The sequence below is a fragment of the Stenella coeruleoalba genome, assembly GCF_951394435.1.
Source record: "Stenella coeruleoalba genome assembly, chromosome: 1".
NCBI classification, from domain to species: domain Eukaryota; kingdom Metazoa; phylum Chordata; class Mammalia; order Artiodactyla; family Delphinidae; genus Stenella; species Stenella coeruleoalba.
In genome coordinates this window covers 140,662,836-140,951,193 of record NC_137169.1, presented here as the reverse complement: position 1 = coordinate 140,951,193, position 288,358 = coordinate 140,662,836, and the positions used below count along the sequence as shown (strand labels likewise).

The 288,358-nt window shown below is 37.1% G+C and overlaps 2 long non-coding RNA genes across 3 annotated transcripts; both read left to right on the top strand.

Moving 5' to 3' along the window:
• Positions 1–66,931: 66,931 nt before the first annotated feature.
• On the top strand, positions 66,932–236,636 carry LOC307183099. Of its 2 annotated transcripts, XR_013827359.1 has the most exons (5): positions 111,464–111,504; positions 117,637–117,660; positions 134,087–134,167; positions 232,030–232,209; positions 236,357–236,636. It is a non-coding gene; the product is annotated as an uncharacterized lncRNA (long non-coding RNA). The 2 variants fall into 2 exon arrangements; XR_013827358.1 differs by lacking the exons at positions 111,464–111,504; positions 117,637–117,660 and adding an exon at positions 66,932–67,113.
• An 825-nt stretch (positions 236,637–237,461) lies between these two features.
• Positions 237,462–269,168, top strand: LOC307183103. Its single transcript, XR_013827361.1, has 4 exons — positions 237,462–237,511; positions 245,363–245,433; positions 265,876–265,916; positions 269,147–269,168. It is a non-coding gene; the product is annotated as an uncharacterized lncRNA (long non-coding RNA).
• Positions 269,169–288,358: the final 19,190 nt, after the last annotated feature.

Sequence of the window (288,358 nt, the reverse complement as noted above, 5' to 3'; positions counted from 1 at the left end):
AGAGTGGTGCAAGACTATATACTTGGGTGGAGGTCAAAGGAAAGGCAAGGGATTCAGTGGCCAAAAAGCAAGCGAAAGGGGTTGATGGGCCATGCTACCATGACTCCGCAGTAACAGTGAGCACTTGGGAAAATCAGCAGGTCACGTTGAAAACAACACATTCTGAGAAATGATGACAGATCCATTTATTTGCAACTTGGATTTAACTCATAAAAATGAACAGTGGAGGCTGCTGAAAGAAATCGTTCTACAGGAAGAGGCCTCCAAAAATGCAAACTCTGACTTGACTTATCAAAGAGCATGCTCTTAGTTTAAAGGTAAATTAAAAAATCTAGAATCCAGCTGTCAGTGCATACACTTTGCATAAGTCATTTAACCTTACTGTTCATGGCTAAGAGGTATATAGTTTCATCAACAGAGTATGGGTTAGCTTTGTTTAGTATAGCTTGGTTGTGTCATAAAATAATCAGGCTCCTTTAAAAAATTAGGGTGCAGAGTCATGCTAAGTCATTCACCCAGGGAGAGCTGGAATTACCTAATTAGAAACAGATGGTGCAAGGGTGGTGTCATTACTGCACATTTAGCTGCACGCCCTTCCGAATTCACATGGAGATGAATGGAATATAAAAATTGGGACAAACCTATATGTCAGGAAAACAAAATAATTTGGGGTAGAAAATAATTGTTTTTTGTTTTTATAATTCTCCCTGTAGCCAATATGGAGAGAGGAAAATGGAAGCCACAATCCCTTTCCTTCTTTATCGCGATAACTTGTTTAAGATGGATCACTTCTTTGAAATTTCTTCCCTGACTTTCACCTGCCCTCCTGCCAATCACCAAATCTCCCCAGTCTTACAAAGGTTGGGTTTGGTGAATCTTTTCTGTGCTCCCTCAATCCCCTATGTTTAATACACTTAGTGTTTAACTCTTTAAATTGTGATCGTGTTTGTGTCTCCTCAGCAATTGAACTTATATGACAATTTATAAGAAATGTAATTTAGTAATTATTAAATTAATAGATTAGAGTTTGCTTCTCCTAGTAGAAAGTTGTGGAATGTAACCCTCAGGAAGGCAGAGACTGTTTGCCTAGTTTACCACATAGCCCTGTGCCTGTTCTGATCCTTCACATAATAGACACTTGAAACAAATTTGATGGATAGAAGAATGAATGAATGAATGAATGAATGAACCTAGAGGAGCTTTTTGGGGACAGGGACTGGATATTGTTTCATTCTATTCCCAGCAGTTAATGGTCTTCCTCGGCAGGTACTGAGAAGATAATGCCTTCAATGGCCAGGCAGGTAACATAAACGTGAGAAGCTGCCCCTGTCTGCATGCCAGATTTGCCTCTGGCACATGGGTTTTATCTAAACCCTTTTACTAAATATTGTTTGAAAAATCATATGTTTTTGGCAATTCCTATTTGTGTTCTTTGCTCAAACTGTTCTTTTTCTGTGCAACAGCCTTTCTTCTTAACCTTCATTATTCCTCTTTATCACTTTTCCTGGAATATGCCTATTTCTACACATCACAGCTGAAATCTATCGAAAATGTGGTCATCCCTATCAAAACTTTCTTGTTTCAAGGAAGGTACCACAAAATAATGGTTTAGAGCATGGGCTCTGTAGGCAGCTGTCTACCTCCAGCATTTACTAGGTATGGGGGATTTGGACAAGTTACTCTATCTTTCTGCACGTCAACTTAACCCATTTCAAAATGAGGATAATGGTAGTATCTATATCATAAGGCCATTATGAGAATTAGATGAGAACATTTTTATAAAGCATATAGAACAGTGTCTGGCACATATGAAGTACCATATAAGTATTTGGTAAATAAATTTTTTATACTGTAAAAATCAATTAGAAGTGAACTTATGTCCTGTTTTTCTTCTATATATGACTTCTGTGAAATTGTTTCTTATGGATCCTTTAGTATGTGTTCATCACATCATTCCAAAAGTGCATTGAAAAAGCAATTCAACTAAGGGTAAAAAGAATGCAAATAAATGAATTCAGAGGAAATTTGATGGTATCAGGAATAATGATTCTACTTTATTTTTCTTTTTAGCATTTGTCACCATGACATAGCACACATTTATTCATTTGCTGTCAAACTCACTACACGAAAACGTAAACTCCATGAAGGCAAGCAAACTGTTATATCCCCAGTTCTATGTTGGATCTTTGATAAATATTTCTTGATTGAATGAATGGAAAATGAAAAAGGCAGCCATCATATCTTTAGCTGAGTTTTAATGGATATTGGGTAACTTAGAGTTTGAGGTTATCTTTACCAATATCTAAAATGGAACTACTTGTCATTTTCTTATATAATTACTTTTTTTTTTTTTTTTTTTTTTTTTTTGCGGTACACGGGCCTCTCACCGTTGCGGCTTCTCCCGCCGCGGAGCACAGGCTCTGGACGCGCAGGCCCAGCGGCCATGGCTTACGGTCCCAGCCGCTCTGCGGCATGCGGGATCCTCCCGGACTGGGGCACGAACCCGCGTCCCCTGCATCGGCAGGTGGACTCTCAACCACTGCGCCACCAGGGAAGCCCTATAATTACTATTTTTAATAGCATCATTGAAGTGTAACAAAAATACAATAAACTGAAGAAGTTGAAAGGGTATAATTTTATAAGGTTTGACATATGTGTACACTTATGAAACCATCACCACAAACATGGTATGAATACAGCATATGCGTTATCCCCAAATGTCGCTTTATGACCCTTTGTAATCTCTGTCCCACGCTCCCCAGGCAACCAGCTCTATGTTGTCTGTCACTATAGAGTCATTTGGATTATACACACACACACACACACACATACACACACACACACACACAAATATATTTAGTATCTATTCTTTTTTCTTTCTGGTTTCTTTCACTCAGCATAGTTATTTAGAGATTCAACCATGTTGTTTCATGTATGGTTAGCCATTCTTTTTATTGCTGAATAATAATTATTGATATTTGTATGGATATTCTGTAATTTATTTATTCACCTGTTAATGAACATATAGTTATTTCTAGTTTGGATTTATTATGAATAAAGCTGCTACAAACATTGTTGTACCAGTGTTTGCATGGAGATATGCCTTCTTTTCTCTTGGGAAAATATGTAGGAGTGAAATGTCTAGGTCACATGTAACTGTATACTTGTTTTAATTTTTTAAGAAACTGCCAATCTGTTTTCCAAAGTGATTTTCCAGTTTTTGTTCCCACAAATCTCTTCACATCTTCACTAAAAATTTGTGGTATGGTCTGTCTTTTTAATTCCAGCCATTTTTATAGGTGTGTAGTGGTATCTTGTGGAGGTTTTGATTTGCATTTTCCTAATGACTAATGATTTTGCGTATATTTCTGTTTTCATTTAATATCTCTTCTTTGGTAAAATATTCGTTAAAATCCTCTGCCCATTTAAAAAATTGGGTCATTTTATTGTTTATTATAGTGTTGAGTCATATATTTGATGTTGAGTTTATATATTCTGGATATAAATTCTTTATCAGATATTTCATTTTCAAATACCTTCTCATACTCTGTGGCTTGTCTTTTTATGTACTTAATAGTGTCTTTTGAAGAGTGGAAATTTTAGATTTTGATGAAGTCCAAATTACCATTTTTCTTTTGTAAATCATGCTTTTGATGTCATGTCTTAAGAAATCTATGGATTGAGCCTTATTGGGGGCAGGGATGTTTAGGATCAGTAGTGGTTTCAAAGAGGCAATGAAAAGCAGGGAGGTCAAGAATACAACCTTGAGGTATGAAGACGTGAAAGGATCGATAGTCATCTAAAAGTTTGCAAGAGAGATCCATCCAGGTTTCAATTAAGACAATAGTTCTCACCTATGGTTGCCCATTAGAAATTCAGAAGATGCTTAATGAAATTCCAATAACTGTACAGTCTAGAGTTAGGACTCAGACAATAGTATATTAAACTTTCCTGAATAGTTCACATATGTAACCAGGATTGGGAATCATTCCATTAAGGTAAAGAGTTAAAGAGCATATTCTGAACAAAGGTAGAGGATTAAGAGAGTTGGTTGACCACAAAGCAGCAGTTCTGAGGTTTCAGAGCTGAGTAGGGACATTGAGGACAGGGTCAGGGTCAGGAAAGTCAGTTAAATATGGAGGAGCATGGTGAGAGGGGGGCAACTGAAGAAAAAAAGGTATAAGGAACTTTGAGGTCACAGCAGCTTTGTGGAGATTGAGTACAGGATCCAAAGACCAAATGACTTAAGCATCCTGTTGCCGGGGTGATGTAAACTGCTGTTCACCTGATCTAGGCTCTATCAGTACCTGGGGACTGTCCATTGAATTAGATGATTACTATGATGAGAATACTTCTACTTTTATTACCGTTACCACTGTGATAATGATGACAAAGATGATGACAACTACAAAACACCTCTTGAACCTGATCATTTTTCTCCATGTCCACCCTTCTATACTCTTCCAGGCTACCGTCATTTCTTGCCTGGAACATTGCAGTAGCTCCCTGACTGATAACTCTACTTCTTCTCTTACATGGTTCCAGGACAATTCGCCCAAAGTCAGCCACATGACTTTGGGCGAATGGTTTATTTGCCAACTATATTCCTTTTAACTCTTTGTTTCTTGCTTACTGTTTTCCAGCATTTAAAGTTATATTCACCTTTGTCTCAGCCTCAGCTCCCTGGTGCAACAATAGCCTGAAAAGGAGAGAGAGGACACTGGGGTGCATGGGAAGAATGTGTTATAGGAATATTGCTTGATTATGAAACATTTTTACTGGATAATGCCACTTAATTTAGAGAAATCATAATGGAGCTTTAAAATCATATCTTGAATATATCTGAGTCTCTTTCATAGCTTCTGTGCTTTCCCAGTGTTCCCTGTGAATTTTATGTTTATTCTTCCATTTTAAAAATACTTTTATCGCATTAATATGTATGCCTAAACTATCTTTTTTTTTTTTTACTTTAGCCTTACAGTTTTACAAGCAAGGTATCATATTGTATGTGGTCTTCTGGGCCTTGCTTTTGTGTCCAACATTATGCTTCTATGATTCATCTATGTTATTGCATGCAGTTACATTTCTTTCATTTTCATTGTAAATATGATATTCAAATATGTGACTCTACCACAATTTTATATCTATTTTTCTTTTGGACACTGGGTGACCTTCAGTTTTCTGATACTATAAAGAGTGCTTCTATAAACATTGTTGCACAGTCACCTGGTATTCATGGGCAGGAGATGCTCTAGGATATAAGCCAAAGAGTGGAATCCTTGGGTAGTGGAGTGTGCAGTGCTCAACTTTGGAAGATAATGCTAAACAAGTTACCAATTTACACTCCCCAGAGCGATTTATATGAATACTCTCCAACACCTGGTATGGTCACACTTCCTAATTTTTGCCCATCTGTTGAACGTAAGATTTCTCATTCCAGTGTGAATATTTATTTCCCTGCTCCCTAATGAGGTTAAGCATCTTTTCATATATTTAGCCATTTCTTATCTGTGAAATGTATGTTCATATCAGTTTTTCTTTTGACTTTCTAGTTGTTTATTTTTATTATTAATTTGTAGGGGTTCTTTATGGATTTTGGACTCTAATTGTTTGTCAAGAAAAGAGTATGTGTTACAAATATTTTCTCTCAGTTTGTGGCTAGTTTTTTTTTTTCTATTCTATATCTTTTGATGAACATGTATTCATTATTTTAACATAGTTAATTTTTATCATATTTTTTATTTTAAGATTAGTGAATTTGTATTGTATGTAAAAAGCCTTTCTTAACTAAGTCATAAAAATATTATCCTATATTTTCAATGAAATGCTTTGCTTTTTACATTGAATTTTTGGCCTACCTAGAATGTTTTCTATTTTTTTTCCTTTATGGGTAATGATTTGTCATAGTACCCCATACTGAAAAGTCTCACCTTTCTCTGCTGATCTGCAATATATATATCTCATATATCAGTGTTTCATAAATATTGAGGTCCCATCTTCCTTTTCTTTACTGGTAAATTTATCTCTCTCTGCCCCAGTGTCCTACTTCATAGTTTTATAGAAATATTTCTAAATATCTAATGCAGAAATTTTCTTATCTTCTTTTGTTTCAGAATGTCTTGGCTATTTTCAATCTTTTATTCTTCCACATCACGTTTAGAATTAGCTTGTCAAATTCCACTTGACTTGACTCTATATTTGGCAAGAATTAATGTTTTTACAGTTTTAAGTCTTCTTATCCCAAAACTGGTGTCTCTCCAATGTTTTCTAAAATATATTTTTAATAGATTTCTATCATTTTCTGCATACAGGTCTCACATATCTTTTATTAGGTTATTCTCAGGTGTCATACGGTTTTCATTGCTGTTGTGAAAGCTGTCACCTTTTCAAATTACACTTCCTAACTCTTGAGGGATATGTACAAATAAAATTGACTTTTTGCTTATTGATCTCATAGTTAGCTCTCTTCCTAAGTTCTCATGATTTCTAATAATTTGTGGATTTTTTGAGATTTTGAGAGCACATAATTATATCATTTAAAAATCATGATAAATTTGTATTGTTTTCCTTTCTAATCTGTATGCATTTCTTTGAAATTTCTTGTATTATGTGCTGGCTAGTACCTCCAGGAAAGTGTTGAACGAAAGTTGTGATATAGGATATACTTATCTTGATTCTAAATGGAATTTTTCCAATGCTTTCCCACACTGAATGATGTCTTATTTTTGGTAGACACATTTTCTAAGACGAAGGAGTCCTTTTCCATTCTTGTTTGGTAGAAGGCATTATCATGAATATGAGTTAAATTTTGTAAGTTGTTTTCTTCATAGAAGATATACTTCAACTTTTTCTGTTTATTTGGTGAACTCAACTTGGTTATGGGTGATTGTCTTTTTGTATTTTGCTGCATTCAGTTTGGTAGTTTTTTTTAACAGAAGTTTAAATCTCATTGTGAGTGAGAAAATCTCGTAATTGGCTTTCCTATTGTGTTTGTTATGCTTTGAGTACTAACGAGATACTGGACTCATAGAATGAGTTGGGGAATAGGCCCTCTTTTCCTGTATTCTAGAGGAGTTGCAACACAGTAGAGTGGCCTGCTCCTTGAAAATCAGTTATATCCTCTGAGTATTGTATTTTCTTTGTAGGAGGAGTTTCAACCCCTGATTCAATTTCTTTAATATGAATAGGACTTTATTGGCTCTCAATTCCTTTCTTGAGTCCATTTGGGAAGGTATTAATATTTAGGAATTGATTTCTTTTATCTAAATTATTAAATTTATTAGCTTTACATTATTGATTTTGTTTTCTTATTTTTTTAAATCCCTATTATTTTGTGACATATCTACATTTTCACTCCTAAAAATTGTTTAAGAGTTTTCTTTCCCTTGTTGATAAATATTATCAGAAGTCTATTTTATTAATTATTTCAAGTAGCCAATTTTTAGTTTATTCTTATTCCCTGTTATATCGTTTCTAGTCATTGACTGCCATTAGTGTGTTTATTCTACCAATTTTTTCTTAACTTCTTAACGGGACAGTTAGATCACTAATGTTCAGACTTTATTTCTAAAATAAGCATTTTAAGGCTATAAATTTCCCTCAAAATACTAGTTTTGTTGCATCTCCTGTTTTGATATTTTCATTCTCATTCATTTCTAAGAATTTGATAATTTCCATCATGATTTCTTTTTTGGCTGAATTATTTTTACCTGCACATTTAAAAAAATTACAGATACATGAAGTTATTTAAAAATTATTTTTTATTTACTGAGTTCTAATTTAATGGAATTGGAATTGTGGTCAGAGAATGCATTCTGCTTGATATTGATTCTTCGAAATTTTTTGAGTCTTGCTTTACTGTCCAGTGGTGTGCCCCATATCCCATTCTGTTCCTCTTTGGAGGAGTTATAAGATGGGGAGACAGGCCCATCTCCCACTATAGAAACACAAGGGGTCTCTATTTACTTTCTAGTCTGTAGATGTGTGTACAAGTCTTAAGTTTACCTAGTAAGATTCTCTTGCCCGTGGCTTTGAATAATGCAGGAGTGGGGTCAGTTAGAGATTTTTCTCAGCCAATATGGAGTTGTTGAGAGGCCAGTCGTGTGGCATCAAGAATCCAATAGCAGCAGACTCAGTTCCTGTGTCCTAAGCAGACTATGTGTGTATAACCAGCTTCCCTTGATTTTCTGCCAGAGCCTTGCTCTCTACTGTTTCAGTTGATTTTCTAAGTTATTGGTATCTTGCTAAATCAGTTCTTTTCTATTTAATTTAACCAAAGTCAGTTTCTATTTTCTTAAAACTGAAAACCCTGACAAGTGTAAAAAGGTAATACTTCTGAGGGAGTTACAGTATATTAATGTCTATTTTATTTCACTTAACTTTACAAGTCTTTCCTCAGTAGGCATTATTTATTTTTATTTAACAGATAAAGAAACTGGGGCTTCAAGGGTTTAAATAGCTTGCCCAAAGCTACAGAGCTTGTTAATGGTGGAGCCAGGATGCAAGCCAGCTTCGCCTGATTCTTGAACTGCTACCTCTTAACCATTCCATATAGCCAACAGATAATTTTTAACCTTTTTTCCCCCTGACTCTAATAGTCTATAAACTGAAAGAATTAATACTGATTGCCAAAGAATAAGTCAGGTTCTGAGAGGTCAAAGACTAGATGCTGCATATATGAATACATTCTTAAATTTTAATTGGGAGAAAGTACTTCTCCCAGCCTTTTTAAAAAATACATGCTGTGAGATGACTTTTTAAAAACTGATTTTTTTCCTAGCCACCTTCACTACCCCCACTCCAACTCTGCAAATTTGCCACACGTGCCTTGGCAGCCTAAACAAGCATCACACACAGGGACCAGTGACTTAACATCCTTCATCATCTCCCTGCCTAACAGAGGGGTCCTTTTAGGTCATGGGCCACTTTTCCTTCTGTAGGTTTACTGAGAGTTTGTGTGTTCATGCTCATTAAGTAACTGCTAGCAACCTTGGCTAAATAAATTGGTAAAAGGCTAAACTCATAGTCAGTATTGCTTCATAACACATACATGCAGACCTCATAATATATGTGACAGTTGCCTCATTTAAATCACCCAATTAATTTTTTGTAGCCTTGTATAAATATAATAAAGTAGCTATAGAAATGAAAGATGTTTTCAAGTTGAATTTGACTCCACGGAACTCATGGACTCAGAGTTAACTTATATTTCATTTTAGGTGATTTTACAGAAAGTTGTTTTAAAGACAAAGTATTCTTAAAATATTGAAGTTGTTTCTGTCCCCATTTCTCTTAATTGCTTTCATGAAAAGCCTACTGATTTTATAATCTATTAATTTGCAATGGAAAAACTGTACTCTTGTTGATGTAGCAAGTTTACTCTACCAATAATGCATATCTATATCTATATATTAATCTAATTTTTAATATGTTTGGTGTCAAATCAAACATTACTGGCATTTTTATTTATTTCTTGGCTTTTCCCACAGCAGAATACTTCAGTGCCTTAAGTGGTCCATTCAAATTTAAGTGAAATAGAGCTGTGAGGACATTCTGACAAGAACATTTTGACAAGAAGCAATTTAGATAAGTATTAATTATTCGTATTCATCTCTCTTGTAGTCGATGGAGACATTTACCAAGCCACAGCAATTCAAACTCTGTCAGAAGAGAGGAATAACAAGGGTTCTATAAATGGTAGCCAGGTGCCCAAATCAAATTAAACTTCTCTGTCAACAGGGATTTGTTTTTTGAGAGTACAATGATAAAAGAGAGTTAACGGAGAATTGTTCATTGCAGCTGCCATGTACCAGTTGAATTATTCTTGTTGAAAATACTAGTGTTTTCCACGTGACCTAAAGAGCCATGAAAATTAGGCACACAAAGTATAAATCTATAGAAACAAGAGCCATGAAAATTAGGCACACAAAGTATAAATCTGTAGAAACAGAGGGAGAAGTGTCACAGGAGTGACCTAGGGAAATTCATTTTGAGATGAAACCAAGAATTTTTCATTCTGACTGTTATTCCCTTGGAGATAAAAGAGACAGTTTGTTGAACTTGTCTGTAGTATAGCTTATCTATCCTAAATGTGTAGGAAGTGAAGTAGATAAGGGTAGGGAGTGGATATGCAAAAGAGGGAGCAGCAAGAATCTTTATTATTTTTTTTTAAATGGCCTCTGAAGGCAACCTGATTGCTTATTCATTGTTTCACTCTGGCTTAGACTCTGTTTTTCTTGAAGACAAACTAAGTAATAGATTAGCTGTTCTCTGGCTTGTGTCAACAACCAGATTAATCAAGTGAGGGAGGAGTACAAAGATTGCTGATACATTTATATGAAAATAACTGAAGAAAAGAGGAAAGGTGCAGTTATCCACTGATTTTTCTTATAGTTCAAGCTTAATATACTGATCTGATATACTGTGTGATATATTCATAACTAAAGTCCCTGCACTAGAAAGTGGTGAACCTACCTCTCCAAGTTCCATGTTTTTCCATCATATGCCATTGATAATCCACCTAGGTTGGGGGAGCTGGTTATCAAAATGCACCTCTTCTTTCAGTTTTAAAAAAATTTTTTCTCACTCAAAAACCTACCATTTATATCACCTCACACTGGTCAGAATAACCATCATCAAAAAAATCTACAAACAGTAAATGCTGGAGAGGATGTGGAGAAAAGGGAACCCTCTTGCACTGTTGGTGGGAATGTAAATTGATACAGCCACTATGGAGAACAGTATGGAGGTTCCTTAAAAAACTAAAAAAATAACTACCATATGACCAGCAATCCCACTACTGGGCATATACCCTGAAAAAACTATAATTCAAAAAGAGACATGTACCACAATGTTTATTGCAGCACTATTTACAATAGCCAGGACATGGAAGCAACCTAAGTGTCCATCAACAGATGAATGGATAAAGAAGATGTGGCATATATATACAATGGAATATTACTCAACCATAAAAAGAAATGAAATAGAGTTATTTGTAGTGAGGTGGATGAACCTAGAGTCTGTCATACAGAGTGAAGTAAGTCAGAAAGAAAAAAACAAATACAGTATGCTAACGCATATATATGGAATCAAAAAAAAAAAGCAGTGGTTCTGATGAACCTATGGGAAGGACAGGAATAAAGACTCAGATGTAGAGAATGGACTTGAGGACACGGGGAGGGGGAAGGGTAAGATGGGACAAAGTAAGAGAGTTGCATTGACATATATACACTACCAAATGTAAAATAGAGAGCTAGTGGGAAGCAGCCACATAGCACAGGGAGATCAGCTTGGTGCTTTGTGACCACCTAGAGGGGTGGGATAGGGAGGGTGGGAGGGAGACACAAGAGGGATGGAATATGGGGATATATGTATACGTATAGCTGATTCACTTTGTTATACAGCAGAAAGTAACACAACATTGTAAAGCAATTTTACTCCAATAAAGATGTAAAAGAACAAAACAAAACAAACAAACAAAAAACCCTACCATTTATTTAAAAGTACTACTTTCTAATTAATGCTAAATAAAGGTTATAAGCTCTTAGCTAATCAGGGGTTTAAAAATCACTTTATTTCTACATTTTTCTCCTTGCATCTGCTGCTGTTTATTGTTATTTAAGTTTTAATGCTTTGGCAGTACAGCTGGTATTTCAACAGCATTTTCCCCTAACACTTAATAATAACTCATAGCTGAGAGATGTATTAAGGCATGAGAATGTCTATTTTCCTCAACCGTCATCACTTAAAACCTTCAGAATATTTAACATCTGATCTTCATTTTAATTCTTATTCTGACTCACAGGCAGCAGGGACTAGTTTATTGGAGTATTCAATGCAGTAATACTCCCTTCCTATAGATTCTCCTTCCTGGGATTACACTGAGATCATTGCCCTGGACCATTATCTTCCATATTGTGAGAGGGTATTAGCATGGCTCAGATAATGAGACTTTATTGTGGCTATTTGTGTTTCCTCCGTGTATTAGATGAAGATGGAATGTTCTTTGGAGAAATTATTGCAAAGAAAGAGCTCTTTTTCTCCATTATTATTTAACTTAGGAATTTTTAATCAGTTGAATTCATAAGCCCATACTTCTGGATCACATAATGAGCATATATATGTGTGTGTATGTATATATAATATGTATACATATATATGTATATATGCATATATAAAATTTTAATATATTAAATATATATTTATGTATTTAAATGAAATAAATATATTTAAATGTACATATAAATTCTAATATATATGTATGTATATCCTGTAAATAGTCTCAATAAAGAAATTTTGTTTACATGCATTTTTTTGTTTTTCAAAAGTGTATGTTATAGTATTCCTTTATTAACTCTCAGATTAAACCTTTTTATATGTTAGGCGATTTTCTGGGCACTGAAGATTACAGTAGCAGAAAAAAAAGTACTCGAAAAACCAAATCTGTCCCCCTGGATTGTGTATTCTATGGGAAGAGGGCAGACAATAAACAAATAACCAAGTATATAGATCCAGTGTCAGATGCTAACAAGGGTTGTGAAAGGGAAAAAATAAATAAACAGGGTCAGGGGAATGGGGACTGTGTGTTGATTTCTATTTTATGTTGGGTTGCCATGGAAGGGAACTTCTGATCAGAGTACTGAGGAAAGTTAGGGAGTGAATGGCTCATTCAGTAAATTCAAAGTGGCTGTAGTGACATGAGCTAGGATGGTAATAAGAGATGAGAAGAAAGAAGTATTAAGGGACTAGATCTGCAGGCCATTTCAGGCTCATAGGAAGGACTAGGTTTTATGTTTGCTGAGATGGGAAACCATTGACGGAGATATGATCTGATATAAATTTTTTTTTCTTTTGCATTACGTGGGCCTCTCGCTGTTGTGGCCTCTCCCGCTGCGAAGCACAGACTCCAGACACGCAGGCCCAGCGGCCATGGCTCACGGGCCTAGCCACTCCGTGGCACGTGGGATCTTCCCGGACCGGGGCATGAACCCATGTCCCCTGCATCAGCAGGTGGATTCTCAACCACTGCACCACCAGGGAAGCCCCTGATTTAAATTTTAAGACAGGCATGCTGGCTGGTTGTAGTAGGAAGGAAAGTAGTGAAATTGTTCACTCAGTTTGAGAGACTATGGTCCATAAAAATACTCTTTGTGGTCTACATCTCTTGTGCATACAAGAAAGCAAAAGCAAAAGTTTGGGGCATAATACTGAAGTGAAGTTTTTTTTCTTTAGACACCTCTTGCTGATTTTTCACATACATAGTGAAAATAACAGGCTTTTGGTTCAAAAACAAGGCAGGAGAATGAATTTAATCAAGATTGAATAAATTGTACATATCTTCAATCAAGGTGATACACCATATTAACAAATTGAAGGAGTAAAACCATCTCAATAGATGCAGAGAAAGCTTTCGACAAAATTCAACACCCATTTATGATAAAAACCCTCCAGAAAGTAGGCACAGAGGGAACTTTCCTCAACATAATAAAGGCCATATATGACAAACCCACAGCCATCATCGTCCTGAATGGTGAAAAACTGAAACTATTTCCACTAAGATCAGGAACAAGACAAGGTTGCCAACTCTCACTGCTATTATTCAACATAGTTTTGGAAGTTTTAGCCACAACAATCAGAGAAGAAAAAGAAATAAAAGGAATCCAAATTGGAAAAGAAGAAGTAAAGCTGTCACTGTTTGCAGATGGCGTGATACTATACATAGAGAATCTGAAAGATGCTACCAGAAAACTACTAGAGCTAATCAATGAATTTGGTAAAGTAGCAGGATAAAAAATTAATGCACAGAAATCTCTTGCATTCCTATACACTAATGATGAAAAGTCTGAAAGTGAAATTAAGAAAACACTTCCATTTACCATTGCAATGAAAAGAATAAAATATCAAGGAATAAACTTACCTAAGGAGACAAAAGACATGTGTGCAGAAAATTATGACTCTAATGAAAGAAATTAAAGATGATACAAATAGATGGAGAGATATACCATGTTCTTGGATTGGAAGAATCAATATTGTGAAAATGACTCTACTATCCAAGCAATCTACAGATTCAATGCAATCCCTATCAAACTACCACTGGCATTTTCCACAGAACTAGAACAAAAAATTTCACAATTTGTATGGAAACACAAAAGACACTGAATAGCCAAAGCAATCTTGAAAACGAAAAATGGAGCTGGAGGAAATCAGGCTCCCTGGCTTCAGGCTATACTACAAAGCTACAGTAATCAAGACAGTATGATACTGGCACAAAAACAGAAATATAGATCAATGCAACAGGATAGAAAGCCCAGAGATAAACCCACGCACATATGGTCACCTTATCTTTGATAAAGGAGGCAGGAATATACAGTGGAGAAAAGACAGCCTCTTCAATAAGTGGTGCTGGAAAAACTGGACAGCTACATGTAAAAGAATGAAATTAGAAGACTCCCTAACACCATACACAAAAATAAACTCAAAATGGATTAAAGACCTAAATGTAAGGCCAGACACCATCAAACTCTTAGAGGAAAACATAGAACACTCTGTGACGTAAATCACAGCAAGATCCTTTTAGACCCACCTCCTAGAGATATGGAAATCAAAAATAAACAAATGGGACCTAATGAAACTTCAAAGCTTTTGCACAGCAAAGGAAACCATAAACAAGACCAAAAGGCAATGCTCAGAATGGGAGAAAATATTTGCAAATGAAGCAACTGACAATGGATTAATCTCCAAAACATACAAGCAGCTCATGCAGCTCAATATCAAAAAAACAAACAACCCAATCCAAAAATGGGCAGAAGACCTAAATAGACATTTCTCCAAAGAAGATATACCGATTGCCAACAAACACATGAAAGAATGCTCAACATCATTAATCATTAGAGAAATGCAAATCAAAACTACAATGAGGTATCATCTCACACCAGTCAGAATGGCCATCATCAAAAAGTCTACAAGCAATAAATGCTGGAGAGGGTGTGGAGAAAACGGAACCCTCTTGCACTGTTGGTGGGAATGTAAATTGATACAGCCACTATGGAGAACAGTATGGGTGTTCCTTGAAAAACTAAAAATAGCACTGCCATACGACCCAGTAATCCCACTACTGGGCATATACCCTGAGAAAACCATAATTCAAAAAGAGTCATGTACCAAAATGTTCATTGCAGCTCTATTTACAATAGCTGGGACATGGAAGCAACCTGAGTGTCCATCCACAGATGAATGGATAAAGAAGATGTGGCACCTATATACAATGGAATATTACTCAGCCATAAAAAGAAACGAAATTGAGATATTTGTAGTGAGGTGGATGAACCTAGAGTCTTTCATACAGAGTGAAGTAAGTCAGAAAGAGAAAAACAAATACCGTATGCTAACACATATATATGGAATCTAAGAAAAAAAAACAAAAGAAAAATGCAGACCTACTAGAGAATGGACTTAAGTATATGGGGAGGGGGAAAGGTAAGCTGGGACAAAGTGAGAGAGTCACCTGGACATATATACACTACCAAATGTAAAATAGATAGCTAGTGGAAAGCAGCCGCGTAGCACAGGGAGATCAGCTTGGTGCTTTGTGACCACCTAGTGTGGTGAGGTAGGGAGGGTGGGAGGGAAGGAGATGCAAGAGGGAAGAGATATGGGGACATATGTATATGTATAACTGATCCACTTGTTATAAAGCAGTAACTAACACACCATTGTAAAGCTATTATAGTCCAATAAAGGTGTTAAAAAATATATAGTGACAGAAAAAAAAAACAAAAACAAAACTAGTGTAGCATGCTATGTTAGAAAGCAAATTGACTTGTCTCCTATTCCTTTGCTCCTCAGAGACTTTACGAAAGTGATGTGGAACCATATCCTCTTCTCCAGGAACAGTGGAGGCTCTAGATTTCTGTACCAAAGGGATTAGGGGCACAAGCTGGTTGGAATTATTGGAAGTAGGAGGCTAGAGGGCTTTCCTTGAAGTCATACTTGCTCACTGTGATTTACTTATATTTTATGTTACAGACAAATGTAGCAAAAATTCTTAGAGGCTTTTATGTTTAAGATTAAGAAAATGTCAACTGTTTATATCAAATAATATTATTAATATAAAAATTATAATCATTAAAAAAAAAGAAAATTCTTAGAAAAGTATTCACATATAAATGCAACAAAATCTGAAAGAGGATTTTTACTGAAGTAAAGAAAAAAACAAAAAAATTAAGGTAATTTCTAAACTGACATACTCATATGTTAGAATACTGTGTAGTATTTTATAAGGTTGAAACAAACAGAAATCTATTGTTGAATAAAAGAAGCATGTGAAAAATGATTTATACTGGATAATAGATTTTATATAATTAAATATGTATTTTTAAAATATTGTGCATATCTGTGCATATTTTGCCACCGTAGGGAGTTAGGCACTGTAGAAAATGTACTTGAAACTATAAAATCAGAGAGTGAAATAGTTGTTGAAGCCATTACTCCTATTTAATGCTCAAATTTAAATCACTGCAGAACAAACAGAATTTATTTTTGCATGAATCCTCTTTTGTGATCACTCCATCTGTAAATATGGAGCAATACTAGATATAGTACCATATAAATAATTAAGAAAACACATAGCCAAACACATAGAAAAGGAAATCTCTAAGTCTAAATGCCAGAAATTAATAGATGACTCAAATCCAAACGGAACCTTGAAGGGATGCCCAAAGGACTATCAAATACAGCCTTGAGTGTCTTCAGGATAAGGCATTAGAAGAGAAATCCCTGTAGATAGATCCAGGCAAGTGCAAAGAAATGTTGCTGACTTGCCAAGCCCTAGACAGAATTAAGTAATTGTATGAGAGAAAAATCAAGAACCCAAGTCTCCATCAAAAACAAGTGTGTGGTCAAAACTTATAGTAACTACATGAAGCAGAAATAACAAGCTTTGAAATTAGTAAAAAACTTGTCAGAGACCAAAAGAATCCTGTGGGACTGATGCTTAAGGAAACAAACAAACAAAAACCTCAGTTACTCCATGAGGACAATTCGGTACCCCTGGATGCATGGGACACAAAAAGGAAAAAGTAAGTTACCCACTGAAGTTAATCTCTTTCTGTGTGTGTGTTGTGTTTGTATATATTTTATATATATATACACACACACATATATATATATATGTATTTATATTACACATATATCTGTATTTATATTATATATATAATTTTTCGTTTACAAACACAATCTTTGCAGTGAGTTAACAGAGGCAAGCAAGCAATCTCCCACTGAAGATGATACCTAAAATACATATATATACTTTTTTATTATACAAAGAAATAATTTCAAGGGAGAGTTAGCAGAGGCAAGCATGACTATAAGATACTAAGAAATAGTAATAATAGAATAATTTGAAAAAGATATTAATAAGTATTTTTATAGTTCTTTAAATATAAAATTATTAAAATAGTTGAGGAAGAAATAGTAACCTAATGTAATGACAGGTTTTAATACTAAGAAAGTTTTTTGAAAAAGAACAAAACTATTAGAAATAAAAATATGATCATTGCAAAAACAAAATTTTTCCATGGATGTGTAAAATTGAATATAAATGAAGAAAGAATTAGTAGAATTGATGAGGCACAATATTCAAGAAGTACAGAGAGATATAGTTATTTAGAATTGAAGAAAGACTTGACTTCTCAGATTGTGGAAGCAAATTAGCTACCAAGTAGGACAAACAAAACAAATCCACATAAAGACACACAACAGTTGAATTTGGTGCAGTATATCAACTTCAAAGAGAAAATCTTAAAAATAATAAAAAGAAAAATAAAGTTACCAGTAAAGAATGATGACAACTTATCTCATAAGCAGTAAGAGGAACAAGAAGACAGTGGAATGATATCTTTAAAATTCTGAGGAAAATGAGATGTTAACCTAGAGCTCTATATCCAATTAAACAATTATTTAAGAGTGATAGGGAAAAAAAAGACTTTAAAAATTCTCAAAGAATGAGAAAGCTTGCAACTCATAAAATGTTGTTGAAAGATCTTCTCTATTAGGAACATCAGCAAGATTAAGCCCAAAGAGAAAGAATGCCAAAGCAAGAAGCAGTAGTAAGTTTGAAAATTTGTAAACAAGTCAGTGAATATAAATATGCTTGACTGTAAAACACTTAAAATTATAGTGATTATTTTGAGATGGTTTTAAAAACAAATTAGAAAGGCAGTTGACAATATTCCATACCCTTTCATGATTAAAACAGACTCAAAAAACAAGGACCAGAAAAGAACTTCCTCAACCTAATAAAGGCTATCAACAAAAAAACTCCACAACTAACATTATGCGTAGTGGTGAAACTCTGAGAGCTTTCTCCAGAGATCACAAATAAGATGAGGATGTCCACTCTCACCACTTATATTCTGCATTGTATTGGAGGTTCTATCCATGGAAATTAGGGGGGGAAAAAAAGACATATGAGGCATCCAGATGGGAAAAGAAGTAAAATTGTCTCCATTTGCACATGACATTTTCTTATATATGAAAAATACTGTCAAATCCAGAAAATACTTTTAGCAGTAATAAGCAAGTTCAGCAAGGCATCCAGATACAAGATCAGAATGCAAAAATCAATTGTATTCCTATACAGTAGCAATAAACAAAGTAAAAATGAAATTAAGAAAAACGTCCCATTTGCAATAGAATCAAAAAGCATGAAATAGGAATGAAATGAACAAAAGAACTGTAAAACACATTTGGAAAACTATGAAACATTGCTAAATTAAGGAACCTGTAAATAAATGGTAAGATATCCCATGTTCATGGATTGGAGGACAATATTGTTAGGACGACAATACTATCAGAGTGAGTACATCTAGACTTGATGCAGTTCCTGTTAAACTCCCATCTGGATTCTTTGCAAAAATTAACAGATTGGTCCTAAAATTCACATGGAAATTCAGGGAACCAAAAATAGGGAAAATAATCTTGAAAGAGAAGAACATGGTAGGAGGATTCACACTTCCCAATTTCAAAACATACAATAAAGCAGTGTTAATCAAGAGAGTATAGTACTTACATAAGGATAGACTATAGATCAATGGGATAGAATGAAAAATAAAATAAAACCATGTGTTTATAGTCAACTGATTTTCAGCTAGTGGGCCAAGACCATTCAATTAAGAAGGCATAGTCTTTCAGTAAATGGTAATGGCTTAACTGGATGGCCACATGCAAAAAAATACATTTGGATTCTTCATACCATATATAAAAATTAATTCAAAATGAATCAAAGATCTAAATATAGAATCTAAAACTGTAAAACTCACAGAAGAAAATATAGGAGTAAATCTCATATTTAATAATAGAATATTAGATATGACACAAAAGCACAAACAAAAAAATTAAAATTAGATTAATTTAAATTAGTCTCACCAAAATTAAAACTTTTGTGTTTCAAGGACACTACCAAAAAGTGAAACAAACAAACAAAAACAGCCCACAGAATGGGAGAAAATATTTGCAAATCATATATCTTTTTTTTTTCTGGTTTCTTTTTTTTAAATTAATTTTTATTGGAGTATAGTTGCTTTACAATGTTGTGTTAGCTTCTACTGCACAGCAAAATGAATCAGCTATACATATAAATATATCCCCTCCATTTAGGACACTACAGTGCACTAAGTAGAGTTCCCTGGACTATACAGTATGTTCCCATCAGTTGTCTATTTTATACACAAATCATATATCTAATTAAATACATGTATCTAGAATTTACAAAGAGTTCTTACAACTCAATTATAGAAAGAAAAATTACACAATTAAAAATGGGCAGAGGATCTGAATAGAGATTTCTCCAGATAACGTATACAAATGACTAAGTACGTGAAAAGATGCTTCAAGTCATTAGTTATCTGGGAAATGCAAATCAAAATCAGAATGAAATGCTACTTCACACCTACTAGGAAGGCTGTAATCAAAAAGACAATTAGTTTCAAGTGTTAGAGCGGATGTGGTAAGAGTGTAAACTGCTGGCAGGAATGTAAAATGGCTTTTCTGCTTTTGGAAATAGTCTCAGTTCCTTAAAAGGCTAAACATACAGTTATATGTGTGACCCAGCAATTCTACTCCTACCTGGATATACACCTAAGAGAAATGAAAGCCTATGTCTACACAAAAACTTGTACACAAATCTTCGTAGCAGCATTTTTCATAATAGCCAAAAAGGAGAAATGACCTAAGTGTCCATCAACTGAAGAATGATAAATAAAATAGGGTATAGCCATATAATGGAATATTATTCAGCAAACTAAGAGAAATGAAGTTCTAATACATGCTACAACCTGCATAAATCTGAAATACATCATGTTAAGTGAGAGACACAAAGGACCACGTGTTGTAGAATTTCATTTATATGAAGTGTGCAGAGTGGGCAAATCTATAGAAACAGAAATTAGGTTAGTGGTTTCCTAGGGCTAAGGGTTGGGGGATGTGGATTTATGTCTAAGGAATGTGGGAAGTCTTTTGGGGGGTGATAAAAGTGTTCTAAAATGTATTGTAGTAATGGTTGCAGAGCTCTAAGTATATAAATATATTACAAGCACTTTGAATTGTATACTTTACATGGGCAATTGTATGATATGTGAATTATATCTCAATAAATCTGTGAAAAATGTTAGTAATTAAATTATAGACATGAACATGGAATATTTAGGGGAAAGATTTTATAAAAATAATTTTGTTCCCTATAGGAACACAAGAATTAATACTGATTAATTTTAGACTGTTAAGCATGCATGCTAAATTTTTGAGAGCAACAATTAAGAATAGAAACAGAAATATTTAACATAAACCAGTAGCTGGAAGGAGAAGAAACGACTAGAACTGAATTAATAGAAGGTAGAAAAGGAAAAAATAAAAAAGCAAAGAAAAATGTCATAAATCCAAATATATAAGTAATTCACAAAAATATGTAAATCATCTAAACTTGTCTTTTAAAAAATAGAAATTCTGATATTGAATAAATAAAAAATATTTCTAGAGAACTTTTTAAAGCATAATGGCACAGAAAAGCTGAAGGTGAAAGGGTGGAAAAACATCTTTCAGGCAAATGCTAACTAAAAGAAAGCTGGTATAGCAATACTAATATCAAAAAAGATTGATAGACTTCAAGGCTTAAACCATTCTCATAAATAAAGACTTTCATACATGATAAAAGCAATGTTTCTCTAGGAAAATAGAATAATCTTAAATGTCCACATGCCTGGAAAATAGTCTCAAAATAGAAACAAATAATAGTGTAAAGGCCATTAAAAGGAATGATACTAGAAGATTTTAAATAACTCTCCCAGAAACTGATAGATCAGGCAAATAAAAATTAGTGAAGTTAGAAGAGATTTGAACAATATAGTTAACAAGTCCAATCTAATGAACATGTATAGTACCATGTATAATTTGGCAATACACAGCTCTTAAAAGCACACCTGTGCTTCTATTTTTTTTAAATTTTATTGGATTATAGTTGATTTACAATGTTGTGTTAGTTTCAGGTGTACAGCAAAGTGGTTCAGCTATACATATACATATATTCATTCTTTTTCAGATTCTTTTCTCATATAGGTTATCACAGAATATTGACTAGAGTTTCCTGTGCTGTACAGTAGGTCCTGTTGGTTATCTATCTTAAATATATAGTAGTGTGTGTATGTAAATCCCAAGCTCCTGACTTGTTTTTAAAATATGAAGAACCTAAACCTTTATTGGAACACAAGTCTCCACAAATACCAGACAGTATCTAGGTAGATGATACTCGTTGATCACACTGAAATAAAAATAGAAATCAATAAAAATATATAGCTTTACTCCCTTCCCGTATGTTTAAACATCAGAAGACACATGTCTAAATAATTTATGAGTGAAATAAGTCATAATGGCAATCATTCAGTATTTAATACTGAATGTCAATGAAAATACTACATACCAAAACTTGTGAAATACTGCTAAAGCAATGTATTGATTTATATCCTTAGGTATTTATGTTAGAAAGGAAAATATACGGAAAAGAAGCTAAGATTGATTTCAAGTATAAACCACAAAAATTTAAACAGTAAATTATTATAAAGTAGAGGGAAGGTGAAATAACTTCATTTGATTAACAGACATCAATAGACCCTCAGTTAATTAGGAAACGATCATAACACAGGAAATGTAAACAGACTGTGGGTATTCTCCACTTCTACGTTTTCTTTATCACCCACAGGGAAAAATGAAATCATACTTTATTGCTGATACTCACGTGGAAAAAACAATAGAGGCACAAAAAGACCCCAGATTATTACCCAAAGTCAAGAAGGTAATACCAGAAATTGATATTACTGCTATCATTACCATTGAAATTACCTCAGTCTCTAAAAATTGGGCTTAGTATTGATAAATTGATATTTAAAGGTCAGATTCTTTAATGCATCATAGTGAACAATATTTGAAATACTGTAAATAATAACTGCACTGAGAAAAACCAAATATCATATTATGGGAGGCTGAACAAAACACAGCCTGTAATGAGCTTTCTTTAGCACTATAAAATCTATGACAGTTTTTCCATAGAATATGTAAAATAGTTTGAATAATTATAATGTTTGACTTTGGTAATTGTAAGGCAATAATAATGGCCTGGTGAAAAGTATCGTTTGTCTTTTACTTATCATATTTTACTTACTATTCATCTACTTTTTAGTTTATCATACAAACCATGCTGATCAGTCATAAAACTGCCTTAATACAGTGCAATTTAGACTTTTTTCCCTCACTGAACTGTGCTTCTTCCCAAGCACACTTGGTGACATATGAATGAGCATTTACTATGCTATAAATAACTTAGTTCTGCAAATAAATAAAGCATTACATTGTTTATCTGGAAGATAGCTGGTATATTTTTTAATTATTTGGCTATTTCCTGTATGTCGTACTGTGCTAAACTTCATGGGATTTGGGTTCAGAAGACTTTTATCCTAGCTCAACCACTTTCTAGCTCTGTGATCCCAAGAAAGGAAAAAAAAAAATTCTGTGAACCATTGTTTCCAATCTGTGAAACAGGGCACATACCTCACAGTACTGTAATAAGAATTAAATTAGATAATGTACATGAAAGTCAGTTTGGAACTGTCAAGTGGTTTGTAATACTGTCACTAATATCTAGATACTTGATAGACTCAATTGGTTTTCATTTGCATATTGATTGACTGAGTAAAATCACAGCATTTTATTGTCCCTAGTTCTACAAACCAGAAGGATATAGAAATCCCAAGACAGAAAATTAAACACCCTGACTTGAATTTTTGCCCGTCTAACTGCATTCTGTGATTCCCAAGATGATTTGAGGGAAAATGGCAGAAACAGATCCATAAACTGCCCAGGAGACACGCTATAAACACAAAACACAACGAGGCTTATGTCAGAGCGGGTGATTGAAAAATTAGAGAAGTTTAGGATGGAAAACTCTGCAATCCCAGACGGCCTCCATCCAGCGAGCATTGTGCACAGTCGTACGGGACTTGGGAGAACCTGTGGCCGACATGTGCGAGTCATGTCTGGAAACCCAGGGCACACTGGTGGATGGCGCTGGGCTGAGCACCACACCTGTCTTTGTAGTAATGCTTGCAGCTCCGCGTTGCTTTTCATCAGGGCTCCCTGGCAAGCTTCGCAGACACACCAGCTTTTAGAGGAGATGTTAAAGCCATTCTGGAGAGAGAAGTCTTAGGATCTTGTGACAAAGTCAATGTTTGAGGGTCGCACAGTAAATTGGAATAAAACAGAGGCCTCCTGATAGTCCTCTTTCCTTGAATCTGGTGTGTGGTTTGCTCCGTATTTTTATCAAAACCAATCTCTGTTTAAATTTGGCTTAGGAATTAAACAAACATTTACAAAGCACTTACTATGTGGGGGACAATATGCAAGGCCTGAGGAATATACAGAAGTGAGTACCGACTAGTACCTGCATAAAAGGAATTTGTATTTAAGGGATAGAAAAGTGTCCATTTATAACTTGCAAAAAATATAAGCATTGTACTAGTGGTATAAATAAATGTTAAGTGAGCCAAAAGACAGTAATTTTGGTGGAGTCATTGTGGAAGCCTTCATAGAGTGAATGGCAATGGGATAGTTAATTGGATGTTCAGGAGGAAGGAAGGAGGAAGGAAGCAGTGAAGACAGAAGGAGTAGCTTAAGTAAATGTACATGTATGTGAAAGTTTATGACAGATTTATAAATTAGCAAATCATCTGGGATTAGTAGTCTGATTGACTAGATTATAAAGCATATGTGTATGGCTGTATGGATGAATGTGAAAGTTAAGAGACAGGAGTGATTGTGGGAATTAAGTAAGGTTGGAAGGGTAGGCAGGGGTCAGATGGTGAAGACCCTGAAACTGAAAAAGAATTTGTTTTCCATTTTGTAGAAAATGGGACAGGGATGGAGGACAGGTGTTGAAGTGAACCTGATGATTCTGGTAGAAATGTGGTTACTGGATTAAGGAGAGAAGGATAGAAATAGAGCAATTGAATGGCTAGTATAATGAATCAACTCATTTTACTTATCATATTTGGAAAAAGATGAAGTCAGATATTTCAGACATGGGATATATCATATCTCTGATTAAATCATGAGGGTTAGGGAAGGAAAAAGTTGAAGATGACTCTAAGACCTTTAGCTGGTAACTGAGTGGATGATGATGCTATTAACTAAGAAAAGACACAAACATGGACTGGCAGGTATAGGATGAGAAGGAAGATATTGACTTAGCTTTGGATATTTCAGCTTGCCTGTGCACCTTTAAAAAGAAGACCAGTGTGAAGTCAGAAATTAATGATGACTTCGATAGAAAAGACTCGTGTCTTTCCCTAACATTTGTGGGTCCTCATGTAAGAGTAAAAATGGAGGACCACATACAGTACCATGTTAAATACTTAAAAGTTATAAATCAATCCACAGATTGCTAAATAAAATATAGTCTAGCCTCCTTTCATCACAAAATTGCCTCATATCAACTTGAAGGCCAGGTTTAAATTAGAATTTTGTGCGAAAATGTGGAGACAGTACCTTAGGAAGAGCTTTCCCCATCCCTGTTTCTTCCCACCCTGGCACAGGCCTCAGGTGCACTTATGGGAAGCCCCAACCTGCAGGCTCAAGCCCTGTCCACAACCCCACTGCCTGCAATCCCCCATTCTCACAAACAGCCACTCCTTGGCCGCCTCTCGGACCTCGGGATACATTTTACACATCAGAAGTGTAACCCAAATTCAAGAAGAAGACAGGCAGGCTCTGGAAGCAGACTCAGTGAGACTCAGGTAAGGAACTCTGAGGTCCTGGATACCAGAGTGTGGTTTGGATGGGAGGGTGTAGGCTCCAGGTGAGCGCATCCTGTTGAGCCTGCAGACTGCTTAGCTTGTGGAGGGCAGAGCAGGTGTCTGCAGCCTGAATTGCAGGAGAGGGCTCCTCTTGCTCTAATCTAAAGGCAGAAATGAGAAGACACTCCTAGTAGATTTCCTAGTCCAGCACATTCAAGGAGGGAAATAGAGTGTGTAGAAAACAGAGATGGAGCAACAGAACCTACATTTAAGAGGTAAATAGTATAGGACCCGAAGCTGAAGCTGAGAGGAGAGGAAACAAAGATAGCACAGGCAGAGCATCCTTTCAAGAGATTTATCAGAAGAAAGGACAAGCTGGAGGAAGAGCTTACAAAGGGTGAAGAATCAAGGATATTTTAAAATTGTTTAAACATTTAAAAAACTTTTTTGTAAGAGTAGAGGTCAGTTTTAAATTGTCTTGTTGCAATTGTAAAAGATCACCAAAATGAGATTCAAGCATTAAAAACAAGAGTGCATTTATAACAAGGAGTTTAGCTGATTAAGTTTAGATTTCTAAACACAAGAGGGTAAAAATATAAATGAGGCCAGGGATATCCATTATTTTTTATGGAAAAAAGCTCTAGTGAATACCATTTATGCCACCTTTAATGAATGAAGTTTGGAAATAGAAGAGAGGTTTCTGTGAAGGATGGAGCTAATGGCATTTCAGTCAATAGTCTAACGTTGAGTCTTAATGCTGTTTTGCCTAAGTTTATATGTGAATCAAGAATGTATGCTGGGAAGGCAAGACAGACAGTGTACTCTCTGAACCTAGAGATCTTCTAAAAGAAGAATAGAAGAATAAAAATTATACCTTGACATGGGACAGCTACAGCCTCACTCAGTGTTATTGGACAGACAAAACACAAATGTGTAAATAACAGAAGACACCATAGAATTCTTAATAGGAAATTCTCAGTATTTTAGTGATAAAATAGATCAGTGAAGCTGGGCTGGGAGTTTGAAGATCCTAGGATTTTAGCCTCATTTTGTTCCTAGACTGATTGTAAACCAGGATAAGATATTTAATTAACAGGCTTGGTTTCTTTATCATGTTAGACCGTGGGGTTTCCCTCCCCAAAGCTGTGGAATCTATTGCTCATACAATTCCTTTCTTGGAAAGGTAAAATAATTAAAGTGATGAAAGCAATGTTGGATTAAAAAGGGTGAGGGCCCTAAGAGTCTGCTGCCCACTTATACTCCTCTTTCCATTTTTGACTCTCTTTTGAAATGTTCCTAAGTGTCTCTCTGTTGCACAGTTGGAAAATATTTGAACTAGATAATCTCTAAGATCCATTCCAACTATAAGATCCTATGACTCTCCTAAGTCAGGTACAACTTTGCAGATGAGGTGGAGCTTGCGTGGGCCTTTGAAGCTGGGCCATATATTTGGATTAGTGGGTAGGAAGAGTGAAGATATTTAAAACAGGAAGAGGAACATAATAAAAATAATAAAAGAAATAGTGAAAGGAATAATACTGGTTTCCTTGGCAGAGGATGTGTGGAATAATAAGGAGACTTTTCTAACTAAACTGTAGGAATTGTAAGGTAGAGCAGTGGGAAATAAAATTTAAGTACAGGGCGCTTGCTTTTCATATAAGAGAAATGTTATTACTGGAGACTTTGTATAACTTAAAACTCAAGTAATTCAAAACAAATTTTCCCAAAGGGAAAATGCATTTTGGAACTTATAAAAATTCATAATTATTTTAGTGTGTATTTGCTTTGAAGTTACTTTTTACATTTTCTTTATTATTTTGCTGGGGGCTCTTTTCTAAATTATTGTTGGTGATTGCTTGCTCTCCTTCTTCTAGTGGTTTATCCCATCTTACTTCTATTCCAGAGTTATTGATTTTTGGTTTGTTTTCAGCACTAGCTTTGGCAGCACCATTGAATGAAGTTGGATAACATTGTGAAAGGCTATAAAAAATGAGATTTGAAATGATAATAACAGTGTTTGCTTAGGCTATAAAACCAAAAGTCACTTTCAGAAATTCAAAGGCAAGTAATCAAGAGTGGGTCTCATGATACTGACAAAGGAGGGCTTGTGTTTCCTTTCACTAGTGCTGTTGGTGATGGCAATCACATAAACACAGTTTGCAATTAACTCAGTTTTCAAATTAGGCAATTTTTCAAGAAATAAGTAAATTGAATTTCTCATCAGTTCAAAGTAGGCACAGCCATTTCTTTAATCCCATAGTTTCAAGTTTTTCATAATTTAGAATCCCATTTATATGTATTGTGAAACTGGCCTGAGGTCAGGGGATATATGCAGTTTATCTTTGTAACCCCTGAGGCAACTTTGCAGTATGCCTTTCAAGAAATAGACATTGAAGTCAGCTTTGTCTAAATGAAATTGAATTGTTCCATGCAGCTCACACTGGGAAGAGGTAGGATTAGAGAGTGGAAATTCATAATTTAGGCCCTCAGACTTCAGGACCCAGCTACATGCTAAACATAAAGGAAGAGTTCAAGAAATGCTTTTGATTGCTGGATGAGGGGGGTGGGCATTTGTAATCACACCTTACCCACTGCGAGCTCCTGTAAAGCTATAAAAGAATACTTAGACACCCAGTGACTTATGACTCAGCAGGATTCAAGAAAGAAGTGTGTCTTGGACAGGAAGCAGAGGAGGCTTGGTGCTCCTTTAGACTGGGATGACATATGGGGGGAAAAAAAACAAAAAAACAAAAAACATACGGAGGCCCGGGATGAGTGTAGCCAAGAAGAAAGGTGAAGCAGAGTGTAGTGCAAGGCATGCAGCTGCAAGCAAGTTGCGGACTAAAGCCCAAAGTGATACAGCTCTGTCTATGCAGTGCCAAAAGTCTAGGTGAAGAGTGGAAAAATCGAATCAATCACTGGGATGATTCAGAACATCCAGATGTGCGTTGTCATCAGGGCCATCACTAAGGGGTATGTGGGGTTAGGCAAATATCAGTCTTCCCACACTCCCCCAGATATTTTTATTCAGTTGAAATCATACTGAAATAGAGGTTTAAGTAGAAATAAGTCATAAAATTGCCCTGCACATACAGCCTGTGAGGAGCTTGTGTAAAGGTGGGGAGTAGTTATTGCTCTTTGCCTTAGTAGCTTCAAGTTGTTTGATGCTAGTGATAAAATTGTAAGTTAGAAATAATTGAATAATTAATTTTTAAAGGTAAATAATTTTGAAAGGTAAATTTTATCTAGTTCTTTAAATCCTACTTTCTGAAAGAAAATTTAAATAAGTTTAAATACATAATGGCAGGAGAAATATAGGAATAATTCAACACAGACCTATACAATGTGATATTTAAAAATGAATTTTAAGATCAAACTTAGGACAAAACAAGCATATCTCCAGAAATGAGGCCGCAGTGTCTTTCTGAGAGGATCTCTGTGACCAGTTTAACTTGTTCCTAAGGCCAAAGGCTATGACTTACGTGCCCCTTATAGTGCATAATAGAATGTTTTGTTTGGCCAAAATATGATTTTGAATTCACAGTAGTAGAAAGGGAAAAGACCTTTGGCCTTCTGGTTTGGCCACAAAATCACGAGTAATCAGCATTTATTTCCAGGTCAGACCTTAGATTCTCAAGCCAAACTATCAAGCAAATAGTTCAGTTGGGAATAAGGGCTAGGATTTTAGACTGGGTTCAGAAACACTTGAAGGGATCCTTGAGTAAAACAGAAACTCTGACATTTGGAGCATTTAGGGCCAGGGGATGCCTAAGAGCTCAGTTTCGAAGTTCACAGGGTTACGGGCAAGTCACCATCAAAAAGGGAGGGCTTAGGGGAGGACTTGACATTCTTGACTTTAAGTATTGCATAACTCTACTGTTATTTTTCTTCCCTATCGTCTAATGGGGAAAAAAAATTTTTTACTCCAATTTTTTTCTCTCTCATCTAACATTTCTTCAGTGCCTACCTTGCTCTGTGCCAGGCACTCTACTGTTCCAGGTTGTCGGGATACAGCAGTGAACCAAAGCCATTTCTTGGGACTTAAATTCTAGAGAGGAAGATAGCAATAAACAAAAAATGAATAAATACATGATTTGTCTCATCTTTATTAATTCTCAGAAGAAAAATCAAGCAAAGTAAGTGAAGGGAGGAATGATGGGATGGGTTTCCAGAAAAGTGACCACTGAATTAGGAAAAAAAGGAGGATTGAGTACATTGGTATGTACCATCCAGATTGTTTTCTAGAAACACTTTCTAGTCAATTTGACTTCTCAGGTATATGAGGCATTTATAGACAAGGCAGGAGAGAAAGATACAGCTTAATTAAAACCCTATTTTGCATTGAAATCAGAGCTGGAAAAAAGAGGAATTGCTAGCTTTAGTCCAGGGGGGCTGAAACATAGGAATGTCAACTAGTACTTTTTCTTTAATACTTAAAAAAATTGAGATACAATTCACATACCATAAAATTCTTCCTTTAAAAGTGTACATTTCAGTGGTTTTTGGCATATTCACAAAATTGTACAAACATCACCACTAATGCCAGAACATTTTCATTACCCTCAAAAGAAACTGTGTACCTATTAGCAGTCAGACCTCATTATCTCCTCCACGAAGTCCCTGAAAACTACTAATCTATTTTCTGTCTCTGTGGATTTATCTGTTCTGGACATTTCATATAAATGGAGCATACATTATGTGGCCTACTATGAATGATTTCTTTTCCTTAGTATACTTTAAAGCTCATCCATGTTGTAGCATGTATCAATGCTTCATTTCTTTTTATCGCTTTTATTCCATTGTATGGATATACTGTATTTGGTATATCCATTCATCAGTTGACAGATATTTGGGTCATTTCCATTTTTTTGGCTATTATGAATAATGCTACTATTAAGAATTGTGTACGAGTTCTTGTCGGACATATGTTTTTAGTTCTCTTGGGCATATGCCTAGGAGTGGAATTGCTCAGACATATGGTAACTCTATGTTTAGCTTTTTGAGGAACTGGCAAATGGTTTTCCAAAGCAGTTGCAACATTTGCATTCCCACCATCAAGATACAAAAGTTTAAATTTCTCTGCATCCTCCTCAATGCTTGCTATTGTATGTCTTTTGATTATAGCCTTTCTAGTAGGTGTGAAGTGGCATCTCATTGTTTTTGATTTGCATTTTCTTTCTGAATGCTGAATGATGTTGAGCATCTTTTCAAGTACTTATGTCATTTGTGTATCTTCTTTGGAGAAATGTCTGTTCAAATCATTCACCCATCTTTTAATTAGATTGTCTTTTTATTGTTGAGTTGTAAGGTTTCTTTATATATTTGGATACTAGACTCTTATCAGGTGTATGATTTGAAATATGTTCTCTCATTCTGTTGGTGCAGCAAGTCAATTTTGATGGGTATACAGGTTGGGAGATCTTTGTGGCCTGTTAGAGTAGAGGATAAGTAGTGCATTCTAACTAATTGCCTTTGGATAGGTTCATTCTTAGCCTGTTCTTTCACTTTGTATCAGATGGGTATCTCTTCTATGTGTTTTGTACCTCTGGCCACCGGAGTTAAGATTTGTGAAATCCTAATTATGTATATCCTATTATTGCCCTTGTCCTGGTCTTAAGTATGAGAAACCTTTGGGAGCCACCAAATTTAAATAAGAATGGTGACATTAATCAATAGAGTCCTTGAAGACATAAGGTAGAACATGGAGGAGCTAAGGAGAGCGGAAGGGCCTGGAGAAGGGAGAAAGGAGCAGAAAGAAGGACAAACACACTTCCCTCACAATTTTACTGAGGATCCAGCTTTAACCTTCCTTTGAGCATAAATGAGATGTACTGTTCACCACTTTGTATGCAAGATTATTTCCATGACACACTTACAGTACGTAGTATAATATAGTGATTATGCTAGATTTGTCTCTTACTTATTTAGAGAGATCTAAAAGATGCAGTAATTTATTTCGCTTGTGGAGAAAAGCTTTTTCCTATAGGTGTAGAGAGAGCCATCTGTCCATCTAATTTTCTCATTTCAGATTAATAAAGGAGAATGTGTATATCCAAAGTAAAGAAAGCTATTATATCTATAATTAAACCTACTAAGGATAGTCATTGGGTTCTTTATGACAACTTCATCTACAGTGTCACAGTTGACAATCTGTATCCCTATGTTATAAAAAAAAAAGTCACCACTTTAATCCACTGAATAAGGTCGTCAAGCTAGATAATAATACAGCTTTTGTATTATTTGTGCAAATAATAATACAGCTTTTGTATTATTTGTGCAAATAATACAGCTTCTGCTTGATTGAATCATACACCTTTCAAACCAAATACATTCTTAAAAGATTTTTGTCCATAATCAGTATTCTGAAAGCATAGGGAATGTTGTTAGTAGGCAAAGGGCTACATTAAAGAAATGGTATTATTGAGGGGGAAAAAAAATCTGTCTCCAATCAGAACTTTCTTTTGTAAGGATAATGACAAGACTATACTGATTTCATAAAAAAGATGAAGAAATCAGGGTGAAAAAATGAAGGTTCTGTAGTATTGACTCAACACAGCAGAGGGATCAAGAAGGTCTCCCTGAACTCCTTTTGTTTGATGATGTCTCATTGTCAAGTATACTTATCCAAAACGAACAAATTATTAGCCAGTTTTTTTTTTTTAATGAATTTGGGTACTTCGTGAAATTCATGGGAAAGACATGTCAGATTTACTCTTGTGGCTGATTCCAGTGGCCCAGCTCAAAACTGCAAAGTGTTTTCTATCAGATTGTTGGCCATCTAGCTTGAGAGCCCCTGGGAGGGGAGCTTTGCCATCTGTCTGTCCTATCCTGGGCCTTGCATTCTTTTGGCTGTCTTGAAATCTGTGAATAATGTCTGCCTATGCAGCTGAGAGAAATTTGTCATCTTCTCAATTGTAATATGTCATTGCATTCATTCCCTACCTCCAGCACATGCTAGCCATGGGGGGCTTGACCAAAAGTACACTTGTGCCTGTCAAAATGTCTACAAGAATAGACTTGGGGTTTGGAGGCAACCCCCTTCCCACCTCTCAAAAGAGCAGCACAGCAACAAGAGTTCTACAGTTATTTGTTGAACTTGGATTTTCAGTCATTTCCAAGGCACAATCATGCCTTCTCTGAGTTGTTTTTCTCTTTTCACATTACAGTACTTCATTATTGCCACAGGGGGAACTGTTGGCTTAATTTTGCTTTGGAGACACTGCTGCTGAAATTATTAAACTAATGATTTATGCCCCCTGTGATACAGCAATCTCTTGTGCTTAAAAATGGTTACTATGTTTTGTTTACTGTTTATAACTACCAGTGGTTATGCCACGGAAAACCCCTGCCAGCTTGTAGGGTTTATTTATCCCTGTGGATCTTTAGAAACCACTGATTAATATAGAAAAAATTTGAATGGTTTATATTAAAAAAAAATCCCATAAGCTATGAATTAAACCACTGTGCTGTGATATATAGGAGGAAAAGTTCAGTGAGAATAAACAATGGATGTCAAAACCTACTGACTCTCGTATTTGCTTCTGGTTTTATCAAAGTGGAAAGTATGAGTGCTTTTCAGGAATACAGTGCTGTGACTCCATCAGTTTTGGGCTATGAGATCACCAGCATTTCCCCTTGGGTGCCGCACATTTTACCATATTAAGGAACCAATTTGCTTAGAGAAATGTTGCACATGTTTAAAGGCTGTTAAGTTTGATGGCTGGCAGAACTCTCCCATTTAGCCCTGAGGCCGGGCCTTGGTGAAAGAAGGCTTTACAACCAGCCTGCATTTTTTGTTCTGAGGTGCTTTTTGTAGCCAAAGGATTACACAAGGCAGATGAACCACGGGGCACGGAGGGATCCGATTTGTGAGTGATTTGTTTAAAATGGCAAAATGGTTCTTATACAATGTGTAAGTCTTGACCACGTTACCTCTCCAAGAGAAATAAAGAAACCACCGCTGTTGCTTTGGACAGCTTCAGCCCAATTCCACACTTTCAATCTTAGGCATCACCTGCTGGCACTTCAGTTACACCTTCCTGCAGGCTCCTGAGTGAACTCCGTCAGTCCATTTGGCTTTGTTTCCACTGCAAAATAGTCCCCCCACCCCAACCCTCTCTTGGACGGTGCCACATCTCCACTCCTCCTGTGATGGGCCAGTTCTGCTTGTTTACTGAACTCCTTTCCTCTGTGGTCTGATGCGGTCCATTCCAACAATGAGTGCTCTTCCCTGAGTGGACCTCAGGCCTCCCCCACACCAAGCCAGGCCAAGGTACAAGAAAGGTGTGGCATTTGTGCCGCAGGGCTGGGTACAATGACAAAACATTTATCAGTCGGGGGTCTGTAAATGTGATGAACGTGGATTATCCTGCCCAAAAGGCAGGACTTGAGCAAATTAGTTTGCAAATAGGAAAGAGGATGGACGAGGCCCTGAGTATGGGAATAAAACTACAGTTATAATGTGAACATCTGTGTACAGCTTGAGCCTCAGATATTCCCTTGATACAAAACTTTCCATACCAAAATGCAGTCAGACATTCAAGAGAAAGAGATAAGCTGGTCGTTGAGACACTGGGGACTAGTAAGATCTGTTTTATTCCTCCTCATAACTCATTATTTTTCTTCATGAAGATGCAAATTTTAGGCATAAAAATATTTAGTGTTATAGCACATGTGAATATGGAAAACATATTATCCAAGTAGCAATTTTAATTGGAAATACTTAACCTAATTTCATAGGTGTCTTCATTCAGTATGCATTTTCAGTTACTCTTAGAATTACTCTCCTTCTTGTATTAGAAGAGTAAAATGAAAGAAATAGAAATTCTGATGTAGTATATTCTAAAGATTTTTTAATGAATTCCATGTTTCATTTTTATTTTAACACAATGTTTAAGAAACTAAATCATACAGCTCATCTTAAATGTCTTGATGATCATTTTTTTAACTCAAAATATGATTTAATTACAAATTATTTTTAAATCACAGAAAATCTAAACACCAGTATGGTATGTGATTTGAAATTTTATACAACCACAAAACAGATTAAATATAAAGCTTAATAAGCATGACAGGCAAAAATATCTGTAATGTGTAGGATTTTCTAGCATGAAAGATTCCAGGCTTTGGTAGATAGATGTGGGGATTAGATTTCTCAGAGTTAATCAACAGAGTAAGTTTTCAAGGATCCCTAGTGAAAAAGAGTGAAAATAACTTGAAAATCAAATGCTTTTGCAGGGAAACCAGTGACCAACAATTAAGTATGTCAACAAAAAAAATATTGATATTATTTTTAAACATTATTCATGATAATACATTTTCAGTCTACAGAATTGTAACACTTTCTAGGAACATTCATTTGTAACATTACTCTAGACATAATGACCATATTATCTATTGAATTTCTTTGTATCCTCACAGCTCCTTTTGTTTCTCTAAGGCCACTGGAGTTTGAAGGTAGAATGTGCATTCTGAAGGTGTCAGGAACACTTTAAGATTTAACCTCAACTCCAGAGCACCTCAAACTTCATTACTCAAGGAGAGGAGAATCTAGAAGCTGCCTCTCACTTGGGGGTTTAAAAATAAATAGGAGATGGTGAGGCTATGGGCTTACTCTGATTTTTTTCATTTCATTAGCTTTTATTGAAATATAATATACATACAAAAAATGTACCAACTTGAATAATAGATTTTGAAGAGTTTTGACAAATTCAGTTATGTAACCACCACCACCATCAGGGTATAAAACATTTCCATCATCCCCCAATTTTCCTTCATGTCCTTCCAAACCCTCAGCCCTCAGTAGATACTCATTTCCTTTTGTTACTCTAATTGTGTCATTTCTTAAATTTCATATAAATGGACTCATACAGATCAGGGGGTATATCACTATGAAGTTGTTAGTGTTGGGTTTCTTTCACTTAGCATAATGCTTTTGAAATTCATTTATCAGTAGTTCAACCATTTTTAGTATTGAACAATAATCTCCTCCTATATGGGTATAACAAAATGTGTGACCTTATTCACATTTTCTTGTTCTCACTTTGGTTTAATTTGCCCTTTTTTAAGGTGGAATATTATATCACTGATTTGAGACCTTGTTCTCTTTTATAATACATACTTTTGTTTTGTTTTTGCTATAAATCTCTTTAAACCCTGCTTTTCTGTAGTCCACAAATTTGGTACGTTATCATGCTGATTACTAATTTGTTGTTTCTCATCTTATATTTACCCTTCTTTGTTCTACTTTGAGAAACTGAAGATGGGTCCTGTAAAAATTTCCTGTTGGCCAGTTACTGTAGTAATGTTAGCATGAGTCAATAGTGGGTTCTAGAAGAACACTAAATGACAGCAACAAAAGAGCCATCTTTCTGATGTGATGTTTAGTTTTCTCCCATTGCAACCAGTGCTGTGAAGGAGGCCTTGAAATGCTCAATCACTAGTGAATTTCTTCAGCACTCTAGTGGATTGTTTCTGGTGGAACAGCTCCAGACTGCCAGCACCCAATGGAGCCCACTTTCTACAGAGAAGCTGAGATACTCCATCACCCCAGAGAGCTAGTCTTGGTCTGCTGGCAGTGGATCAACTCTGGCCCATTGGCACTCTACAATAAAGTTCTTGGCCAGCATAAGGACTGTTTATTTGGATCAACCCTGGCTAGCCAGCACAATTCAGCTTGCTTTATGGTCACCCTGCATGTAATTTCTGTAGAATAGCTCCATCCTGCCTGTACCCTCTATTGAGTTTTTCAGACACTCAGTGGGGTCCTCTTACTGGCTTCAACCTCTGGCAAATTTGTTTGTCACAGGCAGGTTGAAGTTTCCCGTAGAAGTCATATTCTCTCCAATGAGATCTTAAAATTACACTAGTTGCGTGAGGGGGATTTCTTCCCCATTCTAAGCTCCTTCCTTGTGTGTTCTTCTTTAGCTGTAGAAATAGTAGATGGTTTCTAGTATTTGCTATTCCTATAGTTAATTACCTTTTACTAGTTAATAATTCTTAACCTTTACTTTTGTCTGTTGCTGCAATTTCTAGCTACTGATTAGAACCTGACCTGATACACTTGTGTTGTTATCTTCTTTCAGTTCACACTATTTTCTAATTTCCCTTGTAATGTCTTCTTTGACCTATAAGGTTAAAAGAACATTGTTTTATTTTCATGGATTTGGGGGATAACTTAATGTTATTGAATGCTAGTTTAATTTTGTTGTGGTCACAGATCATACTTTATATGATTTCCATCTTTTCTAAGGTGGTAAAAACATATAACATAAAATCTACCTTATTAACAAAAGTTTACGTGTATAGTACTGTATTAGTAACTATATACACATTTCTGTATAGCAGATCTCTTAGAACTTTTTCGTCTTGCCTGACTGAAACAAAACAAACCCATTGTACAGGAATTCCTCCTCCCACCCAGGCCCTGGCAGCCACTATTCCACTTTCTGCTCCATGAATTTGACTACTTTAAATATCTTATATAAATAATAATGGTGCAGTATTTGCCTTCCTGTAACTGGCTTATTTCACTTAGCATAAGGTCCTTCAGGTTCATCTGTGTCATCACAAATAGCAAGATTTCCTTTTTTTTTTCCTTGATGGTTAAATAACATTCCATTGTACATATATATAGCCCATGCTACCACATTATCTTTATCCATTCATCTGCTGACAAATGCTTAGGTTGTGTCCATATCTTGATGATTATGAATAATCCAGCAAGGAACAAGGGAGCAGAAATATCTCTTCAAGATCCTGTTTTCAATTCTTTTGGATAAAAACCCAGAAGTGGGATTGCTGGATCATATCACAGTTCTACTTTATACTTTTTTGAAGAAACTCCATTTTGCTTTACATAGCAGCGACATCATTTTACAGTCCCACCAATAGTGTACAAAGGTTCCAGTTTCTTCACATCCTTACTAACACTTGTTATTTTCTTTCCTTTTTTTAATCATCATCCTGATATGTGAAAGGTGATATCTCATTATAGTTTTGATTTGCATTTCCAAATAGTGATGTTGAACATCTTTTCATATACCTATTGGCCATTTGTGTGTCTTCTTTGAAGAAATGTCTATTCAGGTTCTTTGCCCATTTTTTAATTGGGCTATTTATATATATTTTTTGTTATTGACTTGTAAGTGTTCCATATACATTTGGGTATTAAATGCTTACCAGATATGTGACTTGCACATATTTTTTACCTTTCTGTACGTTGCCTTTTTACTCTTGATTATTTCCTTTGCTGCACAGAAACTTTTTAATTTGATGTAGTCCCACTTGTCTATTGCTTTTGTTGCCTATGCTTTTGGTGTCATATCCAGGAAATTATTGCTAAGACCAATGTTATGAAGATTTCCCCCTATATTTACTTCTAGGGGGTTAATAGTTTTAGATATTCTATTTAAGTTTTGAATCCATTTTGAGTTTGTTATTGTATATGGTATAGGATACAGATCCAAGTTTGTTTTTTTTTTTGCATGTAGATGTATAGTTTTTCCAAGGCAATTTGATGAAGGGACTATCCTTCCCCATTGTATAATCTTGGCATCTTTATTGAAGATCACTTGACCATATATGCACGAATTTATTTCTGGCCTCTCCATTCTGTTCCATTGATCTGTATGTTTGTCTTTATGCCTGTACTATAAAGTTCTGGTTACTGCAGCTTTGTAATGTTTTTACCAGTCAGCAAGTGTGAAGCCTCCAGCTTTTTTCTTCTTTCCCAAGATTTTTTTTGACTCATTGTGGTGTTTTGTGTTTCCATGTGAACTTCTGGATTATTTTTTATTTCTGCAAAAAAAAAAAGGTCATTGGGAATTTGATAGAGATTCTATTAAATGTATAGATTACTTTGAGTAGTATGAACATTTTAAAAGTATTGTCTTCTAATCCATGAACATAGGATGTCTTTTCATTTATTTGTGTCTTTAATTTCTTTCAGCAATGGTTTGTAGTTTTCATTGTACAAGTCCTTCACCTCTTTGGTTAAGTTTATTCACAAGTATTTTATTCTTTTTTGCTGTTGTAAATGAGGCTGTTTTCTTAATTTCCTTGTTAGATTGCTCATTGCTAGTATATAGAAATGCAACTGATTTCTGAGTGTTGATTTTGTTGAAACTTTACTGTTTGATTATTAGTTCTAACAGTTTTTTTGTGAGTATCATCTTTAGGTATTATTATGTATAAGATTATGTCATTTATGAGTACAGATAATTTTACTTCTTCCTTTCCAATTTGGATGTCTTTTATTTATTTTTCTTGTTTAATTGCTCTAAGGCTTCCAGTACTATGTTGAGTAGTTGAGGTGAGAGAGGGCACCCTTGTCTTGTTCCTGATCTTAGAGGGAAAGCTTCCACATTTTCACCATTGTATGTGATGTTAGCTGTGACTTTTTTGTGTTTTTTTTTTGTGGTATGTGGGCCTCTCACTGTTGTGGACTCTCCCGTTGCGGAGCACGGGCTCCAGACGCACAGGCTCAGCGGCCATGGCTCACGGGCCCAGCTGCTCCGCAGCATGTAGGATCTTCCCGGACCGGGGCACGAACCCGTGTCCCCTGCATCGACAGGCGGACTCTCAACCATTGCACCACCAGGGAAGCCCTAGCTGTGGCTTTTTATATGTGGCCTTTATTTTGATGAGGCAATTTTCTTCTGTTCCTAGTTTATTGAGTGTTTTTATCATGAAAGGATGTTGAGTGCTTTCTCTGAATCTATTGAGATGATTTTGTGATTTTTATCCTTTGTTCTCTAATACAGTATATCATACTGATTGATTTTCATAAGTTGAACTATCCTCGCATACCAAGGATAAATCCCACTTAGTCGTGGTGTATGAGCCTTTTAATGTGCTATTGATTTCAGTTTGGTAATATTTAATTAAGAATTCTTACATCTGTGTTCATCGGGGATATTGGTTTGTAGTTTTCTTGTAGTGTATTTGTCTAGCTTTGGTAACAGAGTAATGTGGCCTTAAAAAATGAGTTTGGAAGCATTCCCTTCCCTTCTATTTTTTGGAAGAGTTTGAGAAGGATTGGTGTTAATTCTTCTGTAAATGTCACAGATTTCTCCAGTGGAGTCATCTGGTCCTGGGCTTTTCTTTGTTGGGAGGATTTTTGTTAATGATTTAATCTCCTTATTAATTATAAATCTGTTCAGATTTTCTGTTTCTTCATGATTCAGTCTTAGTAGGTTGTACATTTCTAGGGATTTATTTATTTATTCTGGGTTTGTTGGCATTTGATTGTTCATAGTAGTTGCTTATAATCCTTTTTTTTTTATTTCTTTGGCATCAGTTTTAATGTCTCCTCTTTCATTTCTGATTTTGTTTATTTGAATCTTCTCTCTCTTTGCTAATCCTAGCTAAGGGCTTGCCAATTTTGTTTATCTTTTCAAAAACTGACTTTTAAGTTTCTTTGATTATTTTTTATCATTTTTCTATTCTCTATTCCATTTATTTATACACTCATGTTTATTATTTTCTTCATATTCTTCCTGATAATTTTGGGCTTAATTTGTTCTTCTTTTTCTTGTTCCTTGAGGTATAAAGTTAGGTTGTTTATTTGAGATCTTTATTCATTTTTGAATGTAGGCATTTACCACTATACACTTCCCTGTTAGTACTGCTTCTGCTGCATCCCATTTTTTTGGCATGTTGTGTTTTTGTTTTTGTTTGTCTGAAGATAATTTTTGATTTCCCTTTTGATTTTTTTCTTTGACTCATTGGTTGTTCAGGATTACATTGTTTAATTTCCACATATTTGTGAATTTTGCAGTTTTCCTTCTGCTTTCGTTTCTAGTTTCCTCCCATTGTGGTCAGAAAACATACTTGGTATAATTTCAATGTTTTAAAATTTGTTAAGACTTGTTTTGTGACCTATCATGTAATATATCCTTGAGAATGTTCCTTATGCACTTGAGAAGACTGTGTATTCTATTGCTGTTGGGTGGCATGTTCTGTTAGGTCCGTTTGTTCTATAGTGTTGTTCAAATAGTCTGTTTCCTTATTTATCTTCTGCCTAGTTATTCTATCTATTATTGAAATGAAATTGAGATATTCTACTATTACTGTGATGCTGTGTATTTCTACCTTCAATTTTTTTCTTTCAATTTTTGCTTCATATATTTTGATTCTCTATTGTTGGGTGCATATATGTTTACAGTTGTTATATCTTCATAGTACATTAGTTCTTTTATTACTTTGTAATGTCATATATTATATAATACCCTTCTTTGTCTCTTGTTAGTTTTTGACTTAAAGGCTATTTTGTCTAATGTAAGTTTTTGCCAGAGAGCATATTCTTAGTTGTAGGTTTTTTCCTCCCATCACTTTAAACATATTGTGCTACTCATTTCTGACCTGCAGAGTTTCTGCTGAAAAGTCAGCTGACAACTTTATGGGAAGTCTCTTATACATAACTTGTTGCTTTTCCCTTACTGCTTTTAATAGTCTCCCCTTAGCTTTAATTTTTCCCATTTTAATTACAGTATGTGAACAACTCTCCTGTCAGTTCAGTGACTTCATGTTGATAAGCTGTAGTTGTCCATGGTGACTTTTACTTACCTTTCTTTATTTTCTGAAAGTTGGTTGTTAAACATGTGTAAGCACATTGGTTTCAACTAATAAAGAAGCATTGGTAATTATAGGTATTTGCTAGTAACAGTAACTTTTCCATGAAGTAACAATACTTCATTAAAATGCAGTTAAATACTTAGGCTATGAAGTAACAGTACTGCATGAAAAAGAAGCCCATAAGTAGGCAGTCTAGGGTTGATACGGTAACTTTAAGATTTCACTTATTTTCCAAGTCTCCTGCTGTCTTTCTGCTCCAATACCCCTATTCTCATCCCTCTTCATTATCACCTCATTTTATAAGATGGTTGCTGGAGCTTCAGCCATCAACACCACATTCCAGGTAGGAAGAGGAAGAAGGGGTCAAGGGTAAAAGGGTACACCACCTCATAGATAAAGTAGTTCCTTTAAAGAACTTTCCTAAGAATCCTACTCAGTGACTTTTGCTTATGTCTCATTAACCATTCCTGAGTGCAAAGAAGGTTACAAAGTGAAGGCTCAGCTGTGGAGTTTATCTGTCCCAGAAAAAATCTTGAATTCTCTTAATAAGGAAGAAAGGGAGAATGGACATTGGGCAACTGGCCTTTTCTGTCATAAGTACTTTAGAATTACTTTGTAATTAGAGCTATGTACCATTCCTTTTGTAAATATAACATATCTACTAAAGTTTTCATAGTATGGTTTCAAATCAATGGATGATTTCATTTACTTGTCTTTATAGTGCCCTAAATAAGAATCACTTCATGATTCATTATGGAGTGGTACATGCAGTAGTCAATCCAGTGGCCATCTGCAGTCCCAGAAAGCATCTCCCTTTCAGAATGCAGGGCCTATTCTAGTTTAAGTATCTCACTTCTTACACATAGTCAAAACAAACAAACAAAAATCTAGATTAGCTCTTCATAGTAATAAATCCAGGTATTGCCAACCAGGTATCTTCATTTGCCTGTAAGCAGTTAAGATAATTAGGGTAACTGTTCATTTTTTCTACAAAGAAGTTTTACTAAAATTTAGTTTTGTATTACTAGATTTTTTTTGTGCCATTTTAAAAATGTTATGCAAAATTTAATGATTAGGAATATATAAATAATACAAAGTACAAAACTCTTGTAATGTTGCCCTTTGGAAATATCCCTGTTAATGTTTGGTATATATTCTTCTGGCTTTTTTTCTTTACATCTATGAATATTTTTGTATTCTGAACTTATTATTTAAAAATTGGATTACTATTTCCATAATATTCCATTACTTGCTTTGAAAGAAAAATTAACAGTGTATCTTGAATACTGTTCCATGTTCTATTATATCATATAAGCCTACTTCGTTCTTTTTAAAGACTGCGTAGTAGTCCATTATAGAGATGTACTATAATTTTATCCACATATTAATGAATATTTAAGTTATTTCCAACTTCTCACTATTGGGAACATTTTGATGAGCATTGTTACATATATATCTTTGTGCACATGTGCACCTTTATTCTGTAGGATAAATTCCTTAGAAGTAAAACTACTAGACCAAAATACATGCAGGCATAAGATGTTAATAGCTGCTGCCTGATTACCCTCCTAAAAGGTTGTAAAAAATTACATTTATATCAATAGTGGGTATAATTCATTAAAATTGCTAATGGTAAAAAAATCTACTGTTTTAATATGTGCTTCTTTAATAACTAGTGAGTTAAAACATATTTTTCATATGCTTGTGAATGTCCTTCGATCATTTTTTAACTAGATTGTCTTCCCGATATGATTTGTAAATAGTTCTTTATATTTTAGGAGCATTAATCCTTTGTCTTATTTACTGTAGTTTTTTTCTAGTTTATTATTCATCTTTGACTTGGTTTTTGGTGGTTTGCTTTTTGCCGTCTTTGGTCTTATTTTGTCAGTTTTGGTAATTTGTATTCTAGGAAACTTTGTATTTTATTAGAATATTAGTATAGCCTTATGCACCAATAATTTTTAAAGCACTAACATTTAGATTTATCTTTACTGTTTATAGTTAAAAAAATAATTTACATTTTTGTCTTTATGAAGTTCCTTATATTGTTCCCTTATGCCCATATTGTCATTTTTCTAACTTCTCATTTAAATTATTAATTTATTTGTTTTTCCTTGCTGGGAAATAAACATGTTTATGTCTATAAACAAGGCTTAAACAAGGCAATCAGTTTTCATTTTAGTAAAACATTGGTTTATTTAACAGCCTTTGGTTTTTCATTGTTGTGATTTTCTAAATATTTCCAGTTGTGTTTTGGTTTTCTTCTTGATGTAAGAGTTCTTTAGGAGAAAACTTTAAATTTAAAAGCAATTCGAATTTCATTATTGCCCCATCTTTGTTATTTAGATATCTTCATGTAAAGTTAAATCTTAGCACTCACAAATAAAATCAGAATTTAATTGCTATAGGTACATGCGGACGCACACACACACACCCCAAAAATCAAAAAAACAGTTGTTCACGTGAGCCTTTCATACAGAACTTGGGATGCCAATCCCTGTGCCTTTTGGCCTATTGGGTAGAATAGCTAAGTATGTGCTGGGTGTGTTTAAGGAGAACAAGAAAGTCTAAATATTCTCCCGTAATCATTTTTCTCTACCCTGTTTTGTTCATTCTCTGTCTCCCTTTTCTCTGTCTCCGTTTTCCTTCCTCTAAACTTATCATTCTTTTCCAATCTTTTCTTTGGCTTAAGTTACTGTTCCTTCAAAAACAAACATTTAGATGGGAAAAATACTTTTAAAACACATATTTCATTCTTATGTATGAGAGTCTGAGTAAAGTATGTGCTTTTAAACATTGAGTGCTAGTTGTGACTGGAGAACTTGCGGGTAGCAAATGAAGAGAAAAACTACACCTCCGTTTGCCTAGCATCAGGCATTTCAATCCAAGCTCAAAACTGATATACTTTAGCAAATAACATAGCACTTGACACACAGTCTGTGTTTAATAAATGTCTGTTGAATGAAAAAAATACATCTCAACTCTAAGATTTTTCTTCCATTTCTAGCATATTCAGTCACTGCATTCATTCTGTCTAATTTCCTAAAGATTTGTATTTGTTTGAATCTCACCTTTGAAATATCCCCTTGGTTGACATTATGAAGCTTTTCAAGAGAAGAGGCGCCTGTCATGGTTCCATGATCCTCTAAGTATTTTTACATTGTTCGTTCAAACAATACTACAGAGCCTCACCTTCTAACTTCATCTCCTCCACCTTTTATAAATTAAAGAAATGCATGGAAGGAAAAGTGTGTACTGTGAAGATGAACATTTAGTTAGTTGATTTGTTTTGTGCTCTCGACTTTGTGTCCTCAGGAGCATTTATTAAGAATCAACTCTCCTAGCCATAAAAAAGAATGAAATAATGCCATTTATAGCAACATGGATGGACCTAGAGATTATCATACTAAGTGAAGTAAGGCAGACAGAAAGGAAATATCATATGATATCACTTACATGTGGAATCCTAAAAAAATGATGCAAATGAACTTATTTACAAAACAGAATCAGACTCACAGACATAGAAAACAAGCATATGGTTACTAAAGGGGGAGGGGGAGTGTAAATTAGGAGTTTGGGATTATCAGATACAAACTACTCCATAGAAAACAGATAAACAACAAGGTCCTACTGTATAGCAAAGGGACATATATTCAACATCTTATAATAAACTATAATGAAAAAGAATCTGTAAAAGAATATATATATATATGAGAATAAAATATATATACACGTACACACACACACATACGTAGCAGAATCACTTTTCTGTACACCAGAAACTGACACAACATTGTAAATCAACTATACTTCAGTTAAAAAAAAGAATCAAGTCTCATATGATTATGGATGGGGCTCACTTCCAAGAGAGCTGAATAGAATTAGATTGATCTTCTAGAAGTTTATACTCTGATGGTTTATACTCTGATGGTTTATCAGATATGTAGAACAGAAACTTCTTTTCTTATTGTTTTTCTAGGTAGTTGAGATTGAAGCAAAACAAGGAAGTGTTCCCCATGGTTAGAGAAGAGAATAATCTAAGGCACCTGGTAAAAAAAGGACATGAAATTTAAAAAAAATTGTACATGGTTTTGATTATCTGGTGTTTCTTATAAAAATATAGTAATGCCATGGGGAAGCTGCTGGCCATGATTTGAACTGATCTGAATTGTCCTGTTAACATATTCCCCTCAAGAGATAGTTGAGGATAACCTTTATGTACTTCTGTACTTAGTGCTGTATTAGTTGGGTTTTCCCAGAGAAACATAACCAATAGGATACACATATCTATATCTTTGTCTATCTATATATAGCTTAATAGAGATATAAAAATAAAAATTAAATATAAAATTTAATATAATTTTATAAAAAATTGGAGGCTGTCAAATTCTCAAATTCAAAATCTGCAGGATTGGTGGAAGGCTGGACACCCAGGAGAACTGATGCTGCAGTTCCAATTGGAGGGCAGTATGCTGTAGAATCTTGCTTGCTCAGGGAAGAGCAGCGTTTTTGTTCTATTCAAGTCTTCAACTGATTGGATGAGGTCCACCTACGTTAGGGAGGGCAATCTGCTTTAAGCAAAGTCCACCAATTTAAGTGTTAATCTTATCAAAAAACACCCTCACAGAAGTATTCAGAATAATGTTTGACCAAATATTGGGCACCCCATGGCCCAGACAATTTGACACATAAAATTAACCATCACAGTACCCAAGCAAGCCTCAGGATAATTTTGTTTCCCAGATTCACATATAGAAGACAAAACAAATGTGAAATGAATGACTGATTTTGCAAAGAATGTCCTAGTATAGACTAGTGTTCAGGAGGATTACCAAGAATAAGAAATAACTAAGCAAAGAGAACATGAGTAAAGTATATACTTCATGAGAAAGTCACAGTGTTTAGAATATCCCCAAAGAGCTATAATTTCCTGTAACTTGTATCCTCTGAGGTAAAATGAAAAAAAACTATGTCAGCAGGAAAACTAGATAATTTATATCAGCAATAAAAATTCCTTTATCCTTTGTTTTGTGGTAGCTTACCACACAAGATACCTCTTGTCTAGGTAACAGCTGAACTTAGATCTACAATTCATTTTTTGAAGGTGTTTTAAAAATATTTTAGACTAAATCACTTTGATATTTTAGATGAAAACAGTTATAAAAACAAAATTATCTGCACAACCACTCAATTGCTCCACTTCATTTTGCTAATATATTTCTCATTGACATGTCATCAAAGCATATTTAACCTAAAAACAGACAAACAAATAAGCAAGCAATTATTTTTACATATTTTAAGAAGATTATTGTTATTCAGGTAGAAAAGGACTGTGAAACTTTTCTGGTGACACATTTTCCTATGTTTATTAAGTAGTATGAATGCTTAAGAGAACAGCATAGAACAGTTTTTTTATCATTCAAAATGTATTACTTCAAAAATATTTTGTCCTTTTTATTTCTGTTTATAAAATCCACAATTTAATATGAATAAATGATGACTGTACCTTGGGCTTTTCACTAAAATATCAGAAGCCAGAGTTCTTAGCTGCCTGGGTTCTATTAGAACTTTGCAAATATGTCTCTTAAAACTTTTAATTGAATAAAGTTATAAAAATAGACCTGGCAACAGAAACTCATTTTCAAAAATTTAGTCTTGAATACTCAAAACACCTTATCCAATGAGACTTTCAGGCTAATTTCTTTTATGTATTTTCTTTCCCTAAACGAGTTCCTGTACTTTAGATTATAGGACCGTTATGGTCCCTAAGGCAGATCTCTGATTTATCAATGTCTGCCCTTAAAAACCTCAGGACATACAAATCAAACTTCATGTCATCATTATAGCTTTAGTCCTTGACTTCTCATTTTCCAGTCCACTGTTTTGTTTTGTTTTTGTTTTTAAGTATGTGCTAAGCCTTTTGGGTGGGCAAGGGAGATCTTTGGTCTTTCTGAGAGATTTTGTATTTGTATTTGATCACTTTTTAGAACTCTGAAGAGCAAGACATCCTTAAAGAATTTTTCAAATGAAGTTAACAATTGAGCTTTATCACAGCACATCCATCTTTTCACTAAACATAAATCCACTAGTGACTCAAATAAACATATGAAATAATAGGGTAATATCTTGCCTAGTGATTATAAAAGGAAGAAATACTGAGATAAATGTAAACCAGTGAGACAACACTAAGGGGGAAGAGAGAGTCCCTGAAGGATGCAAGTGCCACACTCTTGCATCACCATTTCTATGTGAACTATTGCTAATATCTCGAATGGTTGCTATGTGTTCTGTACCCTACAGTGAGAGGAATCAGCAGAAATACACTAATTTTATTTATATTTAAATTTTTAGCTTCAAAAACACAGTCTAGAGAGTTGAGGCCATAGTAAATATGCACCTCAGATTTGAAAGAACACTAAGTTGGATATAAACTAAAAGTACTATGTATCAGATTGGCTACTGTGCCAGTGGGAAATTAAGAAGAGAAAAAGGTACTGAATTTTCTTTAATTGAGAAAGCAGATTTCACCGGTCATTATTAAGGGATTGGAATAACAACGTTTTGTTTTTGTAATTCCTTTACTAAGGAGCTGTGCATGATTTTGATCTCTGTGGTAGTGAGTATTATGCTAGGCAATGTTATGGTAACAAACAAACAATAATCTCAGTGTCCACGACAGTTTATTTCTCATTTATGAAAATTCTGATGTATGTTGGGATTCCGTCCTTCATCTGGCAACTTCACCATGCAGAGCTCATGGTCTTGAGCTGTGGCTGAGGAAGAGAGCTGGATAGGCCTGGAAGAGGTATCTACCACTTTCTCTCATGCATTGGCCAGATGATAGCTATATGGTTTTAATTAACAGCAAGGGTGACTGGCAAATAAATGTAGGGACTACATCTGGTCTGTTGTATGGACTATTTGGTAAGGACTAAATGTCTCTGCCACAATCTCAGACTGGAATTAGAGAGTAGGATAGTGTGCTTTGTTCATATGGGTACAGGGGAAGCAGATTCAATCGAGGTTTATTTATTAATATTTGTTCCCCAACCAGTTACATGGCATAAGGTAATCATAATAATAGCTCTGACTTACTAAATTCCAGAAACCATTCTAAGCACTATATCTGTGTTATCTTATGCAATCCTTATCTATGCCCTTATGTTAGGCATTATTAGTATTACCTCTATTGTACAGGTGAGGAGACTGTGGCAAGAGATGGTCAATGACTGGCCTAAGGTCATGTGGTAAATAAGTGGTAGAGCCAATTTTGAATCCAGGAAGTCAGGCTCCAGACCTAGGAGCTTTGCTTTTGTGTTTTAAGGTGAAGATCAATATAAAGCCACTAAAAACAAAACAAAACAAAACAAATCAGCCCAGGTCTGTGGCTTTATTCTCACTAAAGGATTGTGTTTCTGCAGTTAACAGTATCTCATAGAAACAGCAACAGATCAGTGGACAGGTTTGTGTGGGTGGTGGCCAGATAGGGAATGAAGAATACTAAAGGCGTTTCTACCATTAGCACCCATCTCTGCAACTAAGAGTATGGATTCAACAAGGATCTCAAAACCAATTTTTTTTTTTTATTAGAACGACCCATTTCCTTAGATATTTTACATCTGTGCTTTGCACCTTAAATTACTACTAATGTCACCAGAGAATAGAAAATTCATTGGAAATTGCCTCTTGATACTCTCAAAGTTATTCTTGAATAGAATAAACTGAAAAATAATATTAAAAATCTCTCCCCTTTGTCTTCTGCATTTCTCTCCTTATTAATTTATCTTTTTCATTCTTTTTGTTTTGAACTCTTCATTGCTGCAGACATCCTCTGTTTCCTATCTGCTTGCCAAATTTTAATCTATTTTAATAGTCCAGACTTGGTTACACATAGTTTCTAACTTTTCAAATCACACACTGAATGCTTTTCGTTAACCAGTAAATTTTGCATAGTGAATTTCTATAATTATGCTTCTTTCTTCAAAGGGAATAAAAAGTATGATTAACGGTACTGTTATCTATTAAGAATTAAAACTTTCTTTTAAAAGCAGTGGAGCTCCATCATCATATTACTTTGACTTTAAACACTTTCTAAGACAATGTTTTTTTCTCTCAACACAGCATCATAAAGTCTATTAAGTAGGATAATAGTAAATACAGCTTTTCTATGAAAATGAAAATTCCTGCTTTTCATCTGGACCAATTAAGTCTATGCTGTGATTTGAGGCACGCATCACATGCATTGCTTTGTCCAATCTGTGATGTTTACATTTATCCCTTAGTATTTCACTATATCATGTTTAAATGTAAACAATTGAGTTTTGTTTTCCTGCGTCGGAATTCCTAAATAACAGTTCTGCCTATTACAGCTTTAAAGATGTGTCATGGCAGCTGCAAATAACTTCTAAAAAGAAACTTTGTGCAGGAAACTATCATATTTCATCTACACTCTGGCAAATGGTGCTTGCTTTTTGGCCCCAATTCAGCCTTCTTTTGCAAACCAACTTCCTGCAGCATGAGGATATACATTTTCCTGGGCCAAATATTCCAAAGTGTACACCAATTTGGGACTCCTAGCGTTTTCCAGCTCTCCAGCTTTTGGACATATGAGCACTGAAAATGCTAGGTTTCTACTATTGATGCCAAACGTTTAGGCTTTGAAGGCTGAAAAGTCAAGTCTTAATTTTAGTATTTAATGCCAGAAGCAAGCTGTCCTTTTGAAACAATTACTCGCTGGCAGTGGGTCAGCACACAACACCTCCTTTACAGGCGGTTTCTGTGTCATCTGCTCAGCACTCCCAGAGTGGTCAGTTACTTCTAGCTCTGGAGTGGAAATTGGATAATGTGAGTGGGGTGGGCAGGTTAGTGGACATGGACAGCGTGGTTATTTGATAAAAGGAAAGCTAACTAAATTTTACTTTTTCATTTTTGTTCTTTTTTTTTCTTTCCCAGCTAATGTGTAATTTTCTTTTTTTACTTCTCCATCTTTGGAAAATAGGGAAGTAGTTGCTTTTCCATTCTTCCATCCTCCTCATTCTAAGTGCTTTAAAAGTTTAATAGCATAATGGAATAAAGAGTAACTTAGGTTTGCGGAGGACAGTTGCAGACAGGGTGATCAGAGAGAGTCTCTTTTAGGGGATGACATTTGAAGTAAGACCTGGATGACCAGAAGGAGGAAGTCATGAAAAGTTATGTGGGAAAAGCATTCCTAGCAGTGGGGATAGCTCATGGAAAGGCCCTAAAGGAGGAATTACCTTGGTGTATTTATGGAATAGAAAGGCCAGTGTGGCAAATAATATTATTTGGCTCATTCAGTAGACAATTCCTTTCTCACCTGCCTCTTGCCAATATGGTGTTTGAAAGTTAGTAGCTTTCCCAACACCTCTTATTGCCAAGATTGATCATTAACCTACTTTGAAACAATGATATTTACAGAGAAGTCTGTTTGTGGTTAATGAGACATAGGGAAAATTCTGATAAAGCTTTTACCTTCCAAGTAAAAAGATAGCTACAACTTCTCTCCCTTCCCTCTTCTTCCTGCCTAGAATGCAGATGTGAAGAATGGCATGATAGCAGCCACACTGTAAACATGAGGCAATAAGCCTAGGGACTACAATCCAACATGCTAAGGATGGTAAAATAGAAACTGAAAATTAGCCTGGGTCCTTGATCACATTGACTTTTGGACCAATTCTGAGTTTACCTATTTCTGGGATTTTGGGTAATAAATTATAAATGTCCTTATGGTTTAAGCCATTGTTTATCAGATATTCTATTGCTTGCAGCTAAAAGCATTCCTACCCATTTGTAACAGTAGAGGTAGTAGAATAGTGTAGAATAGTGAGTGAACACAAGGGCTGAGAAATAGGAAGGGGCCAAATCATGTAGGCCTTTGTAGATAATGATAAGGGAGTTAGATTTTATCCTAAGGGCTTAAGCAGAAAATCCCTGTTATCAGAATTATGGTTTTTTTAAATGAAAAGGTTACTCTGATATAACTAGGATATAGGTAGACTACAGGGAGACAGAAGAAGCAAAGAGGCAAGTTAGGAAGCTGTTGTAATAGTCAAGGGAAAGGATGAAGGTGGATGTGACTATGATGGTGGCAATGGAGAAGGAGATGAATTCAGTGAGTTTTCTCTGGCTCTGCACATGGAAGTGAGGGAAGGAGAGTGATCAAGGATTACTCCTAGATTGTTTGCCTGAGAAGTTTGGTACTCAGTGGTGCCATTCACTGAGATGGAGGAAACAGGGAAAGGAACAGATTGCTGGGAGGGGTAGCGGCAAAGGAAACCAGGAATTATATTTGATACACTAACTTTGAGATATTTAGTACACAGCAGAGTAGAGATGGAGTTTAGGGGAGAGGGTATGCGTAGACATATAAATTTTGGAATTTGTAATTCTTTTAGCTTCAATAGAAAATTAGAAAAAAAGTTTCTAAATATTTTTTATGACTACCATGAATCTTCCATAAATTCCTTAATAATTCTCGAAAGAGAAATGGGGTTTAAAATTTCCCAGGGTTTTCCTAACCTTTCAGTGATTCTCTTTCTTCTTAGGAACTTTTTGGTAATTGGATTGTGATACTGGCGTAGAGGGTACTTTCTAAAAGAAATGGCTGCTGTCCATTTATCTATCTATCACTCTGGTCTTTAAGTTTTCAAGTGGAATCACCTTATGTGATTTCTTAGTTTACGTAAGTATTTAATCAGTTGCTCTACTCCTCTGAGTATTGTAATTATTTCCAATGATAGGCAGATGTCTGTGTGGTCATCATTGTTGGAGTTACCTGTCCAGCTCCTCTGATATGTAGTAAGCATGATAAGAAGTTGTCAATACTTAAATAATAATGTGGAACACTTCCTGAGCGTTTACTATGTGACACACTCCTCTGTCTTGTTAGCAGCATCCATTGTTTTTTTGCTGATTTCTCCCCCCCAAAAAATTGCATTTTATTTCAAAGTTAAAATGGAATTGTTTCCTAGATGTCACAATACAAGATTTTCCTTTCTTCATTGTCCTTGATTGTTTATAATTTTCATATTTAAAGGATAACTTTGAAAGCAAAGACCCTAGGAAGGAAAATGTGAGCACTTTGAGACAGGACACCAGTTGGGAGACTGTTACTGTAACCTGATGACACACTTAGGCTGTAGCTGTGGAGAGGTAGACAAATATAAAGGAAAAAAAAGAAAAAAACATTTAGTAGGTATTTTGCACACTGATTAACCTTTTCCACCACAGCATATAGCACAGAGACAGTTTCTTAATAAATAGTGTTAAATGGAAAAGCAAGTTTGATGTGGAAAGTAGGGGAAAAGGAGAAACTTAAAAGGATTCCTAGGTTTCTGACTTTGATCATTATGTGGATATTTTTGTGATAATAGAAGAAATCAGAGGGAAGAAACATGTTAAGTTTGGGGATATATTGAATTTGTAATGCTCATAACACATTCAGGTGTCTGGCAGGAAGTTAGAGTATGGCACTCAGAATAGAGATACAGATTTTGGAGTGATGACCATTTTGTTGATAACTTAGTCCATGGAAATAGACAATGTATAGCGTGAGAAGAAAAGGAAGACAGTAGGCAGACCAAACATATGCTAGTCTCCAAGCTTTTTCAGATGCTGTTCCCTTTGCCTGGAGTGACCTTCGTCCAGATAGCCCATGACCTCTCCTCCTTCAGGTCTTGTTGTTCAAGTGGCATCTTCTCAGTGAGATGTACCATAACAACCCCATTTCTACTCTACCCCTTCTTGGGACTTCCCCTATTTCCCTTCTTTATTTCCCCCCATAGTACTTAAAAGTATCTAGTACATTAAATATTTTATTTCTTTTTGTTTGTTTTGCCTATCAGTTTACCCCCACTAAAAGTTGCATTCCATGAGAGCAAGATTTTGTTTTTTCCTGCTTTGTTTATTGCTATAAACCTGGTACCTACAACAGTGTTAGGCATATAGAAAGTGCTCAATGTTTACTTATTGTATGAATTAAGAGCATGGGAAATCCGAGACAATGAAGGGGTATTTAGATTAAGCAAATGTCAAAGCAAAAACTGAGGGGAGACCAGAAAGATAGATGGAGCATCAAGAGAAACTAATGTCATGGAGGATTAAGGAGGAAGAGTTTCAAGCTGAAAATAGTGGTCAAAGCTATCAGAACATCATGGAGATAATAAGAAGGAAAAGACCTGAAATTTCACTTGGATAAAAGCCATAACAGATTTTAACTTAAATGGGAGAAAAAGTCCCCAACAAGCATCATGCATTCAAACTTCTTATGCATGTAAGAATTTCTTTGGAAACCTGGTTCTCACAATGAAGCAGGAAGTAAGGGAAAGTTGCAAGAGCATCTGTTCTCATGAGATTTTCAGACTTGAATCACAAACTAAAGGAAGTTTGGATAGTTCGGATAAAGTTCAGATACTTATCTGAACTTTGGGGGTGGTTATTTAAACCAAACTGAATACAATATGCAGCAGTTCATCTCCTAAAGACTAAAAATTCATTTGAGAACACTAACCGTAATGGTATTCTTACCACATGTTTAGTTACTAACCTTTCATATTTGCTCTTTATAATAAAGTCGAAATGGAGAAAATACATAGATTTTGTGCTATCATTATATTTGTTAGAGGTGAAATTAAATAATCATGTTAATCTGTGTTTGCCCAGTGTTTAATGAACTAACATGTTTATGTACATCTTAGTTTTAAAATAATATTCTCATGAAATTTGAAAGTAATATCAGAGGTATTAAGACAACATTGAGAATAACTTTAAATCTCTCCCAGGTGCAGATCAATGAGAATTTTGATTATAGTACAAAATAATGGCTCACAATTTATCTTTATATACCTAAAAGATACTTTTTAACCATTTTTAATTTGAAATATAGTTAATATACAGTGTTGTGTTATTTTTAGGTGTACAGCAAAGTGATTCAGACATATATATTTATACACATATATATATTCTTTTTCAGATTCTTTTGCATTTTAGGTTATTACAAGACATTAAATATTGTTCCCTGTGCTACACAGTAGGTCCTTGTTGTTTATTTTATATATAGTAGTATCTGTTAATACCAAACTCCTAATTTATCTCCCCCCTCCCGTCCCCTTTGGTAACCATAAGTTTGTTTTCTTAAAAGACATTTCTTTTTGACCTACACTAAAAAACAAGGCCAATAATATGGAGTATAAATCATATGTTGGATTGCATTTCAGTCTGCTGCAGGAAAACAGAATAATTCCCTTCTGTTTATATAATGTTTTGCTGAACTTCGTTTATATTTAAAGCAGTTGACAGATAGTGCGCACTCCGGGAAGCAGCGCAATGGGAAATGGGCTTAAATACACAGTATAAATCAGAATTGGGTGAATTTAACTGCATTTTTGGTTTGGCTAACACCTTAAACCAGTTTTCAAATATCTAGGTGAGGCAAAATTTGAAATATAAATTGTACAGCACAATTATCTCCCCTTTTTTAACGGATGGACATTTAACCGGAAATAGAATCTGTAAATCCTTCTGCTTTTATAGCTAATTCATCATCATACCTCATAAAGTCTATGCACTGTCCAGAAAGTCAACAGGTCCAGTTTTCTTAAGAAGCCACTTTCATAAGGAACACCCACAACTGAAACCTTAAGTTCTAAATTTATGAAATATTCAAACCTAAATTGATTACCAAGGCATTAGGTTCTAAAAACACTCTTCTATCTTTAATTAGATTATATTACAAAAGCAAGGGGAGACCTCTGGCAGAAACCCAAACCTAGAAGAGATGTCCCCTAAAACAGGATTACTCTACTTTCTACACTCTCTAGGAAGCTTTTTATTTCAGTTCTTCAGAGGCTAACATCCCAGAAAATCTTGTTATAGACAATCTAAGCAATTAGGATTACAGGCAAGGGCATTATTCGGTCTAATGGAAGAGAAGAGCCTTCAGTGAAGGGTAGTTTGTCCCCAAGAGGTCAGGGAAGGGCTAAGGCTCCACTTCCTCTCTCTGCTCTAGTGAAAGTTCCGTTTCAAAGGATCTTAGGGGAGAAAGGGCGTCATAGGGAAGGTTAAGGAAAGGCCTGGAAAAGAAGAGGATTGCAGAGAGGAGGTTGCGTAAATCAGCTAAGAAAAGAAAACAAGGCTGAGGATTCTTCTAATTAATGATGTGTTTCTAAGATTTTTTTTAAGTGCTTGTTAGGAAGTGAGAGCTAAAAAAATGTGGGAGCTTTAGAGATGCAATAAAGGGATTTAGGACATTACAAATAATTAATTTGTAACCTTTTGTGTTAAGGTTTTAAACTATTTTTGAGCGATGACAAGAAGATTGCTGTTAAACCTGTGCTTTGGGTAGTTACACAGCTGTATTTAATCAAGACATGGTTCTGTGAGTTTACTGAACATACATGTCTGAGGATTAAGGATTAGAGAATGTCACTAATGTAAATGGAGAAAAGAACTTTAGGGTTAGCTGAAGGCCTGAACTTCATATTTCTCCTGAAGTATTCAAAATACCCTGATAGCTCTGCTTCATAGCTAGATAGTGCAGTGATAATCAATAGCCAAAGTTGGTTATTATTGATGATATTTATAAGAAATATTTAAATATATCTATCACATGCTCCCAAATCTACCTTTCAATAACTCTAATTTATTCAGTGTTCTTTCTGTGATATGGTCTGTCGCATACAACAGTGAAAAGTCCTCCAGAAAACTACAAAGGACCAAGGAAACTAAATAGGAAAAATGAAGAGATCGAAGTAACATAATGGAGAAGAGTTTGATTCAAGATTTTGAGAAGCTAAAAGATGCTAAGAAAATACGAGATGATAGAAAATTAAGTGGTTTACAAAATTTAAGGAGACCAATAGGGGTCACTTGAAGGAGGCATAATCATTTAGAAAACTGTTGAAACAGCTCAAAAAACAAAAACTACCTCGTTGATATTTGGACTTTCAATGCGAGGACTCAAGTCATTTTTCAATTCAATTCTGAAAAATTCTCAGGTGATACCTTGTTTTATCTTTTACTCGTGGTAATTATTTCTATTATGTGTGTATAACTTACTGTTTGATTTGTGTTAAAAAACAAAACTGAGTAAATTTGAAGGTCTAATTGGCATTATTCAATGATTCGTGAACCGGGCGGCATCCAATCTATCAGATAGAAAGGCGCTCCAAGGAGCTGTACCAAATGGAAAGCTTTTGTAGGTAGAGGAAGGAGGGAAGGAGTTAAAAGATAGATAATCAAGGGCTATCCTGTTATCAGGAACAACTTTGTCCAGAGAGTATAAGGATTTTTGTTGGGCAGCTCTTGCTTTAGCAGCAGATTCAGCAATATCTTCAGGAGTTAAGGAGATTTCCATCTCTCTAGGAGGTGGCTTTGTGACCACCTAGAGGAGTGGGATAAGGAGGGTGGGAGGGAGATGCAAGAGGGAGGAGATATGGGGATATATGTATATGTATGGCTGATTCACTTTGTTATAAAGCAGAAACTAACACACCATTGTAAAGCAATGATACTCCAATAAAGATGTTAAAAAATAATAAAGAAAGAAAGAATTAAAAGCAAGTTTTAAAAAAAAGAGTTAAGGAGAGGTTCCCATCATAGCTTCATTTGTACTTTCTCCTAGTCAGGGGATCAGTGATCTTACAAAGGAAGCAAATTTTGAATCATGATTACCTCTTGGTAATTCCCATTTGAGTCTGTGGCTCAGGGCTGAAAGGTGACAGCCAAGGAGGCCAGTAAAATTTAAGGGTCAGAGACCACACAGGTAGTTTTATTTTGGCTACTCTTGCTTTGTGTCCCTTTCTGGTATAGAATCTGGATGCAAGGTTCCCTAGGTTTGGGACTGCTAACCAGAAACAGGAAAACAGACCCCCAGGGTTAGAGAGTCTAACACAATAGAAAGGGGACCGAGTTTATTCCAGAGAAACTGAGGCATTGGAAATAAGGGCGAAAGTTATGATGGGAAGAACTACAGTATTATGGTAACATTGAGAATAGAAGGGAAATTGGTCACAGGGAGGACCAGGGCATCTCTAGCATTATGGACAGATCAGAGTTTCTGACAAATCCAGCAGTCTGAAAGATTACCCCCCCTTAGGAGTGGCCGGAGATATATGGATGATGCCATTATCTTTCCAGGCCAATGCCAGAGTAAAGGGAAGAAAGAAAAGAAAAGGTTTTCTGTTTAGTTAAAGTGGGAAGTCTTGACCCAGTGTCATGAGTGGAAGCAATCTACATCAGCATCAGCTACTTCTCTTCCTCGTCAATTTGATTCAAAGGTCTCCAGTATCTGCACAGGACCAGATGTCAAGCAGACCCTTCCTTAACTGCGAGATGTGTACACGAGGTTCAAGTCCCTGAAGTTTAGCTTCCATCTGGTTAGTGAGGAGATTCTCTTGCAAGGAGATTCAAGGGAAGTCGTTCTTAGTGATTACAAATCCAAAGAACGGGAGGAAATTGGAAGCATTCGTTTGGAGAGCTGTAGACAGACATCTGAGGAATCTAGAAGAATTCAGGACCCAATCCAGCCATAGGTATATAACAAAACCTCAAAGGCAAACAACGTGGCCAGAATTCCACATAGACAAAAGTGCAAACACAATTTTTCTCTCTACCATTACCTCCAATTTTTTTTTTTAACAAAAGATAATCACAGTGAAACTAATCTGTTTGCATTAAACTTGGCCTGATTATCACAAATGCAGCAAGAACAATGATCAACCATTTAAGACCCTTTCAAGACTGCTTTTCTGGGACCTGAAACAAGCGGCTTCACTGGCTCCATAAAGTCAGCCTTACTTTCTTAAAACTGTCTGGTCGTATCTGAGTCTATGCACATCTGTCTCAAATGTGACACTGCAGTCAAAGCTTTGATAATATAGCCAATGTTTCCAATTGTGTCCTATTACACAAAGAATAGATTCTAATTGAACTTATGCAAATAACTAAGTTGCTATGAAAAGAATACTCAAGAATTTCTGAATTCTGGAGGAATCAAGTAAATGTTTCTTTTCCAGAGAAAAAGTAAATGTTCCATCTTTGTTTACAAAGGTGTACTTCAGAAACCTGTACTTGTCACAGTTCTTCCTATGAATCTCCATGAAGAGGATGCACTATTGAAAGAACACTTTTGCAAAAACAGTAACTGTCTGAAAAATGACAAAAGATGTTAAAAATGTTCATTGTTACAGATCTAATGAGAGTTTACTTGAAAAGGAAATGTAGTTATATCTTTGATATATAACATTTTAAGATAATAATTAGAATTACAAATGATACCGTTATACCAGGACATATGAGATTTCCAGGAATTTTACACAATTTCTGGAATACTTATAACATATGGAAATACAACATAGAGACTTAATATTATTTCTTATTTGACAATGCTTCCCATATAATTTAACATATCAAATAAGCCTAATTTGTTTAGCATCTCTTTTTTATTGGGTTGGCCAAAAAGTTTGTTCCAGTTTTTCCATAACCCGAATGAAATATTTGGCCAACCCAATATAAGGGGTGAGAACAAATCTTCTGAGATGTTCCAGAGGCTTTCTGGAAATCCCAAAGTATTTCCAGGTCAAAAAAGTCTTCGTTTATATTTTCATTTGGGAGAGTTTGTCTTTAACAGAAAAACTCCAATCTAGTTTTGTACCAGGTTATTTTTGATATTAAAGTTTATTTACCTTAATTAAATGTAATCTCAGCCAGTTTGACCACATGTTAAAATATCTTTTGAAAAGATTTCTTTTCTACACCCTTTCTGCAATTTTTTTTTTTTTTTTTTTTTTACATTCAGATTTTCTGTTTTTTTCTCTTTCACCTTCTGAAACAAACAGCCTCATTTTAGGGCAAAACTGCTTCCTTTTCCCTCAACAATGACAACAAAATGCATCTCCATTCTTCATCCCTTCTTTTACTGAAAAACATGCATCCTGTTTTCCTTGTATAAGGAGATGTTCCCTTATTATTTCTAGTAGCTTTAATTACATATGTCAGAATTCTTAACCCTTAAAAACCTTAATTTCTAATGAAAATTTAGTAAGCAACTATGAATCATCTTTTATGTTAGCATTCTTTAACTTGGCACATTTATAAGTCCTTATAATTTCAAGAAACGTATGCTTTCTCATACTAAACTGTTTAGTGTGGCACAAAACATATTTACTAATAGACATCAATATAATTAGTTTCTCTGAAAAAGGAAGCCAAAAGTGGATAAACCCGTGTGTAGTAATTAATGATTTAGTATTTTATCTTATTTAGAAATGATCTAGATATTAAGTGACTTTTTATCATTTGACTTAACTCAGCAGAACCCTAAGTTTTCAAGTTACCAAAATATTTTAGAAACTTCTTTTAAGTAAACGTTTTCTAAAGCCTCATTATCGTTGAAAAGTTGATTTCTATAGTTTTGTACCACTTGCATCTATGTAATTCACTGCTCCTAATAATTATATATAGACTACCAATAAAAACTTCATGAGATACTAGACAAAATCAGCTATCATCCCAAGCTATTTTTCTTGCTGACAAATGTCGTAAGAGATAATATGAACTCATTTGACCTTTCCTAAACCAAGGTAGAATAAAATATTGTATTTAATGCTGAAAACTCTAATGACATGCCTGTTTTAATTAAACCCCCCAAACTAGCTTTAATACCAAATAAATTCCCAGATCACATAGATTTGAAAGGCTTTTGGATTAGTTACTTTTATATTTCTGAGAGTTTTAAGAATTCTTAATTCATGTAAGCCCTTAATCTTTAAGCCAATAAAATAGAGCTCTTTTACAAATTAATTTTAGTAATACCATTCATAGGTAGAAAATATCACATATCTACCTCACATATACATAGACACACATAAACGTACAGACACAGAAACCTTAAGGCTTTCATTTTAAAATTGTAGTCATCAATCAGGTGCAATAATACAAAACTCACTAGTTATAAGAGAACTTGAATCCAAGTTACGTTTCTTACAGGTGGAGTAACTTAAGGTTACCTGCTCAGATGGCTAAAGTTTTTTATTAATATTTGTAGAGAAGACACTTAAGATTTTTCATTTGTCTAAGTTTTAAAATAACCTTTTCCTCCTTTTGTTTTTCTTCTGATAAGAATTACCTCCCTTAAGTTTGCTTTTTTTTTTTTTCTTTTTTTGCGGTATGCAGGCCTCTCACTGTTGTGGCCTCTCCCTTTGCGGAGCACAGGCTCCTGACGCGCAGGCTCAGCAGCCATGGCTCACGGGCCCAGCCGCTCCACAGCATGTGGGATCATCCCGGACTGGGACACGAACCAGTGTCCCCTGCATCAGCAGGGGGACTCTCAACCTCTGCGCCACCAGGGAAGCCCTAGAAGTTTGTATTTTAAAGAGATGAACTAGATAAGAGTTCTTGGAGGGATCAAGAAGAACATTTACATCTCAAAGGCACAGGGAAAGAATGCAAATTCCTCTAAGAAGGACTCTTGTTTCCTAAGGCCAGAATTTTTACAGTACCTATAAGCCTTTTGAGATGAATGGGTGAGGGTAATTGTTTAAAAGGATAGCTGACTCTGAATTGTTTCTAGAGCTACATTTCTGGCTTTGCAAAGATTTGTATGATAAAGACAGTTGCTTTTAATTCCTCAAATAATTGGGTTGCAGCTTATATGACATCACATGTTGTTCCACCCATTCAGCCACATTGTCTTTAATTTGCTTTTTATATCAGGGAGAAGATTTCCAACTAAGATAGAAATCAAAAGATTTTTATGTTCTGGGTTTAGAGCTGTTTGTCTTTGGAATGTTTTAGTAAATCCTTCCACAAAGGCTTTAGAACGCTTTTCTTTCCCTCTGGGTACATAGTTTTATTTTAGCTTCAGGGAGAAAGCCTAAAAAAATTTCTGTTAGGCTCTGAAACAGAATATCAGCCTTTAATTCGACCAACTACTTAAAAAAAATACTTTTAAATATCTTGTCAGTTTTCAGCAGGGACAAACAGTAAACGTTTCTGACAGTATTGTTAGGGGAATCACTGACCGAAACCACCGCCCTGGCCAGGCAAGATAGTAGCCACTTACATGAGTTCTCTTACAACAGGAGGTCCCGGTCAGGAATGCGGAACTAACAGGCTACCACCAAGGGGAAGAATTCGGGAAAGGTCAAAAGGAGAGAGGAGATGCGAGTCCACATGTCCCACCAACCTCCCAGAATCCTTGCTGGAATCCATCTTGGCTGAGTGATGCTCTTGGCACCAGGAAGGGCCCTGAGTCAGAATGATTGGCCAGAGACAACCCGGAAACGAACCCCATTACCATAAAATCTGAGACTGAGCCCCATGGCAAAGCAGTTCTCCTGGGCTCCCTTACCCTGCTGCTCTCCTCCAGGGCACCCCTTCCCAATCAAGTCTCTGGCTTTGTCAGCATGTGTGTCTCCTCGGACAGTTCATTTTCGAGTGTTAGGTAAGAGCGCACACTCTGGCCCTGGAAGAGTCCCCTTTCCTGCAACAGTATTGCGTTATCCCTTAGACTCAAGAAGTGTGCCCAAAGATTTTCCTCTTTCTACAGACACAGATCCAGGAGAGTTGACTATGGTGAGAATTCTCACCCCTAGCCAGCTTCTGCCAGTTAAAAGTAGAGTGTTGCTCTGGTATCTACCAGAATCTGGAAAGATTTTCATTAATTTTAATCTTAGTTAAAATTAATTTAATTAAAATTCCCTTGGCTGTTTAAGGGAATAATGTAGCAGTTTACCAGAAAAACCCTCAGAATTCCTTCAGCTCTGGGAGATGCCTAAATGGTGGCCCACCTTTGAGGGTGATATGGACATTCCTATAAGGCCACTAACTCAGTGGACTTTTGCTTACAGTCTTGCAGTCTCTTTAGAGTGGAAAGAAAATTCAGACAGGGGATTACTAGAAAGAGAACTCATATAAAGGGGGGTAGGGAGGAACAGTACAAGACAGTCTTGTAGATCCCACTTTTGTCTTTAATTTTTCATTAGCCTTTCACAACAAATCTTCCAATGAAACCATTTTGGAATTTTTGAAACCTTTTGGAGGCTTCTGCATGCCATTTCAAATAGGTATCCCATTCCGTTTGTTTGATTTGGGAACCCTTGCTTTAAAGTGTGCTTCTTAAATAAATGATCTTGTCTAATTGGAACATTCCTCACAATGGCCATTGTAATTCCAGGTTGTTTTTTAGTAAGAATTTGTCATTTTCTAAGATATTTATAATTTCTGGAACCATAGTTCTTAGACATAAAATAGGCAGGTGTGCTGGAGGTGTCATGCTTTGACTCTTTAGAGCTTAAAGGTCACATTTCTTATTATCTATTAATTTTTTTTAGCTAAGTCTTTGGGTCTCTTGGAGGCAAACTAATACCTAAAAGGTTGTGTCACTGGGTTGGGAAATGTGTGACATTTTATGGTATATCTCATTGTATGGATATTTTCTTGAGATTGGTGGTGACTAACTTACCCTGACATGGGAGTCTTTGGCTTAGGTGGAAAGTACCTTAATAGCTTTTAAGTGCTCAATCAGTGCCCACTAATTTTTGTAGCATTTTGGCTTCTGAGATTCCCATTAGCAACAGCTTTTATCTACACAAAACAAGACAAATAAACAGGTGCACCTTAACGTACCAGCAGTATCCAGAGATGTTACTTTGTCCTGGCCAAGTAACACACACACTTCCAATCTCCCCAGCCTCCCATTTATTATTCTAGTTAGATCATAATTTTGGTGAGGTAAATATTGTTAACATTTTTATGACTATTGTTGGAGGACAGAGGGAACGAAGAGTGCCCACTGAACTGAGAAGACATCTTGAGACTAAAAAACATGAGGCTGACAGCTCCATACAATCAATGGATCAGTTTATGATAGGGTAACTTACAGGGTGGGATCTGGATTGGGTAGACAATGATCCGGAAACATTGACAACTGCACTCACACTGCTGAGGGGCCATTAGGACAATTTTTTAGTTAACATAGGGTATGGGGTAAGGTATAGGTGCTTGGAAACAGGATGTGCATTCCTAACTTAAGATTTATGAATGGGTACTAGTCTCATGGGTGCCAGGAATACATCAGGGAAGGTTTTCCTCAGAAGGTTTTCCTAAGGACTAACAGAGCATAGAGGCTACCAGGTCCTAATGATTATTAAACAATGTCTATTAACTACAAAGCACTTGATAACAGAGAAGTGATTTGCTGAGTACAGTCCTGGGTAGAGTCAGTGAAAGGAGAAGTTGTAAGGCCCCAATATGGTGTCAGTTATGCTAACAGCCATACAGCTATGTATATATGTTTCATGGCTACATCATTTAGCATTCTTTGAGTACTCTCTTTTCTATACAGCTTGTTTTTCCTGTAATTAATAACTAACATTTTTATTTGCTTATTTTTCTATGTATTTTTAAATTACAAAATCATCCTAATACGAATAGTGTACATCTTTTTGCAGTGCATTCAGAATAGACAGTTGTTCTACCAATGTAATCTTGAAGAAACCTTTATTGGCGGTTTCTCATCTGCTCCAATATGAACTAATTTCCTTCTGTCTAACCTGGTATGAAGCTGTCACTTGTGATCTTCTTCAGTGCTCTCCTGAGATTCCTTTTCACTCTTTCTCCTATATTGGATCTCCCATTTCTTTATCCATGTTTTCCTTCTTGGTTTACTTTCTCATTTTAGTAGATAACATTCTCTAGTAAATTCCTGAGAAAAGTTGCAATAGAAATATACTTTTTGAGGAATGTCAAAAAGTTTTTTCCCTGTTTAAAAATGTCGTTATTTTACCATCACACTTAAGTTTTAGCTGAGCTAGCTCTAGAATTCTAGGTTAGAAAATATTTTCCTTCAGAGTTTGAACACCTTACTCAGTCATCTCTAGTTTTTAGTAATTTTGGTCAAAATTAAAAAAAAAAAAAATTCAGATTCCTAGTATTGTGAGAACTACTATATCATCCATCTCCAACATAGAATTTCATAGGTTCTACTCTTTGCTCCCAATATTAGTGGGAATTATGATTTTAAACCCCTGTCCCTCAGTTTGAAATTGTTTGGAATCATTTCATTGACAATGAGGTTACTAAGCCATTTTCTCATGTGTGCTCTCTGGATGATGTCCTCTGGTCTTGTCTTTTCATTTTCTTTTTATTTATATCTTTTCATTTTCCCTTTTATTTTCCATCTCTGTATTACTGCTCTACTTTGTGTGAATATTTTTACCTGTATCTTCCATGTTTTTTATTGAGTTTTTCCCTAATTTGCTGTGAAATTTTACTTTCTAAAAGGTTTTTAAATTTTTTTACCAGTTGTTTTTATAGTAATTTAAAATATTTCTATGGATGCAATATATTTCTCTTTATCTCCCTGAGGGTAGTGATGATATTTAGGTTTTGGAGTCTTTATTTTTTGAATTGAAATATGATTCACATACCACAAAATCACCATTCGAAAGTAGAAAATTCAACATTTGTTTGTCTATTCACAATGTTGTGCAAACACCACTAATTCCAGAAGATTTTCATAATCCCCCAAAGATACCCATGCCTGTTAGCTGTCACTTTCTATCTCCCCTTTCTGCAGCTGCTGGCAACTGACCTCCTTTTTGTCCTTTTGGATTTACCTATTCTAGACATTTCATATCAGTGGAATCATACAATATTTGCCTTTTGTATTTGGCCGTTTTCACTTAGCATAATATTTTCAAGGTTAATACAAAACTTGTAGCGTGTATCTTTACTACATTCCTTATATGGCTGAATAATATTCCATCGTGCAGCTATATCACTTTTGTTCATTCAGTTGATTGACAATTGGATTGTTTCTACATTTGGGCTATTAAAAAATAATGCTGCTATGAACATTTGTGTATTTTTATATTAACATGTGTTTTCAGTTATCTTGGGTATATACCTAGGAGTAGAATTACTAGATTATGTGGTAACACTTCATTTAAATTTTTGAGGAATTGCCAAACTGTTCTCCAAAGAGGCTACACCATTTTACATTGCTAGTGTTAATATGTGAGGGGTCCAATTTCTTTACTTTTTTACCAATATTTATTATTTTTCTTTAAAAAAATATGGCCATCTTAGTTTGTGTGAAGTAGGATCTCACAATGGTTTTGATTTGAATTTTTTTAATGAATAATGATTTAGATCATCTTTTCATGTGCATATTTTCCATTTGTATATCTTATTTTAGAGAAACATTTATTCAGGTCCTTTGAGTATTTTCTAGGCTAGAGGCTCATCAATTTTATTGATCTTTTCAAAGAATCAGCCTTTGATTTTGTTGATTTTTTTATTTCTTCTTTTCAAATGTATTGATTTCTACTCTAATGGTTCTTATTTCTTTCATTCTGCTTACTTTAGATTTAATTTGCTCTCCTTTTTCCAGTTTCTGAAGGTAGAAGCTTAGATTTTTGATCATCAGTCTTCCTTCTTTTCCAATTTAAGCACTTATTGCTGTAAATTTCTCTCTAAACACTGCTTTCACTGTATGCATCAAATGTTGATAAATTATATTTTTATTTAGTTCATTTAGTTCAAAAAAATTAAATTTCTCTTGTGATTTCTTCTACGACTCATGTTATTTAGAAGTATGCTTTTAAATCTCCAAGTAATTTGTGATTTTCCTTTCTGTTATTTATTTCTAATTTAATTCCATTGTGGTCTAAGAGCAGACTTTATGGGATTTTTTTTTTTTAATTAGTTAAGGTGTTTTTATGTCCCAGAACTGGTCTATCTTGGTAAATAATCCATGTGAACTTGAAAAAAATGTTGATTTTGCTGTTGTTGGATAAATTAGTCTATAGATATCCATTATATCGAGTTGATTGTCCCTTTTTTAAATTTATGCAATGCTCTTCTTTTTCTCTGTTAATTTTTCTTATTCTTAAGGCTGCTCTGTCTGAAATTAAAGTAAAGCTACTGAAGTAAAGCTACTGAAGTAAAGCCTTACTGAAGTAAGGCTGCTCTGTCTGAAATTAAAGTAAAGCTACTAAAGTAAAGCTACTGAAGTAAAGCTACTGAAGTAAAGCTACTGAAGTAAAGCTACTGCTCTGTCTGAAATTAAAGTAAAGCTACTGAAATTAAAGTAAAGCTACTGAAGTAAAGGCTGCTCTGTCTGAAATTAAAGTAAAGCTACTGAAGCTACTGAAAGTAAAGTAAAGCTACTGTCTGAAATTAAAGTAAAGCTACTAAAGTAAAGCTACTTCACATTTCTTTCCTTTTCTTTTTTTCCCCAAATTTCTTTGGATTAGTGTTAGTATGGTTTATGTTTCACCATTTCTTTAGTATAGATTTGTATGTGTCTTTATATTTAAAATGGGTTTCTTGTAGACAGTGTATAAGTTGGCCTTAATTTTTGATCCATTCTGACACTATCTGCCTTCTAATTGGCGTATTTAGCCCGTGACATTAAAGTGATTATTGATATATTTGGATGAAAATCTACCAAAGTTGTCACAATTTTCTATTCACTGACATTGTTCTTACTTCCTGTTTCATCACATGCTCTTTGTATGCCTTTTGTGGTTTTAATTGAGCTTTTTATACAATTCTATTTTCTCTCTTTTCTAGCATATCAGTAATATTTCTTTTTTTTTGCTCTTTTTAGTGATTACTCTAGATTTTGCAATATATATTTACAACTAATCCCAGTCCACATTCAAATAACAGTATATATATATATCACTTCACCAGTAGTACAAACACTTTATATCAACAAACTATTCCTAAGTCTTCCCATCTGTTTCTTATATTATTGATTTCATTCATTTCACTTATACATGAGATATAATCATGCATATAGTACAAAAGCATAATCAAGCATATAATACAGAAGCATACGTAATTGAATACATTTTTGCTATTATTTGAACCCATTGTTATCTTTTAGATGAATTAAGACTATGAAACTGTTATGTGTTAGATTAAAGAACTTAAAAAATGAAGTTTTTATTTTTAAGTAAAGTGTTTTTTGTTTTTTTTTTTTTTGCAGTACGCGGGCCTCTCACTGTTGTGGCCTCTCCCGTTGCGGAGCACAGTCTCTGGACGCGCAGGCTCAGCGGTCATGGCTCACGGGCCCAGCTGCTCCGCGGCATGTGGGATTTTCCCGGACTGGGGCACAAACCTGTGTCCCCTGCATCGGCAGGCGGACTCTCAACCACTGTGCCACCAGGGAAGCCCCTAGGTAAAGTGTTTTTTTCCTCCAGCATCCTCTAAGATTTTTTTCTCAGTTTTGATTTTCTCCATTTTGAATATGATGTTTCTAGTTTTAGGGCTTTTTTGGGCATTTATCATGTTTGGGCTTCTTTGAGTTTCCCATATATGTAGTTTGCTATCAGACATTAATTTGGGGGAAATTCTCAGTCATTATTGCTTCAGATATTTATTTTGTTCCTTTATCTCTTTATTCTCTTACTGGTTTTCTCATCACACATATGATACACCTTTTTAGTTGTCCAACAGCTCTGATATTTTATCATTTTTTTCAATCATCTTCTCTTTGCTTTTCAGTTTTGCAATTTCCTATTGACATATCCTCACATATTCTTCCATATCCATGTCCTCTCTAGTAACTGAGTCTATCAAAGGCATTTTTCATTTCTGTTACGTGTTTTTGTCTCTAGTATTTCTCTTTGATTCTTTCTTAGAATTTCCATCTTTCTGCTTATATTACCTATTTGTTCTTGTATCTTGTTTACTTTTCCCATTAGTAGACAATGTGCAAATATGCTAAGAACTCTTAGCATATGAATCATACTTATTTTAAATTTCTGATCTGATAATTCCAACATCCCTGCCATATTTGAGTCTGTTTCTGATGTATGAACTATCTGTTCCAACTGTGTCTTTTTACTGTTCGGTGTGCCTTGTAATTTTTAGTTATAGCTGGATATGATGTATTGGGTAGAAAGCACGACAGTAAATAGGCCTTTAGTAATGTGATGATAGATTGTGGAGGAATGAGAAGTGTTCTGTAGTCCTGTGATTAAGTTTCAGTTTTGGTGATCCTGTGCCTCTGGACTGTGAACTTTACCTATGCTTCTAGTACCCCCACCCTTTGGTGGGACAGGATGGCTACAGTGGGTAGGTTGGAATCAGGTGTTTCTCTTCCCTCATGGAAAACTAGGCAGAGCTGAAGTTGAGTATTTCTCTTGAAAGGATAGAGCAGGCTGGAGTTGGATATTTTCCTTCACCCAGGTTGTTTAGACTCTGGTAAAGGGATTTCACTTGAGCACACACCTTGTTTGAAGAACAGATACTCTGGTATATTTCAAAATTGTTACTTTTCCCCTTCTCCTACCTATAATCTAAGGGGATTCGCTTCCAATATTCATTGTGATAGCCTGATTGAGCTCCTAGAGGTAAAGCTCAGAGGAGTGTGGAGGCCCTCTTACAGCTGGTTCCCTCTGGAGTTTTTAACTCTCAGTCTTGTACACCCTGAGCTTTCCGATATTCATCAATTATAATTCAGATTTTCCTACCTCAGTACTGGTTCCCATAGTTTTCTGCTTGTGAGTTTCTGCTCAGGTAAGTTGTGATTCTGTGTATTTGCCTGTCCATCTCTCCACCTTGGCGGGTAATGGTTTCCCCTGTGACCTTACTTCTCTGAGGGATCTAAGATGAGTAGTTGATTTTTCAATTCATTTAACTTTTTATTTATTATTAGAACAGAGTGGCTGTTACTGAGTCCAAGCTTGTACTGCTTGCTGCATGACAGGCCAATTAAATAAATAAGAGATGAGCTGTTGGGGCAAGGAATGGTGACTTTATTTGGAAAACCAGTAGACTGAGAATATGGTGGACTGTTGTCCCAGTCCTTGCCTGGGTTTGGATGCTAGTTGCTTATAGAACAAAGTGGGGGAGGTGAGGAGGTAAAGTAAAAAAGGTGCTAAGTTGCTGCAAGTATTTCCTGGTTCCAGCCAGATTCCAGAGAGGATGTGTTTATTTCTTCCTTCCTGCAACCATTCACAGGTGGGCCTGGTCAGGGTGTTTCCTGTGAGCTAAACAAAGGTATTTTAGCTTAACACTTAGTCATGGGAGGCAGAGTTCCTGAAGGGGGACCATTATGTGTACTTTAAGTTATAGACAACATCCCTTTAGTGATTGGCTTGTAGCAAAAGCAGTAGAATACAAAATTTTAAGTGAAAGGAACAGATCCAATGTGGAGTCAGATTTGTTCTTCCCAATTACATGGTAACGCCGAAGATTCTTATATGCTAGTCCCAAACCAGAAGTTTTTCTTTTTAATTTTAATAATAACTCACATTTTCAATATTTCATGTGGGTCCAGGTTCATAGATAGAAGACTCAACATCCTGAAGGTGTGGGTTCTTCTCAACTCGATTTCTATATTCAGTGCAATCCCTCTCAAAATTCCAGCAAGCTATTTTGTTTTTATCAACAAACTGATTCTTAAATTTATATGGAGAGGCAAAAGAACAGCCAGAATAGCCTACACAGTATTGAAAGAATAATTGGAAGGCTGACAAGACTTACTGTAAAACAACAGCAATCAAGACAGTATGGTTTGGTGAGAGAATAGACAAATAGGACTGAAATATACCCACATAGATACAGTCAACTAACATTTGACAAAGGAACAAAGGCAATACAATAGAGAATAGGCAGTCTTCTCATCAAATAGTACTGGGACAACTGGACATACACACAAACAAAACAAAAGTATTACTCTATACACAGACCTTACACCCTTCACAAAAATTAAGTCAAAATGGATCATAGACTTAAATGTAAAACTCAAAAGTATAAAACTCTTAGGTGATAATATAGGATAAAATCTAGATGGCCTAGAGTATGGTGATGACATTTTAGATACAACACCAGAGGTATGATCCTTGAAAAAAATAATTGAATAGCTCTGCTTCATTAAAATATAAAAATTATGCCCTGCAAATAGACTGTCAAAAGAGGGAGAAGACAAGCCATAAACTGGGCGAATATGTTTGTAAAAGCTCTATCTGATAAAGGACTGTTATTCAAATTATTCACAGAACTCTTAAAAGTCAATAATAAGAAAATGAAAAACCTGATTAACAAATGCACTAAAGGGCTTCCCTGGTGGCGCAGTGGTTGAGAGTCCGCCTGCCGATGCAGGGGACGTGGGTTCGTGACCCGGTCCGGGAAGATCCCACATGCCACGGAGCGGCTGGGCCCGTGAGCCATGGCCGCTGAGCCTGCGTGTCCGGAGCCTGTGCTCCGCAACGGGAGAGGCCACAACAGTGAGAGGCCTGCGTATCGGAAAAAAAAAAAAAAAAAAAATGCACTAAAGACCTAAACAGACCTTATCATAAATGATACCCAGATAGGCAAAAAAACATATGAAAAAGTACTCCATATCATTAGTCATTAGGGAAATGCAAGTTAAAACAGCAATGAGATATGACTACATACCTATGAGAATGGGTAAAATCCAGAACACTGCCAACACTAAATGTTGGTGAGGACAGGAGCTCTCATTTATTACTGGTGGCAATGCAAAATGACACAGCAATTTGGAGGACAGTTTGGCACTTTCTTTTAAAAACTAAACATACTCTTACCATACTATCCAGCAATCATGCCCCATGGTATTTACCCAAAGAGTTGAAAATTATGTCCACACAAAAATCTGCATATGGATGTTGATAGCAGTTTCATTCATAATTGCCAAAACTTGGAAGCAACCAAAATGTCTTTCAGTAGATGAATGGATAAACAGCTGTGGTACATATAGACAATGGAATATTATTCAGTGTTAAAAAGAAATGAACTATCAACCCATAAAAACAATTGAAGGAACCTTAAATGCATATTTACTAAATGCATGAAGCCAATCTGAAAAGACTACCTACTGTATGATTTCAAATATATGGTATTCTGAAAAAGGCAAAACTATGGATATAATTTAAAAAATGTGGTTGCCAAGTGTTGGGAGAGGAGAAGGAATGAATAGGTAGAACACAGATTTTTAGCACAGTGAAACTACTCTCTATGATATTATAATTGTGGATACATACCATTGTAAATTTGTCAAATTCATAGAATGTACAACTCCAGGAGTGAACCCTTATGTAAACTGTGGTCTTTGGATGATAGTGATGTGTCAATTTAGGTCATCAGTTTTAACAAATATCTCTCATGGGAGATGTTGTTAATGGGAAAGGCTATGCATGTGTAGGGGCGTGGAGTATATGGGAAATCTCTGTACCTCTGTTCAATTTTACTGAACCTAAACTGCTCTAAAAAATAATGTTTAAAAAATCTCATACTGATTTTTTTTCTAGTTTTTTAAAAATTAATTAATTAATTTTTCGCCGTGTTGGGTCTTCTTTGCTGTGCGTGGGCTTTCTCTAGTTGCGGCAAGCGGGGGCTACTTTTCGTTGCGGTGCACGGACTTCTCATTGCAGTGGCTTCTCTTGTTGCAGAACACGGGCTCTAGGAGTGCAGGCTTTAGTAGTTGTAGCTCGTGGGCTCAGCAGTTGTGGCTCGCGGACTCTAGAGCACAGGCTCAGTAGTTGTGGCACATGGGCCTAGTTGCTCCATGGCATGTGGGATCTTCCCGGACCAGGGCTTGAACCCGTGTCCCCTGCATTGGCAGGTGGTCTCTTAACCACTGTGCCACCAGGGAAGTCCCAATTTTTTCTAGTTTTTGCTTCTGTTCTACTTTTGCTTCATATTAAATGTTTGTTCCTTTTGTATAGAAATTATGCTTTCATTCATGTCTTTGAACACATTAATCAATTTATTTCTAATTATTTATTAGACTTCTACAAATCAGCTTCATCTGAGGTAAAATATTGTTTAATTTTTGATTTTGGGTGTCCATTTCACTTTAATTTTTTTTCATTTCTTCGAGTGTTTTGGATTTTTAGTTTGCGTATTTATTTCCTATGTGAGATGTCTTATATTCTCTTTCTCTGAGTATTCTGTCTAGCAACTTTGTAACTACCTTCTCTCAGCTCCCTGTGCTCCAAGTTCAAACTCGGTAATATAAAGGCAGCTCACAACTCCTCCCTGGTGATATTGAATATGTTAAAAATTCAGTTTCCAAGACAATAGGGCACTGTTCAGTTCCTCGGTGGGATGCTTTGTATGTTCTCTGCAGTCTTAGATATGCAACTTATTAAAAGCTGTAACCTGATGCAATGGTCAACACCTTTTGTTCTGGTCCTCTTTTTATGATATGGGGAACATAACAGTTTCTTGATACAAACTGTGACCCTTATTTTGGGATCCTGACTTGCACATAGACTTTTGAGTGAGTTTCCTTTACCTGACATGGCCAAATTCTCAGTTGTCGCCTCCAATTCCAGACCCGAAGACCATCATTTATGGTCTTATGAGGTGGCCTTCCAACCTCACCAACATTTCTAGTTTTATGAAGATGTTTATGTTCCCTTTGAACTGCCCTATGTGCTTCTTTTTCTCCTGTTTTTTTCTATTTCATTAACTAATTGTATTTGTGGTGAAGGAAGTGAGTCAAAACATGAATTCAATATATCATCTGTACAAGACATTCTTTGACTAGCTATTAACACTTATTTTAACACTTAACCCCTAGCTCATTCTGTTCCTCTACATGTTTGTAATGTTTCTTGAGTCCTTGAAAATGCCAAGCTCTTACCCACCTCAAATGAAGAAACAGTTTCCTCCACCTAAAACACTTCCATCTAAGTTCTTCACACGGCTGACATTTCATCTTCCCAGGTCATAGCTTAAGTCACCTCACCAGAGAGGCAGTCCCTGATCACACAATATAAGTGGACCTTCCTCCTGTTTCTTCTTCTTCTTTTTATTATTATTTTACCTCAGAATCTTGTTAGGTTTCCTCAGAGCATTCTTTAAGATGTATTACTTATTTATTTATTGGTTTATTGGCTGGTTGTATGACCACCATACCCTCCATCAGAAGGTAAGTTCTATATAGAGCATTTCTATGAAAGTTGTGTGGTTCAGCCACTGCCTGGCATTTGTTGAGTGAATGTATAAAATGAATCTTTTTGTGAATGAAGTATACCAGTGCTTAAACAGAATCCACTTTACACACACAAAATGTATGAGTCTAGATTGTTAAAACATTCTCTTTTTTCCTCTCATGAAAGTAAGGGGTGAACTAAATTCTAAATCAGTAAAGCCTACAGATAATGTGTGGTTATCTACATTTATAGGTTACAAATCAAGCATGATTATTGAAAATTTATTTAGAATTATCATAAGAAATGATTCCTTGCAACCAAGGGTAATCCTTGGACTTATTTATGTTGCAGTTCTCAGTGTTTGCTTTAGGTCTTTAGAAACACCTTAATTTTCTCACTGCAAAGACTATAAAATTTGAAAGCTGTTGATGGAAAATTATTGTAGGATTTACTTTGAGCTCAGAAGCAAAATTTTAGATACTTATTCAAGACTTATCTTATTCACTGAAGCGCAGCACCTTGATATGATTAAAAGCCTCCAGTGACTAATTCCCACATGAATTTTCTAAGTTATTCTTTTACTTCAGAAATATTTTGGAACCTCTTAAAGGTTTAGACTGAGACGAAAAAAAAGAATAATTACTTAGAACTTCAGTTTCTAAGAGCTTGAGTAGGAATGAGTTAGATTTTCAAATTCAGGTAAGTTAATACTTAATTCAATAGCTGTTGACAAACATAATTGATGGAAAATGTGTTTGTAGATCATGTGTTCTATTTTCTTACCAAAATATGTGAATTATAACTGGAATTCTATGGTTTGGAACAAACATGAACTTGAATTAGGAAATTTAATTAAATGTGGAACAATGGGGAAATTGTGAATAGGGAGGTAAAGAGAACCAAAACTCTTACACCATTCTATTATTTACCAAAACCTGCCAAATTTTGAATCCCTGTATACCATGTGATAAAGCACAATATGAAAATTAAGCTTCTGTCTTAGTCATCTGTTCATTATACACTATATTAGCTTGGGACGTTAAAGAAATATTTTAGTAACACTGCAAGAATTGCAGCCAGCAATCTTTTCCGGGTTATGTGCAAAGTAAACAGTGACTAGGAAGAAAACTTACTCAGTGAGAGAACTTTTTAATTTTATAACTATAACGTCTGGTGTAGGGGGAGGAAATGAAATTAAATTGCAAGGCTATTAATGAATTCTGATTTTGTTTAGGTATAGTATCTTTTCACCAAGAGGATATGCTGTATATCTTTTTAGCATGATAAGATCATAGAAAAAAATAGTAAGTGTTATTCTAATTTAGGCACAAACACTAGAAGAATTACTCGTGGCTTGGAAATGAAATAGTTTTAAACCAAGAGAGGGATTTTTTTGAGTACATGGAGGTTTCAGTTCCTTTCTACTCTGACGAGGAGCAAATGGACAGATTTTGCACCAAGAGGTGTTGCAATAGAAGAACTGGGCTTTTTAATGTTCAATATCATTTTGTTTATATTTTCCCAAGATAATTGCATGTCTTCACACCCTCTCATAGTTTATCTGTGTTATTTCTGATTCAGGCAGAGAATCAAAGCTTCATTCAATTCTTTTTGTAAAGCATCTAGTGTTGTTTTCAAATAAATGATGAATGAATATTTTTTAAAATATTCAACAATGTAAGAGGATCATTAGTTTCTTTATATGTTCATATTATGTTCATGAACTTTTCAAAATGTTGCTTATATTTCCTCCTCCAATTGCCATAGATCAGTCTTGCAGAAAATGTTCATTTGTCTCACTTTCATTGCACCCTCATCTGGCAAGCTTTCAGGTTCTATTAGAGCCACGGTAGTCATTTCCCTGGTGGTTTTGATACAATACAAAGAAACCAGATCAGAAGACCTGTTTATTTTATTTCTTCAGCTTTTCCCCTCAGTACTTAATATTTTATTTTCCTTTTCATTGAGATAGGTATCATTGCAATAATTTTACAGATCCAGGAAAAGTTAGATTCCTAATAGCCTCATTGCTGATACATGATTTTTGTCCCTGTACAGGTCTTTGATGTTCTGAACTCTGGGGTTGTGAGTTTGTTACATCATTACCCCATTGCTTTTGCCTTCATACTCACTCCTGTCTAGAGATCCTTATTTCCAATGAGAAGGGCTGGGAGGGAGTTAAGAAAATACTTACCACATAACCAGGAAGGAAACTGGCTCACACCCTGAAACATTTGAGCTCAGAAAAAGAGGCAAGCATACCATTAGGCTCATTTCATTAAAAAAAAAAAAAATCATCAGTAGTCATTCAACCTTGTTCACCCAAACTGGAGGTAGCACAGCAATGTGGTTGATAGCCCAACTCTGAACTATTAATATTTTGACAACCGAGATTTTTAAAAATTTATTTTTATTGAAGTATAGTTGATTTATAATGTGGTATTGGTTTCTGGTGTACAGCAGAGTGATTCCATTATACATATATATATGTTGTTTTTCATATTATTTTCCATATGGTTTATCACAGGATATTGAATATAGTTCCCTGTGCTATACAGTAGGACCTTGTTGTTTATCCATTCTATATATAATAGTTTGCATCTGCTGATCCCAAACTCCCAATCCATCCCTCCCCACCTCCCCTCCCTCTTGGCAACCACGAGTCTGTTCTCTATGTCTGTGAATCTGTTTCTGTTTCACAGATAAGTTCATTTGTGTCATATTTTAGATTACACATATAAGTGGTATCATATGGTATTTGTCTTTCTCTTTCTGACTTCACTTAGTATGGTAATCTCTAGGCCCATCAGTGTTGCTGCCCATCTTCTTTATCCATTTATCTGTTGATGGACAGTTAGAACAACCGAGACTTTAACAAGACATTAAACCTGTCCCCACCACTTCCTACCTAGGTAACATTAGACTTATTCTTTACTTATAAAAATATGAGGTCTATGGTCAATGGTCCTCCTTACAAAAAGTGTGTGCATATCATGTCGCTATTAATAATCCCCCTCTCTGTACATCCCTATAAACTGAGGCTTCATAAACATGCACTTTCACTGCACCCCTCTTTTTCTTTTCCCTACTAAAAGGAAACACACATACACATCCAAATAGGAACAAAATAAGAGCAATAAAAACAAAATTAAAAACTTAAATGTAGATTATAAAAATAGGGAAAACCAGTAAAGACCTAAGTATAGTATACCACATGAAAAATTTTAAAGTCTTACTTTAAAAATGAAACCAAGAAAATGGAAAGATTGAAGAATCCCATTCAAGAGAAAACTATGGGTTGCAGTCTATATGTCAGGACTGAATTCTAAAGGAGAAAATCAGGAAAAAATAAAAAGAAAGATGGGGAATATAGTTATATGGTTGAATGTTGAACTTGTCATAAGTTTAGATATGATGATTGCAGACGGATAAGGGACTGATTTATACTGGAAAACTGAGTTGCATTTTGTCAGTAAAGTATTATATTACCTCAACAAGATCTCATCTTATAGCCTTACATTTTAAATTAGAAATAATTGCTATCTCCTTGCCTGAAGGTTTAGCTTGATTATTAAATAAATAATGAGAAAATAAGTGATCATGGAAATAAAATAAATGCTTGAAACTGAGGTTTCCATTTTGATGATAGCTAATACTCCTGATAACTAAGTCTGTTTTCTGAAAAGGTCAGAAAAAAATTAATAAAGGAATGGTTTTTGAGAATGTGTGTGAGTTATTACTACTTAATTTCTCTGAGAGCAACGACAATAGTTGAATTTACTCATCCTTTAAAAATGCTTGTTTGGAGTCAAAGCATGGACATAATTATAACAAATTCAAAATAGCCAGTTTTACCCAGTTTAACCAAATAAGTTGTGAAATGAAGATGTGAGAATAATAAACTTCATTTAGAGGCTTCAGATATCATTTTTACTGTATTGACAGCTGTTCTCCGTCAAAGGCAGTTATAGAAGAGATGGGTTTTCAAGCTGTCTGCTTTGGTCTGATAGTCCTTGTGCTGCACTTCTTTTATCACAATGTGTCCTGTAATAATCAAATTCACAAAGCAAAGCAAGCCATATCCTAGAAATGATCACCTATTAAGCAATGGGAAAATGTAGTCAATACTAGAGAAAAATGTTTTGTTTTTTATTTCCTTTTGGTTTAATTTTTTCTCATTGATGAGAGTACACAGTTGATTCAGCATGTATTTTTTTTTCATTCAGTAATCAGAATTTTAATATTAGAGTTACTTAGATTTAGAGAAGAAAAATGTTTCCTGTTTACTTCTGATGTTTGATTGTTTACCAGATTGCATAACCTGGAACTTTGAATTCATAGGCTGAGCATCTTCCTATGATTGACTGTAACATCATATTCTAAGTTCCAGAGAAAGATACTTTGTGTTTCACTTTTTTCCCCCAAATTATTAGTATCTCAGTTTGTGTTCACAACACCCTTGACACTAGGTATGGCAAGGCTTGTACTATTATAATTTCATAGATACAATATCTAAGACCCAATATAGTTGGCCTAAAGTTCCTCCCCCTCAGAGTTTTTCCCACTAACCTAAAGAGAAGAATGCATCTTAATTCTTAATATGTTTAATAAATAAACAAATAACTGAATCGTTCTTATTTATCCAAGTTGATAGTCTACAGAGTCTGGGCCCCAGTCTGGTCTCAGTTGACAATAATGGTGTTAGGGAGGAAGCGAGAGACCAAATACCACTGACCCTGAAACTTCTGGACTCTTATCCATGTTCTGCACTGGACGAAAACATTTGCTTTTGCCTGAAGATACTGTTCAGAACTAAAAGAGAAATTTTATGGTTACAGTCAACTGGCTAGCAGTCCCTAACTCAGCCTCCCCCAAATTCCCATTAAAATATTTATGCAGACTGTGAAAAATAATGAAAATTCCTCAACATCAAACACTTGGACTGAGCATCAATTTACTTCTAGGATCTGAGAGAAATGTCTGCTTGGCAGAAGACTCCTTTCATGCTCTTTTGCTAAGAACAGTTTTAGTTGCCAGGCATTAAAGGGGACAATTTTCCCTCTCCAAAAATCTTCCTGCTGGCATCTTATTTTCTTCTGATGGAATTTCTTCTCCTCTTTCAAGGTATTGTTTCTTCTTGAATCCCATTGATAATGGTAAACATTAAAAAAAAAAACTTTCTTCTTTTTTCTAATAAATAATTTTCATGTATATTCTTGTGAGGCTCTGGGATGATATTCTATTTTTTTTTTTCATTTTGCATAATTTTTCCACAGAGGCCCTAAGGTCTACACTTAAACAGAAAACTGGGCAGCAGTTTCTTTTTCGAGGAACCAGCTTTTCAGCTAACCCGAGTACCTTCTCTCTACTTCTTCTCTCTTAGGACTCACCTGTCATAGAACACTTGTGAAGACACTAATTTGAGCATATCACATCCTGAGGGGTAAGGTGAGGACAGGGCTAAAATTCCCTAAATAAAATAATTTGGAAGAGAGCAGAAGTTCAGGTAGCAATAAATGTTAGCATTACATTTTTTATGACAACTAGACAGTGAGTGCAGAAAGAGGCTTAATTTAGAAAATATGCACAAAATATGCATAAAATATCAATGCTGGGATTATATGAAGGATTCCTACTACTGGTTTCCAGTCTGACATGTAGGGAGCTTGGAAGTCACTACTCCATCCTAACAAGAAGTAAAAAAAACTGAACAAATGTAAAAATCATCAGTTTTTCTTAGATCACTTAGAGAAGTGAGATCACAGGGCAAGCTGCTGCCCCAGAACTTGGAGAGACACATAGGAGAACACAGAGAACCACAACTTAACTGGAGCAGACACTCATGAGCAGGAATCGCCCGATGAAGCAATGCTGGGTTAGGAGAATCTAAACTGTAATCAATTGCTGTAGGCTCAGTGTAGACAGATTAGATAATTTAAAACCCCAGGGGGTCCCAGTCATAGGGGAATCCCCACACTTTTGTGGGTTTTACCACCAGTTCAACTAGGATCTCACAATGAATATTAGAGGAAAAAAATTCCCTTGTACAACAGCAGGGGGAGGGAAAAGTAGCCATTTTGAAATATTCCAGAGCATTTTTTTCTTCTTAAGAAGGCCTGGGCTCAAGAGAAACTATTTTATCAGAGTCTAATATACTGGATTTTTTTTTTTTTCCAGAGCCTAATCAACCTTGGGGAAGGAAAATACACAAATACAGCCCAGTCTTGCCTTCTATATATGGGAAGGGAAATATCCCACTCCAGTTCCCTCTAGCCTTCCACATGTGGAGAAGAGCAATACCAAGTTCCATCCTGTTCTAGCCATTCTGTCCTACCTAAGGGAGGGAAACTGAGAAGCACTGGTGAAGTTCTCAATTCAAGGGTGCAGAATTATGAAAAAAACTGAGACCTAATTATAGAACTACAGAATACTTTCCATCCCCCATAACTTACTGACACATTACTAAAGGCCTATTTACTGCAGTTCCTTTTACCCAGGACATGTTACCCAGTTTTTACCAAAAAATTACAAGGCATACGAAAAGAATAAAATACAGCCTAAAGAGATGGAGCAAACATTAGAAACAGACTCATATATGGCAGGGATGTTGGAATTACCAGACCAGGAATTTAAAGTAACTATGATTAACATGCTAAGGACTCTAATGGAAAAAGTAGAAAACGTGCAAGAATAGATAGGTAATGTAAGATGGAAATTTTAAGAAAGAATAAAAAAGAAATGCCAGAGATCAAAATATCAGACAGAGTAAAGAATGCCTTCAACGATCCCCTTAATAGACAAGGCACAAGTATGGCATCTCTGAGGATATGTCAATAGAAACTTACAAAACTGAAAAGCAATGAGAAAAAAAGAGTGAAAAAAATGGGATAGAGTATCCAAGAACTGAGGGACAACTATAAAGAGTGTATCATACACATAGTGGAGCTATCAGTAGGAAAATAGAGAAATAGGTGTGAGGTGATATCTCATTGTAGTTTTGATTTACATTTCTCTAATAAATTAGCAACGTTGAGCATCTTTTCATGTGCCTTTTGACCATCTGTATGTACTAATTGGAGAAATGTCTATTTAGATCTTCTGCCCATTTTTTTATTGGTTTGTTTTTTTGATATTGAGCTGTATGAGCTGTTTGTATGTTTTAGAGATTAAATGCAGTCTCTTCAATAAGTGGTGCCAGGAAAACTGATAGGTACATGTAAAAGAATGAAATTAGGACATTCTCTAACACCACACACAAAATAAACTCAAACTTAAATAAAGACCTAAAAGTAAAACTGGATACTATAAAATTCCTAGAGGAAAACATAGGCAGAACACTCTGACATAAATTGCAGCAATATCTTTTTGGATCCATCTCCTGGAGTAATGGAAATAAAAACAAAACAAAACAAAATCCAAACGGAACCTAATTAAACGTAAAAGCTTTTGCACAGCAAAAGAAACTATAAACGAAATGAAAAGACAAACTACAGAATGGGAGAAAATATTTGCAAATGATGCAACTGACAAGGGATTAATCTCTGTCATTTTTTGAAGGACAGTTTTGTCAAAATCTTGGTTGGAAGTTTTTTTTTTTTTCCTTTCAGCACTTTAAATATGATATCCTCCTGTCTTTTCACCACTGTGGTTCCTGATGAGAAATTGGCTGTTAATTTTATTGAGGATCCCTCATAAATGATGACTCACTTCTTTCTTGCTACCTTCAAGATTCTCTATCTTTGGCTTTTAAAAGTTTGATTATAATGTGGCTCAGTGAGGTATCTTTGTTTTTATACAACTTGGAGTTCACTTCATTTCTTATATTTGTAGAATCATGTCTTTTATCAAATTTGGGAAATTTTTAGCAATTATATCTTGAAACATTCTTTCTACAATTTTCTCTTTCTTCTCCTTCTGGACTCATAAGGTGTGTGATGGTCTGCTTGATGGTATCCTGCAAATATCTTAGGCTATGTTCACTTCTACTCATTTTTTTTCTGTTATGCATGCTCGATGATTTCAATCACCCTGACTTCAAGTTTGCTGATTCTTTTTTCTGCCTGTTCAAATCTTCTATTAAATTCCTCTGTTGAATTTGTTTTTTATTTCAAGTATTATATATCTTAGCTCCAGAATTTATGTCTGGTTCCTTTCTACACTTTCTTTTTTTTTATTCACACTTTTCTCAAACATCGTTTTCCTGATTTCCTTTAGTTCTTTCCTTATGACTTCCATTAGCCCTTTGAACATGTTTATAACAGTTTAAATCCTTGTCTAGTTGCTTTGATAACTCTGGGCTTCCTCAGGGATGGTTTCTGTACACTTATTTTGTTCCTTTGAATGGAGTATACTTTCTGTTTATTTGTATGCTTTGTAACTTTTTGGTTGTTGTTGAAAACTGGACATCTAAATATTATGTGATAACTCTGTGATCAGATTCTCCCCCTTCCCTAGGTTTTGTTTTATTTGATTGTTGAAGACTGTGGTCCATTAGTTCAGATACTCTTCTAAACTATTTTTACAAGATCTATATTCGTTGTCCTGTGGTCACTGAAGTCTGTTTTCCTTTCTCAGGTTCAACAAATGTGTTGACAGATATGTCCTTGGATGAAAGGAGCCAAAAAGAAAAACAGAATGAAAAGACCCCCCCCCCAAATGAGAAAAAATAGAACTCTAATGAGTAATCAAAATAGAAGAATTGCAGCTATACACAACAACAAGGATTTATTTGCATTTTGAGCAGCCTTCCAGTTTTTATTTCATATTTATTTTAGTATCACCAACTTGTCAGTTGTAACTTTTTCTTTTTTTTTCCATTCAGACATCAGAAATATCCATTCCATTCTCTTTTATACAAATCTAAGATTGCAGGTCAACTATATATATTAGAAAGCTTTTAGTGTCCCAAAGAGATTCTACAATACTTTCTTTACCAGTTGTTTTTAGGCACTCAATTTTCTATCTTCCTAGTGACTTTCTCTCTTCCTCTTAACAAGCAAAAAGAAGAAACTTTCAAACAGGAAAAGACAAACAGCAATTTTTCTTTTTTTTTTTTTTTTTGCGGTACACGGGTCTCTCACTTTTGTGGCCTCTCCCATTGCAGAGCACAGGCTCCGGATAAGCAGGCTCAGCAACCATGGCTCACGGGCCCAGCTGCTCTGCAGCATGTGGGATCTTCCCGGACCAGGGCACGAACCCGTGTCACCTGCATCGGCAGGTGGACTCTCAACCACTGCACCACCAGGGAAGCCCAGTGATTTTTCTTATGTTGACTAAATTGTCACTAAATGACTGAACAGAAGTAGAAAGACAATATACATCACAACAACTGACATCCAATAGATATTCTTTGTAGCTTCAAAGAATATAGTAGATAATTCTTTGTAGTGTCAGGAAAAGAACTAATTTTCCATTCTAAATAAATAAGAAGCATTCCCTCTTCTGACAATTATTTATAGATTGTAACTCTTCTACTAAGAGTTAATTGAAACATAAATTAAATGGCACATCATTTAGAAGTTGAGGTTGCTCCTGGCATCCTGTAATTTTACAAATTGATGAAATCCTTTTTGAAAGAAATTATATCTTTCACCACAGACCATTACATTTTGAGAAACATTTTAAAACAAAAACTGTAGCAGAGTTTATATAAATGGGTTCATCACTTTCTCTCCCCAAGTTCTCAATACAGCATGGTTCCATGAGTGTTTGCATATGCTCAAAAATGGTCAAAGCCAAAAATAGCTGTCAAATGTATATAGTAATTTGTAAATTATACTAACATTTATTTTGTTCATTTAATATAACTTTTGTAGTAAGTCAGTATAATCCTCAAGAGTTAAATACATTATGTTTCAAATAAAACATAGTAAGCATTTAATCTGTTTACCATTATTAACAACACTCCATGGCTGAAATCTGTCATACTAACTACATAAAAGAAGCAATAGTAAGTCCTGGATTAAACATATGAGTAATTCAAGTTTCATTTACTCTGGAAAAGCAAAGGTTGATATGTTTTATATGGGTCACAATTAAAATCATCAGAAAAATTTAATGTTGTTTTTGAGTGTGGCTGTATACTTTTCAATTTGTTCAAAAGGCTAAAAGTCACACTGGAATTTAAACATAGTAGAACATTAACCTTTCTTTTAGGTGACATGAATTTCAGCCAAGAATTACTTTTAAATGCACATGAATATATTCTATATGATTATTATAGTCTTAATGAAGCAAGCTGACTTTTGTCACTTACATCAAGTTGTGGATTAATCGTAAACACTACACTTTCAAATCCAAATTAATTCCACTTGAAATTGTCATACTCTTCAAATGTATATTAAAGTATGTAGCTATTTTGATTTTCAAAGAAAAATAATAAATCATGTATTGTATCTCTAAACCAAAAGCAAATGCAACCAAAAAAATTTAGTTGGTGCCATCCTTATTTACCTGGGAGGGTAATATCTATGACCAAGGGAAGATGACTCATTCTCTATTTTAACACAAAATATGAATTTCTCACTTCAACAGAAAAACAAATGCCTAAAAATAGAAAGCTTGTATCATAGTCCATGTAGGTATCCCTCTGAACATTTGTATGTATTCCTCTCTTCATTTATTTATTCATTTATTAACCTCTTATATGTACCAAGCATCATGGTAGGCACTATAAAAATCAAGATCAAAAGAGGATCCCCAGCTTCTAGTAATGATACAGGAGCTTATATAAAACTAATCTTGATGACAAAATTATAGAGTCTGGACAAAACAAAATGCAGTAAAATGAAAATAACTCTTTAAGGGCATGGGAGAATGACTAAAGAAAGCAGAAGCTTGAAGGAAGAAAGTCATGCTGGATGAGATCCACATTTGACCAGTTTCTGAATGAGGACACTCCCAGTGTGTGCTGTATATGAGGAATAGAGGTCAACAAGAAAGTGTCATTCTTACTGGCCGAATAGTCAGAAATTGGAATTAGAGGCTGCCAGAATATCTGGGAACTGACATAAAGGTGAGAGACCCAAAGATCTACAAGTGAATTCCCTCAAAGTTTTGCCTTGACCACTGAACAGTGAGTGCATGGTACAATACTCCAAGCACCTGAGAGCACAAACAACAGCTGAAATATTGAAAGGGGTAAGCAGAGATGGCAGTGGTTTGGATACAACAGTGAAATGGTTTTGGGTTCAAGTCTTACCAAGTTAGACTTGGAAAGCACCTCACACTTTTACAGTTATTCTTTAGGGGTGAGAATAATGTTCACTCTTAGGCTTTTGTGCTAAGAGTAAGGGAAATATTGATAGATACTCCCTATCAGAAAGGAAAATAAGCTTCTCTTCAGAATTAAGATGACATACCAATAATTTAAGCAGGAAAATAAAACATAATGCTTTTCATAGAATGATTAAAGCATTCTTGGTCTCTAAAAAGTGAGGTACGCCAAGTATAACATTAAAAAATTAATAGACATGTGAAGAAGCAGAAAATGTAATCTATAATCAAGAGTAAAAATAATCAATAGATGTTGAAATTAGATGACAAGGAATTTAAAGTAACTATGTTAACTGTGCTAGAGAATCTAAAGGGAAACATGAATACAATCAGTGAAGAGATGGGTAATTTCAGTAGCGATACAGAAACTCAAAAAGAGTGAAATGGAAATCATAGAACTAAAATACGTATCTGAACTTGTAGAAGAAAGAGTCACCGAACTTAAAGACAGTTAAATAGAAGCTGTCCAAACTGAAGCATAAAGAAACAATGTTTGCAAGTGAACAGCACTTCATGATCCATGCAACAGTATCATGTGCTCTAGAAAGCACATGATTAGAGTCATAGAAGTAGAGGAGGTAGAAAATAGGGCAGAAAGAACGTTAGGAGAAATAATAGAAAAATTTCCAGATTTCACTAATATCAGTAACCCAGAAATCCAGGAAACAAAGCAATCACCAAGCAGGATAAAAAAATCCCACCTAGTCAAATCATAGGCAAACTGCTAAAAACCACACATAAAAAAAAAGATTTTTAAAAAATTGTTAAAAGAAGTTGTTAAAAGTAGACAGAGACATTGATAGTTATCTGTTACAGGGGACTACACGTAAGAGACTGCATATGGGGGAACAAGGATGCAAAGGACAGTTGATCTCTTATGAGAAATAACACAAGTCAGAAGGAAATGTAACTATTTTTGATCTATGAAGAGAAAACCCCTTATCAACCTGGAATTCTGTATCTAGCCATTTACCTTTCTAAACTGAAGGTAAATTAAAGCCATCTTTGAAATTGAAAAGAAAACAAAAAACAATAGCAAGGTTGGAGAATTGTTGCAGATCTGTACTAAAAGGAAATTTTAGGCTTAAGGGAAATTATAGCAGATGAATTTACAGTTTACCCTTGAAGAACTCAGAGTTAGGGATGCTTACCCTCCATGCAGTCAAAAATGTGTGTACTGCTATCTCTGCCTCCAAAAAAACAAAAAACAAAAAAAGGAATTAGTAAAGGACTCACCCAAGGGCAGGAAGCCCTGATAGAATCAGGGCTCATATCGTGATCTCTAATTGAACACAAAGTTTTTCCCACACTTAGTTACTTTAAAAATGTTTAAAATAAAAATACAGGTAACTGTATTTATTGGAAAAAACTCTAACTGTAAGTGGACCTACATAATTCAAACATGTGTTGTTCAAGAGTCAACTGTAAAGGAAAAAATGAATACTGGTAAAGGAAAACATGAGTAATTACTTTTAAAAAACTTTTTTGTTAAACTTCTTAAAAGTCAATTGGATGTTTAATGCAGAAATAATAACAATGTATTGTTAATACATATATAAACAGATAGATATGTTTATATGTATGCACATGTATTTATACATCTCTATCAATATGTAGAGTAGCAAAATATATAACAACAATAAAAAGGACAAAAGGGGTTGTAAATGGAGTTTTATTGTTTTGATGTTTTTTAAGTTTTTGTAAAATAGTGTAATATTAATACTAGGCAGGCTGTGATAACTTTTGTCTGCCTATTTCTATCCCTAGGAAACAAATGAAAATATAATGCACAGAGATATATTTAAAAAGTCAACAGAGAAAAAATAGGATTCTAAAAGATGTTTGATTAACCTGAAAAGAGAAAATTAAAAAAGGAATAAAGACGAGAGAAATGGAAAACCAATAGCAATGTGTAAATTTAACCACAATCATATCAATAAATACATTAAACATAATTGAATAAGTACTACAATTAAAAAGCAGAGGTTGCCAGACTGAATATAAAAGCAACATCCAACTATATGCTGTCTATAAGAGATACAAAGGCATATACAGGTTGAAGTAAAAAGGTAGTTAAAGAATAACCATAAAAAACCCAAAAACAAAGGTTTTAAGACAAAAGTATTATCAGAGATAAAGAGGATTATTTCATAATGTTGAAAGGTCAATTCATCCAAAATTTATTGCAATCTTATGAACATTAAAAAATCAAAACTGAAAAATATGTGAAGCAAAAATTGACAGATCTAAAAGGACAATTTGACAAATCAACCATATCAATAAAAGGTTTTGGCATCTCTCTCTCTAACAGAAAAGGAAGGGGAGAAAAAACGGTAAAGATATAGAAGATTTGAGCAACATTATCAACCAATTGACAGTTCCAGAACACTACTGCAGTCTCCATGTGCATATGCAATGTTCACCAAGAGAGACCACGTGTAGCTGTAAAATGTCTCAGGTACATTCAAAGGATTTAAATCATAGAGTGAGTTCTCTGATCACTATAGAATTGAACTAGAAATTAATAGGAAGAAGAGTATAGAAAACTTCAAATCTTTGCAAATTTAGCAACAGATTTCTAAACAACCTACAGTTCAAAGAAGAATCAGTTAAGGAAGTTAAAAGAATGTTTTGAACTGGATGATAAAATTTTGCCTACATTTGCAAAATATCACAAAATTATTAATGAGAAGGAAATTTATAGGTGTATAAGTTTGAAAAGAAAAAAGGTTTAAAATCAATGACATAAGCTTCCAACTTACACTAGAAAAAGAGGAACAAATTAAACTCAAAGTAGAAAGAAGGAAACGAAAAAATAAGGGAAGGTATCAATAAAATAGAAGACAAATGATAGAGAAAGAAAATAAAGTCAAAAGATGTGTTCTTTGCAAAAATTAATAAATTTGGTAAACCTTTAGTAACTCTGATCAAGAAAACAAAAATAGACAACACAAGTTACTAATATTAATAATGAAGGATGACACATTACAGAGCCTACAGATATTAAGAGAATAATAAGGGAATATTATGAATAATTTTAGGCCAATAAATTCAGCAACTTAGAAAAATTGACAAAGTACCAAAGCTCACTGGTTAATTAATAGAAGAATATCTGTATATCTATTTTAAAATTAAAATTTGTAGTTTAGAACTTTCCTACAGAGAAAAGTTCAGGCCCAGATTACTTTACCAGTGAATTATTTTACATAATTATGGAAGAAATTGTATCAATTTAAATAAAACCTGCATTAGTTTCCTAGTGCTGCTGGGAACAAATATTACCACAAACAGAGTGGTTATAAACGACAGAAATTTAATCTCCCACGGTTCTGGAGGCTGGAAGTCTGAAATTAAGGTATCACCCGAGCCATGTTCTTCCTGCAGGCTCTAGGGGAAAATCGGTTTTGTGCCTTTCTCTTAGCCTCTGGTGTTGCCAGCAACACTTGGTGTTCCTTGGCCAGTAGAAGCATCACTCCAATCTCCACCTTGTTGTCACGTGGCACTCTCTCTCTGTGTCTCTCCCTGTGTCTCTTCTCTCTTCTTAAAAAATACAGCAGTCATACTGAATTCAGGCCCATCCTAATGTCCACATTAGATGTAACTTGATTACATCTGCAAATCATGCCTGATTTCCAAATAAGGTCACAATCACAGGTACGAGGGGTTAGGACTTCAACATATCGTTTGGGGGGACACAATTCAATCCATAACAAACTCTTTCTGAAAATAGAGGCCAACTCATGAGGCCAGCATAACCCTGATACCAAAATAAAAGAGAGATATTGCAAGAAAAGAAATTTACAGTGCATAGCCCTCATGAACATAGATGAAGAAAATCCTTGGCAAAAAAAAAATTAATCAAATTCCTCAATATATAAAAGGATAGTTCATCATGACTATTGATTGAGGTTTATCATAGGGAACAAGGTTGGTTTCCTATTGTAAAACCCAATATGTATTTCACCACATTAATGAAATAAATGAGAAACTATATCCTTTCAATAAATGGAGCAAAAACATTTGTTTCTTATTAAACATTGTCATGATAAAAACTCTCTCATCAAACTAAGGATAGAAAGGAGCTTCCTCAATCTGATAAAGTACATCTATGAAAAAAGGGCCTCTATACCATGAACCTGCCTAATGTTAAGAAATTGAGGAAAATGCAGCTTTCTTTTTAGGGAATTCTGTTCATCGTGTATTGGAGATCTTAGTGCACTAAGCCAAGAAAAATACTTTCAAAAGCATAAAAAATTGGACGTAAAGAATTCAAACTGTTTTTATTTCTAGACAATATGCTTGTGTATATAGACAATCCTAAGTAATTTACTTAGGATTTTAATTAAGAATGACAAGAATGAATAAATGCATTTAGCAAGGTTACAGGCCACTGAGGCAAAATACAAAAAAAATTTAAAAAGCCAACCAGATCCCTGCCTTCCAATAACTCACAATCTGCAGAAAAGAAATCTATATACAAATACAATTGTAGAGTGATCTCAGTAAAATGGCAGAGTAAATGGCTCCATGTTCTCATTCCCCCACAGATCAAAAAACAAGCAGAAACTGTCAAGGCAACTTTGCAGAACTCTGGAAAACAGTCAGAGGTTTAGAGCCAACAAGTGAATGCTGAATAAAGGCAGAGGGAACTTGAAAATGGTAGGAAAGCTTTGTGGCATTTTTACTGGCTCTCGCTGCATCCCTCTCCTGCAGCCGGTGTTCACAGTGTGGGACCCTGGTCCCTGGTTCTGGAGGGAGCAGAGCTGATCTTATTTGCAAATTATTGTGTTATGCCCATTCTCACTGGTCTAGGGGATCTCTAAAGAACCGACACAAGGTAGTTTTGCCTAACTCAAATCTCAGGCCAGAAAAGCACCGTGCATTGCTGGAAAAAAAGAGCAAGGCAGAGTAACCAGCCCTAGGTTTTTGTGGCAAAAGATTACAGGTACAGATTTACCATAAACTTCCTGAGGCCTGAGAGGAAAGCTGGGGGTGGGGGATTCTTTGGGAAATTAGGACATTCAAAAGCACGCTTGTATAAAGCGGAATTTAGAAAGCCATGCTCATGATCAGTTCAAGGCACGTGCTTGGAATAGAGACTTGCAAAGCCCTTGAGTTTTCACCTTGGCCTGACCACTAGGCTCAGTGTAAACCTGGTTAAGTGGGAAGGAGTGACTATTTCACTATTTAATGATACTTCGATTTTTTTTTCTTAGTTAGTTTCATAATTATATAAAATATTTACCTGAATCCAAAATTAAATCTACAAAATAAATTATGTATATTAAAAGAAATCAAGCTTCTATCCCTATACTCTCCACCACATTTCCTCCCTCTTTTAACCATTATCTTACCATATAAATTTGTTTTCAATTTCTCCATTTCTAACATAGAGGACACAATACATACTTTTTTCCATCATTCTATTTGCATTCTACAACACGTCTTTGAAATGATTCCATAGTAATACATAGAGACATCATATCCATATTTATTACTGTATAGTACTCCACTGTGTACTATAGTTTATTCTAATCAGCCCCATATAGAAGAATATTTGAATTTTTTTTTTTTACATCTTTATTGGAGTACAACTGCTCCACAATGGTGGGTTAGTTTCTGCTCCCTAACAAAGTGAATCAGTTATACATATGTTCCCATATCTCTTCCCTCCGGCATCTCCCTCCCTCCCATCCTCCCTATCCCACCCCTCTAGGTGGTCACAAAGCAGCGAGCTGATCTCCCTGTGCTATGTGGCTGCCCCCCACTAGCTATCTATTTTACATTTGGTAGTGTATATATGTCCATGCCACTCTCTCACTTTGTCACAGCTTACCATTCCCCCTCCCCATGTCCTCAAGTCCATTCTCTAGTAGGTCTGTGTCTTTATTCCTGTCTTACCCCTAGGTTCTTCATAACTTTTTTTTCCCTTAAATTCCATATATATGTGTTAGCATATAGTACTTGTCTTTCGCTTTCTGACTTACTTCACTCTGTATGACAGACTCTAGGTCCATCCACCTCATTACAAATAGCTCAATTTCATTTCTTTTTAAGGCTGAGTAATATTCCATTGTGTATATGTGCCACATCTTCTTTATCCATTCATCCGATGATGGGCACTTACATTGTTTCCATTTCCGGGCTATTGTAAATAGAGCTGCAATGAACATTTTAGTACATGACTCTTTTTGAATTATGGTTTTCTCAGGATATATGCCCAGTAGTGGGATTGCTGAGTCATATGGTAGTTCTATTTGTAGTTTTTTAAGGAAGCTCCATACTGTTCTCCATAGTGGATGTACCAATTCACGTTCCCACCAGCAGTGCAAGAGTGTTCCCTTTTCTCCACACCCTCTCCAGCATTTATTGCTTGTAGATTTTTTGATGATGGCCATTCTGACTGGTGTGAGGTGATATCTCATTGTAGTTTTGATTTGCATTTCTCTAATGATTAATGATGTTGAACATTCTTTCATGTGTTTGTTGGCAGATTGTATATCTTCTTTGGAGAAATGTCTATTTAGGTCTTCTGCCCATTTTGGGATTGGGTTGTTTATTTTTTTGTTATTGAGCTGCATGAGCTGCTTGTAAATTTTGGAGATTAATCCTTTGTCAGTTGCTTCATTTGCAAATATTTTCTCCCATTCTGAGGGTTGTCTTTTGGTCTTGTTTATGGTTTCCTTTGCAGTGCAAAAGCTTTGAAGTTTCATTAGGTCCCATTTGTTTATTTTTGTTTTTATTTCCACTTCTTTAGGAGGTGGGTCAAAAAGGATCTTGCTGTGATTTATGTCATAGAGTGTTCTGCCTGTGTTTTCCTCTAAGAGTTTGATAGTTTCTGGCTTTACATTTAGGTCTTCAATCCATTTTGAGCTTTTTTTGTGTGTTTGGTGTTAGGGAGTGATCTAATGTCATACTTCTACATATACCTGTCCAGTTTTCCCAGCACCACTTACTGAAGAGGCTGTCCTTTCTCCACTGTACATTCCTGCCTCCTTTATCAAAGATAAGGTGACCATATGTGCATGGGTTTATCTCTGGGCTTTCTATCCTGTTCCATTGAGCTATCTTTCTGTTTTTGTGTCAGTACCATACTGTCTTGATGACTGTAGCTTTGTAGTATAGACTGAAGTCAGGGAGCCTGATTCCTCCAGCTCCATTTTTCGTTCTCAAGATTGCTTTGGCTATTTGGGGTCTTTTGTGTTTCCATACAAATTGTGAAATTTTTGGTTATAGTTCTGTGAAAAATACCAGTGGTAGTTTGATGGGGATTGCATTGAATCTTTAGATTGCTTTGGGTAGTAGCATCATTTTCACAATGCTGATTCTTCCAATCCAAGAACATGGTATATCTCTCCATCTATTTATATCATCTTTAATTTCTTTCATCAGTGTCTTATAATTTTCTGCATACAGGTCTTTTGTCTCCTTAGGTAGGTTTATTCCTACATATTTTATTCTTTTTGTTGCAATGGTAAACGGGAGTGTTTTCTTGATTTCACTTTCACATATTTCCTCATTAGTGTATAGGAATGCAAGAGATTTCTGTGCATTAATTTTGTATCCTGCTACTTTACCAAATTCATTGATTAGCTCTAGTAGTTTTCTGGTAGCATCTTTAGGATTCTTTATGTATAGGATCATGTCATCTGCAAACAGTGACAGCTTTACTTCTTCTTTTCCGATTTGGATTCCTTTTATTTCCTTTTCTTCTCTGATTGCTGTGGCTAAAACTTGCAAAACTATTTTGAATAAAAGTGGTGGGGGCAACCTTGTCTTGTTTCTGATCTTTGTGGAAATGCTTTCAGTTTTTCACCATTGAGGATGATGTTGGCTGTGGGTTTGTCATATATGTCCTTTATTATGTAGAGGAAAGTTCCCTCTATGCCTACTTTCTGCAGGGTTTTTATCATAAATGGGTGTTGAATTTTGTCGAAAGCTTTCTCTGAATCTATTGAGATGATCATATGGTTTTTCTCCTTCAATTTGTTAATATGGTGTATCACGTTGATTGATTTGCATATATTGAAGAATCCTAGCATTCCTGGAATAAACCCCACTTGATCATGGTGTATGATCCTTTTCATGTGCTGTTGGATTCTGTTTGCTAGTATTTTGTTGAGGATTTTTGCATCTATGTTCATCAGTGATATTGACCTGTAGCTTTCTTTCTTTGTGACACCCTTGTCTGGTTTTGGTATCAAGGTGATGGTGGCCTCGTAGAATGAGTTTGGGAGTGTTCCTCCCTCTGCTATATTTTGGAAGAGTTTGAGAAGGATAGGTGTTAGCTCTTCTCTAAATGATTGATAGAATTCGCCTGTGAAGCCATCTGGTCCTGGGCTTTTGCTTGTTGGAAGATTTTTAATCACAGTTTCAATTTCAGTGCTTGTGATTGGTCTGTTCATATTTTCTATTTCTTCCTGATTCAGTCTTGGCAGGTTGTGCATTTCTAAGAATTTGTCCATTTCTTCCAGGTTGTCCATTTTATTGGCATAGAGTTGCTTGTAGTAATCTCTCATGATTTTTTGTATTTCTGCAGTTTCAGTTGTTACTTCTCCTTTTTCATTTCTAAGTCTATTGATTTGAGTCTTCTCCCTTTTCTTCTTGATGAGTCTGGCTAATGGTTTATCAATTTTGTTTATCTTTTCAAAGAACCAGCTTTTAGTTTTATTGATCTTTGCTATCATTTCCTTCATTTCTTTTTCATTTATTTCTGATCTGATCTTCATGATTTCTTTCCTTCTGCTAAATTTTGGGTTTTTGTTCTTCTTTCTCTAATTGCTTTAGGTGCAACATTAGGTTTTTTATATAAGATGTTTCTTGTTTCTTAAGGTAGGATTGTATTGCTGTAAACTTCCCTCTTAAAACTGCTTTTGCTGCATCCCATATGTTTTGGGTCGTCGTGTCTCCACTGTCATTTGTTTCTAGGTATTTTTTAATTTCCTCTTTGATTTCTTCAGTGATCACTTCGTTATTAAGTAGTGTATTGTTTAGCCTCCATGTGTTTGTATTTTTTACAGATCTTTTCCTGTAATTGATATCTAGTCTCATAGCGTTGTGGTCAGAAAAGATACTTGAAACAATTTCAATTTTCTTAAATTTACCAAGGCTTGACATGTGACCCAAGATATGATCTATCCTGGAGAATGTTCCATGAGCACTTGAGAAAAATGTGTATTCTGTTGTTTTTGAATCGAATGTCCTATAAATATCAATTAAGTCCATCTTGTTTAATGTGTCATTTAAAGCTTGTGTTTCCTTATTTATTTTCATTTTGGATGATCTGTCCATTGGTGAAATTACTGTCGATTTCCCCTTTTATGGCTGTTAGTATTTGCCTTATGTATTGAGGTGCTCCTATGTTGGGTGCATAAATATTTACAATTGTTATATCTTCTTCTTGGATCGATCCCTTGATCATTATGTATTGTCCTTCTTTGTCTCATGTAATATTCTTTATTTTAAAATCTATTTTGTCTGATATGAGAATTGCTACTCCAGCTTTCTTTTGGTTTCTATTTGCATGGAATATCTTTTTCCATCCCCTTACTTTCAGTCTGTATGTGTCTTTTTTGTTATTTGTTGTTTTTCCCCTGCTGCTTTTAATATGTTTTCTTTGTATTTAATTTTTGACAGTTTGATTAATATGTGTCTTGGCGTATTTCTCCTTGGATTTATCCTGTATGGGACTCTCTATGCTTCCTGGACTTGATTAACTATTTCCTTTCCTATATTAGGGAAGTTTTCAACTATAATCTCTTCAAATATTTTCTCAGTCCCTTTCTTTTTCTCTTCTTCTTCTGGAACCCCTATAATTAGAATGTTGGTGCATTTAATGTTGTCCCAGAGGTCTCTTAGACTGTCCTCAATTCTTTTCATTCTTTTTTCTTTATTCTGCTCTGCAGTAGTTATTTCCACTATTTTATCTTCCAGGTCACTTATCCGTTCTTCTGCCTCAATTATTCTGCTATTGATCCCATCTCGAGTATTTTTAATTTCATTTATTGTGTTGTTCATTGTTTCATCTTTAGTTCTTCTGGGTCCTTGTTAAATGTTTCTTGCATTTTGTCTATTCTATTTCCAAGATTTTGGATCATCTTTACTATCATTATTCTGAATTCTTTTTCAGGTAGACTGCCTATTTCCTCTTCATTTGTTAGGTTTGGTGGGTTTTTATCCTGCTCCTTCATCTGCTGTGTGTTTTTCTGTCTTCTCATTTTGCTTCTCTTACTGTGCTTGGGGTCTCCTCTTCGCAGGCTGCAGGTTCGTAGTTCCCATTGTTTTTGGTGTCTGTCCCCAGTGGCTAAATTTGGTTCAGTGGGTTGTGTAGGCTTCCTGGTAGAGGGGACTAGTGTCTGTGTTCTGGTGGATGAGGCTGGATCTTTTCTTTCTGGTGGGCAGGTCCACGTCTGGTGGTGTGTTTTGGGGTGTCTGTGGACTTATGATTTTAGGTAGCCTCTCTGTTAATGGGTGGGGTTGTGTTCCTGTCTTGCTAGTATTTTGGCATAGGGTGTCCAGCACTGTAGCTTGCTGGTCGTTGAGTGAAGCTGGGTACTGGTGTTGAGATGGAAATCTCTGGGAGATTTTTGCCGTTTGATATTATGTGGAGCTGGGAGGTCTCTTGTGGACCAGTGTCCTGAAGTTGGCTCTCCCACCTCACAGGCACAGCACTGACTCCTGGCTGGAGCACCAAGAGCCTTTCATCCACACGGCTCAGAATAAAAGGGAGAAATATAAGTAAGTAAGAAAGAAAGATAGAAAGAAAGAAGATAAAATAAAATAAAGTAAGATAAAATAAAGTTATTAAAATAAAAAATAATTATTAAGAAAAAAAAAGAACAAAACGGATGGATAGAACCCTAGGACAAATGGTGGAAGCAAAGCTATACAGACAAAATCTCACATAGAAGCATACACATACACACTCACAAAAAGAGGAAAAGAGGAAAAAATCATAAATCTTGCTCTCAAAGACCACCTCCTTAATTTGGGATGATTTGTTGTCTATTCATGTATACCACAGATGCAGGGTACATCACATTGATTGTGGAGCTTTAATCCGCTGCTTTTGAGACTGCTGGGAGGGATTTCCCTTCTCTTCTTTGTTCTCACAGCTCCTGGGGCTCAGCTTTCAATTTGGCCCCGCCTCTGCGTGTAGGTTGCCCGAGGTCATCTGTTCTTCGCTCAGACAGGACGGGATTAAAGGAGCCTCTGATTCGGGGGCTCTGGCTCACTCAGGCTGGGGGGAGGGAGGGGCACGGAGCGCGGGGCGGGCCTGCGGCGGCAGAGGCCAGCGTGACGTTGCACCAGCCTGAGGCGTGCTGTGTGTTCTCCCGGGGAAGTTGTCCCTGGATCCCGGGACCCTGGCAGTGGCGGGCTGCACAGGCTCCCCAGAAGGGGGGTGTGGATAGTGACCTGTGCTCGCACAAAGGCTTCTTGGTGGCGGCAGCAGCAGCCTTAGCGTCTCATGCCCGTCTCTGGGGTCCGTGCTTTTAGCCGCGGCTAGTGCCCGTCTCTGGAGCTCCTTTAAGCAGTGCTCTTAATCTCCTTTCCTCGCACACCAGGAAAGAAAGAGGGAAGAAAAAGTCTCTTGCCTCTTCGACAGCTCCAGACTTTTGCCCGGACTCCTTCCTGGCTAGCCATGTTGCACTAACGCCCTGCAGGCTGTGTTCATGCAGCCAACCCCAGTCCTCTCCCTGTGCTCCGACTGAAGCCCGAGCCTCAGCTCCCTGACCCGCCTGCCCCAGCAGGTGAGCAGACAAGCCTCTTAGGCTGGTGAGTGTCGGTCTGCACCAATCCTCTGTGCGGGACTCTGTCCACTTTGCCCTCCGCACCCGTGTTGCTGTGCTCTCCTCCGCGTCTCCGAAGCTTCCCCCTCCACCACTCACAGTCTCCGCCCGCGAAGGGGCTTCCTAGTGTGTAGAAACCTTTCCTCCTTCACAGCTCCCTCCCACTGGTGCAGGTCCCGTCCCTATCCTTTTGTCTCAGTTTATTCTTTTTTCTTTTGCCCTACCCAGATACCTGGGGAGTTTCTTGCCTTTTGGTAGGTCTGAGGTCTTCTGCCAGTGATCAGTAGGTGTTCTGTAGGAGTTGTTCCCCGTGTAGATGTATTTCTGGTGTATCTGTGTGGAGGAACGTGATCTCCGCGTCTTACTCTTCTGCCATCTTCCCTTCGTCCTCTTGAATTGTTTTCAGTCTGTTTTTTTTATAAAACATCTTGCAATGAATATCTTTGTTCATATATATTTTTATGGTTTTGCTACTGTATATGAGGAAGATTACAGAACATGATTTCTGGATTAATAGATATACATATATTTATTTACTTACTTACTTATAATTTTGCTAGATATGCCATATTGCCTTCCACAGGGAATGTATCTTTTAACATTTATCCCAGCAATATATGAAAGTTCCTGTTTCCCCACAGCCTCACAGAGTATGTTGTCATACTTTTATATTTTGTTACCAATCATCTGGTGAGAAATGGTAGCACAGGGTAGTTTTAATATGCATTCTTCTTATTATTAATGAAATTAGTCATCTTTTCCTATTATTAAGAACCATTTGTACATCTTTTTTTCTTCTCTGAACTGTTTGCTAGCTAATTTGTTCCATAGGGGAGTGAGATTTTGTTTCTTTTCTATTTTCAAAAATTCTTTATATATTAGGAACATAAACTCTCTAACTTTGATATAATTTTAAATATTTTGCTCATTTTCTCATTTTGTGAAGGACCATTCTGTATACAAAAAATTGTAATTAAATGTATATACTTTATTCTTATTGCTTCTAGATTTTGACTCATCATTAGGACTGTTTATTACTACTCCAAAGTTATAAAGGAGTTCACCTATCATTATTTTTTAAATCTTGGTTTTATTTTTACACATAAATCTCTGTTTCATTTTGAATTTATTCTTTTGTATGGTATAAAAAATGAATCTGACTTCTGGTTTTTAGCTCTGATATATAAAGAGATCAGAAGTCATCACTCTCGTTCTTACTACAAGAAAATCTGCACAAACTGAAGATCAGTGAAATTTTTTAGACCCATGAGAGAACTGAGGTTGCTGGGCAAATAACCACCCTGAAATATGTAGAGACAGGAGAATCTAAAAAGTCACAGCTAAGTTCTGCTTGTTTGGAAGCCACTGGAGCCATAAACTTGTAGGAACTCTTAACTAGTAATTTTGGTGAATTGTCAAATTCCTCACTGCTGTGGGCTATACCTCCAGGAACCCATACCAGGTTCTGATGTTAAGGTTCTGAGAAAGATCCTCTTATAGCTCTTACAGAACAATGGGAAGAATAACCATTATAAAATATTCCCAGAGAGTTCTTTATAAGAAAGGGTTACTCTTCAGAGGACAAGATTTTTCTAGAATGTTACCTAGTTGAAAGGCATTCTTCCTATTCAAACTGTTTCTAGGCTTCTTGTCTCTCACCTAGAAAGAGAAGGACAAATCTGTACCATTGGAGAAATATTTGTGAAGACTGATGTCTCTGTCTGCAGATGCAGGTCCACTTAAAAATTAAGACAGTCATAAGACTATAAAATGCTTTCCCGTTCACATATCTTACCACCCTCCACCAACAAAGCTGCAGTAAACTCCAGTGGATTACAGCTGAAACAGCTGCATCATGCAGATTCTCTTTGATGAGCACTTTTTAGGGAAACCCAAAGTCATCAGAGAAAACTCTAAGAACACCAGAGTAATTTGAAGCCTTGGGATGCTCCAGTAAAAATTAAATATAGCACAACTCCTAAGCAGATTAACATACATCCTCACACTAAAGGCCTGTTAACATCAGTCCCTATTCTTGGTATAATGTATCCAGTTTTCAAAAAAATAATAATAATCATGCCCAAAGATAAGGAAAAAAGTCTGAAGAGAAAACATACATCAGAACCATACTTAGGAATGGATTAAAATAACTGTGATTAATATGTTAAAAGGTCTAACAGAAAAAGTACACATCATTCAAGAACAGATGAGCAATGTAAGCAGAAAGGTGGAAACTCAAAGAATTAAAAGGAAATGCAAGACGTCAGAAACATTTTAACAGAAAGAATGCCTTTATGGGCTTATATATGAACTACACATAATCAAAGAAGAATCAGTGACCTTAAAGACAGGTCAATAGAGACTTTTTCAATCTGAAAAACAAAGAAAAAAAAAAACAAAGTAAAACAGAAGGCACATCACCTCTGTGGTTTCCCCCCCTCCAGACCACATAACCTCAGTCTTAACATTAGTAAAACATCAGATAAATCCCAACTGAGGGATAATCTCCAAATATTTGATCAGTACTTCTCAAAACTGTCAAGGTCATCAAAAATAAGGGAAGTCTCAGAAACTCTAGAAGCCTAAGGATATGTCAACTAAATGTAATGTAGCATCCTGGCTGGGATCCTGAAACTGGGGGGAAAAAAAGGACATTAAGAAAAAAACAAAGGAAAGCTGAATAAATTATGTACTTTAGTTAATGTATTAAAATAGGTTCATTGTAACAAGTATACAATATAAGACATTAATAATAAGGGGAACAGGGCGTGAGGTACATGGGAATCCTCTGTACTATCTTTGCAATTCTTCTGTAAATTGAAATCTATTATAAAATTTTAAAAGTCCATTTAAAAATAAGAACAAAAATTATAAGGGGATCTTAGTATTTTAAGTAAATTGAGCTTTTAAAAATAAAATGTAGGGAGATCGGTTCAAGATGGCAGAGTAGAAGGACGTGCACTCACTCCCTCTTGTGAGAGCACTAGAATCACAACTCACTGCTGAACAGTCATCAAAAGGAAGACACTAGAATTCACCAAAAAAGATACCCTGTATACAAAGACAAAGGAGAAACCTATATCAGATGGTAAGAGGGGTGCAATCACAATAAAAACAAATCCCATAACTGCTGAGTGGGTGACTCACAAACTGGAGAACACTTATACCACAGAAGTCCACCCACTGGAGTGAAGGTTCTGAGCCCTACATCAGGCTTCCCAACCTGGGAGTCCAGCAACGGGAGGAGGATTTCCTAGAGAATCAGACTTTGAAAGCTAGTGGGATTTGATTGCAGGACTTCGGCAGGACTGGAGGAAACAGAGACTCCACTCTTGGAAAGCACACACAAAGTAGTGTGTGCATTGGAACACAGGAGAAGGAGGAGTGACCCCAAAGGAGACTGAACCAAACCTACCTGCTAGTGTTGGAGGGTCCCCTGCAGAGGTGGAGGGGTGGCTTTGGCTCAATGTGAGGACAAGGACACTGGCAGCAGAAGTTCTGGGAAGTACTCCTTGGCGTGAACCCTCCCAGAGTCCGCCATTAGCCCCACCAAAGAGCCAGGTAGGCTCCAGTGTTGGGTTGCCACAGGCCAAACAACCAACAGGGAGGGAACCCAGTCCCACCCATCAGCAGACAAGGGGATTAAAGTTTTACTGACCTCTGCCCACCAGAGAAACACCCAGCTCTACCCACCACCAGTCCCTCCCATCAGGAAGCTTGCAGAAGCCTCTTAGATAGCCTCATCCACCAGAGGGCAGACAGCAGAAGCAAGAAGAACTACAGTCCTGCACCCTGTGGAACAAAAACCACATTCACAGAAAGATAGACAAGATGAAAAGTCAGAGGGCTACGTACCAGATGAAGGAAAAGATAAAACCCCAGAAAAACAACTAAACAAAGTGGAGATAGGAAACCTTCCAGAAAAAGAATTCAGAATAATGACAGTGAAGATGATCCAGGACCTCGGAAAAAGAATGGAGGCAAAGATCAAGGAGATGCAAGAAATGGTTAACAAAGACCTAGAAGAATTAAAGAACAGACAAACAGAGATGAACAACAAAATAACTGAAATGAAAAATACACTAGAAGGAATCAGCAGAATAACTGAGGCAGAAGAACGGATAAGTGACCTGGAAGACAGAATGGTGGAATTCACTGCCACAGAACAGAATAAAGAAAAAAGAATAAGAAATGAAGACAGCCTAACAGACCTCTGGGACAACATTAAATGCACCAACATTTGCATTATAGGGGTCCCAGAAGGAGAAGAGAGAGAGAAATGACCCAAGAAAATATTTGAAGTGATTATAGTTGAAAACTTCCCTAACATAGGAAAGGAAATAGCCACCCAAGTCCAGGAAGCTCAGAGAGTCCCAGGCAGGATAAACCCAAGAAGAAACACGCTGAGACACACAGTAATCAAACTGACAAAAATTAAAGAAAAATTATTGAAAGCAACAAGCGAATAATGAAAAGTAACATACAAGGGAACTCCCAAGAGATTAACAGCTGATTTCTCAGCAGAAACTCTACAAGCCAGAAGAGACTGGCATGATATATTTAAAGTAATGAAAGGGAAGAAACTACAACCAAGATCACTCTACTTGGAAAGATCTCATTCAGATTCGACAGAGAAATCAAAAACTTTACAGACAAGCAAAAGCTAAGAGAATTCAGCACCACCAAACCAGCTCTACAACAAGCTAAAGGAACTTCTCTAAGTGGGAAATACAAGAGAAGAAAAGGACCTACAGAAACAAACCCATAACAATTAAGAAAATGGTCATAGGGGACTTCCCTGGTGGCGCAGTGGTTGAGAGTCGGCCTGCTGATGCAGGGGATGTGGGTTCGTGCCCCGGTCTGGGAGGATCCCGCATGCCGCGGAGCGGATGGGCCCGTGAGCCATGGCCACTGAGCCTGCACGTCCGGAGCCTGTGCTCCGCGGCGGGAGAGGCCACAGCAGTGAGAGGACCGCGTACCGCAAAAAAAAAAAAAAAAAAGAAAATGGTCATAGGATCATACATATCAATAATTACCTTAAATGTGAATGTATTAAATGCTCCAACCAAAAGACACAGGCTCACTGAATGGATACAAAAACAAGACCCATCTATATGCTGTCTACATGAGACTCACTTCAGACCTAGGGACACATACAGACTGAAAGTGAGGGGATGGAAAAAGATATTCCATGCAAATGGAAATCAAAAGAAAGCTGGAGTAGCAATTCTCATATCAGACAAAATAGACTTTAAAATAAAGAATGTTACAAGAGACAAGGAAGGACACTACATAATGATCAAGGGACCAATCCAAGAAGAAGATGTAACAATTATAAATATATATGCAACCAGCATAGGAGCACCTCAATACACAAGGCAACTGCTAACAGCTATAAAAGAGGAAATCAACAGTAACACAATAATAGTGGGGGACTTTAACACCTCACTTACAACCATGGACAGATCATCCAGACAGAAAATTAATAAGGAAGCACAAGGTTTAAGTGACACAATAGACCACATAGATTTAATTGATATTTACAGGACATTCCATCCCAAAACAGCAGGTTACACTTTGTTCTCCAGTGCACATGGAACATTCTCCAGGATAGATCACATCTTGGGTCACAAATCAAGCTTCAGTAAATTTAAGAAGATTGAAATCATATCAAGCATCTTTCCTGACCACGATGCTATGAGATTAGAAATCAATTACAGGGGAAAAAACATAAATAACATAAACACATGGAGGCTAAACAATGTGTTACTAAATAATCAAGAGATCACTGAAGAAATCAAAGAGGAAATCAAAAAATACCTAGAGACAAATTACAATGAAAACATGATGATCCAAAACCTATGAGCTGTAGCAAAAGTATTTCTAAGAGGGAAGTTTATAGCAATACATGCCTACCTCACGAAACAAGAAAAATCTCAAATAATCAATCTAACCTTACACCTAAAGGAACTAGAGAAAGAAGCACAAACAAAGCCCAAAGTTAGCAGGAGGAAAGAAATCATAAAGATCAGAGCAGAAATAAATGAAATAGAAACAAAGAAAAGAATAGCAAAGATAAATAAAACTGAAAGCTTGTTCTTTGAGAAGATAAACAATATTGATAAACCATTAGCCAGACTCATCAAGAAAAACAGGGAGAGGACTCAAATCAATAAAATTAGAAATGAAAAAGAAGAAGTTAGAACAGACACTGGAGAAATACAAAGCATCCTAAGAGACTACTACAAGCAACGCTATGCCAATAAAATGGACAAGTGGGAAGAAATGGACAAATTCTTAGAAAGGTATATCCTTCCTAGACTGAACCAGGAAGAAATAGAAAATATGAAGAGACTAATCACAAGCACTGAAATTGAAACTGTGATTAAAAATCTTCCAGTGAACAAAAGTCCAGGACCAGATGGCTTCACAGGTGAATTCTATCAAACATTTAGAGAAAAGCTAACACCTATCCTTCTCAAACTCTTCCAAAATATAGCAGAGGGAGGAACACTCCCAAACTCATTCTATGAGGCCACCATCACCCTGATTCCAAAACCAGACAAAGATACTACAAAAACAGAAAATTACAGACCAATATCACTCTTGAATATAGATGCAAAAATCCTCAACAAAATACTAGCCAACAGAATCCAACAACACATTAAAAGGATACTACAACATGATTAAGTGGGATTTATCCCAGGGATGCAAGGATTCTTCAATATACGTAAATCAATCAATGTGATACACCATATTAACAAATTGAAGAATAAAAACCATATGATCATCTCAATAGATGCAGAAAAAGCTTTTGACAAAATTCAACACCCATTGAGAAAAACACTCCAGAAAGTGGGCATAGAGGGAACTAACTCAACATACTAAAGGCCATATATGACAAACCCACAGCAAACCTCATTCTCGGTGGTGAAGAACTGAAAGTGTTTCGTCTAAGATCAGGAACAAGACAAGGATGACCACTCTTGCCACTATTATTCAACATAGTTTTGGAAGTCCTAGCCATGGCAATCAGAGAAGAAAAAGAAATAAAAGGAATACAAATTGGGAAGGAAGAAGTAAAGCTCTCACTGTTTGCAGATGACATGATACTATACGTAGAGAATCCTAAAGATGCCACCAGAAAACTTCGAGAGCTAATCAATGAATTTGGTAAAGTTGCAGGATACAAAATTAATGCACAGAAATCTCTTGCATTCCTATATGCTAATGATGAAAAATCTGAAGGAGAAATTATGGAACCACTCCCATTTACTCTTGCAACAAAAAGACTAAAATACCTAGGAATAAACCTACCTACAGAAAAAAAAGACCTGTATGCAGAAAAGTATAAGACACTGATGAAAGAAATTAAAGTTGATACCAGCAGATTAAGAGATATACCATGTTCTTGGATTGGAAGAATCAGCATTGTGAAAGTGACTATCCAAAGCAATCTACAGATACAATGCAGTCCCTATCAAATTATCAGTGGCATTTTTTACAGAACTAGAACAAAAAATCTTAAAATTTGTATGGAGACACAAGAGACCCCGAATAGCCAAAACAGTCTTGAGGGATAAAAATGGAGCTGGAGGAATCAGACTCCCTGACTTCAGGCTATACTACAAAGCTACAGTAATCAAGACAATATGGTATTGGCACAAAAACAAATATATAGATCAATGGAACAGGATAGAAAACCCAGAGATAAACCCACACACCTATGGTCAACTAATCTGTGACAAAAGAGGCAAGGATATACAATGGAGAAAAGACAGTTTCTTCAATAAGTGGTGCTGGGAAAACTGGACAGCTACATGTAAAAGAATGAAATTAGAACACTCCCTAACACCATACACAAGAATAAGCTCAAAATGGATTAGAGACCTAAGTGTAAGACTGGACACTATGAAACTCTTAGAGGAAAACATAGGAAGAACACTCTTTGACATTAATCACAGCAAGATCCTTTTTGATCCACCTCCTAGAGTAATGGAAGTAAAAACAAAAATAAACAAATGGGACCTAATGCAACTTAAAAGCTTTTGCACAGCAAAGGAAACCATAAACAAGATGAAAAGACAGCCCTCAGAATGGGAGAAAATATTTGCAAATGAATCAATGGAGAAAGGATTAATCTCCAAAATATATAAACAGCTCATGCACCTCAATATTAAAAAAACAAGCAACCCAATCAAAACATGGGCAGAAGACCTAAGTAGACATTTCTGGAAAGAAGACATACAGGTGGCCAAGAAATGCATGAAAACCTGCTCAACATCACTAATTATTAGAGAAATGCAAACCAAAACTACAATGAGGTATCACCTCACACCAGTCAGAATGGCCATCATCAAAAAATCTATAAGCCTTAAATGCTGGGAAGGGTGTGGAGAAAAGGGAACCTTCTTTCACTGGTGGTGGGAATGTAATTTGATACAGCCACTATGGAGAACAGTATGGAGGTTCCTTAAAAAACTAAAAATAGAATTACCATATGACCCAGCAATCCCATTACTGGGCATATACCCAGAGAAAAACCATAATTCAAAAAGACAGATTCACCCCAATGTTCATTGCAGAACTATTTACAATAGCCAAGTCATGGAAGCAACCTAAATGCCCATCGACAGACGAATGGTTAAAGATGTGGTACATGTATACAATGGAATATTAGCCATAAAAAGGAATGAAATTGGGTCATTTGTAGAGATGTGGATGGATCTAGAGACTGTCATACAGAGTGAAGTAAGTCAGAAAGAGAAAAACAAATATCGTATATTAACGCATATATGTGGAACCTAGAAAATGGTGTAGATGAACCGGTTTGCAGGGCAGAAATTGAGACACAGATGTAGAGAACAAACGTATGGACACCGAGGGGGGAAAGTGGCGGGGGGTTGATGGTGGTGGTGGGATGAATCTGGAGATTAGGATTGACATATATACACTAATATGTATAAAGTGGATAACTAATAAGAACCTGTTGTATAAAAAAATAAATAAAATTTAAAAATTCAAAAGAATAAAAATAAAATGTAAATACATTTATATTATACTAATCCATTAGGAGTTATATACGCAGGTCATTTTGGTGTTCTCAGTGGATCTAGATTACAATAACATAACCATTTTTATAATATATTTGGACCTTTTTTACATGAATGAATGTTTATGTTAAACTCACTATATATTTTGCATTGATATATATAGGAATATTTGAATGTTTTTTAACATAAGTGAGTATGGAATTTTGTCAATGCCTTTTCTCCATATAAGGATATGATCTTTATATCTATTAATATAACAGATTACCTTAATAGATTTCCTTATTTCAAATCATCCCTGCTTTCTTGAAGTGAATACTTCTTGAATATAATATGTTATTTTTGATGTACTACTTGTTACTCTTTGCTAATATTTTATTTAAGATTTTTGCATTGATATTCACACGTGAGATTGGTTTGTAGTTTTCTTTTTCAGTGCAGTCTTTGACATGTTTTTGGAATCAATGTTCTATTTATTTTATAAAATAAATTTAGAAGTATTTTTTCCTTTTTCTCTATCCTCTGGAATAGTTTTAAGTAGAATTGAAATTTTCTGTTCTTTAAAGCTTAGATGAAATTTCCCTGTGTAACCTTCTAGGGCTTGTGCTTCTTTACTCCTTCTCGTTCATCTCTCATAATTGTATGAGATTATTTAAAGTTTCTGCCTCAACTGAGGACTATTTTGGCAAGTTGTAATTTTCAGAACAAAAAATTCATTTCATCTAGCAGTGAATTTCTGTCCTCACCTAAGCTGGAAGCTCTTGGGGGTGTATTCCAACAGCAGTTTTATGACATCAATTTGGTGTCCAGTGAGTCAGTTCAATACTAGCAATAATAGTATATTATGTATAACTACCTAGAATTAAACCCCACAGGTTAAGGAGCTCAGTCTCATAATACTGTCCCCATTTGAGATTCCAGGAGCAAGTCCCAGGTCCTCAGTCTACTTATAATTCTGACCAACTGTCTTTACTACAAGTTCAGGGGATCTCATGACCCCTCTCAAGGTTTGGTATTTTTCTAGAACCACTCACAGAATTCACTGAAAGCATTATACTTACAGTTATAGTTTTATTATAAAGAATGCAGCCAAATGGAAGCTGGAGCTGGGTGCAGAGCTTCTCTGCCCTCTCCAGGCATGCCACCCTCCCAGCACCCTGATGTGCCCACACCCCAGAAGCTCTGAGAGCCTCTTTGTTTTCAGAGTGTTTATCTGGACATTCCTTACTAAAGCTTGCTTGATTAAATCACTGGCCACATGATTAAGCACAATCTCTAGCCCCTTTCCTTTCCCCAGAAGTCAGGGAGGGAGGTTGAAAGGTCTGGACTTCTAATCAGGTGCTTGGGTATCATTTCTAGACAGCCAGCCTCTCCCTAGAAACTAAGAGCCCACCCCGTGCATCACCTAGTCAGTGTAAACTCAGGTGTGGTAAAGTGGGGCTCATTGTGAATAACAAAAGACACCCTTATCTCTCAGGAAATTCTATGGGTTTTAGGAGCTCTGGTGCCAAGAATGTGGGGCAAAGACCAAATACATTTTTTTTATTATTATACTACTGGGAGAATACTGTATATTTCTTTAGTGCCTAGCTAGTATTCTGCCTAGCGCCAGTAGTAGGTTTACAATCATTATATATTAAATTAGTGAAGACAAGAGTGAATAAGCTGTATTCGTGTCAGTTAGTAAGGCTGTGCTTTATTTCGGGAAGGAAACTTGAACTTGCCTTTGCACGTGTTATTTGGTAGTGCTAATTCATTAAATTCCCTCCAAGACCTCCCCAAAGTGCAGGTTATTCCAAAGCCCTGCAGTCCACAGACCTCAAGTCTTGATTTAAGAAACGCCAATGTGATCTTTTGATCAAAGCTTTCATTGTAACGTATCAAGTCTATAGTTACATGAAAGCATGAATCTTGCTCTGACTAAAGTAGGAGACCATCTGGAATAAAGTCCAAACATCAGTTTTCTTCATTGCTTTTTTAATGGCACAGGTACATTTTGAGAGGTCTTAATTGCATTTTCCCTAAAGGTTGTAAAATCTAGATACAAATGTGTGTGTGTGTGTGTGTGTGTGTGTGTAATCTCACATTTTCTAATGGGAAAAGTTCTAGTGCTCAGATGGAACCACTTGAGAACAGGAACCAATTCAATTTGACAGTCATACCTGATACTCCGTTAATCCTCAACATTTTAATCATCTGGATTTTGTAATTCTGTTGTGTTTTGTAGGAAAAGCAACTGTGTTATGTGAGAGATGAAACTTCGCAGTTTTCTCATGTTTTGTTTTTTCAAATCTGTCGTGGAGAATTTTTCCATCTGGATGACTAATGCAGAGGGAGTTTTCTCTTCCATTGCTATCATCCTGTATGTGAATTATTAATATATGTTTTTATTTATAATTCATTACCTTTAAAATAGCGTCATGGATGAGCAAAGACCCAGCTGCACTGGGGCTCATCAGATGTCCCTAACTGTTTTTCAAAGTTTGAGCATATTCCCAAACTTGTTTCCATGAATATTCTCCCGTTATTTACAATCCCTTGTGTGTTTAAGGGAAATGTAAGCCTTATGTTTCTTTTTCATTTATACTTAACTCATCAAAATTGTTTAGTAAAGCAATTTAAATGTCCAAAATTTTTATTACTGATTTTCTTAGAAACAGAAAGTCCTATTTTGCCAATAGTAGAAGAGAAAAACACCTATATATAAGCCCAAGGACTAATGTTTGGTTCAAAACTTGAAACCAGCGAAGTTTTGATTGGGTTCTGAACTTGGCAAATCCTGCCCTAAATCACTTGTAGGAAATCTTCATCTGTTAACTACAAATAAGCAGTTTCTTGTGTAAACTAGTAATTTCAAGCCTTACTGCCCAGTTTGCTTGTGCTTGTATCTAGCTGTGAGCCAAACTATAGTATTTCAGAAAACAAGAATTAGAGGTACAAACCATGGAATGAGCTTATCAGCTAACCTGGGATGAAAAAGATGTAAGTTCTAGTTTGTAAAGAAACAGTAAGAGGGCTTCCCTGGAAGCGCAGTGGTAAAGAATCTGCCTGTCAATGCAGGGGACACAGGTTCGAGCCCTGGTCTGGGAAGATCCCACATGCCAGGGAGCAACTAGGCCCATGAGCCACAACTACTAAGCCTGTGCGTCTGGAGCCTGTGCTCCGCAACAAGAGAGGTGGCGATAGTGAGAGGCCCGCGCACCGCGATGAAGAGTGGCCCCTGCTTGCCTCAACTAGAGAAAGCCCTTGCACAGAAACGAAGACCCAACACAGCCAAAAAATAAATAAATAAATAATAAAATAAAATAAAAAAAGAGTAGCCCCCGCTCTCCGCAACTAGAGAAAGCCCGTGCGCAGCAACGAAGACACAATGCAGCCAAAATAAATAAAATTTAAAAAAAAGAAGAAACTGAATTTTTCTGTGTCTTTATAGAGTTTTCCATGCTAATTAAAAGAATAGGAGTTATAAATATTTCATTTATTTAGAAGTTCAAAATGCTTTTCAAATCTTTTAGCAGCTTTTATCAATACGTGGGCAATCAGTAGAGTAACTCAGTTAATGTAGTTTAGTCATTAAAGTAAGCCAATTAAGCCTTCAGTTTGGCAAGAATAGTACAGATCGAATTATTTAGTATATTGGGGAGGAAAATAGAGACTGACCCTGAGCTTGGGAGGATGGTGGGGAATTTGATACTTTTTATGAAACACTGTCCATCTACCATTTAGTTTCTTCAAAACAGTGAAATTGATTTTGACTTATCAAATAAGGTACTTAAACAAATAGAGGTCTATTCTTTCTTTCATAACTTTTGAGGTTTGGGTTTTGGGTAAGGCTAGGAGTTATGACATCATAGAAAAAAAGTTGTATATCTGATTACTCATCTGTTTAACCACTCTGCACTGATTTTCCCATGTGTAAGTAGGAAAAAACATCACCTTTGCGAGGTTGCTGTGTAAAGAGTCTAATGTAATACCTGAAAATTGACAGGCACTCAGTAAATGCAAGTTCTCTGACAGCACAAGGGCTCCCAGCGACCAATGGTGTTTAAGCCTCAGTGAGCTCATTACCTGGTGGAAGTATTGTAAAGTTAGCCTCAGCATCCGGGTACCTGGACTTGATGATTTCAAGGCTCCTTCCAACACCAATCTATTTCTTTTCTTTTTTTAAAAAATTTTTTATTTATTTATGTTTGATTGCATTGGGTCTTCATTGCTGTGCATGGGCTTTTCTCTAGTTGTGTCGAGCAGCGGCTACTCTTTGCTGTGGTGTGTGGTCTTCTCATTGCGGTGGCTTCTCTTGTTGCAGAGCACAGGCTGTAGGTGGGCGGGCTTCAGTAGCTGTGGCACGCGGGCTCAGTAGTTGTGGCTTGCGGGCTCTAGAGTGGAGGCTTGGTAGTTGTAGCGCTCGGGCTTAGTTGCTCTGCAGCATGTGGGATCTTCCCGGACCAGGGAATCGAACCCATGTCCCCTGCATGGGCAGGCAGATTCTTAATCACTGCGCCACCAGGGAAGTCCCCCAATCTATTTCTTTCTGCTTCCTTTTCACCAAAGGATGCATCCATAGCTGCTTTTCAAGTACGTGTGCCCTAGACTCACATAGCATCATTTTGACTATGATCTATAATCTCATAACTACTAAAGTCAATTGAGAAACTCCATTTGCCGGTTTGACAGAAGTTAACACTCTAAAGTCCCTATTTTTTTTTTTTTTTTTTGCGGTACGCGGGCCTCTAACTGTTGTGGCCTCTCCCATTGGGGAGCACAGGCTCCGGACGCGCAGGCTCAGCGGCCATGGCTCACGGGCCCAGCCCCTCCGCGGCACGTGGGATCTTCCCAGACCGGGGCACGAACCCGTGTCCCCCGCATCGGCAGGCGGACTCCCAATCACTGCGCCACCAGGGAAGCCCTAAAGTCCCTATTTTAACAAGACCTGAAAAGAATGCAGAAGGAGGCTTAGGGGAAGTGTGTTCCTCTCTAAAAAGCACATTTTGAGTACTCCAGTGCTGGTAGAAGAGGATTGTACTTCAGTGAGAAACTTTTGTTTGTTTTTTTGGCTAGGATTTTTTAAAGCATGAGTTCATTATAAAGAAAACAGGACAATTTTCTTTATAAAGCCATAGAAATAGAACAGACCCTCAGAGGAACCGATATGAGTGTGTCCATTTTGCATCCATCTGGCTCTCTTACCTCACACCCCCAGAACAGACTTCGCAGGTCAGTCAGTCAGTCAGTCTTTTCGACCACTGTGCTCTTGCTAAGCCTGAAAGTGCTTTACAATGAACGCTCATTCCATAAATTTACTACACGTCTGTGGGTGCTCACAAGTGGACTTGTGTTTTTAATCTACGCCATTCTTTCACTCCTGACCTATTCTAAGTCACATATGTATCAACCTCATCTGCAGCGTTATTAGAAAACCAAAATTAAGTCACTTTCTTTATTATAAAAATTCTCAAAAGAGAAATTCTATGAAGAAATTCATTTTTGGTAATTGGCCTAGTTTGCTCAAATTGGCTGCCATAACTATCAGTAGTATACACCATGAAGACACTAACCTGATCAGAGAGATCCTGGATCAGCCTTGGCAGATATCCACTTACTAATAAAAAATGTACATGTACTTTCTTGTGCGTATTAAAAGGAGAATTTCTTTGTTGTTATACTTGTTACATGAGATACAAATCAATGTGGTACTAATTTATTGTGTTGATTGTTTTCGACCAGTGGTTAAAAATGTTTCATGAAAAAGACCCTCTAACTGTTAAACATGAAAAATATGGAGAAACCATGAAGGGAAAAACAGAAAATTTTAACTCCTTGAAAACATAAAACTCAGTACCTCAAAAAGACCAATATCACAGTTTAAAGACAAAAAGCACTGAAATAGACATTTATAATGTTTAATTAAGAACTAGAAACTTGATAAATAAATCTCACTTACCAATCAATAAGATAAAACTTAATACCCCAAAGAAAAATGGGCAAAAATTGTGAGTGGAAGATTCATAAAACAGTGACAGAAAAGGACTATAATGTGATTTAAAATGTTCAGCTCCTTTAATAAAAGAATTTTCAATTGAATGAACATGAGATTCATTTTTTTACATGTCCGATGAATAAATTAAAAAAATATATATGATAGTACCCATGTTGGTAAGTGTGTGGATAACCAGAGACTGCCATGCCCTGCTGTAAGAAGGATGCCTCACAACTGTTGAAAACCACTGGGGACTGTTTGTCAAGAAGCTTTAAAAGTTCAGTCCTTTTGCCTCAGTATTTCAAAATCTCAATGTCTCCTTAGAAATAATATGAAATAACATTGTTCACAACAATACTATTTATAATGAAAAATTGGAAACTGTATAAGTGCCCAATAGTAAAGAAATTCTTCAATATAGTACACCCATCTAATAAAATATCATAGAGGTATTTAAAGTCAGGTTTTTGATACATGCACTCCAATGTTCATTGCAGCACTATTTACAATAGCCAAGACATGGAAACCACCTAAGTGTACATCAACAGAAGAATGGATAAAGAATATGTGGTACGTATATACAATGGAATATTACTCAGCCATAAAAGAACAAAATAATGCTATTTGCAGTGACATGGATAAACTTAGAGATTGTCATACTGAGTGAAGTCAGACAAAGACAAATATCATATGATATTGCTTATATGTGGAATCTAAAAAAAAATGGTACAAATGAACTCATTTACAAAACAGAAATAGGGTCACAGATGTAGAAAACAAACTTATGGTTACCAGGGGGTAAGTGGGGGGAGGGATAAATAGGGAGATTAGGATCGACATATACACACTACTATATATAAAATAGGTAACTAATAAGGACCCACTGTATAGCACAGGGAACTCTGCTCAATATTCTGTAATGGCCTCTATGGGAAAAGAATCTAAAAAAGAGTGGATATATGTATATGTATTACTGATTCACTTTGCTGCACACTTGAAACTAACATAGCATTGTAAATCAACTATACTCCAATAAAAATTTTAAAAAATGAAGTGAGGTTTTTGACACTTTTTAGCTACAGAGACAATGATAATGATACAAGTTTAAATGAAAAAAAATCAGGTTAAAAAGGTTTACTATAGCTGACGTTTATTGAATACTTATTGCATGCCAGATACTTATTTATCTCATTTAATCTCCAAAATTACCACATGAGGTCTGTGCTATGTTTTATCACCATTTTGCAGATGAGGAAACTGAGGTTCAGGGAGGTTAATTAACTTGCCCCAAGATGCACATATAGAAAGAGACAGAATCAGGGTTCTATCCTACAATCTTCCAGTAGAGCCTGCATGCTTAACAACTCTTAGCCCTGTCTCTGCTCGATTGTCTAACCATTAACAAAACTCTATGTGTATGTTTACTAAAAATAAATGTAAATAGAGAAAAGAGTGAAAGGAAACGCACAGGACTGCTAATAGTGGTTATCTCCTGGGGCAAGATTTTTAATTTCTTTCTACATCTTTTATATTTTTCAAAAATTCTAATATGAATATGTATTATGTTTATATTTAAGAAAAAATCATATTAAATATAAAAAGTATAATTCCAGTATAACATATTTGGATATCTGCGTCATTCTGAATGCCACATGCTCATTCTTAGACTTTAATTTTAGAGTGGAGAAGGAGTAGTTTTTCCATTTCCAAGAACAGAATTGAGTCAAGTGGACAGCAGGATTGCAGAGGTGGGCAGACCCAGGCAAGGCAGGGATGGTTTTAAATCACTGCTATCTGTTTGTCATTAAGAACTGTTTTTCTTTCCCTCTAAGACCTAAATGTCTTTTAATTATAGGTCAACTGATTCTGTAACTGAAAAGTTGAGCAGCAGATTAAATACAGCCTGCTGTTACTGTAATGAGGAATGATTAGGATCTGAAACAGTTTTCTCCCTTGCCTGGAAAAAAGCACCAATTAGTATTAATGAATCACTGCTGGTAGGACACAGCCAGGTTTCCAGTTTTCCCAAAATATGAGAATGACTTAATCTTGGCCAAGATATTTTGTTCCCTTCTTATTATTATTACTTTATTTGTATTATTTTTAATGAGGTCTTTGTATAGCAGGATTATCTGAAGTTTATAGGGATACTCTTTAGAAACAATGCTTAAGATTGTTTGTGATTAAGAGTAGGTTTAAATTTCTCACGTTGAATAGAAATGTACCTAGGCCGAAAACTAAGAGGTTTTTGTTTGTTTGTTTGTGGCTTTGGTTACATATCTGAAATAACCTGTGTACTTTTATTTTCCTAGCTTGGTTTAAGGTGAATTTTGTCTTAATGGAAAGAGAGATCCTGTTTGTCAGGGAGTATTGAAATAGTCGTGATTGTACATTTATGGTGTGTGATATAAATTTTATAAGCTTTAGGGAGGTATTTTGGCATTATTGTCAAAAACCTTAAATATGCTTATACTCTTTATGCAATTAAAGCATTTCTAGAAATATAGAAGGAAATAATGATAAACACACAAAGATTCACAGTTACATTGTGGAAAGTTGGAAACAACCTAAAATGTACAATTAGAGATTTCTCTTAGAGGTGGAATTTTCTTCTGTCTTGTTCACTCCTGTATCACAAGTGCAAAGAAAGTGCCTGTTCATAATAGATAATAAATATTTGTTGGATGAATAAATAAATAATATGCAATAATAAAAGTCATTTTCTCTGAAAATATTTTAGAGAAGTTAAAAAGCTAAGTGAAAAGGCCGGAAAATTTTGTATGACAGTATGATACTAAGCTTACTTAAAAATGAATATATTTTGGAAGGGTAAAGAATGAACTGTAAAAGTGGATGCCTCTGGGAAAAAGGACCGGGGATTTGGAACAGGAGAAAAAGGATGACTTTCAACGTGTAACTTTTTATGTAGTTGGTACTTTATCCATGCATATTCTTTTTAATTTTAAAAAGCTAACTAAAAGTGGATGTTGAATTTTATCAAAAGCTTTCTCAGCATCTATTGAGATGATCATACGGTTTTTATTCTTCGATTTGTTAATGTGGTGTATCACATTGATTAATTTGTGGATGTTGAAAAATTCTTGCATCCCTGAGATAAATCCCACTTGATCATGGTGTATGATCCTTTTAATGTATAGTTGGATTCAGTTTGCTAGTATTTTGTTAAGGATTTTTGCATCTATGTTCATGAGTGATATTGGCCTATAATTTTCTTCTTTTCGTGATATCTTTTTCTGGTGGTGGTATCAGCATGATGCTGGCCTCATGGAATGAGTTTGGAAGTGTTCCTTCCTCTGAAATTTTTTGGAATAGTGTGAGAAGGATAGATGTTAACTTTTCTCTAAATGTTTGGTAGAATTCACCTGTGTATATGTGTAATTTTCTCTATGTGTAATATTTGAAGAATGAAAGCCAAATTTGAAAACTCTGCACTAATTTATATTTTTCTGCTTTGTAGAATTGCTGTAGAATTTTTTTCCTCATTATGCTTTTATGGTATTTTCCAACTTTCTCAATGAGCAATGTTACATTGTACTAAGACTCAAAAGATATAAAATAAGTAAAAAGATAACATCAGTGGAGACATATATCTTTCATACAGAGCAATTTACCTGAGCCGTGGGTTGTAATTCCTCGGGGGGAGGGGAGAAAGCAGCACAAGGGAAAGAGGAGGCCATTTTTATACTTGAGACTGTGGTACCTTGACAACTAAAATTAATAGGGTAAGTTCTTGAAAACAACAAAGCGTGAGAAATCTCTATGAGCTCTATTGAAGGATGGAGAGCTAATGGGGAGAAGAGGTTGGGAAAAACAATTTTGTAGCTTGATTCAGATTGGTACCTCTGCACCTCTGGTGGACCAGCCGCTCTTAAGGAACTCTGAGCTCTTTGTTGACTGCTGGAACAAATCTACTGGAGTCAGGACAGAGGACTGAAGAAGGACAAACAGATGGGAGTGAAAAGTGAAAATATGGGACAGAATGAGAGCTACAGAATAGTCTGTGGGGACCGCGATTCTAGGGGGACTGCGAGACATGCTACGGTGTTAGTCTATTCTCGTAAAAAGTAGTTTGCAAATAGTCTCCGCTGGTGTTTTTCTAAAACTTTAGGCACTCCATTTGAAAAACACCACTGTGCTTCTCTACTCTAATTATAGTTCTGCGTACAACATGGTCTCCAGGCAGGAGTTTGTATGTATAGATGAATCTGGGGAAACTGGCAGCTTCATTCTCTTGTGGGCAGCACCATGGTTCATCAACAAAAAGTGAAAGTGTTATGCAAACACTCTGCTGGAAGCAAAATGGTAAAGGTTTGGAGTGTGACATGATACATCAGGAAAGATGTCATGGGCTTTGTTATGGCTAAGGAAGAGCTTCACCGCCTCCCCTTCCTCGTCGCCCCTTCACTGCTCTGTCCAGAGCGTTCTGCCTTCCGCAGAAATCAGAAATTGTCGATGCTCTAGCTGCTCTCATCCTGATCTCAGTTGCCTCTGACTATCGAGTTGGGAAAATGACATTTTGTATTCTTCCTCTTACTCGATCACTCTGAGGCACTTGCATCATCGACCGCTTTCTCCTTCATGAAATTCTGTTTGACTTCTGTGACTTAAGTAGAGGTATTCCTGAGTGGTCCAACACTCGTTCCTCTCTCACTTTAAGTGCTGACTCTGGGTAATCTCAAACAGAGATGTAACTACCGCATACCCCTTCAGATTCCCATCCCCTGCCCTCAGCTCTCTTCTTAGTTCAATGCTCATAGTTCTAGGCGCTTTCTGACATTGTGACCCCCATGTCTTACAGACTTAATATTTTAAAACTGAGCCGGCTATCTTCCAGAAAATATGATCCTCTATCTTTATTTCTCTTAATTAATAAAGAAAAGATCTAGCCAATCTTCTACATTAGAATGCTAGAGTCTTCCTTCTCCCCTTGATTGCTCTCACCCACTGCCTTGCTCCAACCTCATCACACTCCCAACCCACAGTCTGACCTCACTCCACGTCACAGTTTCCTTCCCCATTGCCCTCCTTCTCCACTGCCCTCTCCACAGAGTGTATGTGTTTATCCCAATGAACCTGTCTGTGGCCCCTGAAAACATTACCTTGTGCAGTGACACAAGATGCCCTTAAATATGTTCTTTCTTCTGCCTAAGATGACCCTTGCTGCTTTGCTCACCTGATGAAAATTTACTCATCCTTCCAGATCTCTGCCACATGTGCCTCCTCTCTGAAGTCTTCCCAGACTTACACTTCTGGAAGAATTAAATACTCTTGCATTTCTGGTTCTACACATACTATGTAGTGTTCTATCATAATTCACATCACACTTTATGCTTTCAGTGCTTCCTTCATGTCATTATTTTCCATAGTTCCATAAAAACAGGGATGCAGTCAACCTGAGAAGCTTTCCAAGAACACAAAAGAAAAGGAAAAAAGAGATGAAAGTAATGAAAAGAGAATATAGAAGACATGAAAGACAGAGAACACGCATCTAACGTGAGGATTATGGGTTTTCCAGAACAAGAAATCAAAATAATTGGAACAGAAGAAATAGCATAATTAAAGAAAATTTTGTGGAGCTGAAAAATATCTATTTATGAAATTCAAAAGCCTCAATGCATTCTTGGCAAAACTTCACATTCTTAAAAAAAAATGTGACTGTTATTTGGGTAAAAATATAAGACAGCATGAAGAAACAAAATCAGTCTGGCTTTTTACTTCTCTGCCATATTGACAATTTTTGAGGAGGAAATTTGGTGATATAAGCATTTTATTTACAGCCAATTAGTCTTCATATGTGAAAGCAATAGAAAAATATCGTCAGATATACAAGGGTTCAGAAAATAAATTGCTCACGAACATTTTGAAAAATTTCCTAGAGATACAGTCCATCTTAACTATGCTATGAGTGAAAAACGAATGCTCAAGTTAGGAGGAGTAATACTATAAAAGGACTGATAGATCTACCTACAAGACTGTCACAAGCCGTGATAAACTGTCACTGCAGGAGTTATGATAACAGTTTGTACCTCAGCATCACAGATAACTGAACTGACCACAAAAATGAATCTGTAAAGAAATTTACAGCATGGTAATGCCTTTCATTGTTGGACCTGGGTGAAGATTAAACTGAAGCAATTTCATTGCATGTTCTTTACCTTATGAAAATAAACTGGTGATTAGACACATTCATCCCTACTCTGACAGGAACCTCTCTTAGGCAGAATGTATCTCAGAGTTAAAGCTTCAGTTAATATTAATATTATCAGATAGCATGACAACTATTTTTTTTTAATGCTGTGGCAGAGATTGTATTGCTCACCAGATCTATGCCATTCTCTTTACAGTCACACAGCTAGACTAGTTCCAGGCTACCTAGCATTTGCTTTGGCCATATGACTGGGTTCCAGCAATAGCATTAGAGCAGAAATAATGTACAACAGTTCTAAGTCTGGTCCATGTAAAACATTCAGTCTTTGCTTTTTTTTTTTTTTTTGTCCTCACTCATTGGCTGAATAGAGAGGAATCCAAGGTTATAGAAGAGGAAAGAGCCTCAAGATGTAAGGAAACTTTGTTCTTGAATGACTGTATGAAACAGAGTCCATCATTAGACTGTTATGGAGTTAAGCCACTGAAATTTTCCAAAGCTTTCTAAAGCTTTCTAAAGCTCTCTTATCCTTACAGACATAAGTACCTACAAAAACAGAGGTAAGATATCAAACTGTTGTTATGGTTGTGTTTTATTGTTTTATAATTTTCTTCTTTCCACTTGTTATTTATATTCCTTTTATTAGTATAATTTACATGAAGAATTCTTGGGTCTTGTATATGGTAGTAAGTTATATTGGTCTTATAATACCTCAAATGTTCTGTGTTTGAGCTACTTGACATATGTTTTGTCCATTCTTCAAGACTCTTATCACAGAGGTAAGCGTGTGAGAGAAGTTTAGTAGTTGACATTAATTTATCTTGTAATTGTCCACAAGGAAGATTTATATTTTCTGGATCTAGATACCAAAACAATAGATCCCAATCTTCCAAAAGATGCCAAGCTTTATTCATGGGTAGTAATAAATGTTGAGTGTTCTCTTACAGAAAACAGTTGTGGCTGGAAATATGGTAGGAACAAAATGAAGTTTCTACTGTCAGGACACTTAACATGCAGCCAACAGAGACAGACAAATAAGCAGATAAACACATAATATAATTTCAGGGAGTAATAACTTCTATGGCAAAAAAAAATAAAGCAAAGTTAAGACAGGAAGGACTCATTTGGTGAGAGAAGGGGACTATTTGAGGCAAGTGTGATGTCTGAGCAGAGGCTGGAGAGACAAAGTACATTCTGTTAATTCTGGTAGAAGAGAGCAGCCCATGTAAAGTTCTTGAGGCAGAAAGGAGCTTGGAATGTTCAAAGAGTTGAATAAGTTCCAGCATAAATTACAAAAACAATGGGATTAGATGGTATCAGAGAGACAGTGACTCAAGGCGCATACATAGCAAAGAGTTTGGACTTTAAACTGCATGACAGTTTCCTTACACGTAAAACTTCATTTGATTGTCACAACAAACGTGAAAGGTGTTAGTATATTTGTAGTTTCACGTGAAGAGAACTAGGCTCGGAGGGCTGTACCCCAAAGTACAAAATCAAAAGACCCAGAATCCAGATTATATCCTCATTCTGGTTGTCTCCAAATCCTGCTGTTCAGGTAACCACCTGGAAACCCTGCCTCCAGAATGCTGTCAAGCCCTTAAATGTGCCTAAATGTATGTTATGCCTCTCATATTCAGGATTACAAGTACTCCTCAATCGCTTAAGCATCCCTGGTGGTCTAGATCTGTCCCTTCTCCTTGGCAAAAATCAAATGTTCCTCCTCCACACGAGAAGGTGAAGGAAACCTGCTCTGAATCAATGAAACCCAATTTCTTTGCTTTTGTCACTGGAGTATTCTTGGGATTTGAGGAATTTTCTATAAAAAACGTAAAATTTTACATGTTCGTTTGAGTGCTATCCTAAATAATACCATATCCTGGATTATCTGACCTTTTGAATTCAGTGTCTACTACATTGTCTGACCCCTTGTGAATTTAGTGTCTATATTAGTATGTATGTCTAGGATTTTTATGGTGCTCAAGCCAAGCTGGGCTATTTTATTGTTGAGCTAAGGGAGGTGGGGAATGAGTGGCAGCCAGCACTCAAATGATGGTCACTAGCAAACGAAGGCTAAGTGATATTAAGGTAATCTAAAGGAATGGACGATTTTTAGTATTTTAAGTTGAGAAAGTGTGGGGAGAACAGAGCCATCCCAGAATACCCACAGTTTTCCATGTATGCTTAATAGAAGGTAACCTGTGCCATGGTATTTAATTTCAACAAAAGCAGCACCATTTGACATATTAAATAGCCATTCATTCAAATTGTATCAGTCCTGAAGTTTTACCTATATGTTTGTTTGATTAGATTACTATCATTTTAGGAATTTATACCTATTTTATGTTTGTATATATTAAGGAAGCACTTGATAAAAAAATTTAAATTCAAATTGGGTTCTTCAGAAATATTTTCCTTTAAAAGAGATTCACACATTTCTCAAATTTAAGAAACATTGATTTAAAATGTACATCACATATAAAGGAAAGAAATGTTAATATTCTTTGGTAGCTTTGTAGCATCAGGACTGTGACTCCAACATTTATAAAATTAATGTAGCTTAGTCCAGATGATTCATTTTAATTTAACTACAGAGGTGTCCACTGTGATGCTCTTTATGATGGTAACTATTAGAAACAATTTAAACTTTTATCATTACAGGATTAATTGAATGAGAAACATTACACAATTGACTGTGTTTTACACTTCAAAATAATATTATAGATACATTTTTATTGACTTGGAAATATGTTTACCATATATTGTTAGGTGAAAAGACTGAACAACAAAAATGATATATAACTTTATCCTATTTTTATAAAAAAATGTGTTTGTGTTATATGTATGTGAAAACATATGCATGTGACAAGCCCTGAGAAAACACATACCATGGGTTTTAGAGTGATCTTCTCTGGACTACGGGTTATGATTATTTTCCTCTTTTGGTTTACCTGTATTTTCTAACTTTCCCACACTGATCAGGAACTGCTTTTGCAACTAAAAATCATTTAAATTTTAAAATATAGTTTAAATGTTATAAAAAATTGTCCAAAATAACCATTCCATTTTAAAAAGAGGCATCAAGGAGGACTCTCATCAGATTACATACAAAAGATTAAAGAGTGGGTGAGGCAAAAGGTGGTCCACAGATTTTGATAATTCTTTGAGAAATATGAAATACTATCAGAAATATTCATTGGAAATAACAGGATGGGGCATCACAAAACCACACCTGGGAGTAACTTACTTAAACACTAAAATGCGGATCTTTTCATACAGTCTGGGATGTAATTCTACTCTTTTATCTTCCCTAAATGAAAATAACAGAAACTACTAGAGTCAGGTTGCAATTTTCTAAGAACCAAAGGCATTTTTTTTGAAAGACTGAAGTTTTACAGTTATTTCCTGATAACTCATGGTCATAAAAAGGAAAATCCTAATCATTGATACATTTCCTCATTTTGAGAAATAAAATGGCATGTATAAATCCAAAAAAGTAATGCTTGAAATGATTATCTATTTTCACCAATTATTCCTGTTAAAAATTTATAAAGTACAGAAAATTTCAAAATGTAAGCCAAACCACCCATACTTTTACCACGCAGGGAAAATTGTTATTAACATTTTAGTGCATATAATTTTGGTCATTTTCACTTACATTTTAATGATATTTAGATTTAGTAAACATACTGTTTTACAAACTAGTTTTGATTTAAAATATCCTCAGAACATTTTTCTGTCTCAGAAAAGTCTTAGAAAACAAAAATGGTATTTCATAGTAATCTTATATTAAATAATTTTCAGGCTGTTGTATTTTTGATTAAATTTTACTATCATAAATAATACAGAGAAGATCATGTTTGCATATGAAACTTCAAGCATCTCTTTAATTGTTTTCTTAGGTTAAATTCCAGAATTAGGGTTACTGGGTCAATATGTAGGCAGTTTAAAGGTATTTACACATATTACCACTTTTGTTTTCCTTCTGATAGACTGTATCTGCTGATACACCCATCCTTGTTGAATACATACAGTTTTACCCATCCCATGCTAAGTACCTTGAAGGAAGAAACCCTAGAGATTCTACTTTGATTTCTGCACACTTTTGTACTTTGTATTCAGATATGAAGAGGAAATAAAAGAGCTATAATAATTGTATGTTGTTACAGAGCTTCATTACTGATCAGAAAGAATGATTGGAAAAATCTTCCCACCTCAGTTTTGCAGATGGCAGAAATCAAGTTTGACAGTTACCAGAGCTGACAACTTCTCACGATACCATTTCTGAAGAAAATGGAACACAGGACAGGGATCTTCTATCCCTTTGCCTTTGACAGAGTTATTTTCCAGATTACAATAAACATCCCAGGATGTGCTATTGAACTAAGTTAGAAATAAAGACCCCCAAGGCCTGGAAGCCATTTAATTGCTATTGAAGCATTTCTGGAAGTGCTTGGAGGCCCTCACAGGGAGGAAAATACCCTTTTACACAAGATGAGAGAATTGCTAATAACAGTGGGTGAGAGGAAAGCCATTCTTAAAGATAAGAATTGGCTTGGAATGCCGGAATTAAAGCATTCAATGTGTCAGGTCAAACTTTATGTTAAATTATAAATATTAACAGTTTCCTTTTCTTCTAAGAAGAGGAAATAGTTTTACGCTTGTTTGTTTCTTTGCTCATTTTTAATGTTGACTAGCCATTTCCTGACCTTGCCCCCTCCCCGCCTCTGGGGATGTCATAGAGAGATGCTCTACTATGTAACATTCCATCTTTACACCAAGGTATACCTTATACATCACAGGCACCCCCAAATGATTGGATGCCAGCCTTGCTAGCCCATGCCCAAACCACAGGGTTAGGTGAGCAGTGGGATAATATATGTGTGTCCTACTCTGCAGCTACACTTAAAGTCTTCAAGTGCTTTGACTATTTAATGCCTATCTCTGTTTGTAATGTTTTCCCCACAGACCTAGAGTTCCATAGGGGCTTAGTCTGTCTTTCTTACTCACTTTTATATCTGCTACACAGAAGTACCATTGAACTGGCAGCATATAAGAGCACGTGCTTTCCCATAATCTTACCACCACAGGGAATTCATTTTGGTTTTTAACCTTTGCCAATTTGATAGTCAGAAATGGAACTCATTGTGTGATGCTGGTGAAACTGAACATAAACTCATTTGTTTGTTTTTCTTTTGTAATTTGCGTCTTTGTGTCCTTTGCATATTTTTTCACTTAAGAAATCCTCTTTTTCCTGTTGATGTAAAAGAACTATTCTTTTTCTATAAATTAAGGATAGTAACCCTTTGTCCACCATATATTTTATAAATATTGCATCCCTAGTATATTATTTATAGTGTTTTTGATATAGAGAGAATTTTAACTTTTTTCTCAAGTATCAATATATCGTTTTCCTTTCTGGTTTTTGCTTTATGCTTAGAAAGCCCTTCTCTACTAGTGTCAGTTTTTATCTTATTTTCTTTTAATGGCTTAATTTTAAAATTAACCCAACTCACTGAATTCAACAAAATATTGTTTCAAGAGCTTTAATTAATTTCTTGCCTCAAACAATGTAATTTGTACAGTTGAATATTTATATTTCCAAGCTTGCTAATCTGCAAATGTCATGATGATAAGGACTCCATACTGGAATGTCTTGCTGTTGGCCCTAAATTCAAAAGAGGAATAACTCTAATAAGTATCACTGTTGTCCCCACTTGACTTCCTCTTTGCATGGAGTCACTTCACAGAAGCCTTGAGAAATAATGTCAACTTTTTCCTACAGTTTTTCTTAAAGGGTGTGAGGCAAGGGTTTTACTCTGAATGGCATGAGGAAAGCTTCCTAGAAATACTCGCTGGATAGTTTCCCCTTTCCCCAAAATTCCCCACGCAGAGTGACAGGTAAAAAATATCTACCACAGTTGTTCTCATTCAAATAATCCCTTCTACTCACTATTTCACAATTGTCCTATCCCTGCCCCTCTGAGACTAGGTGCTAGAGAATAAAATTTCCACTCTGCCTCTCACTGACTGTCTGGAGAACTTGCCTGTTACCCAGATTTCAGTGTGATAAAGAGCATGAAAGGTGACATAGAAATCCAGAATCCTTTCCTTTTAGAAAGTAGAGGAAGAGTTCCAGTTTCTGGTTCTGCACATAAGATGCTTGGAAGTTTCCACTCCATCCTAACAACAAGTAAAAAGCTGAAGAGAGTGAAAAAGCAGCAACTCTTCTTGGATCCGTAAGAGAGGGTGGATACAAGGCGCACTACCAACTGTCTCTCCCAAGGTTGGAGAGACAGACAAGTCAGTACAGGGAGTCCAGGCTCTCCAGAGCAGAGACTCACAGGCAGAAACCACTGCAGGAATCAAAATCCTGAATGGGCAATTGATGGATTGCTGGAGGCTCAGCATGGACAACTCTAAGAGTCAAAAACTCCAGGAGGGTCCGGTCATAGGATGGTCCCCACAGCATTGTGAGATTCACCTCCAAGAGCTCCACCAGATTCCCACAGTAAATACCAGGGGAAAATCTCCTAGTGCTTCCTGCAGGGGGAGGGGGAAGAAGAACCGTTTTGAAATACACCAGAGCACTTGGTCCTTCTTAACAAGGTCTGCCGTGAGGGGAAACTAGTTAACCAGAGCCTACCCTGCTGGGGTATGATTATCAGAGCCTAACTGACCTGGGGGAAGGGAAATAACCCAACTCCACCCATCTCTAGCCATCCTGCCCCAACTAAGGGGGAGGAGAAAACCTGAGCAACTCTTGTGAAGGTCACAGTCCAGGGGCACAGGCTCACAGAAAGACTGAGACCTAATCATAGACCTGTAGATCGCTTCTCCCCCCACGTCACCACCATGTGACTAAGGCCTGTTTAGAATAGTTCCTTTTACCCTGTACCTTATGTCTGGCTATCAACGAAAAAATTACAAAGCATATCTAAAGGTAGAAGACACAATTCGAGGAGGCAGAACAAGCATAAGGACCAGGCATGGCAGGGATGCTGGAATTATCAGATGGGGGATTTTAAACAACTATGATAAATAGGCTAAGAGCTTTAAGAGATGAAGTGGACAGCGTGTAAGAAAAGATGGGTGATGTAAGCAGAGAGATGGAAATCCTGAGAGAAAAAGAGAGGGAAAAGTTGAGAAGGAAGAAGTCTACAGATACAGGTTTAGTAATAATTTTTGTTGCTATCACAAAGTAAAGCTACTGTTCCTGCACAGCAGGTGATGGTAATTTAACACCACCTTTGATGAAATGGTAATGCTCATAAACTCTGCATATTAAATCATGACCTAAAGCCTCTTTCACTCTTATTCTCTTACAATGTCACTTATTACCCTATTCTCAAAGGAAGATTTTTGACAATAAGTTTCTTGTCGTGTTTTATAAGCTTTCCTGGTTTTGTTGTATTCAAAGTTGAGTTTACTGATGGCCAAGCCCCCAGCTAGCTCACCTAGCACCTTTGATCTAATTTTTTAAAGAATTGCCCCTCTTAGAGATGGATGCCAGGTGAATTCCTTGAGTGCAGGAGTGAGATCTCAGCCTCTAGGCCAGGCTCTCTTTCGCAGGGCGCACCCTAAACAATTGTACAGATTGGCAGGGATCTCGATGCCTCCTACTTAAATGGAGAACATGAAGTTGAAAAGTGGCAACATGGGGGGCAACAACCGTGCTAATTTCTTGAGCTGAATGAACCATGGCTCTGATCAAAAATTGGGGGCATTTTATTCTTGCAAAGAAGGCTGATACTCTGAACGAATGAAATCATCATTAAAAAACAAGCTATGCCACTTGGGTCTTCCTCTTCCTCAAATACATAATTTTTTTAAAAAGAAGTTTCTGGTTAACATAGTATAATTTTTGTTTTGTTTCACCTGTATCAAAACAATTTTTGATATACTTTTATATTGGGAGACTGAAAAAGTCTACATTTATTTTTAATTAGTGCTATGTCAATTACAACTCCATTCATGTTAAAAAGTACAAAAAGACAATAAAAATGTTCCTATTCCCGCTCTCTAAGGGAGATACAGGAGCACCATGGTTACACAAGTATCTGCGGAGAGAATGCACCTAAGACTGGTAGAAAATACCCAGCTAGCCTGGAGCAGGGTCTGGCTCCTGAGTTGCCTTAATTTAGCGTGAATTTCCTTGACGCCTGATTGCTACCATATCTCTTTGACTTGTGATTTGGCTAGACTTTGTTTTTCGGGACCATATGAAACACTCGGTAAGTATTTATGGAAACAAGATACTCTGCATCTCTCCAGTTTCCTCTTCCATATCTTTGGATTTGTTAATGGGGCAGAGAGAGCGTACAGTCAGGTGGGCCAGACACAAAGGAGATCTGTGGGTCCCAGGCCACCTGAGCACCTTGGGGAGGATCAGGGAGTGGAATGCACTGCATTTTTGATAAACTAGTCATGGGGAGCAAGCTAAAGGGCTTACTTGCTTTGTCATGGTAGGACTCAGCTGGGTGTGTGTGCCAAGATGAGAGCCATGTCTGCTCCTCTGACCAAGTGGACTTTCCCATGGCCCTCACATTTGGTCTTAACCTTATTCTGCTCACTGATGTCTTTATGGCTGCCTGTGGGTCCTTTTAGGTAACTCACAGTTCTTTGAACCCTGGCTGATGGCAGAATTACTGGTTAGTGGTGCCTGATTAGTTTTGTTCCGTACTCATCAATAAAGATGAAATCATCCCTATTCAAGATCGAAGGGACCATTCCAAACTTTTAGTTATACTAGATTATGTTTTATAAAAGAAGCTTTACGTTCTCAAGGCATTTATTACTATAATCATTAAGACTGGCAAATGTTTCCTGTACTTCACTCTTGTCTCAGGTTGGTCAAGTCTTTGAGAGGGTTTGCATCAGATTCACTTTATGGACAGGTATTGTGTTTGAATATCTGTGCTAGCTTTAGACAGTCACACAGAAACAAAGATCAGAGAATAGTTCATTAGAAAGAATATTAAGCTAGGTATCAAAGGACATTAGCTCTGATTCTGGCTATGAACCTTGAGAAAGACCTTGACTTCTCTCTTTTGGGTGCTTCATGTATAAAAGGAGGAAAAGAATGCTTGCCTTACCCACTTCAGAGCCTTGTTCTGAGAATCTTAAATGTGAAAGTACTTTTGCAAACTATAAAGTCCTACGTAAATTCACGGTTTTCTTATTAGGAGGCCCTGCTACCTCCCTACCTGAGGGAGCCTTTAACTGATCCTCCCCGGCCCCACCCATCACGGGCACTTTTGCGGCTCTGTTGAGAGAAACACAATTTATGGCGGCAAAGATACAGACCTGGATCACGGGGTCACTGCTGTGTTTCCATTACAAACACACAGGCTTCAGGCTTCAGCCCTTTCCACATGCTGAACTTCATCGGAGTCCCATGTGTTGAGAGCCTTCTGGAAGAAACCCAACAATTACAGAGCAGTGCACCATACAGACTTGGCCTGAATGTAATTTCAGCCTGAACTTTCTGGGGTTTGTTATGGGGTCCCATCCTGCGGTCTTTCAACATGAGAAACTCTCCTGGGCATGGGAGTTTTGGAAATTCTTCAAGATTGAGGAGTACCGCCTCTAGGATTGACCCATCAGGGAGGACCCTTTAGCCAGAATGGACCTTAAATCTCATTTCATGAGCCTGCTGCTTTTCTGTGTCTGTGTGGCCTTCTACTTAAAATGAATAACCAAAGTACATAGTTTTAAGTACAGTGGTTTCTGCACTCCTGGCGCTGATTTCTCCTTTGCCCCCCCAGGTTGACGGTAGTAAAATAAATGGATCCAAATGGATTTTGCAGAGATAGTCAAAAAAGCCATGCCAACTTGGCCTCTTTTGTTCAGTAAGTACAGTATATGTAACTGCCATTTAGAGAGGATACGACCCCAAGTCAATTATTGATTGCTTTAGCTCCTCCTTCCTTAGGTCAGCCAACCACAGCTGCACATTGTATTCTAACACCCAGAATGTGACCATGGAGAATGAGGGGCACATGTACACAATATTCTGCCAAGGCAGAAGTGTCAGCCCTGGCGTAGAATGAATAACGGAACTGGGTCTCTGATCTACAAGTCAGGTTTCCATGAACCTGTGTCTTTTGTCACATGGTTGTCCAGTGTCTCCATGTGGTGACATTTCCCATGAGTCCAGGTAGACACACAGACCCAGGGGAAGGCTGGGAATGAAAATGAAGTCAGTGGTATTCATTTATCTTCCTGTGGTAACCATAGCATTGCCATTATGCTGACAGCATGGAGCGGCCCACACCGGGGCCCTTGGTTCATCCTCTGCATTATGGTACCCTTCCTTCATCTTTTCAAGATGCCTGCTGTGGCTAGTGATGTGGATCTGCACATCATAGGCATTCTTTTTTTTTTTGTTTTTTGTTTTTTTTTTAAATAACTTAGGTTCTCCTTTTAAAAAGCAGTAAGCCAATAATTCCCATGGGAAAATGAACCCTTTACATTAAAACATAATCTTCAAAGAAGCATATGGCACATGAATTAGGGGTTCCTCAGGAGATCTCTATTCAGGCAGGAGTGAATAGGTAACTCAATTCCATAGGCCAGAGTTTGGTAAAATTTCTGTACGGGACCAGGGCCAGAGGGTAACTATTTTTGGCTTTGTGGACCATAAAAGGTCTCTTCAGGGCTTTCCTGGTGGCACAGTGGTTGAGAGTCCGCCTGCCGTTGTGGGGGACACGGGTTCGTGCCCCAGTCCGGGAAGATCCCACATGCCGCGGAGTGGCTGGGCCCCTGAGCCATGGCCGCTGAGCCTGCGCGTCCGGAGCCTGTGCTCCGCAATGGGAGAGGCCACAATAGTGAGAGGCCCGAGTACCGCAAAAAAAAAAAAGTCTCTGCAGCAAAGACTTAACTCTCCATTGTAGCACAAAAGCAGCATAAACAATACTTAAATAAATAGGTGTGGCTCTATCCCAATAAAAGTTTATTTACAAAAATAGGCAGTGAGCCAGATTTGGCTCACAAGCTGTAGCTTATGGACTTCTATTATAGGTTACTATGCATGGTAATACATGTGTGGACAATAAAAAATTCAGCAGACAATCATTAGTACCTATTATGTGCTGTTGTAGATACGAAACTGACTTAAGACCCCATTTTATGCAGATCCATTATCATTTTCTGCCATCCAGCAGGGTGGGATCTGGTCCCTCACTTTCCGTGTGCCTCCCCAGCGTGCTTGCCTTTCATCACTGCCCCTCTCCTGTGTCCTTCTCCCACTCCATCTGCCCAGTGTGCCTTGAGGGCAGAAGATGGTTATTTCATCCCTAAAACAGACAACAGATTCACATTTAGCTTCAACTCATACTGTGTGAGGTACTCTCTCATGCCTTATCTTTAATCTTCAAAACAATGCAGTGAAGTAAACTCCATTATTCCTCGTTTACAAATGACACAATATAGGCTCAGAAAAGTTAAGACAGGTGCCGCATGGATTCTACACTAGTTGGTAGTGGAGCTAGGGTCCAACCCAGACCACAAGAACATTACCACAGATGTCCTACATGACAGATTTTCTTTGAGCATAAATAGTTTATTTTGAACAAGAAGAAGAAAAAAGATAGGAAACATCTTATATCCAAATAAGGAAGCTGGAAAGAGGGCGGCTGGGTGTCCAAGACCACTTAGAGGGTGGGGTTTTGTTTTGTTTTGTTTTGCTTTGTTTTAACATTAACATTGTGGCTGTGTGCTGGAAAGGACATACATTCTTCATTTTTTCCATTACTTGAAAATTGTTGCAACCATTATGCAAAACCAATAAAGGGAAAACTTTAAAAAAAAATGTCATTTGGCAGGCAGTGCCCAGCTGAAGAATAGCACAGGTCTCACGGGAGAACAATATGCATTTTGTAAAATTTCTTAAGAGACAATTTATGGTTTTGAGAAAACAAAACAGGAAATTGAATTAAAAGGAGAAACATATTTAAATAATGCTTAAGTGATGACATAACCAACCAAAGTCCAAAAATCACAACCTAGAGTCAGGCATTGTCAGCTGCAAGAATTTTCTGGCATTGGTTGGTAGTGTCCAGGATGAAGAGAGATGGTTTATTCTTTAATTTGTACAACGTCACAACTTTGGAATAGGTGAAAACTAATTTCTTAAATTGGAAATTTAGGCCTAAATAACAGGCTCCTGGCATATCTTTACTGAAAACACAGAAATATGACCTTCCTTCTTATGTCATGAATTTTAGTCCTTGTTTCTGAACTGGCAGTTCTTGACCCTGGAATGAATTTAGACTATGTCAAGTGAGTATTCTTTCTTTTTATTATCCCATGCTCAATACATCTTGCGGAGTAAGGGATTAAAAAAAAACATCTATTACAAGAAAGCAGAGTTTCTATCAGAAAGAAAGAAAATCAGAAGTCATTTTCTACCATCGGTAGTAAATACACACACACACACACACCACACACTTTTTTCATGTTGCATCCAGTAAAAAAATGTTTCAAGAAAAGAAAATTGATTCCCAATTCAAACCAGTATACTGCATCTACTACCTTCTTCTATTAATTTTTGTTTGGTTTTCCAAGATCCTTGAAAGGTAGGGGGTAAAGGAGAGAAACTGTGGACACGTAAGTAGTTTAGATTCTGGATCTTTCTGCAAACAGTTCTAAAAGAGAGTTGTTTTTCTTCATTAGTTATAAAATAATAGTTACAAATGAAGATGAAGATTTTTATACACTTCGCATTTTCTTTTCTCTATTCCACAATATAATTGTACGAGATAGATTTTAGTACAGCCTGTATTTTATGGTGAGAATATGGAGACATTATATATATATATTTTTTCTTTTGTATAGTCAAGTTCTTAACTACCACCCTAATCTGCTTCAAATGGGGATCAAAAACCTGTTCTGCCATTCAAGTGTGATGACAATATAATTAACTCAGTCTTAGCAAAAAAAAAAAAAAAAAAAAAAGTATTTCTTGATTTGCTTGATTCTAGTCATTTGTTGTCATGAAGTAATGAGGTCGAGTTTATAAACAACACGTGTAATCTTTCTTGCCCTGTCCATTTTGTGATGAATGGCACACATCTCTGCAATGACTGGCCAGGTTCAGCAGTTCAGCTGAACACAACTAATCGCATCACGTGGTCATTGGGCCACTCACCATCCAGGAAATCTACTAAACTTCCGTCTCTGGCAGCGGTGCAATCACTTAGAGCAAGAGATGTATTAGTGGCACCTGAACACAGAGTATAGTAAGAAAAAAAATCAGCGAAATGAATCAGGAAGCTGAGTAGAAATTAAACATGGCTTAATTTATTCTTACAAATGTTTATGTGGCATGGTAGGGTATTTGCAGCATAGCTGCTATGATTCCTCTCTGTGTATACATGCCCCTGGTCTTGGCCACATGACTTGCCTTGGCCAACAGAATGCAGTAGAAGGGATGGTGTGTGAACCTAATTCTCAGGAGGTCTTGCAGCGTGTGCTCTTGTACTCTGGAAACTAACCACCAGCCCAGCTCTCCTACTGGAGACATGTGTCCCAGGCAACGGTTACCACTAATCTCCAGAAATGTCAGTGAGGCCAACGGAGCCCATAACTCTCCAGTTTCGTCACTGGATGACTACAGCTGCATAAGTGACCCTAGGTAACAGAAGCAGAAGAACCTCCCAGTCGAGCCTAGCCCAAATGGCTGACATACAGAACAATAAACAAATAAAATGGTCACTCCTGTAAGTCAGTATGTTTTGAGGTAGTTTTTTTTATATAGCAATAGATAACTGATACCTATTAGCTTTTGAAAACTGAATATTTTTATCTGTCACACCCTTAAAGTGAATAAAAGACAATTTAATAATAAGAAACCAACTAAACAACAGCCATTTGAAAAACCTCTTACAGCCGAACACATCTCCATCACATGAGGGAGGTTCTTCAAAGATAATCAGCAGGGGCACTCTGTTCTTATTTTGTTTCTTTTTCTTAGAGGAGTCAGTGATATGAAACCAAATCTGCAGGTCAACCTAGGGGCATTTCTTCACAGATTGAGGACATGTGTTTTTGTTAGATCTATGTTTCATATTGTTCGATGATACATGAAGTGAAAAGAAATCTACTGATACTGTTTTTCTTTGGAATTTGATTTACAACAATAATAGTTCCAGGATAATAAACTTGGATTTGAGGAGTGGTCATTAGGGTAGAGTGAAAACAAAATAAAACATTAGGAGAAAGTCCTTCTGCCCATTAAGGTATGGAGAACTTAGACCATTGCGGAGTGTGTGGGTTTAAGAGGAGAGAAGTTTTAACTTACTTGATAAAATAGTAATAACATATTGACTGGGTGTAGGAAGAGGTCATGAGCAGTAACCACGTGCTAGAAGGCTGAGGGTCTTGTCCTGGGGGGAAAAGAGCTTCCATACTTTACAAGTCTTATAGTTTTCCTTAGCCAGATTGCTAAGCAGCAGATAATCACCCTCTTCTTATAAAAATTTTGCCAATTTAATATTACATATAGTACAATTACTATATACTTGGCAGTGAGTGAAACATTTTTTACACATTGTCTCAATTTCACAACAATTTTACGATGGAAGAAATATGGCCACTATTTTATAGTTAAGGAAACTGAGGCTAAGGAAAGTTGAGTAACTTGTTAATTTCACAGTTAGTAAGGAATTGGTTGAGATCTCAGGCCCAGGATGTCTCACCCCAGAGCACTTTTACTTAATCACAATATTAGATTGTTATCTAGAAATTAGAAGGCGATAAGAGACCCCGGGAAGAAAAACACCCAAAAAGCCATGACATCAATTCATTATAGAATTGCAAGACATTTTAACTAAAAGGTTATTTTGCCCATATCCCTACCATCATGACATCTAAATCATCTCAGAAGAAAATGTAACTTCTTATGAGGAAGACATTAGTCGCTAGTACTTTTTTTTTTCTTTCAAAATACGAAGTGGAAGGCTATCCTTGAAATTTTTTTTTTCCAAACTAAAACAGTATTATTTTCAATAAGGATTTGCCATTGTGTAGAAATATTTTTTGTTGTTGTTCATTTTGTCAACTCTAATCAAGATTGAAACAAATTCCAAAATCTGTCCCAGGGATATTACTGAAAAGTACCAACAGATGTAAATTTTCTAATAATGCTGTACTACCCTGAGCTACGTTTTCTACTTCCAGTAAAATTGGGAAGACTTTACATCTGAGAAAGAAAATCAGGAAAATAAACCCCCTTCCTAAACTATCTCCACTAAGGAAATGCTCTGTGTTATACCACATTTGCATAATTCTTTTTGTAATTCAACGGCAAGTCACAGTATTCTGTTATAAACCTCTGGAATATAGAGTCCCATAAATATGGAGTCAATATGGAGTTGTCACAGATGGCAGATGAAATGAGCTGAGTGGAAAAACTTTCCAAAACTCTGTTTATGCAACACCAAAGTTTTGATATCAAATCAGTTTAGGGTTTATAAATGATAGTAAAATTTGGGTAGCATTGAGAGGTTTTCACCTACAAATTTCTCTTGTATTTCTTTTCTATTGCCCACAAAGATAGGAAAGCTCTCCAATTCAAAGACAATCAGCTATTAGTTGAGGTGCTTTTACCCCATAATAGAAGTACTGATGCTCCATCCAGAAGCAAATCTCTGTTGTAATTGATCCTAGGCTATAGGAGGAGTAGGATCTATGCTATTCATTAATTGGTTCAGAATGCCCTTCTAGCGTGCCTTTGACATCTGTTAATACTATCTTTCTTCTTTTCAATTGTTGACTTGGTGTAAATACAGACAACTAGGGATAGAAAGAAAGGATGGAATGCAACTGGGGGTACTTTGGAAAGCTTGCATCTTGTGATGAAGTAACATATATATAGTTGAAATGAAACAGACAGCCACTCGTGCTGTGACCACTTCAAGTTGTCTCAGTATAATGAGATCGTCACAAATGGGGCTTTCAGTCCAGGTGTACTTGACAACCCTGCTTTTGCAGAACTGGCCGACCCAGCTCAATTTCCCAATTACTGTCCCAGCTGGCTTTTCAATTATTATTTTCTCAAATTTTGTTTCAGTTTGAGTCATCTTTGATCATTTTGGATATAACGGTTAATATTCCTATCAGATAGGAGAACATGTTTTGGGAAAACCTTTATCTTTTTTTTTCTCTTTGGTGATTTTTGGTAAGGTAAGGAGAACAGTAAGCAGTTTGAAAATGCACTCCCTCTGTTCCAGGTTGCTGGGGTGTGAAACTTGGGAGAAAGAAGATGAAAGTATAAGATGATGGGTTTTCTCAGCAGCGTGGATGCTGAAATGTACAGAACACATTGTTTACAGCATCACTGGGCTGTGAATCAGCTGTGATTACAGCTGGCTGGGGCAGAGCTGAAAGGGCAGCGGCATCAAAACCCAGATCATTTTTAAAAAACACAAATCCTTTTCACTGCCCGTGGATGAAATGACTGACTGACATGCTAAACCTATTAAATATGTATTTTGAAAATTTTGAAATGAGGAAAAATGCTATGTAAAAATTTTTACAGATGCTGAATGATTGTAAATGTGGTTAAAGATGTGGGACTGGCTCCAACTTTGTTCTTTCGTGGGTTGCTATTAGCTTACATTTGAAATCTCTGTTGGCCACGTAGTCCACATTGTTCTTCCAAATGTAATCATTTCTCTCTTTTATCTGATCTCCTACAGTCTCTCTGTTTTCATCAATATCTGACAGCAATTCCCAAAGATCCAATAGAGTCCACTCTAATATCCTTATGTATACTCTTTTCTCTCTTTGAAATCTAATACCTTAGCAGTGAAATAATTTATTGTGCTTTATTTAGATTTTTATTTTTTGCATGTGTTTTGATACTATCCTTTTGAAAAGAGTGATTTGGAAATTTAAACCAACTGTTCACCAAAAGTTATGAAAGCATGATTAAGAAATTTTCTCTCCTTTTAAATCCCTTCTTTAAACCTTCATTTTTTTTAGAGTGCTGTGGGGAATGGCACCAAGTCCGGGTCTGGCAACGATAGGAAAATGAAGATGGATTTCTTGGAGCCCAGCTAACGGGTAAGCCATACAGAAGATCAAATGAGCCAGAGAAGTCAATGACAGTCCTATCTTTCTGGAAAACCATTAGATTATATGCTTGTCCCAACCTGGAGATGTTTAATTTATTGAATTTGACCTTCCTGGTGAAACCACGGTGGCACCAACACACTCGCCTAATAAATAAGTGGGAGGGATACTTGCTTTCAAATGGCATATACTGCATTTCTATTTGTCTTGAGTCCTAAAGAAATGCACTATCTGAGAAGAAGTTTTTATGGGTACATTACAGTCTAATATGTGCATTGTTAAATTAAAGGGAAAACTTGTTCCAGTGAAGTAGTTGGCAGAAAACTATAAATCTTAATGGATAGGAAAATATGCCTTTCAGTAAAAAGGAAAGAAAGAAACAGACGCGGAAAGCAAGCAAGAAACCCTGCTAAGGACGCCTCAAAAAATCAGGCCTTTGACCAGCATCTAGAATATTCGTCCTTTTCCAGTGTTTATGATCACTCCACTTACATATTGCCATCCCCTTTGCTCTTCCCGTCTATTTGAGAAAATTGTCCCCTGACTGTGCCAAAAATTTGAGGCAAGAATGAAAAATGTTTTGCTTTATTGCTAACCTGTGAAAATGTGTTTTTTTGCCAGTGCTGTGATGGCTGGGACTTTTTTTTCTTTCTCACATGGCTCTAATCCTAGCTGGATAGATCTTGACGTGCAAATAAAATTCCATCCTAAATAAGTAAACTATGTTTCTCGGTTGGAGGCTGAAAAACCCTATTTCTTATTCTTCTGCCTATGCAAGATATACTTTCCACTGCTTGTTCCTGAAGTTCAGCACCAGAGTGGACAAGCAAAGGGAATATCCAGGTTAAGGAAGCTTCTTCTTCTTCAACTGACACATGAGAATTTGAATTAAGTAGCCTCTATGGGTTCTTCCTGCAACTCTAAGCATCTTTTAGATATCTGCAGGATTCTCACTCTGTTGATAAAGTTTTGTCTGTAGAGACACATCTACATTACTGTACTTAGACATGAGTGACTCTGCTCACTCATTCAACAAATATGTATTGAGTGTCTTTAAGTGCTCTGGAATCAAACGTGAACAAAACAGTCCACAGAGATAGCTGTCTTCAGGGAGCTATTCAATTTGCTTAATGTTCAGCATTTTTAATTAATTGTTCAACCAATCAATTAATTATTTGACAGTATAATTAATACTGTCAAATACAGGTTGATCGAACCTGCCTTATGTACCACAGTCATGTTACTACTATGTTAGGTGTTAGGATTCAACTGCACGACCAGTTGATCCCAACTGTCAAGAAACTCTCAGTCTAATAGTAAAGAAAAACACCTAAGCCAATACATACAATAAGCTATAATTGCCCTGGTTGCTGGGAGAGAGTAAGTGCTCAGTACTAGTGGGTCATGTGAGTAGGGTAGATAGAATTTTTTAATCTGACCATATTATCTCCAATGGCCAGTATCTCCGTGAGATCTCTACCTTGCAACTTCTCCAGATATGCCACATAAGAGTTTGGTATTATTCTGGTGTGGTTTAAGCTTTTCTCTCTTACCTATGCTTTACAAAATTTAATTGCTTTTCTGTATCGAGTTTAGTTCATCTCATAAATTCAGACCCCACCAATTCAAAAATTTTGATGCACCAGATACTTGCTATAATAATTACTCTGGAGATATAAAGCAGATCAGTCTTGGTTCTCACACACTGAAGATTAGTTATTGAGCGACAAAAAACTAGCCTAAACATGTGTCTTTTTAGCAGCAGGGAACTCTCATAACCTGGAGTTCAGAGGTGGCTTTGTTATGTGAGCACCAGCTTAATTTAGACATAGGATAGATTGAGTATCAATTACCACTGAGTATTCTAAGGATAAAATTCAATAAATAAGAGTGTGATGGCAGTGCTTAAAGAAAAGCTACTCTGAAGATACAGATTATTCTGGAAAAAAATAAACCAGGGTCAAGATGTCTTTTATAGCATTTGACATGCAGCTGGGGAATGCTCTTCCTGGTTGCGTGTAGATTAGGTGCCCCTCCTAAGAGCTATCATGGCATCACACGTATACCCTGTTCTAGCCTTCACCATGTTGGAACTGTAATTGCCTGCTTTGATGCCAGCATCTCCCACCAGACTGCACACAATGACAGAACCAGTGATATCTATTTGATTCCAGCTGTGCCCGTAGTAGGTATTCAATATTTGTTCATTTTGAATGGACTCAACAGCAAAGGCTCTGGCCAGATGTTTAATTATCATTCAGTTGACCTTTATAGCGGTTTCTTTAACCGTGGTCAAGGACTCCAAGATTATTATGACAGGAAATGGGTACTAGACTTTAAAAAGTCCTACTAAGGCATAAAACTAAAAAACAGTTTTATTACGGGCAAGTATAGGTTTTAAAATCAGACAGTGCTTACTCTTAAAAGTTTATACTTCTGTTGGCTCTGACTCATCTTCATGCTGGTAGAATTGCCACTTGAAGGGCCTCGTGAAGTTAAAATTGAGACATCAAGGAATAAATTCAAGATGTTTGCCACATTTCAGGCAAAGAGAATGTACAAACATTGGCAGGGAGGAAATGTCATCTCTTGTCACCTTGTAAACTGCTAATATACCAAGATATGTCCAAGGATAAAAATCAAAACATTTTCAACAGCGTTCTATTTATTGGTCACATTCTTGAATATTTCATCTTGTCACTATCTTATCCCCAATAAAATATAGAAAGTGGTCTCAGAGATTGTCTTTGTTTTTCTCTGTGAGATGGCAGAACCGTTTTTGCTTAAGTTGGAGTAACACAACTTATGTTTTCCTTAAACTTTCTGATAAATTTTTTTAAATTCCAGCCTAGAATTTTTTTTAACCTTCCTTCCAATAAAAGTAGTGGATAATGGAATAATCTGTGTATTTATTTATGCACAAAGAACTTCTTGAGCTCCTACCACGTATGAGAGGACAGGAGGAATTGCTGTACAAAAAAGAAATTGCAAAATGATTACAACTGGTTTCTATTTAGAGGTTCACAATCTAATGGAGATGATAGACATAAAAACACACAGCTAGATTAAAATTAATTTGATCAAATTTATCCAGCAGTTGCTATGTGCCAGACATGAGGCTAGGCACCAGGAATATAATAGTGACTAAGATGCAAATTCCTACCCTCAGGGAGCCTACATTCAAGTTGATGAAACAGACTGTAAATGAATGAATGCAAAAAATGATTAAATATATCATCAATAAAGAAGGTGATTAACTGTAGGAAGAAAATTAAGAGGGAGCTGTGATAGAGAGTGGTAGAGTTCATCATCACTGAAGGTATGATCATGAAGATTCTTGTAACTGGGTAACACTTAGGCAAATGCCTGAAGAATAGTGTCAGTCAGTAGTGTCGGAAAGAGTTGAGAAAGGATTCTGCAGGTAGAAAGAATTGTCATACTAAGGGCTAATGGTGTGATTCAGTTCAATTCAGTTCAAATGTCATATCCGTGTGTTTAAAACTTTCTGAAACCCTCTAGGCAAAGTAACAGAGTTATACTCCTTTCCCAGTACTTGATAATGTTGTAAATCCTGCAGCCCTGATCTATTCCACATTATGTTAGAATTATTTGTATATAAACTTGACTTTCCACTAGACCAAGCTTTCATTCACCACTGCTCCAATGTACCTATTGCAACACCTGGTGTAGGTGTCATAATGTTTTAGTTTTTTCCCCTTCTCCTTTCTTCTGTCAGGTTAGAAGGCATACCAGGTGAGAATATGAGAAGGGTGCAGACTTGCTTGCATAATGCTAATAGAATAATTAATCAAGGCAGTGTGAAAAAAATGTTCTCACTGACCCCACACCCTGAGGGCAGAATAAGTTTCCTTTCTCTTCTACTCTTTTCCTATTAAAAAAAAAAAAAAAGAACCTATAATAACCTGTGCCATTGAAGTAGGGAGCCATTGGGAACAACACTGACAACCAACCAGAAAAGGTGGGACCACAGGGGTGAGAAACAAAAAGGACATAGAGTAAATGAATGAATGGAAGAAGAGATAGGCAATAAATGGGAGCAAAACTTCTCTGTTTTTCTTAAATTACAGGAAGATACTTAAGAATGGAGAATTGAGATTCTTGAATCCAGTAGAGAATTTGGGCAATTACCTAAATCCCCAACTTGTCTTGAGAATTTTTTTATAACTTAAAGTATATGATCCCAATGTGTGAAGTTGGACAATATTATATAATTTCCTAGACACTGCATGTTTTATTTACTAACAGTGAATATGTGAACCACAGGTAGCCCTACCCTCACCTATCAAAGATTGGAGGGAAATGATAGATTTGTGAATAGTGGGGCGTTGATAATTTATCAGTGAATGTTAAATAAAAGCTCAAAGTAAAAGCGATTTAATTACTATTATAATTCTATTGAGTGTTTGAAATGAAATTAGCTTTATCAATGCAGGCTCCTGTGAGGGGAAGGAGTAGAGATAGATTATAGAGAGGGAAAGAAGTGCAGTATCATTCTATAACAAAATAAAATACTTACATGAAGAATTAGCTGGTTTGGTTTAAAGCTTTACGTTTTAAAAATATAAAATGTCTAGAATAATTTAAATTGCAAGGAAAAAAATTAAGGATGTCTCAATGGGCAGGAAGGTATGGTACTAATATTAAGAAAATCAGTGTTGAATAAAATAATCAATTAACTTTGCCAGGGTTACTCTTGTGAAAAGTACCATGACTAACAAATTTTATTTTGCAAGATCAATGTCCCACAGCAAATTTATGAAAGCCAATAAAAATGACATTATACTTTTAAACACCTTATATAAAAACTCAAGAAGCTCTGCTTCCAAAACAAACTGAATTATTTTAAAATAAAAACAAAAATACTGTAGTTGGTACCTTGTAGTAGTCAAGACAGCCTAAATCATGCTGCAGTACAAGTCGCTTCCTAATACCTGTAGGTAACACAAAGCTTATTCCTCACTCATGGGAGGTGTTACTTCTCAAAATAGCCAAGTAGGTCCTATTGGACTAACCCTACAGCAAGTAATACTTGTAAACACTGGATGAAATTTAAAGAACTAATACCTGAAGGCTCATGAAAATGACCAAACCAGGAAAATACTAGAGTGGACTCAACACTTAGAAGAAGGGAAGAACGCTGAGTGAGTTTCCAAATCTTTAAATACTCTTAAGGTGACAGCAGTCCCCAGTGTAAACTCTGTAGGGCTGAAAATCATCAGACTTAGCTAGAAAATCACCAGACTTCTGGCTTCAAGAACAGACTCCAAACAACATAACAAAGGCTAAAAGAATGGAAAAGGGAGTCTGCTGCTGTCGAGTGCAGGGTAGAGAGAATTTGTAGTTTGAGTTCCAGCCAGTTTAACTATCTGCTATAAAATGATTAATACTCTTTGAAGGAAATAACATAATCCAGAGTCTCCACAATAAAAAAAAAAAATCACAATAGGGCTTCCCTGGTGGCGCAGTGGTTGAGAGTCTGTCTGCCGATGCAGGGGACATAGGTTCATGCCCTGGTCCGGGAAGATCCCACATGCCGCGGAGCGGCTGGGCCCGTGAGCCATGGCCGCTGAGCCTGCGCGTCCGGAGTCTGTGCTCCACAATGGGAGAGGCCACAACAGTGAGAGGCCCGCATACCACAAAAAAATAAAAATCACAATATCCAGAAAAAAAATTAAGTTTGAAATTAGCAGGCAAGGATTTTAAAGCAACTATTACAACTATGCTAAAAAAAAAAAGAAAGAAAGAAAACTATGTTCAGGGACGTCCCTGGTGGTCCAGTGGTAAAGAATCCACCTTCCAATGCAAGGGTGTGCGTTCTGTCCCTGGTCAGGGAGCTAAGATCCCACATGCTGCGGGCCAACTAAGCCTGCGCACCACAACTACTGAGCCCTCATGCCTCAACTAGAGAGCCCTCCTGCTGCAAACTATAGAGCCCATGTGCCCTGCAGCCCACACGCCACAACTAGAGAGAAGTCCTTGCACCACAATGAAAGAGCCTGCATGCCTCAACGAAGATCCCAAGTGCCACAACTAAGACCTGACGCAGGCAGAAAAATTAAAATGAAAAGAAAAGTTTGTTCATTATTATTGAAAAGATATGAAATCCTAACAGAGAAATATAAGCTATAAGAAATCAATATAAGCTTCTAGAACTGAAAAATAAAATATCTGGAATAAAAAAAATCACTGGATGGGCTTAAGAGCAGGTTGGAAATGATAGAACAAAAAGATAGTAAGCATAGAAATAGATGAGTTTAAATTATTCAATCTAAACAACAGAGGAAAAAACAGTTTTTTAAAAAGAAAGAACAAAGTCTTAGGGCCCAGTGGGACAATTTCAAAAAGGCTAATTGTAGCCTCATAAAAAGAGGAGATAGATAATAGAGAAAAAAGTTTGAGGAAACAATTACTGAAGTTAACCAAATTAATAAAATTTTTTTAAAAATTAATTTTAGATTCAAAAAGTTCTGTGAATGAGAAAGATATAAATGCAAAGAAAATCAACTATGCATGTCACAGTCAAACTACTAAAAGCGAAGATAAAGAGAAAATCTGGAAAGCAGGCAGAGGAAAAAAGACACAGTCATTCAGGTGAACAATTTGATTAAAACCATTTGTGACTTCTCATAAGTCACAGCGAAGGCCAGAAAAGAGTGGAACAACATTTCTAAGGGCTACATAGAAAAAACTCTCAAAGCAGAACTTTATATCGAGTAAAAATATTCTTCAAGAATGAATTATGCCTTAATAAAGCTGAAAAAAATGAATGAACTCAAAACAAAAACATTTTCAGATAAAAAGAAAGTAGGAGAGTTTGTCACCAGCAAACCCACACTATAAAAAGTGCTAAAGGGAGTTCTTCAAGATGAAAAGAAATGATGCCAGATGGGAACTCAGGTCTTCAGGAAGAAATGAAGAGCCCTGGACTTCATAAATATAATGTCAAATATAATAGACAATATTTTCCTCTTAGTTAAAAGAAGATTTTAAAGTAAAAATAACAATAATTTATTATGGAGTTTTGCAATGTATATAGATGTAATGCATGTGACAAATTTAGCATAAAGGACAAAGAAAAGAAGTAAATGACCATACATATTTGCAAGCCTCTTACATTTTTTGGGAAGTAATGCAATATTAACACTAAGTAGACTCTAAAAAGTCAAAGGTTTGTTGTAATCTCAACAACAAAAAAATTTAAAGAGATATTGATAAAAATTCAATACATACATTATAATTGAATTCTAAAAATATTCAGTTAATCTAGAAGAAGTCAGAAAAGGAGGAACTAAGGAACAAAAATTGAGGGGACAACCAAAAAGCATATAGTAAAATGGTAGACCTAAATCCAACTATCTCAAAACTGATATTAAGTGTAGATGCTCTAAGCACTCCAGTTAAAAGGCATTGTCATATTAGATTTTTAAAAAGACCCAACTACATTCTGTCTGTAAGATATGTACTTTAAATATAAAACACAAATAAGTTGAAAGCAAATGGAAGGCTAGAGTGACTATCAATATCAGACAAAGAATATGTCAGGACAAGAGATTCCCAGAGATAGAGGGATATTTCATAATGATGAAAGGACCAATTCATCAGGAAGACATATATGTGTACCTAATATCAATAACAGCACTTCAAAACGCCTGAAACAAAAATTGACAGAATCAAAGGGAAAGATAGAAAAATCCACAATTATAGTGAAAGATTCTTAATACCCTCTTCTAAGCAATCAATAGGACAACTGAAGGAAAAAGATATTACAGATATAGATTTCAATAAACAATGCCATCAATCATCTTTACCTAATTGTCAGAAAACACTCCAGCCAACAGGTGGAGAATGTACTTTTTTTCAAATACACATGGAATATTAAATACTCACATTGAAAAAGAAAAGTCTAATATCAATGACCCAAGAAGTCATTAACACCTTTCCACCTTAGGGAGCTGGAAAAAAAATAATGCAAATCCAAAAGAGGTAGAAAGAAGGAAACAATAAATACAAGAGTAAAATAGTCAATGAAATACAAAAAAAGAGATTAAAAATAGAGAAAAATGGACAACGTTTCCTGTATAAATATGGTGGTAAGTGCATGACTGAATCAAGATTTGTTGTGAGAAAGTGAGATAGAGAATGGCATCCTGAAATACACATTGTGAGCATCAGTAATACTTTAATTTCAAGACATCACTCCACTTATTAAAGAAACAAAGTTCCTTATTAAAACGCTTTCCACAAAGAAAACACCAGGCTCAAATGGTTTTCCTGTTGAATTATACTCCTCACTTGCATGAAATCTGCTACAGGTTCTGGTGACTCTCCAGGGCAACATTTCCAGAGCTCAACAATGCAGGGGATTTTATGTCTCTAGCATCTCGGTAAGAGACCTCCTTGATCACTGAGGGAGAGCGATAGAGAATTGAATTTCCTCCATGTGGCGCCTCATCCTGGAAGTGACTTGTCACTTCTGTTCACAATTTGTTGGCTAGAACTCATCCTATGCCTTCACCACCCTTCGAGGGGTGGGAAAATACAGCTTTTTATTATTTTCAGGAATGAGGAATATGAAACAGGATATGGTAAACATTTAGCACCATCTCTGACCCAGAACTCTTTTTCTATAACCATCCTTGTCAATTGATCAGAAAGTATCATGATCAGTGAGGCAAAATTTTCTCCAAATATTGTTTATTCAGACTGAACTTGAGAATCTGTATATTGTTTTCCAATTCACTTTCTTACTTTTTTCATTTTTTTAAATCTTTACAAAGTTTCTGAACTTTTAAAAAGATGATCTTATTACTTAAGGGCATTTCTTTTGCTGAATTTGATCTTTTAGTCTTTTATCCATATTCTGAAAGGACGAGGCATAAAAACAATCTACTTTTGCCATACTCCCCAGGACCTACTGTATTATACTGCTGTTGCTCTGTGATGGGGAAGGGTAGGGTAAGCAACAACCATCTTTGGCCTGTTCTTTTGTTTAAGGGAACTAATTGAAATCAAATTTTGGTGTGCAGATATAATTTTTTTTTTTTAATTTTCAAACTACAAGTTGGCTAGTGAGTACTGCGTTAGGAAAATTGAACAGGAGCCTTAGTTGAAATTTTGTGCAGTCACTCTGCTCTGAAAAGGCTATGGGAAAAACCATTGTTTGCCTCAAGTATAGTACAAACACACTGAAGAAGGCATTGTCATCAAGTGTGTGGGAAGGTAAGCTTGGGTTGCTTTTGCTGATTTGATAACTTCAAATCTTTAGTCTGAGAAAAATAGAGCTGTGCAATTAGTCATCAACACACACGTAGCACTTACAGAACTATGAGAAGTGCCAAGGGGAGGGAAGGCGTTGAACAATGCAGGGTGGGTAGTGTCAGCTAGAGGGCAGAAGTACAGCGGGAGAAAAATGACACGGTGACTTAGAGATCTAACTTTCAGATCAGACAATTAACCCCGGTTTCAATTCTTGTTTCTTCCTCTTAGTAGCTTTATTACCTGGTGCCAGTTATTCCAGTTTTGTAAGCTCAGTTTCTCCCTCTCCAAAATGGTGATAATCATGCTTTCTTTGGAAGGTTCGTATGGGGATTAACTGTGTCTGCATCTGGGACATAGGAAATGCTCAGTGTATCTAGTGACTTATTGTCAAAGATTCAGAAGTTATCAATGCTTTGGTTGGTGAATTCAGAAAACTTTTGCCTGAAAAATGTTTTTAATTTGTTGGGACCTTATCATGGTTGCAATTTGTTTCAGTTCTCCTAATATTCATGGGCATAGCCAGAAGCAAAGTAGATTATGCTTTTTGTAGTCTTCCCTGTTCCTAATTTATTTACATTTTTACACACACACACATTCACACACATCTCTATCTTTTTTCCTTTCTCTGTGGTGGTTAGTGCGTGACTGAATTGAGACTTGTTGAGACAAAGCGAGACAGAAAATGAAGTCCTGAAATAAACAATGTGAGCATCAGTAATACTTTAATTTCCATGTTTCATGGTTATGCAAGCCCACTGCTTTGGAATTTCAACAGAACCTTGAACCATCACCAACTTTAATTTTCCTCACACTTCAACCAGTAGTAATTGGGCCCTCCCTCCTGCTGCTGCTGGTGCTGGCATTTTTGTTGTTGCCTTTCCTGCGCTTTCATTCACTTGGTTTAATTCTTTTTGGCAGCTGCAAGAGCAAATGCCAGACTCCTGTGTTGTCACTGCAGAGCCATGGTTCCCACTCTTGCAGCGGCAACGGACTGAACTAAGCCTCTGACTCTTAAAGAAAGAGTCAGCCCTTGATGAGATCCCTGGGCTCACCAAGACTCTTCTCCCAAGCTGACATGGAGAGCAGGCGCTTTAGGGTCAGGTACCACTGGGTTCAAATCCTGGCTCTTCTTCTCATTATTGTAATACATTGGGCAAATTATTTCATCTCTGGGAGCCTCAGCTTTCTCTTTTCTAAAATGAGGATTGAAATAGTATTTAACTCAAAGAATTGTTTGGGATTAAATGAGCTAGTGTAGGTCATGTGTGCCTGGAAGGTATGAAGCCCTCGATAAACGTTAGTTACGATTATTTCCATTTCTCATGGTGAAGCAGCTGTCCCCTTCAATCACCTCTAGTTACAGTGCTTTGACATCCATGACTTGCTGTTCATGGTGGAGCTTGAGAGCTTTGGGGACATTCCAACACGGGGCTGTGCTTCATTCCCACAAACGGGGTGTATTCATTTCATAGGACAGCTGGAACAAAGTACCACAGACCAGGTGGCTTAAAATAACAGAAATTCATCCTTGTAGTTTGAAATCAAGGTTTTAGCTGGGGCCATGCTCCCTCTGAAATCTAGAATCCTTCCTTACCTCTTTCTAGCTTCCGGTGTTTGCCAGAAATCCTTGGCTTTTAGGTGCATCACTCCAATACCTGCCTCTGTTGTCACATGGCTGTCCCGGGAATCTCTGTGTCTTCACACGGCCTTCTCCTCTCTGTGTGTCTTTCTTCTACTCTTCTTACAAGAATGCTAGTCGTATCCGATTAAAGACACCCCCCCCGCCCATTCCACTGTGACCTCATCTTAACTAACTACACTGGCAATGACCATATTTCCAAATAAGGTCCTCAGGGTTAGGACATATATTTTGGTGACAGTGGCAGGGGGGCACAATTCAGCCCATAACCTCTGAACTCCTTTTGTTTTTACCAATTTCAGTTGCTGTCTGCAGCTGTTTGTGCCTCGTGGTGGTGGTGGTGGGGGTGTTGTCAGGATCCCGTCATGGGAGGGTGTGGAATGGACTTCGGATTGGCTCAACCGGAAAGGACTGTGGGAATGACTGGGTTAGGATGAGCCATTGTTCTTAAACTTGGTTAGACATTGGAAGTAGCTGGGGAGATTCAGAAATGATGATGCCTAAGTCCTGCCTGCAGTGATTCCGATTAAATTGGCCTCCGGTAAACCCAGGCCTTAGGATTTTTTTTTTTTAACATCTTTATTGGAGTATAATTGCTTTACAATGGTGTGTTAGTTTCTGCTGTGTAACAAAGTGAATCAGCTATACGTAAACGTATATCCCCATATCTCCTCCCTCTTGCGTCTCCCTCCCACCCTCCCTATCCCACCCCTCTAGGTGGTCACAAAGCACCAAGCTGATCTCCCTGTGCTATGCAGCTGCTCCCCACTAGCTATCTGTTTTACATTTGGGAGTGTATATATGTCAATGCTACTCTCTCACTTCGTCCCAAAGCTCCCCAGGTGACTGCAGTACCCAGGCAGGTCTAAGAACCACTGAACTAGAAGAGCTCAAAGCTAATGGTGGCAGCTTTTCTACTTGATTGGATTAAAAATAATTGAAAGAATAGGCCTGTATTTTCTTTTCCAAAATCCTTGAAGCCAGATGCATTTGGGAATTCATATTTAGAAATTTTTTCAGAATTAAGAAAAGTAATAGGGAGCATATACAGTATATAACATAAAACTCCCAGTGTTAAGGGGTGTCTGGACAGCACCCCTTAATATAATACAGTAATTTTTCAGTGAAACATGTAAATATTCACATTATAAAGAGGCCTATGTCAATTCAGGTCAGGTTTTGCTACCAGAAGAGAATTGGTACTCAATTTAGAAAAAAATAAAAAATTCAGCTTTCAGTTCTTTATAGATTCTAGAATTGAGGATAAAGGATTGTGAATGTAATTATAAAACTCTATGTTCTAGAGCTCAAGTATTATATATCAGTACTATATACCTGACTGAAGAGGTCTTAGGTAGAAGGTATGTGCAAAAAGAGTTCTGATGTAGGGCCAGAAGGGTCAACCCTGATCACCCTGTTCTTTCCACCAGAACCTACTCCTGAAGCCTCTGCAGGTTCACTTAGCTATTTGCAAATATCCCTTCAAAACAACAAAGAAATGGCAGGTTTTGATTTCTGGCTGCCGCATCATAGGGAATCTGTACCGGGTCTAATAGGGGCCCCTCCAATTCTTGTCTTTCCCAGAACCTCAGAATGTGACCTTATTTGGAAATGGAGTAATTGCAGATGTAATGTGTTAGATGAGGTCATATTGGAATAGCTTGGGCCCTTAATCCAATATGATTAGTATCCCTATAAGGATAGAAGAGTCACAGAGACAGTCCACAGGGAGACGGCCGTATGACCACAGAAGCAGTGATTGGAGCTGTGCAGCTACAAGGCAAGGATTGCTAGTAGCACCAGAAGCTAAGAGAAAGGTATTGGACACATCCCCCCCCACCAGACTTCTGGGGAGAGGATAGGCCTGCTGACACCTTGATTTTGGGTTTCTGATTTCCAAAACCGTGAGAAAATACATTTCTGTTGCTTAAAGGATGTCATGTGGGATACTTTGTTATGGTAGTCCTGGGAAATTAACAGAGAATCCTAAGGTTAGCACTTAGGAGAGAAAGAAACCATTTCCTGTATTGTGTGGGATAAAATCCTTCTTCACTATTATTCTGTGATCAGCTGCACAAGGAGAGTGGTCTGACTAATCCCAGCGCAATTAATATTATCTATCTATATGTTTATTTAAGCAAAAAATTATACATATATTTGTACACATACATATAAGTGTATGAGAGAGAAACTGGGAGTGCATTTCCCTCTAATAGGAAGAAAAAGGGTCTCGAGGCACACCAAGACACTGGTGATATTTTTACTACAAGGAATTTTTTTGAAGTAGTATTTCACCCAGCCTCTAACTGGAGTGAAGCCAGCAAGAAGATCAGGAAAATGTCCAGGTGCCCAAGGGATTATTTCACTCATACTTATTGAACTGATCACTATGGGCAATTCACGAGGACAGATGATGATCAATGCAGAGTGTGTGAAATGGGGAATACATAAATAAATCAGAAAAAATGGTCTCTCCATGGTTATGGTTAGATATCTCAGGAACGTGGCCAGGTAAATTGACTAATAGAGAGGGATGGAAATTACATCAAAGAAGGGAAGTCTGCTAATAGTTTTATTTTAAGAGACATAAGCCAAAGCTACACAAGTTAGATCTGTTTGAGCTTCCCCCTCCTTCAATCCATGCCTCCCCCAATACATATGCACCTCACTGCACATCCTAGAACTCAGCATCAGTACCCAGCAGTCATGGGCTCTCAGCAGTTCCCCTCTGCCTTCTCTCTCCAAGGGACAGAGGGTGTGATTAATCAGGTAAAATAAATATGGGAACCTGAGTGGAGTGGGATGGGAGGGGCTTTTCTGTCAAGCACAAGATGAATTCTGGGAGCAAACAGCCCCAAGAAATGATAGCCTAATTACTACCCTTGAGGAGCAAACTATCCATTTTCAGACAAAGAATATCTGCATTAAAAAGTGACTTAAGAATGCTTCCAATAGATAAACAAAGACCTACTGTATAGCACAGGGAACTATGCTCAGTATCTTGTAATAACCTATCATGGAAAAGAATCTGAAAAAGAATATGTGTATACGTATAACTTAATCACTTTGCCGTACACTTGAAACTAACACAACATTGTAAATTAACTATACTTCAGTTTTTAAAAATCTGAAAAAAAGAATGTTTCCAAAGAAACACAATGGCATGTATTGAAACAGTGCATTGCAGTTGTACAAGCATTTCCTATGTGTTATTGAATTTGATGCTGATAAGGAAGGTAAAGCTAATGTTATCAAAATCCATTTTACATATGAGGGAAAGTAGGCGACGTGACCATAGCTGGCAAGTGTCAGGCCAGGCTTGGAACTAGGTCCGGTGACTTTGGGTCCGGGGCTTTCACCACTGTCTACCAATCACGCCATGTACTGCAGCATATTGTAGTGGAGTGGGGACAAGGTGAGCTCTCTAGCCTAGGATTTAAGAGGTTGGACTTTGGAATAAGACGGACCTGACCTGGGTTTGCAAACCTGGGTGACTTTGAGCAAGTTATTTAATTGATTTCAGCCTCTATATATTTTCTCATCTGCAAAATGAGGTTTCTTCTAATTCCTCAAGGATGTTGGTGATGATTAATGGGTTAATACCCACAAATGTCTTGACTTAAGGATTGAAAGATGGTATTAATAATTGAAACATAACACAAAAACTTTTTAGAGGTACTGAGAGTATCCAAAGTAATAAAGTGGTCTCACAGCCAGGTGGGATATGCCAGGGCAGGAAGCCCTGTGTTCCTCCTTCTCTAGTATCTATTACTAGATATTTTCCTCATCTTGGCCTCAGTGAATGCTCTCTTGCCTGCTTTACCATCCAGTTTGGAGTGGGGAGGGTGTTTGGAATAAAATATATAAATATAGACATCTATATATAGTTATCAAACTATTATTATTGTCATCATCAAAATTCTTATCATGCTTAGATGACTGGTGGAGAACAGTTCTTCCATGTTGAGTTTGGGTGGATCCCCATCCTGATCCCCACAGTATATCAAACTATACTTTGGTAATCAATAGCTCTGTCTCAAACCGACCCTTGTTTCAATGAAGGTTACTCTCTACTTCCTAATTATGCAAGTTATCATGGGATATGCCACTCACTCATAGGAAATAATATATAACCGTAGCCATGGAAAATGATTTCCTAAAATGTTCATTGCAAAGGAGAAATGGTATCCAGTGAAAGGAAGTGATCTTTTCAAAGAACAGGAGTGTGCCCAGCCGAATTCATAAAAATGATTAACCTGTAAAAAATTAATTATCAGGGGATTTCCAAGGGAAATTAGTCAACCAGTCTTGATTCAGGCTAAAAAAATTAAAAAGTGACACTAGCAATAGAGAAGATTAAAAAAAATACAGATATTACACAGTTGATGAATCTGCAAAATAAAATGGTTTGGGGTTAGCCACCAAAGTATTTGGTCAAGTCCTGCTGCACCTACTTGGCTTTTTCCAGGCTATATCTTGACATTTCTTCTGGAAAATTAAATAAGATGAGGGAGGCTGAGGGGAGAAAAAAGTAGCATCCTTATGCTGAGGAGGCACTAACAGAGTTGCTGATGTTGAATTACACAGCTTGATATTTCTCAAGTTAATCTGAGGCATCACATGAAACAGTAAGCACTGTATAAGCCCACAACTGTCTTTATAATGCAAAAGAGAAGACTTCAGTTAGTACTGTTATTGCCACCCCTAATCTTACTGGAGAAGAGTTTGAAATAAATAATATGCAAGTGAACAATATCCACTAAACTTTAGTTGTGCTGTAAAATATAGAGTACATGAATACATACATATAGAGCATACATAGATAACCCCATATAAATATATATATGTAGATAGAATAAATACATAGATTAAAAAATTGTAAAAATATCAAAATTTCTTTAACATATAAAGCTGTCTTTAGTTTATTGAGACACACTGATAGGATCCTTGATATGAATGGTGATGCCCCCCCCAGAGTGTAGCCAAGATGGGCCAGATGAAAATAGAGCTGAATTACTCTACAAATAGAAAAGGGAATATCAACTATTCAGGGGTATACTTCCCTCAACCTTTTAATCACTTTTTGTATTTTACAAATGAGAAAAGTGAAGTTTAAAAAAGTTGAATGATGAGTCCCACATGTTCAATCTACAAACATGTATTGGTTGCCTGTTGTGTGCCAGTCCAAGGGATTCCACCTTTGTGGAACTTATACTCTATGGAGTGATGGGGGACCCGACAATGAAAAAGTAAACAAGTAAATATGTAATAGAATTTACAGTTATCATAAATGCTATAAAGAAAGAAATTAAGGCCTAAGGGAATAAACAGAACCTGGGTAAGGAGTGCACATTCTAGTTTAGAGCATTTCAATCACTAAGAACCCTCATAGTACGGATTAAAATTAATCACAGATAATCATGTTAGGTTGAAGAAATCTAAAATAAATCATAGAGAATAAAAAATCTGGTGAAAGAGCATTCCATGTAGAAACTAATATCAAGTACAAATGCCCTGAAATGCAAAGAGCTTGTTGTGTTAAAGGAAGAATAAGAAAGTACTGGTGGCTGGAGCTTTAAGAAACAATGAAGAACGTGATTGGAGATGAAGATGGAGAAATAGGTGTCTGCATGATCACAGAGGACTTTATGCTTAAGAGTTTGGAGGAGGTGCCACTGGACAGTTTAGAATTAAGGAGTGATAATTTGTTCTTATGTTTTGGAGGGTCATGGTGACTTTTGTGAAGCGATTAGAATGTGGAGTGGCAAGCCTGAAAAGAGTAAAACAATAGTCAATAAAATTGCTGTTGTCCAGGTGAGAGAATGTGAAAATATCAGAAGGGGTGGGAAATGCTTGGATTCAGGATATATTTTGAAAATAGAGCAGAGAGATTGCTGGATGTATGGGAAAGAGAAAAATCGAAGATGACTTCTACATTTTTAGCTCAAGGAATTAGATGAATGGTCTTGCCATTTTCTGAGATGGGGAAAACCACAGAAACAGGTGTGTGGAGGGGGACAGTCCAGCTTTGTGTACTTGAAGTGTGAGATACCCAAGTTGAGTATTGAAGAGGCATTTAAGAAATTTATTCCAGCACTCAAGGGAGAGATCGGATCTGGGAGTCATTGGCACATGTGCATCATAAAGAAGAGAGCAGCCCTTAAGACTCAGAATTTAACCAAAGCAGGAAATTGGAGCACAGGATGACTAGAGAAGTGACTAGTAGAAATATAAGCCCCCATTCTGTCACACCTGTTCCCTCTTCTTCAAGAATCCTTCAGAAGATCAAGAGGAACATTGTATGGGATGAGGCTTTCAGCCTTTTTTTCCCCCTTTTAATCATTAAAGAATTCCAGGTGTCTGAGTGTTTGGGGGCATTCAGGATGCACCTACTTAGATTATGATTATAAAAGCCAATATAGGACATCTATAGCTATATACACATGCTTTTTATACAAGGAATATTACCTGAATGTTTCATCTAAGGTGTTTTGAACAAGTTCATTTAGGTAGACAGGGCATATAAGTTGAAATATTGGCTAATTGGAGATATGAGTCTGAATCTTAGAGGAGGAGTCAGGGTCAGAATGTGAATTGGGGAACTATTTATGTAGAAGGTGGAGCTGAGATTCACTGATATATATATAGGGAAGGTCAGATAGAGAAAGAAAACAGAATCATGTCCTTTGGGGGATACGTAGACCTAGCATCTGGAAACAGCAAGAAGACAGAGAAAACATCAAAGAAGAGGCCAAACAATAGGAGTGCAAAATGTAGTTCCAGTTAAGTCAGGAGAGAAGGAACTTAACATTCTATAGCAGTGGCTTTAATATGATAAATATTTTCTGCAATGGAGCACTGAATGTTCTTGAGGAATCTAGTTTTATTATACTCATTTTTGTGTTTGTTGGCAAAGTGCAGTGTAAGGCTACACCTTTAGATAATGTTTTCACAATAAGAGCTAAAGCACTTTTCCTGGTTAAGCTTCAGTGTTGGACTTTCTGAGGTGGAAAGAGAACCAAGTTGCCAAATCCCATTTCTGGTGACCATAATAGTGTAGGAACGGCATCCGCCCTAGGGATTCTGTGCAAGGGATTTAAAATAGAAACTCAGAAAGTCAGCAACTCACATCGAGCCTCCACCCTTTTCTCATCTTCCTTTGTTTTCATTTGCCTGTTACTGGGAGCCCTTGATCTAAGGAGGGTTCCCATCCTTCCTGGTCAACCCCTGAACTCTGGCCTCCTGCCCATTGCTGAATAGTAGTCCAGACTCCCTTCACTGGAGAGACGAACAAAACGTAGAGAGGACAAAACATGGACTGCTCTTTGGTATCCTTGGCTCATGACTTGTAAATAAAGTTGACATTAGGTACAAATGGAATCATTTGGCTAAAATCAGTCCTGTGATGTACTGAAACTGTCCAGAGTTTTCTCCTTAAATAAATCTTCAGGGTTTCTGCCTTTTGATGAAGATTTCTTTGTGTCTTAAAAAAAAAAAAAAAAGGAAAGGCAAATTACATTTTCGATTTAGAAAAAGTGTTTTCCAAATCATAAATAACTTTTAGCTGTTGTGGTCTTCAATAAGTTAAACTTCAGTTTACTGTCAAATGCTTAAAAATAGTTCAGTACATTATTCACTGTTAAAGTGCATTGAATTGTTAATGATATTATTTGATTATTCTCTCACTGAAATTTTCTATTTTTTCACTACTCCACACTCAACCCTTGCAGAAGGAAGCATGATAGTACAATGAGAAAATGCTGGTGGAAGAGAGTAGTGAAATATGGAACTTGGCTGACTTCAGGTCATGAGAGAGTAAAGGTCCCCTGCTACCTTCCTATTTCCTTTTCTGGCCATTTGGAAATATCTATTTCCAACTCAGTCCTAGAGCCATCACCATGTTCCCTTTGGTGACTCAAAGTCCCACATGTAGATATCCAGTTCTTAAATTGCCTCTGTAGGCAAGTCATAATCAATTCAATGAACCTAATAGAACTCCTCTCCCTTTGCCTTCAGTTTCTGGCTCACTTATACAGCTACATTAATTTAATCAGATTTACTTCTACCTCTACTTCAAAGCATATCACCAGTAGTTCACAGAAACATATCAAATCAATACAATAATATATATTATTTCCCTTCCTTTTCCCAACTCCTTTTAAAATATGTTTTTTCCTTAGAGTCCTGCTACTGTGGGCTTTAAAAAGTAAGCCCACCTAATGATTTTAAGGTAAAGTGAAGGATGTTATTAAATGTGGCATTTGTGAGGATGATGATTCATGCTGTTCTTGGGGAAAAATACATTAGAACTCCATTCTTGACTTTGACTGCTCCTCTTTGATTGTTTGCTCTTTATTAATTTTAGAAAGATCTTGACTAGCTGCAAAAGAGTTAGTATTTTAATTGTGATCTTATAATATTTAAAAACATAACTCAAGGAGATTTGCATCTTTTTTATGTTGAATTTTCCTATCCAAGACCCTGGTATGGCTTTCCATTAATTCAAGTCTATTTTTGTGTCTTTCCATATGGTTTTAAAGTTTTTTATTATATGGTTTTTAACACTTCTTGTTTTATTTTTTCTAGGTATTTTGTGTGTCTGTGTTATTATTGTAAATGAGGAATTCGATTCAATTGTATGTAATTGATTTTTATGATTATATTTTTATATAGAATACAGACTAATTACTCTAGTTAAATTTATATCCTACCTTTCTTATTATTTTTAGAAGTTTTTGCATTGATATTTAAAGCCAGAATTTAGGTGCTAGATATGCTCATTACTAATGGTATGTCATTGCTCATAAGCCCTATCAGCATAAAACTAATGAAATTATGTAATTGTACAGATACACACAAATACACACACACATCAGATATTTCAACAAAACATATTACATGAATTTTTGATTTCCCAGTGCATATAAAAGTTATATTTACACTATACCGTAGTCTATTAAGTGTGCAATAACATGTCTAAATAAAGTACATATCTCAATTAAAAAATACTTATTGCTAAAAAATGCTAACCATTATCTGAGCCTTCAATAAATTGTAGTAATAACATCAAAGATCATTGATCACAGATCACCATAACAAATAAAATAACAATGAAAAAGTTTGAAATATTGCAAGAATTACCAAAATATGACAAAGACACATGAAGTGAGCAAATGCTATTGGAAAAATGGATCCAACAGACTTGCTCAAATGCAGTCTTGCCACAAACCTTCAATTTGTAAAAAATGTAGTGTCTGTGAAGCTTAATAAAGCAAAGTGCAGTGAAACAAGGTATGCCTGTACTCTCTTAACAACTTTCCAGTATATCATACAACAGTGTTAGCTATAGTCAATGTGTAGTACATTACATCTCTCATACTTATTTGTCTTATAACTGGAAATTTGTACCTTTTGACCACCTTCCTCCGATTACCCATCCCCCATACCCTCTGCCTTTGGTAGCCACAAGAAAGTCTGACGTCTATTTCTATGAGTTTGTTTTCTTGTTTGTTTGTTTTTTGTTTTTGGACTCCACATATAAGTGAGATCATAAAGATATTTGTCTTTCTCTGTCTGACTTATTTCACTTAGCATAATGCCCTCAAGGTCCATCCATGTTGTCACAAATGGTATATATGTGTATATAAAATGGGATATTACTAAGCCATAAAAAACAAGAAAATCCATATATATATTTTTATATATGTAAATGGATAAAGTTGTGATACGTATACATATATATGTATGTTTTATACATTTATACCAGTTATGTATGTATATACACATGCATAAGCATATATGTATGTATGTATGTGTATATATATATCCCAACTTCTTTATCCATTTGTCCATTGATGGACACTTAGGTTGTTTCCACGTCTTAGCTATTGTAACTAATGCTGCTATGAACATGGAGGTGCAGACAACTTTTCGAGTTAGTGTTTTTGTTTCCTTTGGATAAATACCAAGAAGTGGAATTGCTGAATCATATGGTAATTCTGTTTTTAACTTTTGAGCATCCTCCATACTGTTTTCCATAGCTACTGTACCAATTTACAATCCCACCAACAGTGCACAATAGTTCCCTTTTCTCCACATCCATGCCAGCACTTAATATCTTTTGTATTTTTGATAATAACCATTCTTACAGGGGTGAGGTGACATCTCATTGTGGTTTTAGTTTGCATTTTCCTAAAGACTAGTGATATTGAACATCTTTTCATGTATCTGTTGGTCTTTCATATATCTTCTTTGGAGAAATGTCTATTCAGGTCCTTTGCCCATTTTTAAATGGTTTTTTTTTGCTATTGGGTTGTATGAGTTCTTTAAATATTTTGGATATTAACCCCTTATTAGATATGTGATTTGCAAATTTTTTCCCATTCTATAGGTTGTCTTTTAACTTTGCTGTTGATTTCTTTTGCTGTGCAAAAGTTTTTTAGTTTGACGCATCACACTTGTTTATTTTTTATTTTTTTAAGTGTTGTATTCAAAAAAGCATTACCAAGATCCATGTCAAGGATCCTTATTCCTGTGTTTTCTTCCAGAAGTTTTCTGGTTTCAGATCTTACATTTAAGTCTTTAATCTACTTTGAGTGAATTGTTGTTAGTAGTGTTAAGATATGGGTCCAGTTTCATTCTTTTACGTGTGAATATCCAATTATCCTAGCACCATTTATTGAAAAGATTGTCCTTTCTCCAATGAGTATGCTTGGCTCCCTTGTCAAATATTAGTTGATTATACATGCTAAGGCTTATTTCTGGGCTCTCGATTCTATTGCATTGGTCTATTTGTCTGTTTTTATGCTAGTATTATACTGTTTTGATGATTATAACTTAAGAATACAGCTTGAAATCAGGAAATGTGATCCTCCTGCTTTGTTCTTCTTTCTTAGGATTTCTTTGACTATTTGGGATCTTTTATGGTTCCATATAAATTTTAGGAGTGTTTTTTCTAACCCTGTAAGAAAATGCCACTGGAATGTTGATAGGGATTGCATTGAATCTATAGATGTCTTTTGGTAGTGCTGACATTTTAACAATGTTAATTCTTCCCATTCATGAATACAGGATACCTTTCCATTTATTTGTGTCTTCTTTGATTTCTTTCAACAATGTCTGGTAGTTTTTAGAGTAAAGATCTTTCACCTCCTTACTTAAATTTATTCCAAAGTATTTTATTGTTTTTTGATAAATTTCTTTACTTCCTTTTCAGAAAATTTGTTGTTAGTGTGTAGAAACACTACTAATTTTTGTATGTTAAGTTTGTATCCTGCAACATCACTTAATTCATTGATTAGATCTAATAGTTTTTTGGTTGAGTCTTTCAGATTTTCTATATATAAAATCATGTCATCTGAAAACAGAGACACTTCTTCTTTCCAATTCTGAAACATTTTATTTCTTTTTCTTGCCTGATTGCTCTAACTAGGACTTCTAGTACTGTTTTGAATAGGACTGGTGAAAGTGGGCACCCTTGTCTTGTTCCTGATCTTAGAGGAAAAGCTTTCAGTCATTCATCATTGAGTATGTTAGCCATGGGCTTGTGAAAAATGGCCTTTTTTATGTTGAAATATATTTCTTCTATGCCTAATTTGTTAAGAGTTTTTATCTTTGATAGATGTTGAATTTATCAAATGCTTTTTCTGTGTCTGTTGAAATGATCATGATTATTTTCCTTCATTCTATTAATGTGATGTATCACATTGATAGATTGTGTATGTTGAAAGATCCTTGCACGCCAGGGATAAATCCCACTTGACCATGACATATGAACCTTTTAATGTGCTGCCAAATTTGGTTTGCTAGTACTTGATTGAGAATTTTTGCATCTATGTTCATCAGGGATATTCACCTGTCGTTCTCTTTTCCAGTAGTGTTCTTTTCTGGTTTTGGTATTGGGATAATGCTGGCCTTATAAAATGAGTTTGGACACTACTATATATAAAATAGATAACCAACAAAGACCTCCTGTACAGCACAGGGAATTACACTCAATATTTTGTAATAACCTGTAAGGGAAAAGAATCTGAAAAATAAAAATATATGTATAGTTGAGTCACTTTGCTGTTTACTAAGAACTTGGACAGCATTGTAAATCAACTATACTTTGATTTAAAAAAAATGAAAAAAGAATAAAAGAAAATAAAGTGAGTTTGGGAATGTTTCTTCCTTTTCAGTTTTTCAAAGAGTTTGAGAAGGATTGGTGTTAATTTTTTAAATGTTTAGTAGAATTCACTGGTGAAGCTATCTGGTCCTGGGCTTTTCTTTGTTGGGAGATTTTTGCTTACTGATTAAATGTTCTTCTAGCAGTTGGTCTAATCAGATTTTCTATTCCTTCCTGATTCAGTCTTGGTAAGTTGTATGTTTCTAAATATTTTTTCATTTCTTCTTGGTTGTCCAGTTCATTGGTGTATAGTTGTTCATGGTAGCCTCTCATGATACTTTCAATTTCTGTGGTAGCCATTGTGATGTCTCCTTTTTCATTTATAATTTTGTTGATTAGGATTCTTTCTGTTTTTTCCTTGGTTGATGTAGTTAAGGATTTGTTGATTTTGTTTATCTTTTCAAAAAACCAACTCTTAATTAGATTATTTTTTTTCTCTTGTTCCTCTGTTCTCCATTTCATTTATTGCTGCTCTTTATTATTTCCTTTCTTCTACTAACTTTGGGCTCAGTTTGTTCTTCTTTTCTGTGGTTCCTTAAGGTGAAGGGTTAGATTGTTTACTTGGAATCTTTCTTGCTTCTTAATGTAGGTATATACTGCTATGAATTCCCCTCTTAAAACTGTTTTGCTGCATCCCACAAGTTCTGGTATATGTGTTTTCATTTTCACTTGCCTCCAGAAACATTTTTATTTCTTCTTTAATTTCTTCTTTGATCCATTGGTTGTTCAGGAGAACCATGATGGAATTAAATTTAAAAAATCATGAACTATTTAGAAATCCCTCAGATATATTGAAATTCAAAACCACATTTCTAAATAATGTGAGTTAAAGGAGAAGTGAAAAGGTGAATCAGGAAAAAAATTCAAACCAAATGGTAATGAAAATAAAACATTTACAGTTTTGTGGTATGCAAGCAAAAGAAGTGCTTTAAAAGAAATTTATAGCAAAAATAGCTATTATAAAGGAAAAAAAAAAAGACAATTTCAATGACCCAAATTTCCAGCTAAAGAAACTAGAAAAATTTAGAAAAAAAAAGAAAAAGAACAAATTATACCCAGAGTAAGTAGAAGGATGGAAATAATATAACTAACTAAATAAATTTAAAAAATGTTAATGAGATGATAGGCAATAGAAAGAAAACTAAGGAAGCCAACACTGATTCTTTTGAAGAGGAGTAGAATTAGTAAATCTCTAGGAAGACTGATCAAGAAAAAGAGATGACAAAATTTACCAATATCAAGTTTGAAAGATGCACTATTATTACAGATCCTGTAGATTTTTAAAATGCAATAGGGAATATTAGAAAAAACCTTTTTGCTAATAAATTAATCAAATTCAATAAACTAGATGAATTCTTTGAATAACACAACAGGTTTGGTACCTGGTTGAAAATTATATGAAAAATCTGAATAGCCTCAAAGCTATTAAATGATTTATAATATTTAAAGAGAAAATAACATCACCTTACCCAAACTCTTTAAAAATATAGAGGATGAGGTAATATTTCCCAACTAATTTTTAAGACTAGCATAACTCTGGTTGCAAAACTTGACAAAGAAATTGAACGATATTATAGAATAGTACCCCTTATAAACATAGATACAAAAAAGTCAGCAAAATATTAGTAAATCAAATCCAGTAATATGCTTTTAAAAAGAATATATCATGACTAAATATGGCTTATTCCAGGAATACAAGGTTGTCTCAACATTCGAATGTAGCTTATCATGTAGGATAAAGGAGAATTGTCATACAATTTTATTAATAAGTATAGAAAAAGATTTGGTAAAATTCAATACCCACTTATGGTAAAGCTCTAAGAAAACTAAGAATAGCAGGGAATATCTTTAATTTAATGAAGGACATCTAAAGAAAAATACACATAACATAAGGATAAATGAAGATATATAGAATACTTTCCCCTTGAGATTTAAGCAAGGGAGGGACATTCATTTTCACCATTTCTATTCAACATTGTACTGGAGGTTCTAACCAGTGCAATAAGGCAAGGAAAGAAATAAGCACACATTGGACAGAAGAAATAAAACTGTCTTTGTACAATGACAAATTATTGTATACATAGTACATTAAAAAGAACCTATTTTTTGAAAGCCTATTGGAATTAAATGAATTTTAGGAAAGTTTCAGGACACAAGGTTAATATGAAAAGAATCAGTTATATCACACTATACATTAGCATCACTATACATGAGTAATAATGTAGAAATATATTTAAAATATCATTCATAAATGTATCACAAAACATAAAATACTTAGGAGTATATTTAATAAAAGTTGTACAAGACCTCCATGCTTTTTGCATAGAAATTGACAAGCTAATTAAAAAATTTATGTGGAAATGCAATTAATCCTAGAATAGCCAAAACAATTTTGAAAAAGATAAACCTGATTTCCATACTTACTATAAAACTGTAGCAATCCAAACAATATTATATGGGGGGAAAAAAGACAAAAAAGATCATTGGAACAGAATTAATAGCCTAAAAATTGACGCACAGGTATATGGTCAATTTATTATTGACTAAGGCATCAAATTCATTCAACAAATGACACCAGACATCTATTTGGGGAAAAAATGAGTCTGTATTCCTACGTAACACTATAAGAAAAAATTAATCAGAAACAGTGTGATAGTTGATCTCCTGTGTAAGCTTGACTTGTCTATGGAGGGCCCAGATATTTGGTGAAATATTATTCTAGGTGTGCCTGTGAGAATGTATCTAGATTAAATTACCCTATGAATTGTTAGTCTGAGTAAAATAAATTGCCTTCCCTATTGTGGATGGGCTTCATTCAGTCAATGAAGGCCAGAATAGAACAAAAGCCTGAATAAGGGAGTGTTTGCTCTCTCTACCTGATTGTCTTCAAGTTGAGACATGGGCCTCCTGCCTTTGGACTCAAACTTGGATTGGAACTTACACCATTGGTTCTCCTGGTTCTCAGGCCTTCAGGCTCAGATGGTACTACACCACTGGTGTTGCCAGGTCTCCAGCTTACCAACTGCTGTTCTTGGGACTTCTCAGCTTCCATAATTGTGTAAACTAATTCCTTATAATCAATCTCTTTATACAGATAGAGATCAAGATGTATATTATGTCTCAGTCTCTATTTGTCCCACTGGTTCTGTTTCTCTGGAGAACCCAGACTAATACAAATGGGTCACAGACCAAAATATAAAAGCTAAAATGCTAAACATTTTAGTAGAAACCGTTGGCTAAACGCTTTAGGTTCTTGGGGTAAACAAAGGTTTCTTAAACAGGACTAATAATAATAATAGCATAAACTATATAAGAAAAAGTTGGAAAATTTAACTTCATCATAATTAAAACTTTTACTCTCCAAGGACGCTGTTAAGAAAATGAGAAAACAAACCACAGACTGTGAGAAATTATTTGTGATATGTATATGACAAAAGATTTCCACTCAGGGTATAATAAAGACTCAACAATAAGTATACAACCATCTCCATTTAAAATATGGGCAAAATATTTGAATAGACACTTTAGAAACAGAGGAATAAGAACATGAAAAGATGATTAACATTTAACAATGACACAACATTATTGAGTCAAAAGTCATCAGGGAAACACAGATTAAAAGCACACTGAGATACCATTTCATACTCCTTAGAATGGCTAAAATTCAAAGGTCTGATAAGTCCAATGGTTATGCAGTGAAGTAACTGGAACTCTCATACATTAATGAAGAGAGTTATAAAATGGTAAAATGTTTGGAGAAGAGTTTCATATAAACATGTCAGTATCATATGGCCCAGGAATTCCATTTCCCAGGTAAATGAATGCATATATACCCATACAACGGAGTAATTTATTCCAAGAGAGATGACTGCATAGATACATAAAAAGGCTTGTACATGAATGTTCATAGCAGTTTTATTCATAAAAGTTTCTTCTTTTTAATTGGGGTATAGTTGTTTTACAATGTTGTGTTAGTTTCTACTGTACAGTGGAGTTCCCTGTGCTATACAGCAGGTTCTCATTAGTTATCTATTTTATACATATTAGAGCAGAGCTCAGTAAAACTTTAATCCACTTGACTGCTGATGGGTGGGACTGGGTTCCCTCCCTGTTGGTTGTTTCGCCTGAGGCAACCCAACGCTGGAGCCTACCTGGGCTCTTTGGTGGGCCTGATGGCAGACTCTGGGATGGCTCACACCAAGGAGTACTTCCAAGAACTTCTGCTGCCAGTGTCCTTGTCCCCACAGTGAGCCACAGCCACCCCCTGCCTCTGCAGGAGACCCTCCAACACTAGCAGGTAGGTCTGGTTCAGTCTCCCCTGGGGTCACTGCTCCTTCCCCTGTGTCCCAATGCACACACTATTTTGTGTGTGCTCTCCAAGAGTTTAGTCTCTATTTCCCCCAGTCCTGCCAAAGTCCTGCAATCAAATCCCAGTAACCTTCAAAATCTGATTTTCTAGGAATTCCTCCTCTGTTGCTGGACCCCAAGTTCGGAACCTTGACGTGTGGCTCAGAACTTTTCACTCCAGTGGGTTGACTTCTGTGGTATAAGTGTTCTCCAGTCTGTGAGTCACCCACCCAGCAGTTATGGGATTTGATTTTACTGTGATTGTGCCCCTCCTACTCATTGTGGCTTCTCCTTTTCTTTGGATGTGGGGTATCTTTCTTGGCGAGTTCCAGTGTCTTCCCGTCAATGATTGTCCAGCAACTAGTTTTGATTCTGGTGTTCTCACAAGAGGAAGTGACAGCATGTCCTTCTACCCTGCCATCTTGGTTCAGGGCCCCCCTTGTCTCTTTTGACAGTCTTTATTTTAAAGTCTATTTTATCTGATATGAGTATTGCTACTCTAGCTTTCTTGTGATTCCATTTGCATGGAATATCTTTTTGCATTCCCTCACTTTCAGTCTGTATGTGTCCCTAGGTCTGAAGTTGGTCTCTTATAGACAGCATATATATGGGTCTTGTTTTTGTATCCTTTCAGCCAGTCTGCGTCTTTTGGTTGGAGCATTTAATCCATTCACATTTAGGGTAATTGTTGATATGTATGTTCCTATTACCATTTTCTTAATTGTTTTGGGTTTGTTTTTAAGGTCTTTTTCTTCTCTTGTGTTTCCTGCTTAGAGAAGTTCCTTTAGCATTTGTTGTAGGGCTGGTTTGGTGGTGCTCAATTCTCTTAGCTTTTGCTTGTCTGTAAAGCTTTTGATTTCTGTGTCAAATCTGAATGAGATCCTTGCTGGTTAGAGTATTCTTGGTTGTAGGTTTTTCCCTTTCATCACTTTAAATATATCCTGCCACTTCCTTCTGGCCTGCAGAGTTTCTGCTGAAAGATCAGCTGATAATCTTATGGGGATTCCCTTCTATGTTATTTGTTGCTTTTCCCTTGCTGCTTTTAATATTTTTTTCTTTGCATTTAACTTGTGATAGTTTGATTAATATGTGTCTCAGTGTGTTTCTCTTTGGTTTTTTCCTGTATGGGATTCTCTGTGCTTCCTGCATTTGATTAACTATTTCCTTTCCCATTTAGGGAAGTTTTTGACTATAATCTCTTCACATATTTTCTCAGGCACTTTCTCTTTCTCTTGTTCTTCTCGGACCCCTATAATTTGAATGTTGAATGTTGGTGCATTTAATGTTTCCCCAGAGGTCTCTGAGACTATCCTCAATTCATTTCATTCTTTTATCTTTACTCTGCTCTGCAGTAGTTATTTCCACCATTCTATCTTCTAGCTCACTGATCCATTCTTCTGCCTCAGTTTCTCTGCTATTTATTCCTTTTAGACTATTTTTAATTTCATTTATTGTGTTGTTCATCACTGTTCGTTTGTTCTTCAGTTCCTTTAGATCCTTGTTAAACGTTTCTTGTATTTTCTTCATTCTATTTTTGAGATTTTGGATCATCTTTACTATCATTACTCTGAATTCTTTTCAGGTGGACTGCCTATTTCCTCTTTGTTTGTTCGGTCTTGTAGGTTTTTACCTTGCTCCTTCATTTGCAGCATATTTCTCTGTCTTCTCATTTTGTTTAACTTACTGTGTTTGGCTTCTCCTTTCTGCAGGCTGCAGGATCATAGTTCCTCTTACTTCTGGTATCGCCCCCAGTGGGTGAGGTTGGTCCAGTGGCTGTGTAGGCTTCCTGGTGGGGGGGACTGGTGCCTGTGTTCTGGTGGGTAGAGCTGGATCTTGTCCCTCTGGTGGGCAGGGCCACATCCCGTAGTGTGTTTTGTGGTGTCTGTGGGCTTAGTATGACCTCAGGTAGCCTGTCTGTTAATGGGTGGGGTTGTGTTCCTGTCTTGCTAGTTGTTTGGCATGAGGCATCCAGCAGTGGAGCTTGCTGGCCATTGGGTGGAGCCAGGTCTTGGGGTTGAGATGCAGACCTCTAGGAGAGCTCTTGCTGATTAGTATTCCCTGGTGCTGGGAATTCTCTGGTGAATCAGTGTCCTGGACTCACTCTCCCACCTCAGAGTCTCAGCCCCAACCCCTATCTGGAGCACCAAGACCCTGTAAGCCACAAAGCATGGAAGAAAAGAAAAAGAAAATGAACAGACAAACAAAACAGCAAGACAAATGGTGAAAGCAAAACCAAACAGACAAAAACACACCAAGAAGCACACACATCCACCCACTCACCCCCCCACACACACACAAAGAGAAGAGAAAACCAAAAGAAGAGAGAAACCAAGCAAATGAACGAACACAAAAATGGAAACAGACACTAAAAACTAAACTAACAAAAACAAAAAACCAAACACAAATCAGAAGCAGAAAGCAAACTCTAGGTAGGTCTCTGGACCTGCTGTGGGCACTGTGGGGCCAGCTCAGACGCTGACCTGGCCCAACTCCTGCGTGTACTTGCCCCCAAAGTCCACGGTATCAATTGTGGGAACACTCGTTGTCTATTCAGATATTCCATACATGCAGGGTTTACCAAGCCGATTGCAGGGATTTAACCCACTGCTCCTGTGGCCGCACAGAGAGATTTCCCTTCCTCTTGTGTGTTCGCACTGCCCCTGGGGTTTAGCTTTGGTTTTGGCCTGCCTCTGCATGTGGGCCACCCTCAGGCGTCTGTTCCCCACCCAGGCAAGTGGGGCCAAAAGCAGCAGCTGATTAGTTTTCACTTGCTCACTCAGGCCGCGGAGAGGGAGGGATACGGCAGTCACAATTGGGATGTGCGAGGAATGCCTGCAGTGGCAGAGGCTGGCAGGAAGTTGCAACAGCCTGAGGCACACTGTGCACTCTCCCAGGGAAGTTGGCCCCAGGTTGTGGGACCCTCGGCAGCGGGAGGCTGCACAGGCTTCCAGGAAGGTGTGGGCAGTGACCTGCGCTTCCTCACAGGACCCTTGGTGGCAGCGGCGGCAGCGGTAGCTGTCACGCCCACCTCTGGGGTCCAAGATAATAGCTGCCGCTTGCACCTGCCCCTGGAGCTCGTGTAGGAGGTGTCCTGCTGTCTGTGAGTGCACAGAGAAAGAAGCTCCTATGGCGGGCCCACCCCTCTCCTCGCGCATCCCATAATGGTGGTCCCTTGCCTGTCTGGCAGGCCTAGGCTTCTTCTTGGACTCCCTCAGCTGTGGTGCATTAGCCCCCTCAGGCTGTCTTCATGCAGTGAGCCCCAGTCCTCTCCCTGGGGTCTGACCTCCAAAGCCCGAGCCTCAGCTCCCAGCCCCCACCCTCCCCAGCGGACAGATAAGTGTCTCAGCGCCGGAGTGCTGGTTGCACCGATCCTCTGTGTGGTAATCTCTCTGCTTTGCCCTCTGCACCCCTGTTGCTGTTCTTTCCTCTGAGGCTCCGAAGCTCCCCCCGCCCCCCGCCCATCCCCACCAGTGAGGGCTGTTCCTAGTGTGTGGAAACTTTTCCTTCTTCACAGATCCCTCCCAGAGGCACAGGTTCTGTCCCAATTCCTTTGTCTCTTTTTTTTTTTCTTTTTTCTTTTTGCCCTACCCAGTTATATGCAGATTTTCTTGCCTTTTTGGAAGTCTGAGGTCTTCTGCCAGCATTCAGTAGGTATTCGGTAGGAGTTGTTCCACATGTAGATGTATTTTTGATGTATTTGTGTGGAGGAAGGTGATCTCCATGTCTTACTCTTCCACCATCTTCAAGCCTGCCCCCCTAAAAGTTTCAAATTAAAAGTAACCCAAATATCCACCAACAGGTTAATGAATAAACAAATTGTGATATAGTTACACAACAGAATACTACCTAGCAACAACAATGTATGAACTGCTGATACCTGCAAAAATAAGGATGAATTTCACTGACCTTATGTTGGGCAAAAGAAACTAAGTCTAAAATAGGCAACATTAGGGCTTCCCTGGTGGCGCAGTGGTTGAGAGTCCGCCTGCCGATGCAGGGGACATGGGTTCGTGCCCCGGTCTGGGAAGATCCCACAGGCCGTGGAGCGGCTGGGCCCGTGAGCCATGGCTGCTGAGCCTGCGCATCCGGAGCCTGTGCTCTGCAACGGGAGAGGCCACAACAGTGAGAGGCCTGCGTACCACAAAAAAAGTAAAAAATAAAATAGGCAACATTAATCTATGGTTATAGAGATCAGAGCAGCATATCTCTCTGATGTGTAGATTAGCTGCAAGGGGACATAGGGGAAACTTATAGGATATTGGGAATGTTCTATATCTTAGTTAGATTGTTGATTATTTGAATGTATACATTTGTCAAAATTCACTGAACTGTATACTTTAAAATGGTCTGATTTCTTTCTAGAAAAATTATACTCCAATAAAATTCATTGAAAAATTGGACCACTTCCTCAATAATGTAGCCTCATGGATTTTGGGGGGAAAATATGCATATAGGTGCAACTTTCTACTGCTCTATGTCACTTTGTATAACCAAAGAACAGAAAGGGTAGCTTCTTTGACTAATATCTGGAGGTTTTAGAGATGCAATTTATTGACAGTGCCCTAAAGGTATTTCATTCTGAATATCAGTCCCTTGTCTTTTGATGAGATTAATGCAATCTAATTGAAATAAGTGAAAAAAGACCCTCATGTCTTTGGGGCAAATAATTTGTTCCACTAAACATATCAGGACTACCTTAAAGATAGGAATTGGCACCTGCTGCCTCATTTGATTCTCAATAGAGCAACAGATCTAATAAGAGAGGAAGAGAGTCAACATTAATTGAGCATCAGCTATGTGTCTGGGCCTTACATATATGACCTCATAACAATTTTAGAAGGTAGGAGTCATTTTGTGACAAATCCACTTCAGAAAAGAGGAAACCAAGTTTGAGCCCAATATGAATAGTAAGAGGCACAACATGACTCAAAGGCTGTGCTTTTGATCTACCCAGTGAATCTTAGAATTTGGTCAAAAGAATGCATGCATCAGAATAATCTATGGTGTTTTATTAACATGCAGATATATTAGCCTCATCCCAGACCTACTAATAAGAATTTCTAAGGATGGGCCTTGGGAATCTGAATTTTTGACACATTCTTCAGGTGATTTCTAATTAGCTCTACAGTTTAAGAACTGCAGTTGCAGATAGTACCCAAGGCATAGTCAACACTGAACAAATGCCCACTAATTAGCAACTGACTGCACATATTTACATGTTTTCCATCTGAACTTTGGATGGGAATTGTTCCTCTTACAGTCCAACTTTATATATCTATAAAAAATACATATATTTTTTTCCTTTTAAATTTGGCCATGATGGATTCTCAATGGTCTGGGAGACCTTTTTAAATTTTTTATTTATTTATTTTTTAAAATTTATTTATTTTTGGCTGCATTGGGTCTTCATTGCTGAATGCACAGGCTTTCTCTAGTTGTGGTGAGCGGGGCCTACTCTTTCTTGCAGTGCGTGGGCTTCTCACTGTGGTGGCTTCTCTTGTTGTGGAGCATGGGCTCTAGAGCACAGGTTCAGTAGTTGTGGCACACGGGCTTAGTTGCTCTGCAGTATGTGGGATCTTCCTGGACCAGGGCTCGAACCCGTGTCCCCTGTGTTGGCAGGCAGATTCTTAACCACTGTGCCACCAGGGAAGTCCTAGATATATAGAAATCCTATATATCTAGGATTTCTCCATCTTGGATTCATAAATTCTTTAGTTTGCATTCTTTACTGCCTATGTGTACATATTATTTGTAACAAAAAGCAAAGAGCTTTTATTGTCATAAAACAAGCTCCCAGCAATAATATTAAATGCAAATGACCTCTACAATCCCAAACCTCTAAAGAGACAAAGTAAATTTTTAGGAGTTTCTGTTGTCCACTCTTTTTCATTGTTGTGAATCAATTTTATTTTAATAGTTTGGCTCCAGATTTTGTCCTGGTTCATAACCAGATAGGTTATTTCAGAGTCTGCATTTTTTCATATAGAACATTCCTCATTCTGTTCCACATGGAAGACAGCAAAAGAGCAAACAAGCATTGGATTCCAAGCATTTTTGTTCATCCTTACCTAATAAAATGGTTTTAAAGTTTCATGAACATTAATTTATTCCTATTTTTCTTAGTCTTGCAGATAGTTTAGTGAACTTGTTGGCCCACTACATTTTTATTATGCTCATCAACCTGAAAAAGTTATTCTATCATTCAGTCTCCTTTGCCTCAAAGCACCATATCCACCAGGAACCACAGAAACAAGCAGCAAACATTTGGACACGTGCACTTTTCCCATCCATTGATTTCATTCTCAAAGTACATCTCCACTCTTCTGGTGCAAGAATATTCTAAATGGATTCAATCTAAATCATTTGCGTGTTTATCTTGCCACTGCACCTGAAGTGAAAAAAAGGAACTATTTAATGTACAGGCAGTGTCTTTTTTTTTTTTTTTTTTTTTTTTGCGGTACACGGGCCTCTCACTGTTGCAGCCTCTCCCGTTGCGGAGCACAGGCTCCGGATGCGCAGGCCCAGCGGCCATGGCTCACGGGCCCAACCACTCCGCGGCATGTGGGATCTTTCTGGACCGGGGCACGAACCCGTGTCCCCTGCATCGGCAGGCGGACTCTCAACCACTGCACCACCAGGGAAGCCCCCAGGCAGTGTCTTAATAATGAAAAAAATATTTAACCTCAAAATTCTCCAGATTTTTCTTGGAAAAAATCATAAAAATGAAAAGATTAGTTGACTTTTTCCTTCCAACAACTAATTCCTCTCTGCGTGTGAGTGTGTCTGTTTAAATGTAAAAACAGTCATAGTGCCTCAAACAATGATGTTTGTAAATACCCTGGACCTAAGTGCTTACTAGGGTTGGAAATTTACACCCAAAGAAGATAATAGTCCAGTTTTAAATGTCCTTTTTCTAAGAGGCTAGAGCATTTGAAGCTTATATTGTAGCAAGTTTTAAAGTTTCCCGTGCCAAATCTAACAGGCATTATGCAATTCTACTGTCATTCCAAAATCTTTCCAGGTGACTAACTTATTACCCAAGACTTGTAACATATTTGTTTTGGGGTTATCAGTCCTACAAAACTGTGTGCAGGAAAGTTTCTATGACCTATTACATCGCTTTTGAATTGGGTTTCAGGAGATTTCTATTCTCCTCTCTAGATTCTTCCATTTATGCTTTAAATATTAACCTCCAAATCTCTTCATACATAAAGGGAACATAATAATAGTTGTGGCAGTCTCCCCCTAGGAAATCTGTAAAGATTAAATTGTTAATTAGGTGAAGTACTTTGAGATCTTAGAAGAAGGTTTCATAAAGTGTAAGGATATCTTTATAATTTACGTGAGGTTCTGCTTTATGGATGGGTGTCCCCCTGTTTTGAAAGGTCACAGAAAGGGCTCACAGACATGTGAAATGACAACAATCTAAGCTTCCCTCTTGCACAGCTCCCTGTCCCAATACCATTTTTCCCTGTTTTCTGGCTCTCCACCGGCAGAAGCCTTCAACATTGAGCAACCTTCTGGCTTGGAGAAAAACTAAGTGCATACTTGCCTATATTCCAAAACCAAGATGATGTATACTTCCAATTGAACAGATGTGGTCAGCTGTTGATTGGGCCCAGAGGAGAAGAAATTAAAGGCATCCAAAACAACAGTGAGTAGGAAATAGGGGTGAGCAAAGGTGAGTAGATGCACAATGTCTTTCCTTTGGGATCCTTGTGTTTCCTTTCCTCATACTTGTCCAAGTTTCCCCTTTTTCTCTGTAAGGAGATTTTCCGAGTCTTTTCTCTCCTTGGCTTTCTTTGCTTAGTCATAATCATAGGTGTGTCCAGGATAGCAAATCTTTCTCATTACCTTCCAAGCTGTCACAATTGAGCTAGAATTTTGAATGATGCTCAATAAGTGTTGCCAGTTTCCATAATTCAGAGACTTATACATCCATTAAGAGGGTATCCAGGCCCCATGGCGTTTCTATTAGCCATTTCATTGAAAAATCACCAACTAAATTTATGGAATCATAGAATAATTAAGTTGGAAGGGGATGTGGAGTCCTCAGTCCAAACTCCTTCTTTCCCTCACCCCATATAACAATCCCCACCATGCCATCTCTGCAGAATTTCATTCAGCCTCAGCTCAGACAACTCCAAGCACTGGGAGTTCACACCCTTCTAAGACATGTTTGTCTAGCTCTAATGATGAGAAAGTTCTTCTTCATCTTGAGCCAGAATCTGCATTCCTATGATTTTTCACTTATTCTTAGTTCTCCCTCTAGAGCAGCATGGAATAAATATAATCCTCCTTTCACACTCAATTTCTCCTAATTCTTTCCTCATCTGGATTAAGCAGCCTCAGTTCTTCCACTGTCTCTCTGTGGAAAGTCCAGTGGGTTGTCCAGTTTGGCACACTTGACTTATACTGAACTTGAAGTCAACTATAAGGCCTTTGTCTTTTCCAGATTCTTTGCTGTAATCAACCTCTCCCTCATGTTACACCTTATCCAGATGATTTTTTTGAGGCTAAGTGGGAGATCTTTATTTTTATTTTCTTCAAATTTCATTGTTAGTTTGCACCTATCATTCAAGCTTTTTCCCAGTATTGATCTAGTTTATTAGCCATACCTCCTATGTTTTTGAGTCATTCCACAGATATGATATCTGCTTTCAATATATATCTTCAGTTGGCTGGCAAGAATGCTGAAAAAAACAGGGTCCCTATACATGTGAGTGAAGATGTCCTTCGAGGGAGTGGAATGGCAGCTGTCGCTACTCCTCCCAAATCCCCCCAAATCCCCTTTCTTTTTCCTACACACTGGTCACGGGTAGGCTTTTCCCCTCTCAGCCAGCAGCCATCTCTTTGCTGGAGGGCTGTGTCCTCAGGCTATCAGAGCCCATGTTGCCTGTGCTCATGGCGAGCTTTTCTGGGAATTAATGTTTTCCTGTGAAATCTAAAAATATGGTACAAATGAACTTATTTACAAAACAGAAATAGAGTCACAGATGTAGAAAACAAACTTACGGTTAACCAAGGGAGAAGAGGTGGGGGGGAGGGATAAACTGGGAGACTGGTATTGACATATACGGACTGCTATATATAAAATAGATAAACTAATAAGGACTTACCATATAGCACAGGGAACTCTACTCAATACTCTGTAATGACCTATATGGGAAAAGAATCTAAAGAAAAGTGGATATATGTATATGTATTGCTGATTCACTTTGCTGTACACCTGAAACTAACACAACATTGTAAAGCAACTATACTCCAGTAAAAAAAATTAAAAAAAAAAAGACTTGAGATGGGTAATAAAAATAAAACAAAATGTTTTCCTAGGGGTAGCCCTTAACCAATGACCATTGAATACACTGGAGTATAAATACCCCAGCTCTCTTGTACTTAATGCAACCACCTCTGAAGTGTGACCTCTACTGCTCAGAGCCCCCTGCATGATTAAGTCAAAGCAGCCTCCATGCCTGAAAACGTGCCCTTGCTTAGCCTCCCTGTGTGTGAGTGTGTGTGTGTGTGTGTATGCATGTGTGTAAACTATATAGAAAATCATCATCCCATCCCTAATTTAATAATCTATTCTTTCACCATTTGTGTTCAATGGCTCCTTTAGCATATATACTTTTTGTCTTTTAGAATAATCTATTTCTTCTGTTGATTGATCTGTCAGTTCTACACTGATAGAAGAATATGTGGTAGAGAAAGTTCTTTCTTCATCCAGTTCTTTTAACCACAGCATTTTGTATGCCTTTTTAATTTGAAGATTGTTCTCCTGAATAGAGAATACAGAGCAAAAGTGGAATTAAGAAATTCTGCCTTTTTATTTATCTCTTAATATTATATATATATATATGCCCCTAGTATTAATGCTTCTTAATTATTTCTTTTATTCTGAATGTGATTTTAAAAGGCATTTTCACTATTGGTACCATTTGTTACAAACAGAAGTCATTCTGGAGTATATCATTCTTGACTATTTTTACCATCTGATAGGTAAAAAGTCCATCAAGGCAAAAATCAAAGAGGTTTCAGGTATTTATCAGGATGAGGTGGCAAGAATCTGTGTAGCTATTTGAAGTTCTCCATTTCTACTTGCACGTGCTCTGTATTAAGAAAGCATAATATGTCCTCCTTCTGACAAACAGCTTATAGACTACTTTCATGAAAATAACATCTATATTACCATAGCAAATGCTTTCTATCCTCATATCAAATATCTTTCAGTTTTTCACAATGCTTATATTCTTGGGTGGGGTTTCCAAGCAGTGAAAGACAGCATTATCCCTTTATCTATCTAACAGATACTTCTGGATTGACCTAGGTAGACTATTTCATCATCATATGCTAGCTCTGGGAACATTACGTATGTTCTTATTCTTACCATTAACAGATCAAGTCTGAAGCCTTGCATTTAGTGCCCAGACGTTTTTTTCCTGCTGTTTTATTAGTGAATCTGAATATGCCCTCCCTGGCTAATCTTATTTCTAGGTTAGATTTCTTCTTCCCCTTCTCCTCCTCCTCCTCTTTCTCATCCTCCCCCCTCCCTCATTCTCCTTTTCCTTCTCCTTCTTCTCTTCCTCCTCCCCCTCCCCCTCTCCTCCCCCTCCTCCCCTCCTCCCCTCCTCCCCCTCCTCCTCCCCTCCTCCCCTCCTCCCCCTCCTCCCCTCCTCCTCCCCCTCCTCCCCTCCTCCCCCTCCTCCCCTCCCCCTCTCCTGCCCTCCCCCACCTCCCCCTCCCCCTCCTCCTCCTCCTCCTCCTCTTCCTCCTCTCAAAGTAAGCCACCCACCTCAACTGCTCTTTTATAATGTGGTGAAGATGTAAATAAATAAATACATATATATATATACACACATATATATATATGTGTATATATATATATATATATATATACACACACACACACACACACACACACACACGCCACACATACAGGATAAATATTGATAGATGAGTTATATTTGTAATCTCTATTGTATCCACATTAGTTATTTTCCTCTTTTTTCAATCAAATTTTAGTTTTATAGAGTAATAGAATTTTAAGCCCCCAAAATGCTTCAGGTAGAATCTAGCATAACCCCATAATACCTTTGTAGATGCAAAAATTGAGAATAAGAATTTATGTAGCTTATTCAAGTTCACAGAGTCAGTTATATTGAGTGGTCTAAACTTAGAATTCTAGTTTTCTGTTAAACGTTCTTCTTAATTTACCATATTGCTTATCCCACCCATCACCCCAGGAAGGAAGAGATCATGAGAATGGAAAATGAAAGAAAATAGAGTTGGTCATTTTATCCCCCTGGTTAAGTAGAATAAAAACACTGAGATGTAGCACTATCTGAAAAGAAATATTTTAACGAAATTTGGGAATTGCTTAATGATTTTCAGTATCAGTGCAAACCTTGCCCTTTGTTAGGTAGAAGAATAAACTACAAAATGGCTGTGTGTTTTAGAAACAAAACATTTGCATTTTTTACATGTCAGCAGCACCTCAGCATAGCAGTAATACGGTTACAAAAGCACTAGGTGTGAGCACATATCTGCTTATGTTCCCTGCTTCTTTTCTTGGCTGGACAAATTAACCAACCAGCAGAGAAGCAACATATTGAATGCATGGGGGAATGCACAGGGAAACCCAGTTGTTAAATGTGTCAAAATGCATATTTTAAAATGTTCATCAACTCACTTTGAAAAATGCTCTAACACCTAAACTCAATGTCAGTGAATGACAGCAAGTGTTCCAGATGGTGGCTTATGAATGTCTGTCGGAGACATGAAAGGAAATCAAACGGAAGAGAGAACTGTTTTTTAGTTGGGAGAGGGGGTGAAGGATAAATTTCAGGCAGAGGCAACATTTACGTTGCGTTTGAAAGGTAGATGGGATGGACCTTTAGTGTTCATGCCCAAACCTTTAGTGTTTGGATTGGGCTCCAGAGACCTGACCAGACTAGAGGTAATTGACTAAATTTAAACACCATAATTAGGCTGAGAAAAATTCAAGAAGAATATATATTTTTTGGTTTGTCTTTCAGGTGACCTGAGGCACTATATATGCTTGGGTTTCCCTATTGATGTCAGTAACGTGTGTGTCTTTTTGTTTTCAACTGATAAGTGGAATAACCTACCAACACCCAAAGTTAAGAAGTTTCTCACATACTGGGTATTTTTCTAAAAAATTCTGCACATATTTCTTTCCATCACATATATTTAGCAGAATAGAGTGTTTTTCCATCTAAAAATATTATAGTGAATCCCTTTACTAAACAGTGTTAATTCATACATGTATGCTTTGGATAAATACGAATTTTTTAATGTATAGTTGGTTTGAAGTGGAGTAGATTTCTTTTAACCCATTCAGATATTGCTAGTAAAGCAACTAATATAAAGGAGCATAGCTATAAATGGTAGGGAACAAATACAATCCCTACTCTAAGAGAAACATCTAATAATGTGTGAAGATATTTCAACCGATATCAGAGAGGTTGTGAACAACACTGGTTTTGTTTCATTCTTTGAGGGAAGGACTAAAGAGGGGAGAGAATAATGTCCTTTTTTTCCTACTTGGTTGTGAGACTGTCATCAACATTGGCTTTAATCCTGCATAATCAACTTTTCTAGCAACAGGATAGAAGGAAGGAGGGTTTGTTAGTGATTTGAGCAATTTCCAAAGTAGAACTGACTTAGTTTTTTCTGCTTCCTGACATATTGTCAAATCATTTTTATGAGCCCTTATGTGATTCATTGAGCCATTTGGAGAGGGTCAGAGGGCAAGGGTGCCATTTACCAGAGCAGGTTTAAGCTGGAGAAGGTGAGGTCAGAGGGGAAGAGAAACCCTCATTACTCTGGGAGGATTATGGGGGCCGGCTCTGAGCCTGCCTGACTGTGTTAAGCTCACATGGAGTGTTTGTTAGCACAAAACGGTGAGCTGCAGGTGTTCTGTGCTCTACAGAGTCTTCAGAGATCAGCCTCAAATGTTTCTGTTACTATAAAGAGAATTAAAAGGATTTAAAAACATAGCTGACCTGTCCAACTGCTAGCATATTTGCCAGCATTTGCCAAGAGGAAGGAAAAAAGTGTAGGCTATATCAGCTACAAGTCCTGGTAGTTGGGGGAAACATACTTTTCAGGTTTCTTTTTTTCTCTTTTTCTCCTTTTTTTTTTTTAAATAGCTTGAATGTAGAACTGTAGCACTTTCAACTGGAACTCATTAGAAATTCATGGAGCAGAAAATGTAAGGAGTTCTGGAAACAGGAACTTTGAAAGGCCAGAAGTGAGCTATAAATAAACTGTGCTGATATTCATTTTTTTCTGGTGGTTAAATACACTTACTACACCAGAACGTTAACGTGGAGTGAACCAGGTGATTTTTGACCTGAAAATCCAGTTTATGCTGAGAAGCATGTTGACATTTATGGACTCACTTACCACATATAGATATCATAACAACCATTACACATTCTCAAAAAGCACTTTTGCTCTCCTGTATGGGCTGCAGAAATTGACAGCCGTTGCCTGCAGGTGAAAGCATGAAGACCACACATCTGGAATCCTTGTTAAGGCACCACTGTTACTTCTTATTGTTAATGGTTTTTAACATCAAATTGCAATTTCTTTGCTTTCAGCTTAGCCCTAGTTCAATAATCTGCCTTTAGTGGTTCTTATTCCTCTATAGTGATCATTGATTTTCAACAGGTTCCAGAGAAGAAGCAGAGAACTGAGTTAGCTCTGTGATCATAGGTAAATCAAATAACCTCTCTGAGCTACCTTCCTCATTGATCAAATGGAGATAATAATAAATTGCTCTATCCTCCTACTAAGCGTCAGCATTTTAAAAATAGGAATAAGGCTGAAACTAAAGAAAACTTGCTTACTTGTACTTATAGGTAAGCTGTGAAAACATACACACACACACACACACACACACACACACAGAGCCAGATCTTCTGTTCGCATTACACCAAGTCTCCAATATCTAGGGTAATACTGTAAAAGTTTGCTTGTATAAGGGGAGTCGATTTGGGGGGACACCATAGAAACCTTTGATTTGAAAATGTCATATCATGTAATGTTTGTTCTAGTAATTCCTAACCTGGGTCCATGGACACTGCAGACCCAAGGACTTAGAAGTCCACACCCCTAGAAACTGAATGCAAACATTTAGTTTGCAATACAAGCATTTTTCTGGAAAGACATTCCATAGCTTTTATCTGATTCTTCTTTTTTTTTTTTTAATCTACTCTTTGGCTGCATTGGGTCTTCATTGCTGCGTGCAGGCTTTCTCTAGTTGTGGCGAGCGGGTCTACTCTTCGTTGTGGTGTGCGGGCTTCTCCTTGCAGTGGCTTCTCTTGTTGTGGAGCACAGGCTCTAGGTGTGCAGGCTTCAGTAGTTGTAGCACGTGAGCTCAGCAGTTGTGGCTCACAGGCTCTAGAGCACAGGCTCAGTAGTTGTGGTGCACAGGCTTAGTTGCTCCACGGCATGTGGGGTCTTCCCGGACCAGGGCTCGAACCCATGTCCCCTGCATTGGCAGATGGGTTCTTAACCACTGCGCCACCAGGGAAGCCCCTTTTATCTGATTCTTGAGTGAGTCTGCAAGCCTTGAAATATTTAAGAACCAATATTCTGTAAGTTCTAGGACTGTAAGGCAGTAGGTGAAAACATAGGCTGTCTCTCCAGGAAACAGGTAACTCCTGTCTCTTCAAAGAGATAGACAACTCTTGGTTTTTCTCACAGCTTTTCCTCTTAACCACTCTTTCCTCCGTCTCATCAGTTTTTGGTAATGCTCAATAAGTATTAGCTATTGTTTTAATATGTTGATATCATGTAGCATCTTGATAGGCAAGTGAGACATGGAAGGAGATTTTGCCCTTGATTAACTTGCTCTTGAGTAACTTGAAGAGATCAGATACATTAGTATGAAACCATCAGAAACAATGATGAGATTATATGGAAAGAACTCAAAAGAATGATACAGATCATTTGGCATGTATTGAGATTGAGGAGCAGTCTGTGTAAGTTAACATAGGGACACTGGATGAAGAGAAGTTGGACAACCCATCAGGAGATTGGCAGGGGGGGAAGGAGTCAGCTTCAGGTTGAGAAGGATCCAGAGGTAAATTTAGCCAAACAGGTCAAAGCAAGATTGTCCAGAAGAGAGTCCAGAATATGTGGAATTCAGATCTGACCTGGAGGTGATGGGAGCCTTAAATGGCTTTGAGAAGGAAAATTACATGATGATAACACTATTTTCAAAGCATTAATTTGCCATATGTGGGTGGGATGGAGTCATGTGAAGAGGGACTGGAGTTGGAGAGCAAGCTGGGAGCCATGGCAATAATTGAGGTGTGAGGTGATGCAGACCCGCTCCAGGATGGGGTTGTTTGTGAAAGGAGTTGGGGCAGGAGGTGAGCATTGTATCCACCTTAATTGCTTGTTTCCTACAATTTCTACTTCTAATCACAGTTTGCCTTGGCTATTAAACCTTCCTGACTGAAATATTCGTCCCCGTTTTCCAACAGAGGAAGGAAGGAGGGAAGGAAGGAAGTGAAAGAAGGAGGGAGGGATGAAGGGAATTGTTGGAGCAGACGAGGGCTCTGGTGTGGGGACTGGATTTTAATGAACAAAGGTGGTCTCAGGGAAGGAAGGAGGAAGGGGTAGGGATGTTCATTTGAATTTATTCAATTTAGGAATAACTTCCTTGGAACTTCCCTGGTGGTCCAGTGTTTAAGACTCCATGCTTTCACTGCAGGGGTCATGGGTTCAATCCCTAGTAGGGGAACAAAGATCCCACATGCCACCTGGCCCAGCCAAAAAGAGAAAAAGTTAAAAGGAATAACTTCCTTAAAAAGAACCAACGTGAGTGCAGAATGAGTGATTCTGTTCTCCTATTGACACCAGAAAAGGCCATAAGATGCTGAGAAAGGCATTTGCGCTTCTAATTGAGTACCTAAAGAGATGGCTTTCAAACTTTATTGACCAATACTCCATGATAAAAAAAAAAATTCACATTACAATTAAACACACACATATACAAATATAAGCATAAACATAATTGAAATGCAAGTTATCTAGAACATTCCTACTCTTGTTACCTGTCATACACTCTGATACTTTTCTAATCTATGTATGTATGTTTGCATTTTTACAAAGGATCATTGTGACTCACTAATCAACTAGTGGCTTGCAGCCTGCTCCTTACAAACCATAGGTCTCTAAGACCCTGGGACTCAGCGCCAGGATCAGGAGATCATGATTCACAGGCATAAGGGAAATGAGTTCGTTGGCTTCTGCTTTCCACCCACCTGCCCCACCCAAGCCTTTCTTCTCTCTGGAGTTTCAAGAACTGAGAATAAAGGGAGACAGCTGTTCCATTAAGTTTAAAACTCAGTTTCTGAACCTGATTTCAGATTCAGCGGCTGTACCCAAACCCTCTGGCAGTGCCAGTCCACTCACTAGCTTGAGGGTTCTCACTTGGGACATGAGGCCCACACACAAAGATCCGTCAACCAGGTTCACTCCCTAATGAGACCAAACCCAGACACAATGGCCACGATTGGTGCAGACATTTTAATGTCTTGGGCTGGTTCCTTGTATTATCCTTGGCTCTAGTGGACCAAGGCACACACAGTAACATTCTTTACCTGCAGTTAGCTGGAATTTCAAACTAGGTGGAATTCTTTCCTACCTTTGAAACCACAAAATAAAATCAAAGAAATAGGATCTTTTGCAAACCATGGCTGTGCATTGATGCAGAGGGGGGAAAGGCAAGCACATGGCCTCAGGTTGGAAATACTTTTTAAACGTCTGATTTTGATCATGAGGCCAAATTATCTGGGCGCTCGGTGGTCATTAAAGCCTCCTGTCTAGAAGCCCCTCATGTGCGTATATACTTACCTGTGATTTAGCATTCTGGCTCAATGGCATGTAGAACATCGAAGCAGAGAAGAAAAAGTGAACGAAGGCAATGAAAATCAATCTGGTTTAAGGGAATTGGTTCTGGCTATGAACTAAGCTAATTATCAATATCCTGGAAAGAAAAATGCAGAGTATCAAATCTAGGAGCCATAAATCAAAATAGTGGGTACAGTTATGCTCACCTGTTTTTCTAAAAAAGGCAAAAGCTGTGAGGATAACTCTGGTGGGAATGAACTCTAGTATTTTTTCAGTGGTCATTCTTCCTTTAGGAACAGTGACCCACTTGCAACCTGACCTTGACCATTTCCCTGGAAATTTAAGTTTATATTGGAGACAGTATTGAGTGTCTTGGTGGGGCCCTGGTTTCCTTTACAGTCGGAGGATTTGGTGGATGTGTCGTCTGCTCAATTTCCAAGTAACTGCCCGCCCCCCCCCCCCCCGGCAAAATGGTTCTAGAACTGTGGTACATTAATCCCCACAGGAGGAAGTCACTGGTTGAGTTTTGGAATTGCATGGAAAATTTTGTGTGTATGTATGGGCATAAATTTTCCTAGGAAGAGGGCCATATCTTTCATTGATCTGCCAAAAAGATCTGTAAAAAGTTTACAAATCACTGCCCCAGAATATCACCAACACCTAGAGGTGACAAAGTAATAGGATCATCAGGCTTTGTCTTCAGGGACCACTCAAACCATGAATCAGAAAGTGAAAATACCAAAGGCAGTTGTGTGTGACCACATGGAAAGTGACTTCAGTCAGGGTAGTGCTGGGGTAGCCTGGGACATGGTTTGGGTTTCTGTGTAGGCCAGCTTCCCTCTGCCCCATGGCTATGCATGATATGGCAATGAACTTATAATGTGAGGGACCTATTGTAAAGAAGGGACGATTAGGAGAAAGATGGTTTAAATCCACCCCTGCCACTGTGAACTCAGCTCAAAACTCACATTCAGCTGACAGCAGCCCGTAGCCATGAGATGATACCAGAGTTTTAGTATTGGAAGAAACTTGTGGACACCCAGGTGAATCTCCATTCAATATAGCAATCCTTCCAAACCGTTCACAGTCAGTGGCGCCCACTCTCCTACTTGACCCTCGTCGTTGTAGAACAGCATATAAGGATTTTAGGACCTGGATCCTGGCTGTCCCTCCATTCTCTCCTGACACACTCTGCTTATCTTATGCCCTACTCTGCTGGATGCTCTGGTGGCTGTAGAATGTATCCTTGAAGCCTGAACATGCACTTTCCCAGGTGCTTGGAGTGTTGGCTGCTGATGAATCTCAGATAAATTCTTTTCCAGGGGGCTTCCCTGGTGGCGCAGTGGTTGAGAGTCCGCCTGCCAATGCAGGGGACACGGGTTTGTGCCCCGGTCCGGGAAGATCCCACATGCCGCGAAGCGGCTGTGCCCATGAGCCATGGCCGCTGAGCCTGTGCATCCGGAGCCTGTGCTCCGCAACGGGAGAGGCCACAACAGTGAGAGGCCCGCGTACCGCAAAAAAAAACAAAACAAAAAACAAAAAAAACAAGAACAAGAAAAATTCTTTTCCAGGAATCCTTCAGTCAGAGAGTGCTGCCTTCCCTAGGTTACGCCCCCTGTCCTGGGGCAGCCCTCATCCACTGACCAATGCAACAGTGCAAAGACCTGGACCATTGTAATCAATTTGAGATGACTCTGAAGGACCACCTCAGCTCTAGAGTCCCCCTCAAGTTTAACCAAAGTCTCTGTGGTACCACTGCTTCTCAACTGAACATCCCTCTCTGCCCAGTCCTGTTCCCTCGCTCTCTTCCAGGTCATATTCCCGGAGCAGTGCTCAATGAACCTCCCACTTACAAACCTCTGCCTCAGAGTCTGTTTCCCAGAGAACCAGACTTAAGACTCCCAGTGACGGAACTGTTTACAGTTCCCTGGAAATCTCATATTCCTTCATACCTCCTCATTTTTTTTCCTTTGTCTGACTACCTTCCTTTCATTAGACATCTAGGTAACGTCTAGACAACCTAGATCTCATGATTTGTCTCAGACACTCTCTCATACAGAAAGTCTTTCTGGAGAGCTCTGTATGCTTCACTGGGGCTTCCATAGCACCCTGTTCCCCACTCTGTAATAGACGTTGACGTTGCTATTTGATATTAAAGTCATCTGCCTCTTCAACTAGATTACTCAGTAATTCTGTATTAATCTGATTTCTCAGACTAGAGTCCAGAGTCTGCATTTCCATAATACATTAAGGTCAGTAAAGACGCTTTGACTGGCCTACCAATTGCTGGTGGTTAAAAGATGTGGTGCATTCAGGGAACATTTGGGCTGTTCTAAACCAGGAGGTAAATCTTCTTGGAACTATAAGTCAGAGTTCCATAAACCTACAAGAAACTACTAAGCCAGGTCCATTAAGCATTGAAACAAAACCTAGGAATTTGACGAGTACCTGCTGACGAAAGAAAACTAGCTGAAGAAGGAATGTTTGCATCTTGTGGAAATATGGGTCTCTGGAAGCAGCAAAATTTAATAACAGTGTTCTTCAAGAGTCTCAGAAACCCTCATGTAAAGAATCCCTCAATGACCAGAAAGCTGTCCTTGAAGACCTCAGAAGTTCCCACATGATGGCAATACCTAATAATACATGTTCTCCTGATATTAAGCCATTTACCCCTGAATCCCTGAAGTCTACTGTGATATTTATCATCCAAGATGGCCCCCAATGACTTTTCCTCCTCCCTTGTACAGTGTCCTGCCACATTAAAAAGTACTGATCTGTGTAAACAATAGAATATCATGGAGTGTGATGGAGAATGATTTCCAAGGCAAGGTCATAAAAGTCATTTCATTATCGTTGCTGCCTTCCCGACTCTACGATAGCCTGTTTTGGAGGAAGCAAGCTGCCATGTTGTGAGGACACACAAACAGCCCTATATTGAGGTCCATCTGGCAAGAAACTGAGACCTCCTGCTAACAGCCAGCACTGCTTGCCAGTCATGTGAGTGAGCTGTCTTGGAAGTGAATTCTTCAGATGCCATGACCCTGGCCAACTTCTTGACTGAATCCTTTTGACAGACCCTTGGACAGACCACATCCATCCAGCTAAGCCACTCTTTAATTCCTAAGTTTTGAGCTAGTTTGTTGCACAGCAATAGATAACTAACACATCTGTTGAATAAAATAAGTGAAACCTGTCTCTGTCATATGCTTCAGATTCACATTGAAACAAAAATACAGATCACCTAATGTAATGCCATATATATATATATATTATATATATATTATTTTTTTGCAGTACGCGGGCCTCTCACTGTTGTGGCCTCTCCCGTTGCGGAGCAGAGGCTCTGGACACGCAGGCTCAGCGGCCATGGCTCATGGGCCCAGCCACTCCATGGCATGTGGGATCTTCCCGGACCGGGGCACGAACCCGTGTCCCCTGCATTGGCAGGCGGACTCTTAACCACTGCGCCACTAGGGAAGCCCGTGCCATATATTTTGTGAAGTGATTTAAAATAAATTGTCTTGTTAACTTTTTATGGTAACTCCATTATGGAGGTATAATTAGCCTTATTTTTACATAGTCGAGAGCTGAGGCTCAGAGAAGTAAAGCAATTTAACCATGGTCTCACATCTAGAAAGGAAGTTAGAACTTTCACCCAGTTCTCACTGATCAGAAATCCCCTAACTATTGTACCTGCTAGTTTCAAAGGACAGAGGAAACCAAAAGAGCCATAACAGAAGGATGTGGTGTTCAGTGGTTGAGATAACACTAGATCTTTACCTTCCTGTACTGGTACAACTAATTATTTTATACCTTGGCTAATAATGTGACACAGCTGCATAATTTATTTTCTTTTATGTTTCATTTTATTTTTCCAGAATTCTTTTTTAGACAAAATATCAAGTGAAAGAATATTGATTCTAGTGAGGAAGTAGGCTTTGAGAAAGTCTGTGTGAAAACTGTTAATTATGTGTTTTATCTGGGTATTTAGACACAGGGATAATCTTCATCTCTTCATATGAACATTGTCACATTTAACAGCTCTTGCAGACATCTATATACCTGATTGCATAAAAACAAATGAAATCCACATCAGGACATAGGCCGTGTTTTATTTTCACCACTGTACGCCAATGCCTAACTCCATAAATATGGTAGATAATGTTTGTAGACTATTATAACATATCATAGGCTGCTTTATAAAACAGACTTTTACCTTTAAACCAAGGAAAAGACTGTCACTGTAATATTTACATATATATTTTCTGCTATATAGAAAGAAACACAAGAATCTGAAACAGATAATTCAAACATGAACACATTTCCTCATGAGGATTATTCAAATCTTATACAATAGAATAGTGAATGGTATCTGAAGTCTGAACCCTATTATCTTTAGTCACATTAAAGAAAAAGTTTAGGTAGAACAGTAAAGTATCACTCTTTTTTTTTTTTAACATCTTTATTGGAGTATAATTGCTTTACAATGTTGTGTTCGTTTCTGCTGTATAACAAAGTGAATCAGCTATATGGATACATATATCAACATATCCCCCTCCCTCTTGCGTCTCCCTCCCACCCTCTCTATCCCACCACTCTAGGTGGTCACAAAGCATGAAGCTGATCTCCCTGTGCTATGCAGCTGCTTTGCAGTAACTATCTATTTTACATTTGGTAGTGTATATAGGTCAATGCTACTCTCTCACTTCATCCCAGCTTACCCTTCCCCCCTCCCAGTGTCCTCAAGTCCATTCTCTACATCTGCATCTTTATTCCTGTCCTGCCCCTAGGTTCGTCAGAACCATTTTTTTTTTGATTCCATATATATGTGTTAGCATACAGTATTTGTTTTACTCTTTCTGACTTACTTCACTCTGTATGACAGATTCTAGGTCCATCCACCTCCCTACAAATAACTCAATTTCGTTTCTTTTTATGGCTGAGTAATATTCCATTGTATATGTGTGCCGCACCTTCTTCATCCATTCATCTGTTGATGGACACTTAGGTTGCTTACATGTCCTGGCTATTGCAAATAGTGCTGCAGGGAACATTGGAGTACATGTGTCTTTCTGAATTATGGTTTTCTCTGGATATATTCCCAGTAGTGGGATTGCTAGGATGTATGGTAGTTCTATTTTTAGTTTTTTAAGGAACATCCATACTGTCCTCCATAGTGGCTGTATCAATTCACATTCCCACCAACAGTGAAAGAGGGTTCCCTTTTCTCCACACCCTCTCCAGCATTTATTGTTTTTAGATTTTTTGATGATGGCCATTCTGACTGGTGTGAGGTGATACCTCATTGTGGTTTTGATTTGCATTTCTCTAATGATTAATGATGTTGAGCATCCTTTCATGAGTTTGTTGGCAATCTGTATATCTTCTTTAGAGAAATGTCTATTTAGGTCTTCTGCCCATTTTTGTTTTTTTTTTTTATAAATCTATTTATTTAATTTTGGCTGTGTTGGGTCTTTGTTGCTGTGCACGGGATTTCTCTAGTTGCGGCGAGTGGGGGCTACTCTTCATTGCTATATGTGTGCTTTTCATTGTGGTGGCTTCTCTTGTTGCAGAGCATGGGCTCTAGGTGCACGGGCTTCATTAGCTGTAGCATGCCGCTCAGTAGTTGTGGCATGCAGGCTTAGTAGCTCTGTGGCATGTGGGATCTTCCCAATCCGAGGCTAGAACCCGTGTCCCATGTATTGACAGGTGAATTCTTAACCACTGTGTCACCAGGGAAGCCCTTCCACCCAGTTTTGGATTGGGTTGTTCGTTTTTTTGATATTGAGCTGCTTGTATATTTTGGAGATTAATCCTTTGTCAGTTGCTTCATTTGCAAATATTTTCTCCCATTCTAAGGGTTGCCTTTTCCTGCCTCTTGTTTATGGTTTCCTTTGCCCTGCAAAAGCTTTTAAGTTTCATTAGGTCCCATTTCTTTATTTTTGTTTTTATTTCCATTTCTCTAGGAGGTGGGTTCAAAAAGGTACTTGCTGTGATTTATGTCATAGAGTGTTCTGCCTGTGTTTTCCTCTAAGAGTTTTATAGTGTCTGGCCTTACATTTAGGTCTTTAATCCATTTTGAGTTTATTTTTGTGTATGGTGTTAGGGAGTGTTCTAATTTCATTCTTTTATGTTTAGCTGTCCAGTTTTGCCAGCACCACTTATTGAAGAGGCTGTCTTTCCTCCATTATATATTCTTGCCTCTTAATCAAAGATAAGGTGACCATATGTGTGTGGGCTTGTCTTTGGGCTTTCTGTCCTGTTCCATTGATCTATATTTTATAGTTCTGTTTTTGTGCCAGTATCATACTGTCTTGATTATTGTAGCTTTGTAGTATAGTCTGAAGTCAGGGAGCCTGATTCCTCCAGCTCTGTTTTTCTTTCTCAAGATTGCTTTGGCTATTGAGGGTCTTTTGTGTTTCCATACAAATTGTGGAAATTTTTGTTCTAGTTCTGTGAAAAATGCCAGTGGTAGTTTGATAGGGATTGCATTGAATCTGTCAATTGCTTTGGGTAGTATAGTCATTTTCACAATGTTGATTCTTCCAAGCCAAGAACATGGTATATCTCTCCATCTGTTTGTATCATCTTTAATTTATTTCATCAGTGTCTTATAGTTTTCTGCATGCAGGTCTTTTGTCTCCTTAGGCAGGCTTATTCCTAGGTATTTTATTCTTTTTGTTACAATGGTAAATGGGAGTGTTTCCTTAATTTCTCGTTCAGATTTTTCATCATTAGTGTATAGGAATGCAAGAGATTTCTGTACGTTAATTTTGTATCCTGCTACTTTACCAAATTCATTGATTAGCTCTAGTAGTTTTATGGTAGCATCTTTTGGATTCTCTATGTATAGTATCATGTCATCTTCAAACAGTGACAGTTTTACTTCTTCTTTTCCGATTTGGATTCCCTTTATTTCTTTTTCTTCTCTGATTGCTGTGCCTAAAACTTCCAAAACTATGCTGAATAACAGTGGTGAGAGTGGGCAACCTTGTCTTGTTCCTGATCTTAGAGAAAATGGTTTCAGTTTTTCACCATTGAGAACGAAGTTGGCTTTGGGTTTGTCATATATGACCTTAATTACGTTGAGGTAGGTTCCCTCTATGCCTACCTTCTGGAGAGTTTTTATCATAAATGGCTGTTGAATTTTGTCAAAAGCTTTTTATGCATCTATTGAGATTATCATATGGGTTTTATCCTTCAACTTGTTAATATGGTGTATCAGATTGATTGATTTGCATATGTTGAAGAATCCTTGCATTCCTGGGATAAACCCCACTTGATCATGGTGTATGATCCTTTTAATGTGCTGTTGGATTCTGTTTTCTAGTAGTTTGTTGAGGATTTTTGCATCTATGTTCATCAGTGATATTGGCCTGTAGTTTTCATTTTTTGTGATATCTTTGTCTGGTTTTGTTATCAGGGTGATTGTGCCCTCATAGAATGAGTTTGGAATTGTTCCTCCCACTGCTATATTTTGGAAGAGTTTGAGAAGGATAGTTTTTAGCTGTACTCTAAATGTTTGATAAAATTCACCTGTGAAGCCATCTGGTCCTGGGCTTTTGTTTGTTGGAAGATTTTTAATCACAGTTTCAATTTCAGGGCTTGTGATTGGTCTGTTTATGTTTTCTATTTTTTCCTGGTTCAGTCTCGGGCAAGGCTGTGCTTTTCTAAGAATGTGTCCATTTCTTCTGGCTTGTCCATGTTATTGGCATATAGTTGCTTGTAGTAGTCTCTCATGATCCTTTGTATTTCTACAGTGTCAGTTGTTAATTCTCTTTTTTCATTTCTAAATCTGTTGATTTGAGTCTTCTCTGTTTTCTTCTTGATGAATCTGGCAAATGGTTTGTCAATTTTGTTTATCTTCTCAAAGAAACAGCTTTTAGTTTTATTGATCTTTGCTATTATTTCCTTCACTTCTTTTGAATTTATTTCTGATCTGATCTTTATGATTTCTTTCCTTCTGCTTACTTTTGTTTTTTTTGTTCTTCTTTCTCTAACTGCTTTAGGTGTAAGTTTAGGTTGTTTATTTGAGATGTTTCTTGTTTCTTGATGTAGAATTGTATTGCTATAAACTTCCCTCTTAGAACTGCTTTTGCTGCTTTCCATAGGTTTTGGCTCATCGTGTTTTCATTGTCATTTGTTTCTAGGTATTTCTTTTTCCTCTTTGATTTCTTCAGTGATGTCTTACTTATTTAGTAGTGTATTGTTTAGCCTCCATGTGTTTGTATTTTTTACAGTTTTCTTTCCTGTAATTGATATCTAGTCTCATAGCATTGTGGTTGGAAAAGATACTTGATACGATTTCAGTTTTCTTAAATTTACCAAGGCTTGGTTTGTGACCCAAGATATGGTCTATCCTGGAGAATGTTCCATGAGCACTTGAGAAGAAAGTGTATTCTGTTGTTTTTGAATGGAATGTCCTATAAATATCAATTAAGTCCATCTTATTTAATGTGTCATTTAAAGCTTCTGTTTCATTATTTCATTTTGGATGACCTGTCCGTTGGTGAAAGTAGGGTGTTAAAGTCCCCTACTATGTTTGTGTTACTGTCGATTTCCTCTTTTATGGCTGTTAGCATTTGCCTTATATATTTAGGTCCTCCTATGTTGGGAGCATAAATATTTACAATTGTTATATCTTCTTCTTGGATTGATCCTTTGAACATTATATACTGTCCTTCCTTGTCTCTTATGCTAGTCTTTAAAGTCTATTTAGTCTGATATGAGAATTACTACTCCAGATTTCTTTTGATTTCCATTTGCATGGAATATCTTTTTCCATTCCCTCACTTTCAGTCTGTATGTCTCCCTAGGTCTGAAGTTGGTCTCTTGTAGACAGCATATATATGGGTCTTGTTTTTGTATCCATTCAGCCAGTCTATGTGTTTTGTTTGGAGCATTTAATCCATTACATTTAAGGTAATTATCAATATGTATGTTCCTATTATCATTTTCTTAATTGTTTTGCATTTGTTTCTGTAGCACTTTTCCTTCTCTTGTGTTTCCTGCCTAGAGAAGTTCCTTTAGTATTTGTTGTAAAGCTGGTTTGGTGGTGCTGAATTCTCTTAACTTTTGCTTGTCTGTAAAGGTTTTTATTTCTCCTTTGAATCTGAATGAGATCCTTGCTAGGTAGAGTAATCTTGGTTGTAAGTTTTTCCCTTTCATCACTTTAAATATGTCCTGCCACTCCCTCCTGGCCTGCAGAGTTTCTGCTGAAAGATCTGCTGATAACCTTATGGGGATTCCCTTGTATGTTATTTGTTGCTTTTCTCTTGCTGCTTTTAATATCTTTTCCTTGTATTTAATTTTTGTAATTTGATTAATATGTGTCTTGGCATTTTTCTCCTTGGATTTATCCTGTATGGGACTCTCTGCGCTTCCTGGACTTGATTGACTATTTCCTTTCCCATGTTAGGGAAGTTTTCAACTATAATTTCTCGAAATATTTTCTCAAATCCTTTCTTTTCTTCTTCTGGGACCCCTATAATTCAAAGGTTGGTGCATTTAATGTTGTCCCAGAGGTCTCTGAGACTGTCCTCAATTCTTTTCATCCTTTTTTCTTTATTGTGCTCTGCAATAGTTATTTCCACTATTTTATCTTCCAGGTCACTTATCTGTTCTTCTGCCTCTGTTATTCTGCTATTGATTCCTTCTAGAGAATTTTTAATTTCATTTATTGTGTTGTTTATCATTGTTTGTTTGCTCTTTAGTTCTTCTAGTTCCTTGTTAAACATTTCTTGTATTTTCCCCATTTTATTTCCAAGATTTTAGATCGTCTTTACTATCATTACTCTGAATTCTTTTTCAGGTAGACTGCCTATTTCCTCTTCATTTTTTGGTCTGGTGGGTTGTTACCTTGATCCTTCATCTGCTGCATATTTTTCTGTCCTCTCATTTTATTTAACTTACTGTGTTTGGGGTCTCCTTTTCACAGGTTGCACGTTCATAGTTCCCATTGTTTTTGGTGTCTGCCCCCCAGTGGGTGAGGCTGGTTCAGTGGCTTGTGTAGGCTTCCTGGCGGAGGGGTCTGGTGCCTGTGTTCTAGTGGATGAGGCTGGATCTTGCCTTTCTGGTGTTCAGGGCCGTGTCTGGTGGTGTGTTCTGGGGTCTCTGTCAACTCAGTATGATTTTAGGCAGCCTGTCTGCTAATGGGTGAGGTTGTGTTCCTGTCTTGCTATTTGTTTGGCATGAGGCATCCAGCACTGGACCTTGCTGGCCCTTGGGTGGAGCTGGGTCTTAGCATTGAGACAGAGATCTCTGGGAGAGCTCTCACCAACTGGTTTTATGTGGGGCCAGGAGGTCTCTGGGGGTCCAATGTCCTGAACCCAGCTCTCCCACCTCAGACGCTCAGGCCTGACACCAGGACAGAGCATCAAGACCCTGTCATCTACATGGCTCAGAAGAAAAGGGAGAAAAAAGAAAGAAAATAATAATAAATTTTTAAAAATTATTAAAATAAAATTTTTTTAAATAATTATAATAAATAAAAGAAGAGAGCAACCAAACCCATAAACAAATCCACCAATGATAACAAGTGCTAAACACTAAACTAAGGTAAACATAAAAATCAGAAATAAATCAGTAGCAGGCAGCAAATCCCAAGTCTACAGTTGCTCCCAAAGTCCACTGCCACAATTTTGGGATGATTCGTTTTCTAATCAGGTATTCCCCAGATGCAGCATACATCAGGTTTCTTGTTGGGATTTAATCTGCTGCTCCTGAGGCTGCACAGAGAAATTTCCCTTTCTCTTCTTTGCACAGCTCCTGGGGTGCTGCTTTGATTTTGGTCCCTCCTCCGTGTGTAGGTCACCCTCAGGCATCTTTCCCCACCCAGACAGGAGGGGGTTAATGCAGCAGCTGATTACGGGGCTCTTGCTCACTCATGCCAGTGGGAGGGAGGGAGGGAGGGAGGGAGGGGTACAGTAGTTATAATTCGAATGCAGGGTGAGCCTGCAGTGGCAGAGGCCGGCATGACATTGCAACAGCCTGGGGTGCACCATGTGTTCTCCCAGGGAAGCTGTCCCTGGATCACGGGACCCTGGCAGTGGCGGGATGCACAGGCTCCTGGGGCAGTGAGGGGTGTGGATAGTGACCTGTGCTTGCACACAGGATTCTTGGTGGCTGCAGCAGCAATGTTAGCATTTTATGCCCGTCTCTGGGGTCTCCGCTGATAGCCACGGCTCACGCCTGTCTCTGAAGTTCGTTTAGGCGGTGTTCTGAATCCCTTCTCCTTGCGCACCCTGAAACAATGGTCTCTTGCCTCTTTAGCAGGTCCAGACTTTTTCCCAGGCTCCCTCCCGGCTAGCTGTGGCACACTAGCCCCCTTCAGGGTGTGTTCATGCAGCCAACCCCAGTCCTCTCCCTGGGATTTGACCTCTGAAGCCCGAGCCTCAGCTTCCAGCCCCCACCCGCCCCGGAGGGTGAGCAGAAAAGCCTCTCAGGCTAGTGAGTGCTGGTCGGCACCAATCCTCTGTGCAGGAATCTCTCCATTTTGCCCTCCGCACCCCTGTTGCTGTGCTCTCCTCCGCGGCTCTGAAGCTTCCCCCCGTCCACCCCCATATCTGCCAGTGAAGGGACTTCCTAGTGTGTGGAAACTTTTCCTCCTTCACTGCTCCCTCCCAGAGGTGCAGGTCCCATCCCTATTCTTCTGTCTCTTTTTTTTTCTTTTTTCTTTTGCCCTACCCAGCTATATGGGGATTTTCTTGCCTTTTGGGAAGTGTGAGGTCTTCTGCCAGCGTTCAGTAGTTGTTCTATAGGAGTTGTCCCACGTGTAGATGTATTTCTGATGTGTTTGTGGGGAGGAAGGTGATCTCCACATCTTAATCCTCTGCCATCTTGAAGGTCCCTCTCACTCTTTCTTTTTATGCCATGACTACATGGCATTTTTTTTTTTTATACCTCATACTGGATAAACTTACTTGCTTTTCTCTATTCTCTGTTAACCTTAAGCTGTCCCGGGTAGTAGTATCATTTTGGTTAAGATAAATATTTCATGAGAAGCATGTAGCAAGTAGCATCTAAACAAGTTATGTTCCCCATAAAAATTGTCCCTGTTTGCTGTGTGAACACTTGTTAATTACATAGTTATAAATACAAGCTTCTTCAATATTTTCTATTAGTTACGGTAGAGAAATGAGTGGATTTTAGATTGCATGTTTAAGTGTTTTAATAATTCTAATTAGTCTTCCATTCTTTTCCACTATAGTCTGTCGTATGTCAAATTCTGTTTGGAAGACAAGGATTTTTCTGTTGAGAAGAAAATAAAACAGATTTCTTTAGTTTAATGTGTCATTTCAAATAACTAATAATGGTATCACTGTATGTGATAATGATGACATGATTCTACTCTCTGAGAAATTTCAGTTCATACAATTTCCTGCAAAACCAGGACCTACTAAGAGGGTCTCATTCACTGAAAAATAAGTAAACAGGAAATTTCAACAAAACAACCAGTGTTTAATGCTTAAACAGATTAATAGGAAGACAATAAGGCAGTTCTGTGCTAATGATTGCTTGATTTCTGGGCTTTCAGGAAAAAAAAAATCTGCCAGTTAGTTTTTTATGTAGTTAGATAGAGAGTCTGAAGAAGTCACTTTGCCCAACTTAGATCACTTAATCTTCTTCCATGATGAAGAGGAAAACTTGGAGCCAGCTGCCCTTGTTAAAATTCTGGCTCTGCCACTTACTAGCAGTTATGATTTCCAGTGAGTTGCTTAACTTCTCTGTGTCTGAGTCCTTGTCAGTAAAATGAGGTTAGTTATCATATTTACCTCCAAAGACCTATGATAAGAATTCAGAAAGTTGATACATGCAAAAATACTTACACTAGAACCTGACACATAGTAAGAGCTCAGTAAAATGTATCCGCCATTCATTCATTCCACAATAATGTTATTGTTATTGTTGTTTAACAATTCTAATACAATGTCTGTAACTCAGGGATCTCTTTCACAGAATATATCTTCTTTCACTAAATATGGTCACATAAGTGTTTTAAATTGCCATAGGGGGTTCCTATAGCAAACGGAAGAATTCGAATGGATTCCCCTAGACTCCGTCAAGAGGTCATGGGAAAAATTTTCCCAGCCCCATGCAGTTGATAAAAGCTTATTTCTTTTCTTCTCTGCAGCATCTGCTACTTATGGCTAGATAGCATTCACAAGTGTTAAGAAAGAAACTCTTTCTGTATTGCAGGAGCTAAGAGGTGGAGGAGGGATAGTTTTGCCCACTCCTTCCATATGGTGGAAACTTTTTTCTTTTGTTTTCCTTTTTTTTTCCAACTATGAATCACAACTAATTTATTTTTTTTAATTTTTATTTTATATTGGAGTATAGTTGATTAACAATGTTGTTGTTACTTCTAGGTGTACAGCAAAGTGATTCTGTTATACATATATGTGTGTCTATTCTTTTTCAAATTCTTTTCCCATTTTGGTTATTACAGAATACTGAGCAGAGTTCTCTGTACTGTACTGTAGGACCTTGTTGGTTATTTATTTTAAATATAGCAGTGTATACCTTTCAATCCCAAACTCCCAGGCTATCACTTCCCCTCACCCTACCCCCTTGGTAACCATAAGTTTGTTCTTTATATGGTGGAATCTTTACTAATGTAACACTCTTAACCTCTCTCTACCTTAACTCACTTAAATGTGGAATGGTTGTATTTGTAGAGTGAAATAGACATGCATTTTTTGGCATGTCTTTACATTACACTCGATATTTCAAATCTGCTGTAGTCTCATTGCCTCGTTAGCTGGCCAGTTTCACTTAGTAAGTGGGTAGCAGGAAGTCCAAGTCGAAGGATCCACAGTAGGATTGTTTTACTTCAGAGATGGAAAAACAACAGAGGCCAAGGCCCATAGGCTTCCTGAAGACCAAAAAGCATGCCTTAGTAATGCATTAAAGTCATGTTTCTTGGCTTCTTATTTTAAGCATACTCTCCAAATGACAGATTATTTTGTTCATTTATATGAGAAAAAACCCTTCAAACATTCATGCAACGTATTCTCTACAGGCCTCTTTTCATATCTATGAAGGAGGGATCTTCATAGAGGATATGAAATCAAAAGAGATGATCTATATGAAGTGCTTAGCAGTTAGCAGTAGGTAGAAAATGCCCAGTTAATGTTTGTCACTATTATTATTATTATCATAATTATTAAAAACATGCCAGAAAAAAATGCCATATGCAAAGGAAAATTGCTACCAAAGAACATAGAAGCTCCAGAGACCAGAAAACTGTTGGGTTTACTGGTCTATTACGTGCATGACTGGCAGTATCAGGAAATGGAGCTGTAATCTGAAACTGAAGCATGTTCAAAGTCTTTTAAAATGTTAAATTTCATCTTATAGACAAGGGGAAGTTGCTGACATTTTGATGTTAAATGTGAGGCTTTGATTTTAGAAAGATAATTCTGGCAGTAGGATGGAGTTTATACTGAAAGTGTAATTGTCTGGAGGCTCTGGGTAGGCACGTCCAAAAGATCAGAGATCTGATTCTTTTTTAAATTTTTTATTTATTTATTTTTGGTTGCATTGTGTCTTCATTGCTGTGTGCGGGCTTTCTCCAGTTGTGGCGAGCGAGGGCTACTCTTTGTTGCGGTGCGCAGGCTTCTCATTGCAGTGGCTTCTCTTGTTGCAGAGCATAGGCTCTAGGCACGCGGGCTTCAGTAGTTGTGACTCGCGGACTCTAGAGTGCAGTCTCAGTAGTTGTGGTTCATGGGCTTAGTTGCTCCACAGCATGTGGGATCTTCCCAGACCAGGGATCAAACCCATGTCCCCTGCATTAGCAGGTGGATTCTTAACCACTGTGCCACCAGGGAAGCCCCAGAGATCTAATTCTAATCAACAAGATACAGTAGAGAAAGGTCTTGGATTCTTCATGTTAAGAACTGGTCATCTGGGACTTCCCTGGTGGTCCAGTGGTAAAGAATCTGCCTTCCAATGCAGGGGATGCGGGTTTGATCCCTGATTGGGGAGCTAAGATCCCACGTGCTGCAAGGCAACTAAGCCCGAACGCCACAACTACTGAGCCCACGCACCTCAAGTAGAGAGCCGGCATGCTGCAAACTACAGAGCCCACACACTCTGGAGTCCACATACCACAACTACAGAGCCCATGTGCCCTGGAGCCCTGCGTGCCACAACTAGCAAGAAGCCCGAGCAGATTGTGTGCCATAATGAAAAGATCCTGCATGCCTCAGCAGAGATCCCATGTGCTGCAACTAAGACCCAATGCAGCCAATAAAAAGTAAGGAAAATAAATAAATATTAAAAAAAATGAACTGGTCATTTAAGTCTTAACAAAGCTTATTTAAAAAAAATACAAGCTAACATGGTATGTCTCATCCAATTTCCTAAAATGCTTTGAAAGTGTAAATATACTTTACAAGATCATATAACTGATTAAATTATGAAATGATTAAATGTGACTCAAGAGAAACATTTTGGATGCTTATAATCAATATATTTTTAAAAATTTTTATACTATTTCTTATTCAAGTATAGTTGATTTACAATATTTTATTAGTTTTAGGTGTACAGCAAAGTGATTCAGTTATACATGCATATGTATATATTAATATATGTCTATTCTTTTTCAGTCTTTTCCATTATAGGTTATTACAAGATATTAAATATAGTTCCCTGTGCTATATAGTAGGACCTTGTTGTTTATCTATTTTATATATATTGGTGTGTATCTATTAATCCCAAACTCCTAATTTATCCCACCCCCACCTTTCCCTTTTGGTAACCATAGGTTTTCTTTCTATGTCTATGAGTCTGTTTCTGTTTTGTAAATAAATTCATTTGCATCACTCTTTTAGATTCCACATATAAGTGATATCATATATTTGTCTTTCTCTGTCTGAATTACTTCACTTAGTATGATAATCACTAGATCCATCCATGTTGCTACAAATGGCATTATTTCATTCTTTTTTATGGCTGAATGGTATTCCATTGTGTATATATACCGCACCGTCTTTACCCATTCATCTGTCGATAGACATTTGGTTGCTTCCATGTCTTGGCTATTGTAAATAGTGATTCTTTGAACATTGGGGTGCATGTGTCTTTTCAAATTAAGAGTTTTTGTCTTTTCCAGATACATGCCTAGAAGTGGGATTGCTAGATCATATGGAAACTCTATTTTTAGATTTTTAAGGAACCTCCACAGTTTCCTTAGTGTTTTCCATAGTTGCTGCACCAATTTACATTCCCACTAACAGTGTAAGAGGGTTCCCTTTTTTCCACACCCTCCCTAGCATTTATTATTTGTAGACTTCTTGATGATGACCATTCAGACCAGAGTGACGTGATATCTCGTTGTAGTTTTGATTTGCATTTCTCTAATAATTAGTGATGTTGAACATCTTTTCATGTGCCTATTGGTCATCTGTATGTCTGCTTTGAAGAAATGTCTATTTAGGGCTTCTGCCCATTTTTTGATTAGGTTGTTTGTTTTTTTGATATTGAGTTCTATGAGCTGTTTGTATATTTTGGAAATTAATCCCTTGTTGGTCACATCATTTACAAATATTTTCTCCCATTCCATAGGTTGTCTTTTCATTTGTTGATGGTGTTTCCTTTGCTGTGCAAAAGCTTTTGCATTTAATCAGGGATTTAGCCCAGGGATGCAAGGATTTTTAAGTATTCACTAATCAATCACTGTGACACACCACATTAACAAATTGAAGAATAAAAAACATGTGATCATCTCAATAGATGCAGAAAAAGCTTTTGTTAAAATTCAATATCAGTTTATGATAAAAACTCCCTAGAAAGTGGGCATAGAGGGAGCATACCTCAACATAATAAAGGCCATATATGACAAACCCACAGCTAACATCATACTCAATGGTGAAAAGCTGAAAGCCTTCCCTCTAAGATCAGGGACAAGATAAGGATGCCCACTCTCATGACTTCTTTTCAACATAGTTTTATAAGTCCTAACCACAGTAATCAGAGAAGAGTAAATAAGAGGAATCCAAGTTGGAAAGGAAGAAGAAAAACTGTCACTGTTTGCAGATGACATGATACTATACATAGAAAATCCTAAAGATGCCACCAGAAAACTACTAGAGCTCATCAATTAATTCGGTAAAGTTGCAGATACAAAATTATTCTACAGAAAACTGTTGCATTTCTATACACTAACAATGAAATATCAGAAAGAGAAATTAAGGGGACAGTCCCATTTACCACCACATCAAAAAGAATAAAATACCTAAGAATAAACCCACCTAAGGAAGCAAAAAGCCTGTACTCTGAAAACTGTAAGATGCCAATTAAAGAAATTGAATGCCAATTGGATTGGAAGAATCAATATTGTGAAAATGACCATACTAACCAAGGTAATCTACAGATTCAATGCAATCCTTGTCAAATTACCAATGGCATTTTTCATAGAACTAGAACAAAAAAATTAAAAATTTGTATGGAAACACAAAAGACCCCAAATAGCCAAAACAATCTTGAGAAAGAGGAATGGAGCTGGAAGAATCACATTCCCTAACCTCAGACTACACTACAAAGCTACAGTACTCAACAGTATGGTACTGACACAAAAAGAGACACATAGGTCAGTGGAACAGAATGGAGAGCCCAGAAGTAAACCCATGCACTTATGGTCAATTAGTCTATGACTAAGGAGGCAAGACTATAAAATAGAGAAAAGACAGTCTCTTCAAGAAGTGGTGCAGGGAAAACCGGACAACTACATGTCTGGTATGAAATTAGAACCTTCTCTAACACCATACACAAAAATAAACTCAAAATGGATTTAAGACCTAAATGTAAGACCAGATACTATAAAACCCCTAGAGGAAAACATAAGCAGGGGCTTCCCTGGTGGCACAGTGGTTGAGAGTCCACCTGCCGATGCAGGGGACATGGGTTCGTGCCCCGGTCCGGGAAGATCCCACATGCCATGGAGCGGCTGGGCCCGTGAGCCATGGCCGCTGAGCCTGTGCGTCCGGAGCCTGTGCTCTGCAACGGGAGAGGCCACAACAGGGAGAGGCCCGCATACTGCTAAAAAAAAAAAACACACACACACATAAGCAGAACACTCTTTGACCTAAATCGTAGCAATATTTGTTTGGAACTGTCTCCTAGAGTAATGGAAACAAAAGGAAAAAATAAACAAATGGGACATAATTAAATTTATAATCAATATTTTTTAATAATAAAAGCACACTTCTAAACAAAGTCTAATAGGCATAGAAATTATGTTTGATATACTGTGATTTTGATGATTTAAATTTTTCATTTCAATTCCTAAAAGATAAGTAAAATTTTTGTGTGTTCACTTTTGTTCTCAAATAGTCAGGATAGTGGTTCTAGAACCCCTGAAAAAATAATGAAAAGTTTTAACAATTTATTCTACAAAGAAAATTTTGTGTGTGCATTAAACTTGAATTGTTTTGGAGTTGGAGCAATTAGATTGAGCCAAGTTTCGGTATTGGTTTTTTTTTTTTTCTTTTATTTCATAGACTTCTTAGAGGATAAAACATAGTCAATTACACATAAGTTATTTCTTCCAAGGCCCTGGTGTGTTGACAGATACCTGTAATTGGTGTTCAACCACATTTCTTTGTTACCTTTGGGTGACAGATCCTGGCATGTAAAACTCACCAAATTAAGAAGCGAATCTCTGACTGCAGCTTCAAACCTGTTAAGCAAACTATTAAGACACTTTTCTTTCTTTAAAAAATGTTGCAACAGTCAGAAGTTATGATTTTTATCAAGTTTTTAAGTAGAGTATATTATCATCATCGTCACCATTATATTTACTTTAAGGGACTATCAGGTTTGTTTTTGCCTTTGTATTTGATTTGGTCTGGCTTTATTTTGTAAACCTTTCCTCAGAATCAGAGTTCAACCCTTGGATAAAGTCAGTTCCACAGATTGAACTGTATATGTTTCAGGCTACTCTCTCAAGACATTCGTCAGTTTTGAGAAGTCATAAATATTCATTGAAAATCATTACTACCTTAAAATATGAATGATTATTTTCTTCTCCTTTAGTTGTTCTTTATTTTCTAAAAATTCTATAAAGAGTAAAAAAAAAAAAAATCCATCATAATTTAGAGCCCAGAAACTTTTGGAAAGCTTTCTCAGACATGGGAAATCTATGTTTGAATCCCACTTCACTAAAGTAAAAGCCAGACACTCACTCTTCCAGTCCCTCTTGCAGCTGTGGTGCAGGCTCTTCCACTCAGATGTACCCATGCAACAGTTTAATTTACAAGATAATAATGTGAAGGAGATTCTCCCTGGAATTGATTTTTCTGGCAGTAGTGGCAAAAGTCTGAAAAGAACATCCCTGACCCAGCATCTGCTTGGAAAGCTGGAGTTCCAACTCTAATAATGCAGGTAGTGATCACCACTGGAGCTTTCTAGGTATGTTCTTGGCTGTCCAACCCCCAAGCCCAATCCTGTGACCATCCCAGACATTCTTTGAGCTATTCCATATCACTTAATACATTTATTTTCTGTTAAAAATAGCCAGAATGGATTCTGTTGTTTGCAACCAAGTACCCTGATATGTATGTGTGTTTGTTTACATGGAAGCATACAAATATCTTTTAAAATACAACACCATTGCCACCGGCACACCACCTCTGTCTCCTAGGGCAGTAATTATTTATTTATTCATTCATCTGACAAAAAATATATATTGAGCACCTGCTATGCACGAGGCACAGCACTAGACATTGACAGTAAAGACATGGTCTCAGCCCTCTGAGCATACAATCTGTGGTCCATATATCCATTCTCACATCAATGCACGCCTTTAAAACACAACATCCCTATGCATATCTGCTCGTACTTGTGTCACATAAACCATGCTCACTGCCTTATTTGACGTTAGTCCCTCATTCTTCCATAGTATCAGAAACCATGGGGGATCACCGATAAGATGATACTCTAACACAAGGAAAATAAGAATTCATTACATTTCTGAAAAATACCAAATTGTATCTTTATGATTAAGAATAAAAAGGTTTTCAGTAAGCAAAGTTAATTACTGTATGTATATTGAATAGTTATTTTATACCTAGCAATATGTTAGTTGCTTGGAAAGGGGGAATAAATTCAAAACCGAAGGTATTACTTTTTTACTTACCTTAGCACTCGAGTTGACGAGACAAGATGAGCAAGCATTAAACTATCAGAAAAGAAAATTAGGTATAGCAAAGTAGAACTTTGCAGGTTAAGGATAACACATTGTAAAATGCTAATTGCATTACACAATAATAAGTATAACATGAGGCTGAGAATGAAGTAATAAATGTGGGCTGGAAAAATCAGAGATATTTTCATCATGATACAGATGTAAGCTATTCTTTGGTAATGGTAGTGTGGGTTTAAATTCTGGTTCTGGCACTTACTTGTTGTCTAAACGTGGACAAGTTACTTAACCTTTCTGGTTTCAGTGTTCTCATGGATAAAATGGGGTAATAATATTATCTGCTTCTGACATTGTTTTAAGGATTAAATGATTTAATACATGTAAAGTATTTCCAATAGTACATACTAATACATTTTTGCTATTAGTAGTTTATTTTGGCTTTTAATATTATTAGTGTGTAATGTATCTTTGCTATTAGTATTGCTTTGAATAGGTAAAGAGGGTGTATACTAGGGAGGTGGAAAGGTAAGCAATAAAAAGTAGACAGGACTGAACATCATACCAACATGTTAAACTTGCCTATGCCATCAAAAAATGCATTGCCCCCAAATTTCTGTCTTTAATCAATAATTACTTCTTTATACTTATGTTAGTAATCTCATTCTTCTTTACTAAATTCATTATTTTATTTTATTTATCTTATTTTATATGTAATTGTTTTTATTAACTAGATAACCGTGATCTATTCCTAATGGCAAACTGCTTGTATAGAATTTTCTACTCTTCTATAAATCATAGTGGTTGGAATAATCTTACATTCCCCTTTGGCCACTTAGGTGACATTACTCTTTCTTTAATGGCTATTCTGAGATGCTACTAATAAATTGAAGGAAAAGTGGGCACATAAAATACAGAGCTTGTGGTGTAAATACAGAGTTTGTAGTGGAGATCTGTGTTCTGTTTCCCTCACAGCATCCTTATTTAGTGAAAAACACTGACTTCCCATGGAATTGATTCTCGCCAAGTCAGAACATGAGCCCATGCCAAAGGTGAAACACAAAACCTAGACCTGACCAAACTGGCCAGTATAATGGGTTCAGGGATGGGCTTATGACTTATGATCTAAGTCCTGCCAATGGGTGTATTCCCGGAATTGTTGGGAGGAAAACACACTCTCTTGTTGCCAATAGAATATAAGCTTAGAGCTCCTGGTGGTCTCTTTGTTACCTCTGGGGGAAGACCTGCTAAAGAATGCACATAGAAAAGTGCAGACAGGAATAGAAGAAGAAATATTGTTGATGACATCAACTGGGCATTCATATCCAGTTGGAAGACTGGACTTTTCAGTTACATGACCAAACAAACTCTCCTTTTTGCCTAAGCAAGTTTGAGTTTGGTCTATCTCTTGTAACTAGTAGAGTTCTAGTACATCTCTATACCCTTTCAGATCTTATTTGTGACTCTTTTTGGAGTATGGAATGGAAGCTATTCTAAGGACAAAATGATATATCTAATGTCTAGGTCATAAATTCTTAGGTGGCAAAATCTATATCATTATCATTTTTATTGTTACTTCCTAGTACAGTTCCAAGCATATATAATAATTCAATCAAAATTTATTTAAATAACCCAAGAATTAAACTATAAAAGAATGGGAAAAAGGCATAACACATATATTATTGAGCACCTGCTTTGTGTCAGTCACCCCTCTGATAGCTCAGAAGCACAATAAACAGACAAAATTCCTGTTGTTGTGTAAGCACAGATTCTAGTGGAGAGACGCCCAACAAACAAGGAAACACAAATAAATATAGCTTCAGCTAGTGTTGTTAAGGTTATGGAGAAGAATAAAGCAGGAGAAGGAGGCAGAGAGAGGTGGTGGTGGGTTTTAGGTAGAGTGTAACTGAAAGGTCTTTCTGAGAAGTGACGATTGGACAGAGACTTAACACAAGTATGGAAATGAACATTTCAGGCAGAACAACATGTTCAAAAACACTGAGATGGGAATGAGCTGAAGAACAGCAAGATGTAAACTGGCTCTTGCACTAAGTTAGCATGCTCATTTTTATTGACTCAAAGGTTGCGTATGCCACTGCAAACTGTGAAGGGAGGAGAAGATGCAGAAGATGCAGGTGTCAAAAAAGCTACTTAATTTACCAAAAGATGCTTATTGTGTTTCTCATTTTTATATACTGCATATGCATGCATGGATGTGAGGAGGATAAAGGTGTGTTAACCCTTTGATGATGTGATTGTATATTATCTGCTTTCTACTATGGAACTGATAAGAATATGGCCTCAGAAGGAAGATGAATGGAAGAGCTCATTAGGCCTCCTTATTTGAGACTCTAGAAAGTTAAATAACTTGTCAAAGTTATATAACTTGTTACTGTTGAGCTAAGTATTGGACTTAGATTAGGAATAATTTCCTAGGCACATCTTTCACATGACATTTCATTGACTGTTCAGTAAATCTTACCCATCTACCTCTTTGTAGGGAGTGGAGGTTGAATAGGAGGGATGATAACATTAATAGTGCAGCAGAAAACAAAACACAAGAAAACCCCTAACACTGTTTGTATCAGACTTTCAGTGTATTATATAGTTTTGCACGGCAACAGGTTTCTTTAATAACCGCACTTCTCTTAGGCTATCACTTAGTTTATAGTCCCTCAGACCACAGTTAAGCATATAATATTGCTAATTTTTTAGAATTAGATGATGATATATTAACAAATGAATTAATCAACACTGATAACTCTTTAGGAAGTCTTGGAACAAAATAAATGTTTAAGTACAGTATAAAATAAAAGGAGCATTTGACAGTTATTAATTAATCTGTTAAGAATTAAACACCCACTGTCTTCATTAATACTATTACATGTACTATAATGGAAATTATATATTCATTATACATGTAAAATTGTTCTTGTTCTGCAGAAATTCATAGTCTAGCCAAATGAGCCAATTGTTAAGCTATTTATTGTCTCTCAGTTTCAACCCACTCTCCTATACTAGCTCTTTGATGCAAGAGCTGGGACTCTGTAAACCACAGTTCTGCTTTTCCAGCTGCTGCCTGGTAGGCTCTGCTGTTAGGGGGTGCTAGACAAAGCATCCAAGGCTGGAGAAGGAAGAGAGGACATAGTTTCTTGTTTACTTTCTGTTTCTTATTTTGCTTCCTGTGCCTGGTCAGTGTTATTCTAGCAACATTTCTTCATCCTGGAAGGAGTAGTTCGTTCAAGTTGCAGTAACTGATTCTATTGATAGTTTGCAGCATTTTCAGAACTCAGAATCAGCCTCATCATGCCTCTTTAGAGACATCAATATCAGCTGGGCAGGTCCCCCTTCTCAGAGGTCCGACTGTCAGCTCCACTGGGCTTCTTTTCCAAGGAAGGGGTATGGGGAGCCGCTTCCTGCAGTTATCAACTCCATAGTATCTTCGTGTTCACTTTATGCCTCTTCAGTTTTCAATACCTGTGTAAGAGTTGTTTGCTTAGGGATTTTAAGGTCCATGCATATAAAACAATACACATAAGTACAACAGATCTATGAAAGAACATAAATCAATGCAAGGTTGCGAGAATCAGTTTTTGCTAAAACACATGAATGTGTTTGTTGGGTAATAATATTTAAAAAAAAATTGCTTCTAGTTCTAAGTATTATAATCCATCTTGCAAATTTTCACATGTGTACCAGAGAGCATGAAATGGATTAAGAGGAACATTTAATGAGCTGATGTTGCATTGATGCTGTTTTCTAAGAAATGTCAAAAATCTGTGTTGCCTCCCAATGTATGGAAGCCATTTTCACTTGGCTTATGCCTCTCTCTAAAAAGATTTAAAACAGTTTAGATTTTACTTGCTGGGTGAAGAAAATACAGCTTAGAAGGAGAGTACACATTAGCAATTAGAATATGGAGATTTTTGTTTGTTTTGTATCTTTCTGTATTAAGAATATCTCGTAAGTGGCATGCATTATTTTTATAAATGGAAATAAAATATCATTTTAATGTAAATTAGTGAAGAAACAAAAAACTGAAAGATTATAAAGGGAAATAAAGGAAGAAAGGGAGAGATTCTAGATTGGTGCAGACTGACAACAAACAAAAACTACATGAAAGACAGGAAAGTGTCATCAGAATTAAGAAAACAGAAGGACAGACCAGATCAGAAGAAGGCAGTCATCTGAATTATATGACCAAATAATTTTCACAAGAAATTTGGTGAGAAGAATCTGGAAGTTTCTATCAAAACGTCACATTAATGTGTTTATAGTTTAAGGTTTGGGGGATTTAAACCCATTGTATTTCATTTCCCTACTAAACCATGTTCCCTCATAACCTTTGCCACTAATGCTGAGCCCTGTCTTACCGCCTATAACAAAGGCAACGTCATCACTAGCCTCTGGGCATCAGCACTGGTCTTTGGAATCCCGGTTGTCTTGGGAGGAGAGAAGAGGATTCTTAAATATTTTTTGAGTCTTTCATATCAAAAGCTTGGCTGATTTAATCACAAAGTTTTACAAAAGAGAAATCTGTGCCAAAGAGAAAAAAGTGAAAAGCCTAACTCTTCTAGCCAAGTGATCTGTGGAAAGATGGGAGTTAAATGTAGAATGTGGAAGCATTCTTACACCTTTGCTTTCTCTTTCTTAAGATGGGAATCCAAAGTGGGGCCATGGTAGATATATACAAATTAATAAGGAGGAGATCAAAAACAGATGTAAGAGGAGAGTGAAATACATGAAGGCTTCAAGCCATGGAACTATTTCATCACCATGGGGAAAATAGCACAACTGATAGGTAGTGCTGTCTACATAGATGAGCCCCATACAGTATCCTGGCTCCTCATGGAATGTGTAGCATGTAAGAAATTTAGAAGTTCCCGTTTGCTCCTATGAAGGGGAGCAGAGTGTTGAGAGGCACAATGAACAAGCAGGGGCCTAAGTTTGGAAAAAAGAGGCTGCCATGTGTTGGGGACTCAATGGCTGGGACAGATGTCTGGGACCACAGCCTGCTGAGGTGAGTGCCAACATGTCAGGCAGGACCAGTTTTACTTCAGCCATCACTAGTCCAGGGAACCAACCAGAATAGCTATGTCACTCTGAAAGTGAGAGGATCCAAAATCTATGGCCTCTATCCTTTTCCACAGCCAGGGAACAGGGTGCCATGAAGCTTCCCCACTGACACCAAGCATCATCCCCCAGGAGGAGCAGAGGACAGAAGGAGACATCTGAAACACTGCAATTAAATTATGGACAGAGCATATTTATGAGATTGGATGACATCTCTTTTTCTCTATTGACGATAAGATGGAGGCTCCTGAGGAAGATTAGAGTTAGAGAAAATTACAGAAGTTAAATTTTCTTTGCATATGTAAGAGTAATGTAAGCGAATTTTTACCTCACTAGAATTGTATGCAACTTTGCATCATAAAATGTGTATGTTCCTCATTGTCAGTAATTGATTTATAATATTTATAAGATCTCAAGCTAAATAACTGATCAGATAGTATTTAATCTGTTGGTTGCATTCTCCTTAAATAATTTCTATCAAGATTCTGCTACCTAGAAGGAAAAAAATCAGATAAGTGGCACTTATTAATAGAGTGTTGCCTTATCTGGGTTTACTTTGAATTGCTAAGACGTAAGTAAAAGTTTTGGTGGCCCATCCCATATTCTACCTATTAGATGTTTCCTTGTCTAGTTATGTCTTTCTTTCATAAGTTTCCAAGTCCTTCAAGGAGCTGTTTAGTGGTTGTCCTGATTGTGGCTATTGGAATTAAACTACTAATATTAATGTAGCTTAATATTTTCATTCTTTAACAAGCATTTAAAATACTACAGTTCTTTTCAGACAGTTAATGTAGTGCGTGTTAATGTTTACAACATGTCATAAGACTAACCACAAGGAAAAAAGTCCACTGTATCTCTACCAAAAATCGATCAAAGGAAGGGTAATTGAGTTAGCCTTCTCATGACTTAACATGGCATGTCCATATTAACAAATTTGCCTTAATAGTGTAGTCACGCATTGTCCCCAGGACATGGGGTAACGATTTAGTAAAATGAAGCAGAGTAAGATTAATGACTAACACATGAATCGTTGTTTATGCCAATTGTTTGGTGTCGCGAAAAAGAGCCTGGAACGTAGAGTCAGCTGACCTGGGTTTGAGTCCCTGCATTTCCAGTGTTTTATTTGTGTGACTTGGGGAAGTTGCTTATTCTCTCTGAACTTCAGTTGGTCCATTTGGACGATGGAAGGCATACCGCGAAGGACTGATGGAATTGTGTAAGCCGCGATTGGAGAGCAGGGTCTCTGTGCAGTGCTTTCAAACACTCCATGAAACATCCACACATTCATGCTCATCACACCCTCCATCAGAGGGGAAGTGGGTCCATTGCCCAAGGTGAGAAGAAAAGCTCTCTTCATTTCTATAGAACATCGATGAACTCTTCCTACTGGGACTTTAAAAATTGTATTATTCAAATACTACTTTTTTGCTATAAAGTCACATTTTGCTCATGCACTACTTGAAAAAATGATGTGACCATATACCAAAATTGTCAAATACCTCACCCTTTTTGACTTCAGCAATCACTAGGAAAGGGTCTATTCATAGAGTACGGGAGAACAGGAAGAAATAAGAAATGATGAAAAAAATACAGAAGGAAATGTGGTTTATCTCTTTGAGTTGGAAAATAATGAGACCGTCTAGATCTCACAAGATTCTTCTATTTTTACCAGACCTGGTTCTTCAGCTGTGTTACAGGCAACACCCTCCTCTCTGGTCCCCCCTTCCCCCATTCTCAAAATCATCTCCCTCAGTATTTCAATCATCGAATTTTCTTCCTTAAATCCCCATGGGGGTTTCCAATTCCCTCTTGAATCAAGTTAAAATCTTCTGATCATTCATAATGAATATTACTCTCTTACCTCCCAGGTTCTGAGTTCCTGCTAGAGAATGATTTACCCCCATTGGGAAAGTCACTCAATCATCCTCCCATACCTGTCATATCTCTTTCCCTTTCAGGCAATTTAATGCTGTTCTCACTGCCTGGAATGACCTTTCTCATCCTCTGTCAACTAAAATTCTGCTCAAGGCTGATTATCTCCAAAACCTTTGTCAGATTATTCCCTTTTGTCACTCAGTCTCTCTACCACTACATACAAAGATGCATTCAGTTACATATGTTTATTCCTATGTTACCTCCATTACAGTATTCTGTGGGGTTTACCGCTCGTATTATGTATAAGCACCAAGTAGAAGAGATCTCTGCTCTCTGAAGCTCACAAAAATTTCCACAACAAAGTCAGCTTTAAAAATCTGCCAGGTGTTGAGAGTGGGTGGCTATCTTATGTAGTACCTGTTAGTAACATCTAACCTACATTCTCCACTGCTGTGCTGAAGGGGACAAACAGGGTGAATACGAGCAGGGAGCGAGGGGAAGGGACAGACCTCTTCTGCATGAGGAGCTCACCTGCAGCAGTACCAGCTGGGGGTGGGGAGAGGGGAGAACATTTAGATTGAAATCAAATTTGAAGTTTTGATTATTACAGGGGTTGTCACTAGACACAAGTAATTACTGACTTGAGATAGTTTTTACCTTTGTCTTATTTCCTAAGAGTGACCAGGAAACCAGGCTGCTCAAGATTTTATGCTAAGTGAGGGGAAGGATATCCCCACTGAGCCAGTTTAAAGATACTACGGAAGACAGAAATAAAGTAGCTTTTATGATCGAGTCCTCAGGAGTCCTGATTGTATAACATGATGTGATTTGCCAGCTTTCTGTAGGATTTATCTTTACAGCGCAGGTTAAAGAAATGCACCAAATCTTTCCACCCTCACCTACCTTGTTTCTCTTGTGGTGGAAAGTGTCTATTGGGGAGGTATCTGACTGAAGATTAGAAGCTGAGAGTTGAACCATTTCCAACTATAAATTCAATTTATACTCAAAGTTGGAATGAATTACTGATTAAATGAACACTGAGCTGAGCTGAGCATCCTTACAAAGAAGTAATGCCAACATTTTTGTTTTGTTTTAAAATCCAGTGAGAACTTCTGCACAGAAACCAACCCTATATTTTTGAAAGCCACTGAACCAGAATTAAACTAGAGCATCAGAATAGTTTCTGAAATAAACTTGAACCAAATTGATATTTTATTAGGTCCAAGTCCTTGTTAAGATAAAGTGTGTGGTCATGTACCAGAGCAAAGTTAAATAGCCCATCCAGAGATTAACTATGTGGCCTTTCACTCATTAGTACCATATTTTAAAACTAAAACAACTGAGATGGCTTTTCACAAACCACCACAATTTACAAAAAGAGAGAGCTGAGGATCATTTCTCTAGGAAGGAAGGTTTGAATCAAACTATTCAGTGATTTAACTGAGATCATGAAGAATGTCAAAGAAGAGTTCGGGATGTTTCAAACACTGTTTTCCTTTGGTTTTTATCAAAGGGGGAAGAGGCAGGCTCAAAGCTATAACCTAATTCACATACACTCACTAACTTTGGGAATACTTCAAGTTATTGACCTTGATAGCTACCCATGGTAGAGGCTGTTGAAAAGACAGTTCTCATTCTTTTTATTAAATGAGTAAAGCTGTGAAGAAAAGCTCCAGTGATTCTACTTAAACATAGCTAAATCCATGCCAATTCCTTTTCCTCTCAGAACAACTAAAAAGTGAGTAATATTTTCCCCCAGATAAATTGATTGATGTTATCTCCACCAGAAATTTAAAAGCTTCCCCAATTGACTGACTTACATATGTCAGAATTTCTGACTTGATTCTCGCCGCCTGTGACTCAGTGTACTGGAACCATGACCGAGTTTAACTAGAGAGAGCTCTAGGTATGCCCTTGACTTTGTCACAGGGTCCCAGCCCTGGGACATCTCTGGAGGACATCTGTGTGGCTGTGAATTACAGTTGCCACCGTTCTTTTTATTTATTGAATGTAATAAAGATATACCTACATGTGTAGGGCAAGTGACTCCTTTTGTCTTACTGGAAGCTGTCATTTTTAAGAATTTTAAATACTAGAGCTTTATTCTCAGGCTTTTTTCTTCACATATTATAGAAAAGTAAAGACTGTTTGGGGTTTTTTTTTGAATTTTTAAATTTAATTTATTTTTTATACAGCAGGCTGATTGGGATTGACATTTATACACTAATATGTATAAAATGGAGAACTAGTAAAGACTGTTTTTAAAAGACATTTATTCATAAAAAATGACAGCCCAGGATGCTCTAATTAAACAAAGTGCGTGTGGGTGTATGTTCCTCCAGAACATTTCAGGGTGTAATATCGAAGGGATGACTCTGTTTTAAAAAGTAAATCCCTTGAAATTAAAACTTTTTTCCAGTAGCAGTTAATTATTTGACATGGACAAGAAGTAAGCATTTATGTGTCATTTTCTCTTTAGAAACTCAGTTCATTTGTCAGTTCACACCTGGTCATTGTTGAACTGTCTTGCAGAAGGCATCTCAAACAGGCTGTAGGGTGTTTATGACTTCCCTGTTGAAAAGTTGCTACTCTTTCATAACACAAAATAAACACTATCTAATCCTGAATGTTTTGTATTAATGTGATTGTTAATAAATTCACTGAACATTACTTTATTGTCTGAATAGATCACAAGTCTAGGTAATAGTATTGTAAAATTTATTACTTTTTCTTCTGGTGTTCAAGTACATTTCTAATCCTATATGATGTTTCAGTAGCCATATTTCCTGTGTCTAATCTCCTAGATCATCATCCTGGCACGTATAATCTACTCACATGCAAGGCAACTTTACATGTGGCTCAAGTAAGCTTCCTTCTGAGTGCCATGGCATCAGGGGTTCCCAGAGAGTCAACAGTACAAAAACGCCTCTCCTTCCTTTGCATCCCCTACATTATAAGTCTGCAACTGTCAATTATTCTTCCAATAGGTGGTGGATTTTCTGTGTGGCTTGTGAGGAGAGGTCCATTTTCCATCTCTTTGGGAGCCTACCTGTTTAGTGCATTGCATGTATCCCCTGTTCTCTTCTGCCTGTCTTTGCTCCTCAACCATGGACTCAGGGGTCAATTTGTCACTAAACAGAAAGAAGTTAAGGAGATCTAGATCGACAGGATGCAACATCCATTTTCTTCTACCTTACTTGTGCTTATTCTATGTATAAATTCGAAGCCAGCCATTCTTGGGACAGAGTTCCTATCCTAACAAGTAGCATACCGAAGGGAAGGCAAATTATAGGTTACAGAGGATATTTGCTCAGATAAAGGGCTTTCTTTCTTGAAGCTGTGTTTTTACTCATATGGCCTAAATAAACTCTCTGTCTGGGTTTCAATTCTCTGTTGCCTGATCTCTAAATTTGTAATGTCTGAACTCCCAGAATGGCATAGTTACCACTTACAATATCTTCAGAGTTGCCCTTGTCCTTCACAATATGCTAACACACAGAGAATTTCAACCTAGTATCCACTAGCCACTTGTTTTTCCTGTGAATCTTACCTATACTGTCTCACCTACTTCTGACATCTAACACTGTTCTGAAGTTAGATTTATGGATACACCTTTACACTGGAGGGCCTACCTAGGTCCAGACATCTGTATCCCTCTTGCCTGTTAGTTTCTGAGACCTGCTGAGATTGTGTATCTCCTCCCATCTCTGGAGGGCTTCTGTGTGGACTTCTGCAGATCCGTAAGCATTGTGCGGAAAACGACTTCGTGGTCCTCCCTATAGTCATGGCAAGGGGAAATAGTGTGAAACTATTTTTTTAGTCTATAGTTCAGTTAATTATTATTTTATAAAAATCTGTAGATCAATTAATTCAATTTAATTGTATTCATTTCAGATGCATTTGGATTAATTCTGGAAATTAATTTCTGATGTGTAACATTGGTATTTTTAATTTGGTTGTCAATTTGTGATGTTTAGCAGTTAAAATACTAAGAATTTTCCCCCTAATTGTATGGTTTTCTAATAGTATTTCCTATTTGACTGGTCTTATTGATGCCAATTGACTATTTATTTACCTGGTTTCTTTGGATAATCCCAACCTGGTGGCTGACTTTTATTTCCTCTTGTTACTGCTTAGGTTTTTATTGATTAACAAGCATTGGATAGTGTCATTAACTTCACTTTTGTCAAAAGGATACCATCCTTCAGCAATACTGCTCTGTCTCTCTCATTTTCTCTCATTCTCTCTCTCTCTCTCTCTCGCTCTCTCTCTCTCTCTTTCTCACTCACACGTACACACACACACACACACACACACACACACACACACACACACAGTGAAATTAATGACTAATTGCCAACAATCCCAGAGCCTGATGGTACCACTGTGTTAATGATCTTAAGCGCTCCCACCACCAACACACACAAGACAAATTGTTAAATGTTTCACGCTATAGTATATGGGTGAACATCTTGAGAAGATTGTTATTGTAAAAATAATGACTTACATTTGTACAGGTATTTTCAGTTTATAGAGTCTTTTGCATCACCTTATTTTATTCTCACTATAACCCAGTAATATACAGAGGGAAAATCTTATTATTCTTCACATGCATGAATATGGGTGCACGCATGTATACATGCACATGACATGCACGTGCACGCACACACACAGAATATCTTGCCCAAGTTCATGAAATTAGATAATGGTAGTGCAGGAACTCAAATCAAATTCTATTCCAGTGCTCTCTCCATTACAATAACATATCTTTCCAGTTTTCAGCAGCATTATTATTATGGGTGTACCCCAGTGGATATACATGGATATATACATGGATATTATTATATGCTCCATAAAAGTATGCATAAGATTTTACAGGACTAATTTATTCTAAAATGTATTTACTGAATTTACTGTGAAGATTCCTTTTCAAATGTGAATCATTTCTCCCTAATTTATCTTTTGCAACAAAAATATGAATTTTTATATAGAGGATTAAAAAAAATGTAACTCGTATTTATCTTCTACCTCAATTTCACATATATTTGATACCCCAAATGAGCTGCAGGCTAATGTAATCATAGAAATATTTTAGGAGGCAGAAAATCTAAAGTGTATTCTTGATTTCCTACTTAACCTTCCCTACCATACTTAACCTTTCTATTGGAACTTCCTCCATCTGCAAAAAATTCTGTGTAACTATACCACCTTATTATCTCATCAGTATGCAGGAATTCGAAGTTCTTCTGGAAACAAAGGAATACCGTAAACTCTAGGACTTGCTATCCCCCAAAACAGGGTGGTGAGATTCTGTTACAATTGCCTAGGGGTGGCAAAACACTGCTATCACTGTAGCCACCACCTCCACGACAAAGTTCACTTGTAAGTGGGGTCACTCTTTCCCCAAAAGTCAGGATTTAGTCCCAGAATCTCCTTTTTCAACATAGCATTCCAGGCAGCCACTGTAAAATTGGCGCTCTGGATCGTTACATCTCAGAGTATCGTCTGAAGACCAGCAGCATTGCCCAAGAGCTTGTTAGAAACATAGACTCTCAGGCCCTGTCTCAGATCTACCGAGTCAGAATCTTTATTAAACGCGCTCACTAGGCAGTCTAGGTGTGCTTTGAAGTTTGAGAAGCAGTCTGCATATGAAATATTTGTTCCATTTTTTAACACTTTCATTGTTGGCTTATCTAAGAAACATGTCAGCAGGAATGAATGGATGTGTTCTTCTAATTGGGGGCTATTCGCTTAGACAGGAGTTGGAGAGAATCCTCCGTGGCCTCTGCATTTAATTGTGATAAAAAAGAAAATAGCAAAAGGACTCTCACTAGTGGTTCCCACTGGAATTCTTCAACCTTCCTGGACGTTGTTGCCTGTATTGGGTGAGTGACAGCTGTCAGTCTCTTTGCTGTAGAAGAAAGTACTTGAACTTGACACAGTTTGGGCTGCCTCTGTTATATACAGAAATACTAATGGTTAAATGAAAAGCATCTGTTTAAAAAATGTAAGTCTGTTGCAAGATGAATTATGATCTAAACTTAGCTCCAAATAGAATTAAAACTGGGGTGTTTCTTTTCAAACCGTCAGTTTGTTTATGCAGTGGCTTCAGCCCTGAGCAGTATCACCTTCAAAGAGAAAAGCAGTTCTGGCTTAGAGCTGCCAGTTCGCATGAAGCAACCCTAGGTGCCGGGATGCTCCAGGCCCTGATTTGTTTGTGTGGTGTAACTTATATTTATACAGTAACGCAAATGTAATACATACCCAACATCTTCCATTAACTTAAAAAGTCAAATGGGTTAACAACCTTTGCAGAGCCATTCCCTCTTTTGATCAAATTTCCAGTTCTTTCTAAAATCACTTGTTAGGCTTCACAGTGCATTTTCAGATATTCTGGAAATTTTCTGATTAGTCTGTAAGAGTGTTTCAGATTCTAAGGAGATGTCTCTGGTCTCTCCTCACCATCAGTCTGGGATGACATCACTTATCACGGTGAATCTCTATCTAAACGATGAGGCAGCAGACAAAATTTGTTGAGTCTAATTTCATTTGGAGTAGCATAGGTGCAAGTGTTAGTGAAAGAAATATTTATTTTCTGCTGTCCAGGAAATAACCCCCTTGGCATTTGAACTCATTCTTTTTGTCATTACCCTCTCTCCTGCCATATATCTATGGGTGTTGAGTCTTCATAAATCATAGTACAAGATTTTCCAGGATTGTCCAACAGTCATGGTGGCAATATCCAGATTTGCAGAGTTTTAAAAGAAGCTTCTGAATATAGGTTGCAATGTGGGGAGAAAGTATTGAGGACATGCACGCTCCGTTATAACCTGGTTTGACCTGGTGTGCTTGGAGCCCATAGAAAACACTAGAAGCCTGTAGAGGGTAAGACCAAGGAATCTGCAATGTTCTGCCTCACACATTCACTTTGGGATCATTAAATGTTTCTAATACAGGGGAAAGGGTACAGGTGTTTACAAAATTCTTTCTTTCATACCTGTAGCAGGGGCAAAGGAACAAAGTCAAAATAGTCCTTCAGTTGGCTGTATTGTAAATTCTAGGACATTTGTGCAGTAATATTAATGGCTAAATCCCTTCTCTGAACAACTCCTTTTCCCCAACAGAATGCCACAATGTGCATAAGAAGCACGTTTTCACTGACCCCAAAACGTTTTTTTCAGCTTGGTTTGATTTAGAGAATGAGAACTTTGTAACCCCATGTTTCATTATAAACAGTTACATTTGAAAAGTACATTGATTAAGGTCTAACTTGTTCTACTGTACTAACAATCAAGAGAGGAAAATGTGGTTAACTGCTTCATTTTCATGATGTGCTGACCAAGAGTTTGCAGATTTTCTTCCAAAGCATTCTCTGATTACAAAACAGTGCCAATCAATAATTCACTCTTTCTGTTAATGTTGAAAAGTAAAGAACAAAAGCCCACGGTGCCTGCAATTTATCTTAGGTATTTTGCCCAAGAACAAAATTCCTTTAAAAGTTACAAAGCAAACCTTCATTTCTGAGTTCGAGTTAGTTACTTGGAGACTTGATATTTTTAAGTCATATATGTGAGGATTGGGGGAAGGATACAGCAGCAATCATTTTCAAATATTGCTTCACTGAAAGTAACCCACTAGTCTGTAAGTTTCACAATGGTGGAAATCTCATCTTTGTTCTTCATTCCCTAATCCTCGCTACTTGGCACAATATCTGGCATAATGTTACATTCTCAGCAAAGATCTAGTGAATGAATCAATGAATAATAAATCAGTTAATCAATGGCCAAGTCCAAGTTGATGGTTTACAACGGGGATCAGCAAACATTTTCAATAATGGGCTAAAAAATAAATATTTTTGTCTTTGCACTATATGGTCTCTGTCACAACTAGTCACCTCTGCCATTGTAGCCAAAAACAACCATAGACAATATAGAAACAAATATGCATGGAGTGTTCCAATAACACTTTATTTACCAAAACAGCCATTGGGCAGTATTTGGCCCATTGACCACCATTAGCAAATCCCTGGTTTCTGGGATAAAATGTCCTGAGGCTCAGTTATCCTATCCTTGGCTTTATTGTCTTTCCCTTGACTTTCATACATTATATGTATTCACTCATAAATTTCTTAATATTTATTGAGTAAAGTACAGTCCTATGGCTGTGAAGAATATCTAAATATACATGCTTTCTAACCCCAAGGAACTTTTAGTATAATAGCCCTGCTTCCAAGTTCATTAATCAAATAAGTCACTCCTCACTCCAGAATCAGTGTAATAAAAAGTAAGGGTTATACTAACTGGTAAATCTCCATTGATTAAAAAAAAAAAAAGAAATCAGGTGTGAGGGAGGATTTACCTCCCAAAATGTGTTAACACATTTTCCTTCTTTTTTTATAAATTTTAAGTGGACTTTCTATTCAAGTGTAATATCCATATAGAAGTAGGCTGAAATCATAAGTAGATTTGGAAGAATTTTCACCTGAAACCAGCACCTACATCAAGAAATATAATGTTACTAGCATCCCAAAAGTCCTTCAGACATTACACTGCAAATCCCCCATCCACCCCCAAGTTAGCCATTATCATGGCCTTAACTACATAGCCTACTTAAGGCGTGCATCTCTTAAGATGTTACCAGAGAATCCATGTATTACAGAATTTTGCTTTGAAGATATAATTGCTTCCCTCTTTTAGCCCATGTACTTCAGTTGAGAATGATTTCCTTTTCACGGCAGCTGGGTAGATTCTGCAACATATACCAAGGCAAGCAATGCATTCTCATTTCAATCTGTTTGTGTTTTACAACAAGCAGGGAAGTAGTTTCTCCCTCTGGTTGTGCAGGGAATGATGAGAATGTGATTCTGAAGCTCCCAGGGATCACGACATAGTCTTAGGATACAGCCGGCTCCAAGGATCTGTAGCCCTGCTTTCAACTAACTCTACTTCTGTAGTGTTCAGTTTACTGAGTCAAGGCATCCTCCCCTCCTGCTTTCTTATGCCTTAAATTAGTTTAGAGAGAGAGCGAAGGTCCTGAGACAGAGGACCAAGCTGGAATTTGTTCTTATTATGGTAAAATTTGAAAATTTTGAGCACAGATATGATGTGTAAGAGTAAGAATAAATAAATAGAAGAAGGCAGTGGGAGAAAGAAAATCTGGGAAAGAAAAAACAAAACAAAGCCAAACACTGTAGTCAGAGAGGTTCAGAAGAAAACCAGAAACCTGCAGTGACATGGATGCTGAGGGAGCAAATTCAAGTCTTCTGCAAGGGTGGCAATGCTCCAGAGAGGTTAAAATATACCATGGAATTCATTCATTTCTTCGTCCGACGTCCGATCATAAGCATCTATTGAGTACTACTGTGTGCCAGAGATTCTAATAAAGTGCTGGAGATATACCAACATGTAAAAAAAACAAGGGTCCCTGCTCTTGTGGGGCTTATGTTTTAGTCAGATCAGAAAAATCCTTAGATCTGATCTTATGGAACACTCCTAGAGAGAATTATTTAACTAAGCAAAACACACATTTCTAAGAACACAAGGAGTGAATGCTGGCAAAGAAATGGAGACAGCATGTCTCCTGATGCCCGGGCTTACCACACAGCTCACAGACTGCCCAGTCACCATGCTTTCTGTTAGTTATCTTTATTCACACTAGTTTCCTTTTAAGTAACACCATGGAACTGTAAATATTTGTTAGTTTGGCTGTTTCTCTTTACAACTGTTGAATTCCAATGAATTCTGTTAGCATATTGACTTTATTTAGTAGCATTGTATGGAAAGATCTCAAGTCTCTCCCTCTATCCAGGGCCCACAGTCATTAGTACAGAGGCCAGGGTGATCCTCTCACTCTGCTTCATGTGAATGGCACTATTGACATGAATAATGCTCTCAAGTTTTGGCTTTTAAAACTGGCTCAAATGTGATGAGCACAGATGTATGATGACTCTCATAATTCTAAGTCTCTTCTCAGATTTCTGAAAGGCTGGGAGGGCTTTTGATTTTTTGTGAGGGTTGCAGGTGAATGGGAGGTAAGAGCATTCACGTGTTACTCTTGTTCTTCCCAGGAGGTAAAAAGATCAGGACTGTCACTGACAACTCCAAACAAATCAGTCTTAAATTGTATCATAACCACTTTGGCAGGCAAGCATTTTAGTTTTCTACTTGTCTAGGGGCCTCTGGTTAGTTACTGACAGACTGAATTTCAAAAGTAGACTCCTAAGCAGGGAGCAAGAGTCGGTGAATAGATCTTGTTATTTACAGTATACCCATACCCAGTTCAAAAGCACATTTGAAATCGGATAAGGAGACCATAGAAAAGCCTATGTTGCATTTTATGGGTAGTGGCTATGCTATTCAAAGAGATCATTTAATACCCAGTTACTGTGTAAAATATACAGACATTATCAATTTCTAAGGAAGACAAGTGCACTAAAAATACACTAAAACTCAGTTAAACCTGATTTACTCATTGATGATTCAGAAGTTACTGAGAGATCTAAAATTACTGAATTAGAAACTACTGAAGGCTGAAGTGCCTTCATTTTAAATTTCACTCAGCTTATACTCTATAGATAGGCAAAAGTAGTTGTTTTGTGTATGATGGAATGCCAGATAATCCAACATTTGCTATAGATCTTGAAATCTATGCATCTAGCTACATAATAAGCACAGTATTCGACAATACCAATGAACTTTAGGAAGTACTTGGTCTTTGATGACTCACATAAGTGAATTTGAAAGAAAGAAATGCAGATAAATTTTGTCAACTAGAAATTTCAAATTCGTCTAGTTAACAATTAATAATTAGTGGAAGGGAAGAAGTAAAACTGTCACTATTTGTGATTCTGTATGTAGAAAACTCTAAAGTCTCCACCAAAAAACCATTAGGACTAATAAATGAATTCAGTAAAGTTGCAGGTACAAGATTAATATACATAAATCTGTTCCTTTTCTATACACTAATAATAAACTATTAGAAAGAGAAAGCAGTAAAACAATTCTCTTTAAAATCCCATCAAAAAAAATAAAATACCTTGGAATAAACTTAACCAAGGAGATGAAAGATCATACTCCAAAAACTGTAAAACATTGATGAAGGAAATTGAAGACGATACAAAGAAATGGAAAGATATCCCATGTTCATGGACTGGAAGAATTAATATTTCTAAAATGTCCATAATACCTAAAGCAATCCACAGATTTAATGCAATCTCTATCAAAATACCCATGGCATTTTCACAGAAATAGAACAATTAATCCTAAAGTTCATGTGGAACCACAAAAGACCCTGAATAGCTAAAGCCATCTTGAGAAAAAAAAGAACAAAGCTGAAGGTATCATACCCCCTAACTTTAGACTACTATAAAGCTACAATAATCAAAACAGCATGATACTGGCACAAAAGCAGACACATAGAGAGAGCCCAGAAATAAACCCATGCACTTATGGTCAATTAATCTATGACAAATGAAGCAAGAATATACAATAGAGAAAAGACAGTCTCTTCAATCAGTGGTGCTGGGAAAACTGGAGAGCTACATGTAAAAGAATGAAATTAGAATATTTTCTAACAACACTGTATTAAGAAAAAAAAAAAACCTCAAAATGGATTAAAGACCTAAATGAAGATTGGAAACCATAAAACTGCTAGAAGAAAACACAGAATGCTCTTTGACATAAATTGTAGCAATATTTTTTGGGTCTGTCTCAGGCAAAGGAAATAAAAGCAGAAATAAACAAATGGAAACTAATTAAACTTAAGAGCTTTTGCACAGCAAAGGAAACCATTAACAAAACAAAAAGCCAACATACTGAATGGAAGAAATATTTGTAAATGATATGACTGATAAGGGGTTAATATCCAAAATATACAAACAGCTCATACAACTCAACATCAAAATGAACCCCAAACAACCTGATTGAAAAACAGGCAGAAGACCTGAATAGACATTTTTCCAAACAATATATACAGATGGCCAACAGGCACATGACAAGATGCTCAACATTGCTAATCATTAGAGAAATGCAAATCAAAACCATAATTAGATATCACCTCACACCTGTCAGAATGGCTATCCTCAAAAGAACACAAATAACAAATGTTGGTGAGGATGTGAAGAAGAGGGAACCCTAGTACACTATTGGTGGAAATGTAAATTGATACAAACAGTATGGATGTTCCTCAAAAAGCTAAAAATAGAGCCAGCATATGACCCAGAAATTCCACTACTGGGTAGGTGTCCAAAGTAAACAAAAACACTAATTCAAAAAGATATATGCACCCCAATGTTCATAGCAGCATTATTTACCATAACCAAGATATGGTAGCAACCTAAGTGTCCATCAACAGATGAATGGATAAGGAAGATGTGGTATATATATTAAATGGAATAGTACTCAGCCATAAAAAGTAATGAAATTTTGCCATTTGCAACAACATGGATGGACCTGGGGGGTATTATGCTTAGTGAAATATGTCAGACAGAGAAAGACTAATACTGTATGTTATCAGTCATATGTGGAATCTAAAAAATGAAACCAGTGTGAATATAACAAAACAGAAACAGACTCATATAGAGAACAAACAAGTAGTTAACAAGCGGGAGAGGGAAGGAAGGAATGGAAATATAGGGGTAGAGGATTAAGAAGTACAAACTACTATATATAAAATAAATAAGCTACAGGATATATTGTACAGCACAGGGACTATAGTCAGTATTTTATAATAACTTTAAATGGAGTATAATAAATAAAAATATTGAAAATATGTTGTACACCTGAAACTAATGTAATATTGTAAATTAACTATATGCAATAAATTTTTCGAATGAAAAATAACAATAATTAGGATGTTATTTGACTGGAAACAAAACATTATTATACCAGTTAATATGGATTAATAGAGAACATACACCCTGATTAATACTGACTAAAAACAAAAAAACAGATCAGAGCAAAACAAAATTAGAATGTTAGGTGATTGTTAATCTTGGCTCACCCACTTTTCTTATTGTAAGTTATACACATTTTGCATGTGTAGATTATAGTCCGATTGCTTTGCTTAGTTCTGTTTTGCAGACAGAATGAATTAAAATATGTTCAAGGTACAACTAATACATATGGAAGTGGGGCCCAGGCTTGAACCCAAATTCTGTCACCTTGATCTGTTTGGAGGCCTGGGAGGTAGCCTAGCATGAGTCTGTGTGTGAGGATTCTCTGAAGATTTATCCATAGAATAAGGTGCTTCAATGGAGGAGGGAATGAGTCCACAGTGATCACTGAGCCCAGTGACTATGGTTTTCTTTGTTACTCAGCAAAGCCCCGTGAAGTCCTAGGCCAAAATGAAGGTTGAACAAAATGAGAACTGCTTTCACTCAAATCTTCATGACTTATTGGGAATGCAAGGCAGACCTCTTTTTGTAGTATTAAAAGGAGGAGTCACCACATTTTAGGGTCTCTAGCAGCTGAATTTGGACATTTTCTGAGCTCCTGAGACAGAAGAGACAGAAGTCAGACCACAGTGGCAATAGCATTGAGAAGGTTGCCTTGAGGCAACATGGTGGCTTTGGAATCACAAAGTAATCAAACACCAAAGATAGTGACCAGTGAGGGATGCAAAAGGCCCAGATGGGAGGAAGGGTTAATGACTTAAGCCACACAAGGGTCTCAGAAATAATGGCCTGGGGCGCTTGGCAGCAGGCTTTTGGTCTCAAAACAGAGGACAAGTGTGAGCCAAAGAAATCTGATTTCATTGGTCCTATAATTTAACTTTCTATATCTCACAGCTTCCATAGTGTCATCCAAATAACACTCCTGACATGTGTCCATAAAGCCAAGAGATCAGAGAAAGGAGGAACCTGATGTCTTAAGTGCTTCCTTTTCTAAGAAAACACAAGGCTATCTCTCCTTAATGATTTGCAATTAAAATCATTCAGGTAATTATGTTGAAGGAATAATGTATCTCTCATCTCAAGGCGTCCTGAATGAGTCAGAAAGGAAATATTCTTGCAGGAGATAAATATACTTGTGTCTGTGGTTGGGCACACCCTCCTCTACTCACCTTTTCCTTTGTCTCCTGTCCCCTCCAAGGAACAAGAGATTTCATTATTGGACGTGGATGAGTCAGAGCTCCCTGGGTGGTAGACAGAGAGGCCGTGAAGGGGGCCCTTGTCTGGTAGATTAGACAGCCGCTGGTTCTGTGTTTATGAGATCTCTTCCTCTCACGTGACTGTTAGCCAAGCCTCTTCACCTGTGAACCTCTACACTCTGTGCCTCAAAAATCACTGTCAAAACTCCCCAGGCAGCACTTGATGTGTGGAACCAGATTTGTCTTGGATCCTCTGTAAGTGTCCTCAGCCCCTGCCTTTTCCAGCCCCACCTTCCCTCATCACTAGTTTAGGACACCAGGATCTGGCAACCTACAAGATACTCGTTTGCACTTAAAACATACACACACACGCACATAGAAGGAGAACAGAAAAGAGATGCAAAGCATATTCTGATCCCCTGAGTCCCACTGAATGATTTCATGAGGGCTCTTGTGGATTTTTTTAGGCCCACATAGATCTCTCTGAGACCTGAAGCTCTAAGCCAGTGCCTCTGGCCAATGGGTACTGCAAAATCCTTTTTAAGTGTGTGTACACTGCTCTTCCTGCTGCAGAAAGAGCCTTTCTAAAGGGACCTGTACAGTTCCTTTCCAAAACTTTGAGCCCCAGATGTTCTCATGGGCCAAGAGCCGTTCTCAGAATTCAAAGGAGAGTGAGTGCTTTTATGGAGCTGAGTGATGGCAGGTGTCCAGCACGACTCATGTGGTGAAGTTCACTGTGCTGTGATTTATAAAATGTCCCCAATAAAACTAAAAAAAAAATGAAAAATGAAAAATCTGTTCCTTATTTACCCTACAGTGAAAAAAAAAAAGGCACCATAATGCATTTCTAAGAATGCTTAATCTTATGTGTGTGTGATCATAATCTTTTAAACACTTGCTAGCGTTTTTTCAGAAACCTTTTCTCCCTTAAAAGGACCAAAACATTTTCCCCACCTTGACTGTCACAAACAAAAAATAATGAATATTTTGTTCTATGAGAAGCCTGAAGGGCATTTAACTATGTGAAATTTGAAGGGGAAATTTGAAAGCTGAATTTTTAAAATTCCTACTTTCCAAGAAAAGACAAAAGTGGATCACATTTAAATTAATATTAGAAATTGACAGAGTTGAGAAGGAAGGACAAAGGAAATTCCAGTTTTCCTTTCTCCTAGTTTTTAAATATAAATCACTGGATATATTTTTAAAAGAATATGTATATATCCATTCACAGAATACTATACCCATGATTCAGTAACTATTTTTATATCACTGGCAGAAACTTGCTTCTCCTGGGCTCTCCAGCAATGGTAATATGAACCCGATAGAGACTTTGGTTCAGGGCAGAGGCAGAGCCGAGGGGGCCACAGATACCTCACTGGGTCTTTTCTGTGAGCAACTCAGTTCCCTGAATGAGCCCCAGCTTTAAAAGAGAACGTCGAACAGCTGAGCAATTAAATGTTAACTTACCATCAGGCTAAAGTAAACTGGAGTTTGGGAAGTCCTCAGGAAAAAAAGATGGTAACAGTAAGGCACTCTCATAGGCTTTACTTAACCAATTCAATATCAGATCTTGGGTTTTTTAATTGTAAGGGTGATGTATTTATTTCTTCTAAATACACAGAGTATCCCACACTTTTTTGGGATGTGGAGCAATTTGGAACAAAAATGTCTAATTAATGTCGATACTTGGCATAGACAAGAGGAAACCATTTATGGCTATTGTGAGGAGTCTTATAAGATATATCTAGGACAGTAGTTCTCAATGGGGGAGATTTTTCCCCATAGGGGACATTTGGTAATGTCTGGAGACATTCCGATTATCACAACCGGGCACTGTTACTGGCATCTAGTGGGCAGAGGCCAGGGATGCTGCTAGACTTCATACAGTACACAGGACAGCCCCTCACAGCAAAGAACTGTCTGGTCCCAGATGTCAATACTACCACTGTTGAGAGACCCCGGTCTAGGGGGACAAAATATTCATTAGCATGATAGTGTCAAGGTTCATTTTTTGCAAGGTACAGGGTTAATGTCATGTTAAGCAATCCTTTTCTCCAATGAGCTTAGAATGATGACTACCAAAACAAAAAAAGTGATGCTCCCCTTGGCAAATGTCCATGGTGCTTCTTCTGTAACTAGGAGGAAATCAGCTACAGCTCTCCATGATGGAGAGACTGAACTGGCATCAGAGTGCCCACCATCACCATTGACCATAGGACCAGAATCCTCCCCTTGCCATCAGGAGTCAAGCAATATCCAGGCCAAAGAATATTTTCAGTAGTATTTTGGCAAAAGCCAAAGTGCTATGGCTGACAGAATTAAAAAAAAAGAACACGAGGAGAAAATTTGTTAGGAATTTCCGTATGGGAGGGGGTGGGGTTGATACAAGACTAGAAGCTTTCATGGGTCTTTGGGAAAATGAGGGGATGATGAGGTAGAGAGACACATCTGGAAACTGGGACACATCCCTTGGGACTTTTCCCTTTTGAGTCACTCTTTGTGAAGGCTTAAGTTTCCAAGGCTTTTTTCCATGTATGTTACTAGAGAACAATTTATATAAAGTTGAAATGTCTCTTCATCCTACTTTGGGCTGGTTTTGAGATATAGCTACTCTTTCAGTAAAAGCACTTCTTCATGTCCAAGAGTGAAGAAAACCAGCAAGACAGGGAAGTTCTTGAGAAAGGAATGCGACCATTGGTGTACATCACTGCAAGGGTCCCTGTCCCAGCCCCTTGAGAAATGACTAAGGTTCTTGGCAGAGATGGTAGGACAATAGGACCAACAGACCAGTGACAGCAGATAATGAGCCTTCTGGAGAAGCAGTAAGACCCATTTTCCCCTTTTCTGATTGCCCTCCCCTACAATATTTCAGCAAGAAAAAAACAAATGGGAGTTATGCCACTTTGTCACCCGTACATGAGCATCAAGGGGCTAATTAGTATAAATTGATTCTTCAGGAAATGCTGGAAAAAGTGGACATGATCACAGAAATCACAAGCTCTCAACACAGGTTCCAGAAGGATTTTTATGACAGTTAAATACTTCGTATTCACATCATTCTGACCTTTGTCTCATTATTGATTGCATAGTACCTTTTCCTTGAAAAACTATTTTAGTCAACTTGGTCATTCACATAAAAAATTCCAAACCCTGATAGAACTCAAATTTCTTTATTTTCCCAATAGTCCATTTGGAATCATAGTATTTCAAGCCGGAAGGGAATTTGGAGACTGTATAGTAATAGGAAAATCTTTTACATATGAGGTAACTAACAAAGGCTCTGAAAATCAAGTGTGTTACCCCAGGAAATGCTGAGTCATCTTGTCCTTTTAGATCCTGACTTTCTGATTCATGTGGTCATTTTCCCACCTAGGGGTAAATTTCTCATAAGAGGAGTGATATAATCAAAGTTTCAGACCCGTGAAACCATCATTAGCCTTATATGTTTTTCCCAGTTGAAACATTGAATTTCATTGAACTTGCTGTGGTCAACACAAACTCTATTTCATCATTTGTGGACCCTCAGTTTCTTGCACTGATCCTTCAAAGCTGAATTAATTGAATCCAGCACATCCATTTTAGCAAGGAAGTTATAGAAAAGGTCTCTTACTATTCTCTAAGCATATTCCACTGAAGATATTTTTCCCTTGAAACAGATTTACACTTTTGGCACTCAAACCACATGTAATTACATTTAGTAGAATCCAGAGCAAGTTTAAAAACATTTGGAAGTGTTTCAAAGCAGACCTACCCCTAGCCTACATTAAATATCATCAACTATCAAACAATCCAGAAAAAGGAAATGCTACTAAGCAATATAAAAATTAAAAGTGTGTGGGGGGGATAAATTAGGAGTTTGAGATTAACACGTACACACTACTATATATAGAATAGATAATCAATAAGGACCTACTGTATGGCGTGGGGAACCCTACTCAATATACTGTAATAACCTCTATGGGAAAAGAATCTGAAAAAAGAATGGATATATGTATATATATATAACTGAATCACTTTGCTGTACACCTGAAATTAACACAACATTGTAAATCAACTATACTCCCATATAAAATAAAAATTAAATTAAAAATTAAATGTTGTCATAGCAAAAACAAACCAAAAAAAAAAATTGGAAGAAAAAAATGCCAACAGTGGTCATTGTTTTGGAAATTCATAAAACCAGAAGAAAGCCGGACAATTCACTTAACTCATCCCCATGTCTTTAGGCAAGGTTGCCCTAAATAGTCTGTAGAAAATGCTCAACTTCTTAGACAACCTATTTCAACCAACAGTATTTGGCACCAATTCCAGAGAAGTAACTGTTTTTAATACCCACTGTGGCTCACCCACTTGACACATTTAGCATTCTAAACAATTTTATAAAGGATATCTGTAACCCACATATAACAGAAACAGCAAAACAAGATCACCAGCAAAATGCAGCCATGTGACAACTTGGAGATAATGTAAGGCACTCAGTTTAGGATTTGTGCACACACACTGTGCATAGAACAATGGCTCACTGGAAATTGTCGCAGTTGCAGATCACCTGATGGGGACAGAAATTATTCAGGGCCATTAATAATCTCTGGGACATGTAGGTAAAAAATGCTCAAAAGTCATCAAAACAAATTCTCAAAAACTTAATGCCTCACTACTCCATTTATTATGGACATTATTTCATTTATTGTCCAGATAACTTAATGTCTTTATTTCTAACAGATTTGTTTTCAAATATGTTGATACTTTAGTTAGTGCTGAATGGTTTTAGTCACCCTAATATATCCTAAAGCCATGAACAATGATATCATTTTTTAGTCAGAATTTGAGTAAGAATTGTTATACAGCTGTGTATACTGGTCAATGGGGAGGACATTATAGAAGAATTGGGCAGGTTACTTTTAAAATATGCTTTTATTGATTAAAAATAAGTTTAAATGTAATTATTGAGCCCATCGTATTTCCCCTGTATTTTTCTTAAATTCACTTGCTTTTATATTTAACAATAAATCTCTTGCTTTCCGAAATAAACTTCATTGATTTTAAAATTCTTAATTAAGCTCTTTTTATATTTGTGACACCAAAGTACATTTGTAAAGGGTTGACTTTTGCACCTGATCCTTAGTGATAAATACAATCATATGAAGGCAAAAGAGGGGAAAATATGAGAATAGCAGTGCAGGCATTTTGAATTGATTGATACTAACTTCAAGTCCACCATCCCATTGCACAGCAGTAATGGGAATAGTTACAAGTCTCAGTTAAGTTACAATCCTAAGTTTTAAAAACGGAATTTGAATCATGCTAACCAAGCGAACTAATGAAGGGTGTGGGTGTGTGAACCAATTTGGCTTCAAGAAAAAGACCACATTTTCTTGGTTTTCTGGCCCCAATTGTCTTTATCTTATTCATATTTGATGATTAACAAGTCCACATTTTATCTGTCAACTTACTAATTGGATACTGCCACTTCAAACAAGAAAAAATAAAAGTTTAATGCAGTAAAAACATTTGCTGCATTGAAGATGTATCAAAAATATAATCATTCTGTTTTAACATTCACTTCCCTCAATTCCATGTTATGTCTTAACGTCAGTGACAGATGATAAAATTGTGTCTGTCTGCCACTTAAGCCTAAGATTTTATTGCTTCTTTCCAAAATGTTTAAGAGTCAAACATACTAATACATGGTGCTTGGCTAAGCTTTTAAGAGTGATCTCAGGGCTTCTCTGGTGGCGCAGTGGTTGAGAGTCTGCCTGCCGATGCAGGGGACACGGGTTCGTGCCCCGGTCCAGGAAGATCCCACATGCCGCGGAGCGGCTAGGCCCGTGAGCCGTGGCCACTAAGTTTGCACATCCGGAGCCTGTGCTCCGCAACGGGAGAGGCCACAACAGTGAGAGGCATGCGTACCGCAAAAAAAAAAAAAAGTGATCTCGCATTGTATTTGTATTAAGCCCAAAGATAGATTTCAACGTCAGTCAACAACTAATCAAGATAATTACTTTACCTTGTAGTAATCAAAGGTGTAATCTGAATTATATTTTGTTTTCCTATTTTTTGAAGAGCTAGCACTAAGGCAGCATATAAACCTGCCTTCTAGATTCCTAAGCTTTCTGGGTTGCCCTCACTGTTTATCCTTCATTACCTCTCCTGAACCTCCACTGAGCTTAGGCCCATGACAGCTGAGGAGAGGAAGCTACAAACATCCAGCCCAATACAAATTAAAGGTAAAAACTATTATCACAAGTGGAATTTTCCAGAAGCTGCTAACTTCCAGTGTTTTTTCAATTTTGAATAGGCTTATCTTCAAATCCGTTGCGAATAGCAAAGAAAATGAACTTTTATAGGATTATTCATTGAAGCAAGTCAAAGGAAGATGTGATTAAGACCCATTTCTCACCTTCTGTAGGCTTAACAATGGCCAAAGGTATCTACAAATTAAACACATGGTTAAGCGGTGGAATGTGTGTGTGTGTGTGTGTGTGCTTGCACACAGCTTGTGTTACCTCTTATTCTTTTCACCCTCTGTCCCTGCCGCCCCTGACTTCCTACCCTACACCCACCGCTGCCCCTGACCTTCCTCCTCCCCTTTCTCCTCCTCCTTCCTGCCGCACCCCTTCCTCCAAATAATTTCTTTTTATCTTTTTGTCGAATCGTAAAACACTGACTCTGCAGGATCAGACGAAATTGATTTTGTAATCATGCATTTAACGGAGCTGGTATAGGTAATCACTATCTATACTAGCTATGTGAGGTCCTTAGATTAATTGGGGACTGTATCAGGCAGATTAGCTACTTGCCAAATTTCTCATTTACCTAGATGTTCCTCAGATTGTGCCGCTTAAATAGAATTCCTGTTGGGCATTAGTCTTTACTTTCTCATACTGCATTAGGGAGGGAAATATTTTAATATCTTTTGCCTTGCTGATAAAGGGTTTTCCTTGTGAAAATGCTTTTTTTAACCTAGAGTCAAGCAGATTACTTAATGTTTACAACTGTGAAGGTTTAGTGATACTTCTGCTTTTTTTTTTTTTTTTTTTTTTTTGAGGTACGCGGGCCTCTCACTGCTGTGGCCTCTCCCGTTGCGGAGCACAGGCTCCGGACGCACACGCTCAGCGGCCGTGGCTCACGGGCCCAGCCGCTCCGCGGCATGTGGGATCTTCCCGGACCGGGGCACGAACCTGTGTCCCCTGCATTGGCAGGCGGACTCTCAACCAGTGCGCCACCAGGGAAGCCCACTTCTGCTTTTTAAAAGGAGGAAAGAACCTGAATATTTATTGTGGACTTAGCACAGTCTGGAGATCGGTGATCTTCATATACTATGTCATTTGGCCCTTATCACAACTGTCTGAGGCTGATAGTATTGCTTACTTTTTGCAGATGAGTAAACTGAAGACGAGAGAGGACCAATTGTCAGAGCAAATTCAGGCGCGTCTTTCAAGCTCAGGGTTTACTATCAATGCGAAGACCTTAGGTTTCTACATCAGGGTTCCTTTCCTTTCAATTCAATCAGTAATTGCGTTGCTTTTTGGAATTATTTTACTTTACAGTGCTTTTTATTTACCTCAGGCTAAGTTTACAAAGACAATTTTTATATATGCATTTATTTACTCAAAACATGTTTATGATATCATATCCATGATATGCCAGGCGCTGTGTTAGATGCTGTGGAATCAAAGTAAATAACTCCATTGCCACATGTAATTCTCCTGCATTCTGGTAAAGCCAGGCGTGTAATCGGATCACCGTGGTGAGGCGCCTGTGCAGACTCTCGCACCAACAGAAAGGCAAATCTTGGCAACATGCAGGAGTATCAGTCCTTGAAGTCCACATCCGTATTGGATTACTGACTTTCTGAGAAGTTCTGAGAGAGCCCCCTGGATACCCCTGGACCTCAGATCTCGGCTCTTTTCCCCCATAATGTGCTTTACAAACTGTTCACTTCCTTTCCCAAAGAAACAACAGCAGTGAGCCAACTTTGTGGCTAGAAGTCAGTCTGTTTCCCTAGCTTTGATTTCCTGTATAACTTCAGGCTGCTCACTTAACCTTTCTTTGCTTTGGTTAATTATTTGCACGATACAGGTAATAGCTACCTTAGGGGCTGCTGTGGGGCTTAATTAATTAAGGTTTATAACATCTTTGAAAATGTAGCATTGAAGCTACTAAGTAAGTGCAGATTATTATCATTATTAGCCTTGTCATCATCATCCTCCATCTATTTCTCGCGTAGCCAAGGGCAGTCTCCAAGAGGTGAATCATGGTGCTTGTCTTCAGGCCTGGCTCCATCTTCTAAGCTTGATTGCTTGATCTGAGAGTCTGACCCTAACTGCAGGCAATTAGAAATAGAGCAATTGAAATAAGTTGTCTGTCTCTGAAAAGACAAACCATCCCCAGCTTCCGCTTCCTTGACTCTGTTTCTGCTGCTAGTTGCCCAAATTTTCTTCTGCTTACACAATCATGTCTATGTATATAATACAATATGTAGAAACCCTCCTTAGCAACCTGACCTGGATCCCCTGGGAGTCCTGAGATCTCACCCCTCTAATTGTGTAAAGCAGGGGACTGAGACCGAGGACAGTGAGTCATAGATTCAAACTCAAAGTGTGAATGAGCCCATCTTTGGTTTAGCAGTTGAGGCTGTACCTGTATGCATAAGCCTGTTTGGAAAGAAAAATTACATTAAGCCACATAAACATTATTCTGAATAAGGTTATTTAGTAGCTGATTGCTAAATAGTTATTTGACTTATTTCAATCTGTTGTTTCTAAGAAAATGCTAATTATTACAAAAATTCAGTTATTTTAAATAGTGAAAAAATTTTACTTTTACTGATGCATTTCCTTGTGCCTTTTTTTTTTTTTTTACTGGACAACTCTTACATATTCTTCATGCTCAAATTCTTCCTCATTTAGGAAAACTCCCTATATCACTCTAGCCTGTGATGGATTTCCCTCTCCTGACTATGTGATAGACTTGTCTACATCATTTATTTAGTAATTATTCGCTGCTCTCTGACAATCTCCCATAGTTTTCTTTGACAACTTTTTCAGATGTTTATATCTCCTTTTTTCAATTACTTTACACAGTCCTTGTGGGTAATAAGAAAGGGGTGTACATCTGTGCATCCTCTGAAATGCCTAAGTTAGATCATTAGAAATGGGACTCAATGACATTTATTTTTTTCTTCACATTTATTTGAGGAAACAGCCCCAGACTTTATATCCAAGAGATTATTTGTCATTCCCACTGAATATTATGTCAAGCCTTCTCTACCCTTGTCCCTTCCTCCTGGGGACATGGCTAGACTACATTTTGTAGCATCTCTTGCAATTAGACTAGGTCATGTGATTGATGTTGGCCAATGCAATATGGTAGACATGATGCCATTGCCTGAAAAGGCCTATATGTATATTTCTCTTGCTCAAATCTCCCTGCTTGCCTGTACTCTCTTTATTCACTAGCAGCCTGAATAGATAAAACCCTAAGGACCTAGAGAAAGGCAGTGCCATAAGATGAAAAGACGGGTCCCCAAGCTACCACTTAGGGAAGAGTTTCCCAGGAGACTTATGTGACCTGGAAGACCTATGGTGGTCTGTTGCATAAGTGAGAAATAAACTTTCATTTTGATAAATCACAAAACTGGGGGGTCGTGTCCTACAAAAGCCTAGGTTGACTCATAAAAGTAACTTACAATCATCTTGTCCTTACTATATTCAAAACTGAACTCTTGTTTCTTTTTCCCCTTCATTCCCCAAATCCAGTGCTTCAGCAGTCTTATCCAACTTATTCTCAAAGTATATGAGAAAACACATCAGATCTGTCCATATCTCTCCATTTTTCCGTATCACCTCCATGATCTTACATTTCTCGTTATTTCTCATCAGGATTCTATAACTGCTTCTGCTGCTTCCCTTCTTACATTTTCCTTCTCTTCAGTCTACCCGCTACACAGCAACCAAACTCATCTGTTTAGAATACAACTTAGACCATCCACTCCCTTACTTAAAATCCTTCAATAGCTTACCATTGCACCAAAAATAATATCCAACTCCTAACCTTCACCTGCAAGATCCTGCATGTTCTGGCCTCTGCCTAGCTCACCAACCTCATCTCAGGCCACTTTCCAACTACCTACAAAGTCTAGTCACCTGGAATTATTTCAGTTTCTCTAACAATCTAAGTGTTTCTCTCTTCCAGTATCTTCACCCATGCTCTTCACCCATGCAGATTACCTTGTTGTGAAGGTTTTTCTCTTTGTTCCTCACACAGCCAGTTCCTTCCTACCCTTCAGATCACTATTTCAATATCGCTTCTTCAGACGGGTTTTGTTTGTTAACAATATCTAAGGAAAGTGTCTACCCTTCAATATCTTTTATTGCAGTATTTTGCTTTTTTCCATGTTAGCAATTACCAGAATTTTAAATTTCATATTTATGTAGCACATACAAACCTCAGGTCACAAGTTCAAAAGTGTAAGAATCATAGCTGTATTTTCCATAAATGGATGCAATTTCCTTCTCTATTCTATTTCAAGACCCCGTTCCATTTGTATATTGGTTATGATATAGGTTCCAGATGCTATAACAAAGAACCAAAAAACAGTGATTAGCATAGCTTTGTTAAACTTAGTGGGTCTCGTATATTACAATTTTTATTTCTCTCTCCTTTTATAGTCTGGGGATAAGCAGTCCAAGACCGATAAGGCAGTTTTGAAATATCAGGGATCCAGGCTCTTTTTCTGTCACTCTGCCTTCCTCATGATGAGTCTTCCACACCTGGGTACATGATACATGATGAAATGTAAGTTGGTGTGGTAGGCAAGGGCAGTGCATAGCTGAGGAAAAAACTAGGGGGAAAATAGCTCTGGGCTGCCAATTCCTGTGGCCAGTGGATGCTCTTATATCAACAAGGTCTTTAAAGGTTTCTAAAAGAGGTGAGATTTAGAAGGAGATAGACATTTTGGTATAAGATGTAGAAAAGGATGAAGAAAAGGAGAGGTTAAGTAAGTATAATGACAGTGATCAAAAATCCATACTTTGTTTTTCTCCCTCCCAGTTTTGATATATGGTAAAAAAACTAAAAATGCTATAGTAATAAGTACATGTAATATATTAAGAAATATTAATATAGGAATAGGTAATAAGTATAAAACAGTAAAAAGTACCTAATTACAACAGAAATGAAATTAGATGTGATTACAAATACATGAAATGACTACCAAGTCCAAGCTCACACTGCTCGCTGCACGACAAGCCAATAAATTGAGACAAGTTGTTGGGACAAGGAATAGAAACTTTATTTGAAAAGCCAACAGACCAAGAAGATGGTGGACTAGTGTCCCAAAGAACATCCCTGTATTAGAATTCAACCTTCTTTTATATTAAAAAGGGAGGAAGTAAAGTCAAACATTTTCTGGTTCCGGTCAGCCTCCAGAGGGGATGCGTTAATTTTTTCCTTCCTGCAGTCATTCACAGGTGGGCCTGGTCGGGATGTTTCCTGTGAGCTAAACAAAGGTATTTTAGTTTAACACTCATTACCTGCAAGGAAGGGTTCCCAGAGATGGGTCATTGTGTATAATTTAAGCTTATAGGCAGCATCACTTTAGTGATCAACTTGTAATAAAATACAAAGGTTCTTCCCTATTACAAAATGATGAAAAATCAGGAATATACGTGGAATACGGAAAGAATCATTTTACGGAAGGAATGATTCTGAGCAACAAAGAATAACTTAGCCTGGAAAAAGGACTGGACTTCAAAAATCAACAGGGCTTCCCTGGTGGCACAGTGGTTGAGAGTCCGCCTGCCGATGCAGGGGACACGGGTTCGTGGCCTGGTCTGGGAAGATCCCACATGCTGTGGAGCGGCTGGGCTCGTGAGCCATGGCTGCTGAGCCTGCGCGTCTGGAGCCTGTGCTCCGCAACGGGAGAGGCCACAACAATGAGAGGCCCGCATACTGCAAAAAAAAAAAAAAAAAAGAAATCAACAATTTTTTTCTGCCAAAGATAGACAAAGATTGTGGCTGAAAGTCAGGTTTTAAGTATCTGGCTAGAAGATTAGCATCAAAGTCACAGATCTAATATTAATTGAAGAAAAGGCTTGGAGTTTGTTTGAGAATTTGAAGTCTTTGTTGATAGTGCTGTGGTGGAAACTTTCATCACAAAAGTTACATAAATTCAAGGAGAGTGAGTTTGAATCCACACAATTGGCAAGATACCACATCTCTCAAGTTTTGTTTTTGTTTTATTTTCTGTGCTGTATTATCTCTACTTAGCCACAAAGAGCTCTCCATCCCTATCACTTAAAGATCATTTCAACCACTGCTCTGTTTGGCCACCATTCTCTTTCTCTCTACAGCAATGGTGATGTGGACACCTTTCCCTTGGTTAAGAGAAATCCATGGTTTGTTGTGTTTGCCAAGAACAAAAATGTTGGAAATCCAGATTAGCAGAGCTGTCACCATTGACGTTTTTCACATCAACCACATCCAAAGGGCCAGGATATCTCTCTGTTGGTGATCACATCAGTTCTTCCCAGGTCAGTACCACCAGTCGCCAAACCCAAAGACAAAGCCATCGTGTGCTAAGGTAACAGATGTGATATGCCAACTTAGATTCAACAGAACAGTTTTAATGTTCACATTAAATTAATGCCGTAAATTTGAATTTTTATTGCATTTTAGTGTTTAAAATAGACTTTTAAAGTTTAATTTGGCTTTATTATGATAAAAATGTATAAATGTAAAAGAGCCTATACTTAGTTTATAGTTAGTACGATGTGATTCACATATGGGTATTCCCAGACTTTCCCAGCAAACTATTTGCTCACTTAACTTACTTCTGTTCCCTACTCTCCCCCACACTCCAGAGGAGGGTCTGCTTTTGAGCAGATAAATGGAAAAGACAATACCATGGTGGTGAAGCCTAGCAGACTTGGCCCATCAATCATAATGAACTACTGCATGCAGAATTTAGTTACTTTATCTCCTGTCAGGGCATACTTAAGTCTGTTCCTTAAGAAAATTTTGAGGGGGAGACATTCTCTCACCTGGGGGGACCGGTGGATGGACAGAGAGCAAGCCCACTGGTCAGCTTGTCCAGCATCCAATACCCTGGGGCTACTACCTGCTTCAGGTGCCCCTTTGGCCTACAAACTGTGGCTCTATAGGGGCAAAATGAATGTGAGAAGTTTTATAGCTTTGGAGAATTCATCAGAGGGGAAATAATCTACCTAGTGTTTTCGAAAATAGACAAAAGGTCTATTTTAGAGAAAGTTACACAGTGGACATTATGTCAGCATGGAGGAAAGAAGTATAGTGGGTTTAAAAGCTTTCAAGTGTTAATATTTCATACGGAAGAGCTTAAAGCCATCTTATTCTCTCTGGACTTAAGGACAAGAGGAGCCTCTGTTGTTGGACAGAAAGGCTCCTTTAGTTTGATACGACTGGAGCATCAGGCATTTATGATGAGAGCCCAGGGAGGAGGCTAAGAGTTAGTGAGGAAGCCAGGTCAGGAGGGACCAATATTCAATCCTGAGTAGCCGTACAGTTTTTGCTAAATCTCAGTGTGACAGTTTGTGTGAATGGAATATCCAGTAAGTATCTTTCACTCAATATTTATTTATAATCTCTTGAGTTTCCTTTTTAAGTTTCCTCCATTATTCCCATGCTTTATGCTTATTTTTTTTTCTAAAAAATAAAACTAAATTTTGTCAGAGGAAGGATTTCATTTTCTTGCCAATAAAAAGAAAAATCTTGAACCTTCTAGTACAATTTCATTAATAGTGAACTATAGAATAATATGTTAATTTTCATCTAGTTTTTTTTAATGTACAAAGACCAAATTGCTAATTAAAAGTTCCTAAGCATGCAAAACTTAAATACCAAGATTATTAGTTTATTAATAGAATAAACCTTGTAGTAATTTTCAGATCTCAGAGTCATTTATTACCTTCTACCACAAAGGGCTAAATATAGAATTTCCTTACTCCTATAGGAAAAATGGATAAATGATTCAGACCACACATGAAGAATAGTTTTGCTGTGGTTTTTAGGTATATTCCCACATTTAATGATAAAAACAGAAAGTAATTTAAGAACATTTTCCATGTGTATTCCAAGTGGAAGATACCGTGTCCCCTATACAAAAGAGCCAGCAGTTACTAATTCTGAAGTGGGCAGTTAATTCATATCTATGTGTACAAAAGCTCATGGGGTGTCCGGGAACACAAACACACACTCAGTGAGCCTACCAGAAATTTTACATTGTTTTTATTTGTGCAGTTTTTCAAATGCAGTATATTCCGCTAGGAAGAACTGTTTTCCCCATGGTTTCTGCATACAAATTGGATCAAGGCAGCCATTTGATTCCACTCAAAGGACACACACACACACACACACACACACACAAAATGACCAAACAACACAGGTGCATAAAATCATGTGAATTCTCCAGCACTGTTTGACACATAAGAAAACGCTCTGAAGTACATATTACATCAGCATTTTCCCAATACTGCAAATGCAATTCATCAAGTGGGACGTATCTAGGAAGGATTGGATGTGTCTGGAGAGAGGCAGGCAGTTGTTTCTTATGAGTTGCTATCAGTTCTCTCTCTGTTCTGAAAAATGAAGATTATTTCTCAGGCCCATTAGATGTACATATCTTGACTATGAATTCAGTTGCTGTTTCCAAAACAATTCGCTTTTTTGAAGGGGGACAAGAACTTCAATTTTCTCACCCTCTTTTCCATTCCACCCCACTCCACTATTATGACCACTAGTAAATGAAGCCAGACAGTGAAGATGTTTTGAAAGTGTTCCATCTTTGACAAGGTAAAATAAAATATTACATGATTATGTATCACAAATGAGATTTTGATTGTGGCCACACAACTCAAAATGGTTCTGTTTTCACTCTTTGTCTCTTATTTGTATTGCTCTCCAAGGCACAAATAAGAGAGTGAAAAGAACAAACAGCTTTCCAGGAGGATTTTTCAAGAATTTCAACCAAAGATCTAAAAGATAATAGCAGAAATCAGATTCAAAAGAAACAAAAAAGGGAGAGATCATAGAATGTTCTGGAAAAACAATTGAAGACTGTGGTCATCTACAGGCTACAGCAAAGATTGGGTAGGAAGCTGAGAAGTAGCTCACATTGTTCAAGGGAGCAAATAAAAGTTTTGTAAACAGGTGTCATTCATTGGGAATTTTAGGAAGCTCTAGGACTGATTGAGATGGTTTAGGCATTAGATCACTTTTCCATGAAATGATTCTAGCAGCTTTCAAGATGTGAGAGATGATATATTATTTTTGTATAGAAGCAAACTCTGATTTATTGAGGAGAGTATAGGTTAGGAAAGTGACCACCCATGCTTTCTTTTTTATCTTCTTTTCCAGATGTATTTTGCGTTTGTATTCTGTTGCTCTAATGAACTGGAGTATAATTTTGCAAATTTTTGCCCCCATGATAACATACGATGTTTATATAAACCCTAAAGCACCTTTTAGACCTTAAATGACAAATTTGCATCAAAATCTAGTTAGGAAGGAATAGTCATTGTTAGTAAATAATAATTCATTGAATTCATCTAGGAGAGTGTTTTGTTTTTATGGGTCTTCCCTGATTATTAGTATAGAAAACTTTAAAAAATTTTATTGAAGTGTAGTTGATTTACAACGTTGTGTTAATTTCTTCTGTACAGTAAAGTGACTCATAGATATATACATTCTTTTTCATATTCTTTTCCATTATGGTTTATCACAGGATATTGAATATAGTTCCCTGTGCTACTATAGAAAATTTTAATTTTCAATCTATGAGGCAGAAAGTTAAACAGTCATAAGCAAATTAAATAAGTTCAAATAAGGCCAAGATGGAACTGAAGTTTGGTCAGTTTAATTTTTGGCTACTCTTCAATTTAGTTTAAACCACAGTTATCACTGATCCGTTCAGTTGCATAACTCATTCTACTGAAGAATGTTCGTCTCTCCCATGCCACACAAGTAGAGCTGGCTGGATTTTCCCAGAAATGGGGATGCTAAGGAGAGTAATGTGGGCAGGGTCAAGGTCTAGGATAAAATACTTCTACCATGAAATATGCCACAAGAACAAAGGTGGAAACCTTCTGATCTGTTCCACAGAATTATTCTTCTTAAAATGTAATTAGCATATGATTTTATTGACTGTGTACTTGAGATTAAAACTGCAGATACGTATTATCCTATATGAAAAAGAAGTGCTTCTTATTTTGGTCAACTTGATAATGTATCCCTAATGTTCTAGAAAAACTCTTTGGAATCCTGGTGCCTGGAAATGAGAAACATACCTAAGCTCTAAATTTCACATATACTTAGAACATTCAGGGTAGAAGAGATCAGTTTCATTTGAAATTCTTTCTCAATTTAGTTGACAGCACTGGGGTATCATTTGACTTGCATGTTCTCAGCATATATTGGGCAGTTACTGGGCTAAATGAGGTGAAGGAGGAGTTCATGGTAAAATATCCCTGCCCTTGAGCAATGTATAAACATGTGTATTCTTAGAAGCTTTGTTAACATAGGACAATGTGCTGGTACATTTGTAACTCACTCAAATATTCTAGCAAACAAGATGTCACAAAGTTATATAGTATTCTCATGGCACAAAAATGTAGACATTTATGATGTGTTGTTTTATGTTTTCAGTGGATTGTTCCATAATAATTGCTGTGTGTGGGTAGCTGTGGTGAATTAGCATTGAACAGAGGGTAAGACATTTTCCTCTTCCTCCCATCCCGATAAGCTAACTCCACCTTGCTACCCAGGCTGGTCTGCAAGGTTTATTCCCACAAGACTTTTCCCTTGACAAATTCGCACTTGCTGTCTTTGATTTGAAGCTCCAACAATCACCTGAGACATATTGTTTCACTTCTGTATCCCGCTTAAGTGCCTGTCTCATAGTAAACTCCCAATAAATAGTCACAGAAAGGAGAGAGGAGGAGAAAAGGATGAAAGGAAGAGAGGGAGGGAGGGTTCTATGTTCTGTGTACATTGTGGTCACACTGAATACTGTGTGTAGTTCAAATAGTCATAGATCTCTCCCTGTGTTGTTGGTTGACATGTCCTGTTCTTAAGGTGACTAGAACAAACAACCTGCAACTAGGGAGCCAGTCACCATTTCAAAGATCAAATTCCAACAAATATCTACCTGTCCGATTCACTGTTGCATGCTCCATAAAATTTGGTGTTCAGAGCATTTGAACTTTACTACCTCAGGTCACTTTTTAATAATTTTTCTTTAAAAGGAGTACATCTGGGCTTCCCTGGTGGCACAGTGGTTGAGAGTCCGCCTGCCGATGCAGGGGACACGGGTTCGTGGCCCGGTCTGGGAAGATCCCACATGCCGCGGAGCGGCTGGGCCCGTGAGCCATGGCCGCTGAGCCTGCGCGTCCCGAGCCTGTGCTCCGCAACGGGAGAGACCACAGCAGTGAGAGGCCTGTGTACCGCAAAAAAAAAAAAAAAAGAGTACATCTTTTTTGACTACTGAACACTAGGTAACTGCGTAATTTCAGTGTTCAGGGTGGTTTCATGCTTAGATCCTAGATTGATTGAGAACGATGCTTATATCATGTTTCTGTGACATAGATGTACGCCCGTAAAGGCAGTCCCACCAACTGGAAGGAAATAAGGAAAAGAATCTAGTTATGAAAATATTAGGTGATTGAGGAGGGGAGGGAATCTAAGACATGAGCAACTCACTCTCTACTCTCTTCCTGCACCTACTGCGGGTCTGTTTGCAGGGGACCCGCCCATCTTATTCCTACCACAGGAAGCCCACCTACACATCTGGCAGCTGACAAGGTGAGTAGAGTACTCAGGGCTCTGTGAGTTATGCACTACATAAGCGTGGGCCCTCTACTCACTGTGGAAGTTTTTTGTTTTAATTTTTATTAGAGTATAGTTGATTTACAATGTTGTGTTGGTTTCAGGTGTACAGCAAAGTGAATCAGTTATACATATACATATATCCACTCTTTTTTAGACTTTTTTCCTATATAGGCCATTACAGAGTATTGAGTGGAGTTCCCTAAAAAACTAAAAATAGAGCTACCGTATGATCCAGCAATCCCACTCCTGGGCATATATCTGGAGAAAACTATAATTCGAAAAGATACATGCATCCCAATGTTCATTGCAGCACTATTTACAATAGCCAGGACATGGAAGCAACCTAAATGTCCATCAACAGAGGAATGGATAAAGAAGATGTGGTACATATATACCATGGAATATTACTCAGTGATAAAAAGAACGGAAATAATGCTATTTGCAACAACATGGATGGACCTAGAGATTGTCATAGTGAGTGAAGTAAGTCAGACAGAGAAAGACTGTGGAAGTTTTGGCTCCATTCATCATGTTGCTGGGGAAGATCAGCTGGCTGTCCGCTGAGTGGTCTCTTAGGCCAGCATTTCCGGTAGTGAATTCTCCTTTGCTAGGCAACTGGTCCTCAAACTTTTAATATCAGAAAAGTTATCTTGCTAATATTTCATAGTTTAGTGGACTCAGGAGATATGGACAAATGCTCACACAACTTCCAAGACAAGCTTTAAAATATTACCAATTGTTAAATATAGCAAGTAATGTGACTATCACATGGACCCAAGGACCAAGATATATGCTGTGACACGATGGCACATTCTGTCCCTGAAGTCAAAACACATATAAAGCCAAATTTGTTATCAGAATTGTGCTTAATTAACATGGGATCAGAAAATAGCAAATTAGCTGTATGATTCAAGGGGCTGATACCTTCCAACTAGTAATATTAGATATATCTGTTTCCACAGTGTTACATATATAGTTGGATGGAGGAATGAATAGACAGACAGATAAACACATATACATAGATAGATATAGATACACACATTCATATGTATTATACACATAAGTATATATTATATATACACATACATTCACATGTGGATAGATAGATATAGATGTAGATATAGACATAGATATAGATGATCTAGATATAGATAATAGATATGTAGAGAGAGATATATCTCCATAGGATCAGAACATGGAATCGAATCTATGGGCCAAATAACTTGTCTTCATTTGGGTAGAGATTGGAAAAGTACTAGCAGTCAGTAGCACACTTTAACTTGGGAAAGAGGAGGACTGACTTTTGCCCTGAGCCCTCAATTTAAAAGGCCCCATTCTGAACTTCTTATCCATATTCATTGGGCTTGGAGTCTGTGAGGCCATCTGGAGTTCATGCCCACCCAACGTTCGAGACAGCGCTCCAGGTATTAAAAACTCCCAACTTCCCTGCCTAATTGTCCCTGAGCCTACTTCCAGGTCTCGCAAGGGCCTCTTGCCTAGGTCTGTCCTCCTGAGGGTGGTCTCTGCCACTGCTACACACAGCACTAGATCCCAAAGAAGTCAAGGGGTGAACAGAGCTTAGAGAGTGTGGACTGAGACACGCACACCGGTGTGCATGAGGCCTCTTTTGGTGCAATTGGAGCAAATTTGGAAATAGAAGGGGTCGGGGTGGTGGTCCTGTCATAGGTTCAGGACTGGGGAGGAGAAGCTAGATGTCCCTGCCCTGCCAAGTTGCAGCTTGGAGTCCTAGGGGTACCAGAATTATAAATTCAAACCTACCCTGGAGGTCCTTATGAAGGTGTATTTTGTCAAGATAGAAGGTAGAAAATATTTAATCTAATAGCGTGTTAACCTGATTTATCTTGCCCAGGGTCCTGCAGATTCCATCCTGTTTTTGAACCTTAACCCCCTTTTCCTTCATTTCTAACCATTTTTCTCAGATATATTAATATCTAGTTTTTTCCTTAGATATATGAATATCTAACTTTTCTTGTCCATTTTATTCAGTGCTGCATCTCCAGTGTCTAGAACAGTGTCTGACACATGATAGATGCTCAGTAAATATTGATTAAATTAATGAATAAATGCTAATATAATAAATCCAGTTTAAGTCTAAACATAATTATATCATGTCAGGGAGACTTGGTTATTATGATGGAATTATAGTTCAACTTGTATGGTGGAAAGTTATTCATGACATTAGCATTTTACAAACAGATGTAAGATCTTAGGTGTCATATTGATCTTTTCCCAGGTTAATTTGAAATTGTCTTTTCTTCTTTTTTTCCTTTTCTTTTCTTTTTTTTTTTTTTTATGAGAGAGATTTTTTTCCCTTAAGGTTGATAAGTTTGAAGGAGAGCTTATGAGAAGTTAGGTGAAAACTGAGGGTAGGAGAGAAATTCCTCGTCTCCCCCAAATGAAGTAAATTATGCCTTAAAAGATCAGAGTCAGGGACGTTCTGGATGCTTCTTCCAGCAGCTTCCTGTGTAAAATGTCAGGTAAGCAAAAACAAAACAAAAAGGCTATTCTGAAGAAGCAGTGCCTCATTGGACAATCTGAATGATTAGTAGAGTATAACCAGATCTTGGAAGTAGAGACAGAGATATAATACATGAGGAATTGAGAAACAATATTTGTATCAGTTACCTAAGGCCAGTTGGATAACAGGGAGATTATCTGAACAAAATAATATCTTTAAATGGACAGAATAATATTTATCTCCCTTTCTGTTATAAGCCATTGTGTCTCCTTTATTTTTTTAACATCTATATTGGAGTATAATTGCTTTACAATGGTGTGTTAGTTTCTGCTTTAGAACAAAGTGAATCAGTTACACATATACATATGTTCCCATATCTCTTCCCTCTTGCGTCTCCCTCCCTCCGTCCCTATCCCACCCCTCTAGGTGGTCACAAAGCACGGGACTGATCTCCCTGTGCTATGCGGCTGCTTCCCACTAGCTATCTATTTTACATTTGGTAGTGTATATATGTCCATGCCACTCTCTCACAACTTACCCTTCCCCCTTCCCATATCCTCAAGTCCATTCTCTACATCTGTGTCTTTATTCCTGTCTGTCTCCTTTAAATGTTACTTGGCATTGGCGTGGGAAAGAGCCTAGTAGATGAAGAAGAGCCACAGAGTTATGGTCTTGTGTAACTTCTTACCAGTCCCTTTAAATAGTTCTTATGTGACGTGGTGTTTCAACTCATCCTAGACTTTGTCAGTGGGTACATTATAAATCTCCTTTTACCCATTAAGATATTAAACGTGCTCTAGATCAGTCTAAGTATAAATAGTACATGACAATCTTATCTGAAGCATGGAATCAAGATTGTATTTGTTCTTTAATTAAATTTGGTCAAAGAGCTAGGGTCAGACATCCACTCAAATATGAAAAATCATTCAAGAATCAGAGCTGTCAAAATATCAAATGACTATGAGATTCATCCATCCTTATTGTTGTGTGAAACAATAGTTCATTCATTCTTATTCAGCTGTGAGAATATATTATAATTTATGTATCCATTCTACTGTAAATGGACCTTTGATATTTTCAACTTAAGGCTATTACAAATAGGACTGTTATGGATATTCTTAGCCTTTAGTGCACATATGGACACCTTTAGATTTGGTATATGCTTAGGAAGGAGTACAATTTCTGGGTCATAGGGTGAGTTTATGTTTATTTTTACTAGATAATACCAAACAATATTCCAAAACATTTGTAGCAATATTTACTCCCACAAAAACTATATGAGGATGAAAGAAGCCAGGCACAATAGAGTACATACTGTACGACTTCATTTTATATAAAATTCAAAACCAGGCAAAACTAGCTGATGTTGGCAGATAGTGGATAGTGGTTATCTCCAGGAATGAATTGAAGGGGAAAGAAACCGAAGGGCGTTTCTTGGATGCTATTAATGATCTATTTCTTGGTAATTAAAATGGAGAGTTCATTACAACTGCATCAAAAAGAATAAAATACTTAGGGATAAATTTAGCCACGGAGGTGAAAGACCTGTACACTAAGGACTATAAGACATTGATGAAAGAAATTGAAGAGACAAATAAGTGGAAAAATATTTCATGTTCATGAATTAGAAGAATTAGTATTGGTAAAATTGTCCATACCACCGAAAGCAATCTACAGGTTCAATGCAATCCCTTTCAAAATATCAATGGCATTTTTCACAGAAATTGAGAAATAATCCTAAAATTTGTATGGAACCACAAAAGACCCCAAATAGCCAAAGCAGTCTTGAGAAAGAACAAAGCTGGTAGCATCTTGCTCTCTGATTTCAAACTCTACTACAAAGCTAGAGTAATCAAGCCAATTTTGTTTGTTTTTTGGCATAAAAGCAGACACATAGATCAATGGATTAGAATAAAGAGCCCCAAACTCAACCCATGCATATATGGGCAATTAATTTATGACAAAGGAGGCAAGAATACACAACAGGGAAAGGACAGAATCTTCAATAAAGAGTGCTGGGAAAACTGAACAGCCACACGCAAAAGAATGAAACTGGACCATTAATTTACACTATACACAAAAATCAACTCAAAATACATTAAGGGCTTGGACATAAGACTTGAAGCCACTAAATTCCTATTTAGGCAGTAAGCTCCTTGACAGCTGTGTTAATGATGATTTTTTTTTTTAATTTGACACCAAAAGCAAAGGCAACAAAAATAAACAATTGGTACTACATCAAACTAAAAAGCCTCTGCAGAGCAAATGATACCATCAATAAAATGAAAAGGCAGCCTGTGGGATGGGAGAAAATATTTGCAAAACATATATCTTATAAGGGGTTAATATCCAAAATATATAAGGAACTCATACAACTCAATAAGAGAAAAACCAGCAATCTGAGTAAAAAATGGGAAGAGGAACTAAATAGACATTTTTTCCAAAAGAAGATGTATAAAGTTACCAACAGAAACATGAAAAAGTGCATAATATCACTAATCATCAAGGAAATAAAAATCAAAACCACAATGAAATGTCACCTCACACCTGTTAGAGTGGCTGTTATTAGAAAGACAAGAAAAAACAACTGTTGGCCAGTATGTGGAGAAAAGGAACCCTTGTGCACATTTGATGGGAATGTAAATTGGTGCAGCCACTGTGGAAAAAAGTATGGAGATTCCTCAAAAAAATAAAAAATTAGAACTACCATATGATCCAGCAATTCCACTTCTGCGTATTTATCTTAAGGAAACAAAAACACTAATTCAAAAAGATAGCTGCATCTTTTTGCAGCATTATTTACAATAGCCAAGACAAGTAAACCACCTAAGCATCCATCAGTGGATAAATGAATAAAGAAAATGCATCATATATATAAATATAATGGAATATTCATTATAATGAATTATATTCATCAGTGAAATATAATGATATATATGTATATATATAATATTCCACCATATTTATGATCCATCATGTATATATGATGGAACATTATTCAGCCATTGAAAATAAGGAAATCCTGGCATGTGCAACAACATGGATGAAACTTGAGGGCATTATGCTAAGTGAAGTAAGTCAGAGAGAGAAAGACAAATAGTGTATGATCTCACTTATATGTGGATTCTTAAAACAAAACAAAGCAAAACAAAACTGAAGTCATAGGTACAGAGAACAGATTAGTATTTGCTGCAGGCAGGGAGTGCGTGGTGGGCAAAATGGGTGAAGAGGATCAAAATATACTTAAGCAACAAGGATTTACTGTACAGCACAGGGAATTATATTCAATATCTTGTAATGGAATATAATCAGAAGAAATAACTGAATCACTGTGCTGTACTCCTGAAACTAACACAATATTGTAAATCAACTCTACTTCAATAAAAAAGTACAGGGCTTCCCTGGTGGCGCAGTGGTTGAGAGTCCGCCTGCCGATGCAGGGGATACGGGTTCATGCCCTGGTCCGGGAAGATCGCACATGCCGCGGAGCGGCTGGGCCCGTGAGCCATGGCCGCTGAGCCTGCGCGTCCGCAGCCTGTGCTCCGCAACGGGAGAGGCCACGACGGTGAGAGGCCCGTGTACCGCAAAAAAAAAAAAAAAAAAGTACAAACTTCCAGTTATAAAATAAATGTCATGGAGATGTAATGTACAGCATGGTGACTATAGTTAATAACACTATAGTGCATATTTTAAAGTTGCTAGGAGAGTAGATCTTAAAAGTTCTCATCAGAAGAAAATAAAATTGTAACTATGTGAGGTGATGGATATTAACTAGACTTTGTGGTGATCATTTCACAATATATACAAGTATTGAATCATATTGTACACCTGAAACTAATATTATATGTCAATTATACCTCAATAATTTTTTAAAATAAATCAAGTAGACAGATGATCCTTAGGAACAAAAAAAAGTTCATATTTTGAACATTCATCAAGCTGTACACTTATGATTTGTGAAATTTTTGTATGTTTTTATAAACTCGGTAAAAGGCTCTTTAAAAATATATCTATTAAATAAGCTGCTTTGCTTATTTAAGGAATGAGGAAACTAATCCTCATTTTAAGCATTGGTTAGACAAATAGTTGGTAGGAAATTTAAACATTTTACAGAAGATTGGATGAAGTGACTTTTGGTTATGTAATATTTTGACTCTTAGGTTATGTAATTTTCTGATGCTAGGCTAAAATTTCCAGTATCTTCAATCATTCTTCAGATAACTTGGTTTCATGTCCATCCACCATCATGACCAATTTCTTCTGAAGGCAAATGGTCCAAGAACAGATCCATCAGCTTTTTTGTTCTAATTGCCACATATTATCCTCAGATTTTATGAAGTTTCACTGAAGTGTTTTGGTACTTCTGCTGTGGGTCTTTGTCAGACAGTCCCCAGTAGCAGAAAACTGGAGCCCATTCACCCTTCATGTTGCCCACTTCTCTCCCTCATTTTCCAAGCTGTGCCCACTGTTCAGTGTTTTGGGGCTGCTGTTGACATGTTGTTTTCTATTTCAGTCCTTTTGGTTCTGGGCATGTGAAGGGAATACTAACAAATACTAAAAAGAAAAGGAGGAGTGTAAAGGCAGGCAGAAAAAGAAAGTCCTTTCTTACAAAAGGAAGCTAGAAGTAATTTGATGGAGGAGGTCACAGCAGAGAATCCAAAGAATGGGATTCATGAGATAAAGTGACTCTCAGTGAGAACAAAGTGTGACAGAGGAAACTCAGTCCTCAAGAGGTCCTGGTAAACTATAAATATGGAGCACAACTAAATTTTAAGATCTTGCTTGGAAGCTACTAAGAAAAATTAAAATATAGACAGTCTATATCAAAAACAAACAAACAAAAAAAGAGTTTAGGAAGCTTCTTGAAGATTTATTCACAGAAAAAAAGCAATTTATCCCTTTATGTTCAGGTTGGGGTTTAAAAGATGCCATCCATTTCACTAGGTGCCACTGAATACCTGGAATACAGTTTCTATTTATATATATGTTTGACTATTCCTGTCTTGCCTTCTATGAGGCCTTCCCATATCCGTAGTTACCTATTTTTTGTGTGCCTTAAATGGATTTCTGTCACTTGGAACCAAAAGAATACTAGTACTCAAATTGGCAAATATTTAAAGAAAAACAGAACTTTGGAGAAAATATGGAACTAACTCGTGAGGACTGGGAGCAGTGAGTATTTCCCCATTCTAGGATCAGAATGAAAAACAATTAATTTTTGGTAACGATTACCTGATTTCTCTCTTGGGATTGGATAGTATGCTCTTTGAGGCTGAAAGTTTAAGAATTTTGTGGGAAATTATTAGATTATCAGAGTTACTGAATATTTCTCATGGCCTCCATAGACATATTTCAAGAGGGCAAGAAGTTCCTGTCCAAGGTTACTTTGCTGAAAAATAGAATCGGAAATAACAGGGTAAGTATATAACTTTGTTATAAGGAAGATCTTAAAGTGCTTAAGAACAGATCATCATTGGCTTTCTGAGCTGCAATATTAGTATAGTGTTTTTTTAATAGACTCTGCTTCTGATGCTAAAGATAACACAGGGTTACAGTTTAAAATATAAATACACAGAAAAAGAGGAGGTGAATCAGAGAACCCTAATTTCATAGTCTCTTGCTATCAAAGCACCTTTTGATAATTGCTATATTATGTAGTTCTGGTTGGGAATTAACCTTGGCATTGGATCATTCTAGAACTGTGCTGTCCAATATGGTAGCCATTAGCCATGTAAATTTAAATGAATTAAAGTTAAATAAAATTTTAAAATTTAGTTCCTCATTGGTTCTAACCACTTATCAAGTGCTCAGTAGCTATATGTGCCTAGTGCCTACCATATTGGATAGCACAAAATAAGAAATTTCCATCATTGCAGGACATTTTATAGGATAGCTCTGATCTAAAATAAATTCATATATGGGAAACAATATCTAGCTGCCCCAAGTCAGCCTACTGTGTTTTATTTATGCTCCAAGGCTGATAACTTTAAGTAAATATTAGGAAACTGGACAGTGTCTCGAGTTTGTAGTTCAGTCCATATTAGACGATATGATTTCCTATAGTGCTAATTAGTAAAGAGTGTCTACAATAGTGATATTGAGCAACAGCCACTTAAATTCTTAGGGTAACTGTAGGATCAAAAAGATTCTTAGGGCTGAAAAGAAGATGACTGCATTTCTCAGCATCTTAGGCAATTCACAGTCACCAAAATGACCACCAAGAGAATTAAACAGGTAGGGGACAACCCGAGGATTCCACAATGCCTTTTTCATGGATGGTCCTGAAAACCACAGGGGAAATATTTCCAGGAGTCTGATCTTGGGGTCCATATTGACCATTTATGAGGCTTAGTTAATCGTTAAAGAAGTAAGTCACTCACCCAATGTCCATCTTGCTACCACCATCTATAAGTGTACAAGGTATGGTGTGCTCCTCTCTCTAATTTTTCAAATGGGAATTTTCACTGCTGCCCTCTTCCCCTTCCCACCCCACACACCATTGTATACTGGGCTGTATTTGGGGAGGATGTTAAGTCCATATATTTTATGCATCTCAAGAGCCATATTTGAATCTGACTGAGCCAGCTAGAGAAGGAATCCTGAGTTTCTGAACTTATAATGATCATATCACTTATGGAACATAAACAGAATGTAATCTCTAGTTGTCTTATTTTGAGTTGGGTTGAATGGACTTGAGGTTCTGTGTGGAACAGGTGAATTAGGTCAAGCAAGGGCTCATTAGGAATTTTGTATGCAAATGAGGAAGTGCATGTGTTAGAGCAGCCATAACTTTTTAGTTGTGAATAATTCCAAATCTGGTAGAATATCTCTCCACAATCTGACATGCTATTGGTTTTTTACAGCATGACCGCTCTTGGCTCCAGTAGACTGGCCAAACTGTCACTTATCCTAAGGCTTTTCCCAGACTCTACCCTGTAGCCAGAGCTGGTTAGTCTAAAGATGAGCACCAGACCTAGGCATGATAAAATGAAGTAGAAAAGTCGAGAATGGGATCATGAAAATCTTTCAGAAAAAAAGAAACTAAGATTAGGAAACCCAAGTCTAGTCATAACTCTGTCAGTTTATTCAGCCTGGGACAAGTCACTTTATTTCTCTGGACCTAAGTTTCTTCATGTGTAAAAAGAAGGGTTTGGTACTAACATATCATTATCTCCTCGTGTATTTTCTATGGCATGTTAATGACCATTATGCAAGGGAAAAATTGTGTTTGTCAGATCTGCGTTTACTGAAGCTTCTTTGCAGTAGGACTTCTCAAAACATTTAATAAATTAATGTGCACTGTGAATCTTCTAGAAAGATCCAAATGTGCAATATTTCTTTAATTTCTTTAATATCAGATCATTTTCTTCCCGAGGAGCCTTTCACAAAGCAATGTTTCCATGGAACATATTCTGAGAAATGTAGGGTAAGATCACTGACCCTTTGCTGCTCCAAGATCCCATGGATTTCATGGTCCCAACTTTTTTTTTTTCTAATTTTTATTGGAGTATAGTTGATTTACAATGTTGTGTTAGTTTCAAGTGTACAGCAAAGTGACTCAGTCATGCGTATATCCACTCTTTTTTTTTTTTTTTTAGGTTCTTTTCCCAACTTTCACTGGCTTGTGGCACAGCCCACTGGGGAAGAGAGCATTTAATGTTGGGTCTACATAGTTTGAAATCAGCCCCTCACTTCAGTGAGAAATCTTGTGAGGCACCCAGATGTGTTGCTCGCATAGTGCCAAACAGGCAGCTTGACTGGATTTTTGTTCAGATCAGGCGAGCCTGTTGGCACGGAGTAGACAGAGTATGCATTCCTGGCCGCCTTTTCCATTAGCCACGCAGCAGCTGCAGCCCATGGCTGAACTGTTCTGCGTCTTAACTGGGCATGTGTCCAGTAGCACTGAAGAATATAGACAGGGAAGAGAGGAGTGATGGATTCCCTTTTAGGATCTGAAGGACAGCAGGCTACTACCTCTCCTAAACTAAAGCAATCCTAGAGCACTTACCCAAGGGTTCCAACATTTGAAGATATTTGAAAGGTCATCTCACCTGGCTACTCAGTGGATACCTTACTTCTTTTTTGTCACACTGTATTGGATATTTTCATTAAGAAACACACTAACTACAAAACAAACTAGTGTACCCATAGAGGTCTAATAGGCAGAAAATGCTCCTTAATTGGGGGTTAAAATGTGACTCCCTACAGATTTCATCTGTTGGTTTGTTCTACCTTCTAGGGTCATTCAGAATGAGCCTAAACCTGTCTGATGTGACAGACTTGAAAATCAGAAGGTGGGTCACCTTGTAGTTCTGAAGATCAGATGAAATGCCAGTGAAACTGCTTTGAAACTGTCCAATGACGTGACAGGCAAATATAGGGTATTATGTTGAGCATGTGTCATACCCCCCTTGTACTGTCTTCTCTCAAAGTTGGGGTACACAGTTTTTGCCTAGGTCACAGGATATGTGTATATACAGCTAAAAGAATATCTATATAGCTTATTATGCAATATATGAAACATAGTGCTTTTGTTAGCATATGAGTAAGTAAATATTATGATTGACATTGAGAAAGATAGAAATCCCCAGATATATATGCAGCAGCTGTAGTAAGATCATACACTGGCAGTGAATCATTGTCTGAAGGTGACGCATATAATAAACTGTGTAATGGTCAGTGGGTGAAGCAGTCAGAGGAGGGGCCTAGCAGGGATCAAACAGTCTGGGGAACTGTTTGATCTGTTGCCAACTTGGTCACAGATATCGATTACAGAAAATTCTATGAGATATGCATATCATTAACTTAGTAACATAATATTTTGGTCTCTACAGTGTTTCTCTTGAGTGTAGAAAAGTAAGTAACATGTGTTTCTGCCAACGAAAGAGATTTTTTTAGGTGAATCACTGTAAAACTTGGGGGGAGTAAAGAGCTTTCAAATATTTTAACTACAGAAACTAGACATGCATTAATCAATCCTTTTGAAGTTTTTCATGAATCACTTCATACCCTAATGGACTTGGGGAAAAAAAAAACCTTGGAACGCCTATAGATAAATTGATGAGTTGCTCATTTGGCTAAAGCTTTTCTCAATACCCCAAATGTCAGCAAAATAGCAAATTAAAAGTTTCTGGAATCTTTGGTTTAATAGAGTTTGTTATTTCTTCTGTTCAGAGGAGAATTCTATATATTTTGACCGTGTCCCAAGGAAAACGTAGGCCAAATGATTCTTCTTCCCATTTTAGCCATTTTAATAGATCATCTTTATAGATTTATGTGTTATCTCAGAAAAGGAGTTCTTTGTTATTACCTCAGCCAATTTGCCTCAAACTACCATTCCTTTTCTTGGACAGTTTTTCACTAAGACTTTTGTCAGAGGTAAATGATCAATCATTCTTTACACTTAGCAAATCACATACTTTCTAGTAAATACTTTGGAAACAAACATATTGAATCCTCTTTAGTCTTCTTAATTTTTTCTCAAAAATTGAATTTTATTTGGCTTGTTTGTTGGCATGGAACTGAAAACATCACTTAAAATTACCAAGAGTGATCTGAAAAATATATATGTAGAACAACTTGTATCTAAAAGTTGGATAGAATAGACCTCCATTATTATCTGTAAAATTTTCCATCCAATGCAGGAATATAAAGAACTTCTGACAGGTTAATATTCAACCAACCTTGCTTCCTCCCTCCCTCCCTCCCTCCTTTCCTCCCTCCTTCTTCTTTCCTTCCTTCCTTCCATTTGTCCGTTAGGTTTAGATAGATAGATAAATGATTGATAGGTAGATAGATAGATAGGTAGATTCTGACAGGAATCACAAATCTCTGGATCAGAAAACAGATTATTACCTACAGAGCATTTTAGCATCAGTTTTCCAGTCCCCTGTAGAGCAACACAACAAGGGCAGATGTTCTCTTGAACACTTATTAGGGTCGTACCATAGTAGAGGAGCCTGGAAATTATGAGACTCAAAGCTTATATAGGGTGGCTGGCACATGAACCCATCCTCCCTTCCAGAAAGAGAAAGTCCTTCACTCTAGAATATAAACAAATTCCTGAGGAGGGGAGGAGAAATTTCCTGGGTTTTCACTAGCCTGGGGTGTAAACAAATGACTCTGGGGTAGACAAGTCTTAAATCATATTCATTATACATTAACTTTCACATCCAAGACTTGCTTTTTATTCAATCCATCCTTTCACCAAGTTTACTAGTGTGCATTCTCAGATAGCCTGTACCATGCAGAAACATGGAAATATTCATTCTAGTGGTGAAGACAAAGTATAAACAAGATAAAATAAGTAAAGTATAGTGTACATTAGAAAATGAAAAGTGCTAAGGGAAAAAACTAAAGCAGAGAAGAGAGACAAAAGTGTGAAAGTTGGGTGGGGCAACTTGAAATTCTAGGGAGGGTCAAAGATGTCTGAAAGCTCTCATTCTACTGTGTGCCTCAATTTCAAATTACTGATCCCTTTGAAATTAAAGGAAAGATTTTAGGAAATTTTCTTTAATAATTTAGTTTGCTGTTGATGTCATTGTCTTTTTACCCAGAAATTCTCTTTACACCCCTCTAGTCTTTCTTTTCCTCTGTCTACACCAGCTGCCATTGTAAGAGACAGTTGACGTGGGAAAATCTAAGGCCCCCATTTGATGGGAATTCTTAACAATTTTGCAAGAGGACACAAATCAAGTTAGAAAAAAAGACCTCACCTCCGAGCACTAAAAAGCAAGAATGTGTGAAAATTTGACAACTTGGAACTAAAATGAGGAAATCCCAGATGTTTTGAGGCTATTTGTGTTTGGCCACAACAACATGAAAGTGATTGAGGAGCGTTTGCCATTTTTTTTTATCCTAGGGTGGCTTCGCTCGCCACCATCCAGTGCCGAATCAGGTGTCTCTGCTCTCTTGCGTGTGCTCAGAGAATACAAGCTTATTTTACCATTAACCTAAACACACCAAAATGAGTAGGACAGATAGACTTCAAGTAATATCACACATTTTATTGCAATTCCAAAGTAAATTATTTTTGAGTTATTTCTTTCCCTGACACAAATAATTGTGACTTGATTAAATGCAGATATTTCAAGTGACAACACTGGCTATTTTGACCTTTTTATTTGGAAATAGGAGATAATATGAAGACGACTCTTGATATTTCAATGTAGTCACCTTTCAAAATTCTGAATGAAACTTCATCTCTCAGATCACATCTCTCTTCCCTCATGTAGCCTATACCAATCACACCAGCTCACCCTGAAATCTCTATCTTTTCTTCCTCTGGCACTTATTCATACATGTCTAGATTTGTTCAATGTTAATGTTTTGCCTTATTCCTCTAATAGGTAAGATCCTTAAAGCTAAATTTTTCTTAGGTATTTTCTTTTTTTTTCATTCGTGTTTTTTCATGTATTCAGTTAAACTTGAATAAATGAATCCCTCACTTCACAAGGGTTCATGACAGTCACAGGAACAAAGAGAACAGACTGACAATTAATAAACTGAAGTACAAGCCTTTGAAAGGGTTCCCATAAGCCTGCTTAACTTAACGTGAAACAATTCCTCACTGGGAATGAACATTTTTTTCCAGTTTTATTGAGATATAATTGACATGCAGTACTGTGTAAGTTTAAATGTACAACATAATGATTTGTCTTAATACATCATGAAATGGTCTAGTGAACATTCATCATCTCATATAGATGCAACATTATAGAAATAGAAAAAAATTTTTTCCTTGTGATGAGAACCCTTAGGATTTACTCTCTCAGTAACTTTCATTTATAACATATGGCAGTGTGAATTATCTTTTTTGTGTTGTACAGTACATCCCTAGTACTTATTTATCTTATAACTGGAAGTTTGTACTTTTGACTGCCTTCATTCAATTCCCCCTCCTCCCAGCCCCCATCTCTGGTAACCACAAATCTGATCTCTTTTTTATGAGTTTGTTTGTTTTTAAAGTATAATTGACCTGCAACACTATGTTAGTTCCTGGCACACAACCTAGTGATTTGATATTTCTATGAATTTCAAAATATCACCATGATAAATCTAGTTGCCATCTGTCACCATACAAAGATATTCATTTTCTTATGCATTTTCAATATCCTTCGTTGTACCTAACACAAGTTTTGCTCAACAACTGCCTTCTGGTTGATGGATTAATTCTTCTTCTTACCTCGCTTGTGGCAGCACCCTTTCTGTTCAACATGGTAGCTGTGCAGTGTCACTGTGCATGGGTGGGAAATGACAGAAACAACTAGACCAACTGGAGTCCAGACATCAGGGGCAGCGGTGAGGTTGAGCCTATGTTTTCCTCTAGAATTTTAATGGTTTCAGGTTTTAAATTCAGGTCTTTACTCCATTTTGGATTAATTTTTGTGTATGGTGTAAGATAGTGGTCTAATTTCATTCTTTTGTGTGTGCTGTCCATTTTTCCCGACACCATTTATTGAAGAGACTGTACATTCTCCAGTGCATGTTCTTTGCTCCTTTGTCATAGATCAATTGCCCATATATGTGTGGGTTTATTTCTGGACTTTCTAGTCTGTCCATTGATCTACCTGTCTGTTTCTGTGCCATACCATACTGTTTTGATTACTGTAGCTTTGTTGATACAGTTTGAAATGAAAGCGTGTGATACCTCCAGTTTTGTTTTGCTTTCTCAAGATTGCTTTGGCTATTCAAGATCTTTTGAGTTTCCATATAAATTTTAGAATTATTTGTTTTATTTCTGTGAAAAATGCCATTGATATATTGATAGGGATTGCATTGACTCTGTAGATTGCCTTGGGGAGTATGGACATTTTAACAATATTTATTCTTCCATGAATGTGGAATATCTTTCCATTTATTTGTGTCTTCAATTTCTTTCATCAGTGTCTTATAGTCTTTGGTGTACAGGTCTTTCACCTCCTTGGTTAGACTTATTCCTAGCTATTTTATTCTTTTGGATGCAGTTGTGAATGGGATATCTTTCTGATATTTGTTATTAGTGTATAGAAACACAACATATTTCTGTATATTAATTTTGCCTCCTACAACTTTACTGAATTCATTTATTAATTATAATAGTTTTTTGTTGGAGTCTTTAGGGATTTTCTTATATATAGTATCATGTCATCTGTAAATAATGACAGTTTTACTTCTTTCTTTCTGATTTGGATACATTTGAGCTCTTTTTCTTGCTTAATTGGTCCATCTAGGACATTCAAACCATGTTGAATAACAGTGGTGAGAGTAGACATCCTTGTCTTGTTCCTGATCTTAGAAGAAAGACATTAGGCTTTTCACCATTGAACTAGTTATGTTAACTGTGGGTTTGTCATATATGGCCTTTATTGTGTTAAGTTACATTCCCTCTCTATTCACTTTGTTGAGAGTTTTTTTCATAAATGGATGTTGAATTTTGTCAAACGTTTTTTCTGTATCTACTGAGATGATATATGATTTTTATTTCTCATTTTGTTAATGTGACGTATCATACTGATTTGCAGATCAACATAATTTCTTATGGCCTTTGCATTTGTGTCATACACATAAAGGTCTCTCATACACTGGGATTATAAAATAATTTCTTTCTCTATTAATTTTATGCTTTAATATTTTGACAGTGGACTCTTCAATTTTCTCAAATTCTCTTGTTTTAAGTGATAAGATATGAATTCATTTTTTCCAGATGACTTCCCTCTTGTTCAAGAACCATTTATTGAATCATCCATCTTCTCCTCCACTGATAGATGATATATATTATATAATGCCACCTTTACTATATAGTGAATCCTTATGCACTTATTTATTTCTGGAATTCCATTTATCTGTCTGCTTATGTGCCAGTGCTGCCTTTTTTTAATTGTTGAAAAGTTTAATAGTTTTAAAATATCTGATGGGCTATCCCTTTAACAATACTCTTCATTTCTGAAGTTTTTCCTTTTAAAAATTTTATATGAATTTTAAAACTAGTTTCACAGGAAAAATTATTGTTATTTATATTGGAATCAAGTTATATTTATAGATCAGTTTAGGGAGAACTTGTATTTTTATATTTTTTTCCATCGAAGTCTATTTGTCCAACACTTCCTTTCTCCATTGATAGCATGTTAACATTTCCTTTATACAGATTTTGGGCCTTTCTTGTTGAGTATATTCCTGAGTATTACCTTACTACTTTTCTTTCTTAAGGGTACTAACTACATAGTATAACAGTTAAAACCACAGCCTATGGATTAAGACTTCCTACACTTAAAATGTAGGTCTGTCACTTATTGTATAAACACAAGCAAGTTCCTTAAACTCTCTTTGCATCCATTGTCTCATCTGTAAAGTACAGTTGTTTTGAGGATTAAATGCAGTAGGCCTATGAAAGCCTTAGAAGAGTACCTAGCACATAATAACGTTCAGTATTCATCAATAATAGCATTTAATATTAACTCTCATTCTCGCTATTGTAGATGATTGTCTTTTTCCATTAAATCTTCTCTTTATTGTTCATATAAACAAAAACTATTGGTTTCTGTGTATATTTTGTATCTAGCCAGCTTATTAAATTCTCTTCTTGTCTTCAATCATATGTTCAAATAATTTCTAAGTGTATAATTATACAAGCTTCAAGTAATATTTCATTTCCTCCTTTTCAATTTTTATATTCAAATTTCTTTCTGTTTACATTAATATTTCCATGAAAATATTTAAAACTTTAAATTTATAAATAAAAATCACAGTCTTTCTTCCCTTAGTTTCTTAGAGTGAAGTTTCTCTTGGTAATCTGCTTACGGTACTTTGAATAGGCTTATTCAAATTTCAATTAATACTTATAATGTAATGGCTTACAAATTACATATCCATCCTAGATATATTTTCTACAACTTTAAATCTACATATCCAACTTCCTATCAGGCATGTCCATCAGAACCTCATAAGTACTTATTATCAACATGTTCAAAATGGAAGTCATCCTTACACACACACACACACACCCCACACACACTTTCTTTTATGGCAACCAGATAAATATAGTAACTAGAGCTAGATACATAGGTTTTATCCTCAGCTCATCCTTTCTCCAATACTTTAAACCCATTAGCCACTCAGTTCTGTAGCTTATACTGCTCAAGGTCATTCCTTCTCCTCTAACTGAAGTTCTCATTTCCTTTTACAGGGACTATTGCCACAGTCTTCTGACTTCTTAGTAAGGTGATTATGTATCACAGTTTGCTTGGAATTTAGAGCTTTCCCAGATGCAATACTCTTGGTACTAAAACCAGAAGAGTCCCAGGCAAACTGGGATAAGTTGGTCATCCTACTTCCCAGCCTTCAATATCATCCTCTTTCAGTGACTGAAAGTCAAATGTATGTTATGGGCCTTCTCCCCAGAAATAGTATATAGGTACACAAATTTTGTATGCAGTTGTAGGAGTTTAACAGACCCTCTGAACCTATAGGTTAAATGATCACAGATTTGAAAGATTCAAGTTTGAGTTTTTAACTAATCCTTCAAATGGCTGCCAGAATAAGCTGTCTAAAACCACAAAACTGACAATGCTATTTTCCTTCTAAATGTATTCTAATAGCTTCCCATTGCCTACAGAGTGAACACCAAATTCTACAGCATACTTGCAAGGTACAGTTGTCCCTAAGTATCCGTGGGGGATTCATTCCAGGACCTCCCATAGATACGAAAATCTGTGGATGCCCGAGTCTCTTATATAAAGTGATGTAGTATTTGCAGATAACCTACACATATCCTCCCATATACTTTAAGTTATCTCTAGATTACTTATCACACCTAATACAATATGAATGCTGTGTAAATAGTCACCAGTGCATAGCCAATTCATATTTTGGGTTTTGGAAATTTCTAGGATTTTAAAAAGTATTTTTGATCCTTGGTTGATTGAATCTGTGGATGCAGAACCCACAGATATGGAGAGTGATTGTACTCTGTGATCTAGGACTTGTCTTCATTTGTCAGTGTACTTCCTGGGACTTCGTTGCTCATACCCTACACCCTTGTCATATCAAATGACTGACAGCTTCCTGAAGGTGCCAAGCTGCTTCATGCCCAAGTATTTTCGCACAAAACCGCCTTCCTTCACCATTCTCAGAGTGGCCTTAGAATACCTATTCTAATTTGGGAAATTAATTCAAAGATCTTCTCCTCTCTGAAACATTCCCCTCTCAAATCCTCCCAATCAATTAATTGTGCCTCTTTTAGTTTCATCACTGGCGTTGGTGCACACTTGTTGTAACACTTATCTACTGAAATGATCTTTTATTAGCCTTTCTCTGCAAATACATCAAGATTGTGGAGCAGGCACGGGATGGTATCTTATCCTACTTTATATCTCTAGCACCAAGCCTGACACATTCTAGACAATCAATAAATAACTGTTGAATAAATTAATGAACAAAAATGGCAGGAATACAAGAATCATCTTACTCATGGAAAGGCAGTTAAGGAGGTTAATCTATACCTCATTACTTTAAATTGTGTGTACTTTTAATAATGATTGTGTGAATTAACTAAATGTCACCATTACCAATTTTCTCATTAACATAGAAACATGTGACACCCTATATGCCTCTATTAATAGTATTCTATATTCTAGGAAGGAAAAATGCAATAATGAACCAAAACTGCTGCTTTATATATTGCAACTGAGCCTTCCCTAGAGGTTTCATACTAGACTGGCTTAGAAAGCCAATCCAAAGTAATTTGTGAGAGAGACTGGAAAAGAGCATAGCAGCTAAAAAGAAGGTAATTTCCAGTACTAAAGAATTACATTATCAGGGATAAAAAAGTCATCTTTGCAATAATTTTCTGAGTTCCCTACTTTGTCAAAATTCAAATCCTTAACAAGAAATTGATCAGACTGTTTTTATCATTTTGAAACCTACTTTTTGTTCCATTTTAAAAGCAAAGTAAATAGCTATAAGTTAAGGTGCCCAAATTTGTGTGTAGCTTTAACAAAAATTACACCACCCTTATAGGTCCCATGATTTACAGTGCATTACTAACACACAATTCATCAAATGCAAATAAAACTACATTTGCAACTCTGTAATTTGGATGAGCTCACAGTTTACTCTAGCTCCATTCTGTTGGGTACTGTTATGCCTCACTAATGAGCTTTATACACTGTGGTGCTCTTTGTTGTTTGCCTACACCTCCAGATGTTAACCAAACAAGTTGGAAAGTAAAATCCCTAATTAACTGTTCTGTTTTATTCCATGATGAGACATGCCTCGCTGCAGGTGAAGGCTGGCAGTGCACAGGGTGAAGACTTGGGTATTCATGGGGGTCACTGGGAATTATTTATGCTCATCAGAGTGGGAAGCAAATGAGAAATTACTGTTCTTAAGAGAGAGTTGAGAAGAGATCAGCTACTAGATGTCAAATACAAGTAAGCAAGATACAGATGAAGAAGCTCTAATCATGCAGGATCCCTCTCCTATGTCACTGCCTTTCTCCAACAGGGAAACACTGATGTCCCCCTTTCCTTGACAAACTCTGAGAGGCAGGGTGATTCCCGAACTATAACACTGTTGATTCCACCAACAGAGCAGTTGGCTGGTAGAAAACAGATTCCAATCTATGCTTGATAAAGCTTTCTTATGCACGAATCAGACAGCAGTCTTGTGTCTCCTGATGTCAGGACAGTATCTCAAGCTCTCTGAGTGTAACCCCTTTCTCTATGTTTGAAGCAAAAGGGAGCACTCACCATGCCTCCTTTACAGAAGGGAAATGAAGACGCCAGCATAGCATCAGCTCTCTCCGAAGAGGTCTCCACCATAACGTTCTCCTTAAATCTTCTCTGTTCCATCTTTATATTCTTGAATTTGTTGAAGCTTCCAGAAAAATGTAATAGATTCTTGGAGGCTTTCCTTTGTAAATCAGCATACAACGAGAGGTGATCTGTCTCACCTCACTTTGGTGTCCTGATACCAGGAAGAGTTTCATTCTAAATTTCTGTTCCTTATCTTTCTGAAACCAGCAGTTCTGAAACTTGATTCATATTAGAATCACCAGCAAAGATTTTTAAAATGTGGATATCTGCCACTCCCCTCCCTCAGCCAGAGATTCTGATTTAAGTGGTCCAGGTGAACATTTGTATTTTTTAAAAATCTCTTGACTTTAATATGCAATCAGGGCTGAGAACAACTGATATAAGCAAATGACAATTTATCTCTTTAGCCAACAGTTTTGGATGAAATAGCTCTGTATTGATTTTTTCCCCTCTATTTTTGTGGACAGAACTCTAGGCTAATCCCTCCAAAAACTATTCCTTATAAATTAATTTTAAGAAAATCTCCCACGTGAATTCTACCAAGGACTTATTATTGTGTTTAGAGAAGGATTAGTTTTTGTACCAATTTTAACTCAGATTGTTAACATGTTTGTAGCTATTTTCACTCAATCAAAGTGGAAATCATACCATTAGCTGTTGATCAGTTGTATTTGTCAATACATATTAGTGTTCCCATGTATGAATATTTCTTCTCTGTTGAATAGGTTAAATTTATAAATTTCCTCATAATTTCAATCATTTTAAAGCATTACAAAAATAAGGAGAGAGGGAGAGTTAAGGAAAATCAATAATAACAATTTTTCTTTGCAAAGAAAAAGAAAAAAGCCCATCCAAAGCAAAAGAATGCACATGAAATGCATCTGAAAGAAACACATTTCTACCAGTTCTGTCATGTCTAAGGTAAATTCTCCAAAGAGAGTAAGATGGTCTCCTGATATTCTTATTCCAGGAAGTTTTTCAAATTTTTCTTAAAGTCTTTCTTATGTTGAAAATCAGAAAGTTCTAATGTACAGAGCTGAGCCTAGTTGTCTAGTATTATCCCATCTTAAAGCCAAGTGCCTTTAATATCCAATTTTAACTTTAAAGGAAAAAGAAACCCATTGATTATTTTTCTGGATAGGGCTGATATTCTCAAACATCGTTAAAACACAAAAAAATAAATACAATAAGCTAGTTCTCTGCCTTCTGGTGCAAAACCCTTTTAAACCAGCAGTTCTACCTCTAGGAATTCATTCTATAGATGCCATCTGTGTGTGTGTGTGTGTGTGTGCAGCCTGAATGGGAGGGGAGTCTGGGGGAGAATGGATACATGCATATGTATGGCTGAGTCATTTTGCTGTGCATCTGAAACTATCACAACATTGTTAGTCAGCTATACTCCAACATAAAATAAAAAGTTAAAAAAAAATAAGTTCAGCAGTAAAATAAATAAATAAATAGTATTAGGAAAACTGAATAACTGCCTGCAGTAGTAGTTATACCACTCACAAAAATTAACTTAAAATGGATTAATGACTTAAACAAAGACCTGAAATTTAAAACTCCTAGTAATAAAGATAGGGGACAGCTCCTTTACATTGATCTCGGCAATAAAATTTTGGTTGTGACACCAAAAGCACAGGCAACAAAGGCAAAAATAAATAAGCGGGACTATGTCAAATTAAAAAAGCTTCTTCACAGCAAAGGAAATCATCAGTGAAATGATAAGGCAAATTACAGAATGGGAGAAGGTATTTGCCAACCATACATCTGATAAGGAATTATATCAAAAATAAAGAACTTATACAACCCAATAACAATAATGACAACAACAATAAAACCCCAAACGATCCAATTAAAAAATGGATGGAGGAACTGAATAGACATTTTTCCAAAGAAGACATACAGTTGACCAATAGGCACATGAAAAGATGTTCAACATCACTAATAATCAGGGAAATGAAAGTCAAAACCACAATGACGTAGCACCTGTTAGAATGGCTATCATCAAAAACACAAAAGGTGGGCTTCCCTGGTGGCGCAGTGGTTGAGAGTCCGCCTGCCAATGCAGGGGATGTGGGTTCGTGCCCTGGTCTGGGAAGATCCCATGGGCCGTGGAGCGGCTGGGCCCGTGAGCCATGGCCGCTGAGCCTGCGCGTCTGGAGCCTGTGCTCCGCAACGGGAGAGACCCCAACAGTGAGAGGCCCGCGTACCAAAAAAAAGAAAAAAAAACCACACAAAAAGTAACAAGTGTTGGTGAGGATGCAGAGAAAAAGGAATGCTTGTGCACTGTTAGTAGGAACGTAAATTAGTGTAGCCACTATGGAAAACAGTATGGAGGTTCCTTAAAAAATTAAAAATAGAACTACCATATGATCCAGCAATCCCACTTCTGAGTATATATCCAAAGGAAAGGACAACGGGATGCCAAGGACATATCTGCACTCTCATGATCATTCATTATTCACAATAACCAAGATATAAAAACAACTAAAGTATCCATCAACAGATAAACAGATAAATGGATAAAGAAGATTCATGTATATACATATATATGTATATATATGTGGAAACGGGGAAATGTTGGTCAGAGTACAACTCTGCAGTTAGAAGAATAAGTTCTAGGGATCTAACGCACAGCATTGTGATTATACTTCACGTTATTCTAGTATAAACTTGAAAGTTGCTAAGAGAGTAGACCTGAAATGTTCTCACCAGAAAAAAAAAAAAAAAGGTGATTATGTGATATGATGGAGGGTTAGCTAATGCTACAGTGGTAATCATATTGCAGTGTATGTGTATCAAATCAGTGCATTGTACACCTTTAATTTACACAATTTTATATGTCCATTATATCTCAAGAAAGCTGGAAAAAAGAGGCAGGCTTATCTCCATGTTCATACGTTGCATTTACACATTTATTTCTTTATTCATTCAACAAACATTTTGAATGCCTACTATATTAACTGAACAACCACCAATTCCTATTGCTTTGATGGAGTAAGTTGTGAGAAAAAAAGAGTGACAAAAAAGGGTCTAAACATTTCCATTCATTCACTCATTCATTAATTGACTCTGAATAAATACTATTCAATAAACACCTAACAAAAAAAATAAATAAATAAACACCTATCAAGTACCACATAAACCTATACAAGAGGGCTGGTACGTACCTCATCTATAGAAATTGCCCCAAATGGCCACAATGAGGACAGATTCTAAAATGTCCATCAAGCCAACCTGATACCATGTCGCAAACGCTATGTTTCCATGTGCAGCCCTGTGGCAGAAAAATGGGTCCATTCTTTTATTAACTTGTTCATTAAAGGCTTATTGTTTTAACTCTCTATGGGCTTTTTCAGAATACAAAGTTGTACAAGACATACCCCCTACTATTAGATCTATTTGCCTTATTTTTTGCATTTTAAAATTTATAAAATATTTTCATTTATTACTTCATTTGATTCTTAAAAAACAAAACAAAACCCTGTGAAATAAGCAAGACAGGTATTGTTTTTCGCATTTTGCAAACGGAAATCAAAATTTTGAGAGTGAGTGTCTTGCTCAAAGTGGTCGAGATGAGAGTAGAAACCAGTGTGCTTTTTGCTGCATGTACCACAGACTTAACATCTGTCACTCCCACATTTTACTGTGGGAGTAATTGTATCTGTAGTTGGGTGGTTCACTGAAGAAGCCCTATAAAGAGGGAATCACAAAAGTGATGCATGCTTACCTCTAACTATTTATTCCTATTTCATAAATGTACATTTATTCTCCAGTCTTTTTCTTGTAGACCCATGCCTTTTTGTTATGCATGGTCAACTGATTAAAATTCCACCTAGTCCTTCTCATAGACTCACACCCATAACGCATCCATCATCTATGATTTCTCAATTTTGGTTCCTTTAAAGTGAGGCTGAAATTACGGAGATGTGTGAAGTATTCTGAATCCAGAATCCTTCTAGATGTTTATAATTTCTCCCGATCTTTTACAATCATTTTACCCACACCTAATTTAACAGAAGTATTTGTAGTGACCCTCCTCTTCCAAGTATTCCAAGACTTTCCAAAGTATTCAGTGTAGCTTTCAGTGTAACTTTCCTTCTGGGCTCATATTTTATTGCTTTACACCCTACTTAGTTACAGAAACAAGTGCATTTGGCACAAACGCAGTTGAGAGCAAGCGTTGTAAGATAACAATGCAAAGGCACAAACAGAAATGTTACGGAAGAGCCAAGAGCTGTGAACTATGGCTATCAGTCCGCATGATTTACAAAGAGGGTGGAGAGAAATCACTAATCTGATGAGTTTGTTAAATAGAGCTCAGTTAAGAGAACTTCTACAACAACAGGCAAATAAGAAGCTGCCCTCAAAGCCTGTTTATGTGTGACTGGAAGTATCTTGTACCTCCCGCAGCAAAACTGTAGACTCCTCAAATTGTTATCAAGTTGCATGCAGAACATTCGCCAGTACTGAAGAAAAGGCCGTTTCAGCTGGGTAGTCAGGCGGTTGACTTAGGCAGGAGGCTAAAGATAATGTTTTTCTAAGAAGCACTCAAGAGTGTTTGCCCAATCTTAAATGTAAAATCGATCTTGATTACAAAAACTTCAGATTCTTAAAACATAGGTTCTCTAGTGGAGTAAAAGGAATAATGACAACACTTGAACTTTATTCTAGTTGTCTCAGAGAGGGCTACTCTCTCTGCCTCCCAGCATAGGGTTTATTATATCGTTTGTGCTTAATACACATTTGCTGAAACTGTGACCACAAAACTATATTTGTTTTTTTGTTTTTTGTTTTTTATTGATGTATAGTTGATTTACAATGTTGTGTTGGTTTCTGGTGTACAGAAAAGTGATTCAGTAATATATATGTGTGTGTGTGTGTGTGTGTGTGTGTGTGTGTGTGTGTGTGTGTGTGTGTGTATATATAGTTCTTCATTTTCTTTTCCATTATGGCTTATTGCAGGATATTGAATATAGTTCCCTGTGCTATAGTGTAGGACTTTGTTGTTTAGCTAATTTATAGTCTGTATCTGCTAATCCCAAACTCCTATTTTATCCCTCCCCCTTCCCCTTTGGTAACCATGAATTTGTTTTTTATGTCTGTGAGTCTGAAAAAGCCACCTGTGGAATAGATAAAAATTTGATTTGTTGGAGTGTTTAAGTTTAGGTCCCTCTCCTTATACATAAATATCTGCTCAGTCAGTTCTGTGTGAAACGTAGCAGTGTGGGGATAATAACTTTATTAAGTGGGAGATGTATTGGGGAAGGTAAATGTCTGGATCATTAAGAAAAATTTCTTTTGACACCCTCTTTAAAATTTTACCAGAAAATATGAACTTTATTCACCATGTGATTATCTAAATACTCTGACCCAGGGCTGAAGAATTGGCAAAATGTCCTTAAAATCTTTTCTTTTCTTTTTTTTTTTTTTTTTTTTTTTTTGCATACGAGGAACCCCATTGTGACTAGCTGTTCTAGACTGTTCTTATTTGTTAAGCTTTTGGGTAACCACCTGCCACGAAAAGTTGTGTGGCCTGTCTTATCATCATAGTTTCTGTGTCCTTTCGGTTCAGAGGCATTAGAAGGGTGTGGTTTTCCCAGTAAACCCTTGTTTGGACTAAACTCCCTTTGTCATTTTCACAGCCAAGAACTTTGTAATAATAATTCTTGTTTGGAACAATTTTAGTCAAGTTCATTTGAGTCACGATGTTGTGATTTCTCCAAAAAGTGCAGAATCAAAGCTATTCTTATGGGACATTTAAGGAATAGTCTTTCAGCTCTTATGCTGAATGGGATTTAAGTGAATAATCGAAATAGAAATAGGAGAGCATGCAATATTACAATTTGCAGGCAAAGAGGAATGGCAGATCCACTCCATGAAATGGTTGAATTTCCCTCTTCCTTGCCTTTTGTCTTCTCCTCTCCTTTTTTCCCCCCTTCTTTTTCATTTTTTCCTTGCTTTTTGTCCTTCTTCCTTGACTTTTTAGCCCTTTTCTTTCATGTAATCTATAATCTACTTCCGTTTTCTCTCCCTCATTCCCTCCCTTCCCAGCCACTCTCTTGGAGTTTCTGGCAAAGGCTTCTCTGGAGTGATGGGTGAGCTGCCATAGCAGGTATGGTTCTCAGTGACTGAGCTTGATTAGGCGCGATTCAGAATTGAGACAAAAATAGGAAGGAAAAAGGGAAGAGATCTGGAGCAGTGTACCTTCTCAAATGGAGCAAGATATGAGGAACACAGCATAATGGTCAGCATACTTGTTGTGAGTGGAATTGGGATGCCTGCACCGTGGCTTTCGGGGTGCAGGCTTGGTGATGTGCAGTGGGTGAAGCCTGGGGTGGGCTTCAGGGGGAGTCCTCCCTTTCCCTCACTCTTCCTATTCCATTGCCAGGCTTGTTTCTTGCTTTCTTTCTCTCCTTCCTTTATTGTGTTTTCTTCATGAAGCTATCCATAGACAGGGTGAAAATTAAAAACATTTAGGTACAGGAAGTATCTCTCATCCTTACTTTCTGAGTTTTTCATCTAAAGTGGTTATTGCATCAGCATTACTGAATGCATTAGAGACATCAGGGTGAAGTAAACACCATGGAGGAGACCTTCGGCGAGGAGGGAGACTGACAGGCAAGCAAATCGTTAGAGCTTGGTGTGATCTGTGGTGTGAAAGGTACCATTGAAACGCTATGGCAAGGCAGGAAGGTAGTTATCTGCTCGTGGCATGTTTCCAGGAACAAGGAGAGGAAGGAAATTCCAAGAGGGGACAAGGGGAATGCCAGAGATTTCCAAACCATTGGAGGGGAGGCACAGCCTGGCTTGAGAAATCTCAGTCACTGTTATTGAAGATCCTGACAAGGATCTTGGACTTGATTCTCTGAGCCAGTGCTGGCCTAGGCTGATCAGGTATTAGTGTGAGATAAAAGGGCAGAATGGCAGTAAGCCAAACAAAGAGAGATAAATATCAGGTGATATTGCTTATATGTGGAATCTAAAAAAATGATACAAGTGAACTTATTTACAAAACAGAAATAGACTCACAGACATAGAAACAAACTTATGTTACCAAAGGGGGGGAAGGTCGGGGGAGGGCGGGTTAAATTAGGAGTTTGGGATTAACATATACACACTACTATATATAAAATAGATAACCGACAAGGATCTACTGTATAGCACAGGGAACTATACTCAATATTTTGTAATAACCTATAAGGGAAAAGAATCTGAAAAGGAATATATATATATATATATATATATATATATATATATATATATATATATATATATACATACATATATACATATATACACATATGTATAATTGAATCACTGTGCTATACACGTGAAAGTAACACTATATTGTAAATCAATTATACTTCAAATAAATAGATAGATAAGATTATAAATTCATCATGTCACCTTTCCTGGCTCTAATCCCCATGCAGTGTAATTCAGGGGAGTCAGGAGGGCTTGGTTCAAATCCTGGCCCAGCCACTTACTTACATGACCCTAAGTACATTAATTAATCTTTCTGAGCCTCATTTTTCTTGTCAATAAAAAGATGATTCATAACACACACACACACACACACACACAACAAAAAAGAATGGCAAGGGGCAATCACTCCAGTGTTACCTACGGGATAACCTCTGATAGCATTAGTTATTGCTTCACATATTGAACTTTATCCTCAATTTTTGTCCCAGTCTAAAAAAGTTTCTGATAAACTGCTATATATAGTACCAAACAATTGATAGATTACGAAGACATTGGAAATGTAGTCTCATTTGCACTTTTAAAGATTAGCCTATCAGTAATGTTTAGATGTTTGACAGGGCAAGATGGAAGGAGTAAAAAACATTGAGAAAGCTATTGCAACAGTCTGGACCAAATACTCCAGCCACAAAAAAATTGCTGGAGACTTGAACCATGTTGGGGGCAATGAAGATGGAGACGAAAGAATATAGTATCAGGATATTTAGCAAGTAGATGCTGATGGATCTAGTGATTATTTTGATGTGGAAGTTAAAGGTAAAGAAGGAATGAAGTAACCAGTAAATATCATTATACAGGGAAAGATGGGACTCAGTGCCATACCAGCAGCAGCTTCCAGGTATGTGAATTCTAAATAAGTTTCCCATCTTTATGCTTCAGCCTGGATAAATATCTCTGTATTTGTAATATGCTAGATTTGGCAGTTCCTCTGAGAAACACAGATTTTTAAAAAATTGTTATCTTGAATATCAATATGTCACATAAGCCTAGTGTTATTAAAACAACAGTAACAACAACTTAGTTTTAAAGGTGAAAAAAAAGATTGCTATGAATACACTTATGCAGGAACAGTGATCTCTGTTTTGAGTATATCAGGCATGGTCTTTACCTCACAATCAATAACTGCAATTCTTCAGACTTGACTGCAACTAAAGTTTATTCCAAATAAACAAGTCACAGAATGGCTAAGTGATTTGCCTGAGGGTATATATAATGAGCTGAATTGTGTCCCCTCTAAATTCATATGTTAAAATTTTAACTCCTAGGACCTCAGCATTTGGGGATAGGACCTTTAAAATGGTGATCAAATTAAAATGAAAGCATGAGCGTGGCTCTAATCCAATATGACTGTGGTCTTTATAAGAGGAAATTTGGACACAGATAGTTTTAGAGGGAAGACCATATGAAGACACAGGAAGATGACCATCTATAAGCCAAGGAAAGAGGCCTCAGAGAAGCCAGCTCTGACCACCTTGTCCTTGGACTGTTAGGGAACTGCTGACCAAAACCACCCACCTTGGCCAAGCCCACTTGCCTGAGCTGTCTAACAGCAGGAGGTCCTAATAAGGAACAAGGTGCTGCTGTTGAAAACTAACCTGCAGAATTTGGGAGGGGCCAAAAGAGGGAGGAGACGACCAACCTCCCAGAGTCCTTCTTGCTGGAATCCATTTTGGCTGAGAAATGTACACGCCACCAGGAAGGATAGTGAGTCATACTATGGGCCAAGCAAGATGATTGGCCTGAGATGGCCCCAAAACTAACCCATCACCATAAAATCTGAGACTGCGAGCCACATGGCAGAGCAGTTCTCCTGGGTTCATTTACCCTGCTGCTGTCCAATTTCTTTTGCTTTATCAGTACATGTGTCTCCTCAGGCAATTCATTTCCAAGTTAGACAAGAGCCCACTCTTGGGCCCTGGAAGGGCCCCCCCCCCCTTCCTGCACCAGGACTTCTAAGCAGTGGGACTATGAGAAAATAAATTTCTGTTGTTTAAGCTGCTCAAGCTATCGTGCTTTGTTGTGGCAGCCCTAGCAAACTAACACAGTGCACGACTCATAAATGGTCTAGACCTGATTGGGACTCTGGCCAGTCTGACTCCAAAATCTATGCATTACCTGAGGCCCTCTTCACTCCCTACGCAAGAGGAGAATAACTATGGGCTGAATCATCACGGCTCTCACTCTAACTAAGGAGTGTGTCACACCAAGAACTTCCCCCACTAGATGAGCTGCTATTCTAGACTGATTATGATCTCTTAACTCATGATGACAATGATTAGTGCAGAAAGGTTTTAAATTGCTATACTATATTAGGGGAAGAAAAATAGAATTTCATGACAGTGTACCAAAGCTTTTGAACTCTGGCTTCCGTAGATGACTGGGAACTTACTCAAGGCTAAGAATGGTATTCTTGGATTGCCCAACTGATAGAGAAAAAAAGAACAGTATTTGATACAGCTAAAGCTTTGCAATGAACTAAAGGAAGAAAGGAACTAGCTAAGTTAAATACTAACTTAAACCACAACCATTTGGCTAAGCCTGAGGTTCTTCTACCTCAGAGTGAATGTTATATTCCTTACATAGACTCAGGATTTTTGCATTCTTTCCTAATGATATGATAGTTCTGCCTGACTATGACAGTTGCTGATCTAACACCAATGACAATAACATCACAAATCAATTTAGTTGCTCTGTTCAGAGCTTCTAAATGTTTCTTTTGCAATATGTGAACTTCCTATAACCTAGAATTTATGAAACGGAACCATATGTGACCTCCATACTTTCCCAATTTTCAGAACTCTATCCCACTAAAAGAATTCTTTTAAAATAGCTGGCTAAGAATCATCAGGTAAATCATGTTACACGGATGTTTATGAAAAATTTTGACTTGGTCTCTGTGAACATCTATTTTGTCACTTACTAAAGCATGCAGAGTGTTAAGGAAAATTATTTCATCATATCTCATAAATTTCTTAATATGTTTGATCTCTAACAGTATTCTTGCCCTGTGAAGAATTAACATTATCATGATTTCCCAATAATAATTTTAACATTTTAATTCTCTATTTTTTTTTTATAAAAAAGTATGTTTGAGGTCTCTGCTAAAATTCTTTTTCTCTCTCTCTCTTTTTTCTTCATCCTCACTGCCCAATCCAAGCTCTTATCACCCATTCCTAGATTACTGCATCCAAGCTATTCTGCCTCAGGCTGCTATCCCTAACCAATTCATCCTACACATCACTGCCAGATTAATAATTCTAGACCAGGGCTTCCCTGGTGGCACAGTGGTTAAGAATCTGCCTGCCAATGCAGGGGACATGGGTTCAAGCCCTGGTCCAGGAAGATCCCACATGCCATGGAGCAGCTAAGCCCATGCACCACAACTACTGAGCCTGCGCTCTAGAGCCCACAAGCCACAATTACTGAGCCTGCAAGCCACAACTACTGAACCCACGTGCCACAATTACTGAAGCCTGCGTGCCTAGAGCCTGTGCTCTGCAACAAGAGAAGCCACCACAATGAGAAGCCCGAACACCTCAACAGAGTTGCCCCCGCTTGCCACAACTAGAGAAAGCCCACGTACAGCAATGAAGACCCAACACAGCCAAAAATGAATAAATTTTAAAAAATAAATAAATAATTCTAGACCAGATCTTTGTGTTAACTCTGCTGCACAGAAAACATCCATGGTTTCCCATCCACTAGCTACAAGTTAAAGTCCAAATTCCTGAGTGATCCATAATCTGGCCCCACTCAATCTTCCAAATTTTCTATCCTTACCTTCTAACACTCCCTCACGGTGAGCTAGCTAAACTGATTTTCTGAAATCCTACGGAACTTACTGTCTATATTATTTTTTCCTATCATTAATCAAACATGGTTTTCAGACATCAGTTTTTATCTGATTTCTTTTGCTAGATGCCCAAACACCTTAAGTGTTCTTCATTAAATTTTATTATTCATAAAATAATCAATGTCAATGTTGTTTGCTTCTTTGCATCCCTCACAAAGGTTAATGGAAATGATTATTTCTGTGACTTTCAAGAGCTATTTTAAATTTCCCTACAGAGGACACAAATGTAAACAAGGCATGATTCCTGTCCTCAAGCAGTTCACCTCTAGAAGAAAGATGAAAGAGTACAAAGGTAAATATAATGCAATATGAAAATTCTAGTATAAAGGGATGAACAAAGGACTGTGGGAGCAAAAGCTTGTATAGGTAAAGAATGTTGGGAGTGAGGAGGTGGTCTACATATTACAGAAAGTCATAGAATGACATTTGGATTGGACCTTGAAGAATAAATATAATCTTTTGTAAGCAGAGAAGAGGGTTTGCAATTGCAACTTTTATACCTCAATCCTTATGAAATAATCACTGAAAAAAGTCTCTGAGAAGACTCTTGTTTGCTCCAACCAGAAACCTATGGATTTCCTCTGTTACAAATAATATTTATGTTAATTTCTCAGGTCAGGCCATGTCCATGCCCACTTGGTTAGTAGAATTTGAGACATGTGCACAGTTTAAAGTAAAAATTCTGACTTCTTTGGGGTAATTCTTTTCCAACCCATGACCACAGGCAGGTGGCCACTTCTCAAATACCTCCCAGGGTTTTTCTGTGGAGGTTTTCCAAACCCTTCCAACTCTCAGCCTGATGGAGGGAGTCCCAATTCTAGTTCCTCAAAGAGCATAAGTTCCACAGACTCAGTGCTGTACTTTCCTGCAAGTGGGCATTGAAACTTAGACTAGGTTTTGAGATCCTGAGAGTCATTCAGTTTTAACTCCCATTCAGTGCTCTGATTGTAAGATTTTTGTTTCTACATCTGGGTGATTTTTCTTTCTGGCTTTAAATCTTAAAGATATATTTTGTTTTGTTATTCTTTATCCAACATTTTTATATGAATTTACTCAAAAGAGAGGATCCTTAGATCAGTTCAGCCTGCCATACTGATTGGAAATATTAAGGTTTATTTTAGGCTTATTGCCTTAGGATTATTTCCTAGAAGGACAACAACACAAGGTTAAATGGAAATTACATTTTGAGTAGTATAGAATATTGTAGTTTCCTGAAGGAGATATATGACAAGAAAAATAATAGGATTATCCATTCAACAGAATATTTTCTTTAGCTGACTTGCCCATAAACAGATAAACATCTTGATCAGTATTGAAAAGAAATCAACCTTTTTATCATTTTCTCTCCAGAAACAAAATCCCATAATTTTCTTAGTTGTTCTTATGGTATCATATCAATACTTGAGACCTACAAAGTTTTTCTTACAAAAAGATGACATACCCCCTCATGTCATGCAGCTTTCACTCTAATTCGGGTGTCAGTAAACATTTTCTATAAGGTCCAGATAGTAAATATTTTAGCTTTGTAGGTCATTATTACCTGTTGCAACTACTTAATTCTGCTATTCAATTATAGTACAAAATCATCCACAGACAATATGTAAATGAATGGACATCGCTATGTTCCAGTAAAACCTTATGTACAAACACAGGTGTCAGGGAGCAGATGGGCCATAGTTTGCCAACCCTGCGTAATTGAAGAAATAAGGAAACAGGGCATATATATGAATTAGAGCTCTTCAGAGAAGCAGAACCAATAAGAGATAGATAGAGAGGGGGAGACCTTCAAGATGGCAGAGGAGTAAGATGTGGAGATCACCTTCCTCCCCACAAATACTTCAGCAATACATCTACATGTGGAACAACTCCTACAGGACACCTAATGAATGCTGGCAGAAGACCTCAGACTTCCCAAAAGGCAAAAAACTCCCCACGTACCTGGGTAGGGCAAAAGAAAAAAGAAAAAACAGAGACAAAAGAATAGGGATGGGACCTGCACCACTGGGAGGGAGCTGTGAAGGAGAAAAAGTTTGCGCACACTAGGAAGCCCCTTCACTGGAGGAGTGGGGGTTGGGGTGAAGCTTCAGCACCACAGAGGAGAGCACAGCAACAGGGGTGCAGAGGGCAAAACGGAGAGATTCCCACACAGAGGATCGGTGCCGACCAGCACTCACCAGCCTGAGAGGCTTGTCTGCTCCCCTGTTGGGGCGGGCGGGGGCTGGGGGCTGACGCTCGGGCTTCGGAGGTCAGATCCCAGGGAGAGGACTAGGGTTGGCTGCGTGAACACAGCCTGAAGGGGTTAGTGTGCCACTGCTAGCCGGAAGGGAGTCCGGGAAAAAGTCTGGACCTGCCTAAGAGACAAGAGACCATTGTTTCCAGGTGCGCGAGGAGAGTGGATTCAGAGCACCATCTAAATGAGCTCCAGAGATGGGTGTGAGCCACGGCTATCAGTGTGGACACCAGAGAAGGCATCAAACACTAAGGCTGCTGCTGCAGCCACCAAGAATCCTGTGTGCAAGCACAGGTCACTATCCACACCACCCCTCCTGGGAGCATGTGCAGCCCGCCACTGCCAGGGTCCTGTGATCCAAGGACAGCTTTCCTGGGAGAACACATGGCGCACCTCAGGCTGTTGCAACATCATGCCAGGTTCTGCAGCTGCAGACTCGCCCCACATTCCATACCCCACCCTCCCCCTGGCCTGAGTGAGCCAGACCCCCTAATCAGCTGCTGCTTTAACCCCTTCCTGTGTGAGCAGGAACAGACGCCCTCAGGTGAACTACATTCAGAGGTGGAGCCAAATCCAAAGCTGAACCCCAGGAGCCTTGTGAACAAAGAAGAGAAAGGGAAATCTCTCCCAGTAGCCTCAGGAGCAGCAGATTAAATCTCCACAATCAACTTGATGTACGCTGCATCTGTCGAATACCTGAATAGACAACAAATCATCCCAAAATTAAGACGGTGGACTTTGGGAGCAACTGTAGGCTTGGGGTTTGCTGTATGCAACTGACTGGTTTCTGGTTTTATGTTTATCTTAGTTTACTATTTCGAGTTTATTATCATTGGTAGATTTGTTTATTGATTTGGTTGCTCTTTTTTTTATATATATATAGATTTTTTTTTCCTTCTTCTCCTTTTGTGAGCACCTATGTGTAAGCTTCTTTGTGTGATTTTTGTCAGTATAGCTTTGCTTTTAGCATTTGTCCCAGGGTTTTGTCTATCCTTTTTTTTTTTTTTTTTTAATATAGTTTTAGCACTTGTTATCACTGGTGGATTTGTTTTTTGGTTTGGATGCTCTCTTCTTTCTTTCTTTTTTCTTTTTTTTTATTATTTTTTAATTTCTTTACTTTTAATAATTTCTATTTTTTATTTTAATAACTATTTCTTTTTATTTTATTTCTTTTTTTCTTTATTTATTTCTCCCTTTTCTTCTGAGTCATGTGGCTGACAGGGTCCTGGTGCTCCAGCCGGGTGTCAGGCCTCTGCCTCTGACGTGGGAGAGCTGAGTTCAGGACATTGGTCCACCAGAGACCTCCTGGCTCCATGTAATATCAAATGATGAAAGCTCTCCCAGAGATCTCCATCTCAGCACTAAGACCCAGCTCCACTCAACAACCAGCAAGCTACAGTGCTTGACACCCTATGCCAAACAACTAGCAAGACAGGAAAGCAACCCCACCCATTAACAGAGAGGCTGCCTAAAATCATAAAAAGTTCACAGATACCCCAAAACACACCATTGGGCATTGACCTGCTCACCAGAAAGACAATATCCAGCCTCATCCACCAGAACACAGGGACAGTCCCCTCCACCAGAGAGCCTACACAACCCACTGAACCAAACTTACCAACTGGAGGCAGACACCAAAAACAACAGGAATTACAAACCTGCAGCCTCTGAAAAGGAGACCCTAAACACAGTAAGTTAAGCAAAATGAGAAGACAGAGAAACACAGAGCAGATGAAGGAGCAAGGTAAAAACCCACCAGACCAAACAAATGAAGAGGAAATAGGCAGAATTTTCCTATTTCAGAGAATTCAGAGTAATGAGAATGAAAAAGAATTCAGAGTAATGAAAGTAAAGATCATCCAAAATCTTTGAAATAGAATGGGGAAAATACAAGAAACATTTAACAAGGACCTAGAAGAACTAAAGAGCAAACAAACAATGATGAACAACACAATAAATGAAATTAAAAATTCTCTAGAAGGAATCAATAGCAGAATAACTGAGGCAGAAGAACGGATAACTGACTGGAAGATAAAATATTGGAAAAACTACCACAGAGCAGAATAAAGAAAAAAGAATAAAAAGAATTGAGGACAGTCTCAGAGACCACTGGGACAACATTAAATGCACCAACATTCGAATTATACGGGCCCCAGAAGAAGAAGAGAAAAAGAAAGGGACTGCAAAAAAATCTGAAGGGATTATAGTTGAAAACTTCCCTAATATGGGAAAGGAAATAGTCAAGTCCAGGAAGCACAGAGAGTCCCATACAGGATAAATCCAAGGATAAACACGCCAAGACATATATAAATCAAAATATCAAAAATTAAATACAAAGAAAAAGTATTAAAAGCAGCAAGGGGAAAGTAACAAATAATATACAAGGGAATCCCCATAAGGTTAACAGCTGAACTTAAAGCAGAAACTCTGCAAGCCAGAAGGGAGTGTCAAGACATATTTAAAGTGATGAAAGGGAAAAACCTACAATGAAGATTACTCTACCCAGCAAGGATCTCCTCTAAGATAGAGCATATCTTGGTTCACAAATCAAGCCTTGGTAAATTTAAGAAAATTGAAATCGTATCAAGTATCTTTTCTGACCACAGCGCTATGGGACTAGATATCAATAACAGGAAAAAATCTGAAAAAAGTACAAACACATGGAGACTAAACAATAAACTACTTAATAACCAAGAGATCACTGAACAAATCAAAGAGGAAATCAAAGAATACCTAGAGACAAATGACAATGAAAACACGATGACCCAAAATCTATGGGATGCAACAAAAGCAGTTCTAAGAGGGAAGTTTATAGCAATACAATCCTCCCTCAAGAAACAAGAAACATCTCAAATAAACAACCTAACCTTACACCTAAAGCAATTAGAGAAAGAAGAACAAAAAATCCCCAAAGTTAGCCAAAGGAAAGAAATCATAAAGATCAGATCAGAAATAAATGAAAAAGAAATGAAGGAAATGATAGCAAAGATCAATAAAACTGAAAGTGGGTTCTCTGAGAAGATAAAAAAAATTGATAAACCGTTAGCCAGACTCATCAAGATTAAAAGGGAGAAGACTCAAATCAATAGAATTAGAAATGAAAAAGAAGTAACAACTGACAGTGCAGAAATACAAAGGATCATGAGAGATTACTAGAAGCAACTATATGCCAATAACATGGACAACCCAGAAGAAATGGACAAATTCTTAGAAAAGCACAACCTTCTGAGACTGAACCAGGAAGAAATAGAAAATATGAACAGACCAATCACAAGCACTGAAGTTGAAAATGTGATTAAAAATCTTCCACAAACAAAAGCCCAGGACCACATGGCTTCACAGGTGAATTCTATCAAACATTTAGAGAAGAGCTAACACCTATCCTTCTCAAACTCTTCCAAAATATAACAGAGGGAGGAACACTCCCAAACTCATTCTACAAGGCCACCATCACCCTGATACCAGCAGACAGAGATGTCACCAAGAAAGAAAACTACAGGTCAATATCACTGATGAACGTAGATGTAAAAATCGTCAACAAAATACTAGCAAACAGAATCCAACAGCACATGAAAAGGATCATACACCATGATCAAGTGGGGTTTATCCCAGAAATGCAAGGATTCTTCAATATATACAAATCAATCAATATGATAAAACATATTAGCAAACTGAAGGAAAAAAAATATGATCATCTCAGTAGATGCAGAAAAAGCTTTTGACAAAATTCAACACCCATTTATGATTAAAAACCCTCCAGAAAGTAGGCAAACAGGGAACCTACCTCAACACAATAAAGGCCATATATGACAAACCCACAGCCAACATCTTTCTCAATGGTGAAAAACTGAAACCATTTCCTCTAAGATCAGGAACCAGACAAGGTTGTCCACTCTCACCACTATTATTCAGCATTGTTTTGGAAGTTTTAGCCACAGCAATCAGAGAAGAAAAGGAAATAAAAGGAATCCAAATCAGAAAAGAAGAAGTAAAGCGGTCAGTGTTTGCCGATGACATGATGCTCTACATAGAGAATCCTAAAGATGCTACCATAAAACTACTAGAGCTAATCAATGAGTTTGGTAATGTAGCAGGGTACAAAATTAATGCACAGAAATCTCTTGCATTCCTATACAGTAATGATGAAAAATCTGATAGAGAAATTAAGGAAACATTCCCATTTACCATTGCAACAGAAAGATAAAATACCTAGGAATAAACTTACCTAGGGAGATAAAAGACCTGTATGCAGAAAACTATAAGACACTGATGAAAGAAATTAAAGATGATACAAACAGATGGAGAGATATACCATGTTCTTGGCTTGGAAGAATCAACAATGTGAAAATGACTATACTACCCAAAACAATCTACAGATTCAATGCAATCCCTATCAAACTACCACTGGCATTTTTCACAGAACTAGAGCAAAAAATTCCACAATTTGTGTGGAAACACAAAAGACCTTGAATAGCCACAGCAATCTTGAGAACGAAAAGGAGAGCTGGAGGAATCAGGCTCCATGTCTTCAGACTATACTACAAAGCTACAGTAATCATAACAGTATGGTACAAGCACAGAAACAGAAATATAGATCAATGGAACAGGATAGAAAGCTCAGGGATAAACCCATGCACATGTAGTCACCTTATCTTTGATAAAGGAGGCAAGAATATACGATGGAGAAAAGACAACCTCTTCAATAAGTGGTGCTGGGAAAACTGGACAGCTAATTGTAAAAGAATGAAATTAGAACATTCCCTAACACCATATACAAAAGTAAACTCAAAATGGATTAAAGACCTAAATGTAAGGCCAGACACTATAAAACTCTTAGAGGAAAACATAGGCAGAGCACTCTATGACATAAATCACAGCAAGATACTTTTTGACCCACCTCCTAGAGAAATGGAAATAAAAACAGAAATAAACAAATGGGGCCTAATGAAACTTAAAAGCTTTTCCACAGCAAAGGAAAGCAGAAACAAGACAAAAAGGCAACCCTCAGAATGGGAGAAATATTTGCAATTGAAGCAACTGACAAAGGATTAATCTCCAAAATATACAAGCAGCTCATGCAGCTCAATATCAAAAAAACAAACAACCTAATCCAGAAATGGGCAGAAGACCTAAATAGACATTTCTCCAAAGAAGATATACAGATTGCCAACAAACACATGAAAGGATGCTCAACATCACTTATCATTAGAGAAATGCAAGTCAAAACTACAATGAGGTATCACTTCACATCATTCAGAATGACCATCGTCAAAAAATCTCCAAGCAATAAATGCTGGAGAGGGTGGGGAGAAAAGGGAACACTCTTGCACTGTTGGTGGGAATGTAAATTGATACAGCCACTATGCAGAACAGTATGGAGGTTCCTTAAAATCTAAACATAGAACTACCATACGACCCAGCAATCCCACTACTGGGCATATACCCTGAGAAAACCATAATTCCCAAAGAGACATGTTCCGCAATGTTCATTGCAGCTCTGTTTACAATAGCCAGGACATGGAAGCAACCTGTGTCCATCAACAGATGAGTGGGTAAAGAAGATGTGGCACATAGATACACAGAATATTACTCAACCATACAAAGAAACGAAATTGAGTTATTCTAGTGAGGCGGATGGACCTAGAGTCTGTCATACAGAGTGAAGTTAGTTGAAAGAGAAAAACAAATACAGTATGCTAACACATATATATAGAATCTAAAAAAAAGGTTCTGAAAAACCTGTGGGCAGGACAGGAATAAAGACACAGACGTAGAGAATGGACTTGAGGACCCAGGCAGGGGGAAAGGTAAGCTGGGACGAAGTGAGAGAGTAGCATGGACTTATAAATACTACCATATGTAAAATAGATAGCTAGTGGGAAGCAGCCACATAGCACAGGGAGATCAGCTCAGTGCTTTGTGACCACCTAGAGGGATGGGATAGGGAGGGTGGGAGGGAGACGCAAGAGGGAGGAAATATGGGGATATATGTATATGTATAGCTGATTCACTTTTTTATAAAGCAGAAACTAACACACCATTGTAAAGGAATTATACTCCAATAAAGATGTTAAAAAAAAAGAGAGAGATAGTTATAAAAAGAGAGAGAGAGATTTTAAGGAATTGGCTCACACGACTGTGGGGTTTGGTATGTATTAGCTGTCTGGCAGGCTTGAAGTTTAGGTAATTAGTTGGTGTCTCAGTCTTCAGTCCAAAATTCAAACAGCAGGCCAGTGGGCTGGAAACTCCAGTGGTAAGTGATGCTACAGTCTTGAGGCAGAATTCCTTCTACGCTGGGGAAACCTCAGTTATTGCTCTTAAGATCTTTAATGCATTGGTTGAGGCCCACCCATTATGGAGGATAATATGCGTTACTTAAAGTCGACTGTTGGTAAATGTTAATCACATCCAAAAAGTACCTTGACATCAACGTCTAGATTATCATTTGGGCAAATATGTGGGTACCATAGCCTAGCCGAGGTAACATAAAATTAACTATCACACCATATATGGTAAAACAAGTGTAGATGGAGAAATCACATAATTATGTATCAGAAACTGTCTAATAAGTGCTAAAATACTTTATAGAAGAATAATGTGGTTGAACAAGGCAATGAAATACAGTTTTAAAAATTTTAATATACTAGTTTAATCATAAAAATAATAGCACTTATGATAAAATTTAATATGTATCAAGCGCTGTTCTAAGCTTCTGTCACATATTGTCCCATTCAGTTCTCACAATAATATGATGTGTAAACCTTGTTGTCCCCACCTTGCAAATCACATTGACACATTGGGGAATTGGGAATTTCAGGCTTCAGAGTGCTGATACATCTGTCACTGTTACTGACCAAGTGATTGATTTCTGTCATTGATACTCTGGTTTATCAAAAAGGTTTCTTAAAAAGAGGACATGAAGCAAATACAGAAAAGAACTTTCTCAATCATGGGATTTTCTAAGTTATCCCTGCTTATCGGGACAAAAACTGTAGGGTAGAAAGTCACATTTCCTGAGAGCCTACTATCAGCTGAACAATTTGATTATGTTATCTCATTCAGTCCCCAAATAACCCTGAGAGGGATAGAGCTCAAAAACCATATTGGTTCATGGCAGTAGACCTGCTATGTATGAAGGAATGATATTAAATCGACTTCTGTGAAACGTAAGCTAAGTGCACTCTGTCCCACCGCCTTGTGTTAAAGTGCAAATAAATCTTCAGGAATTCCAGGGTTATCTTGCAAAAAGGCACCAACCAGCATATGAATTCAGCACCATAGTCCAACCTCAGCTCACATCTATTGGACTCTTTCTCTCTGCCAGGCATGGTGCCAAGCATTCTACATCCTTGATCTCGCTAAATCTTTTCAACAAACCCATGAGGTAAGGGGGGTGTTATTATGCTCACTTTGCACATGAGGAAACTATGACTTAGAGCAGTTAAGTAACTTTCTCAAGGACACACTTGAACAAGTGGTTGAGTCAGGTGTGAAAAGCACCAAGGTCTGGACTTGAATGCCCTCTGCTATTATAGGACATTGGTCCTTCTGGGGTCACAGTCCTGCCCTGAAATATTTCCCCAAATTCTTTTCTGAAGAAATACATCCTCCTCATTCCAAGAGCATATTTCCATTCTGATGCCTCTGCTGTGCTGTGAGGATCACACTTTCCACCAGTGAGAGAGAAGTTGAGGGGTCCAGACGTCTCCACAACACACAAGGGCCGAGAGGAACGTGTCTGACAGCATTGAGAGCATTTTCCTTTTGACTGTCTTTTAGTTTTTGTTGTGTTCTGTTTTTTGCAAGTTGATGCCTCAGCTTCAGTAAAAGGGGAGGTGAGACAAGTGAAGGGTAGGTAGTAAAAAGAGTTACAGAGAGGGGGGTTGGAGCTGTAAAAACAGTGACCCACCCCACAAGAAGAATTAAGGGATGAAGACTTAAAGATGTGTTTTGAAGATGAAAAGAATGTACTTAATGTGTTTTATTTCATGATAAAGTCAGAAGTATGGGCTCGGCCCCATCTGAGGGAGGGGATGGCATGGAGTCTCCCGCCCCTTCCCCAGGGGCTCTCCCACCAGGGAAATGGTCGCCGGAACCACAGAGGATACTAGAAAGTCAGGAGGGAAAGCAGTCCTCAAGAGCAGAGCTTCCACGTGTAAAGTTAATTTATTTACCGATTTGTTTTTGTCACAGATGCTCTGTCTTCATCTTCACATAAGGAGAAAATTCCCAATGAGAAAACAATATATATTCGGAGAGTCAGGAACAAATTGGAACGGGCACTGATCTCAATAGCAGGCGCTGGCAGGGGTGAAATTATTTTTCCAACACTTTTGCTTCTCCTGGTAAAGTAGTTAGTGTTGTATTTTCAATGCTAGAAGGAAAAAGTGATGAAAAGTTTTTAAACCCAAGAAACAAAAACCCTGATTTGTGTCCAGATTTTCTGCAAAACAGGATCCCAAATGGCCAGTGCTGGTCTTAGTAGGTCTGAAACGAATTGGATGGTGTAGTTTTTAGGTTTGGCTTTTGTGTTTTGCCTCATTTCCTTTAGGATTTTGCTTCTCAGCGTGTATATCAGCCTTGCTCTGGGTGTTTCGTAGGGGAAAAAGTCCATTTTATAACATTTTTAGTATCTCTGGTTCCAAACTCGCAGCTGGCCAGCCTGCCATGTAGCGGTGTGTGTATGAGCCACGCCGAAAGGTGGTGATGGGTGATCGTGGGACAGGGCAGGGACAGAGGGGTAGAGGGGGAAGGGCCCAGAGCACAGCCATAGTCACAGTGGATACCCAGCCACCACGCTGGCCGGGACACACCACAGAGCATCACACCAAGCTAGGCTCTAAGTTGTTTCCTGGTGCTAGGAAGTAACAGAAAGTTGCTAACAGTTTTCTACGGCTCAAGCCCTAAAAGCCCAGCCACTCCAATCCCGAGGTTAACCGCACTCTTTCTTAAAGAGGAGAATTCTAAAGAAGGATAAAGGGAGAATTTTCTCAGCGAGCGTGTTGCTTGTGCCCTCCCAAGTTCAAAGAGAAAACTCTGTCTCAGTAAAATGACTTCTGGCTTTGCCTGGGGGAATTTCAGGCTTCAACATTAACTTTTCTGGAGTTATAACTTTCATGCATTTCTCTTTTTATTGGGTAGACATTATGATTGGTTTTACAAGCAAAATAAACAGCTTAGGAACAAATGAAAGACTTTTTTATTTCTCTTTTAACTGTAAATTCAAGAGCTTGAAATGAATTTGGCAAATAATCCATACTGCTGAGGAGTGCTGTGGCTGAAAGGCAAGATTTCCAAAAATTCTTGAAAATCCAAGTAATACCGGGAATAAATCCCAGACGCAACTTGTTGAGCCTTGTGTCTCTCTTAGAACACTTTTTTTTTCTCCCTTTAAGAAAAAAAGAAACAAAGAAAACGGAGAAATCAATCACAGTACTCCTGTAACTCCTGTCCTGCAGTCTGTTTTCCGTGGAGTGCAGAGCTGTTCTCTGACTAGGGCCAAATGCTCTTAACACAGCCAGAGGGAGCTGGGCAAACATGTGGTTCCCAGTGAGCTGAGCACGGAGCTCCCGCATGTAGGAGCTAAGGCCTCCTAAATGCACGTTAGGGCTACAGGGACCTACACTGACGGTATACATCTCAGATTTATTTGATTCTTTTTTGAAGTCAACCTTAAATTTTTGATCTGAACTTTTTGAATTTGAATGGACTTACTTTTGACCTCTTAAATAATCTTGAATTATTTAAAACTAATCACTGAAATAAGAAAAAAAAAATGAAACATTAACATATAGATGACACTAGAATGATCTTTCAGCTAAAGACCAATTTCAAATCCCATCTTCTGCATAAAAATCCTTCCTTAATCTGTTCCCATCAAAGTTATCTGCTTCTTCTTTATGGAATTGTTACATTCGTTGAGTGACACTACATGTCAGATGTGGCAAAAGTGCCTACCCCTTACACACTTTACTTTTAATTCTCCAAAGGTAGGTCCATGTTACCTGAGGTGAGAGAAACTGAGGCCTAGAGTTTAGTCAACTTTCTCAGGGGTCAACGATGGAGCAGATTTTTGAGTCTAGATATATCAACTTCTACAATCCATGCTCTCTCTACCATGTTCACTTTTGTAGCTCTCTAGCATGAATTTCTACTTAGTATTCTCCACTCATTAGTCAGCTCATTCAGAGTAAAAAACAAGTTTTATTATTCTCTATGCAGCATTAGCAAAAATGCCTTACAACTAGTAAATATTCGATAAATTTGTTGAGATAAGTTTATGACCTTGGAGTTGTAAACTAGTTGAACAAGTCTGCTTTAGCTAAACAGGATGCCATAGGGTTTGGGAGGATTAGTTCTGATACAGGGCACATCATTTGACAGCTGGCATATCAAAATCCAAGTAATAATCAGTAACTCTAACGGTAGTAATAGTAATCACCACCATCACCTTTCATTAAGTTGTGGTTTTGAATTTTTCCACTAAGCACTTCATATTCATTTTTACAAATTAACTTTGAAATAACTATGAGGGATTACAGGGAATTATTAGTCCCCATATTGCAGTTGAGGAAAGTAAGGCTTGGAGATATAAAATAACTTGCTTAAAATCACACAGTCTTAAAAAACTAGCCATGCTCTTACCATCCCCGTTGGAGGACAGAAATGTGTTCTACTCTATTCAGCACACCTGATCTCCACTAAAACATGGTGCCAACGTGATTAGAGCACCGGGCAGCAGCAAGAAGGGCCTTCAATGCAATGAATGTTCAGTAAGGCTTAGTAAATGCTGGAGCACAGCACGGAGTTTCTTTTCTAATGGCAGGTGTTGAATGAAATCCCCTCCTGAGAGACTATGCCATGCACTGATCCCTTCACACTCCTGAAAGCCCAAGGAATCGGCATGTGGCGCACACAGGATTTTTGTTTTTAGCATCCCAGGAATACTTTTGTAAATCTAACCATTTGGGGCAAAACACTATCAATACGATTGTTTGAAAGATGTATGTATTTTGTCAAATCATAGGACTTTCCAATTTACTCTCCCAATGCATTGCCTTTTTATATTTTTGGTGGTCACACAGTCATACTACCAGATATTTGATATAAAAAAGACAATACCATGTCATTCACTTATGAAAGCATTACAGTCAACTCTAGTACGATAAATGTTTCTGATACATAACTTAGTGATAGAGTATTAGGAAGTAAGGGAATGATATCAGGATACTGTGGAAATTTTGCTGTCCATGTACAATTTGTTCCCAATGTGTTAATATTTCATGCCATATAGTTACAGCAACAGAATGCAAAGCACACCAACCCAGCTGAATGCATGAAGGAATAGAGCATGATCCCCAAAGCCCAGTCACCCCCATTTATTTTCTCCTGGCTCAGTTTGGCTATGCTCTAAGAAGTGCTTATTGCGTGGTTCTCCCTGATTTTTATGCCTTTTAGCCTTGTCTCTATAACCCAGCAGCTTCTTCTTTACAATCTTTTCCTTAGTATTCCCTCCATCAAGCTCCCTCTTATCTTATTTCTAAAGTTCAATATTTTCCATGACATTTATTTAATATAAATTTATTTTTATACTGTGCTTATATTTTTATTAGTATCATTATTATTTTTGTTAGTAATCTATTTAAAAAGTACACAGGGTTTCACTGCCCATCCCTATTTTCTCAAAAAGGGAGCAGTTTCATAAAACATGAGGGTGAGTTCTGAACTGTATATACCACATTATGGGAGAAATATTTACACATCTAGCAACATCAACAATCTCGGTCATAGCAGAAGCATGAAGAATGCAAAATAATGGTCTTGAGGAAATTAGTGGTACTCATATACTTGACACAGAGGAGAACCACATACACATTGGCTTTAGACACCATTCTCACAGGGTCATAAATGCGCATATGCAGATGATTGAGCCACTTCAGTCTCTGCTCATCTGAAAATTAGTGCTAATTACCCCTACTTCATAGGTAGGTAATTAGGATTCTATGGAATAACACATGTGGGGTATTTATTGAGGGTTAATTCCTTTCTTTTCTAATAATCTGTTGATGCATAAGTAGATAAAATAGGTAATAGAACTTTTGGAAGTAGAAGTGGGGCAATTCATCTCTTATACTCAATGACAGCAAGACAGAATGTTCATGGCTACGGAGTGATAGGAACAGAGAAACATGGTGAAAGGGAGACACTAAAATTTTAAAAGTATAAAAATCTAGGACTATCAGAGCATGCGAAATAGTCCGTTTCTGATGTCATCATCGCATATTATTGCAATGGCTCTGAATCACAAAAGAATTCAATGAAGTTCAAAATATTATCTTTCTGAAGATGGGGAAATATGTAATCCACTTGAAGTTTTCAACAAAATATTGACGATTTTTCGGCTTTTATGTATGAAATAGATGGCTAATCAGCTGAAACACTAATGAGTTTAATGCACATGGCATGAAGCAAAATTCTTCTTATAAAGCATATCTAGCCAAATAAGATAATATAGTGCAGAAAACTAGAAATATGAAACAGAATATAGTTTTTTTAAATATAACTTTTAAAGTGTTCTCACAATCTTCTATGACTTGATATTTATTTTAATATAAAATTTATTTTTAAATAAAAATTTATTTTTCACATCAAGATGAAGATATAAATCTTAAAAGTATTTTTCATGATATATAATTGTCTATTCAAAATTATTGTAACACACAGTGCAATTCATCATTATTAGTGCTCATAACACTCTATTAAAGGATTGTTTTACTTATCCTGTGTTCATTTTCCCTTAGAGATTTTATATAATTATATAACGAAGAAAAAGAAGAAAAAACAAAACATAATAAACATAGATTCATTCATTGTTAGTCCCTCATAGTATGAGATTTAATACACATATACATATTTGTGTGTGTGTAATAACTTATGTTACAATCATTTACTGAGTTACTACTTTGTGCCAGGCACTTTGTCAATTGCATACATTCAATATAAGCTTTAAAACAGCTCCAGGAGATAGGCAACATTAATCCTATTTTATAAGAGAGAAGAGAAATTGAGCCAGAGAAAGTTTTAAGTAATCGGCTGAAGTTCAAAGCAGCAAAGTTTGAATCTGAACATATCTGTTAATGTTTGTAACTCTTAATCACTGCTGTGTATTACCTCTCTGCCATTGAGGGGACGGGAGTTTAATCCTTAGTTGATACACACAGTAGTCTTAATTTGTTTTTTATTTTAAAATAAAAATAGGCAATATTAAGTGGGTTATCAGCAGTAGAAGCCAGGGTAGTAAGAAACAGAAAAAATCAAATTGATGGCCTAAGAGTATAGTAATTTTCTATTCTTATCTCCTTAGAAAAAGAGAAAAGACTATATAATTTTAAATGCTCTTTCTAGGAAATTGGAAATCCAAAAGTTATCTTTAATTTTGCTTTCATTAGAAAATGAAACGAAAATCCAGTTTTCCTTTTGGATTTCTTATTTCATTACATATTACTAGATTATTCCTGTGACACTCTTTGTCATACCTTTGAAATCTAACTGTGGCTCTTAATTCTTAAGGGTAACTTGGCTTTCATTTTTTGATATCTCACGAAGTATAATACCTACTTAGTAATTAACTTAGTATTTACAAATAGAGAAAAAATGTATTTGGCTCTTGAAAGTTTCTAGGACTCTTGGTAAAAGAATCTCATGAACTAATCTCTTGCTATCTCTTGAAGCACAATTTTAATATTTTTGTAAACAAGAAATCTAGTGAATATTATCTGGAATTCCAATTATGTAATTTCCACTGCCATCACTGCAATGGAATACCTTTTATAATTAAAAGGCATGCAGTCATGCTTGGGCAAAATGGAATAAGAAATTAAATTGTCCCCTAGTGGAGGTATAATAGAGCTTGTTTAGTTGCTCTGGGGGAGGGAAAAATGTTTTGACTGTGTGCATGGGGAAAGAGGAAAGACTCAATAAATAATTTGTTTTTCATCACTCATCTTAATGCTAGAACTGAATCTCAAATAAGTCAAGTGCAATTTCATGAAGGTGCATCAAATGACATTTTATCCTTTTTTAGATCTAGAGAAATGGATTTAAGGACGAGGAATGGCTGACTTTAAGAAACAGATTAAAAATAGCACATTACCTAAACGTTGAGTAACTCAAATTTAAAAAGCACACAGGCCTTCACATGTAAAACCAGTGTTTTTGGCTATTGAGAAGAAAGGTTGTGACCTGGCTTCTAGCCTGTCTCCATTCTTGACCTCCTTTCTTTTAGTTCAAAGAGATTAAATCCATTTTCCTGGGCCAGCCATGGATGAGAACACCATAGACACTTTGGCTTTGAGATAGAGAAGGAAGAGATGGAGAAAAGGGCCTATGAGCTCATAGGTCTTTTCCATCCCTGTAGCCTGGGCTGGTGCCATTACATCCCACACAACCCAAATTCCAGCCCCCCCAGCTCTCTTGCTGTTCCCCAAACACACCAAACATTTAACTAAGTGCGCCTTTGCACATACTGTTCTACCTCTAATACCACCACCCCTATTTTTGTTTTGCAAACTCCTACTCATCTGTCAGGAAGTTTCACCCACTCTGAAACCTTCCCCAATTCGTAAGCAGAGCTAATCAGTCTTTCCTATGGGCTCTCATACCACTTTGTTTATTCCCACTCTTACTCCATTTGATTGAAATGTGTCTTTTTTTTTTAACAACTCTGCCTCTTACTCTCGGCTTTTCTTGAGGGAAAGGATCTGAGTCCTGCTCCAGTTTTTTTGCCCAGTCCCTTACAGGTAGCTAGTAAACTTGTACGCCCATACTGCAGGTAGATAGATAAAAAATAGTAATGTAGTTGCAGATGGAGATAAAGACATAAAGACAAAGATACAAATAGAAATAGTGATAGAAATCTAGAGATGATGCTTCAAGTACCTAAAAGAAAAAGCTCAAAAACAGGATGGCACTAGACTTCTTATTTACTCTGAGATCTAAAACTGAGATAAGTGGGAAAAAGGAGTGGCAACTAAAATTGCAATTAGACTACATAAACACCGTGTACATTGGTATGGGTTGCGGGTAGGAAGCTGCATTGTTTCCATGGAAACTGGATGGAAATAGAACCTTCATTACAATAATGTCAACTATACATTCCAGGAGAGAATGGCCTTCAGAAGCAATTGAGAAATAAAGGAAAGTAATATACAACCCCCTCTCCCTTTCCATATAAATCCATCTGCTCTAGATATCAAAAAATGAATAAATGAAAATCTGGGAGTCCCTTCTGGTATGAAGGTCAAACACATGATGTACAAGAAGATCAAACTCACTAAATACCTGTTATGCTTGAGAATGCCTTTACAAATGAAAAATTAAGATGTATTCAACACTCAACACCAACATACCAAAGAACATAACCCAGATGAGCTAATCTGCAAAACTGGAGTAAAAATGAGCTAATGCTGTTAGGGGACTGTAGGCAAACTATGGCACAAGATCAATAACAATTGAGAGAAGGAGGGAAAAAGCTGCTCAGCTGCTAACAATAAAGAAGCAACAAATTTGCAAAATGCATTAACTGTTTCAGTAACTGGTAAGATAGTGCAGGAATACTGGCTAGATTGACCATACAGCTGTACTTACTGGGTTATGTTTTTCTTCCTTTTTTCCTTTCTTTCTTTCTTTCCTTGGGAGTCGATGGATGTAGAAGGGGGAGTGGAGGATGGAAGATTTTTCTTATTCTCCATGCAGCTGACTTACAAATACTATCTCCATCATGATAAAGAGGCGTGTGTAATGTTATTCAGGCTGGCAGTCGAACTGACAACACATTTTATATATTACCTAAAATGTTGAAGAAGAAAATTTGCAATAACCTAATATTCATTCGTAAAAGCATGAAGTTGGCCTCATCAGCTAAGAAATTGAATTTGCGAGCTGTTAAATGTCAGAGATGACCCCTGGGATTTCTGAGGTGGGATGATGTGGTGAAGGGCAGGCTTCAGGTCATGTTTTATACAAGAAGTTTAATTGTTCTGGCTAGGAAGTAGAAATGACTCATTGAGTTGAAGTGGTCTCTATCTCCCAACACAGATTTCAAATGGGGGAGGATAGTGTAGCAATAATATCTTAAAAGGAATTGGACTAGTTCACTTCAGTCTTTTAACTACTTCCATACAGATTCATTTGTTTTGGACACAAAAGTTGATAGCAGGCCAATGATAGCAAAAAACAGTGTCTTTGTCACCCCTTTTGAACCCATACAAACCTTTTCACTGTGTTTAAACCAGGCTTTTATTTTTGCCAAAGAAAATTGCATGTTATTCAGCCTTTTCTGAGCTTTTATTGGACAACGTTAAATGGTTTATAGTTATAAAGAATTGTAAAGGCATCATGACACCAAGTTTGTGGTATGGTATTTTCCAGTCGTGTTTTGATTATTCTCTCAGAAACTTTCATCCCACTCAGGTATGAGTATTTTTGATTTGACATCAGAAGATTTTTTTCATGGTAATTTCTTAGCCATACGATTTAGATGCTGAGTTTTTACATCACTTTAAAAGGCTACAACCAGCTGGAGATTTCTAATCACAGCATTTACTAGTTACTTGCCATTCTCTTCAACCGCTCTTCTTTAACCACTGATACTTATAAATCTGAAGTTTTTTGGGGTTTTTTTTAACATCTTTATTGGAGTATAATTGCTTTACAATGGTGTGTTAGTTTCTGCTATATAACACAGTGAATCAGCTATACATATACATATATTCCCATATCTCCTCCTTCTTGCGTCTCCCTCCCACCTTCCCTATCCCACCCCCTCTAGGTGGTCACAAAGCACAGAGCTGATCTCCCTGTGCTATGCGGCTGCTTCCCACTAGCTCTCTATTTTACATTTGGTAGTGTATATATGTCAATGCCACTCTCTCACTTCGTCCCAGCTTACCCTTCCCCCTCCCATAAATCTGAAGTTTAAATGTAAGGTATCTCCTTATTGTTCAACAAACCTTGTTTCTCTGAAGAAAAATTTACTGCTAGAGGAATGTTATCATAACTTAACAGTAATCACTGTCTCTTCAATCCTCACCCCCAACAGAGTATCAACAATTAGAGTATTCAAAAGGCAAATGGAGACAGGTATTCTCAAGGAAAGGAAATAACCATCTCTAGGAGAACCTGTATCAACATAAAACAA